Here is a 205118-nt window from a genome sequence, read left to right on the forward strand (position 1 = left end):
CTACTTCTACTTCTGGCCTGTCCGGCAAGGACGATCTCCTAACACTTCTTTCCAGTCTCTTCCGAGGATGAAGTGGACGGACCCACGTATGTCAAGCTCTCAGCACATTTCTAGCTCAGAGAGAATGTTCTAGAATGGGCTATACTGATGGCACACTTCCTAGGCACACAGACTGTTAGTGCTTGCTTCCAGTAACATTTCCATCTCCACTGGTTCATTTTTCCAGAGCAACAAGTTCACGTGGAACCAGAGCCAGAATGGAACTGTGCAGAAGGCCGTCATGAAAGTGGAGCCAGGCTGTGGCCAAGGGGGGCTGGGAGTGGCCTCTCCCTCAGCTCCCCACCATCCTCTGGGCTGGAAGATTGAGGCTTCACTGTCTTGGGTAAAGTGCTCTGGGACCCAGCTCCAAGTCCTTCTTCCCAATCAGAAACCCAGTCCAGATAGAAAGACTATAAAATTTTTTTAAAGTACAAATAAATACAAAGGACAGTTTTAAATTTATCAGCTAGTATATACTCACTTCGCCTCATTTGTTTTACAGTACTGGGCCTTGATGCATGCTAGGCAAACACTCTACCACTGAGCTACATCCCCAGCCCCTTTTTGTTTTGTGGGATAATGTCTCGCTAAGTTGCCCAAGCTGGCCTCAAACTTGTGACATTCCTGCCTCAGTCTTCCAGACTGCTGAGAATACAGAAGTCCATCAACACCTCTTTTTTTTTTTTGGTACCAGAGATCAAACTCCGGACCTTGTGCTTGCAAGGCACAGGGCGGAACCACTGAGCTAAATCCCCGGCTCTCTCTTTTTTTTTTTTTTTAAATGAAATCACCCTGTATGATTGGGTGCTTGACCCTGTGGGGCCTTTCTGGGAGGGGAGAGGCTCCTTAGACAAACTCATTTCTACTGGCAGCCTCCCTGCACTCACAGCAGCCAACTGTCTCCTTCATTTCCTTTGCCATCTCGCTCCTGGAGACCCCACAGTGTGCTCAGAGCCTGAGGCTAAAGTCAAGGCACGCTCAGCATACGGAAGCGATCTAAGAGTCAGAAACCCGCAAGATGTCAAAACAAGGAAGCGGTGCCAGGTGCCAAGTGGGTGAGAGGCTGGCAGGAGGACACAGCCTGGACAGAGTGGAGGGAGGGGGCTGTCTGGGAGGATCTGGCACCTGCTGAATTCGGTAAAGAAGAGGAAGGAAGCCCCTGTCTGAGTGAAGAGCACAGGTTGTTCCTTTGGGCGCCCAGCACAGGGCCTGGCAGACAGGACACAGTACATGCTCAGGACCCAGGGCCAAGTGAGCAGAGCAACTGACCTTTCGGAGGGGGGCGGGGGAGGCCCTGGGCTATGTGGAGGGCAACACCCCAAGGGCTAGGCTCCCTGTGGCTAGAGAGAAAGCATCCAGTTAAGAGGAAGGGAAGGCAGGTTGTAAGAAGCCAGGCTTTCACAAATTAATTAATTTTGTATTAATTGTATTTGAGAGGCTGGGGATTGAGCCCAGGGCCTCATGCATGCTAAGCAAGAGCTCTACCTCTGCGCTATACCTTCAGTCCCTCCCTGGGCTTTATTTTTTAGGCGCAAATGGAGAAGCAGCAAGTGATGTTCTTACCTAGACTTCTAGTGAGTGTCATGGGGTCAAGACCAGCAGAGCTGGGTGTGATGGCTCATGCTTGTAATCCCAGCACTTGGGAGGCTGAGGCAGGAGGATCGCCTGGAGTTCAAGGCTAGCCTGCACTACAAAGCGAGACCATGTCTCAAAAAAAAAAACAAAAAACAGCAGAAAGCTGGACCCTCCCGAGCTCACTGACCCACTTGGAGAGGAGACAGCAAAAGACTGTATGCTGACTGCAGGAGTTGCAGGGGAGCCCAGGAAAAGAAAGGCTAACTCTGAAGACTGCCGAAGGTGAAAGGAGGGGAGGAGGGGAGGCTCCAGGTCTCATAAGTTTCTACCTCTCTACAGATTCCCCTCTGAAAGCGCGGCATTTAAATAAGAAAGATCAGAGGGGCTGTGGTAGAACAGAACTATATATCTATGTGGACTTTGCCTTGGGTCCTGGCAGGCAGAGCCTGACACCCCAGGAATTTCCTGAGTGGGGGAATCTTTTGTTATTTACAAGGAGCCCAGCTCTACTGAACCTGAGCTTATGTTAATGAGGTAACTCTGGCTGCGTCACCCCAGGAATCAACTGTGGCGAGATGTTTGGGATTTTCAGCCCTAGCCCCACCCCATTCCCCTCCCCACCCCCACAGATGGGACAGGCATAGAGATCGAATTCAGTTCCCGAAGACCAGTGATTTCACCCTGCATGCTTCTGTATTGAAGCTTCAAAAAACTCCCCAAAGCATGAGGTTTTGGGAACTTACTGTTGAAGATGTCAAGGCCCTGGAGGGTGCGGCTGGGGAGACCGCGTGGATGCGTCAATCCATCGAGCGAGCCGCCGCCCCCTTCCCTGCCTCTTGCGTCTCCTCCATTTGGATTCCTGCGTTGTATCCTTTGTTACAAACTAGTATTTCTGGGACATAGCTCAGTGGTAGGGTGCTGGTCTACTACCCTTGCGGCTCTCGGTTCAATGCCTGACACTGCAAAGCTAGCTAGTTAGTTAGCTATCTATCATCTATCTATCTATCTATCTATCTATCTATCTATCTATCTATCTATCTATATTAAGCTGGTAGTAGTAAGTAAAGTACTTTCCTGAGTTCTGTGGGTTGTTCTGGTTAATTAGTGAATTTAAGAGGGAGATGATCCTGGAACATAAATGTGAGTAGCCTGGGGACCTCTCTGGTGGCTGTTGTGGGGAGCTGGGGCAGTGTTGGGACAAAGCCTTTAGCCTGTAAAATCTGCCCTAACTTCGTAGACAGTATCAGAACTAATCAACTCATTGGACACCCATTCACTGGTGGAGAATTGGTACTGGAAACAAACAGGCATGACCCTAAAATTTTGACTATATAAATGTTATATTTGGTTGGAAAGAAATATGTCACATTAAGAACAGTCCTAGGGCAAATCTCTCTTTTAGGTTCATCATCTCTCTTCCATCTTCACCTTTTAGCTGGCACTCAATGCTGCCATGACTTAACACACCAGAAGGTGACTTGGTTACCACTTGCCTTTACCAGTGTTTTTGGTTGTTGTTGTTATTATTTTTAGACAGGATCTCACTAAGTTGCCCAGGCTGTCATCAAACTTGCAGCCCTCCTGCCTCTGTGCCCCCCAAGTAGCTGGGATTACAGGCACACACCACTATGTCCAACTCTCACTGGTATTGAGACATAAAAGAGTGCCTCTGAAGAGGAATCCATAGAATTAATCTCCCCTGGTGACTTGTGCAGTACCAGATCCTGGTAGGGGAGTGGCTGCTGCAAACTGGGGATCATCCCAGTATTCTCCATTTGCACAGATTAAGCAACCCGCCCCCACCACCCCACCTGACAGCAGCAAAGTGTGCAGGCAGGGCCGTTTGATTCCAAAGATGTTTATTGGAAGCCTGCCCACTCACAGCAAGGCACACTGGTAGGACTTTCCCAACAGCCAGCAAGGAAGGCTTACGAAGGAGGAAGCTGAGGCTCAGAAAAGACACAAGGTCACACAAGTGAAGGAAGCAGAGTCAGGATTCCTGGAGGAAAGGTGCTCGCCACCCTCCAGGACACTGCTGTCTGTCTAGTAAGAGGGGTCATCCCACAAGCAGCACAAGAGGCTAAGCTCAGTGAGGAACACATGAAAGGGAGACATTCACTCCCAAGGGCAAGGACTTGATGGAAGAGGAAGCTTTTAAAGAGGGCCCTGTGGAAGGGCTCGTCTTCCAGGGAAGGCAGTTAAGAGGAACATCCCCTGGGGAAAGTCTGCTCTGAGGAAAGGTTGGTGTGGGGACTGCCAGGGTAGGGCCTGGCTCTGGAACAGGCATACTCTCGTCAAATGGTACAGCAAGAGTGATGCTTTGGGCCCTTACCCTTTTCCTCTCTGAGCTCTGCTTCTTTGTTTTTACAATATTAGGAATTGAGCCCATGGCTTTGCAGTGTGTTAGGCAAGTGCTGTAGCACTGAGTTAAAACCTCCTCCCTGTGGGACTGCATAACTCTGTAATCATAAAACTCCCCTAGCCCCAACTGTGATTGAATGTGAGTAAATAGATAAAGATGCTTGTTAGTTCCGGGACACTAGATAAGATCTGTATCAGCCATAATTATTCAACTCTTTGTTCGAAAACTGATGTTCTGGACACCGCTATCTATAGAACAATCTACAAAACATCTGCTGACCATCAGTACATGTCAGGCTAATTAACATACAAATGTAAGACCACTAACCTTTGTTCCCTCTTCTGTAAATTTCACCTGTTAACTTCCCTGCAACCTCCTATAAAAAGAGCCTCGGACTCTGGGCTGAGGGCCTCTCTAAGCTACTTTGCTTTGGGAGTGCCATCTGGCCAGACTAAGGTGTGTTTTACTTTCCAACTTGTCCGGTGTGTTCCTTCCCGGGTGTTCGTTTGGTAAGGCCAGCATCTTACATCCCTTCCTTTTTTTTTTTTCCTGGTGGTACTCTGGGCAGTGAACCTACAGCCTTCACACTGAGCTATACCTCCAGTCATTTTGTGATTTTGAGACAGTGTCTCACTAAGTCTGAATTGCCCAGGCTGGGCTCAAATTTAAAATCCTCCTGCCTCAGCCTCTCAAAGCAGTGGGATTATAGGTGTGTACCACCACATGCAGCCCATACCTCCAATTTTTTTTTTAATGTTTTTTCTTATTAATACCAACAACGTCCATTTGTATAGAATTTAACATGAATGTGTACCCTTTCATAAGTATGATTTTATTAGCTCTTCTAAAACAGCCGTGGGTGGGAATTGTTACCATTTTGCAAAGATTATGTGACTAACACAGGAAGATCCTAAATAAATCCTAAATGAATAAATGACTTGCCCAAGATTACCAGCACTAAATGGGAGAGGTAGGAACAAGCTTTTCCCTGCTGCCTGTAAATTCCAAACTTTCTGCTGCCATCCATATCTGGAGGACTTAGCAATGCTGTTGTCTGTGTGTATTGTGGGGCTGGGAATTAGACTCATTATTGTGTTTTACAATGTGCTGATCATTTGAAAAGGCTCTAGGCATGAGAACAATACAAGCATTCATTAAAGTACTTCATAGACTGACAGCAGCAACAATAGCCTAAATTAAAAGCAGAGTGGCTCATGTGACCCCTCTTTTGAGCAGTGGTGCAAAGGCATCAGGCCTGGAGAAATGGGATGGGCTCCTCTGGAGAAAGACAAAGCTTGAGATTTAGAGTCTGCAGGAGAAGCAGCAGGGTGGGTGAGTGGAGTCACCAGCTAAGTGGCCAAGCCCTGGCCCCTCAGGACACAGGCAGCTTGGAAAGGCCTCCTCGGTTTTTCTCCTTCTTCTCCTCCTTTTCCCTCTTCTTCTTCTCCTTCTTCTTCTCTCCCCCTCCCTCCCCCTCTTTTCAGTATTGCGGATTGAATCCAGGGCCTTAGCTCTGAGCTACATCCCCAAACCTTTTTATTTTCTCTTTTCAGACAGGGCCTTGCTAAATTCCACAGGCTTGAACTTGTGATCCTCCTGCCTCAGCATTGAAGAGTGCTGGGATTATAGGTGTGTGCTACCACACTGGGCACTAACTTCATTTTTTGGAGAAATGTGTCCTTGAAGTGCTTTTCGATTTTGCTTGTGGGTTCTTCCATTAGCTCAAGTCACTGGAAGGGTAAAAATCCAGCCTGACAAGCAGGGATCCTGAGCTAACAGGGAGGGCTCACTGAGTGAAGCCAGGCCTCCAGAAGTCCAGGATACCTGCAGAGATGAAGGGGGAGCCTCACAGCTGGCCTCATTCTTTGCCAAGAAAACACATACCGAAGAGCTTTAGGTCAGCCAGAAGAATAAGTGAGATATGCAAGAGCCAGTCCCTGCCCTCAGAGAACTGAGATTTTGTTAACAAAATTCAGGATGAAACTGTTTCCTGAATGAGTTACCTTCATTACAGGAAGCTGTTGTTTTAATTTGTATCTCTCAAATGACCAGTGATGTTGAGGATTTTTCATATATTTATTTGCTGTTTCTACTGCTTCCTCTGAGCAATGTCTGTTCATTTCAGATGCTCATTTTTCGATTCTTTAAATTTGGGGGGGGGTCTGATTTGGGGGGGGGTCTTTATACATTGCAGATATTAGTCCTTTGAGGAATAGCTGGCAAAAATATTTTCCCACACTATGTGTTGTCTCTTCACTCTGTTGATGGTTTCTTTTGCTATGAAAAAGCTTTTTAAAAAGATGAGATCCCAGATGTTGATGCTTTGTGATATTTCCTGCGTAACTGGGGTTTTGCTCGTAAAGTCTTTGCCTACATCAATGTCTTCAAGAGTTCTACCTGTTCTATTTGCCAGCAGATTTAGTGTTTCTGTTTTAATATTCAGATCTTTGATGGATTTTTATTTTACTTTAGTGCATGGTGAGAGATGTGGGTCTAGTGGGGTTTTTTTTTGTTTTTGTTTTTTTTTGGTACCAGGGATCGAACTTGGGTTTTTGCTCTTGCGAGGCAGGCGGCTGGTAGATATATGGGTCTAGTTTTAATCTTCAGTATGTGGAAAGCCAGTTTATCCAGCACCATTTATTTTATTTATTTATTTATTTTTTTTTTTGGTTCCAGGGGTTGAACTCGGGTCCTTGTGCTTGCGTAGCTGGCGGCGAAACCACTGCGCTAAATCCCCAGCACCATTTATTAAAGAGATTATCCTTCTAGTGAAAGTATTTGGCTTCTTTGTCAAACATAAGGTAGCTGAGTATGTTTGCAGTTGTTTCTGCATCTTCTAATCTGTTCCACTGATCCTCAGGTCTTTTTGCTAGTACCAGGCTATTTTTATCACAGTAGCTCTGTAGTGTAATTTCAAGCTAGAGATTGGATACCCTCTTCCTTGCCTTTTTTGCCCAAAATTGCTTTTGCTATTCCAGGTCTCTTCTGGTTCCAAATTTCCAAATTTTAGGATTGTTTTCCCTAATTTTGTGAGACATGCTATTGGTATTTTGATTGGAATTGCATTAGATCTGTATAACAATTTTGGAAGTATGGCCATTTTCACTATATTGGTTCTTCCTATCCAAGAACAAGGGATGTATTTCCATTTTCTGACATCCTCTTCAATCTCCATTTCAGAATACTGTAGGCCATGTAAAGGTCTTTTACTTCCTTCATTAAACTGATTCTTAGGTATTTCATTTTTTGGGATGCTATTGTAAAAAGTATTGTTTCCTTAATTTCTCTCTCAGGGAATTTATTATTTGTGTACAGGAATGCCATTAATTTTTGAGTGTTGACTTTGTATCCAGCTACATCATTGAATTTGGTTATTAAATCTAGAAGGCTTGGTGCAGTTCTGGGGCTCTTCTATGTAGAGTATTATGTCATTTGCAAATAATGATAATTTAACTTCTTTCCTATCCTTATTCCTTTTCTTTCTTTCTCTTGTCTAATTGTTCTGGCTAATATTTCCAAAATTATATTGAATAAGAGTGGTGACAGTGGACATCCTTGTCTTGTTCCTGACTTTAGAGTGAAGGCTTTCAGTTTTTGTCCATTTAGTATGATGTTGGCTGTTGGTTTGTCATAAATGGCTTTTATTAGATTGAGATAAAGATCATCTATTCCAATATTCTGTAGGGTTTTTATTATGAATGAGTGTTCGGCTTTGTCAAACACTTTTTCTGCATCTATTGAGATGATCACATGGGCTTTGTCCTTGGCTCTGTTAATATGGTGTATTATATTTATTGACTTGCGTATATTGAACCATTCTTGCATCCCTGGGATGAATCCATCGTAGTCAGGGTGTATAACCTTTTTGAAGATTTGCTGCATTCTGTATCTTATTGAGGGTTTTTGTGTCTATGTTCCTTAGGGAGATTGGCCTGTAGTTCTCTTTTTTGGTTGGATCCTTCTCTGGTTTTGGTATCAGGGTAATGCTTGCTTCTAGGAATGAATTTGGAAGTATTGCTTCCCTTTCGATTTCATTAAAGAGTTTGAGAAATAGCAGCATTATGTCTTTTCTAAATTTATTGTAGAATTCAGCAGTAAATCCATCAGGGCCCCAGGCTTTTCTCTGTTGGTAGGTTTTCAATTTCATTGACTGGTATTGGTTTATTTAGAATTTTTAGGGCCAGGGATTTAGCTCAGTGGTTCTGCTGCCTGCCTCACAAGCACAAGGACCCGAGTTGGATCCCTGGTACCAAAAAAAAATTTATATCTTCTTGATTCAACTTTGGTAGTTTATATGTATCTAGGAATCTATTTCTTCTGTGTTTTCCATCTTATTAGAATACAGGTTCTCGAAGTAGGTATAAATGATCTTCTGGATTTCTGCAGGATCTGTTGTGATTTCACCCTTTTCATTCACAATTACATGGATTTGAGTCTTTCCTTTTTTTGATAAGGTTGGCTAAGGATTTATAAATTTTATTTAGTCTTTCAAAGAATCAACTCTTCAATTCATTGATTCTTTGTATTGTTTTCTTAGTCTCTACTGCATTAATTTCTGCTCTGATTTTTATAATTTTTTCCCTCACATAAGCTTTGGGCTTCACTTGCTCTTCTTTTTCTAGAAACTTAAGGTTCAACATTAGGTTTATTTGAGGTCACTCTGATTGCTTCTCAGCCTTTTGGCTAAGATCAAGTGTATTTGAGGTCACTCTGTTTTTCTGATATGGGACCTCATCACTATAAATTTCCCTCATAGGACTGTTTTCATTGCATCCCATAAGTTCTGGTATGTTGTATCAGCATTATTGTTTAATTGTGCAAACTATCCAATTTCTTCTTAATTTAGCACACAGCTAAAATCCCAGCACTTGGGAGGTCGAGGCAGAAGGACTGCCATAAGTTTGAGTCCAGCATGAGCTACATAGTGGGACCTTGTCTCAAAAAAACAAAAATAAAAATTTTTTTTTTCATCTGCGACCCACTGATTGTTCAAGGTGTTATTTAACTTCCATGTGTTTATGGAATTTTGTGGTTTCTTTTGCCATTGATTTCCAATTTCATTGCAGTATAGTCTGATAATATGTATGAGAGAATTTCAATTCCTTTGCAGTACTTAAGCATGTTCTATGAGCTACTATGTGATCTATTCTGGAGAATGTCCCATGTGCAGCTGAGAAAAAGGTGTATTCCAATGGGGTAGAACACTCTGTAGACATCTATTAAATCCATTTGTTCAAAAGTTTAGTTCAGTTCTGGTGTTTGTTGATTTTTTGGTCTACTTGATCTCTATTTCTGACAGTGGGGTATCGAGGGCCTAATAACAACTGTATTAGTGCTTGTGTGATTTTTCGCGTCTTTTAATATTTGTTTTATATAGTTGGGTGTGCTGGTATTCGATGCATATGTATTTATGATTGTTATCTCTTCCTCTTGGATTGTTCCCTTTACAAGGATGTAATGACCTTTTTTGTCTCTCTTAATCAGTCTTGGTTTGAAATCCACTTTGTCTGCAAATAGAATAGCTACCCCTGCTTTTTTCTGAGTTCTTGACATATAGTGTATTGTTTTTTATCCCTTGACTTTCAGTCTATGAATTTCTTTTTGATTAAATGCATTTCTTGTATGCAGCATATTGTTGAATCTTGCTTCTTTTTTTTTTTTTTTTGGTACTGAGGATCGAACTTGGGACCTTGTGCTTGCAAGGCAGGCGCCAGAACCACTGAGCTAAATCCCCGGCCCTGAATCTTGCTTCTTGATCCATTCTGCCAGTCTGTTTCTTTTGACTGGTTAATTGAGACCATTTACATTGATGGTGATAACTTTCCTTCTTTTTTTTTTTTTTGGTACCGGGGATCGAACTCTGGCCCTTGTGCTTGCGAGGCAGGTGCTGGAACTGAGCTAAATTCCCGGCCCTGATGGTGATAACTGATATGTATTGATTTATCCTTGTCATGTTATTTTCCTGTTGTTGGTTCCCTTTTTCTCCCCTTCTGTTTAATTGCTTGCCTTGCCTAGTGGATTCATTCTGTTGAGGTTCATGGAGTTATAGTCCTCATTACCTCTTTCTAAAATGCCTTCAGAACATTTTGGAGTGCTGGTTTGGTGGTCATGATTTTCTTGAGGTGTTCTTTGTTATGGAAGTATCTTAACTCTCCATCACTTGTGAAAGATAGTTTTGTGGGTTACATCAATCTGGGTTAGTGGGTGTTTTCCTTTAGGGTTTGAAATATTTCACTCCAAGCTCTCCTTGACTTGAAGGTTTGTGTTGAGAAGTCTGCTATGATTCTGATGGGCTTTCCCTTATAGGTGATTCATTTCTTTTCTTTAACAGCTTTTAATATTCTGTTCTTGCATTGAATTTCTGGAATATTGACTATTATATGCCTTGGTATAGTTTTTGTTTTTTTTGTTTTTGGTACCAGGGATCGAACTTGGGTCCTTGCGCTTGCGCAGCAAGCAGCGAAACCACTGAGCTAAATCCCCGGCCCCTAGTTTTTGCTTTTTGTTTTTTGGGGGGTCATGGCTAATTGGAGTTCTATATGGCTCACTTACCTGTATGTCAAATTCTTTTTCCATGCTTGGGAAGTTTTCTGCCATTACTTCTGTGAAGCTTTTTATGTCATTTGTGCTGTCTCCTGCTTCTTCATTGACTGATCAATCTTACATTCTTCTTTGCATCATCAAACAGCTGTTGGATTTTTTGTGGTCTCTTGCTATTTTTAAGAAATTTTTCTTTTCATGATCACTAACCACAATCCTGTCTTTTATATCTGACATTGTCCTCACATTGGCTCATTCTGCTATGTATATGTTCAATAGAATTTTTAATCTCCTGGATATCTGTTTGAATCTGTTTCATGGATTCCATTTCTTTCCTATATTGGGCATTCATTGTTTCCATCATTTTCCTCAGTTTTTTTTTTTTTTTTTTTTTTATCTGTATCTGCTCTAGAGTCACTAACCATATCTTTCATTACGGTCACCATCTCTGTAGTTATCTAGGAAATTATTTCTGATTTGATTTTTTCTAGAGCCTCATTTATCTGCTTTGTTACTTCCACTATTACCACTTCAGAGAGTCCAGATGGGTGGCTTTCAAGTTGTTTCACCTCATTGGCCCAGGTTTGCCTTTTGTGAGCTGAAAGTCTGGGGCTGCATTTTGCTAAAGTATCTTCTCAATTTCTTTCATTTCTTTCTTTTTAAAATTTTTTTTGGTACCAGGGATTGAACTCGGGTCCTTGCACTTGCGCAGTAGGCGGCGAAACCACTGAGCTAAATCCCCGGCCCTCTTTCTGTTTTTTTCAAGATTAATTGCTGGGTTGATGCTTGTAAATTGTGTATGGCAAGTAGCTTTATTACTAGTATTTAGAACCTTTGGGGAATGAATACTCAGATGTCTTTCAGGTATAGCTACCTTCTGAGTTTTGAGCCTGTTGCAAGATTCTGCCTTTTCAATTTATTGGGGATGAGAAAATGTGGCCTGTTTGGCCTAGCCCTTGTTTCTTTGGCACTGGCCTATAGTATTGTTTATGACTCTTAGGCAATCTCAGTCTTGGCATATCAGGAAGAATGACTGATTAGAATGCCTTGGGTAAAGTAGTACAATCAGGAATAACAATAGCATCAAACACAGCCTAAAAAATGACAAACCTTGGTAACAATTAATTTGTCACCTTTAACCATATGAACTAGATTTGTGGTTATATAACAATCTAAAACAAACCAGAAAATTGTATACAGTAAATATGCAATCAGTATGGTGATTTTACCCTCAGGGGTCAAAATTTAAAAGAGGTTGGGGGGAAAAAACAGAGAAATATAAGAAGAGGCAGAGATTAGAAGCAAGGCTGAAGGACAAAGGAAGATTATTCAAACTTTGGGTAACTGATGAAGAAAATAGGAGGTTAAGAGAAAAGGAAGAAATAAAAACAAGAACAGAACAACAACAACAAAAACTAGAAATGATGTTCACACTTATATAAAAACAAGAACAAACAGGAAAAAACCTAAACAAAATAAAACCAAAAACAAGAAAAGAAAAAACAATGAAGAACATAAGGAAAAAAAATGTCCACTTCAAGGTGTGTCTCTGCTATCACTGGTAGACAAATTGGGCACACAGAGCCCAGATCTGTGTTGATTAATCCCAACAAGCCAGTTGTAGATTTATGGTGGGGTAGTGGATAATCCCAGCAAGCTGCAACTTTAGTTCTGGCTGGTTTCTGGCTGTTAGGCTGGAACCTGATTTGTTCAGCCGGCAATACTCCGTGTGCCTCCTGCCAGCTTGAACTTGGCTCCTTGATCTCCTGACAACTTGAATTTGGTTTTGCCTCCTCCTGATGGAGCCAGCCTAAACCTGCTCTGAGTTCTGAGCCCAGTTAGCTCCTCTCCAAGATGGCGATGAGCCAATCATGCTCTCCAGGGGGACACCTGAACCCAAGTAAGTCACCAGCCACTGCAGTCCGCTGTGTCCACTCCTTTGTTCCACTGATGCATCTCTCTGTGGAGGCCTCTGGGGTCTCTAGTAGTCACCATGCATCTGCAGGTTTGAGCCACCCTTCCCACCCAATGAGTCTCAGGGAGAAAGCACCACTTACCATCTCATCCTTCATTTAAGACTCTCTCCTTGCTCTTCCTATGGGCCTCAATTCTTGCTTCAAATCATTGCTGGGTCCTGGGGCCCACTTCCCTTCTTCCTATCTTTTTTCCTGTCTTGCTATGTTCAAGTGTCTGGACACCAAATCTCGGAGAGGCTGTTTCTCTGCTGTTCACCATCTTCCCCTAAGTCCATAACTTGATTTTGGGCCGCCTCTTCCCTCTCCATCCTTACCAGGAGGTGACCCATAGGACTGTATTGATTGCGGCCTTTAGTCTCTGACATGAAGCACCCACTGACTGAAGGGATCTCCCCTGTGTGCCAAGCTTGCCCCAGGCTGTTATGATGACTCATCACTGTCACCAGTGTGTTATGAGGACACATCACTGTCACTGTGTTGTCTCTGTAATGACAACATACTCTCCATGTGGCCACTTTCTAGGAAACAGATGCAGGAATGATAAAGCAAATTTTGGGCTAGTGCAAGGCATGGCAAAATTTCTGGCATAAAAGGGAGGGAGAACAGAATTTCTCAGATCTATCAAAGACACATAATTCATCTATAGTCAGTAATAATCTAGTCCTCCAACTGAAGCATGCAAAAAACATCACTTTATTTCATATACATGAGTTATTTATTTAGCAACACTGGGGATGGAACCAAAAGCCTTGTACATGCTAGGCAAGGACTTAATCACTAAGCCACATCCCCAACCACATCAATTTAATTTCTATTCTAAAGTCCTCACTGAGTCTCATCTCTCTGCCCCTCTCTGCCAGGCACTCCGAGAATCCAGGGGCCAAAAAGTTAGAATGGCTAGTCCTCCAACCATGAAGTTCTGTCATTTACCAAAGCACAGTGGTACACTGTAGCTGGACTCTGTTTTCATGCTGTGACAGTTAAATTGGATTGTCAACTTGATTGGCTCAGGAGATACCCAGGCAACAAAGCACACTTCTGTCTGGGTGGTCATGAAGGCATTACCTTGGAGTCTATATCTGGTCCCCTGGCCCTTTCTCTCTGGCACTGTTCCCTGATCTGCTTCCTGGCCACCATGAACTAAGCATCTTTACTCTATCACATCCTTTTGCCATGATATTCTTTCCTTAGAGCTAGCTGACCATAAACTTCATTCTCTGAAAGAAACCATGAGCCAAATTAAACCTCTCTTCCTTTAAGCTGTGGGTATTGGGCACTGTGTCTCAACAACAGGAAAAACACACATGCCTTGTGTGGGGAGCAGAAATCTTTGCCAAACCTGTAATCCACCAAGGCCTCTCAATCCATGAAGCCAGGCTGGCCATCTCGGTCATGGATACCTGTGTTGGAGGGGGGTTACCCATACCTCTCTCTCCTCTAGGCCTGCAAGATTGCTTCTCTCTCAAGAGTCATCATACTTCATTTCCCTCTGTGCCCAAAAGACACACATGCAACCCAGTTTTAAATTGTTTTAAACAACAAGGAGCATCACTGGATTAGGTATGTGGCACATGACTGTAATCCTAGCTACTCAGGATTACTAGGGCTAGGGGCAGGAAGATATAAGTTCCAGACCAGCCTGAGTAATTTAGCAAGACTGTCTCAAAACGAAATGAAATGAAATATAAAAAAGAAAAGGGCCAGGGATTTAGCTCAGTGGTTTTGCTGCCTGCTGCACAAGCGCAAGGACCCGAGTTCGATTCCTGGTACAAAAAAAAAGCAAAGGAGGGCCGGGGATTTAGCTTAGTGGTTCTCCCGCCTGCCTGGCAGGTGCAAGGTCCTGAGTTCAATCCCTGGTACCAAAAAAAAAAAAAAAGAAAGAAAAGAAAAGGATTAGAGCCAGGTATGTAGCTCAGTGGCGCTACACTTGCCTGGCAAGTATGAGGTCCCGAGTTTGATTCCCAGTACCAAAAAAAAGAAAGAAAAGGATTGGGGATATAATTCAGTGACAGAGCGTTTCCCTAACCCCCCAAAAAATCATTGACCTCAAAACCTTCTGCTCTGCACCAACCCCAAATCCTAGACACAAGGAATTGTCAGCTGGCTGTCTACTGGAAGCACAAGGGGTAGGATAGAATACTGTAAGAAGCACACATTATGTCAGAATGTCATCCTGCCACCCATTCACTGAAGCAGCGTATTCTGGGCACCTGCTTTAGAGTCAAGCACCACTCTAGGTACTGGTCACACAGATGTGACCAGAGGAAGTCCTTATAGAGCAGTGCTCAACCTGGTCCACCCTAGTAGAGAAGAGAGATGTGAGCCCTAACATTAAGGCTGTGTGACTGCATCAGAGAACTATGCACTCAGAGTCCTAGCAACTTAGACAAGGAAGCTGCCAGATACCTTGGCTTCCGTGGAGAGCCTCATGACTCCAAGAATGAAGAAAATTTTGCAGCATAGAGAAGAGGGAAGCCAGGCATAGTGGTGCATGCCTATAATCCTAGCTATGAGGGAGAATGAGGCAGAAGAATCTTTTAAGTTCCAGGCCAGCTGGGCAACTGTCTCAAATAAAATAAAAAGCTGAGGATGTAGCTCAGTGGTAGAGCACTTGCCTGGCATGTATGAGGCCCTGGGTTTCATTTGAAGAAGGAGGAGAAGGAGATGGTAATGGCGATGGCAGAGATGGCGATGGCGACGGAGACGACAGAGACGAAGGAGGAGGAACGCTTGGTAGAAAGATGTCATGGTGGAATAAGGACCCAGGCCATTTTGGGAATGAGTGTGCTTGAAAGTAGACCCACTTCTTGGAATGGTTAAAAGCCACAGTGAGAGCAGTTTGGAAAAAAGAATGAAATCCCCAAAAGAAGACTTACTCAGAACATGGACTATGATAAGTTGTATTTCTTTTCTTCTTGCTAGGGTGGGATATACATATAATAACTCTATCTCTTCCCCTTCTCAAGTTTGGAACCAATTGAGCAATAAGACACAGGAAACAGGTGGACATTTAAATGTCAACTTAATGGCAGATGGCAAATTCCATCAGAGGGACCTGGTGTAAATGTGCCGTCCCCATAGATTTACCGCTGTATAATGGCTAGTGGAGACAGACATGCTCCCAGTTACAGGGAGAGCTGGACAACTCGGGGTTAGGTTTGGTTTGGTTTTACATGGTCAGTGGCTCAGAATATACTGTGTGTAGACAGATGAACCTTCAAGAGAGTACCATGCAAGCCTTAGCTGAGCATGGTCAGTTTGTTTCCTGAAATTCACCAATTTGGTAAGTCATTTTTCTTCCCAAGAGAGATAGGTCAGAGACACTCCAGGAGTGTGGCTCAAATGGAGCCCTCTCCACATGGAAATGCAAGGAGTCAGTAATGGTGGTGGTTCCATATCACAACCCACATTCACTCTGTAGGAACTGATTATTATTATTTCCTGAAGTAAAGAATTATCTCACATTTGGGTAGAAGTCCAATTTTTATTTTTTGGTAGTGCTGGGGATTGAACCTAGGGTCCTGCATATGATAAACACACTGTACCATTGAGCTTCATCCATAGCTCAAAAACAAACTTTTCAAAATACTTAAATAGGGAGCCAGGCATTACGTAATCCCAGCACTCAGGTGGCTGAGGCAGGAGGACAGTAAATTTGAGGGCAGTGTAAGGTACATAGTGGACTCTGTTTAAAATAAAAACAAAACCAGAAATCACCTAAGCCTATTCGCTCATGTTGTAGATAACCACATCCAGGCCTAAAGGGTTAAGAGACCAGCAAAGGGCCTTAGCGTGAGTATCACTGGCCCTCCAGCACTACCAAAAGCCACCAGTTCATCTGACATAAAAGTCTCCAACCTGAAGCTTTCATCTTTGTATTCTTTTCTCTGCAGCAACTGTCCTAAAAGTTAACAGAACTGTTTCAAAAGAGGGAATTCAAATAAAGAGATTCTGAGAGCATCTGACTCCTCAGAATGGACTCACCATGTTTGGCCTAAGAAGTGTATTTGTTCATATTTGCATCCCAGTGCTGTTATGGCTTGTTTCTAGATGTCCCCCTAAAGCCTCATGTGCTCACATGTGGGGCTTTTTGGAGGTGGCTGGATCTAGAGTATATGAATGTGAATTAAGGGCGTGTGATAACTAATGAGTCCACAGATTGGTTTAGCATAGTTCTGGGTATGGATAAGGGGAAGGCCCACCCTTGCTGTGGGCGGCACTAACCAATAGGCTTACATCCTGAATGGGATGAAAGAAAAAGTTAGGCTCCATGCTGCTGCTTCCCTGGGTTTTCTTTCTGCTTGCCCTCCCATGAACTCTTTCTCCTTTGCCATGCCACCCTGCCTTGGAGCCAGCCAACTATGGACTGAAACCTCTACAAACTATGAGCTAAAATGTACATTTCCTCCTTTAACTTGTGGGTGTCCTGTATTTTGTCCCAGCAACGAAAAAGTAACTAAGACAAGTATTCAATATAGGAAAGGGTTTGATTTATACTAGGTCTCCATTCCTTTGAGCTGAATACATGCATGAATAAATGTAAAGCTGGAAGACTGAAGATAAGAAATACAAAAATCCCCCCCATGAGTGAAGATAGATTCCTGAAATAATAGAGCAGTGAACTTGACATTGACCTGAGGCCTCTGCTGGCCTTGTACTCTGGCACCTAGCCCCATTCTTCAGGGATCTTTAAAGGTCATCTTGGGCTCTTTCCTCTCGTTCATCCTCATATCAAATTTGTTTCCAAGTTCTCTCATATCTCCTTCTTTTTCATCACTGCTGCCACATCCCAGCCTAGGCCCTTATCGCTTCGTGCCAGTCTGGACTCATATATCTGGCGGGGGTGAGCTCAGAGTCCTGGGAGGAAGCTTCAAGGCCATCTCAGTGGATCAGGCTGCAGCTGACACTAGGTTCCTGCCCCCTCCCCCTCCCTGGCCTAGGTTTTCCTCCCTATCAGCGCCTGCATCTGTACCTCAGCCTCTTCCTTCCAAGGAGCCTTCAGTTTCTTGCTCAGCTAGATCCTCCCCATATTTTCAGGGTTTCTTTACCACCTCCCCCAGACCCCTACCTACCCCAACCCCTTTCTCAGATTTCAATTAACTAGCCTAGCTGTCCATGGGTTGCAGCAAATTTATTCTCCCTGAAATAGAAGTGACCCATAACAAGGTTTAATGAGCTCATCCCCCAAGGAATTTAATAAAGGACAATCCCTTCAGCCAGTCAGATGAGAGTGTCAGCTGTGCGAGAGGGAGTATCTGGGGGAGGAAAGGCAGAGGCAGATAGCAGTGGATGTGGGAAGCAGGGAGACTTGGCAGATTGGCTGGGTGGGAGCACACAGAAGCACAACTTCATCCACTTGAGAAGTTTGCCAGGAGCTAGCAGGAAACCTGATGCCCTCTGACTCAGCTCCCCATGAGGCCCCCAGAGCAGTTGTAGAGGTCACACAGCCCAATGGTTCAGAGGCCTCAACACAGCATTTGCTGCGAGGGGACCCTTTGCCTTCTGAAATGAACAGATATGGGGCAGATGTCCAGGATGGTGGACCTTGCCTTAAAAGCAGGGAAGAGAGAATGTTTGTTTGTCCTGCTTTTGAAAGTTGATCGCTTCTGTAACCAGGAGCAGTGCCAGCTGTGGTAGATGGGTCCAGCTTGGCAGATGGGTCACTGGGGACTCAGGATGTGTCCTCTGCTGTCTGTATTTTTCTGTGTCCGTGCACCAGTCGCCTCAATACATACCTCTCTGGGACCCACAGTCCTAATCTCCTCACCCCTTGGAGGATCAGTCTCCCTTCTCCCAACACTAGAACACTTGGCATCTGCCTCCCACGGTCTCCCAAAACTTGAGCTGGACAGATGCCCAGGCTTGACCCTGTCCTACCATCTCCTTGAGTTACAACTGGGCAGCAGAGGCCCAAGGAGGTTAGGGAGGTCTCTAGGTTCCTACACTGCATAAACACTGCCAACATCTAGCAGATTAAAACAACACACACTTCGCTTGCTTTTTAGTGAGGAGGCCAAGCTGGCATGGCTGATAGCTCCAGGTCTCACTGGGCTATAGCCAAGATGTGAGCTGGGGCTGCACAGCCACCAGAGGCTCAAGTTGGGGAAGGACTCCCCCCCACCCCGCCAACACACACACACAGCTCACCCAGGCTGTGGGCTGATTCTTCTTCCTGCAGTTGAAGGACTGAGGTCCTCTTTTTCTGCTGGTGGTCAGCTGGGCACTATTACAACTAAAGGCTGCCCACAGGTCCTTGCCAAATGGCCCCTCCATAGGTCTCACAGCATGACTTCTTCAAACCCAACAACTGAGAGTTCTGACCTCAGGGAGGGCCCAGTCGTTTTTTGCAAAGACTCTTACCTGATTAAATCAGGCCCATTAAACCAAGAGTTTTTTGGGTTTTGGGTTTTTGTAGAACTGGGGATCAAATACAGGGCCTCATGAATGCTAGGCAAGTGCTCAAGCACTGAGCTATACCCCCAACATTCTCCCCTTTGATTAAAAATCAACTGGGTTCAGCCAGGCTTGATGGTGCACACCTGTAATCCCAGCACTTTGGTAGGCTCAGGTAGGAGGATCACAAGTCTGAGCCCAGCCCCAGTAATTTAACAACTCAGCAATGTCCTGCTTCTGAAGAAGGAAGGAAGGAAGGAAGGAAGGAAGGAGGGAGGGAGGAGAGGGAGGGAGGAGAGGGAGAGAGGAGAGGGAGAGAGGAGAGGGAGAGAGAGGGAGAGAGAGGGAGAGAGAGGGAGAGAGAGGGAGAGAGAGGGAGAGAGAGGGAGAGAGAGGGAGAGAGAGAGAGAGAGAGAGAGAGAGAGAGAGAGAGAGAGAGAGAGAGAGAGACTGAAGATGTATCTCAGCCCAAAGGCCCTTGGTTCAATCCAACCCCGAATACTGGAAAAACAGTTAATTGGCTTGACATCTTAATTATAACTTAAAAAAAAATCTCTCCACCTGCTGGGCATAGTGGTGCCTGCCTGTAATCCCAGCATTTGGGAGGCCAAGGCAGAAGTATTGCCACAAGTTTGAGACCAGCATAGGCTACATAGTGAGTTCAAGGCCAGCCTGAACTACATATTAAGGTCCTATCTCAAAAGATAACAAAAAAATCTCCACCTTTTCATTGTAGCAATGAACACGTCTATGTAATTAGGATTTTTCAGGGAGACAGAACCAATAGGAGCTAGATGAAAGAGGATTTATTGGGCCGGGAATTTAGCTCAGTGGTTTCGCCACCTGCTGTGCAAGTGCAAGGACCCAAGTTTGATCCCCAGTACCAAAAAAAAGAAAGAGGATTTATTAGGGGAATTGGCTCAAGTGATTATGGACACTAAGTCCCAGGACACTTACAGAGATTTCAGTAGCTCAGTCCAACTTTGAAAGCCTCAGAGCCAGGAAGTCAAAGGTGTAACTCAAGCCTAAGGCCTGAGGGCCCAAGAGACACTGGTGTTAGTCTTGGAGTCCAGAGGCTGGAGAGAGCTGAGTTCTGATGTCCTAAAACAAGAGGAGAGGGGAGGGGAGAGCGGGAGAGAAAAGAGGAGAGATAAATTATCTTTCCTCCCTCTGCCTTTGTAGTTCCATCTGGGTCCTCAGTCCACTGGCTGGTGCCCACTCACACGAAGGGCCAGGCTTCCCCACTCAGTCCACTGATCCACCTCCCAGTCGCCTCTGGAAAGGAGCTCACAGACCCTCGGGAAATTGCTATACCAGTGCTCTAGAGTTGTGTTTTTGCTTTGTTTTGTTTTTCAGTGCTGGAAATAAAACACAGGGCCTTGTGCTACTAGGTAAGTGTTCTATCACTGCCCTACATCCCCAACCCTCTAGGTATTCCTTAATTCAGTTGACGCCTAAAAGGAACCACGTCAAGGTCCCACCCACATCCTAAGGGAGGGGGAGGGGTGTGGGGTGTGAACAAGGGAGACTTGAAGCTGAGGGCTGGCCTGGGACCTGCCCACCACATCTGGCTAGGTAACAGCAGAGGTATGATAAAGACCCCAGATTTCATAGAGAAACAAGTCCCTGGGGCCAGCTATGTTTCAGGATTCAGAATGTTCCAGACTGTTGAAAGCAGATGCTTACACCCTAAACCCATAACCTCTTAATGGCATCTGGGATACATACTCTAGATTTCTGCAGTTGACCAAGTGGTGGCCTGGGAGAGGTTTTGCTGCCAAATGATTTCAGGTCAGATCAGGTTTTGCCAAATGCATTATGAAAAACCTTTGGATTTTTAGAGCTCTGGGAGCTTTGGAATTCAAGTAGGGAACCGTGAACTTGTAACAGCTGATGCTCCTTGCTTTCTTACTGTGTGCTAGACTTGGACCAAGGACCTGCATTCTTGCAACCCTGTGGAGAGTTGGGATTTTGAAATATTAGCATTTTCTTCCCTGTAACTCCTCCCCTTCCCATCTTCTCATTCAAAAAAGCTCTGTACTCATCAATGGGTGGAAGGAGGCTAGGTAGACCCTTGTTTATGTTTTCCCAAAGCTGCTCAAGCCCCAGATTGTGGAGGGAATGTGAGGCTTTGACAATATTTGGGTCATGAAAAAAACCAATTAACCAGCTAACTAAACAAACAAACAAAAACAAAGAGTGGAAGTACATCCCCCACACCAGGCTAGGGAGCAGAAAGAGAAGGCTAGGGGTTTCTCAGGAAATGCTCACTGACCCCTTCAGTGAGTTCTTGACATGGGAGAGGTCTCTGGGTGCCCTAGAGCCCTCTCCAGGGGTTCCTCTGTGGTTACCTTCCTTGGAAGTGTTTGGTTTGGGAGACCCTCTCATCTAGTTCATCCTGTCCTGCACCAGGTTTTCTTATGTCCTCCTCCTCTCTGGGGAGTAGGACCTCATGATAAATTGGTGCAGTCCTAGACCTGAGGTAGGTGGGGTGTGGTGGTGCCAGCCTGTAATCCCAGCATTCGGGATGCAGAGGCAGGAAGATCTTCAAGGCCATCCTAGGCTACATAGTGAGTTAAAGGTCAACTTGGGCTGCATAATGAGAGACTGTCTCAAAAACAAACAATAAACAACCAACCTTGAGGTAAGAGAGTGGTTTGGTGCTGGCCTCCTTGTATCCCTGTTAGAGTGAGTCTCACCACGTGATTGATGTTGGCTCCAGACGCTAGGGGACAGGTCCAAGGACTAGGTTTGTCCTTTTTCCTTCCCCTTTGTATTTCAAAGATATGACTGTCCTCTGGTGGCTAAATATGTGTGTTGATGCCCTTGTCTTTCAAACATTCAGGCAAGTGATTGAGATTTGGTGGGATTGGTTGCTGAGTTATTTGGGACCAGAGGTGACGAACCGGATATTCTCTGGTTTGGCTGGCATAAATACCAGACTTCAGCTGGACACAATGGCACACGCATGTAATACTAGCTACTCTGGCAGCTGAGGCAGGAGGATTCTTTTTGGGTTTTGTTTTATTTTGTTTTTTGAAACAGGGTCTTGCTATGTAGTTCAGGCTAGGTTTGAACTCACTATGTACCACAGGCTGACAGCGATCCTCCTGCCTCAGCCTCTGAAGTGCTGGGATTACAGGCATGTACCACCATGGCCACCCTAGGAGGATTCTAACTTTGAAACCATTCTAGACAACTTAGCAAGACCCTGTCATTCATATATATATGTAGCTCAGTGGTAGTGTGCTCTTGGATTCAATCCCCAATATCACCACAACAACCTACAGTTAATCAGACATGGATCATTATAGCTATAAACTTAATGAGGGCAGCGAACCACCTGTTTGGTTCAGTGTTTTATCCTAGTGCCTAGCAGTGGCTAGTGTTCAAAAATGTTAACTGGGTAAATGAATGAATGAACTGCTCCCTCAAAGGGAGCAACCACAACCCTATCCATTTTTACCTTATTTTGCTGCCTCTTCATTGATGCTAAGGAAGGCACTTTAAAATAGTCACCATTTACTATTTATTTTTTAAAAGCTTAGTGGGATGTGGTGGCACACACCTGTAACCCTAGCTACTTGGGAGGCTGAAGCAGGAGGAGGATTGCAAATTCAAGACCATCCTGGATGATTTGGCAAGACCTGTCTCAAAATATTTATCTATGTATGTATGTATGTATTTATTACCAGGGCCTTCACATGGAACTACATCACTAGTCCTTTTTTATTTTTTATTTCTGAATCTCCCTAAGTTACTCATGCTGGGCTTGAACTTATGACCCTCCTGGGTTAGCTTCCCAGGTAGCTGGGGTTACAGATGACACCACTGTGCCTGGCTATAGTTTTAAAAAATTTAAATGATAATAACAAGGATTCATGAGTATGTGAAGCAAGTGGGGCACACACACATCTGGTGAGAGTATAAATTAATACAATCATTTTGGAAAACATTCTGGTAGAATTTTCTAAATTTGTCTTCTGACACAAGGTCTTGCTATGTAGTTCAGGCTGGCCTTGAACTCACCATGTAGCCCAGGCTAGCCTCAAACTCATGGCAATCCTCCTGCCTCAGCCTTCCAAGTGCTTGGATTACAGGGATGCACCACCTAAATTTGAATATCCCAGCAATTTTAGTCCTAAATGCATACATATGTGTAGTAAGTGACATGTATGAGAATGTACAGTTGGTCATTATTTCATGTAGGTAAAAGCAGTGAGATAAAAATGCTACAAGATTCCGCTTAACATAAAGGTCTAAGGCTAGCTAAATCAACATGTCATACAAGTTGAGGTTTTCATTATTTCAAATCTTTGACTTTAAAACCTTTTGAATTGTTGCAATTTTTTATAATCTGTAGATAATTTTGTGATTAAAAGTAGTTTGGGCTGAGCACAGTAGGGCATGCCGCATTCCCAGAACTTGGTAGGCTGAGGCAAGATGACTGCAAATCCAAGGCCAGCTGGGCAAATTAGTAAGACTATCTCAAAATGAAAAAAGGTCTTTTATTATTTTTGGTTCTCTAAGACAGTCTCACTATGTATTTCAGACTGGCCTTGAACTCACTGTGTAGCCCAGGCTGGCCTTGAACAATCTTCTTGCCTTAGCCTTCTGAGTTCTGGTACTGCAGGAATATGCCACCATGCCTAGGTCAGAAGGAGAAAATTTGTTGCTGGGTGTGGTGGCACATTCCTGTAATCTCAGCACTCAGGAGAGAGAGAGAGAGGAGGAAGACTGCAATGATGTTCCAGGCCAGCCTGGGCTACATAGTGAGTTCAAGCCCAGCCTGAACAACATAGTGAGACCCTGTCTCAAACAAACAAACAAACAGACACAATGAAAAAAATTTAAAACCCCTCTAAGGATGTGGTTCAGTGGCACAGTGCCTCTGGGTCAGAACCCCAGTACCACCACCACCACCAAAACAGTAATTTGGAGTTTTTGTTACTTATGTATTTATTTTTGAGGGGTTGTTGGCGATTGAACACTGGGCTTTCCACATGCTAAGCATGTGCTCTACCATTGAGCTACATCCCCAAGTCCCATTCCTGTTTATTAAGGAAGTTTTGTTTGTTGGACTGTTTTCACATTTGAAGGGCTTAGGCATCCCCAGTCTGGTTTTTTAAAGTTGTTAAATCTCACTAGGGAGATAGAGATGTGTTACAGTTTAGCCAAAAAGCAAGTGATGCATAAGAAAGAACTTTGAGTTGTGAAATAAGCACTCGGGGTCCCTGTCCTGGCTGGGTGTGGCATCTGGACTTCACTTTATTTCTGAGCCTTAGTTTCTTTTTTTTTTTTGAGCCTTAGTTTCTTTGCCCATGAGGCTAACATTTGGATTGGACAGTCTCAGTCTGATAGTCTGTGAGTTGATAAACTGCCTCTCTGAAAGTTGAGGGGAAATGCTTATTTATCTGTACATCCTCACCACCTAACATGTAGTGTTTGCTAATACTTACTAAGAAATAAGTGAGTGGGTGCGTGAGGAGAAGGTAGGGCACCTAGAATACCCACTTGATGCCTGGTAGTACGTGATGTGTTTAAGGTCACACTGCAGGGCAGCTTAAGGGCCAGGTCCCATGCTCAGAGCCTGAGCATGCTGCAGAAAGTCTGGATCCTGGTGAAGCAGAGAGCACTTTTCCCTCCCAGCACTGTGGAGGAGGCAGGCAGTCAGCCCACAACTGCTGCTGCAGAATTTCAAGAACACTGTATGTGTGGGAGCTGAGCACTGCACTATGAGCCTAAAAATACAAACCTGCACAATGAGAGAGGAAGCTGTGCCGAGATCAGAAGGACATCCGTGCATCATGGAACTAAATAAAGCTGGCAGATTGGCCTCTCTGGGTGGTGTCTCATCCAACCCACAATATCAGCAGTCCAGGCACAGGGCCATAGCCAGCCTGGCGTGAGCCATCTGTCACATGCTCCTGTGACAATCCATCAAGAAAAAGTTCCCCTGGCAACCAAACAGGTTCCAAGGACATCCACACACAATCCTCAGTCCACTCAAAATAGCATCAGACATACAGATATGTTTTCACATGGAACAGCTTTTCATTCACACTGTACTTTTTTTTTTTTTTTTGCAGTACTGGGTAATAAGTGCTAAGCTACACCCAAATCCCTTTTCATTTCTTATTTTGAAACAGGGTTTCACTAAAGTTGCCCAGGCTGGCCTCCAACTTGTGATTCTTCTGCCTCAGCCTCTCCAGTAGCCAGGATAACAGGTTTATGTCATCATCCTGGCTTCATGCTGTACTTCTTATCCAGTACTCAGCTTCACTTGCTTCCTAAGGAGCAGATGCTGTTGCAGCTAATTCTCTTGTGCTAGTAACTCGAGCCCTTACCTATGTCACTGTTCTTAGTTTAGTATAGGCAAAGGCAAATCTATCAACACTTCTGCCCCTCCCACTGGGCAGAAGAGTAGGGCAAGGGAGAGTGACCCTTTAGGCCATGAACCTCTGTTTTATAGTTTAAATATGAAGTGTCCCCTAAAGAATCATGTATTGAGGGGCCTGATCCTAAATGCAGCAATATACAGAGGTGACTGGGTCATAATGACACTAACCTCATCGATGGGTTAATGCATGGATGCCTTCATAGCCAAATGGGATACTAGGTGGGGGCTCAGTTGAAGGAAGTAGGTCTCTGCAGTGTACCTTTAAAGGTCAGCTCCTGTCTCCAGCCTTTTCTTCTCTTTCTGGCTCTTCCTTGTCCTGTTTCCTGGCTGCCATGAGCTGAGTATCCTTCCTCTGCCATCCCCTTCTGCCATGTTTTTGCTCTGGAGGATCCAGTCATGAACTAAAACTGTGGGTCAGAATAAACCCTTTTTTCTTTAAGTTTTTTTTTGAGATATTTGGTTACAGCAATAAAAAGCTGATTAATACACTTCACATCCAATGGTCCCTATGTTATTGCTACCTTAACTAATTCATACAGCTGAATTTTGGGAAGTTTCATAGACCTAGCAATAGGGATCTAATGAAACACTAAAAGCCAAATGGTCAAAACCAAGTTCCAAAACTGGCTTAAGGCAAACAATAAATGCTCCTGGATTGGAGAAGCAATAGTAAAGTGTATTATCAAGACAACTGGGGCCGAGGATTTAGCTCGGTGGTTCCGCTGCCTGCCCCGCAAGTTCAAGGATGCAAGTTTGATCCCCAGTACCAAAAAACCAAAAAAACCACAAAAAAACATAGCAAGACAACTGAAGAAATCTAGAGTATGGCTTATATAAGGTCATACTATTTCATCAATGTTACATTTCCTGAATTTGATCATTTTACTGTGCTTATTTAAGATGTCTCTATTCTTATGAGAGAGACGTAGAAGTATTTAGAAGTAAAACAGTGGTTCTCTGCAGTTAAACATACAGTCCAGGAGTCAGAAGTGGAGACAAAGAGATGCTCCCCCCCTCTCATAAATAAAAATTTGGTGAGGGGCACAGTTGATAGCAGCTGGGAATAGTACTTTGCATTATTTCTTTTCTTTTTTTGGTACTGGACATCAAACTCAGGTCCTTGCGCTTGCAAGGCAAGTGCAGTGCCACTGAGCTAAATCCCCGGCCCACTTTGTATTATTTCTATCCTTTTACACTTACTGAAGTTTGTTTTATGCCCTGGTATAAAGTTATTCTATCCTAGAGGATGTTCTACATGCACTTGGGAGTTTGTTTGAAGGTTCTAGCAGGGAAGTGCAGCTACTTGTGTACCCTTGACTGAAGAACAGTCCTCCTCTATTGGGGAAGGTTGTTTCTTTGAGCAGGCAGCTTTGGGAAGGACATACATGAAGCAGTGATAGAGGAAGGGGTCACCCACCTAGCCAGGTAGATGAGCCAAATAAACCCTGGCAATCAGTGGGGTGACAGATGTTACAGCCAGATCATGCTCACATCCCCACATGGACTTAAGAATGTATTATTTTGCTGTTGTTGTATGGAGTATTCCATCACAGATGTTTGTTAGGTCTAGTTGGTTTATAGTCTTATCTATTTCCTTGTTGATCTTTTGCCTGTTCTACCAATTATTGAGAGTGAAGTGTTGACCTCTCCAGCTATTATGGTTAGATTCTATTTCTTCATTTTTCTCTTGTTGCTTCATATATTTTGGTACTTTGATATTAGGATACTTTACAGAAAAAGTTTGCCAACTCTTCTCCAGGGCTTACTAAATACATCTTTAATTTATCACAGCCTACCTTCAAGTAGTACCATTATACCATTTCAGGTATATCATAAGAGACTTCCTTCCATTCTTCTCCTCACCCTTTGTGCTATTTGTCATTCTTACTTTTTAGTTTTACATATGTAATAAGCCCCCAAAATATCTTTTTTTGAGGCACTGTTATGGTTCAGATCTAGAATGTCCCTCAAAAGTCATAGGGGGGAATTGAAAGTAACTGGTTGAGGGCACTATATTCATTAGTGACTTGATCCATTGATGGGTTCATGGCTAAAATGTGCTGTTAGGAGGTGTTGGAGGAGGCATGTCACTGATGGAAGAGGCACATCACTGGTGGCATGCCTTTTGAGGGTGTATCTCTCTTCCCAGCTCCTCCCTTCTCTCTCTGCTTCCTGGCTGCCATGCGGTAAGCAGCTTTCCTTTACCATGCCCTTCCAACATGATGTTTCTACCTTGGAGCTAGCCAAGCGTGGACTGAATACCCTGATCTGTAAGTCAAATTAAACCTCTCTTCCTTTTAAGTTGTGGTTGTTAGATATTGTGTCCTCACAATGGGAAAGCTGACTAAAATTGACAGGGTCTTATTATGCAGTCTGGGATAGCCTTAAACTCATTATGTAGTGTAGACTGACCTCAAATTCATGATCCTCTTGCCTCAGCCTCACAAGTGCTGGGATTACAGGTGTGCACCACCACATCCAGCTCATTATTATTTTTGCTTTAAACAACCAGTTATCTCTTAAACACATTTTTTGAATAAGAAAAATGTATTAGCTACCCATGTTTTCATTTGGGGGGTTCATTATTCCTTTGCATAGACCCACACTTCTTTTATTATTTTCCTTATGTCTTTATATGTGTTTATGGAACAGGCCTGCAGACAATGAATTCTCTCAGGTTTGTTGGACTAAAATTTTTTTCCCTTTATTTTTGCTGGCTATTTTGTTGGGTAAAAAATTCTAGGCTGAGACATAGAAAATCTATTCAATGAAAAATTAACAGAAAACTTCCCAAATCTTGGACATCCAGGTCTAAGACACATTTAGAGGGCCGGGGATATAGCTCAGTGGTGCCTCGCCTGCCTTGCAAGTGCAAGGTCCTGAGTTTCATCCCTGGTACAAAAAAAAAGCCATTTAGAAACCCCAACAAGAATGATCAGCAAAGAACCTCTCCATACCACATTGTAGTTAAAATACCAAGAATACAGAATAAGAAAGAATATTGAAAGCTGCCAGTCAGTTACAGAGGCAAACGCATCATAATAACTTTAGATGTCTCTGCAGAAACCCTAAAGGCCAAGGGGGCATGGAATGATGTATTTCCAGAAAGAAAATAACTGTCAACCTAGATTACTATATACAGCAAAGCTACCCTCCAAATTGAAGGAATTAAAGATCTTCTGAGATAAACATAAACCAAAGAAATCCCTACCCCTAAGCCAGCAGTGCAGAAGATATTTAAAGGAATGCTACACATGGAAAAGGAAGAACAGATAAGATTTTTGTTGTTGCTGTTTTTCTTTTTTTTTTTTTTCTTTTGAGACAAGGTCTCAAAATATATTTCTCAGGCTGGCCTTAAACTCACTATGTAGGGCCGGGGATTTAGCTCAGTGGTTCCACCGCCTGCCTTGCAAGCCCCAGGACCAGAGTTCGATCCCTGGTACCAAAAAAAAACAAAAACAAAAGAAACCACTCACTAAGTAGCCCAGGCTGGCCTCAAAACTTGCAGTGATCCTCCTGCCTCAGCCTCCCAAGTGCTGGGATTACAGGCGTGCACCACCATGCCTGGCAAGATAAATTATTGAGAAATAAAAAAGAATCAAATATAAGAAAATGAATAAAATGACAGGAATTAGCATATACCTTCCTATACTAACTCTGGATGTAAACGGTCTTAATTCTCCAATTAAAAGACACAGATTGGCAGATTGGATTAAAAAAACAGGACCCAACTATTTGCTCCTTGCAAGAAACATATCTCACTAGCAAAGACATACAGGGTAGGTGTGGTGGTGCATGCCTGTATTTCCAGCACTTGGAAGGCTGAGGCAGGAGGATCGCCATGAGTTCAAGGCTAGTCTGGGCTACATAGTGAATTCAAAGCCAGCCTGAACTACACAGCAAGACCTTGTCTTGAAAAACCAAGAAATAGGCTGGGGATTTAGCTCAGTGGTTCCCCCGCCTCGCTCACAAGCGCAAGGACCCGAGTTCGATCCCCAGTACCAAAAAAAAAAAAGAAAAAAGAAAAACCAAAAAGCAAAGATACACAAAGACTGAAAAATGAAAGGATAGAAAATAATATTGCATGTAAATGAAATCCAAAAGCAAGCATACTCATATCTGACAAAGCAGATTTCAAAATAAAATTACTAATGTGGGACAAAGGCCACTACGTATTGGTAAAGGGAACAATCTATCAAGAAGATATAACAATTAAAAGAAAAGAACTTATAAAAGAAGATATAACAATTTAAATAAATACACCTAACATAGGTGTACCTATTTTCACTAAGACTAAGCTTAGCTTGTCTTTTTTCATTTTGTTTTGTTTTGTTCTGTTTGTTTTTTGTGTTTTTTTTGTACTGGAGATTGAACTCGGGACCTTGTGCTTCCGAGGCAGGAACCGGAACCACTGAGCTAAATCCCCAGCAGGTGTACCCATTTTCATAAAACAAACACAACATAAAGGAACCCAACATAAAGGTCCCAGTACCATACATAATATGAGTGACTTCATTACTCCACTCTCACCAACATAAACATCATGTAGACCCCCCCCAAATCAACAGAGAAACATCAGAGTTAAACTACCCATAAATCAAATGAACAAATGAATCAAATGAATCTACAGAACAGTTCATCCAACAACTAAACAACTACAAAATATACATTCTTCTCAGCATCTCATGGAACATTTTGAATGAGGGAAAACTGAAAGCATTTTCTCTCAAATCAGGAACCAGGCAAGGAGGTCCATTCCCATCACTCTTACCTAATATAGTTCCTGAAATTTTAGCTAGAGCATTTAGGCAAGAGAAACAAAAATTAAAAGGGATACAAACAAGAAAAGAAGTCAAATTACCTTTGTGTGCAGACAATATGATCCTACATTTAGAAGATGCTAAAAACTACCAAAAGACTTTTAGAGCTAATAAATGAATTTAGCAATGTAGCAGGATATAAAGTCAACATTAAAAAAAAGGAATAGCTTCACCAATAATGGACTAGCTCAGAAAGAAATCAGGAAAACAATTTCATTCACAATAGCTTCAAATGAAATAAAATACCCAGGGATCAATCTAACCAAGGAAGTAAAAGACCTCCATAATAAAAACTTTAGAACACTGAATAAAGAAATCAAAGACACCAAAAGATGGAAAGACCTCCTGTGTTCATGACTGGCAGAATTAATATTGTCATCATGGCCATATTACTAAAAGCAATCCACAGATTCAATGTAATCCACATCAAAATACCAATGACATCCTTCACAGAACTATGAAAAAAAAAATCCAAAAATGCATATGGAAACACAATCGAACCAAAATAGCCAAAGAAATACTAAGTAAAAGGAGCAAGTTTGGAAGAATCACAATACCCAATCTCAAATTATACTACAAAGCTAACAAAAGCAGCATGATATTGACACAAAAATACGTATCTAGACCTATGGGACAGAATAGAAGACATAGAAGCAAAGCCATGCAACTAAAGCCATCTGATTCTGGATAAAACAAAAAAAAAAAAGCCAAAAATATGCATTGGAGAAAAGATAGCCTCTTTGACAAATGGTGCTGGGAAAACTGGATATCTACTTGCAGAAGACTGAAATTAGATCCCTATCTCTCACCCTGTACAAAAATCAATTCAAAATGAACCAAATGCCTAGTTATAAGACCTGAAACTTTGAAACAGAAGTACAGGGGAAACACTTGAAGCCACAGGCACAAAGACTTCTTGAATAGGACTCCAATAGCACAAGAAGTAACAGCAAGAAACAACAAATGGACTACATCAAATTAAAAAGTTTCTGTACACCAAGGGAAACAACCAACAGAGGGAGCAGACAGCTACAGAACGGGAAAAATCTTTACCAGCTACTCTTCTGACTAAAGATTAATATCTGGAATATATAAAGAACTCAGAAAACAACACCAAAAAAAAAATCAAACAGCCCAAATGAACTGAACAAACACTTCTCAAAAGAAGTACAAAAGGCCAACAAGTATATGAAAAAAATGTTCAACATTGTTAGCCATTAGGGAAATGCAAATCAAAACTACACTGAGATCTATCTCAGCCCAGCAATAAAAGGTACTGTCAAGAATACAAAAACCAGCTGGGTGTGGTGGCACATGCCTGTCATCTCAGCACTAAGGAGGCTGAAGGAGGAAATTCGCCACAAGTTTGAGGCCAGCCTGTGTTACACAGTGAGACTGTTTCAAAAAAACAAAAACCAAACCAAACAAACAAAAAAAAACCCAAACCAGAAACAGTAAGAGGGAGAAGGGAAAGAAGGATGTTTATGGACCAGCTCCCCACAATGAATGTAATCATTATGTACTGCAAACAAATATTAATAAAAATTTTTTAAAATACAAAAAACCAATAAATGCTGGCAAGGATTTAGGGAGTGAGGAGGAACCCCTTTACATGCTGTAATAATGTAAATTATTAGTATAGCCACTATGGAATCAATATGGAGGTTCCACAAGAAACTAAAAATAGAGCTAACACTTAATGTAGCTGTATCATTCTTTGGCATATAAGCAAAGCAATTAAGTCAGCATACCATGGGGATGCCTGCAAACCTGTTTACTATGGCAGAATTCACAACAGGCAAGACACCGAACCAGCCTGGGTGCCCACAAACAGATAAATGGGTAAAGAAAATGTATATATACACAATGGAATATTATTCAGCCACAAAGAACAAAATTGTTATGTGCAAGAAGATGGATGGTTCTAGAGACCTATCAGGCTGAGAAATAAGCCAGACCCAGAAAGACAAATATTGCATGTTCTAACAGGTGAAATCTAAAAAACGATGACAAGAAAGTAGAAGGGAGTCTACTATTAGATAAAAGGAAGGGAATAAGATGAAGAGAGTGTAAGGGGAAGTAATGGAACAAGGGAAGGACATGAGCAAAATATATTGTAAATATTAATCTCCCCAATGTGAAAACTAGGGGAGTGGGTGAGTGGTGACAGAGGGTGGGTGAAAATGATCCAAGTGTGTTATTTGCATGTATGATTCCATCAAAATGAAACCCATTAATCTGTATAACCAATTAAAAAAAAGAATTTAAAAATTTCTAGGCTGACACAAAATATGTCGGTACCTTTACCTGCAATTTCTGATAAATCTGATGTATTCTTTTTTTTCCTCCATGTAGTGTTTTTATTTCCGGGGGGGGGGGGGTACTGGGGATTTAACTTAGGACCTTGTGCTTTCAAGGCAGGCAGTGGCACCACTGAGCTAAATCCCTGGCCCTGTGTATTATGTTTTCCAATACTGGGTACTGAACCCAAGACCCTTGCACTGAACTACATCCCCAGCCCTTTTATTTTGAGACAGATTCTTGCTAAGTGGCAAAGTTGCCTGTCTAGGCTCAAACTTGTAATCCTCCTGCCAGCCTCCCAGAGTGGTAGTTTTATAGGTGTATACTACCACACCTGGCTAATCTTTTAAAAAAGGATTATTTTTTAATTGTGCAGTTAAGACTTTAAATCAAAGTACAAACAGGTATATAGTGAAAAGTTTCTTTTCTCCCTGTACCACATTTCTCATGTCCCTTGATTTTATTTATAGTAGACTATGCCATGCAGTAATTTTTAATATTTCAAAATATTCAAACAATTCAATCACTTCATTTATTATGGCTCCTGGGTTTTGGTCATATGTTTCTGACTCTGATTATTTAAAAAGCATAACATTAAAACTCTTCTATGATTTCTTTAGTACTTTTATTTTTACAAAATTTTATATTTAGATCTTTGATCCTTTGGATTATCTTGACATAGGAAATGAAGTGTAGCATCTAGCACCATGTGTAGAATTACCCATCTTTCTACTCCTGATTTAAAAGGTCATTTTCTCATACACTAAATTCCTGCATATATTAACATTTGGAGGCAAGCAGGTGAGCTGATCAGAAAGAACAACACCAAGTCCCTGGAGAAAGAAGACAGTAGGAGAATCGGCAGAAATTACACAACCTTCCCTTTTCACTTTAGCTGACTGGGTGTATGTGTGACAGCTGTGACAATGTTCCCCGCTACAGATGCTGAGAAACTTTGTTTGTTCTGGAACAGGCATCACTGTGTAGTCTGCCATGTGCCTGAAGTTGAAGGATTCTGAAGTACCCATCACACAGAAAATCCTACACACCGAGCTTGAGAAAATGCTTTTTAATATGAAAATTGTATTTGGGCACAAAAATGCAATGCATAACTCGGGACCATTATTCTGTCAATAAGGACATTATTATCTCAACTAAGAACAGAAATTTTGTTAAGGGATGACAAGCAGATAAAAACCCTGTAAAGTTCTATTCAACTTATTTTGTTAGGGAAAAAGATGTTTGTTTGGCTCTGGTCACAGTTCCATCATGTCTACCTTCTTTGTAAGTTCAGTTTCAATGGTATCCTAAATGGAGAAAGAAATAAAAGGATATAAAACTGATGCTATAATGTCTAATGTTATTTAAAATAAGGGAAACAGGTTCTACCGCCTGCCTTGCAAGCGCAAGGACCTGAGTTCGATCCCTGGTACCAAAAAAATAAAAATAAAATAAGGGAAACAAAAAAACCCATTAGAACAGAAATTTTTTTCAATACCATTGCAAATATTAAATATGCTTTAAACATTTCCTTGTATTTATTTGTTTACTTATTTAGACAGGGTCTTGTTATGTAAGCCAGGCTGGCCTTGAACTTGGGATCCTCCTGCCTCAGTCTCCCCAGTGGTAAGATTACAGGTATGAGCCACCACTCCTGGCTTGTTCCCGTGCTTTTAGACCTCTCTTCTTCCCTCTAACTCCCCTCAAAAGTTTTCAGACTCTTCACTGATTCTAATAAACAACTGAAGGAGGGGGAAAAAAATCTAAAAATAAATCAGTGCAGTGATATATAAATAGATTTTTCTGGGCCGGGGATTTAGCTCAGTGGTTATGCCGCCTGCCTCGCAAGCGCAAGGACCCAAGTTCGATCCCCGGTACCAAAAAAAAAAAAAAAGAGAGAGAGAAATAGATTTTTCTAACGTTTACTCCTATTTCTACAACATTTCTCACATAACTTCTTTTTCATTCGCATCACTACTATTCTCATGACAATTTTGTTTTTGTTTTTTGAGACAGGGTCTCAGAATATAGTTCAGGCTGGCCTTGAATCCACTGTGTCGCCCAGGCTGGCCTTGAACTCACAGCAATCCTTCTGCTTCAGCCTCTCAAGTGCTAGGATCACCGGCATGTACCACCACACCCGACTTTCAACTTTTTGTCTAGCCTAAGTAGGCCAATTTGTATTTGCAATTTTCTCTCACCTCCTCCAATCCGCCTTTCACACTGGTTACCAAACAAACTTCCTAAAGCATAGGCCTGACCAAAATCTAAGCTCTCATCATTTCTCTAGAGCTTAAAAACAAGGAAATACACAGCAACTTTTACTAGTCCCTTACTGCCTCCAAGTTCAACTCTTGCTATATTTAGGACCCTTTATATCATAAACCAATTTATCTTTATCAGTCCTATCTTAGGATGCGTGTTCCTGAGCTGCAGCTCATCACCTGCTACAGTTCAGGACAATGTCATTCCTTGTCTCTTATGCCTTTGCCAGTTCTTTTCTTTTAAAGGAATCTTGCTAGGCTGGCCTCAAACTTGTGTTCAAGCAATCCCCTGACCTCAGCCTCTGGAACAGCAGGAATACAGATGTCATTGTGTTCCACTGCAACCAGCCTGCTTGCCTGCCTACCTGCCTGCCTGCCTCCCTCCTTTCTGGGGTGCTGCAGATCAAACCCAGGCCCTGCACCGAGCCACACCTCCAGACCTGCTTTTGCTAATACTGTGTGTGTGGTATGGAAGATTGAACCCAGGGCCTTGCCACTGAGGTATGTTCCAGCTCCATCTTTGATACTGTGACAGGGTCTCACTATAATCACTAAGTTGCTCAGGCTGGGCTCAAACTTGTGAGCCTCTCTGCCTTAGTCTTCCACAGTACTGGGATGACAGATGTGTAACACCATGCCTGGCTGCTCATTCTTTTTGCCTAGAATATTATCTCAACCCCTCTTCCCCATTTGGGAAATCTATGTAAAATCTTAAAAGACATGAAACAGCACTAAAAATGCATGGAGATGTACCACAAAAAGTATTAAAGGGTGCATGGGAATGATACAAGGCAACTTTGGGACTGTAGTTTACAACTGAAGAAGAGAATGAAAGAGGTTTTAGCTAGATCAGATTTATTTATTTTATTGTTTTGTTTTTGTTTTTTTGAGATAGGATCTCATTGTGTAGTTCAGGCTGGCCTTGAACCCACGGCAATCCTCCTGCCTCACCCTCCTTGGATTACATGCATGCACCACTACACTGGCTATTTCATTTCTTTTTAAAAAATATAAAGAAGCTGGACGTGGTAGTGCATGCCTGTAATCCCAGCACCTGAGGGGCCAGGGGGATCGCTGAGAATTACAGGACAGCCTGGGCTACATAGACCCTGTCTCAAAAAACAAAAAATAAGTAAATATATAAAAATATGGAGAAAGACTCAAAGAACTAGGGCTAGAGGTCCCATTTGACCCAGCTATTCCCCTGCCAGGTATCTTCCCAAAAGAATTAAAAGAATCATACCACAGCAATATATGTGCACCTATGTTCATAGCAATATAGTTCGTAATAGTAAAAGCTTGGAAACAGCCCAAGTGCCCATCAATTGGAAACTGGGTAAAGATGTGTTTTTTAATAAAATGGAGTACTACTCAGCCATAAAGAATGAGAAACTAGACATTTATAGCTAAATGGATGCATATTGAGGCCATACTCTTAGGTGAAATAAATAGGACACACATGTGTAAATACCGAGTAGTTTCTGTAGTGTGAGGAACAAAGTGTAAATAAGGATTATAACAAATAATTGATAATTTGAAATAGGAAGAAAAGGTCCAAAGGGGTAGGGGAAGTAGAAGGGGAAGGGGAAAGGAAAGAAGGGGAAGGAAAATTTTGACAAAAGGAAAAAATGGAAACAAAGTCTATGTAAATAGGGAATGGTGGAGGGGTGAAGGGTGCACACGTAATGGGGAAAAAATAAGAACCGAGATACATCATGTACAAGTACAAGCACCCAATGATAAATGTAAACGTATTGTATACCTAAAATGTACCAATAAAAGAATTTAAGCAAAAAAAAAAAATATGGCGGAAGAATAGGATCTACTTACTAATTCTCTCTTTGCTTCTTCAATTTTCACTTGTGCAAGAGATGGATTCTTTTAAAGAAAAATATAAGGAGAAGTTATAGCGCTTCAGTTCAGATTCAAAGGAGGAAGAAACATACCGCAATACCCTTTCATAAATTTAATCTTGGAAATAGCCCAAATGCCCATTAAGCGATGACTGGATAAAGAAGATGTGGTTTTTTTCATACAATGGAGTGCTACTCTGCCATGAAGAATGATGAGCTTGAGACATTTGTAGCTAAATGGATACACCTTAAGACCACAGTTTGAAATAAATCAGACACACACGTTTACATACTGTTTGCTTCTCTGTTGTGAGAAACTGAAAGTGGAAATAAGGACTAAAATGTATAATAGATATTGAGAAATGGGAAGGGGAGAGAAAGGAAGGGACAGGAAGAAAAAGTAAAATTAGAAGGAAAAAATGGAAACAAAGCTTTTGTATAAGAGAGGGGAGGGGGAAATGGAAAGAAATGGAAAAAAAAGAAGAGGCAGGATATATCATGTACAGATGCAAATTCCCTATGATGAGTGTTATCATTATGTATCTAAAATGTACCAATAAATGTTTTGCTTGAAAAAAAATTTTTAAATTACAGAAAATAGTCAATATATACACAGTACTGAAATTCACCACTGATTTAAATCCTTAGACATGAACCCACAATTTTTATGATCATTTATTGCCTTTGTGGAAAATGAAGAGATGATGACTTTAAAATTAATTACGTAAAAATAATTACCGGCATTAAATCTAAGTAGGACTCCAGCTTTTTCTTCAAAGGTATAGTCTGTCGTTTTAGCTCTGCCAATTTCTAGGAGTGAAAAAAAACAATCACAGAGTAAGAGATAGTCACAGTGCAACTAAGTGGAGTGCCCATTTCCAGCCAGGCACTGTGGCATGCTCCTCTAATCCCAGCACTCAAGGAGGCAGAGGCAAGAGGATTACAAGTTTGAGCCCAGCCTCAGAAACTCAGTGACTCAAACATGAAAAAAGAGCTGGGTGGGGGGGATTTAGCTCAGTGCTTCCACTGCCTGCATCGCAAGCACAAGGTCCCGAGTTTGATCCTCGGTACCAAAAAAAGAGCTGGGGGTAAAACTCAGTGTGAAAGTCTTGGGTTTAATGCTCCATACTGAAACAAACACCCATCCCCCATTTCTGAAATAAATACAAGGCATTAACATAGGATTTTGTTTTTGAGACAGGTCTCCCTATGTTGCCATGTAACCCAGGCTGGTCTCAAACTCATTATTCTCTAGCCCCAGCCTCCTGAGTGCTGAGGTTACAGGTATGTGCCACTATGCCCAGCAGTATTAGGATATGTTATTTTCTTTCTTTATTTTTTTTGTAATGCTGGGGATTAAACCCAGGGCCTCATGCATGCTAGCAAGCACTCTACCACTGACCTACATCCCAACCCAAGGATATTTTGTAAAAGGTATCAAACAACTTCAAATAGATAAGTTTACTTCCAATGGAAATAATGCTTATATGATGTTTAAAATAGGAAAGCTATATCCTCATTTACTAAGAATAAGACTGATATAATCTGTCTAGAAACAAAAGAATGTGATTACAAGTTTTTCAGAATTTTATAAAGGAACAACTGGAGTCTCATACATATTTATGAATTGTCATTTTTATATTGCAAAAGCAAAATACAAAAAACCCCTCAAGGATAATACAATAAGGCCGGGAATTTAGCTCAGTGGCCCTGTGCCTGCCTCGCAAGTGCAAGGTCCTAAGTTTGATCCCTGCTACCGAAAAACTAAAATAATAATAATAAAATAGCCAAGTGTGGTGGCCCATGCCTGCAACCCCAGCACTTGGGAGGCTGAAGCAGGACTGCCCCAAGTTCAAGGTCAGCCTGGGCTACATAGTGACAGCCTGTCTCAAAAGTAAAAGAAATTGGCGCCAGGGATTTAGCTCAGTGGTTCCGATGCCTGCCTTGCAAGCAGAAGGATCCGAGTTCGATCCCGGGTACCAAAAAAAAAAAAAAAAAGTAAAAAAAAATAAATGAATAAAATAAATGGCTGGGTATGGTGGCACACGCCTGTAATCTAGCACTCAGGAAGCTGAGACAGGAGGATCTGCATAAATTGGAGGCCAGCTTGGGCTACAGAGTGAGTTCAAGGACAGCCTGAACTACATAGTGAGACCTAGTCTCAAAAAAGCAAAACAAAACAAAAATAATAAAGACAGAGGTAGTGGTGCATGCCTGTAATCCCAGCATTAAGGGAAGCTGAGGCAGAACAAAGACAAGTTCAAGTCCTATCTGGGCAATTTAGTGAGACCCTCTCTCAAAATAAAAAATAAGGGGAGGTGGGGTAAGGATGTAGCTCAATGGTAGAGCACTCCTGGTTTCAATCTCTAGTGCTGCAAAAATAAAAACTTAATATAAAATAAAATGAAGTAAAATACAATATGCTGGATATGGTGGTGTACCCCTGTAGTCCTAGATCCTCAGGAGGCTGAGGCAGGAGGATAGCAAGCTCAAGACCAGCCTTGGCAACACAGCAAGATCCTGTGTCAAAATTAACAAAAAATAAAAAAAGAAATAAAAACCTTTTATTTCTTGCTCTTACCACCAAAACAGACAAAATTCATATAACCCAGAATTGAATTTGGAAACTCCAGGAATTTTGGGCCTTGTACTTTTACCGTCCATTGAAAGAGGAGAGGAGCTCCTAAATTGTTAGCACAGAGACATTCAAGTGTTTGAGAAATAAGTCAACTATACATTACTGATTCTAGCAAAAAGTGTCTAGCCTACAACAACACATAAAGGAGGGCAAACAAATGAAGGATATATACAGCTAAAAGGACAATAAAGATAAAAGACAATAAATAATAGTAAACATAAAGTGCAAAAATAGGGCCAGGGAGGTGGCTCAGTGGTATAGCACTTGCATTGCGTAGCATGTGCGAGGCCCTGGGTTCCATCCTCAGCATGGGAGGAAAAATCAATATCCATAAAGGTCCCAAAGGAAAAGAGAAAAAGCAGATTGTGGACTAATAGTTTAAAGAATATTAAATGAGGTTGAAATAAGTGCTACAGTTTGAATGTCCTCCCCAAAACTCATTGAAATGTAACTGGTACTGTAACAGCATTAACAGGTGGACTCTAGAGTGGTTCAGCACAGCCTCCATGAATGGGTGGGAGTTGGTCACTTCCACTCCCTGCTTGACTTGTGCTCATTTGCCTTTCCACCAGGTTATGACATAGCAGAAGGTCCTCACCAAATGCAGCCTTGATCTTAGACTCCCTAGCCAAATACAGGTCTACTGTTTGTAAATAGACATGTGGCATTGTCAGAGCAGCAGAAAAGACAAGCTCACCTCTGACAGTGCTACTAGTGACTGATGTGACAGAGAAGCATCCATCCCTCTAGCTGAAAGCTGCTCCTATAATTACAAAAAGGTGTTCAGTTAGAAAATTATTTAAAAAGTGATCATAATTAAATATTTTTAACATGTAATATATTAAAAAGTAGCTTACAAATCAGATGAAAAATTATACATGCATCTAGGCCCTTTTACGTTATCTGTGAATCTTTTCTGCACTCACACATCGTGGTAAGATGGGCGCAGAGCTTAAGGGCCTGAGCTTCAGAGCCTGAATGCCCGACTTTGAGTCTGAATCTGCAGCTAAGTAGTTACATAACCTTGGACAAGTTACTTATCCTCTCCGTAGTTCCCTCTTCTGTGCAAGAGACTAATAATACTGCCTAGTTATGAGAATGAAGGTAAAAAGATTTAGCTATGTTCTGCCCTTCATACACACCTCTGCAGCTCTGATTCCAAATCTGAATTCCTCTGCCTTTGCTCTCAGGAAGTCCATGTTCTGAAGACGATTATCAACTTTGGCCCTTTCGGTAGACAGATGGAGCTCTGCCTTCTTGAGATCTCTTTAAAAAGTAAAATTAAAAGCACTTTCTCTTCCTCCTTAGTAAAATTATTATAAAAAAGCCACTACATTTTGGATTTAACACTGGTTTAGTCAATAGTAGATAACTGACTTGCTGGATTCTCTACCATAAAGTTTATATCCCGGTCTACCATGTATTCTTCCAGGTTATTTCCCTGTGTTCCCATGTGGGATTTTCCTCAAGGAGTAATTTTAAGGTAATTTTAATAGAAAAAATTTTATTAGTATATGTTTGAGATACACAATGAATATGTTAATCATGAGATACTGGTACATATATATACACACATATACATATCACATTTTGATCCTTTTTACTTTTCTCCTCCCCTCCCCCATATCTCCTTATCTCCACAAAGTCTATCTCCCTGTTTCTATCATCATTTTTAGTAAGTTGAAAGCAAATCTGAAATATGAGGTCCCATTGGCCTCCTAAATGTGACATGACACAATGCATTGTACACACATTTTCAGTATGAATAAATTTACACAACAAATTACTTGTGCATTTATATAATCCCTATCCACTGGCCTGAATTTCTGAGGCAATGTGGACCTAAAGGCAGACCCCAACATTAAAGAGGGATATCAGAGCTTTAAGTAAAAAAGTGCAACAAAATATAAGGTGAGCCAGGTTCAGTGGCACATACCTACAGAATCCCAGCTATGCGGGAGGCTCAAGTAGGAGGATCATAAGTTTGATCCCAGCCTGGATAGCTTAGGGACTCAGCAAGACCCTGTCTCAACAAATAAATAAATAAATAAATAAAACAAAAAGGACTGGGCATATAGCTCATCTTAGCATGTGCAAGTGCCAAGGTTCCAGCCCCAGTACTACAAAGTAAAGACAAAAACACAATACAAATGTAGTAACTTGTATAAAGTGGTGAAAATATTTACCCAACCATTCCTCACTTCCACTCAGGTCATTTTCTTCTTAAAAATGTTTTATGGGCCAAGTGTTGCAGGGCATGCCTGTAATCCCAGCACTCAGAAGACTGAGGATGGTCAGGGATTTAGCTCAGTGGTTCTGCTGCCTGCCTCGAAAGCACAAGGACCTGAGTTCGATTCCCGGTACCAAAAAAAAAAAAAGACTGAGGCAGGAGGACTGCTGCGAGTTTGAAGCCAGCCTAAACTACATAGTGAGTTCAAGGCCATTCTAGACTATATAGTGAGACCTATCTCAATTTAGCTCAGTGGTGCTACCACCTGCCTTGCAAGCACAAGGTCCTGAGTCTGATCCCCCGTACTGCCAAAAAAAAAAAAAAAATTTATAGATCCTACGTTCTATGTTTTAAAAAATCATATCTACTGCCAGAATTAAGTCTGACAATTCCCCCCTGGTACTGGGGATTGAACTCAAGACCTTGCGTTTACAAGGCAAATGCTGCGCCACTGAGCTAAATCCCTGGCCCTATGACAATATTGTATCACTGTCTTTATAATCAAAATTGTCACCATTTTCAACTCAATTACTTACTCTCGCAGACATTTTTCTAACACTAAAGTTGCAGTCAGATTTTTTTCAAGTTTTCCCAGTTGAAGCTGGAGTTCTTCATTTTTGGATTTGGTACGAAAAAGATCAGAGGTCAAATCATTCACTGCAGGAATAAAACTAAAAGAAGAATCTGGTTACATATGTGAATTAAGGACAATAATTATAATTATTAGTTACATCCGTAAGTAGATGGTCATATAAATCACCTTGTTTCATACCTTTATGCATTTTTTACATGCTGTTTCTATCTCTTGAAATGTCCTTCACTGTCAAAATTCCATCTGTCCTTCAATATTCTGTTAAGATTTATCCCAATCTTGAATTTACTACCGTGGTGGTGGTGGTGGTGGTGGGGGCACTGGGGATTGAACCTAAGTCCTTCACACTGAGCTACATCCCCAGCCCTTTTTCTACATTTTTACAATCTTTGAGACAGGGTCTCACTAAGTTGTTAAATTGCCCAGCCTGGGCTTGAACTTGGGATCCTCCTACTTCAGTTTTCTAGAGTGCTAGGGTTACAGGGGTATGTCACCATACCTGGCTAAATTCACTACCTTTTTCTCTGTGCTCCTAGCTACTGCTTATATATTCTTGTCCTACTACAGCTGTCACATTATGGCAGAGTTTTATGTGTCCATCTCCCTCATCTGAGAGTGAAAAGAGAGGGCCAGGGATTTAGCTCAGTGGTTCCGCCGCCTGCCTCACAAGCACAAGGTCCCGAGTTCGATTCCTGGTACCAAAAAAAATAAATACATGTACTGAGAGTGAAAAGGGATTAATTATTCTTGAAGGCAGTTACTGTTCTATTTATCTCTGCTTCTGCTTTCCAAGGGTTCACACATCTCACCTACAACTGGTGTCTGCTGAATTAACTTAAGGTGAGTAAGAAAACATCTCTGCAGTTCTCAAGCAGAAGTTGCACTGATGGTCCTAACTACCAACAGTGACAATCACATGGACTTGGGAGCCAGACTGAGTTAGAATTCCAACTCTACCATTCACTAATTTGGAGAAGTTATTTAACGTACCCCTTCTGTGGTTCAGTTTCCTCTTATGGTTGTCAGGAGAACCACGTCATTATATAGGTGAAGTGTCTAGCACAAAGAATGAAGGTTCCTACCCTATTCTACGAAATAGGGTAGGACATGATCAGAATTCACCATGCTGAATTAGATGAGTTAGCCTACTGCTTTTCTTATTGTTTACAGGGAACAATGTAAGTGATACCTACTCTTCTTCCAAATATACATGACAACCAACCTTCACAACCTAATCCTGGAAGAAAACACTAAAACAATTAATCAATACCACATTCATCTGAATTAATCTTGCTCACTAGCAAAAATAAGGATTAAAGTCCAGTGCTTTTGCATTTATTGTTAAGTTTCTGTACAGAATTACCTTGAGAATGAGAAAGTACTTAGGTCAACACCTTATAGCAAACATGACTACAGAAATTAAAAATGTCACCGTAATTACCTTGCTAGTGAAGTATCCTTTGTTTCAAGAACCATTGCACTGTCAACCAAAGCATTCAGATACCTGGAACCAGTGCTAGACAGATTGGCAGGGGAAAAATTCACACTCCCCATGAGGAGGTCTTGAAGATGCTTGGCTGAAAAGAAAAGAATTTCATGGTGACTAAGATGTTTTGTCTTTTTGTTTTTTAAACTTCTAATATCTTTAGTGAAGTATAACTCATACCATAAAATCTATGTACCTTAGGTACACAATTCAATGACTTTTAGTATATTCAAGGGAATATATCCATCATCAAATCTATTTTTTCTTTTGGTTTTTTGCGACAGTCTCCCTACACAGTTCAGGCTGGCCTTGAACTCTCTATGTAGCCCAGGCTGGCCTCAAACTTGCAGTGATTCTCCTGGCTCAGCCTCCCAAGAGTCAGGATTACAGGCGTCCTACAGTATGTCTGGCTCCATCATCAAATATATTGTATAACATTTGCATCATTCCAAAAAAGAAACCCCACATTAATTAGTCATCACTTTCCAACCTTCCAACAAAGCCCTAGCAAGCACTTTCTCTCAGCTTGAATTACAGAGCGAGATTGTCTCAACAAACAAACACAAAAAGAAAAGAAAAAAATGTTCAATATCTTTGGGTATTAGAGCAATGCACATCAAGATAACACCGAGATTCCATTTTATTCCAGGAAGAATGGCTATCATCAAGACTCCAAAAATCAACAAATGCTGTAGAGGTTGTGGGGGAAAAGGAACACTTATGCTGGTGGGAATGTAAACTAGTAAAATCACTATGGAAATCTGTATGGAGATTCTTCAAAAAAAGTAAGAACAGAAATTCCATTCAACCTCTGGGTATCTCCTCAAAAGACATCATATCACAGTGATGTATGCATACCCATGTTTATAGCAGCATAATCCTGCTAAATCCTGGAAGTTGCCTATATGTCCATCACCAGATGAACAGATAAAGAAAATGTGGTATTTATGTACAATGGAGTACTACTCAGCCATAAAGGAGGATAAAATTGAGTCATTTTTAGGAAAATGGATGCACCTTGAGACTAGAACACTAAGTAAAATAAATCAGACACCGAGGGTTAAATGTCACATGGTTTCTCTTATATAAGAAACTCAAAATACAAGTAATTTAAAGAGTAAATTAGAAGATTATAGGAAACAGACGCTTTGCAGATAGGAAGTGGATCTACTGACAGAGGTACAGGGGAGGGAGAAAGGGGACTGGAGAGTAAAAAGGATTAAGATGCAACAATGCTATATACCAACTCCCCACAATGAATGTATCCTATTGCAAATCTACTAATAAAATTTAAAAAAAAAAAAAAGAAGGCAAGGCCTGGGGGGATAGATATAGGCAAGGGCTCAGTGGTGTAACACTTGTAGAATTTGTAAGGACCTGGGTTATCCACATGTAGAAGAAAAGGTTCTTATGACTAAGACGTGAGGGCTAGAAACAGACTAAACAAATGGAAGGGAAAAAAAAGGTATTCTGTGTGTGAAGCTAAATTCAGGCATTTTTTTGTGTATGTGGTTGTGGGATTGAACCCGTGGGCTCCTACATGCTAGGCATCACTCTGCCACTGAGCTACAACCCCAGCCCTTTTTATTTTAATTTTTTATTTTGAGATCCTGTCTTACTAAGTTGCTAAGGCTGGCCTGGCACTTGCAATTGATCCTCCTCCATCGGCCTCCTGAGTAGCTGGGATTACAGGCATGTATCACCCTGTCTGGCTAGACTTGTATCTTTTTGGGCTCACTGTTTTGCTAACAGAGCACCAATAAAATATTTACTACAGCAGTGCATGATGGCACACAGCTGTAATCCCAGCTACCAGGCAGGCTAAAGTAGGAGAAATGAAAGTTCAAGGCCAGCCAGGGCAAATTAGAAAGACTGTCTCAAAAAGGGCTAGGATGTAGCTTAGTGCTCCCTCAGTTTGAACCACAGAACTGAAAAACATTTTAAAAATATTTCTATAATAAAATTAATGATTTGGAAAGTTAATGCTAAGATAACAGAATGGAAGATAAATTTGGGCAAAATAAAGAAGCAAAGTAAATCCCACACTAATGTTATATGCCTTAGTGTTATAAAATTTGGTTATTTCTATTTATTATCTCATGCAAAACTCTAGATTTAGAGGCTGGGGCAGGAAGAGGGAAAGTTCAAGGCCAGACTGGGCAACTCAGCAAGACCTTGTCTCAAAATATAAAAAAGGCTGAGGATGTAACTCAGCTGTAGCATGCCCCTGGCTTCAATCCACAATATGGCAAAAACAGAACTAAAAAAACACTCTAGACTGAAATCTCACCTTCTGACTCATATTCGTTTGCTTTTTGTTTCAAGTCCTCTATTACTAGGCAGGCGTCCCTGTCCCGGGCTCTGTTGCGTTCTGCAAGGTGATATAAAATCTCTGTGGTCCGTGGGTTCATCTCATACTGTGGAATCGGATCATCTCCAAATATTTTTTTCAACCACTCAGCAACCTAACCATTAAAAGGAAAACAAATATTATAAGCCTTTTTTATTTTTAGTTTTATGTATTTATTGTTGTTAATGACTTGATGGGACCATGACAAGAAGTGCTCAAAAGTAAACTGAATGCTTTTTTTCCCTCTATTCTGGCGTCCTACTTCACATCCTGTTTTTGGGGAGTCATTTGATGACAAATAAAAACTGAGCAAGCATAATGAATAACAGTACAAAAGTCAAAATTACCAGAGAACAATCCTTTCTTTTTATAAAGCTAAAAAAGCAGTGTAGAGTAAAAACCTGCCTCACTTGGAAAACCTTTAAAGCTCAATATGTGGATGTGAAAGCATGATTATAAGCTTCCAGAGCGGGGCTAGAGCTCGGGTGTGAACCTTCTGGTAGGAAGCAGCCAACCGAGGTGGCTCTGGGTTCAAAGTCCCATGGCAGTGCACTCCGAGTTTCAAACGCTAGCTGAGTTGTAGTAGGGGAAGGGCGGGGAAGGGATTCAGACGCCCTTTTCAGGGGGGGTTTCGAAGATGGGGAAGGACATATGGAAAAGGAGGCTCAGTGTGCTCGGGAGAACCACCAGCGGAGCAACTGTGTCACAGACGCGGTTTCTAAGAGGCCTCAAAGCCCTGCTCCCGCCCCATCACCTGCGCCTCTTTCGCCTCACACGCCTCCATCGCTATTGATCCCGCCATTTCCGCGCAATGCCTCTCGGGAGAAACGCCCGGCTCGCTAGAGGGTCCCGCCCGCACGCCGTGGGTCCCGCCCCTCACCGACCCGGGATTTCTGGGAGTTGTGGTTTGTCCGACTCCAGGTCACTTAGACCTTGGACAAGGCGGATCCAGCCTCTCTTACCGCTTTCCTGTTCTGCTTCTGTGGTATAATCTCCTGGACAAGAAGGAGAGCTACTAGAAGCAGTCTGTTTTTCCTTGTTTATGCGTTTTATGTCTTGTTTGAATCAACTTGTTTTTTAAATACCTAACACTTTCGGGTTTTGGTTAGCAGACATTTGGGTTTCTTCCACATTGACAGCATAAACTTAAATTTTAAAAAATTCTATGCTGGCACTAACAGCTGTAGCAATCTTAACCTTGTCGCCTAATGAGTAGCTAAATGTGCACAAAAATGTTTTAAAGCAGCATCTACTGGGACACTTACTGCTACTCAACCATTCTTCTACTCATTTCTTGCTTTCCCTAAAGTTCTTTCTGTCCATCACTGTTGGTTTTTTGGGGTGTTTTTTTTTTTTTTTTGGTACCGGGCTTCGAACTCGAGACCTTATGATTTCGAGGCAGGCGGCACCACTGAGCTAAATCTCCAGCCCTGTTTTTTTCTTTCGTTTGTTTTGGTTTTGGTTTTTGAGACAAGGTCTCACTATGTAGCAGGTTGGCCTTGAACTCACTGTGTAGCCCAGGCTGTCTTCGAACTCACTCACAGTGATCCTCCTGCCTCAGCCTCCCAAGTGCTAGGATTACAAGCCTGTGCCACCATTCCTGGCTTCATCACTCCGTATTTAACACTATGAGATTTGTAATTTCCTGTCTGCTTTTATATTTTTGCCTGTGTGTGCGAGCACGTACGCGTTAAGGGGGATTGAACCCTGGGCCTTCACACTGAGCTACACCTCAACCCTTTTGTTGTTGTTATTGTTGTTGTTTTTGAGACAGAGTCTCACTAAAGTTAAGTTACCCAGGCTGGGCTCAAACCTGTGATCCTCCTGCCTCAGCCTCCCGAGATTACAAGTGTGTGCCCCAAACCCAGCTGCACCTTATCTCGACGCGCGGTACGTGGTGGGGACAGCGACCTGCCGATTACCGCGCCCAGGGGGAGGGCTGTTGCTACACCACTGCTACAGCACCATGGTTTAACACTATTGATCCCTCTGCGGGTCAAGCCAGCGGCGCCGGCACGGGATGACACCCACTTCACCTTGCCGGATTGCGATCCTGGTACCCGCTTCTCGCAGGTTCCTCTTCTCACGTGATCGCAGGGGCAACCACAAGGCCGACTCAAAGAGACTGAAACAAATGTATGATGGATGGCAGGGCCGAAGCTGGCCACGGTCTAATCAGTCATTTTGGGGTCTAAATTAAAAAAAAAACAATAAAGTTACAAAAAACAACCTGCCAAAACCTCAAAGGCAGATTCGCGTCCGGTGGCAGCAGTGAGGGGCGGTACTTCCGGGTCAGGTGGGTCGGCTGCCTTGACCTTCCTCGTCGCGCTCCATTTTGTTTCAGTCGGTCCTGAGGCTGCGGTTGCGGAGGAGCTTTCTGAGGCGAAGCTGTGAAGATGCTGTCCGTGCGCCTCGCCGCGGCCGTGTCCCGCGTCCTCCCTCGACGGGCCGGGCTGGTAAGCGCCGGGGCCCGGGTAGAAGGCGCGGCAGGGCTGCATCGGATGGTGTGCGCTGGCTTGAGATCTCTGCAAGGAGGGTGATGGGCTGTGGCGGGGGCCGCCATCTTGCACCGTGGCAGCTCTGCTGGGCCGCGGGCGGCAGAGAGGCTCCTTTGCTGGTGCAGAGTGAGGCCGAATGGTGCAGGGGAGGCGGTGACCTCGATGTTGGCCGGAGATGGGCCTCTGGAGGATTCCGGCCTTGGCCTGAGATCTGCCCGAGGAGGGGACTTGGATGAAGGTCGAGGCTTGGGCGCTGGTCCCCGAGGATAGCTCCGAGCCGCTCATTGCCTGGGTCTCGCACCGGGGAAGGTGAGAGGACCGCTGTCAGCTCTGTGGACGCGAGTCAGGGCAGCCTGACATTGAATGAAGGTCAGCAGCCCCGGCATTTCACCTGTGCTCGGAGCCTAGTTCAGAGCAAAGAAATAAGGAAGGTGACTTTGGACACTTGGGTAGGCGGTCTTAGTGCTGAATACTGAATCCGCGCGGGCACACCTCACTGCTGTAAAGAAGCGTTTGGTGTGACAGGTACCGTCACAACACTGAAGCCGCTTTCTGAATTGTCCCGATCTGACAGAAGGCTTTGCTTTGTGACATGCTTAAAGATTTTGTCCTTCAGTTGTCCACCTGATGTTTTGAGCAATTGGTAGACAATGACTGAGAATTCAGATTAAAAAAAGAACATAACTTTGGAGAATTCTCTGAGGTCAGTACTCTGAACTAAGCTTCTTTGAAAAATTTAACTCTTAATTAAGTCCTGTTAAACACATTTACACTTTGTTTTCAGAGTAGTATGCATTTGAGAGCTGAAATGAATGCACTTATGTTGTACTATTCCTACTTTTTATTTAATAGCATTTGCGTTTTCTGTTAGGAGAAAAGCATTTACGGTTTAACGAATTTCATCTAGCTCCTGTAGAGTAGTAGCTTCAGAATTGACAGTGATCACTCAGAGTATCAGAGCTTGAAGAAAAGAGGTCCATGTTCTAGGATGTTGCAGGATTTGTTCACGGCAATTAAAAAAAAAGTCTACATGCCCTACTTATCTGTTAATTGACCTCTATTTCTGATGAGCCCCCCAATACTGGGGATTGAACCCAGGATCTTTGCACTCAGCTACATCCGCACCCCTTTTTGTTTATTCTGAGACTGAGACAGGGGCTTCCTAAGTTGCCTTCTTACCCAGGCTGGACTTACACTTTTTTTTTTTTTGAGACAGGGTCTGATATGCAGTTCGGGCTAACCTTGAACTCACTGTGTAGCAGATGCTGGCCTGGAACTTGATGTGATCCTGCCTCAGCCTCCCAAATGCTGGGATCACAGATGTGCACCACCACGCCCAGCGTTTTTTTTTTCTTTTTTTTTAAAAGTAAAATTGGAAATAGTTTTGAGATTTGCCCCTTGGAAAGTAATTGTATTGAGAATTGCCACAATTCAGACATCTTTTTTTTTTTTTGGTACTGGGGATCGAACTCAGGTCCTTGCTCTTTTGAAGCAGGCGGCAAAACCACTGAGCTGAATCCCCTGCCCAACTCAGACATTTTAAGTCAAAGTAATAGTAGCTGGAAGCTTTTAGAGGGAAAGATACTTATACCTTTTTAATGGTTGCTTTTTGGGTGGATTGCATTTTTTAAACCTGCACCCTTTTTTTTTTTTTTTTTTTTTTTGGTACTGGGGATCGAACTCAGGACCTTGGGCTTTCAAGGCAGGCAGTGGAACCACTGAGCCAAATCCCCGGCCCCATTGTTTTGTGGTTTTTTTGAGTCAAAAGTCTTGGCTATGTAGTCCAGGCTGGCCTTGAACTCACTAGTCTGGAACTCGAAGTGATCATTGTGCCTCAGCCTCCCAAGTGCTGGGATTACAGGCATGTGCTACCATGCCCAACCTTGTAAATAACACTTTTAGTGTTTATTGTGTGCCAGGAACTGCATAATAGATAAATATATCAAAAGGTGATTTCGCATGTAATACTCTTTATTTTAAACAATTCTTTAAATATAATTTATATTTTCACCAGTAACTTGATCAAACTAAACCTGATTTGTTTAAGCTTGTCAGTTCTGGTTTTTTGAGTCAGGATCTTGCTATCCAGTCCAAAGTTGACCTTGAACTCCTGTGTGGCCCACACTGGGGTCAAACTTGCTATCCTCCTTCCTCAGCACCCCCCAAGTGCTGGAATTACGGGCATACTCTCCACATCCTACCTAGCTTGTAAATTTTATGAAGGCTGTTTTAAAAGTCAAAATTTTAAGATTGTTATTGTATTAGGTCTCCAAAAATGCTTTGAAATCATCCTTCATTGCTGCAAGGAACCTCCATGCCTCTAACACCTGCCTTCAAAAGTCTGGTAAGTCCTCATTTGTACATCTACATGACACTTACTATTTCAAGTGAAGATGTGTTACAAAGGTTATTTAACTATAGTGGGTGGGGTTTTTTGTTGGTAATTTTTTCTCATTTATTTACTACAGACTCTCAGGTTCTTAAAACACAGATGTGCCATTTAGCCTTGTCTTATAAGCTTTCTTGTTCTAGTGAAATGAACTACACTTAAGTAATCTTCTTTTGATATTAGTGCATCCCCTGTTCTCATAACTCCCCTCCAGTGAAAACAAACTAGACATGGTATAGACACCTTTTTTGTTCTTGTTTTTGCTGTGCTGGAGATTAAACCCAGGGCCTTTGCACTAAGATACATCCCCAGCCCTTTTGAAAAATTTTTTTTTATTTTTTGGAGACAGGATCCCACTAAGTTGTCTGGACCTGACTCAAAATTGTGATCTTCCTACTTCAGTCTCCCAGAGTACTAGGATTATAGATGTGCACCACCATGCCTTGCTTCTAGGCCTTTTAAAACTTTTTTTATTTTGAGCCAGGGCTAAATTGCCCAGGCTGGGTTCAAACTTGGAATTTTGCTACCACCTCCCCATAGTGCTGGAATCACATAAGCCGGTGCCTAGCTTATGGACACCCTTTTTGATCTATGAAAGATTTTTCCCCCCTAACCCAACAAGCATTAGAAAACAGCTGGGCATGGTGGCTTATGTCTGTCATCCTAACACTTGGGAGGCTGAGACAGGAGGATCACCTTGAGTTGAGGCCAGCCTGAACTATAAGTGAGACCCTGTCTTAAAAAAACAAAACAATTCTTACTGGTAGGTTTCTTTTTCAAAGGCAGCAACTGCTACTTATATCTAGTAATTTATGAATTTTCGCATTGCAAATGCAATAGAGCAGTGAGGAAGTGAGCAGTCTTGGGTTGGGAAGTTTCCTTGGAGATGTGTGTTAGGACTTTTTCCTCTTTTTGTGGTGCTGGTACTTGAACCCAGAGCCTTGCACATATTAGATAAATGTTTTGCTGAGCTACACCCCCACCCCTGCAAATGAAAGTTGACAAATACGTACATGGACACACACAGAGTATACCCCACATATTGAGGAGAAGACTTAATACTTTGCACCTTTAAAAGTTGTTTAATACTTTTTTGTTTTTGAGATAGAGTCTTCTGTGTAGCCCAATCTGGCCTCAAACTCAAGATCCGGCTGCCTCAGCCTCCCACATACTTGGATTATAGGCATGTGCCTCCATACCTGGCTTAACATTTGCTTTTTTATTTTATTTTTTTAAAACAGGGTTTTGCTATATAGTTAAAGCTGGCCTTTAAACTTGGGGCAATCATCCTGCCTCAGCCTCCTGAGTGCTGGGATTACAGGCTTGCACCACCACACCCAGAAACATTTGTTTTTTAAAATGCACTGCATTTTAAAAATATGCTCCTAAGAGTTCAGCCAAAAATTCAGATTTCAACTTTGGTACAGATTCCTTAGAAGTTAAACCAAAGCATGTAGAAGATTTAAGGGTAAAGTTTAGTTTTATTAGCTTCTTGCTTGATTGACATTTGTCTTGTAAGGAACTTTTTTCCCCCTCAATCACTTGGATTTCTCATTTTAGTGGTAGTAGGTACCCAGCTTTTGGAATAGAATCTTGTGTTGCATTTTAGAATGTAGTTTGATTATTATATGATCACAAAATTAATTTTTACATTGGGAAATGAGTTTTGAAAAGATCTTGGGACAAGAGTTCTTTATTGTTTGTTGCTTAATTGAATTGTCATCTCTTAGGCACTGCTGAGATGTCTTCCATTCTTGAAGAGCGAATTCTTGGAGCTGATACGTCTGTTGACCTTGAAGAGACTGGGCGTGTCTTAAGTATAGGTGATGGTATTGCCCGGGTACATGGGCTAAGGAATGTTCAGGCAGAAGAAATGGTAGAGTTTTCTTCAGGTTTAAAGGTAAATTATAAAATGAAATTTTTATTTTAGGATCATTTTTTAGTTATTCATTTGTCAATTCAGAGATTGTGTCAGGTTTGTCTCAGTTTGCCCTAGATGATTTTTTCCCCTCTTGTTATAGATTGTAAAGAAAGTGAACTAAAAAGTCTCTTGCTTAGCTAATGTTTTTAGACATAAGTTGTGGCCACTGGCTCCAAAATAAGAAATTTAGGGCCCAGGCATTTAGCCCAGTGGCACTGAGCCTCACTCCCAAGTGCAAGGCTCTGAGTTTGATCCCCAGTACTGCAAAAAAAAGAGGAGCAATAAGAAATTTAGTAAGTCATCACTGAAATTACAGGAAGTTCAAGTCTGTTCTGTTCTAGTGTTTAAGATCATTTTATGCCAAAGTATTTAATAACTTCAGCTAAATTACTGGTGGGAAGTTGAAAATCAGTGACTTTATTATTGAAAGGGGAGTTAGTGGTATCACTATAAGACAAGATGCTCTAATACAGTACAAGTCTACTTTGTATTTGGTTGATCCTAGTTGTAGGAGGCAGGTGCTCTCTAATGAAGGCATAGGATAATATCCAAGTGAACCAGGTGCAGCAGGACTATGCAGTAAGCACACAGATTTTGGAAGAGATTATGTTGATCCTCTTAGTAGTGTCTAGAATGGAATAAGCCACTTGTGGAAGACAAATAAGAGTTATTAACTGTAAGACCTTGGCTGAAAATGTGACCTCTCTTCAGTGTATATATTTTTGGAAGGTGAGATTGAAACATGTATAAATGTTCTTTTTGTGGCTAGTGTAACTGAAGAACTGAGTTCTAATTTTTTACAACTTATGTCTAAATGTTCTATTTAAATAACCACGGGGCTAGTGGATAGTGTGTTGAACATAAGAGAAAGTCTTTGTACCTGCAGTGTTATTCTGTATTTATTGTAAGCACTGCCCCAGGTCTTTCCTTACTCAGCAGACTTCCTAGAGTAGCATTGGTGCTTCAGACAGGATATAGAGATTTTACACCTTAACCAATTTGAAATATAATTATAATGATCAGAGATGACTTTACCTTGTTACATTATACAAATGTATTTTTCCCTCCAGGGTACTGGGGATTGAACCCAAGGCCTTCACACTGAGCTACGTTCCCTAGCCCTTTTTATTTTTTTGTTTTGAAACCGGGTCTTTCTAAGCCCAAGCTGGGCTCAAAATTTGGCAGTCCTCTTATGTCAGCTTCCCAGAGAGCTGGAATCATAGGTGTGCACCACCATACCCCACTAAAAATTTGTTCTTGATTGGCTACAATTGGATGGCTTTTAGGTCATATTTTTTTTTTCTTTTTTTTTTTTTTTGGTATCTGGGATCGAACTTGGGTCCTTGTGCTTGCGAGGCAGGCGGCGGAACCCCTGAGCTAAATCCCCAGCTGGATAGCTTTTAATTGTTTTCTATTTTCCCCCCCTTGGGAAGCAGCTGTATTTACAAAACAAGTCTAAAGTAAGAACATGAAATGACAAGCCCTTGAGAGCTGCAGAACTTTTTAATTATTTTTATTAACCTGAGTACAGGTTCTGATTTTTTTAACTGATGGAACTTCTTTTAGGTAAAAGGTATAAGTCAAATTTGTCATAAAATTTCTATTTGATTCTGGATCACTTTATTTCATATTGATCATTTGCTTCAAAAGCCACAACTGAAGAAAATGCATTGGAAAAAAGCTTAACCAATTTTTCTGCTTTATTTTTTTTAAGATGTGATAATGAGCACATAAGGCTTAGAGGTGCTGCCAAAAGATTATTCACGGGAACATGTTGCTACTTGAAAACCCTTAATCAAAGAAGATTGATTGTTAGTTGAAAAAATACACACACGTAAAACATGAAAATGAAGATGCTCCTTTTTCTCCTGGCTACTTGCCTATCATGTGGTAGTGGTATATAAGGATGGTGTTCAATTATGTTCTTTTGTATAGGGTATGTCTCTGAACTTGGAACCAGACAATGTTGGTGTTGTCGTGTTTGGGAACGATAAACTAATTAAAGAAGGAGATATTGTTAAGAGGACGGGAGCCATTGTGGATGTTCCAGTGGGTGAGGAGCTCCTGGGCCGTGTCGTAGATGCCCTTGGTAATGCCATTGATGGAAAGGTGGGTTTTAACATTAGATGTTGCATCTTCTAGCAAATATCAAAACTGAATATTCTAAAGATTCCTTTTGATTCCTAAGAAGTTGTTACTGTTTTTTACAGGGCCCAATTGGTTCCAAGACCCGAAGGCGAGTGGGCCTGAAAGCCCCTGGGATCATTCCTCGAATCTCTGTGCGGGAGCCAATGCAGACTGGCATTAAGGCTGTGGACAGTTTAGTGCCAATTGGCCGTGGTCAGCGTGAACTGATTATTGGTGACAGACAGACTGGGTAAAGACTCAGAAACATGTTATAGATTCTAAGTAAAATGATTTCTGCTAAGATTACCTTTCCATATTGGAATGGTCAATCCTTTGGCTATTGTGGGCACAGTAGAATGTGGTATGAAGATTAATAGTAGTAAAATTTTATACTTGGGACATCATTTGAAATCCTTAATAACATTTGTTTATATTCTTTTCTTAAAGGAAAACATCAATTGCTATTGACACAATCATTAACCAGAAACGTTTCAATGATGGATCTGATGAAAAGAAGAAACTGTACTGTATCTATGTTGCTATTGGTCAGAAGAGATCCACTGTTGCCCAGTTGGTGAAGAGACTTACAGATGCAGGTATTAGAAAACTTACCCAGCACTGTCATCTTAAATCCTATTGCTGCTAATCTTCGAGCAGCTTTTACTTAGTGAAGGCCGATTTTAGTTGCTCCATAATAAACTGAACTTTCTAAGGTAAATAAAAGAAAAACAAAAGTGTAAAACAAAAAATTTCAAGGTTTTATCTTGGTGTGGTGGTGTATACTATAGTCCCAGTACTCAGAAGGCTGAGGCAGGAGGATCTTGAGTTCAAGGCCAGCCTGAGCCTACATAGCAAGATTTTGTCTAATAAAACTGAAAGAGAAAAGTTTTGCCTGAGTTGTAGTTAATTTTTTTGGTACTAGGGATTAAACTCATGGCCTTTGCACTGAGCTGCACCCCTGCACTTTTTTTTGTTTTGGTTTGTTTTTTTGCTTAGTTGCTGAGGCTGGCCTCCAAATTTGAATCCTCCTGCTTGGCTTCCCAGAGTGCTGGGATTACAGGAGTACACCACCACACCTCACTGACTGTGGTTAATTCTTAAGGGTAAATCTTTCTATCTCTTGGGTAATATTTTGATAGTGTCCTGTAATTTTAAATTGCAGTATAGGTACATTTGTAAGATGTAAAACTTTTCTCCTCAGATGCTATGAAGTATACCATTGTGGTGTCAGCTACTGCTTCTGATGCTGCCCCACTTCAGTACCTGGCTCCTTACTCTGGCTGTTCTATGGGAGAGTATTTTAGAGATAATGGCAAACATGCTTTGATCATCTATGACGACTTATCCAAACAGGTCAAAGAAAAAGTATTTTTATAATCTGTGTTTGCAACATGGGGGAAGTTGACAAATACAGCTTCTCTTAAGTTGGTGAACCTCACGGTGCTCTTCTGTATCTTAGGCTGTTGCTTACCGCCAGATGTCGCTGTTGCTCCGTCGACCCCCTGGTCGTGAGGCCTATCCAGGTGATGTGTTCTACTTACACTCGCGGCTGCTGGAGCGCGCGGCCAAAATGAATGATTCTTTTGGTGGTGGCTCCTTGACTGCTTTACCAGTCATAGAGACTCAGGCTGGTGATGTGTCTGCTTATATTCCAACAAATGTCATTTCCATCACTGACGGACAGGTATTTTGTTGGTTTTTTTTAATGTCAGTTATCATGCTACAGTTTGAATTTTCTGTTGTTGTTGGAAAACATTTATTGGTACAGTTTAGATATACATAATGATAACATTCATCATAGGGAATTTGTACTTGTACATTATATATCTTGCTGCGTCCTTTTTTTTCACCCATTCCTCAGCTGAGACCCTTCTTCCCCTCCTTATTTACAAAAGCTTTGTTTACTTTCATTATGGAAATTTTCAAATGTATACAGAAGTAAGGGTAGTATAATGCAACCTTACAAAGCTGGGGGTGGTGGCACATGCCTATAGTCCTAGCACTTGAGAGTCTGAGGCAGGAGGATCACCTCAAAATCGGGGCCAGCCTGGCCTACATAGTGAGACCCTATCTCAAAGAAAAACATGTAATGCAAACTTACGTACTTATCACCCAGTTATCATTTTATGGTAGTAGTGTGCTTCATTCTTGTTTCATTTATACTCAGCTACTGTTTTCTGCTCCTAGATAATCATTCTCTTGTACATATTTCAATGCAAATACATTACTGCTTTTTTCCTTGTAAGCACATCTCCTGATTTCAGCAGTAGAGTATGTAGGATAATTTGGATTATAAGGAATTCTTGGTTTACTGCTGTTATTGTTAGTAAATTTTTTTTTTTAGTATTGTTTTTTGAGACAGGGTCTCACTGTGTAGCACAGGCTAGCCTTGAACTCATCCTCCTGCCTCACCATCTGTGGAATGATAGGAGTGCGTCACCATGCCTGACTAAGGAACTGCTATCATTGGAAAATGCTAGCATTCATCCTCAGTTTTGAGTTTTAGTTTGGCACAGTGACTTAAATTTGAAAATAGTTGATTTCTAACTTTAATCCTTCTCTCCTGTTTATTCTTACATTGTAGATCTTCTTGGAAACAGAATTGTTCTACAAAGGTATCCGCCCTGCCATTAATGTTGGTTTGTCTGTGTCCCGTGTTGGATCTGCCGCCCAAACCAGGGCTATGAAGCAGGTAATTTTACTTGTTTGGCAGGGTGGGTGTCTTTGTCACTTTCCTGTTGCTGGGACAAAATATTTGACAGTCACAACTTAAAGGAGGAGAGGTTTATTTTTGCCCCATGGTCAGCTGCTCCAAGGCAGGAACAGGAATGCAGAGGGGTATGACAGAGTAAAAGGTGCTAAACCCATGGCATCCATGAGGCAGAGGAGATGAGCCGGGGAGGGAGATAATACCCTTCTAGGTCATGTCCCCAGTGACCTGCCTCTAACCAAGCCCTACCTGCTAAGATCAAGTCAGCTACAAACTCATCAGTGACTATGAGTGTAGCCTCCTCCATGATCCAGTCACCTAAACACATGAAGCTTTGGGGAACATTTTAGATTTAAACTAAGTCATTGGAAGATATTATTAGATTAAAATCTTAAAAGATTTTTATACAAACTGTGTAGTGCTCTGTGTCATTGAGATATGGTACCAGTAACTTCTGTGTTTCAGGTGGCAGGTACCATGAAGCTGGAGTTGGCTCAGTATCGTGAGGTTGCTGCTTTTGCCCAATTCGGTTCTGATCTCGATGCTGCTACCCAACAACTTCTGAGTCGTGGCGTGCGTCTGACTGAGTTGCTGAAGCAGGGCCAGTATTGTAAGTTCTTTCCTTCATCTGGTCAGGTTCCTACTGTATGTTCCAGTTACATCACATATCACAGGCTCTTACCTTTTATCAAAGGCTCCTACCTGGGCTGGGGATTTAGCTCAGTGGCGCTTTGCCTGCCTTGTAAGCGCAAGGTCCTGAGTTCAATCTCCAGTATCAAAAGAAGGCGGGGGGGCGCCTACCTTTATTTTACCTAATTACAGACCCTATCACCATTTAAATGTAAATGTTATGATGTTAATAATCAGAAAAACTAAGTATTTTAATGCCTTTTCAGGAACTAAAACCTATTAGATTTCCCTACTCCATCGGCTGTATGACTGTAGAATTTGGCAGATTTATAAGAACATTGGTGTGTTTTTATCTTGCTAATGCTTTGAACCAAAACACTATAAACACTGGCAGATTATAAGTAGTGTTTAGTGGGTTATTCCAAAGATGTTGCTCCTGTTTGTTAGGAAGGAAGGACTCCTAAGTGGAGTTACAGGTTCACTGAAAATAGAGTAGGTGAATACATAAGGACATGTTAATAATTGGAAGGAAGGGCCGGGGATTTAGCTCAGTGGTTCTGGTGCCTGCCTTGCAAGCACAAGGTCCCGAGTTTGATCCCTGGTACCAAAAAACAAAAATAATAATTGGAAGGAAGATTTTCTCTGACTTCAGTAACATGGGATTTGTTTGAGCAACTCCTTTGACATTCTTTTGCTTCTTTTCAGCTCCCATGGCTATTGAGGAACAGGTGGCTGTTATCTATGCGGGTGTAAGGGGTTATCTTGATAAACTGGAGCCCAGCAAAATCACAAAGTTTGAGCAGGCTTTCTTGTCCCATGTTGTCAGCCAACACCAAGCCCTGTTGGGCAATATCAGGTATGAATGTAGTTGATGTCCTTTCTTTGTAAGCAGTTAAATTTTAAGATACAAAGTTTTAATCTTTTTAAATTCTGTAAAGGCTAGTCATTGGATTTTTTTCTAGGTCAGAACTAATGATCTGCTCTTATTTCCAAATAGGGCTGATGGGAAGATCTCAGAACAGTCAGATGCAAAACTGAAAGAGATTGTAACAAACTTCTTAGCTGGATTTGAAGCATAAACTCATGGATTCACATCAAATACTGGTTTGGTTTTGTCATTGTTCTCATCAAATCAGTTCCCTTTGTAAAAGGTATCCTCTGATATTCCTGATGTACAGAAATCACGTTAAAATAAAAGTTCCATATTACATGGGAGTTTCTGTGGTTTGTGGGGGTTTTTTTGGGGGGGGGTTGGTACTGGGGATCAAACTTGGGACCTTATGCTTTCGAGGCAGGCTTCAGAACCACTGAGCTAAATCCCTAGCCCCATATTCTTTTTCAGTTGTTATTTTTTAAAACAACTGAGATTACGTTGAGGAATTACTAAATGTCTTTTTTACCTATTTTAATTGAACATTGATACAATATATGAGGCAAGTTGATAATATTGAGCTTGACTTCTGTGAAAAGTTATGTGCATAAAGAGGTGGTATAGGCAGGCAAAGGAGAGGACAACTAAAATTCTGAAAAACATAAAAATTGCTAAGAATGAAAAATGGATATTAGAAACTGAAGAGAAACCTTGATGTGGTGATACAGGAGGATCACAAGTTTGGACAGTTTAGTGAGACCTTCTCTTTAAAAATAAGGGCGATAAGGGCCGGGGATGTAGCTCAGTGGAGCTGTGTCTGCCTCCTAAGTGCAAGGTCCTGGGTTTGATCCCCGTACCCAAAACAAAACATAAGAGAGATAAAGCTCAGGGCAAAGGCCTTGTTTTCAAAACAAAAGCCTTGTATAGAGAAACATTTCACGAGCCGCAGTTTTGCAGTTTTGTTTTGTTTTTTGAGACGGTCTCACTTTGTAGTTCAGGCTGGCCTTGAAGTTTGGGCGATCCTCCTGCCTCAGCCTCCCGGGTTCTGGGATTACAGGCATGTGCCACCATCCCTGGCTACATCATGAGCTGCAGTTTTTGATTGTAATTAAATTGGTATTTGCAGTATTTTTGGTCTGTGTTAGGAAATCTCCCCTGAGGTGCTAGGGATCAAACCCAGGGCCTTGCATATGCGAGGCAGGTGTTCTACTGAGGTGCAGTCTCAAATTTCCTCTTGGCACTTTGCTGTACAAAAACTTCATTTTTATTAATATGTCCCTTTCCCCCCAGTAAATCATTTCTGACATTAGTTGTATTGCTGTCTAGCTATTTGACTGCAAAACCACTTCTGGTTTTGACTTTTTGATTTTCCTTTTCTGGCCTAAGGAAGTCTTATCAGTCATGGGAACTCTTAACTTCCAAGTTCTGTCAATTTCAGTCTTAATAGCCATTTCCCTTAGCCTGTCCTATTCCGTAGGTTCCCCTTCAGGCCACTTCAGCCTCATTTGCTTCTAATTTTTGCTTTTAACTATTCATTATTCAGAGCCTATTTCATGTGTTACTTCTAGAAACATGCAGTGACTTGGCTAAGTATAGCATTTCATATCTTGTGTTAGTGGTAATTCCTAGTTTGGAAAAAAAAAATACTTTAAATGCCTGGTGTATTTATTGACTGGATTTCTACTTCTGGCACATAAATACTCAAAAACTTTTTTTTTTGGATGATACTGGGGATTGGGATCAAACCCAAGGTCTCATGTAAGGCAAGTGCTTCACCACTGAGCTATATCCCCATCCCTTGTGTTTTAAGATGGGGTCTTGCTATGCTAATTATGAATAATCCTTTCTATACACGATTTCTTTGGTCTACTCTTTTACTTCACCTATGATGGGGTCCCTCCCCACCCACCTTCAGTACTGAGTACTGTTTACTTTTGTTTTAACCCCAGGCCTTGTATTTGTAGGCCTGTGTTCTACCACCTGGCTACATCCCAGCCCTAACTTGCCTGTATTGGTACCCAATACTTCAGCTACAAACTAGATAAAGGGAAATACTGCTTATCTGACTTTCTGTGAGCTGATGAAAGCTGAAATGGTGTTTATACCTACCTCTCAGCTTTGGTAGGTTCTTTGTATAGAATATTTTAAAAACATTGGTTTTGTTTGTGTTTTTTAAACAGATTTGGTTTTAATGATCTAATGAAAGTGGGACAATATAAGAGCAAATTTCCCCTGAAAATAATCTTTTGAGTCAGGAATCTGAATTTATTTTATTTTATTTTTGGTCCCATAGCCCCAGTTGTACTTTCTGTATTACTATCTATATGAAGTCTGGTGGATTATCTCAGTCCTGGTTTCGTAGCTCTGGAGGAATCCTCTTGACTTGGGCAAATTGGTCCCTATGAGATTGTTTCTGCTTGGCAGGATGACCTCAGCATGGGGTGGTCTGTGAAGCTTTTTCTTTTGCTGTTTTTGAATTATTTTCTACTGCCCATGAGCTGTTTGAATTTGATAAGTCATATGAAGTGTTGAAGCTCTCCTTAAAAAATACTAGAGTTAAGGGACCTAAGTTACCCTAATGCTGTATGTCTTTTGCCCCCTGTAGTTTTTACTGAGCTAGAGCTCAACTCATTCTGTTATAGCAATTGAAACAGGAGAAACGAATTGTGATTTCAGGTGCTTATTTTTTTCTTGATCACTTGGAGACTGATGAGATAGGGATTTGAGTATTCTGACCAGGTAGATTTAAATATTCTGCCTACTGACTCGTGGCAACCAAATGGTTATCAAAGTGTATATGGGTGGTTTTTGTTTTGTTTCTGCTTTGCTTTGTTTCTCCCTTGATGTATCTTACTGGGCAATGGTGGACATTTGAGAAGCAAGACTTGAAATTTGAAGTACAGTAATAAGGCTTTCAGACTTGGGGTAGGGGTTAGGGGTTACTGGGGATTGAACCCAGGGCCTTTGAACTGAGCTACATCTTCAGCCTTTTATTTTTTGAGACAGTCTTGGTAAGTACCTGAATTGCCCAAGGCTGGGATTGAATTTGGGATCATCCTGCTCCTGCTTCCCAAAGTGCTGGGATTACAGGTGTGCACCACCATGCCCAGCCAGACTTAAATTTTAAAAACTTAACTATAAAGTCTTAGCTGTGCTGAAAGTCTCCTTGTGTTGTGTCTCTTAGTGCTCTGTAATTATGATTGCAAGAATATTAAGCATATCCTAACACGTTCCCACAAGCTTGAACCAGAGGTATTTTTATGCATAACTGTCCCATCTGGCAGCTTGTACTACTGGTGGTACAAATAGATCTAGTCACTTTTACTGCTCTTTTTACTAATAAAATTAATAAAAGTTGCCTGATGGCTGGACAGTTACACATGTATCACTGGTGGTTTAAGCCACCCAGCAGCAAGACCCGCGAATTACAGCCCCAAGGTGAACATGTTAAATAGTATTTCACTTTTTTGTTGTTGTTTTAAATGTAGTCAACTTTATTCTCTTTAAACCACAAAATAGAGTCTGGCTGTGCAAACATTAGATAGTGACAGTCTTGCCAAGAGGTCCTAGGTGGAGAGGATGGTGGCAGGAGTTAAGAGGCCAGAACTCCTGAGGGATCTCTTCAGAATGCTAACACCTAGGTTAAAAGACTTGGGGCAAGGGTGGTATTGGAGCCAGCAGTGCCACCACCCCAAGTCTGGGGAGGCACAGTTCCCTAGGAGGACACAGGGCCCAGGCTCAGGACCCTTTGTAGCTGCTGCACTTCGTCACATCTTCAGGGCCCACAGCACCTGATGAGGGCCTTCCCAGAAGCACCATGGCTATCTCCATGCTATGGGCGAGGCTGGAGATGGGTCCAAGGACCTCAGCTCCTCTGCGAAGTCTGGCGACAGGTGTCTGGGCAAGGTACTGGTCTGGAGGCTGAGATCTTCCAAGGGGGTGGACAGTGGAATGGGAACAGGTGATGGAGCCTTAGCTAGATGCTCTCAGGACCCTTGCTTGGTCTGGCCCTCCTGGGACTTGCTGAGTACCATCTGTGCTCTGAGCATGTCCTATTCCAGAAACTTCATCCTAGCTGCCTTCCACAGCACCTGCTTCTTGGCCTCCAGGACCTAGTGCTCTGCAGGGGACAGGGCCTGCTTAGGTGCAGGCCACCCTGGGCTCAGTGTGCCAGGCCTCTCCTGATGGCACTACTCAGTTTTGGCTGTCACCACAGGAGTACCACCCACTGTGGGTGGGGGTGATGCTGAGGTGGGCCCTTCTGCAGTGCTTAGGCAGGCCCAGGGTGGCTCATCCACCTACTGCTCCTCATCCAGGGCAAGGCCCTTGTTGTGCCCTGCAGCTTCCTTCCACAGCATCTGTGCCCTCTTGCTGCAGCCTGCAGGCTTCCTCCATCTTCCACAGGTCATCAGCACCCACTAGAGACACATGTTTTGGTTTGTCACACACTTGGACCCTGGAGTGGGCAAGAGGACCCTCTGAAACACGGTATGGGCTACTGTAGAAATTCATGATAGCGATAGCGAGCTTCCCGTGGTGTCTGGTTTTTCTTTTATGCCATCCACATCTTGTGGGAACTTCTCATGAAGTTCTACATTCCTGACATTGCCCTGAGCTTGTGTAACTGACAGGTCCTGGTCTTTTTTCTAGCCAGCTTTACCAGCCCTATCTCCTATATCATTGGTGCTTGGTACCATGACCTCTGCTTGGCCACATCCTGGTTTCTGGCTTTACCTGGCCTGTAACTACCCCCTGCCAGGTTTGTGCTGGCTCTGGAAGGAAGGGGTCAGATGATGGGAACTAAAATAAAAATGAGAACAGCTGTTGGTGATAGCAAACAGCATATGAATTCCCTGGCTGGCTTTATCATGGTCTAAGCCAGTGGAGGTGTACCTATGGCACATGTGTTTTTTGGGTTTTAGCTTTGGTTTTGGTTTTGAGATGGTCTTGCTATGTAATTCAGGCTTTCCTTGAACTCACTGTGTAGCCCAAGCTGTCCTCAAATTCATGCTGATCCTCCTCCCTCAGCCTCTGGAGTGCTGGGATTATGGGTGTGGGCCACCACTCCTGGATTTGTTTTTCTTTTAAGGCAAAAGATGTTAATGTATTTTGTTTGTTTGTTTGTTTTTCTAAACTAAAACCTCAGTATTCAGGTTTAATTGCAGTGTTGGCACTTTGGGATAAATAAGTGGATTTTGGGTTGCAGTTTGGGCATTCATCATTGGTCTAATCCATTGGATTACACGAGAAAATCCCATCTTTATTTTGAGGAGCTTTGCAATTTTCTTGGGGAAGTAAGGTGTCCCAGAGGAATAGAAACTAGATGAGAAAAACATAAAGATATAAGTAATATATCATTAAAGGCTTATTTAATGTCAATGATGACAAGTCCTAAAATTCAAGAAGTGAGAAGACACTGAGGGCTGGTGCTGCTGTGGAAGTGGTGAAGACCAAAGTGAACAGGAGGAAGGGCAGCCCGGGTAGTCTGCAAGCTTTAGTGAATGTGGGTGGTAAGGACGGAAATTGAACCAAGAGCTCAGGGGCTGGGGCCATAGGATCGGGAAGGCGATGGGAAAGGTAGGCCAGGACCAGCCTGGGAAGCTCAGAGGCCAGGCACAGGCAGTGGAATGTAATTACTTAATTTGGGCAAAAGAAAAACATGAAAAAAGTAGTGATATAAGGATGAAAGATTAAGAAAAATAACCCAGTAATCTGTATGTTGGTTGGATTGAGGGAGGGAAAGAGAAGGGGAAAAAATCTGTTAGAAGTTTTATTTTTTTTTTAGTGGTAGTGCTAGGGATTGAACCCAGGGCTTCACAGATGCTAAGCACACACTATCTGAGTGCCAGATTTTTCAAAGTATAGAAATTAAAGAAATCTGTTGTGTTGATTTTCTTTTCTTTTTTTGAGACAAGGTCTTACTATTTAGGCTAGCCTTGAACTCACTGTGTAGCCCAGGCTGGCCTCAAACTCACAGATCCTCTTGCTTCTGCTTCCCAAGTGCTGGGATTACAGGTATGCACCACGACACCCCATTTTTATTTTTATTTTGAGACAAGGTCTTGCTAAATCTCTAAATTACCTGGGCTGGGCTTGAATTTGAGTTCCTCCTGCCTCACCCTCACAGAGCACTAGGGTTACAGGCATGCACCACCACACCAGGTGACATTTGTTATTTTTTGCCATCCACCATCCCTTTATCCCATTTCAGTGAAAAGATGCTTCATTTCCTCTGGGGAGGTCCTCCCTTTCCTCCATATTCTGTCTGTGTCACTGGTGGGAATTACATCTACTCTAGGAGTGAAGCACGAGTCCTTGGCCAAACTGAAAAGCATGTCCTGGGGAGGTAAGAACATGACCTTTGGGAAGATGCTGGCTAGGTTTGTCTGAAATGCTAAGGAAAAGAGGCTCTCTATCTTCTTTTAGCTGGTGCAGAGCGGCCAGGAGCTGGCACGAGGAACTGGAGAAAGAAAGCAGCACAGGAAAGCCAGGGCCCAAGGATGGAGCAACACACAGGTCTTGGTAACGTGGTTTGAGCCCTGATTCGGCAATGTGTGAAGCCAGTACTAGCCAGGGTCTTTGCACTTAAGTGAACTAATTATTCACTTTTTCGCTGAAGTGGATTTAAATTGGTCTTTGTGTCTTGTAACAGGAAGCATCCTAGCTAGTGCTGAGCCCGACTGGGACAATCTCCTCATGGTAGAGGTGGTGGAATTCTTAAGTGGTGAGGCTGGTTCAGAGCTCTGGGGTCTTTTGGCAGCAGTGTGGGTTCCTGCCCCTCCAGAACTGCTAGAGGAGCTAACACTACGTGAAGGCAGGAAGGAAATACACAGCCAATGTATCTGAGTTATGTGGGTGCCTCCATTCAGACACCAGAGGTGTTATGGGTATGGGGTGAGGTCTGGGAGAGGAAGGAACTCCCAAACCTTCCCGGTGACATGGCTCAAAATAGGGCTCTGAGATTAGGTTACTAAAATAATGTGGAGAGCCAGAGATGTAGCTGAGGGATACAGCCTTACCTAAAGTGTGCAAGGTCCTGGGTTCAAACCCCAGCACTGGGGGAAAATGTGGCTTTTGTGTGCATTCCTCCCTCTCTTTCTCTATCCATCGCTCAGATCCCTACCCTGGGGAAAGCAGGTTGCCTTGTTGGGATCAGCTTTATACCAAGACCCTCACAACGGTGAAGTGAGCCTCAGGCGAGTAACCAGCTAGAAGCTAGCTGCCGCTACAGGATAAGTGTGAAACTGGATTCTCTGGCCCCACTACAGCTTGGAGATGACCACACCCCTGCCAACAGGTTCCCTGTAACCCCAAGGAATGCCTGAGCTCAAAGCACACAACTTAAATCCCTGACCCTCAGAAACTATGCAAGATAATCCATTTTTATTGTTTTAAGCTGCTGAATTTTAAAGTAGTCTGTTTTGCAGAAATAGATAACTAGTATGGGCTGGGTGGGATGATTTCCTACTTTCTGAAGTTAGCTAATGAATGGGGAATGATATTTTATTTTCTTTTTTGAGACAAGGTCTCATCAAGTAGTCCCAGCTGGCCTTGAACTTGCTAAGTTGCCCAGGCTGGCCTCAAACTCTCCATCCTCCTGTGTCAGCCTCCCATGTACTGGGGTTAGAGAACTGTTCTATTATGCCCAGTTTGGAAAGGACTTTTTTTTTTAAGATTTTTTTTTTGGGGGGGTACCAGGTATCAAACCTGGGTCCTCGTGCTTGTGATGCAGGTGGCAGAACCACTGAGCTAAATCCCCAGCCCCGGGAAAGGACTTTTCAACAAAAGAGTAAGGGGAAATAGTCATAGAGAATATCAACAGATAAGATTTCATAAACATGAAAACTGAGCCCAAACAACCTAATTAAATGAAAGCTCATTTAACTGAGTATTTATTGAATATTTATAATGTTCTAGGTAGCACGCTAAGTTATGAAATACAGGGCAAGATATGTTTGCAGCAAAGATGGCAAATTGATTAGGAAAGTAACAAGGCTTTTATAGATAAAAGGCAAAAGATGTGGATAATTCCCTAAAAAGGGCATAGCCTAAAAAAATCATGAAAAACTCTATTAAATAGTGATTAAAACCATAATGAGACAATTTCAATGATCAAATTATCAGGAATTATCCAATGTTTCTGAAAAGCCAGGAGTCTGAGCAGACCTTTACTCTGCTGAATACAGCCTGATAAAATTTTCCTGGAAGACAATTTGACAGTATACCTTAAGAACCTTAAAACTGTTTCTATTCTCTGATCTATAATTCTGCTATGAGAAATTTTAACAAAGATTTATAGAAAAGATACTTATCACAACCATATGGAAATGCTGAGTAAGTATTGGTGTAGCCACTTGATTAGAAATTATGCAAAAATTAAAAGTGATATTGAAGAGTCTTCTTTAGATTTATTTTTGCTTTTAATAAATCTACAGGGTATAAATTCAAAGATCTAAAAATGGATATAGTGAAAAGTAGGTCTCCCTCCATCCTATGTCACTCAGCCCGCAGAGGGAAACATTTAAAATGTGTGTCTAGAGGCTGGTGATTTAGCTCAGTGGCACTGCACCTGCCTCACAAGTGCAACTCACAAGTCCTGAGTTTGATCCCTGGTACTGGGGAAAAAAATGTGTGTCTATTCTTTTCTTCCCACGTAAGTCACAGCTTGTTCTACATCTTGCTTTTTTTTCACTTAGTGACATATCTGGTGAGTGTTGCATACTAATATGCAAAGAGCTTCCTCATTTTAAAAATCATTGTATGGCTATATCACAATATATTGAGCTTGTTCCCCATAAGTGGACATTTGTTTCAAACCTTTTGCCAGAGTGGCCATGCCACTATGAGAAACTATATACATCTTTCACTGTGTACATGTGAGAATATATCTGAAGAATAGTGTCTTAGTTACTTTTCTCATTGCAGAGACAAAATACCTGACACAGGAGGGAAGGTTTATTTCAGCTCACAGTTTGCAGAAGTTTCAGTCCATAGTCAGCTGGCTGCAAGGCAGGGTGATATGGTAGAGGAAAACAGTCCATGGCAAAGCAGGGCAGACAAAAGGCAGCAAGCACCAAGCTACAAGCAGCAACAAGGGAACACAGCAGCCCTCTTTCTGCCCATTATATTCTATCTAGGCTACACACTTTTAGGGCAGGTAGCACTCACACTCAGGGTGGGCCTTCCCATTATTCACACCCAGAACTATGCCAAACCAATTAGTGGTCTAATTTACTAATCACCCTCCCTTGATCCCAGCATCACACACACTAGATCCAGCCACCTCTGAAAACCCCCACCTATGACTATATGAGGCTTTGAGGGGACATCTATATACAAGCCATAACAGGTATGTTGTTTGACATGGAATTGTTAGGTCAAAATATGGATGCATTTTACATTTGGGTGACATGGCTGAATTTCTCTTCACAGAGATTTTCAATTTTTTTATGCAAGTGGGTCTATATGTTTATACAGTGGCCAGCACTGTGCTGTTAAGGTTTCTGTTAGGGAGCCAGGCATGGTGGTACACTCCTGTAATCTCCAGCACTCGGGGGGCTGACACAGGAGGATTGCCATGAGTTCAGGGCCAGCTTGCACTACATAGCAAGACTATCTCAAAAAAAAAGCAAACCTTGGGCCAGGGATGTAGCTCAGTGGTTCTGCCGCCTGCCTCACAAGTGCAAGGACCCGAGTTTGATCCCTGGTACCCCCCAAAAAAAAGCAAACCTCATAACATCTTTTTGTTAGGAAAAATATGTTTAATAACTTTTGCAAATAGTTGAGTTAAAAAAACTCCAAAATTTAGATACACTTAAGTCATGCATTGTGCCAAAATATTTACAGTGGTTATCTTACAAGTTCTGGGAAGTTAATTTCATTATTGCATATTTTCTATGGTGATATTATTTAATTTTGTTAGTAAAATATCCTAAATTGGTTATAGATCCCTAGAGCATAGCATATATTTTTCTTGTCTTATTAACCCAGTGCCTGCCCCAGAGATGAGTTTAATAAATAATTGAGGAATATTTTCTGGCCAGAGGCACAGCCACTTGCAATTTAAAATTTTACCACGTGGTGGTGGAAGAGAGTTAAAATTCAGGAATCTTGCAGATCTGAGGAAATTAAGGTACAGTGTACCATGAAACTTTTTAAGAACGCCTTTTAAAATAATTTACATGAATGAAAAATTAAAACATAGACAATAAGATTCACATCTGAAATATTTGCCCCACGCAATTCGTAATAAGTAAATCTTGGAAACAGCCCAAATGCCCATCAACTGATCAATGAATAAAGTTTTTTTTTTAATACAATGGAGTAATACTTTGCCATAAAGAAGGATAACCTTGAGACATTTATAGCCAAATGGATGCACCCTGAGATCATACTTTTTTTTTGTTGGTACTGGGAATCGAACTCAGGACCTTGTGCTTGCCAGGCAGGTGCAGCACTGCTGAGCTAAATTCCCAGCTCGATACCCTACTTGTAAGTGAAATAAATTGAACACACAGGTTTAAATACCGCATTATTTCTCTGGTGTGAGAAACCAAAAGTGGAAATAGGGACTGAAATGTACAATAGACATTGGGAAATGGGAAGAAAATGTTCAAATGAGAAGGGAAACAAGGGAGGGGGAGGGGGAAACAAAAGGGGCAGGAAAAAAAGAAAATTGAAGCAAAAAATGGAAACAATGCTTTTGTACATAAGGGAGGGGGGTAATGGGGAAAAAAAAGAAGCAAGATGTATCATGTACTGGGACAAATTCCCTATAATGAATGTTATCATTATGTATATCTAAAATGTATCAATGCTTTTCTACAAAAAAAATTTGCTCCAAATACTTAAAACTTTCAGTAAAAATCTTGATAATGTCTTTGGCACTTCAGCTTCTTTTACTGCCCCAAAGTGGTAATTTTCTTCCTTTTTTTTTTTTTTCTTTTTTGCAATATTGGAGATTGAACCTAGATGCCTTCACACTGAGCTACATCTGTACCCCCCCCTTTTTTTTTTCACTTTTCTTTTTTGGTACCGGGAATCGAACCCAGGGCCTTGTGCTTGCCGGGCAGGCGCTGCGCCACTGAGCTAAATCCCCGGCCCTCTCTACCCCTTTTTATTTCCCATGCTAGGCTGCAACTTGCAATCTTCCTGCCTCAGGCTCCCAGAGTGCTGGGATTTCAGGTGTTTGCCACCACATTGGCCTTTAAAAAATTTTTCTTTTGGTGCTGGGACTTAAACTCAGCCTTGTTGTGCTCTACCACTGAGCTACACCTTCCAGCCCCAAGGGCTTGTTAATTTATTATCTGCAGTTTACCCTGTCCTGGAGTTCACCGTGGCTTTTGCTGCCCCCTGCCCGTGGTGCTTCCCCTCTAAACTGGATGCTTTCAGAGAATATGCACCAACAAGTGAACAGCTGTGCATCTCTGGAGTGACTGAGAGCTGGAGGCCACCTCTATATTTTTGTAGGTTTTTTTTTTTTTTTTTTTTGGTACTGGGGATCGAACTCAGGTCCTTGCGCTTGCTCAGCAGGCGGTGAAACCACTGAGCTACATCCCCGGCGCTATATTTTTGTAGTTGTTGATGACTTAGTGGAGTTTCACCACAACAGGACTTGGGGTTGTGTTATGGGGCAGAATGTTTTAGAGGTCCCTCTGGTCACCCCAGCAATTGCCCTTTCTCTGTGCCTAGCTCTAGCTAGAACTTGCTCAACAGAAGTATCTGCCTTCCAAGTCTGGGCTTGTGGTCTGGGTATGAGCCAGTCTTGGTCCCCTTGACTTCTACCCTCCACTCCTTGAGCACCTGCTCCTTGCTGGAGATAAATCTGGCCCAGGAGTGACGGCTGTCTGGCATCTGGGCCTGCCAAGCAGGGCAGACCTCTAACCTTGATCTCCCTGTCCTTTTTTTTTACTTGTCTGTTTATTTTTTGAGACAGGGTCTCACTATGTAGTTCAGGCTGGCCTTGAACTCATTGTGCTCACTCTAGCATAGGCTGGCCTCAAACTCACAGCAGGCCTCCTGCCTCAGCCTCCCCAGTGCTGGGATTACGGGGGTGCACCACCATGCCTGGCCTCCTTGTCCTTTAAATGAACTGTGTCTTGAGCAAGTCATTCAGCCTCTCTAGGCATGAAGCATGGGGCAGTACTTTGACCTCAAAGTCATTACTACCAGGCACAGATCGGTCTGACTTGCCCTGGGGTTACATTTATGAGGTTGGAAGAGTAGTGGGAGAGGAAGGAAGCCTGGGCTCCTCCTATTACTGGGGTGGGACTTCTGAAGGGTCTTGGGTCCTGAGCACTGGAATCGGATGGCTGAGGAGCTGAGCTCATGGAAAACCTGTAAGGACCCCACTAGAGTCCAGGGGAAACAGCAGAGATAACTGCCATGACATTTTAGACTAATACGTGCGGCAAGGCCTGAACCACCCACGGGTGCCTCTCAGTGTCTACACCTCAAGTGTTCCCTGACTTGTCAGTCCAGGCTCCAGGGAGGTTAAACCGGGTCCTCACGACCACCCTCGGGGCAGCCTGGCGCCGGGGCTCCTTCCATCACCCGGAAGACCTGGATTTCTGCGCAGAGATTCGGTCGAGGGGGCCGTGGGCAGAACCTGAGCAGAGCTCGGGAAGGAGACTTGGACCAGTTTTTCCAATCCCCACAGGCTCCCTGAAGGAGGGGGATTTCGGGTTAACGTACTGGAGGTTGCCTGTGGCCGTGGCGCTTTGGGTCCCGGGCCCCCACCCTCACCCGCAATCCCTCCTCCCAGTGCGTGGCGCGTGGGGCAGCGCGGAACACGGGCTCAGCGGGCGGAACCGGGCGTGGTTTAGGAGCGGGGCGGCCACCCTGCGCCACTGTGGAGCTCAGAAGTTGCGCCGGACCGCGGGCTGAGATAGGCCTCCTTCCGCGCCCACCGACCTGCGCCGGCATGACAGGCTCGCTGTTCAAGAGCAACTTCTGGGTGAGTCTGCGGGGCGGCCCCGCCCCGGCTGAGGCCAACGCGGCGAGGGCGCCCCTGTCCGGCCCGGCCCTGCGACCGTGCGCCCGCGGCTCGGCAGGGCCCAGGTAGCTACTCCCGGCGCCGCGCCCTCTCTGCCCCTGCGCGCTCTCCCTTGCTCCGCAAGGCCCGGGGGCCAGTCCCCAGGGCCCGGCCCGGAGCCCCTAGGAGCTCTCCTCCGAGGACCTGCATCGACCTTTCATCTCTCTGATGAAAACTGAGACGCAAAGTGAGGAGCGACCCGTCCGGGAAGGTCACCGGTGACCCCGGAGGCTGAGCCTGAGCAGACCTGGGAAGCTGCGGTGCAGGGTGCGCGCTTCCCCAGGCCGACAGCGGATTTTTCCTAGGAAGGCTGGAACTTTCCTCTGTCTGGCAGCCCTGATTTCTGCGCTCCCTCCCCGGCCCGTGGGTGCCTTAGGGATGCCAATGGCATTTGAGGCCCTTGTAGCTGGTGAGCTCGTCGAAGCCCTCCAGGGCTGGGCGATTTGTAGGCAGCAGGCGTTTCTGTCCCCTTCCTCTCTTCAGCTCCCTTTTCCCATCCTGTCACACCCCATGGACCCTTCAAGGGTCCGTGCCCCTAATTCAGGGGAAAGTCCAAAGGATGCTTCCTTTAAGACAGGAGCAAGACGTTCCACACCCAAAGTTGGCCCATGGCCTCCCAACTCCTTGCTTGGCACGCTCCTTGCCCCCCTTGAACTTCACAGCTGCCTAGTTGGATCCTGTCCCCCGGTGTGGGCTGCTGGGTGGAGAAAGCTGGCTGTGGGACCTCAGGTACAAAGTGTGGACCCTGTTTTGTGAGGTCTTGTTTCCCGGAGTTTTTGAGGTCCTCCTGCGGCATTGCTCATCTGTGCAGTGAAGGGCTGTGGCAGCCGCACGGACAGGGTCAACATCCTCACATCCTGCCCTCACAGGAGGCCTGGGACTTCCTCAGGTACAATACAGGACTTTGGGGTTCCGTGACAGGCACCATGGGAAAAAGCAAGCCAGACTGCCTTTCCCTCCTCAAAGTGTCTACCAGTTTTCAGATCTCAGCACAAATGTCACGGCTTCTGAGAAGCTTTTCTTATGGCACCCAGTCAGCCCTGGTGCACAGCCCAAGTTCTGTTCCTTCATAGCACTTGCCAGTTAACAAATTTGGTGAAGTACTTGTAGCACACAAGTACTTGTGGTCAGGAAATGTGCGCACTCTCAACACCAGCGTCCTTGCACAGGCTGGCACATAGTGGATCCTCACCAAGTGAGTCAAATAGGTCCAAAGGCCAACAGGACTTGTTACTTGGTGAGAGCGTCAGCCTCTGTCCTCACCCGCCTTCCCGGGTGTTCCATGTGCATATCTTTCTGCAGGAGTGCTCAGGGAGGGAGTAGAATAAGGTCTGGGTTGAGAGAGTTTGGGTGGAGGTCTTTTTTTTTTTTTTTTTTGATACTGGGGATCAAACTCAGGACCTTGTGCTTTTGAGGCAGGCAGCAGAACCACTGAGCTAAATCCCTGGCCCTTGGGTGCAGGTCTTGGGGAGAGAACTCTCTGGGTTATAATCCCAGAAGTTATCTGAGATCACAAGTGGCAGTCTGCCAAGGTATCTTCTGTCTCTAATTTCCTGTGACCATTTATGTCAAATAATAAAAGTGATGATCCTTACCATCACTGTCCATAGACTGTCAAGCTTCTCTATAAACACTTCACATGTGTGATTCCTTTAAGCCTCATGAACATATTGTGGGGTAGTTCACTTACTGTACAGATGAGGAAACTGAGCAGTAGGAAGGGTAAACAGCATTCCCAGGACCCTAGAGCTGATCTGAGGTCTGCATGGGACCAGCTGCTCAGCCAGTGCTTCCAGAGGGTCAGGGAGTGAGACTGTCCCAGAATAGCAGTCTGCACAGCCCGTTTGTCATGGGCTGTCATTTGACTCTTTATGTGACTCTGTGATTCTCCTCTACTCCAACCACGAGTGTCACCATCAGCTGAGTGCCCAGTGCCTGCCATGGTGCTTGGCATATGTACACCCAGGAATCAGGCAGATAGGACCTGGTAGGATGAGAAAGTTGGACTGGATAAGGAGGCAAACTTTGGAAACACAAGTGGGCATCTGTCTACTAAATTTATTTTTGCTATACTGGGGATTGAACCCCAGGCCTCCTGAATGTTTGGCAAGTGCTGTAGCTAAGCACTAAGCTATATTCCCAGCCCTTTAAAAATTTTATATTGAGACAAAGTCTTCCAGGCTGGCCTGAAACTTGGGAATCCTCTTGCCTCAGCTTCCTGAGTTGCTGGGATAACAGGTGTGCAACACCACACCCTGCTGGTTTACTAGATTTAAAACAATTTAAAAATTTTTTTACATCTTTGGTTTGCTAGATTTAAGTAAATGTTTATTAAGTACTTTCTGTTTAAGGCGCTCTAATGTAGGTTGTAATCATAGTTATGTGGCTATTTTGAGAGGAGGAAAGCTTTTGACTTTAAACTCTAATGTAGGTTGCAAGCCTAGTTAGGTGGCTATTTTGAGATGAGGAAAGCTTTTGACCTTAAACACCTCACCTCAAGGATATGGAAGAAGAAGGGTCTGGGAGTGGCATTCAGCAGAGGCCAAGGAAACTGGACCAGAGATAGAGGAGTCTGTTCCAGGGTGGAGGTTATGGGGAAGGGAAGGCCATGAAGAGTAAGGGAAAGAAACCACAGAGATAAAAGAGGTCAAAGCCACAGGCTAGGTCAGTCAGTTGAAAGAGAACAGCAGAGGGAAGGAAAGAGGGCTGGAGCAGGCTTTGTAGAAGGGGAACTGGAGAATGAGGTGTGGGCCCCTGAAATAAGGAAGTCAGCAGGAGGAACTGGTTTGGGGAGACAAGAGGAGGAGGAGACAGTAGTGATATTCACATTTAGTCAGGTGTTGCACCTGCAAGGACCAAGGCCAGCAGAGTGTGGAGCTCCTCTCTGCACCAGCCCCCCCCCCCAGCACCCCAGCACCATGTCAGGCTGCTGCGTATGGGGAAGTCTTGGCAGGATGGGCATATTCAGGGGAGAGGAGAGGTGCCAGGCAGCAGGGACTGAAACAGGGACATGTTGATAACTAATGTAAACGTGTGAGTGAATACTCCCTGCCTGCCAGTTGACGTTCTGGATTTGAGGGTCTGATGGAGATGGCTCTGTGATTTTTTTTGTTTTGTTTTGTTTTGTTTTTGGTACCGGGGATCGAACTCGGGTCAAGCTTGTGCGGCAGGTGGCGAAACCATTGAGCTAAATCCCCAGCCCAATGGCTCTGTGATTTGGAGTGGGTATCAGGCAAGAAAACACATGGCACATAAAGAACAGAACAGTTACTAGCTGTCAGCATGGGCTCTGGTGGACTAGCTGTATTAGCTGGGTGACCTCGGGCAGGTTCAAGCCTCCATTTTTCCACTTAAAAAACAGGGATGATACCAGCTTGTACTCCAGAGGACTCTTGTAAGCACTGAACCTGAGTTTAGCACAATGACTGGCATATAATGTTCATTTATAATTATTAGCTATTGTTATCAGCACAGGTGACAATGCAAGGAAATGATGGGGAAGTTACTCAAGGAGAAATAATGAGGAGATAAGAAGTCCAAAGGGAAGGACCCTTAGTGAATAGCTGGGTCTAGGGGGGAGCAAGGGATCAGAGAAAGAGTGGCAGGCAGGAGAGGTTACACTCAGGAAAAAGCAATCACAAGCCCAAGATAGGAACTACCAGGGAAGTTGAGAAGCCCAAGAAATGGTATAATAAATAGTCTTCTTTAAATGCCCCATGAAAACGTTTATTTAAAGGAAACTTCTAGTGGATGTGTTTCACAAGGGAATTCTTAGTATTCTTTAAAACTGGCATCAGCTGCAATGGAGTTTGCCTGACACTATTGCATATCTTGGTATTCCTTTTCTTCCACCCTGCCCTTGGTGTACCTTCTTTGTGGCCAGTTGGCTGGTTATGTATTGCGGCTATGTGTTTTTGGTTGTTGTTGTTTTGTTTTTTAGCCATGCTATGTAATTTATCTTGGTTAACTTTGATAGCCCTTTCTCAGAATAAGAAAATGACCATGGATGTGGTTTCTAGAGGTCCAGGGGACTGGCTGGGCCACAATGCTCTTCAGATGTGGGTGTGCTCAGACCCAAGTATCTTTCTGATATGGGCATGTGCGCGTGACTGTAGAACCTGTTCCGGAAGAGACAGATGAAAGTCATGTCCTCCCACCCCAGGTAGTTTCCAGGCACCTCGTTTGAGTATGATATCCTATCTATCCCTGGATGTCCTTCCTGGTTCCCATGGTTATTGGTCCAGACCACCCTCCTCCTAGGTGTCCCAGCACCCTGCACCTGGGTTGAGCGGGGCCTTTCTCTGCCTGGGGATGTATCTGGGAAGTCTTGGTGTCTTCTGAACTAGCTCATTACCTTGCTGTTGACCCAAGGCTGTCTTTCTACTCCAATCCTTTGACCAGGTTGGAATTTTATCATTCTGGAGTCTTACCAGAGCTAGAACTGGTGAGGCACCTGGCTTGTTCAAGGGTTTTTCTCTATATGGTATTCTAGATCAGCATGGGAGCCTGCCTTTCTTCTCTCCTTCCTTCCTTTCCTCCCTCAGGTCTTCCCTCCCCCTTCTCCCTCCCTTCATTGTCTTCTTCCTTTCTTCTTTAATATAGAGAAGAAGACATGGTATCACTACAGCTACTCCATATTCCATGTGTTATTTTACACAATGTTTAAGCTCTCAGTAATCCCCCCCCCCCGGTACCAGAAATCGAACTCAGGACCTTGCACTTACCAGGCAGGCGTGGTGCCACTGAGCTACATCCCTGGCTGTCGCTAATTCTTTTAATACACCCTCTTGGACTTCACCCCTAGAAACACCACAAGGGCTATGATGTCTTGTTTTGCCTAGTGGCAAAAAGCAAAGTGAGATCACTGGCAGTTACCTCTCTCCAATTTTTTCTTCCCAGACCAGCCAGAGGAAGCTGTCGTAAAAGTTATTGTTCAGTCTTTATCTTGTTTTGTCTGAAAAATTTAATAAGCAAGGTATGTCTTTTAAGAAAAATTTTAAAGTTTCTCACTGACGTACTTAATACAAATTCTGGGCAAGTAGAAAGGCACAGAGGGTTTTGGGCTGGTAAGATTAACACATTTTTTTTTTTGGTACTGGAGATCGAACTCGGGTCCTTGTGCTTGCGAGGAAGGCAGCAGAACCACTGAGCTAAATCCCCGGCCTAACACATTATTTTTTAAATCATAGTAATACAAGCACATGCTTTAAAAATGCAAATATTTCCAAAAGGCTTCCATCCAACCTCATGTTTTTTCTCAATTGCAATATGCAGGAACTCTCAGCTCTTTCTTCTGGTAATTACTACCACTTCATAAAATATGATTATACTGTTCTGTCTTTATAGAATAGTTTTAAACATTATCTACTGACTTACTGCTATAATAGAGGATTTAGCTCTTTTATATTACCATCTCTACTTTCCTATATAATTATACCTCTAGTTTTAACTTTTTATTAGAAAATATTCCAAGCTTACAGAAATCTCAGAGATTTCATATATATCTTTTACTCTTTAATGTTAAATTCTGTTTGCTGTTGTAATTTCCCTCTCTAGCAAGATGTATATTTTTACCTGAACCATTGAAAATAAATATCACTCTTTTGAAATCACTAATCACCATGTTATCATGGCATATAAAGATTGTTTACTTCAAAGCTAAATAATATACCATGATTACATCTCTATTACTGGTCTTTCTAATTGCCTGGTTTTTCCCCTTTTAATTTGTTTGAGCATCACCTTCTCATTCTTTCTCTCTCTTTTGTAAATACTCGAGCGTATAAGGTGTTTTAGAAAAATCCTTTCCACCCACGTCCTCTGGTGGAGACCCTCTTCCCAGGGCCCTCAGTCCCCCTTTCCACCTGGACTGGTTATTTTCCAAGCCTGTTGCTTTGCTACCATTACAGCTCAGCTTCTCTTCCATGCTCCCTTGAGTTGAAGCTGCTGTTTTTCAGTTCTCATGTTACCTAGAGAGCCTTTTTTTTTTGGTACTGGGGCTTGAACTCTGGTCCTTGTGCCTGCGGAGCAGGCGACAAAACCACTGAGCTAAATCCCTGGCTCTTCTAGAGAGCTCTTCAAAGCATAAATCAGGTCGTTTTTCCCCTGCTTAAATTCCTCCAGTGGCTTCACTCGGAGTCCAGAAGTCTGTCCATGGCCTCAGTGGCCCTGCCTGAGCCAGGCTTCACGGCCTTTCTGAACCTACTGTCATCACTGGGACTGCCATGTCCCTAGGGCAATCATCATTAATGAATTACTCTTTACAGCTACATGATTAGTTTGCCCTTGCTACCTGTCCCTATGGCATACTGTGTGCTTCCCCAAATACAGTTTATCCATGATGTTCTGTTTTTTCTTGGATGGGTAATGTGCTAATGTCCTAATAAGGCTTGAGGGAGGCGTATGTCACACCATGGCATGAACACACATACATCACGCTTAGGAGTTGAAGAATCCAAACATGATATTCTAACTACTTCCTCAATGTCTGCTCCCATCAGACTGTAAACTCCCTGAGGTGTAGCTGGCCCACTCAACACTGTATGTCCTGTGTCTAGCATGGTGCTGCCATGTAGAAGACACTCAGCAAATATCAGAATGCGGACATGAACAGATGAAGGAACACACATGGCAGTGAGCAGAGATCCCTCATCCCAGTAAATGCTCTGCCCTTGCACTCTCTGTAGTGGGAAGTGTGCTTCTTGCTGTTCCAGGAGGTTTGGCTGGTTGTCCTGTGCTCAGGACAATGAGAACAGTGCAGGGTGGGCTTGGGCTTGACTAGAAACCCTGTACCAAGAAGGGCATAGCACCTACAGTACATGAACACATTTACACACATGTAGGGTCAACCCCTGCTGTAGCAACTGGCTGATAAGAAGAACTGTTTCCCCATTTGCCATGTAACATCACGCAGGTCAAAGTCAGCTGAGCAAATATCTAGGAACACCTGAACACCAGCCTTATGTTAGCTGGTAAGGGGCCACAGAGTGCCCATTTTACCTTCAAGATACTATTTTTAGACTGGGAGGGAAACTCAGCAGTGGAGCACTTACCCAGTATGCTGAAGACCTTGGATTTGATCCCTAGAACTATAAAACAACAACAATGTGATTAACAAAGGAGATTATTTTCTACTAAAGGAGATGAGTTTCTCACATGAAACTTTAAAATAATAGTTTTTAAGCATGTCATAAAATTAGCGAAGTTAAGTGCCAGGTATGGTGGTGCTTGCCTGTAATCCCAGCACTTGGGAGGCTGGGGCAGGAGGAGGATTGCTGTGAGTTCAAGGCCAGCCTGGGCTACCTCGTGAGACCCTATCTTAAAAAACCAAAAAAAAGAAAAAAAGAAAAAAAAGAGTAATACCAGTAGTAACTTGGCATTTTTCTCAATATTTTCATCCCTGTGTAGTTGTAATCATAGTGTATGTATTATTTTGTATTTCAGTGTTTCAATGAAAATATCACAACTTTATTTTACATATGCTATCTCCTTTTCCTACCAGCTATTTAAAAACATAAGCAATACAACTTCTCTTCCTGTTTGGCATGCGTGTTTTCTATAATAAGCAATGTCGTAATGCACATTATTCATGAAGTTTTGATGGACTCTTTAAGTGTCTTTCTGGAAACATGTGACAGACTTATCCGTGCCCAGCTGTGTTGCTGTGTTTCTCCAATCTCTCCCTTTCCACAGTGATAATTTCATGCCTTTTCCACTTGAACTCCACTTCCTTCCCACATTCTCACTGGGTTTGGTGATCTTGCCTCTACTTCATTAAGAAGCCGCACACCAGCTCGTGAAACTCACTTCCCTTCTGTATAAATAGGATCAGGCTTGGCCCGAGTAACAGGAGACCTCAAACAACAGTGGCCGCCCTAATGACGATGTATTCTCCTCTCATGCACAGCTCCCTGGCCTCTGATTCCAGGACTGGTGTGACCACTCCTGTTGTCAGGGCCCACACTCCTGTCTGGTTACTCCTGCAACACCTGGCCCGAGGCCCGGCATGTGATAGAGTCAGAGTGATACTTGTGGAGACTGCAGGACATTTTAAACTTTGGATAGAGAGAAACAAACAGATTATCAAAAGGATGGGCATAGTCTCAGTGTCCCAATAATATCTACAGATATCTGCTGTAATATTTTTTCTTCCCATTTGATAAGTAAAAATTGGTACTTTATTCACTTTCACTTGTGTTTTTTTTTTAATCACTGTGGAGAGTGAATATTTGTTTATAATTGTATTTCCTTGTTACAAAGGGTTTTTGTTTCTTTCCTTATGATTCACTATAAATTTATAAATGATTTTAAAATGGCAAAGTTATTCTGTTATTTACTATATGTGTTTGAATACATGTACACATAGACACACATCATGTATGTATATATATATATGTGTGTATATATATATATATATATATATATACTTTTTTTTTTTTTTTTAAGGGGGTGGTATTATGTATTGGACCCAGCACCTCATGCATGCTAGGCAAGTGCTCTGTCACTAGCTACATCACTAACTCTGTAAAAAAATTAAAAAAAATTTTTTTTGAGGCAGGATCTTAAGTTGCCTAGGCTGGCCTCAAACTTGTGAGCCTTCTGTCTGCCTTAGTCTCCCATGTGCCACCATGCCTGGCTTGGGTATATAGTCTTATATATAAATATATGTGTATATACTGTATGAGCAGATATATGTATAATTCACATGTCCTAGCAGCCATCATGGCCTTGGGGCACTGAAGGGCAGTTCTTGGGCTTGAAAACTTTGGTGTTAGATATTCATGGATTTGAATCCCAGCTCCATTCCTTGGAAGCTGAGGGTTGTGTCCTTGTTCAAATGACTTAACCTTCTTGAACTTTGTATCATTGTCTGTAAAATGATGATTTTTTGGATGGTTTTACTTGAATGTATTTTGAAACACTTTTTACATAGTCCACTTTATTGTATTTATGTAATCTTTTGTGGTTTTATTTATTATACCTTCATCAAGTTTTAAAAACTCCTTCCCACTCTAAAAGCTTGGTAAGTATTCAATTTCTTTTTCTTCAAGATTTTCTGTGGTCAGAATTTTACTCCATATTTAATTGCATTTTGGGTACAAGTGCTCATGTATTCTGAAGTTTGCAGAAGTCAGCCTGCAAAGTCGGGAAAGAATTGATGCCTGACCTCAGGGGCCCACACATTGTAAAGAGGCACAGATGGGTGACACTAAAGGAAGCAACTCTATTCCCCCTCAGCTAAAGAAACTGGTTTAGCAGGGACAAATTAAGGCATAGCTCTGGTGGTGTGGGGTTATATGGGGCACCATGTATAGAATTTAAACGGTACTGGGCATGTAACAAAGTGGGAAAATCTGCTTTTCCAAAATTACTTTCAGGGAGGGTATGACATATGGAGCTAGAGATTTTTTTTTTTTTCAGTACTGGCAGTTGATTGAACCGACAGCTTTTATACTGAAGTACATTCCCAGCCCTGCCTTTAAAAAATTTTGAGGACTGGGGATGTAGCTTAGTGGCACCACGCCTGCCTTGCAAGCACAAGGTCCTGAGTTCGATCCCTGCTACCAAAAAAAAAAAAATCTTGAGACAGGGGAGACAGGGTCTTGCTAAGTCACTAAGTTGCCCAGGCTGGGCCCAAATTTGAAGTCTTCCTGCCTCAGCTTTCCAGAGTGCTTGGATTACAGGTGTGTGCTAGAGGGAATATTTGAATAAACTGCTTAGGGGAGGGGGACTCAGATCCCTATCCTAGCTGAAGGTCATGCCCTTTGAAGGGAAAGATCCCAATGAACCTTTGGGCCCGGTTTTGCTGAGTGATTGATGTGAGCCAAAATGCCAGAGAAAATAACTGCCAAGGCCTTTCCTTTCTCCCCTGGCCCCCCAGTGCTCAGTCTCTGTTCTGATTTGACACTAAGAGGTTCTCCTTTTTTGTTTTGTTTTGTTTTATGGGATAGGGTCTCACTATGTAGTTCAGGCCTGCCCTGAACTTGAGTCAGTCCTCCTGCCTCAGCCTCCCAAGTGCTGAGATTACAGGTATGTGCCAACACCCTTGGCTCTCAGTTTCACTTTCTGAGATTTTAGTTACCTATGATCAAATACAGTCTGAAAATATTAAATGTATAATTCCAGAAATAAACAATTCTTAAGTGCGGTGGAATCTTGAGCCATCCTGTTCTGTTTCTCTTGAGCCATCCTGTTCTGTTTCACTTGGCCTGGGAATCACCCCTCATCCGTGTACCCACACTGTACACTACTCTCCCACTGGCCGCTTAATAGCTGTTTGGGTTATCAGATTCACTGTCCACCGTGCTTGTGTTCAGCTGACCGTCACTTTACTTACTATTGGCCCTGCAGCACAAGGTAGCAATGCTGACATCTCAGATGTCCCAAAGAGAGGTCAAGTTTAACTTAACTGAAAAGAGCAAAGGTACAATAAAATATTTTGAGAGAGAAATAAATCATAGTCATATAATTTTTATTATAGCATATGGTTAATTCTTCTATTTTATTATTACTAATTGTTAATCTCTTGCCTAATTTATAAATTAAATTTTATCATAAGTAGGTATATATAGAAAAAAAAGTATATATAGGGTTTAGTACTGTGGTATCCTCAGTTTCAAGCACCTACCGGAGGTCTTTCAACCTATCTCCAGAAGATAAGGGGTTCCACTGTACAATTTAAAGAATAGCTGTTGGAAATGACACATTCTTAAGTGGCTGCAGATGATGAAAACCCTCTTCATCCCAGGAGATCCAGATCCTGCCCAATGGGACCTGAATTAGGGGCTCAAATACTTGATGCCTGAGGAATAAACAGCATTTAACCCAGACTTCGGTTAGCACTTGTGCAGTGGGCCAGGCCTGGGCATCATGAACCAGACCTGTAGGCAGTGTGTCCCAAGCTCAGGCTCCCTCATCCACCTGTCCTATATTAGTGCCACCTGCTCAAATAGAGTTCCCATCTGATTCCCGCACATAGGAGTGGTTGACCTGGTCTCTGACCAGCCACAGCCCAGGCCCACCATCTTGGCTGGCTGGCCTCTCCTGGCTGACACAGGTGGGCCTTGCCCTTCTCTGGGCAGCACAGGTGGGCATCTGTGGATGAAGGACCTTCATACTCCCTTTAGGTGTCCTCAGCTCTAAGTCAGAGGGAGCCGATGAGCTGCAGATTTCAGGTACTGCCTGTGAGCATCTGGCCTCTCCCTGCAAAAACTACAGTGAAGAGTCCTGGGGCCAAAGAGCTCAGCAAACCAAAATCTGTCTGCTCTCAGAGGATGGGGAAGTGAGTCCTGGGAGCAGGGTTTCAGATGAGATTGGGAGCTGGGGAAGACTGGGGCTCAGAGAAAGTGAGTGAGAGAAGACTGCAGCCATTCAGGAGGGAATTGTGATGATCCAGAGAGAAGAGGAAGTGGGGAGGAGAGGCCAAGGGCAGCCACATCCCTCCCAGGCCTGACTAAGTGTCGCTTGAGGTCACACACTCTTCTATTTAGAGATGTGAGTGACTTGCCCAAAGCCACCCAGCTAACCACTCTGGGCTTGAGCTCCCTGTCATGCAGTGAGGATAATGAGATCTATAAGTCCAACTCCAGGACTATAATGTGCCCCAAATGATAAAGTGGTCCTTGTGTCAAGGGGGTGACTTTGGGGGTGATGCATTAGTATGTCAACAGTGTAGTGTATTCACAGTTAACTTTAAAAATTGGGATAGTGAATGAAACTTTGAGTGGAATCATTTTTAAATCTTAAAGAATTGTTAGAACAAGTGAAATTTAGTTCCTAATCTCTAAAAATTATTATTTAAAACAGATGTTAAGAAAAATATTTATAATACTATAAAGGTATTTTTTAAAAGATACTTAAATTAAGATTTAAAACAAGGACCAAGCCAGGCGTGGTGCACATGCCTTTAATCTCAGCACTCAGGAGGCTGAAGCAGGAGGATTGCTGTGAGTTTGAGGCCAGCCTGATCTACATAGTGAGTTCAAGGTCAGCCTGAACTACATAGCTAGACTCTGTCTCAAAAAAAAAAAAAAAATTGCTAGGGCCGGGGATTTAGCACAGTGTGGTTCTGCTGCCTGCCTTGCAAGCTCAAGGACCTGAGTTCGATCCCTGGAACCAAAACAAAAACAAAAACAAAAACAAAATTGGTAAATATTTTGTAAAATAAAAACTCATTTTTGTTTAAAAAATCATAAAAACATAATCATATGATAACATAGGAAAATATCTGGGGATTGTATACAAATATTAACCATTGTTTTCTCTGAGATTTTAGACAATTTGAAAGACGTATTTTTCTTTTTATCTGTACTTTAAAATTTTCAAAAATAAAATAAGTATATCTATATCTATCTATCTATATACTTTTTTTGGTGCTGGGAATCAAACCTGGGGTACATGCTAGGCCAGTGCTGTACTGCTGAGGTATGTCCCCAGTCTCAAGTATAACTTTTTTTTTTCTTTTTAAGAGTAGGAAAAATTTATTGAGAGAAAGAAACCTTCTGTCTAAGAGAGACAGAAGGGGGTCAAGTATAACTTTTATAAAGAATTAAAAGTTTTTTCCCCTGAATGATTAAAGAAGAACAACCACACTTGTTCAGATCATTGAATCAAGGTGCTAAACCCAGATGGTGGAGAATCAGCCTGTAAGCAGAGGTCTGGCCACTGCCCATGCCAAGGCCAGCTTGTCAAGTACTGTATGTGAGCCCAGAATACAGTAGTTTATAAATCAGAATAAATTTTTTAAAATCCTCATGATGAAAAAGTACCAAAATTTAAAGGGAAGATAGAATACAGCCCTGTGTTCGGATTCCCCAGTCAGGATTTTTTACCCCTGCTGCACAGAGGAGGAAGAGTGGTTGGCACGTGATTGGCACCCCCAGAAGCTGCACTAGTGAACAGGTGCACCTGAGCATCTGCCAGACACCTACTGAAGAGAAGGATGTAAAGGTGCTGGCTTTTCCCTCAGATCAGGAGCTTGTTTGTCTGCTTTCTCCACATTTTCTCTCATCCTTTTTTTAAAGATGATCTTCCCAATTCACAAATGGGAATAAAAATGAATTGTAAAAATGTCAAATGTTTGACCTTACTAATAATAATAATAAAAAAAATTCAAATTAACAGTACCGGGGGCTGAGGATGTAGCTCTGTGGCTGAGTGCTTGCCTAGCATGTGTGAGGCCCTGGGTTCCTTCCCCAGTACCAAGAAAAAACAAACAAACAGTACTAATGTTACATTTTTCCCCTGTAAATATTTCAAGTGAAAAAAATATGTAGTAAGTGCCAGTGCCTTGTGGTGGGAAGACAGCAGTTAGATGTGTCCAACTCTCAGCCTGCTGCTGCATGTGGTCCTGGACCGCTAGTAGTGTGGCTCCCCCTTTGAACATTATTATCTGATTTTTAGTGAATGGATTGCACAGTGCTTGAGTGCAGACTAGTCTGCATAGTTGACAACAGAATGCTCTGTGGGGGAGGGCATGGTGCAGTGCTAACTCCACCCCCTGCACCTCACACAGTCAAACTGGCACCCACACGTATCAGAGATGACACGCACTTTTTGCACTTGGTGAGTAAAACACAGAAATTACCATAATAGTATCTTAACCTACCTATATACTTATGTACATTAACTGTATTATATATTTTATATGCAGCCCAAGACAGTTCCTCTTTACTCATTGTGGCCTGGGCAAGCCAAAAGGTTGGGCACCCATGAGTTAGTTAGTCATTGCCGGTAGCAGGATAAACTGTTGGAGTTGTTTCAGAAAAGATTAGCCTGTAAGCATTATCAGCCTTAACAGTCCTAAATGTTGGCAATGCAGTTCCTTTTCCAGTCAGTCTGTGTAAGGCTCCTTTTCATCACTATGACAAAATACCTGAGAAAATCAACTTAAAGGAGACATTTTGGCTCATGGTTTCAGCAGTTTCAGTCCATGGTTGGCTGACTCCATTGCTGCAGGGCAGGGCATGATGGTGGAAGGTGTGACCAAAGAAAGCTGTTCACTTCATTGCAGACAAGGAATGGGATGTGGGGAGAGGGAAAGAGAGGAAGAAGAAGAAGAGGAGAGAAGAAAGAGGAGAGGTAAGGTGAAAATTTCTGCTTTTAATGAGTGTTTACTGAGTAGTACCTTTGTACTACATTACCAGGTTTTGGGAGCTTATATCCCAACATGTGGGACTCACAGTAGCCAAATATACCATACAGTTAAAGGTGATTGCAGTGCATAGAATATGAGTTTCCTATTGATGCTATAAAAAATTAGCCAAACAAATATAGGGATCTTGGTAATTACAGTAAAGGAAATAAAGGATGTATGAGGTTCCTGTTGCTGCTGTAACAAATGAGCACAGATTTAGTGGCTTAAGATGACACAGATTTCTTATAGTTCTGTTTTTTGTTTTGTTTTTGTGCTGGAATTTGAACCCAGGGCCTCATATATGATAAGTATGTGCTCTACCACTGAGCTACACTCCCGGCCCACCTTATAGTTCTAGATATCAGAAGTCTCTCTGGGCTAAAGTCAGGGTGTCTGCAGGACTGCATTCCTTGGATGGGGCTTTGGGGCAGAGTTTAGGGAAGAATCATTTCTTGTTTTTCTAGCTTCTAGATTCTGCCAGCATTTTTTGGCTTTTGAAGCCTATTTCATCTTCAGAACTAGTGTTCATATTGCTCTACTTCTCTGGCCCTTAAGGACCCTTGTGATTACATTGGGTCCACCTAGATTATCCAGGATAACCTTCCCATGTTCAAGTCCTTAATTTAATTACACTTGCAAAATCCCTTTTGCCGTGTAAAGTAACATATTCACCTATTTGAGGTATTATCTTGGAGGGGGTCATTATCTGTTTGCCACATTACTGGTCTGTATGGGGAACAGAGTGGTCATGGAGGCTTCTCTGAGGAGGTGGCAGGTGAGCTCAGATGTGAAGGAGGAAGGGGAGCCAGCTTTATGAGTGGCTGGGGAAGGAGGGGGGAGCAAGGCTGGAAAGGACCTCGTGTGTTTGAGGAAGAGAGATGGTGTGGCTTCAACAAGAAGCAAGCTAAACTACGAAAATCAGTTTGACAAAAGCTCAGTTGCTGAAATGATCAGGTCACTAAAAACTTGTTGCAAGTAATTACCTAGAAGAATAAAGCATGCTGTTACCTCATTTCCAAATTTAAAAAATATTAACAGGTGGGCCAGGTATTTAGCTCAGTGGTGCCACTGCCTGCCCTGCAAGTGCAAGGACCTGAGTTGTTCGATCCCTGGTACTAATATATATATATAAACAGGTTTTATTATTTAGAGTAATTTTAGTTTTACAGAAAATTGAACAAAAGTACAGATTTCCCATGTTTTACTCCCTCCTACTTCCCCTATTATTATTTTTTATGGATTTTTTAATTGAGTGTAGTTGACAAAATCACATAAATTTAAGGAATACATCATGATGTTTTGAGATACATGTATGTTGAGAAATGATTACTATAATCAAGCTAATTAACATATTCACCACCTCACATACTTACAGGAAATCTTAATTTCCTTGGCTTAGTAGTAACGATTTTATAATAGCATGTCAAAAATACTCTTTTTTTTTCTGTACCAGGGATCGAACTCAGGGCCTTGTGCTTGTGAGGCAGGCAGTGTCATCACTGAGCTAAATCCCCGGCCCCAAAATACTCTTAAACAAAAAGAAAAATGTGCTCAGCATCTCACTCCCAGAGACAGATTGAAACAGTTAAGTGAACATCATTCTAGAAGATTTCTTGACATCTCTATACATGAATGCAATTTGAAAATCGGCAATACCATGTATACTGTTTTTTGATGTGCTGTTTCACTTCATGAAGTATAATGGACACCTTTTCTTTTTTTGGCTTTTTAAAAAATTTTATTTTCTTTTATCCCATTCCCCCCCTCAGGCCCCCTCCCCTCCCTATGTACAGAAACTTTGTTTCCATTTTTCCTTCTGTTTTCACTTTTTTCTTGTCCCTTCTTTCCTTCCTCCCTCCTCCCTTGTTTCCTTTCCCATTTCCCGACATCCGTTATGCATCTTAGCCCTTATTTCCACTTTCAGTTTCTCACACCAGAGAAACGAGGCAGTAATGGATACCTTTTCAATTCAATAAATTCATGCCAACAACATGATCTCTTAATGATGAAATTAATAATGGTTTTTCCCATCTTCCCTATCATCACCCTATCCTACATCCCCTATTATTAACGTCTTGCATTAGTGTGGTACACTTGTTCTAATTGATGCACTAATTTAGATACATTGTTATTACCAAAAGTCCATAATTTACACTAAGGTTCACTTTGTTTGTTGTTTTTTTTTTTTTTTGGTTTTGGTACTGGAGATTGAACTCGGGACTTTGCGCTAGTGAGGCAGGCGGCAGAACCACTGAGCTAAATCCCCGGCCCATTAGGATCCAAATTGTATTCTGTGGATTGTAGCAAATAAAAATCATAGTTTTGGGTTCACTACATTTATTCTAAAAATCCTGTATGTATGTGTGTGTGTGTGTGTGTGTGTGTGTATGTGTGTATATATATATATGTTTGGATTTAGCAGGTAGATAACCACACATCTAGCATTATAACATCATACAGAATAGTTTCTGTGCCCTAAAAATTCTTTATGTTTCACCTGTTGATCCTTCCCTTCCTCTCTATCCTGAACTTTTTACTTTCTCTGTAGTTTTACCTTTTCCAGAATCTTTTCAGACTGGCTCTTTTTTGTTGTTGTTTTTTTGAGATAGGGTCTCGCTGTGTGGTTCATGCTGGTCTTGAACTCACTATGTAGCCTAGCCCAGCCTGAAACTAGTGGTGGTCCTCCTGTGTCAGCCACCTGAGTGCTGGGATTACAGGTATGCACCACCATGCCCAGCCAGACTGGCTTAACAATCTACATTTAAGATTCCCCCATGTGTTTGTGGCCTGATAGCTCATTTCTTATCACTGAACAATATTCCATTGTATGGATGTACCACAGTTTATTTATATATTGACCCATTAAAGAACATCTTGGTTGCTTTCAAATTTTGCTAATCATAAATGGAACAGCTATAAATATTTGTCTGCAGGCCTGAATGGGCTCATGTCTTCCACTTAATTTAGTTGAGATTTAGTTTCAAAAATTAGACTTACTGAGTAAGCTCAGTTGAAAGCCATTCTCATTGCCAATGCAAAATAAATAATTGTTTACATGATCACTGTGCTTCACATCTAAGATGCCTGAGTACTCTGTGCTCAGAACTCGTGCAAGATGTTCACTGGATGATTTGCATAATGAATCAGTGAGTTAGAGAAGGAAAAAGAAGCAGTGGACCTCAAAGAACATGTGCTGGAAAAAATACTTCCTATAATTTGGGTTAGATTTTAGATCTGGATTGTCCCCCAAAAGCCTCATGTGTTTGGAAGGTGATGGATCACAGGGCCATGATAGCTGACTTGCTGCTCTGAGGTGGGGCCTGGTGTGGATGCGGTTCACTGAAGGAGTGACCTGGAAGGGTATATCTCCGTCTCCAATACTGTCCTTCTCTGTTTTCAGGCTGCCAGGATGTGAGCAGCTTTCCCCCAGTATGCCCCTCCTCTCATGCCTGTTCTGCCCAACTATGGACTGAAACCTCTAAAACCATGAGCCCAAATAAATTTCTCTTCCTCTAAGTTGTGGGTATTGGGTATTGTGTCTCAGCAATAGGAAAGTTACTAAGACAACCTACTTTAAAAATCTTAATATTTTTCTGAGTGTGGTGGTGCAGACTTATAATCTCAGATACTCAGGAGGATAAGGCAGGAGAATCATAAGTTTGAGATTAGTCTGGGCTACAAGAGAGAGTTCTAGGCAAGCCTGAACTGCATAGCAAGACCCTGTCTCAAATTTTAAAAAAAGGAAAAAGAAGAGGGGGAAGAGGAGAAAAGAGGAGGAATAGAAGGAGGAGAGGAAGAAGACAAAAGCAGAAGAGAAACAGAAAAGGAGGCCGTGTTACAGTTTGACCAGAGTATACTCTCTTTTTTTGTACTGGGGATGGAACTCAGGACCTTGTGCTTTTGAGGCAGGTGGCGGAACCACTGAGCTAAATCCCTGGCCAAAATACACTCTTATTATGATCAGAAATGCATAATTGCAAAAGGTTACCCTACCAGCAATATCCAAATAAGTGTAACACTCTCTAACTTTGCAAATCAGACTAACATTAGTTCTGAGAACTAACAACAGTAATCTACAGTTTATTTAAAGAACCTTGCATCCTCCATGTCTCAGTGTGTTGGCCTTCCTCAAAACACATGCCTCTTGTTTCTGCTTGTTCCTACTGAGTCTTTAGAAAATTGACAACAGTTTGTGTTGCCCTGGAAGATTTTTTCTTAAGTTTTAACTAAGTTAGGCTTTAGATGTAGCTGTGGGGTTTTACTGTGGTGGAGGTGCAGGGGATGGTACCCTTAGCAAGGGCCTTGCTAAGCAATTGCGCTCCACTGAACAACACCACCAGCCCAACTGATTTTTTAGTTTTGCCGTTACTGTTTCACTGAGACCATCTCAACCTCAGTGTATTTTGGGTTTTACATACTTTGGGTCCATAACTTATGGGAGTGAGAATGTTTGAAATATTCAAGTTTCAGACTTAAGCATCTCTTAAATATCAGGATCTTTTTCTTTGGGGAGAGGCCACACTAGGGATTGAATCCAGGATCTTGCACAGGTTAGGGAAGCAGACTACCACTGAGCTATGCCCCTTTTTATTTTATTTTGAGAGAGTCGTGCTAAGATTCCCAGGCTGGCCTGAAACTTGCAAACTTGGTGTTTCAAGACTCAAACACTGTAGGAAAGGAAATGGACTCTGATAATCTAGAATGTTTAGGAATGCAGATATTCTGCTTAATTGCACTTCTGATTAGTTTGATTCAAAACTTGTTAGAAATTTTAAATCTACTTTTGCCTGGGAAAATCCATGTCCAGAGAACTTCTTTTGAGGATTCTTTCAATTATGGGAGGTTTCAGAAATGGAAATGGGTCAGCTAGAAGAAATCAAGTGGGAATAAGTGTATAGAGGGCAGGCTTTACCTTAGAAAACATTTTTTTAAATTCACACAAAATATTTTCTATTAACTTGCAATTTATCAGAATAAAGAATAAGCTGAGGTTTCCAAGTTAGTTGCTGTGCAGCGCAGGCCAGACATTACTTCTGCAGGGAGGGGGTTGCTGATGTCTTCAGTTAGTTTCCTTTGACTTTAAGCTTTATTTACCTTTGCTTATCTAGTTCAACCAGACGGGTAGTTGGCAGAAATTAAAGGCCTTCGAAATTGTACTTTTGTCGGGATAGGACATGGAACTGTATTGTAGTCAGGGTATGACATCAGAAGCCATTTGGAATTTTTATGTCCAGGGCTCAAACCTTACGTGGAGTGAGAGGAAATACATGTCTTCTGGTGTGGCAAATGTGGACTTTCCCCTGGGTTTCACTTACTTTGCAGTCCTGGCCCCTGCTTCTATATTTGCTTTTGACAGTAGCGGCAGCACATTTGTTATTTGATCCAGTTTCTTTCTTGGCTTGATGTCGTGACTCCTGAGGTTTACTGCCTGGTCTCATGTGTGAGACTTAGTTCCAGTTTTGAGTGTAGATGCTTCTCATTACCTGCTTGCCTCCCCAGTCCTAGTCAGTGTGTTGGGCATGTCTGGGGGTTCTCCGGGGAATGCCATGGACCAGGGGAAAAACTCAGAGAGATTGCTGATTTTACCCTGAGGTGGGGACGATCGTACTTCTCTCAGGTGTATCCTTCAGTCTTCTAGATGTTTAGCTCCCCGACCCCTCCAGTGCTGGGGATTGAGATCAGGGCCTTTGCCCTGAACTACAAGGGTTTCCATACAATTTTTAAGAAACATTAATTTGGAATCCATCTCAGATGTCTGTAATCCAACCTACTGAGGAGGCTTCAGAAGAGGGAGCATAAGTCGAAGTGCAGACCAGAAAATTTAATGAAACCCTGTCACAACAACAACAACTAAAATGGCTTGAGAATGTATTTTAGAGGTAGAATATTTCGGTATCATTCATTACTACACTGTTTCCAATTTGTTGTTTTTTACTTTGTTTAATGTATCTTTTGTTACATGAAGTTTAATCCTTTTAATTTAAAAAAAACTTTAGATTTACCACAAAGTTGCAAAAATAGTACGAAGAATTCCGATATGTTCATTGTTTCACCATTTCCAATCCTCAAATGTGAACGTTTCTTTTCTTCCTCACTCCTGCTTTTTCTGCACGTAACCCTCACCCCTCACTTTTTTTTTTCCTCCTGTTAGGGCTTGAACCCAGGGCCTCTTAGATGGTAGGCAAGTGCTCTACCACTGAACCATATGCCCAGGATTTTTAAAAATAGATTCTTGTTCTATTGGCTAGGCTGGCTTTGAAGTGGGTCCAAGCAGTCCTCAGTCTCCTGAGTAGCTGGGACTACAAGCATGAACCACACCTGGTTACATATACACTTTTTTTCTGAATCATTGAAAAGTAAAAATGCAGGGCTGGGGATTTAGCTCAGTGGTTCCGGTGCCTGCCTTGCAAGCACAAGGTTCCGAGTTTGATCCCCAGTACCAAAAAAAAAAAAAAAGTAAAAATGCAAGCACGATTTTCCTGTAACCACAAAATACCTTAATGTGTATTTTTTTTGTATTAAATTCTTTTATTGGTACATTGTAGGTATACAACACAATTACATTTCTCATTGGGAATTGTACCTTTACATAATGCATCTTGGTTCTTATTTTTTCCCCATTCCTAGCCCTCCCTTCACCCCCTCCACCCTTCCCTATTTACAAAGACTTTATTTCCATTTTTTCCATTTCTCATCATTTTTCCTTTCCCTTCTTTCCTTTCCCCTGCCCCTCCCACTACCCCTACCCCTTTGAACCTTTTCTTCCTATTTTACATTATCGATTATTCATTCTAATCCATTGGTACATTTTAGGTATACAATATAATGACATTCATCATTGGAAATTTGCACCTTTACATAGTCTCTCTTGGTTCTTATTTTTCACCCTTGCCCAGCCCTCCCTTCAACTCCTCCAGTCCTCCCTATTTACAAAGATTTTGTTCCTATTTTTCCATTTTCTCAATTAATCCCATTCCCTTCTATCCTTTCCCCTAGCCCTCCTACTTCCTTCCCCTTTGCCCCTTTTCTTCCTATTTCACATTACCTATTATACATTTAGTCCTTATTTACACTTTCAGTTTCTCACACCAGAGAAACTATTTGGTATTTACACATGTGTGTCTTATTTATTTCACTTAAGAGTATCGCCTCAATGTGCATCCACTTAGCTATAAATGTCTCTAATTTCTCATTTTTGATGGCTGAGTAGTACTCCATTTTATTAAAAAAACCCACGTTTTCTTTATCCAGTCTCCAGTTGATGGGCATTTGGGCTGTTTCCAAGTTTTAGCTATTACAAACTGTGCTGCTATGAACATGGGTGCACATATATCACTGTGGTATGATTCTTTTAATTCCTTGGGGATGATCCCCAGCAGTGGAATAGCTGGGTCAAATGGGACTTCCAGTCCTAGTTCTTTGAGGTATCTCCATACTGATTTCCACAGTGGTTGCACCAGTCTATACTCCCACCAGCAGTGGAGCAGGGTTCCTCTTTCCCCACAGCCCTGCCAGCATTTGTTATTGGTTGATTTCATGATAGCAGCCATTCTTTCTGGAGTGAGGTGAAATCTCAGCATTGTTTTCATTTGCATCTCTTGAATGACCAGTGATGTTGAACATTTTTTCATGTATTTATTTGCTATTTCTACTTCTTTGTCTGAGAAATGTCTGTTCATTTCAGATGCCCATTTTTGGATTGGGTCTTTCAATTTGGGAGGTCTGATCTTTTTAAATTCTTTATAGATTCGAGATAGTAGACCTTTGTCTGAGGAAGAGCAGGTGAAGATTTTTTTCCCACATTGTGGGTTGTCTGTTCACACTGCTGGTGGTTTCTCTTTCTGTGCAGAAGCCTTTTAATAAGAAGAGATCCCATTTGTTAATTGTTTGCGCTAGTTCACGGGCAACTGAGGTTTTGTTCATAAAATCTTTTCCTACACTGATGTCTTCAAGGGTTCTACCTAACCTCTGTTCCAACTGGTTCAGAGTTTCTATTTTAATATTTAGATCTTTAATCCATTTTGATTTTAGTTTAGTGCGTGGTGAGAGATACAGGTCTAGTTTTAATGTTTGGCAAGTTGAAGCCCAATTTTTCCAGCACCATTTATTAAAGAGGCTATCTTTCCTCCAGTGAGGGTGTTTGGCTCCTTTGTTGAAGACGAGATGGCCGAGTGTGTCTGGCGTTGTTTCTGCATCTTCTAATCTGTTCCACTGGTCCTCAAGTCTGTTTCTTTGCCAGTACCATGCTGTTTTTATCACAGTAGCTTTGTAGTAGAGTTGCAGGTTGGGGATTGTGATACCCCCTGCCATGTCTCTGTTACCTAGAATTGCTTTTGCTATTCTGGGTCTCTTCTTGTTCCAAATGAATTTTTGAATTGTTTTCTCAAGGTCTATGAAGTATGCTGCTGGGATCTCAATTGGAATTGCATTAAATCTATATAGCAGTTTTGGAAGTATGGCCATTTTCACTATATTGATCCTTCCTACCCAGGAGCAGGGGATGTCTGTCCATTTTCTGATATCATCTTCAATCTCTCTTTTCAGAGTGCCATAGTTTTCCGAGAAGAGGTCTTTGATTTCTTTCATTAGGATGATTCCTAGGTATTTCAGTTTTTTGGATGCTATTGTGAAAGGAATTATTTGCCCTATTTCTCTCTCAGTGAGTCTGTCATTGGTGTAGAGGAAAGCTATTGATTTTTGTGTGTTGACCTTGTAACCAGCTACTTGACTGAATTTGGTCATTAAATCTAGAATACTTTTGGTGGAGTTCTTGGGGTCTTCTATATAGAGTATCATGTCATCTGCAAATAATGACAATTTGACTTCTTCATTACCTATCTTTCTTCCTTTTATTTCTTTCTCTTGTCTAATTGCCGTGGCTAATGTTTCCAGAACTATATTGAACAAGAGTGGCGATAGTGGACATCCTTGTCTTGTTCCTGATTTGAGTGTGAAGGATTTCAGTTTGTGACCATTTAGTATGATATTGGCTGTTGGTTTTTCATAGATGGCTTCTATCAGTTTGAGGTAGAGACCATCTATTCCAATTTTTTGTAGGGTTTTTATGATAAATGCATGTTGGATTTTGTCAAATGCTTTTTCTGCATCTATGGAGATAATCATATGGTTTTTGTCCTTGGCTCTATTGATATAGTGTATTACATTGATTGATTTTCATATATTGAACCATCCCTGCATCCCTGGGATGAATCCCACTTGATCAGGGTGTATGATCTTCTTGATGATCTTCTGCATTCTGTTTGCCAATCTTATTAAGGATTTTTGCATCTATGTTCATTAGTGAGATTGGCCTATAGTTCTCTTTTTCAGTTGGGTCTTTCTCTGCTTTGGGGATCAAGGTGATGCTTGCTTTCAGGAATGAATTTGGGATTATTGCTTCCCTTTCAATTTCATTGAAGAGTTTAAACAGTAGTGGCAGCAGTTCCTCTCTAAATGTCTTGTAGAGTTCAGCAGTGAAGCCATCAGGGCCTGGGCTTTTCTTAGTTGATAAGTTTTTAATTACATTTTCAATTTCATTGGTTGATATTGGGTTGTTCAGAATTTTTAGGTCTTCTTTGTTCCACTTTGGTAATTCATATGTGTCTAGGAATCTGTCCATTTCTTCTGTGTTGTCCATCTTATTGGCATATAGGTTCTGGAAGCAGCTATTGATTATCCTCTGTATTTATGCTGGGTCTGTTGTAATTTCACCCTTTTCATTCCTAATTGCATGGATTGGGGCCTTTTCTTTCCTTTTTCTGACAAGGTTGGCTAAAGGTTTGTCAATTTTGTTGATTCTTTCGAAGAACCAACTCTTGGCTTCATTGATTTTTTGTATCATTCTCTTAGTCTCCATTGCATTGATTTCTCCTCTGATCTTTATAATTTCCTCCCTTGTATGAGCTCTGGGGTTGTCCTGCTCTTCTTTTTCTAGAAGCTTGAGGTTCAGCATCAGATTTTTTAATTGGGCTTGTTCTGTTTTCCTAATATGTGTATTCACTGCTATGAATTTCCCTCGTAAAACTGCTTTCATTGTGCCCCATAGATTCTGATATGTTGTATTGTCATTGTCATTTAATTGAAGGAACTGTCTGATTTCTTCTTTAATTTCCTCTGTGACCCATTGGTTATTCAGAAGTGTGTTGTTCAATTTCCACATGTTTATGAAATTTTTTGAGTTTCTTTTGCTATGAATCTCCAATTTCATCGCACTATGGTCTGATAATATACAGGGGATAACTTCAATTCCTTTGCACTTACTTAAACATGTTCTTTGTGTGATTATGTCATCTATTTTGGAGAATGACCCATGTGCAGCTGAGAAGAATGTGTATTCTGATTTTGTGGGGTGGAAGACTCTGTAAACATCTGTTAAGTTCATTTGTTCAAGAGTTCGATTGAGTTCTAGTATTTCATTACTTATTTTTAGTCTAGTTGATCTATCTATTTGTGACAGTGGGGTGTTGAGGTCCCCCACTACAATTGTATTAGTGCATATATGACTTTTCATGTCCGTTAGTATTTGTTTTATATAGTTGGGTGCACTAGTGTTTGTTGCATAGATGTTTATGATTGTCATCTCTTCCTGTTGGAATCTTCCCTTTACAAGGATGTAGTGTCCTTCTTCGTCTCTCTTAATCAGTGTTGGTTTGAAATCTACTTGATCTGCCAAGAGGATAGCTACTCCTGCTTTTTTGGGGGTTCCTGTCACATGCAGTATTGTTTTCCACCCTTTAACTTTCAGTCTATGAGTTTCATTTTGAATGAAGTGTGTTTCTTGTATGCAGCATATTGTTGGATTTTGCTTTTGACCCATTCTGCCAGTCTATTTCTTTTGATTGGTGAATTGAGACCATTAACATTGATGGTTATAACTGAAATGTATTGACTTGTCATTCCCATGACTTTTTCTTTTTGTTGGGTTCTCCCCCTTTCCATTTAATTTCTTGTCATGCCAGATGGGTTCATTCTGCTTTGCTTCCTGGGGTTGTGATCCTCAATGTCTGTTCCTAGGATATTGTGTAAAATTCTTTGGAGCGCTGGTTTGGTATTCACGAAGTTCCTAAGGGGCTCTTTGTCATGAAAGTATCTTATTTCTTCATCAATTTTGAAAGATAATTTGGAGGGTACATCAATCTGGGTTGGAGGCTGTTTTCTTTTAGGGCTTGGAATATGTCACTCCAAGGTCTTCTTGCCTTGATGGTTTGTGTTGAGAAGTCTGCTGTGATTCTGATGGGCTTTCCTTTGTATGTGATTTGTATCTTTTCTCTGACTGCTTGTAGAACTTTGTTCTTCTGTTGTGTTTCTGGAATCTTAACAGTTATATGGCTATGTGTAGATTTTTTTTGATCAAGGCTATTTGGAGTCCTATATGCCTCACTTATCTGTATGTCAAGCTCTTTTCCCCTGCTTGGAAAGTTTTCTGCCATTATTTCTGTGAAGAGATTTTTTTATGTCATCTCCACTCTCTCCTGTTTCTTCATTGAGCCCAATCAGTCTTATGTTATTCTTCTTTGCATCATCTAGCAGCTGCTGGATTGATTTCTCATGTTCCCTTATAATTTGGAAGCAATTTTTCTTTTCCTGGTGACTAATTGCAATCTTATCTTCTATATCTGAAATTCTGTCCTCACATTGGCTCATTCTGCTGTGTCGACTTTCAATGGAGTTTTTCATGTCCTGGAAATCGATTTGCATCTGTTTTATGGATTCCATTTGTTTCTTATGTTGGTATTCCATCATGTTCCTGAGCTCCTCTCTAGATTTATTAATCATGTCTTACACTAGGGGCACAATTTCTCCTGTTATCTGAGAAATTATTTCTGATTTCATTTTTTTCCAGATCCCCTTTTGTTAGCAGTTCAGTGGGTCGAGGTGGTTGAGTATCAGAGTGTTCCGTCTCATTTCCCTTTGGGGTTGCTGTAGGTGATCTAGAAGTCTGGTTTTGAGACTTATTTACATGTTTTCTCATTTTGACTGGGGTGGGGGGCTGTTAGCACCTGCACGGACTACCTCCTCTGAGCTGGGAGAGGTGGGGCAGGGGCCGGGAGCAGCGGTAGGGATGGTGACCCAAAAGCCCTTTCCTGTGGGCTGGGAGCAGCGGGAGGGTTGGTGGCCTGGAACCCCCTTCCTCTGGACCAGAAGCAGTGGGATGGCAGCTCAGAAGCCCCTTCCTCTGGGCCAGGAGCAGTGGGACAGAAGGTGGCCCAAAAGCCCTTTCCTCTAGGCTGGGAGCAGCGGGAGGGATGGTGACCGGGAAGCCCCTTCCTCTGGACCAGGAGCAGTGGGACGACGGCTCAGAAGCCCCTACCTCTGGGCCAGGAACAGCGGGACTCAGTACCTTGGTCTGGTGGTCTGGTGTCCTCTGCATCTTTGTAGTGTGGAACCAGGTGGCTTCGTGTCTGCAGCGGGGTGATTCGGTGTCTTCTGCGCAACTCAGGACCTCGGTAGGGTGTGCACAGACCTTCCTCTGTATTTTTAAATATAAGGATATTTTCTTACACGATTACAATACTATGATAAAAAATCAGGAAATAACATCAATATTGATCCTTTGGTTGAGGTAGTTGTATTAGTAACCCATTGCTGCTGTAACAATTACCACAGTGTGGCTTAAAAACAATTTAAATATACTTTCTTATAGTTCTGGAAGTCACAAGTCCAAAGTGGGATGTCAGCAAGATTTGGTTTCGTCTGGAGCTTTTAGGGAAGATTCCTTTTCTGGATTCTAGAGGCAGCCTGTATTCATTAGCCTCCAGTGCCTCCCTTCAATTTCAAGCCAGCAAAGTAGTATCTTCAAATCTGGCTTTTCTGTCCTCTGGATCTGTCATTACATCTCTTAGTCTGACTCCCTTCCACCTTCCGGGTGCTGGGGATGGAACCCAGGGCCTCATGCATGCTAGGCAAGCCCTCTACCACTTAGCTATGCGCCCAGCCCTCCTGGCTCCTTAAGAGGACCCTTATGATGACATTGAGCCCACCTGGATTATCTAGGATTAACATCTGAAGATCTTCATCACATCTTCAATGTCTTTTTTGTGATGTATGGAATCATAGTGACAGGTTGTTGCACGTGCTGGGGATTGAACCTAGAGTTCCTCTACCACCGAGCTATATCTCCAGCCCTTTTTATTTGTCATTTAGAAACAAAACCTCACTAAACTGCCCAGACTGGCTTTGAATTTGTGCTCTTTCTGCTCAGCTCCCTCAGTAGCTGAGATTACAGAAGGTGTGGGCATCTTTAGAATCCACTGCACAGCCTACCACAGGGATGTTTTCCAGGTTTCTCCTTAGTAAAAATACTGAGTATCCCTTTTAAAGTTAGTAAGTTTCTTAAAGGGAGATACTTTGTAACCATGTAAATATTATTTGTCTTCATACAAATGCTAAATCTGTTAGTTTTAGGATCCACTAATGAGTTTTGCCTGCATCAGTTATCGCTACAGGTGCTATTTGCTTTTCCCCTGCTTTCTTTATCTTCTGCCCAGACTCACATGGATAGATGTAGGAAAGGAACACAGAAACAAGCCCTGAAAGCCCCTGCAGCATGGTGCTTGGGCTGGGCAGGAAGAAGTGTGTTTGCCCTGATTACTGTGAAAATGCACACCTGAGTACTAGAGCTGGGGCAGCAGTGTTACCCTCCACCCTGCAACTCATTGATACTGCCTCCTCCAATCACCCCCCTCCCCCAAATCTGGACGCCCATTGGCCTGTTCACAAGACTTTTGAGGGGACAGTGCTGAGAATTGAATCCAGGGCCTTCTGCCTGTTATACAGGTGCTCTACCACTGAACTAGAGATTGTCTTCGTTTTTTTTTGGCCCACAGATCAGCTGTGTGGGGCTCATATGTGCTCACTGCTGATTCTGGCAAATTTTCTGTCTTAAAACTCTGAAGTGGCTTTACAATAAAGTGGTAATCTATTGACTAAAACTTGAATGCTATTTACCTCTTTTATAGTTTGCACATTATTAAATCTTGTGTGCTGGGTGTGTGGGGAATTTTCCAGATGGTTGCATCTGTTCTCAGATTGTCAGTTAACAACTGATTACTGCCTTCCCTCTTCCCCAGGTCACTCCTCTGGTCTTCTCCCCTTCCCTTTTTATCACTTTGTTTTGTTTTTTGGTACCGGGGATCAAACTTAGGTCTTTGCGCTTGTGAGGCAGGAGATGAAACCACTAAGCTAAATCCCCGGCCCCTATTTTCACTCTTTTTAAATTGGTTTTATATACCAATGAGTTTTATTTTAGCAAGTCTTTATAAAATTTTTATTTATTTTTTGGGGACAGAGTCTCACTAAGTTGCCCAGGTTGGGCTAGAATTTGGGGTCATTTTGCCTCAGCCTCCTCAGAATGCTGGAATTACAGGCACGTGCCACTATACCTAGCTAAGAGGGCTCTGTTTTTAGTTTAGTTTTGTTTTTTTCTGGTACTGGGGATCTAACTCAGGATCATGTTCTTGTGAGGCAGACAGTGGCACCACTGAGCTAATCTCAGGCCCTGTTTTTAGTTTTTGGCAGATGGGCAGTTATTGTCATAGTAACATTTATTAAACAAGCCAGTTTTGATTTCACATGTTTTCTTTATCATATGCTAATTTCCTGTGTAGAATAAGGCCATTTCTGGTTTGTTCTTTGTATTTTATTTACCTGATTTTTCTTTTTCTTTTTGTTTTTTGAGACAGGGTCTCACTATGTAGTTCAGGCTGGCCTCGAACTCGTGGCAATCCTTCTGCCCCAGCCTCCTGAGTGCTGGAATTATGGGCATGCGCCACCGCACCTGGCTTACCTGATTATTAATGTCAGTGATATACTGAAAACAAATTTGAAGCTGGGTGTCAAGGATGTTTTCTTTCATTACCATGGGTTTGACGATCAGCAAGAGGGTCTCAGGGCAGCTACTCCCTCTCATCCACTCTGGGACAGCTACTCTCTCCATCCAATATGTCAGGAACTACACATGGGTAAACCAATCAGTGAGAAGACTAGCCCAACAGAATAATGATCTTTATTCTTGAGATTTGCAAAACTGAAAACTGTCTGATGAGTAGTCGATCATATGTCCCACCTGTTGTGAGAAGGTGCCTACCATGCTGGGGCTATTCATCAACACCTGTATAGACCACTTTTAAATCCTGTTGGGAGGATGGACTTCGGGACGAGAGTCTTCCATCTTCTGTCTGAGTTCTTGAATAAAGTTGCTGTCCTTGCCTCAACATCTTTTCTCTTGTCTTAATTGGCCTATGGTGTGGTGAGTAGCTAGACTTGGGTCCAATAACACGTTCAGTACCTTAATATTTTTTTTAAGTGACAGAGGAAGTCTTCACTCATTATTCATATATATACGTATAAATATATGTATATATATATATATTTTTTTTTTCTTTTTGGTACCGGGGATCGAACTCGGGTCCTTGTGCTTGCGCAGCAGGCGGTGAAACCACTGAGGTAAGTCCCTAGCCCATTATTCATATTTTTAAACATTTTAGGGGCTATTTTTATTTACCTACTTTCCATGGAGAGCATTATTATGAATTTAAATTTAGAAAGAAATCCCCATAACATTTTTATTTTGATTAAAGTTATTTTAATTTTCTAGGTTTATTTGGGTAGAATGGAACCTTTCCAACAGTGGATGTTCCCATCTTGAACTAGGATTTATTTTAAGAAAAGATTGAGATCTTGATCTGTGTTCCTTGGTGATATTTTATAGTTTTGTTTCAAAGGGACGTGTTCCTACGTGTTTTGTAGATTTTGTCAGTGTTGTGTATAGGATCTTTGTATTTTCAGTTGCATTTTAAATGGCTATTGTTGAGCTATAAGGAAAGCTATTGTTTTTTATATGTTTTTTTCTCCTTTTTACTTGACAGTCTGATTTTTCTAAGTAGATTGTTTTGGCAATTTCTGATATTTTTGCCTTCTGAAATGAGAAGTTGGGCAAGGGGAAGGCATTTGGAAGACCTCAGAGCTGTGCTGACACTTTTTTCTCTGAAGTTTTGCTGTGGGAGCCTCTTGAAGGCTGCTAGGAATGCGCCCTGTTGCTGCTCTGGTCGTCATGCCTATGTTAGGAGCCTGCTGCAGGGTGGAGTCCTCACGGGTTGTGGCTTTGGCAGAAATGTCAGAACCAGCTGCTCTGCTTCCACCCAGTGTGGGGCAGGGCACTCACTGGCTGGGATCCCAGTGTCCTCTAAGCACCTTGTGGATTTCCCAGTGGCTGCTCCAGTTTCAGCCTCTGTTGACTAGGATTTTGTGGGGAGAATTTATATGCCTTCTTCTCTGTTTTCCCTGGATTGAAATACTGTTTTCCAGTCTCTGTCCATCTAGTCACATGGAAGTTCTTACAAAGCTCCAGTTTCTTCATTGGGTCTTTCCCTATTTTCTGTTGTTGTTATGTGGCTTGGGAACAGATGAGCAATGTACAAGAAAGTTTCATTTGCCATTAAGGGGTGGAGGCAGAGAGAAAAGCTTCAGATTATAAAAATAATGTAAATATATTGCAGGAAATTTGGAAAATGCTGAAAAGTGCTGAGGTGAATTACTTTCAACATTATTTTTTTTTGAGACAGGGTCCCACTATGTAGTGCAGGCTGGCCTTGAACTTAACTATGTAGCCCAGGCTGCCTTGGACTTGAGGCAATCCTCCTGCCTCAGTCTACTGATTACAGGCATATACCACCACCCCTGGCACTTGTAACATTTTGATGCATATTCTTCCAATCTTTTTTTTTTCTTACTGTGTTCTTGCATGGCAGAGTTACTTTCTCAGTTTCTAGTTTCACTTATTTGCAATCCAGTGACACCACCTTTTTCATTGACCTACTGACATGAGAGGAGGGACATTTAGACGTGTATCTAGGCTTGTAGAGAAATCCTGGAGTAGGACTGGGGTGGGATTTCATTCTTGCCTTCACAACTTACTACTATTGCTTTAGAGAAAATTGAAGGACACAACCATAAGAGTGTCTTTGATGACTAGGAGACCACGGCTGAAGACATTGACAACAGTTTTTATATACTTTGCTGAAGTTTCTCCTACACTTCTCCAGCTGCTCCCCAGATGACTAAAGTTTTGTTTATTTGTTTGTTTGTTTTCTGAGATAGGGGTTTACTGTGTAGTTCAGGCTGGCCTTAAACTTGCTTTGATCCTCCTATTTCAGCCTTCCAAGTGCTGGGATTACAGGTGTATGCTAGTACACCTGGCAACCACACATATTTCTGAATAGCTAACAGGCTAGATTTATTTCACCATTGTCTCCTTTAGGTGAAGAAAATTCATATGGTCAGAGCACTTTTATTTTTTGTTTTGCTTATGTGTTAGCCTTAAAATTTTTTTGAATGTATCTCCCTCAACTCCTTTCATTTGTGAAGTACTTGGCAAATGTAAAGCACATTTTCTTTTAATCCTTCCAATAATCCCCACTTTAGCCCAGTCAGTTAACAGTAAGGGCATTGAAGTATTTGCTCAAAGTCACATAGTTTGTGAATGATAGAAATAGGACTCAAACTCAAGTGTGGACTGGGTGCTTTCCATTTAAAATTGCAAAGAGGTGGACTGACTAAATGTTAGAGTCTTTGTGCTCAAATCAGAGCAGTTGTGTGGCTGAGAAGTTTAAAGATGCAGACTTCAGAATTCAGATTTTGAGGCTAGGCATGGTGGTGCAGGCTTGTAATCCCAGCCCTGTGGGAGGCTGAGGCAGGAGGGTCACAAATTTGAGCCCAGACTGAGTAATTTAGTAATTTAGCAAGATTCTGTCCCAAAATTTTAAAAAAGGGAGTGGGGCTTGGAGAGTACCTTAGTGAGAATACCCTGAGTTCTATTCCCAGTAGAGCAACAACAAACAGATTTTGAGTCTCAGTTTTTTGTCCTATAAAATGAAGATAATAATAATGATATATGTGTTATAAGACTATTGGGATTATACATGATGTTCCATGTAAAATACTTGATATACTTTTTTGCATACAGCCAGTATCAATGTATATTAGATATAATTATTAATATTAATTAATAATTCATTCAAATTTGCAGAGTTGTATCTGTTTGGTTTTGCCTCTTCGAGTAATAAATAGGAAAGAAAGACCAAGATTAGCCAGATACAGTGACTCATGCCTATAATCCTGGCACTCTGGGAAGTTGAGGCAGGAAGATCCTCAGTTTGAGCCTACCTTGGGCAACTCAATAACTTAGCAAAATTCTTTCTCAAAAAAAAAAACAAAAACCCAAAACATTTAAAAAAGAGCTGGGAATAAAAGGGGAGGCTGCGGATGTAGCTCAGTGTGAAGGCCTTGGGTTCAATCCCTAGTACTGGAAAAAAAATATCAAGGTTGAAGGCATGGGGAGTTAAAACGAAGTCCTTGGTCTTTTACCAAAGCCTACAATTATCTCACAGCTTTTAATATATAACTGAGAAATTTGGATAATATTGTTGGTTGACATTTAAAATCTCCCTTAGTGTGGAAGGAGGGAGTGATAAAGAGAACTTTACTTCCTTCTGTCTCATTTTCTCCACTTATAAAACATGGAAATAACTCCATCTCTCTCTGTTTATAGACCATGTTGTGGTCCTTTAATGCAAAGTGCCACATACTTTTGTCATATACAGTCAGGCCTCAAATGCTTCCTTTGTATGCAATGCAAAATAAATGGCCCTTTCCCCATTTCAATGGGGCTCTCTGGGCTGACAAATTGCATGTTTTACTCAAAATTGGAGCTTTCAAAATGAAATGCAAACCATGGAGAGTCTTATCTGGCTCCTTCTTCTTTGTACTTTTCTAATGTCATTCTCTCATTTCCCCATTCTCTAGTTTTTTTCCTTATAAATTTCTCCAGGCAGGAACCATGATAGCCTTTTATCTTTTATATTTTCTATGGCAGCAGTTCTCAAGTTGCAGTGTAGCCACTTGGAAAGAGTATGAAACAGTGGAGATTCCTTTGCCTCACCTAGGTTTAGAATTGGCGGGTCTGGAGTGGGATCAAGGAATTTACATGTTTAATGAGCTGCCTGGGTGATTCTGGCTCAGGTGGTTCTTGGAGCCTGTGCCTGGAGAACTTGTGTGTAGTAGACATCTTGATAGATCTGGGCTTGAGATACAGTACAGAATCAAATGTGAGGATGTTCAGTGACAGCATCTGTAGACTTTGTGTTGACCTTAAAGGCTACAGGTGCTATTTGCTTTTCCCCTGCTTTCTTTATCTTCTGCCCAGACTCACATGGATAGATGTAGGAAAGGAACACAGAAACAAGCCCTGAAAGCCCCTGCAGCATGGTGCTTGGGCTGGGCAGGAAGAAGTGTGTTTGCCCTGATTACTGTGAAAATGCACACCTGAGTACTAGAGCTGGGGCAGCAGTGTTACCCTCCACCCTGCAACTCATTGATACTGCCTCCTCCAATCACCCCCCTCCCCCAAATCTGGACGCCCATTGGCCTGTTCACAAGACTTTTGAGGGGACAGTGCTGAGAATTGAATCCAGGGCCTTCTGCCTGTTATACAGGTGCTCTACCACTGAACTAGAGATTGTCTTCGTTTTTTTTTGGCCCACAGATCAGCTGTGTGGGGCTCATATGTGCTCACTGCTGATTCTGGCAAATTTTCTGTCTTAAAACTCTGAAGTGGCTTTACAATAAAGTGGTAATCTATTGACTAAAACTTGAATGCTATTTACCTCTTTTATAGTTTGCACATTATTAAATCTTGTGTGCTGGGTGTGTGGGGAATTTTCCAGATGGTTGCATCTGTTCTCAGATTGTCAGTTAACAACTGATTACTGCCTTCCCTCTTCCCCAGGTCACTCCTCTGGTCTTCTCCCCTTCCCTTTTTTTTTCTGCTCTCTACCTTAGCCAGAACTCCATGATCAAACATATCCAAGGCTTAATTTTCTTTATTCCTCCTAGTGACTGCTGTCCTCCCCTTATTCCTCTGAATCCTAATTTTTTTCTTGTTTTTTAATTTTTGAGGACTAATGTAAATAAGGTGAAGTGTATGGATCAATTAATTTTTCAAAAATTCCATACAGATGCATAACCCCCATGCCCATATCTCTGCAGAGATATGTTCATAGGGATATGGGTCACACGGATGTGTGCATTTCCATCATCCTAGAAAGCTGCCTCCTGGTCCTTCCCACTCAACTCCTGATTTCTCCCCTGAGTTTTACACCATCACTTTTCTTATTTCTTTTACTATAGATTCATCTTGCTGTTACCAGGTTGGGGGTCTTGTCCAGGTTCTTGATATCCTAAACAAAGAACTGAGCAGGACATACAAGAGTAGCAGCAGGATTGATGATTTGAAAGAGGAAAGACAAAATACACTCCACAGGTGGCAGCAGGCCAGTGAGAAGAGCTCCTGGCTCTGAGGAAGCTTGATGCCGAAGATTTTGAGCCTCACAGTTTGGGGTGGAATTGAGGGCAGTTCAAGGTAGGATTGAGGGGTTGGTCTAAAGTATGAGCAACTTGACTCAGTCCCTCTTGTGGAGTTTTTAACCTTTTATGGCCCTTGTAGGAACTATTGTGGTATCCAAAACCCACGGGGGAAATCACATCTGCATGGTCAGTGACACGGTAATTAGGGTTGGAGTTGGCCAAGGGTCACAGAAGACTACTGGGCACATGCTTGGGGATTTATTGTGTCTAAGCTAAGTTACCTGGTTACCTGGTTACCTGGTTATCTTTTCCCATTGTATTTAGACCTGGGCATCCTGGACCTGGGCTAATGCTTAACTCAGAAGGTGGATCTAGTCCCAGAAAGTAGGCTTCAAGGGGGTCTTTTTTTTTTCCAGCCATTGCCTTGGTTACCTTATGTTTCAGGTCTAGTATGGAAAATGAGCTGCAAGGTGACGAACTCTCCCTTCTTTTACCAGCCTTTTCTTTGCCTTTCTCTTGCCTCCTGGCTCCCACTGAGAGATATAAATCCCCTTACATTTGATGCGCTGTTGAGGGTCTGGTGGTATCTTCTTTTGAAGTTGCTTCTAGCTGAGAGTGGCTGTTGTTCCTACTTGTCAGGGATTATAGAGCTATTGCCTTGATTAATTTAGGGGCTGGAGAAAGAGTGTATCCACTCTAATGTAAGGTTTAATGACCTAGGGTAGAGTCTGGGTATGGCAAGATGGTCTGGGTGGATTGGGTGAACTGGAAGTAGCTATAAGGTAGAAAGATTGATCAGCTTCTTTAAGGATTGTGCTGGAAGGGACATATTTGGAGTCTTCTGCAGTTGAGACAAGCTAGAATCCCCACTGAAACATCATTTTCAGGAAGATTTATTGGATTCTGGAAGAGATAAATTTTGCGAGACATTGAGTAGACAGTGTTCAACAAAAGTAAGAGCAAAATTTCCACTAGTAAGCTAAGAAAGTATAGTAGCCAGGACAGCCAACCCCAAGTATATTTCCAAGAAATCCAACTATTTAGCCCTTGTTCTCTTAATCAAGATGCCTGGTTTTTGAGGGCATTTCAGCTTATTGTACAATACCTGATTGGTAGATACAGTTACAGCATTGTTCTCTCAAAGCTATACAAGGACCTCCCTGTGCTGCATTTAGTCAATATTTATCATATTCTAGAGCTTTGTGATTTTGAAGGGCCACTGTGGCTAAGGAATTTATTTGATCCTGTAAATCACATTTGTCCAGTTGGCAGGAAGGCATATGAAGGCTTGACTTCTGCAAAGCACACTCCCTAGGTAATACGACAAGTACTACAGTCAAGCTAGAAAAGGGGATGTTGTGTAAGTGCTGGTGGCCTCTCTGAAAAATAACAAGTTGCAAATGCCATTTCTGTTAATGGTTGAAAAGAGGAAGGTTGTGGCTGAAATGCATCTCGGATCTTGAAAGAGGTAATGTCTCCAAACCAATGAAAAACCAAGTGTCCATGTTGACAAGGAAGTGATATATTGACAATGAGTGGCCAGAGCAGAGGCAGAAGCAGCAAGCTAGAGGCTGAGATTAGGGACTTCTGAAGAGGGTGGTCTTCCCTAACAGAAGCCAGAATTTTTATCTTGTGTGTTGGGTGGGTTTGTTGAAGTGAGAAAGGCAAAGAATCAGATTGGTTTATGGAAAACACTGTGGTGGAGAAGACAATAGACTCTAGACTTGTGGTCTAAATTTAGAGGTACAGTTACAACGAGTGATAATTCCCATAGACTGAGAGTGTTGAGGGTGATCTATGGCCTCTATTCAGATTGGAGCTTGAGTGACAAAGGAAACTCCTAAAAATATTTGATCAGAAACATAGTCATCATAAGTGATTTAAATTTGGCTGCATAGATTTTTATAAGAGAACTGGTGGAAGTAATAAGGCATGTGAGGCAAGAGTTCATCAGAAATGAGAGTGTAAAGATGTCTTGAGGAGAGTCTAGTCAGAAGAGTCTATAGGATATATAGTCCATTTGAGAGAAAGAAGTAGGCATAGCCAGTAATCTTGTGCTGGGGATTAATTGGTGGATTTTAAGAGAATGTGAGATTTGAGTAGAGAGAGGTAAGGAAAAAGTTTGGGATTGATAGTGGGTTAGATACTAGTCATAGGTAACATTATAGAACAACTCAAGGCAAGTAACTGGGAGATTTTATAAATATATTACAATTTTGATGGAACAAGGAAATTACCCATAGCACCAGAGAGTAAGTTGGAGTAGGCAGGAAAATAACCACATAAGAATGGAGAATAGAAGCCCCAAGGCTAGAATAAGTGCCCACTTATGTTGGTATAACTCAAAAGCTCAAGGAAAGTCTTAGTGTCTTCCCAAGTACAGTCTGATAAAGTGTCCTTGTAGCAGAAAATCCCAAAGCTTTTGAATAGATCAAGATCTAAGAGAATATCGTTTAAAGCAGTTAAGATAATTTCAAAGCATTTAGAAATATGATCATTATTTATACCTGTTAGAGAATGACTTTATCTGTGGTTGGATTCTTTTGTTTTCTTTTGAAGAGATAATTCGGGTCCTCAACATATTCAAAAGAATATTTGGTCTCTTCTGCAGGTTGCTTGTCTCTGGTGGCTTAGGTGGAGCTGGATGGATCCTAGAGAGGTGAATCTAGTTATCGACACCTGCCAATATTACAGCAATGGGAATGGCTAAAATGACTGGGAAAAGGCCCTTTCATTTTGGTCATAACTGGTCTGCAGGAGTCTTAAGAAGCACTGATCCCCAGGGAAGACACAAATGGTCCCCAGGTCTAGGAGCTGGCAGGACTTTATTTCCATACTGTTGAGTAGCTTGGTTTTTTGGGGGGGTTTTTTTGTACCGGGAATCAATCTCGGGTCCTTGCGCTTGTGCAGGAGGTGGTGAAACCACTGAGTTAAATCCCTGGCCTCTGTTGAGTAGCTTGTTGAGCTCCCAGATTGATAAGACACTGTAAGAATCTAGTGGCCTCAGGATCTATCAAGATGTCGGAAGATAGAAAAAGTCTCCCATATACCATTCCATGTGGACTGGTATTTAGCTCCACCTTTGGGGCTTTTCAAATTCTTGTGAAAGCTCTTGGCAATAACTGGAGGCAAGATTCAAAAGTCTCTTGGCGAAGTTTTTCCAGAGTTTGTTTTAGGGTCTGGTTGGCTCTTTTGATCTTTCCAGAAGACTAAGGTCTCCCTGCAGAGTGGAGATATTATTTTACTCCTAAAGCTTTTGCTACCCTTTGAGTTATCTGAGAAACAAAAGAAGGCCTTTTGTCACTGTGAAGGGACTGGAGCTGTCCAAACTAAGGGATGATTTCCTTGAGGAATATTTTGACCTCCTTTGTGGTTTTTTCTGAGTAGAAGAAGCCTCAGTCCAACCCATGAAAGTGTCCATCAGGACCAATATTTGTTTAAACACTCCACATGGTGGCATGTGAGTAAAGTCCAATTGCTAGTTCTCTCTAGGTTATCTTCCTTTCCTCTGTATAGACTCTAACAAAGGAAGTGGCTGGGGTTTTCCAGGGTTACTATAGGTACAGATAGGGCAAACTTGGCAGACCTGCTGAGTGATTGCTGCTAGCCCTGGCCCATGAAAACCTGAGTGACCATTTCCTTTGTAGCATCTTCACTTATGTAGAAAGAATCATGAAGATTTTTTATAGTTTTCCATTGTGTCTCTTAAGGACTAGTTTGTTTCCTGATACCATCACGATCCCTGTATGTTCCTTTCTTGTCCTAAGGCCTCTTTATCTTCTTGGGGGGTATAAATTGGTTAAAATGGTTCCTCATGAACTGAGAACAAAGGTAGGGTCTTCGGGGATGGAAGACTACCCTTTTTGTCTCTTTATCAGCCTTTTTTTGTTTTCCAAGGAGATTTTAGACATGTCTTTTTGGTGCCCCTTACAATGAATGACAGTGACGTGTCTAGGGAGAGGGACTGTCTCCAGGAGCTGTAAAATTTTCTGGATTATGTTTCACAGATGATGATTGTTTGTTAGTTAAGAAGCCCCTTTCCATCCAGATTGCTACATGGGCCTATAGCATCAGCAAAGCATATTTAGAACTGGTGTAAATATTTAGCCTCTTGTTTTTACAGTATCAATGCTTAAGTTAGTACAATAAGTTCTGCTTTTTGAGCAGAGGTTCCAGGGGGTAGAGGATTGACCTCAGTAACTTCCCATGAACTAACAACTCCATAGCTTACCTTTCAATGTCCCTCTTGGATAAAGCTGATCAGTAAATCATTCCTCTTCAGGGTCTTGATAGGCATATCACTGATGTCCTGTCTGCTTACACAGGCTTAAGATATCACTTGTTCACAAGAGTGGCTAACCTCTAAACCTGCAGGCATTGGTGAGGCAGGATTCCTTTATGGTAATCTCAGGGTTGTCTAGGAGCATGGCCTGATACTTGATAAGCTGTTCTCCTGCCAGCTATTAAATGTCCTTTTGTCCCAGAGTAATTTATTTTTTGTTTGTTTTGTTTTTTCAGTACTGGGGATCGAACTCAGGACTTTGTGCTTGAGAGGCAGGTGCAGTGCCACTGAACTAAATCCCTGGCCTCATAATTTTTTTTTTTTGAGACAGGATCACACTCTATAGTTCAGGCTGGCCTTGAGGTCACTATGTAGCCCGGAGTGGCCTTGAACTTGCTCCTGCCTCCTGAGTGCTGGGATTATGGGTGTGTGCCACTATGCCTGGCCCAGAATAAGTTTTATAGCCTGTTCTGTTAGCATGGCTGTGGCTGCTACTGCCTTCAGCTATGGTGGCCATCCAGCAGTCACGCCATCAGATTTTGAAAAATAAGCCACTGAGCAGGACTTTGTCCTAGTTTTTGGGTCAGGTCTCTTGAAGCAACTCCTCTCTTCTTTGCTAGAAAGAAAAAGAAGGGCTTTCTCAAATCTGCTATTCCTTGTGCTGGAGCCTGAGTGAGGGCATGTTTTATTTCCTGAAAAGCATTGTCAGTCACTTTTGTCCATTCTGAGGGCTCAGATTCAAAGCTCTTGAGAGCCTCGTATAAAGGTTTTGCCATTAGTTCAAAGTTGGGTATCCAGATGGGGTAGAGACTTACCATTTCCAGGAAAGAACAAAGCTGTTGCTTAATAGCAGGATGTCTGAGATACAGGTCGCCTGGATCTCGTCCCTAGACAGTCGTCATTCCCCGGGAGTAAGAATATATCCAAAATGTTGAACTCTCTGAAGGGATATTTGAGATTTTTCTTTTGAGAACTTGTATCCCTTTTTGGCCAGCAAATTAAGTTTTGACAGTATAGCAAGTTGGGCTTCAAATTAGAGTATCATCTCTATAGTGTAGGAGAATTTCCTGTGTAAATCTTAGGTCTCTGAAATCCTTTCATAGTATCCAAGCAAAAAGTTGGAGGTAATCCCTAAAACCCTGTGTGAGCATTGTCTAAGTATATTGTTGTTTTTCTTTTGTGATGAGATTTTCCCATTCAAAAGCAGACAGAAATTGGGAGTCTGGGTGCAAAGGGATAAAAAATAAAGCATTTTGAGATGTAAGACAGAACCCATTTGTGTCTTCCAGAATATGAGAAATAATTGTATATGGATCTGGCGCTTGAAGGGAATTGGTATTATTACTACCTTATTAATGAGGCAGAGGTCTTATATCATTTGATATTCTCCTGAGGGCTTTACTGCAAGGAGAATGGGAGTGTTGCAAAGGGATTGACAAGGTTGCAGAAGACCATGTTTGAGAAACCTGTCTATGAGAGGCTGGAAACCTTTACAGGCCTCTTATTTGATAGAGTATTGCCTTCAGTTGGGAAACTGGTTGTGACTTTTTAGTTTTATAATTACTGGTGTTGCAGATCTTGCCCTACCACGAGTGCTATCATACCATATAGCAGGAACTACCTGCTGACTAATTAAATTGGAGAGATTTGATGTAGTCCTGAGGGGAAAAAATCTTTTCTGGCCTGTGCCAGAATTGGAGAATATCTCCTAATTTTGATAGTAAATCTGGGGCCGGGGCTCCAGCTCAGTGGTGCCACCGCCTGCCTTACAAATACAAGGTCCTGAGTTTGATCCCTGGTTTAAAAAAAAAAAAAGATGGGGCCGGGGATTTAGCTCAGTGGTTCCACCGCCTGCCTCGCAAGCAGAAAAACCCGAGTTTGATCCCTGGTACAAAAAAAAAAAAAAAAAAAAAATATATATATATATATATATATATATATATATATGGATAGTAGATCTCTTCCCAATAAGGAGCAGGGTCTCCTAGAACAATTAGGAATTCATGGCTACACATTTCCTTCTTTCTCCAGCTTTTTCCTTAGCTATCTCCTGCCTCATTGCCTGCCTAGAACTTCATATAAATGGACATATAGTAAATTCCTTTTTTTGCATCTAGCATCTTTAACTTAGCATAACGGTTTTTGAGATCCATCCTTGTTGTATATATCAGTAGTTCTTTCCTTTTTATTGTTGTGTAGTATTCCATTGTATGACTATAACATAAATTACTTAGTGATTCATTAGTTGTTAGACATTTGGGCTATTTCATTTTTTGGTTACTGTGAATAAAATTCCAGTAGATACTCTTATTCAAGTCTTTTTCTGGATGCATGTTTTAATTTCACTTAAGTGCTTAGCAGTTGAATTTGGGGCTGTAGGATGTTTAGCTTTTTGAGATATTACCAAACCTTTTCCAGAATGATTATGCCATTTTAAACTCCCAGTAGTAATGCAAGAGAGTTCTGATCATTCAGCTCCTTGCCTACAATCAATTTTGACTTTAATTTTTGTTGTTCTAGTGTACATGAAGTAGAACATCACTATGATTTTAATTTGAATTCCTTTGATGACTGTAATGTTGAGAAACTTTTCCTGAACTTTTTTGTTTTTTGAACTATTCACTATGTAGTTCAGGCTGGCCTTGAATTCACTAAATAGGCCAGGCTGGCCTCAAATTCATGGCAATCCTTTTGCCTCAGCTTCCTAAGTGCTGGGATTACATACATGTGCCACTACACCTAGCTGTGTGAACCTTTTGGCAAAAGGAATACCTTTTATGAAGCATCTTTCAATGAAGTTCAAGTATTATGCCAGGTTTTATTGAGTTGCTTGTATTTTTATTACCAGTGTGTTGAAACTATATATTCTGGATGCGAGTCTTTTGACAGGTATATGTTTTGTGAATATTTTCTTCCAGCTCGTGGCTTGGGATTTAATTTTCTTTTCTTTTTCTTTATCAGTGCTGAGACTGCAACCCAGTGCCTTAGCACTACATTGTATCTCCAGCCATTTATTTATTTATTTATTTGTTTGTTTATTTATTTATTTATTTTGAGATAGGGTCTCACTAGCCATTAAGTTGTGATCCTCCTGCCTCAGCCTCCCACAGTGTTGGGGTTACAGGTGTGCCCAGAAACCATTTAATTTTCTTGACAACATGTTTCGATCAGCAGAAGTTTTTAATTTTGATGAAGTCCAATTTTTCAGTTTTTTCTTTTGTAGCTTTGTGTGTGTGTGTGTGTGTGTGTGTGTGTGTCTCCTCTCTAAGGAATTTTTTCCTAAAGATTGACTAAGTCTCTCAAACCAGGTGGGTTTTGCTTTTTAGACAACCTCAAGTTCTCAAAGGTATTTTCCTATATTTTCTTCTAAAAACTTTACATTTTAGTTTTATATTTGAATCTATTTAACCTCAAATTAAATTTTTTGGCATAGTTCGAGGAGTGTGTAAATGCACTTCCTGTAACAGTTTAAGCAGTTGTTTCAGGACCATTTTTTCCAAAGACTACCCTTTCCCCATTGAATAGCTTTGGCACCTTCACTGAAAGTCAGTTGGTCATAGACAAATCAGTCTATTTCTGGATTCTGTTCTGTTCCGTTGGTCTACTTGTTTATACTCAGATCAGTACTATATTGTTCCGATTACCATAACTTTGTGGAAAAATTTGAAATAAAGTGGTGTAAATCCTCCAACTTTGTTTTTCTTTTTTGGCTTATTCTAGGTCCTTTGTAATTCTTCATAAATTTTAGGCTCAACTTGCACGTATCTACAGAAGAGACTTTTGGGATTTTGATGGGTTGTGTTGAGTGTGTAGATCAATGTAGAGAATGCTGATATATTAATAATTCACTCTTTCAATTCACAAACATGGAATATGTTCACTTTTGCTAAGGTCTTCTTTCATTTCTGTCAGTAATACTTTTTTCTTTGTTTTTGTGCGGCTTTTTTTTTTTTTTTTTTTTTGGTACCAGGGATTAGACTCAGGACCTTGTGAGGCAGGTGGCGACAGCACTGAGCTAAAACCCCCAGCCCTGTTATTTGTGGTTTTTTGAGACAGGATCTCGCTATGTAGTTTAAGCTGGTTGAACTCACTGTGTATCCCAGGGTGGGCATGAACTCATGGTGATCCTTGTGCCTCAGCCTCCTGAGTGCTGGGGCAACAGGTGTGTGCCCCTACGCCTGGCAGCAATACTTTTTTCTAATTCCAATCAATAAAGTTTGCACAACTTAAGTATTTAATCCAGAATAGTTTATAATTTGTATGCCACTGTAAATGATGTTTAAAAGTTTTCCTTTTCTTTCTTTTTTCTTAACATGTAGAAATACAGTTAATTTTTGTATATGTTTCTGTGCCCTGCAACCTTATTAAATTTATTTAGTGATAGTAATTTTTATCAACTTCAGATTTTCTATGTACTTAATTATGCTGTTTGCAAATTAGAGCAGTTTGACTGGTTTTGTTTTGTTTTTGAGCCAGGGTCTTGCCATGTAGTCCAGGCTGGCCTCAAACTCGCATGGTCCTCCTGCCTTAGCCTCCCAGAATGCTGGGATTACAGGCATGTGCCACTGTGCCTGGCTGTGATATATTATACTTTTATATATTCCTGGGTATTACATGTTAATATTTTGGTAAAGATTTTTACGTCTCTGTTCATGAAAGGTATTTTCCTGTAATATTCTTGTTGTAATATGCCTTTATTTTTTTGGTAACAGGGTTATGATTTATAAAATCAGGTTTGGATTCATAAAATGGGAAGTATTTCTGATTTTTCTATTTTCTGAAAGAGTTTGATGGTATTTACCTTCTTAAATATTTGATAGAACTCCCCAATAAATTATCTTGGGTTTCATGTTTTCATTGTAAGAAGTCTTTAAATTATGAATTCAGCTTCCTTAAAGTCGTAGGGTTATTCAGATACCTGTTTTATTCTATGTCTTTTGAAGACATTTCATTATAGTTTGCTATATTTCATTGTTCTTTTAACATCTTTAGAATCTGTATTGATTAAAAATCTATATTGGTGCTTCTTTCATTCTGATATTGGTAATTTTCTCTCTTCCTCTTTTTGTTTTTTGAATTTTTAAATTTTTATTTCAATGTAATACAAGTAAATATTAATAATTTTAAAAACACTCTTCTTCTATGAAAAATAAAGCAAAATTTCATAACAAATTAAAGAATACCAATAGTTAATAAACTGTGTACCATAATCTTAAAAGAATGGTAAAGGGCCAGGGATTTAGCTCAGTGGTTCCAGCACCTGCCTTGCAACCGCAAGGTCCTGAGTTCTATCCCTGGTACCAAAAAAAAAAGAATGGCCAAAATGTTAAGAGTACAAGTCATAGACAAAAAAGACTCTTACACAAAGGAAACAAATAGATAATAGCACAAAACTTTCTTTTCAGTGAACCAAGAGGACCTAGTGGTATAAATGAAATAAATTAGTATGTATATTGAAATATTTTTGAAACCACAGAATATGTAATTTGGGAAATTATTAGAACTCCCTATTTGCTGTTTCTCTAACCTCTTTCTTATTTTTGGCCAACCTAGCTTATTGATTTTTATTAAACTTTTCAAAAGGCTAATTTTTGATTACATTAATTTTCTCTATTATTTGTCTATTTCTATCTCATTATATTCCACTATTTATATTTCTTTTTTTCTACCTCTTACAGTTTCATTTGTTCTTCCTTTCCTAGCTACTTAAATTAAAAACTTAGATCACTGATTTTTTTCCCTTTTTTGAAACAGGGTCTTGCTATGTAGTTCAAGCTGGCCTTGAACTCATTATGTAGCACAGGCTGGCCTTGAACTCTCAGCAATCTTCCTGCCTCAGCCTCCCAAGTGCTGGGATTACAGACGTGCTCCACCATGCCTGGCTAGACCACTAATTTTATTTTATTTTTATTTTGTTTTTTTATTTTTTGGTACTGGGGATCGAATTCAGGACCTTCTGCTTGCAAGGTAGCACCACTGAGCTAAATCCCCTGCCCTAGACCACTAATTTTAAAATGATTTTGTTCTTTTCTAGTATAAATATTTAGACCTATAAATTGGTCTTTTAAAATTTTTATATATATCACAAGTTTTGTAGTCTTTTTCATTGTCAACTGGTTTGAAGTATTTCAAAATTTCTCATGTGAGTCTTAGTCACTTAAAAATACTCAGTTTCTTCTTTTACCTAACAGTCCTAGCCCATTCTCTTTTTCAACTGCATTCATTACATATTTCTTTATAGTTTTATATACTTAGTTTCTGATGTTCCTTATATGTACCTATTTGTTTTATGTACATTTTTTTTCCAGCTCTGGAGATTGAACCCAGAGGCATTCTACCTCTGAGCTACATTCCCAGCCCTTTTTATTGTTTATGTTGGGACAGGATCTTGCTAGGTTGCCTAGGCAGGACTCAAATATGCAGTCCTCTTGCCTCAGCCTCCAGTGTGGTGAGATTATAAGCATGCAGTGGCTTATTGTACTTGTTTTATGTACATGATTCCCTAGATGAATGGTGCCTCCTCAAGTACAAAATTCTCACTCAAGATGGGTTTGTAAAGTTTTTAGTACTTTGTATGTAGTTGCTATGAAATTAACACACATTGTAGCCACCATTAATGTGAGAATTACTGTGGATAAATCCAAATCCCCTATAAGGAGTTAATTAATTTTTTAAAAGATGACTACTAATGACACAAAATGGTAAATGCATGTGTGAAGGTCCTCGGGTAGAAGTGCACATTGTCCTTTTGGAGGTGAGGGAAGAAAACAGTGTGGGAATAGCTGAGAGAGAAGTCAGCGTTATGGTACAGAGGGTTCTGATAATCAAGCTAAGGATGTTGGAGTCGTGAGTTTGGCACTTTCTTCTGATGGAGATCTGTGATGCTCTCCTGGTGCCCATTCACTTCGGTGCATCTTGGACGACATGTACACTCTTCCACTCTGTCCTCCTAGCCTGATCCCTGCTGATCAGTTTACTACTCACACTCCAAGCAGCACGGGAAGAAGTTTCCAAGCCAAATCTCCCACTCTGAACTTGGCCTTGGGCACTCTGTCTTCTGAGGATTTCCTTTCTAGGTAGCTTCAGTGTGTGTAGATGTGGTTGGGCAGGAGTGTGTAGATACTCCCTGAAGCAGCAGTTTTGTTTTTTTTTTAAGACTGGAAGCTGGGAGTTATGGTATTTTGGGTTGTTTCCAGGAAACTCTGGTCAAACTTTACCCTTTCTGTCCCCTCAGAGTATCTACAATCTTACTTAAGAAAAGGGAAACCACCTTATAAATAAACATTGTAAGGCAGAATAACTCAGGCGTCTTTCTTCGGGAGAAACAAAGACTACTTCTGTCTACAAACCAATTTTGACATTGACACTTTGTACTCATTCATTCATTCAGGAGTCTTTGTTTTCATTGTTCCTTTCTGACATAACTGGCTGGGAACAGAATAGGCATTTTCATTTTACATATTTTTCCTAGAGGCCTTTTATGTGCATAATATTGAGATAGATTTTCTCAGACAGAGGCATAGAGGTGGTCCAAGACTTGAATATAATCCCAGGTACTTGCAGTAGCGTTGGGACAGAAAGGCTACTTATGTGGGTGATACCAAGCATCAGATTCAGATGCTGGGTACTCTGGGATAGAGGGCTCTGTATGGAGGAGGCAGGTGGACATGTAAGGCTTTTTGGTGGGGGCTGTTTCTTTGGGCTTCCCAAGGCCCAAATCCATGCTGAAACAATAGCCATAAAGCTTAGAATTCAACATATTTCTAACTTAGATTTATTCTACCTGTAAAATGTTGGGGTTTTTTTTTTTTTTGGTACTGGGCATCAAACTCAGGTCCTTGCACTTGCAGGGCAGGTGGTGGAACTACTGAGCTAAATCCCTGGCCCTAAAATTTTGATACTTATACAAAGCCATTTTAAATAATACATTGTGAGGGATGGCTACTTAAGTTTTCAAAAGCCAAGTTAAATCACCTTCAGACCTTGGTCCTGCTGGATCTGTGGGACCAGTGTCTGCTCAGCCAGGCAATCATGAGTGGCAGCAAGTAGAAGAGAGAATATTCTGCTTCTGCTGGGTCCAGGGTTGGGTAGAGAGGTAGCTTTAGAAATCCCTCATCCCACTCAGAGCTCCACCTGCCTCTGGGGCTGGGAAGGCAAGGACTTTTTTGTCTTCTCTGCCTTGGCGGGGCTGGGGTGGGTGAGTCCAAAATCCATCCTTGGATGGCACGTCTTTAAATAAAATATGACTAAACTGCTCACCTAAAAGTCTTTTCTGTTAAATTGGGGCCAGCGACCCCATGTGGCATGTGCTGGCTGCTGACTCCCCTTCATGCTTTCCAGTGGCTAGTAGGCCCCTTTCTGTCACTCTGCAGCAGGTGCCTGGCTCCTGGCTCCTTTTTCAGAGATACCCGGGGCCAACTGGCCATGGGAAGAGATGTCAAGAGTCAGGCTTGGTGGCAAGTTTAAGGACAAACTGAAAAATCTTTACAGTAGGCCCTAGTTAAAATGGACCTGCACACGACTGTTTTCCCCCAGCAGTCTGAAGACACACCCAGAAGAGGATTGCAGTGGGCACATGGCTCCTCCTCCCTCTCCTGGCCTGACTTGGGCATAAGTGGAGGGCCAGAGAGAGGTTCAAGCCAGGCCTCCTCCCTCATTCATGCATCTCATTCCTGTCACTTCCTTCCTGTTTTGTGGCCCTTTGGCTTCTTCATTAGAAGAAGAATTCTTCATTGGGAAAAAAATCCCAACTCTTCTACAGCTGTATGCATTTTTACTTCTTCTATTTGTTCTCTTTGGTTGTCTTAAAGGTAAAGTAATTCAGGCAAGTCCTACTGTCAGCTTGCTATCCCTTCTGTCCCTCCTACTCTTCAGGCTTCAGGGCTGTTATCAGGGGTGTTCCTGGTCTGAAACCATGTTGTCTTTTCCACCAGAGCACGGATATCCTCAGCAACATTGGCTATGATACCATCATCCATCATTTGAACAATGGCCGCAAGAACTGCAAAGAGTTCGAGGACTTTTTGAAAGAAAGGTATGATGTTCCGTCCTCTCCAAATGGTGGGCCAGGTTGCCTTTACCCAAGCAAGGAATGGTGATTTCTTTTTTTTTTTTTTTGGTACTGGGGATTGAACCCAGGGCCTTCACATTGAGCTACATCCCCAACCCTTTTTGCTTTTTTATTTTGAGATGAGATCTTGCTAAGTTGCCAAACTGCCCAGCCTGGGCTTGGACTTATGGCCCTCCTGCTTCAGCCTCCCAAAGTGCTGGGCTTACAGGAATGCATCACCACCCTTGGCTGAATGTAGTGTTACTGATTGTGCTTAGCATTTCGGAAGATCTGCTGTAGTTACCCAATGATACTCAAGAAGTAAATGATATCTGTTCTGAAGTTCTCCAGAACCAGCCTGAGAGATAAGATTTATGAATGAAACAGCAAACAAAGTGTAGTAAATACACAAAATATATTAAGTAGTGTGGTATGAATGACACTGAAAGGCCCTGTGGGAAAAGGAGATTGCTGACAATTTGGAAAAAAAAAAAAATGAGACAAGGGTATCTTCAGGAAGGAGGAGATCCTTGAAGTGGCCCTGGCAGGAGGAGGAGCCTCTCATAGGTGCAGAAGTGTCTGATACCTGTGGGAGAATGTCAGGCTCGGAGGTGGGAATGAGTATGACCCGAGGGGTAAGAAGGAGGCACAGCCTCATTCAGAGCCCAGGAAGGTGAGAGAGGAATGGCAGAAGGTGAGGGCAGGACCATGCTGTCTTGCAGGCCCCAAGGGAGAATGTGTTTCATGTCTTTCTCTTGGCTTCTGGTATCACTGATCTGCTAGCCCTTGGGGTGTGCTGACTTGTAGCTCCATAATTCCCAAGTCTCCCTCCACCATCACATGGCATTCTTCCTCTGTGTTGTTGGACTGTCTTTTTAATTTAATTTTATTTTTTTGACTGTGCAGGTCAATTTTTTATTTTAATAAAATCAGAATATGCACAGCACATGCAATGCTAGCATCTAAACTAATACAATAAGCAATTATTAAAGCTACAGTGACTTGAGGTTCAATCTCTACATTCAGCAAGTTTAACTCCATTCTTACATGGTTTTTGAAACTTTAACTGAAAATATTGCTTGCTGATAAAATTTGCTCAAATGCTATTAGTGAATGTACAAGTCACTGATTATGCCAGTGCAACAAAAATAGTGCAGTTCACTGAAAAAAATACACACAACTAAACAAAACTTAGACAACAAATATCTGAGAATCTGGACATTTTAGTGTTTTGAAATGTTTCATTAATATTTTAAGACAAGTGTATCAAAACCTTGGCATGATTTAATTTCAAGTCACCAATTTTGTTTTTACTAACATCAGAAAGTTATGGCTACCCTGCCAATGCCGGGTCTGCTTAATTTGACTTAAGAGTTTAATATGACAACATTAAAAGCTCATACTACCCCGAAATATATAATGTCACACATATGGTGACATTCAACATTCGAGTGCCAGTGTTTTTGTACTGCCTTTGGTCAAGTTTCTTTAAACTTTCAAAGAATCACTTTTAGGCTTACAAAGGTAAATATTTATCAAAATGTTCAATAAATATTACATAAAAGTAGCAGCAAAAAGTATCCAGAAATCTATTGTGTGCAAATAATTTTCTTCCCAACTGTCATTCCCATGATTCCAAATGAATTTTAGAATCTAATCCCATCCCCTTCCTAGACAAGCTGCATTCAATAATCTCCAAGAGACAAAATAAGATTTGAAGTTTTAAGGATACACACAGAAGATATATATATATATATATCTGAATGTGCAATAAAAGAAGCACTTTGTAAAAAGTTATAGGCAGAATGTACAAGAGCCTAAACTTAGACTAATTGAAATAGCACCATAACAATGACCTTAATACTGTCAAGTGCACTTACTTAAAAATATATTTAGAGCAAGGTACAATACACTTGAAAATCTATTGTACTTTAGGAAATTTTTATCATGTTCCTATGCTACTGTAAAAAGATTAAGCATTTTGATCACCACATTCTAACCACAGAACTAGCCCAGAATTCAAAGTGGCAGAGGTATTTAGTGGTGGACAATGCTCATCTTTGGACAGCATAAACAGACTATAAAAACAGTGGAAACCTATGCAACCAAAACTGACTTAACTGCACTGTAGAGCACAATGGACACTTTATGCAGTTATGTATATATTTCCAGCCTGTGTGATCTCAAAGATTTCAGTTTGTTACTCTTCTAGAGCCATTTTTACGAAGTCTGTGGAAGCCAGTTTAACATCTCAATGCAGCTTGGTCAAAGTAATGTGAATTGGCATGTAAAATAAAGCCTTCTGCATAATTCTTTCTATTCATATCCTTTTGACCAAAAAACAAACACTAGCATGTGTTATTAGACCAAAAATCATCCAGGGTCCTAATAAGGGCTGGTCAAAGGTGTGTCAGCCATTTTATCATTTCAATTTCACTTTTGGCAAGCATTTAAAAAGTGTAAGTAGATGAATTCTCCTAAAAACCTATTTTTTTTGTTTTGTTTTTTATTTTTAATTTTTGGTACTGGAGATCGAACTCAGGACCTTGTGCTTGCGAGGCAGGCGGCGGAACCACTGAGCTAAATCCCAGGCCCCTAAAAACCTATTTAAAGTTATCAGACCTTTAAACTTTCCCTGTAATAACATGTGCAACTTTGGCTAGCTCATAATTAATGATCTACCTAAACAATGAAAGAGGAATTGAATTGCTGTATTTACTTGCATTAACTTTGAAAACAGTGCTTTGAATGTATGCATGTGATTCATACATCACATCATGACTGGAATGGCTTGTTTAAAGATTGTCAGGTTCTAAATACCTATCCAGGATAGAGTGAGCAAAGCAGAACTTTAACTTAATATATTTTGCCACATTAGAAACTAATTTCATTAGTATGCTTCAAGATGTTTGTTGTTTGTTCTCCCCCAATCTGTAGGTATCAAAAAGTCCTAATGCAGGGTATTGCATATGTTTTTTCCTTATAATAACTATGGATGAATTGATGATTCCTGTTAAGTTGTATAATACTTGTGTGCTAAGGTTTGATTTTAGCCCAAGTTCAATAAATTTATTTTGTCAAAATAATTGATAACTTGAGCATTACTGAGCCAACAAGGCATTAAAATAAAAATTTGTCTAGGACTCACTAAATGGAAGGGGTGGATTGAACCTGTAGATGAACAGTGACTACTGGCGACCCCAGGGGGCTCCAAGGAGAAATGCATGACTGGAACAGAGTAGTGGACACAGAGACTGCAGTAGCTGGACTTTGAGAATAGGTTTCAAGATTTCTGAAAAAAGAGACATCCTGGAAGATGGCAGAGTGGTGAACAGCATAGAAATGGCCTCTCTGGGACTTGGTGTCCAGACCCTGGAATATAGCAACATAAGGAAAAGAAGGAAGGAAGTGGGTTCCTGGGACCCAGCAAGAATCTGAAGTGATAACTGAAGCCAATAGGGAGAGTGAAGAGAGGTGGCAAAACAAGGAGGTCACAAACAGCACTTTCTTCCTGAACCCTGACTCATTGTGTGACCACGATCAGAAAAATCTACACTGAGGCATATAATAGTCAAGATTCCAGAAATTCAGCATAAAACAATATTAAAGGGTGTTAGGGAAAAGAAACAAATCACCTATAAAGGAAAGCCCATCAGAATCATAGCAGAATTCTCAATACAAACCCTCAACTCAAAGAAAGCTTGAAGTATTTCAAACCCTAAAAGAAAACAACCCCCAACACAGATTGATGTACCCCACAAAACTATCTTTGAAAATTGATGGAGAAATATGATACTTCCATGACAAAGAACACCTGAAGAAAATCATGACCACCAAACTAGCACTCCAAAATATCCAAAATGTTTTAGAAAGAGATAACAAAGACTGTAACTCCATGAACCTCAATAGAATGAATCCACCAGGCAAGGCAAGCAATTAAACAGAGGGGCGGGGGGAGGAAACCAACAGAAAAATAACATGACAAGGATAAGTCAATACATATCAGTTATAACCATCAATGTAAAAGATCTCGATTCAGCAATCTAAAGAAACAGATTGGCAGAATGGATCAAAAAGCAAAATCCCCAACAATATGCTGCACACAAGAAACATTTAATCAAAAAGAAATTCATAGGCTGAAAGTCAAGGGATGGAAAACAATACTCCATATGTCAGGAACCCAGAAGAAAAGCAGGGGTAGCTATTCTATTTGCAGACAATGTGGATTTCAAGCCAAGACTGATTAAGAGAGACAAAGAAGGTCACTACATCCTTGTAAAGGGAAAAATCCAAGAGGAAGAGATAACAATCATAAATATATATGCACGAAATACCAGTGCGCCCACAATATAAAACAAATATTAATGCACATGAAAAATCAAATAACCATTAATACAATTGTAATGGGGACTTTAATACCCAACTGTCACAAATAGACAGATCAACTGGACAAAAATCAACAAATATCAGAACTGAACCAAAATTTTGAACAAATGAATTTATTAGATATCTACAAAATGTTCCACCCCACAACATTCTTCTCAGCTGCACACAAGGTGTTCTCCAAAATAGACCACACATTAGCTCTTAGAACATGCTTAAGTAAGTACAAAGGAATTGAAATTATCCAATGCATATTATCTGACCATAGTGCAATGAAATTGGAAAGCAATGGCAAAAGAAACCACACGTGGAAATTAAATAACACCCTCTTGAACAGCTAGTGGGTCACAGATGAAAACAAAGAAGAAATTAGACAGTTTCTATAATTAACTAATCATGCCAGTGTGACACACTGAAACTTATGGCATGCAATGAAAGCAGTCCTATGGAGAAATTTATAGCGGTGAAGTCCCATAAGAGAAAAATAGAGCGAGCTCAACTAAACAATCCGATGTTGAATCTCACACTTCTAAAAAAATAAGAACAAATCAAGCCCAAAGCTCATATAAGGGAGGAAATTATAAGGATCAGAGCAGAAATTAATGTAATTAAGACTAAGAAAACAATACAAAGAATCAATGAATTGAAGAGTTGGTTCTTTGAAAGGTTAAATAAAATTGACAAACCCTTAGTCAACCTTATCAAAGAAAAAGGAAAGAAATGACTCAAATCCATGCAGTTAAGTAGGAAAAGGGTGAAATCACAACATCCTGCAGAAATCCAAAACATCATCGATACTTACTTCAAGAACATGTATTCTAATAAGACGGAAAACACAGAAGAAATGGACAGATTCCTAAATACATATGAATTACCAAAGCTGAATCAAGAAGATAACAAAAATTCTTTTTTTTCCGTACTGACGAGTGAACTCAGGACCTTGCGCTTGTGAGGCAGGCACGGTGCCACTGAGCTAAATCCCCAGCCTTAAAAATTCTAAATAACCCAATATCAGTCAATGAAAATGAAGATGTAATTAAAAACCTACCAACAAAGAAAAGCCCAGGCCCTGACAGATTCACTGCTGAATTCTATAAGAAATTTAGAGAAGACCTAATGCTGCTACTTCTCAAACTCTTCAATGAGGCTGGGTGTGGTGCCACACACCTGTAATCCCAGAACTTGGGAGGCTGAGGCAGGAGGATCACCATGATTTTGAGGCCTGCCTGGGCTACAAAGTGAGTTCAAGGCCAGCCTGACCTATCCTGTGAGACCCTGTCTCAAAAAAAAACCCAAAAACCAAAAAACTGAAACAAATCAAACTCTTTAATGAAATCAAAAGGGACGCAATACTCCCAGATTCATTCCTGGAAGCAAGCATTTCCCTGATACTAAAACCAGAGATGAATCCTACCAAAAAAGAGAACTATAGCCCAAACTCCCTAATCACCATAGATGCAAAAATCCTCAATAAGATACTGTACTGGCAAACAGAATGCAGCAAATCATCAAGAAGATTTTTTAAAAGGGGGGAGGGGCAGGGATGTAGCTCAGTGGCTCCATCCCTGCCTGGCAAGTGCAAGGTCCTGAGTTCGATCCCCCGGTGCAAAAAAAAAACAACAAAAAAACACCATACACCATGACCAAGTAGGGTTCATCCCAAGAATTCATTATGGTTCCACATACACAAATCAATAAATGTAACACACCATATTAACAGAGCCAAAGACAAACCTTATCTGTGTAGATGCAGAAAATGCATTTGACAGAGTCCAATGCCCATTTATGATAAAAACACTACAGAATATTGGAATAGAAGGTCTTTTCCTCAATCTGATAAAAGCCATCTATGACAAACCAACAGCTAACATTGTACTACATGGACAAAAACTGAAAGCCTTCACTCTAAAGTCAAGAACAAGTCAAGGATGTCCCCTAAACCACTCTTATTCAATATAGTTCTGGAACCATTAGCCAGAACAATTAGACAAGGGAATGAAATAAAAGGAAGAAGTTAAATTATCATTAATTGCAGATGACATGATACTTTGCATAGAAGACCCCAAAAACTTTAGTAAGACTTCTAGATTTAATAATCAAATTCACTAGCATTGCTGGATACAAAGTCAACACTCAAAAATCAGTAGCATTTAATCAAATAACAAACTCATTTTGATCCCTGGTACCAAAAAAACCCCAAAACAAAACAAATAACAAACTCACTGAGAGGGAAATTAGGGAAACAACATCTTTCAAAATAGCATCCAAAAAAAAAAAAAAAAAGAAAGAAAGATCTAGGAATCATTCTAATAAAGAAGGATGTAAAAGACCTTTACACTGAAAAAACTACAGTATTCTGAAATGGGAGATCAAAGAGAATATTGGAAAATGGAAAGTTATCCCTTTTTCTTGGTTAGGAAGAACCAATATAGTGAAATTGGCTATACTTCCAAAATTGTTATTCAAGTTTAATGCAATCTCATCAAAATACCAATAGCATATCTTACAGAATTAGAGAAAACAATCCTAAAATTTGGAAATTCAGAACCAGAAGAGACAGAATAGAAAAAGCAATTCTGGGCAACAAAGGCAAGACTTGAAGTTATACTACAGAGCTACTATGATAAAAACAGCATGGTACTGGCAAAAAAAAATAGACCTGAGGATCAGTGGAACAGATTAGAAGATGCAGAAACAACTCCAAACACACTCAGCCACCTTATCTTATCTTTTTTTTGTTTGTTTGTTACCAGGGAACAAACTCAGGACCTTGTGCTTGTGAGGTAGGCGCAGTGCCATTTAGCTAAATCCCCAGCCAGCAACCACCTTATCTTTGACAGCAAAGCCAAACACCTTCACTGGAAGAAAGATAGCCTCTTTAATTAATGATGCTGGAAAAACTGGCTTTCCACATACCAAAGATTAAAATTAGACATATATCTTTCATCATGCACTAAACTGAAATCAAAGTGGATCAGAGATCCAAATATCAAAACAGAAACACTAAATCTTCTGGAAGATAGATTAGGTAGAACTCTTGAAGACATCGGTGTAGGCAGACTTTATGAGCAAAACCCCAATGGTACGGGAAATATCAGAAAGAATCAACAACTGAAATCTCATCTTACTAAAAAGCTTTTGCACAGCAGGAGAAACCACCAAGAGTGAAGAGACAACCCATAGTGTGGGGGAAAAAGTTTGCCAGCTGTTTCTCAGACACAGGACTAATATCTAGAATATATAAAGAACTAAAAAGAAAATCAGACCCCCCAAATGTAAAGATCCAGTCCAAAAATGGGCATCTGAAATGAATGGACACTTCTCAGATGAAGAAGTAGAAATAGCAAATAAATACATGAAAAAACGTTCAACATCACTGGTCATTCAAGAGATGCAAATTAAAACAACACTGAGATTCCATCTCCAGAAAGAATGGCTGTTATCAAGAAATCAACCAATAACAAATGCTGGTGGGGCTGTGGGGAAAAAGGAACCCTTCTCCACTGTTGGGAAGAGTATAGACTGGTACAACCACTGTGGAAATCAGTATGGATATTCCTCAAAAAACTAAAACTAGAGGTTCCATTTGACCCAGCTATTCCCCTTCTTGGTAGCTTCCCAAGTGTTTACTTGGTGGGAGTGGCTTTAACCAGTCATCTTTATCTGATTTGTGACACCAGTGACTGTTTCCACCCTGTTTAAATTTACCAAAATCACTGCTATCTCCACTGCTGCCAAAGCCATCATAGTTATCCGGTCCACACTCATCAAATCTTCCCCTTGATCCATTCCCACAATCACAAAGAAACTAGACTTCCCTCTTGAATCATTAGAGATCCTAAACTGCTGTATCCACCCTTATCTTTACTAGAACTCCACCCTGAACAGTCTTGGTCCTAGTACCTTTTTGCAGTTTCTCTGTTCCTTAAATGAGGAGGAATATAACGCCCTTTGCTGGTTGTACCTCCTTCAGTCTGCTTATCTGAAGAGTTCAGGATTAGGCCCGCAAAAGGCTGGTACAGCTTGAGCACATTTTCCACCGCCACATGACTCATCCCTGAAGAATCTCTAGAACTCTTGAGTCTTCTGCTTCTCCGTGAGGGTGACTGATTCACCTCAAAGCCCTCTTACGGGAGAACTGCAGCTCCAAGGGCCCACTGCGCGGGCACCTAGCAGATAATACACCACTCGGAAGGCTGCTACGTCAGCACGCAGGCGAGCGGCCCCGACACAGCAGCACTCCTCTGCTGCTAAGACTTCTGCTGGGCTCCTACACTCTGGCTCCTAACCTCTGGGATTTCCTAGTCGGGTCGACCCCTGGTCATCCTACCTGGAAGGCTTAAGAGTCAAAAAGATGTCCTATGTTGTTTGAGCTTCACTTTCCCTCGTCTCACTTAATATCTTAGCCTTAATTTTGGAGTCTCAAGATCTCACGAGAACTCATCGTCTTCTCTAGCCTCCAGCAAGAAAGCCTTAAAATGCAACCTAGGCCTCTTCCTTTTCCTTTTTCCTCCTATGCACCTTGTTTTCTTTCTTCCTTTTTCTTGCCTTTCCTACCCTCTCAGTCCTGGCTTGCAGATGTCGTGGGATTTCTTTGGTCTATTCAGCCTTCCTTCTTTAGACTACAGCTTTTCTAAGACAAGAGTTGGGCAAAAAGAACCATGAAACCCTGAAACGTGTGACATAACCGCAGGTGTCAGGCACAGTGGCTATTTTGTGGAGCAGAAATCGGTGGCTTAAATAGGGTGCTTGGAGTAGGGTTGAAGGAAAGGGAAAAGGCTGTCCTTGAACTCACCATGTAGTCCAGACTGGCCTCAAACTTGCAGCAGTCCTCCTGCCTCAGCCTCCTGATCCCATGGGTTGCTAAAGGGAGCTGTTACACGGATTATTACTGGTCTGGAAATTCTGATAGGAGTGAGGTCAAAGTGAGTTGGACGCCCCCCCCCCCATTTTTTCTTTGACAGGGTTTCACTGTGTGGTCCAGGCTAGCCTCTAAGTTACTATATAATCCAGTCTGGCCTTGAGCTCACAGAGGTCCTCCTGTCTCAGCCTCCTGAGTACTGGGATTACAGGTGTGTGCCAACTGCCTGGCTGAGCTGGGGTTTTCAAGGAAGGCTTTGGAAGAATGTGTAGCCAGCTCAGTGCTAAGAGGAATATCCCCTCCTCTGTGTCTCATACAGTTTTTTTTACATTTTTACGTAGCTCTTATTACTTGGTAATAAATGAAAGTTATTGGTTTACATGAGCTCCAACAGGCAGGTCTCATATTTTTAGTCATGTCTGTGTTCTTAGCTCCTAACACGGTGCTTGGCTCAACATGAATGCTTAAGAAATGACAAATCTATGAGAAGACGAGAAGGAATGTTGGGTGGAGATCTCAAGAAGAAGGGAAAGCAGGGCGCAGGGGACAAGGGAATAAAAATAATCAAAATTCGATATGTATATGTACCACTTCCCCAAGATAAATGTAATTATCATGCATTGCAAATATATGAATAAAAATTATATTACTAAATCTCCAAATGAACATGTTACATATGTAATATCTATATGCTATGATGGCTCTCAGACTAGCTGCACTAAAGCAACTATTAGGATTAATCAACATTTTTCATTGCAGTATGGTGATATTTGTGGTAATTATTGATATTTAAATAATAGTTCAATAAACTATTCAAAATGTTTGTTGAAAAAAAAGGAAGGAAGGAATATTAGGATGGATGGTAGGAAGGTGATCTAGGTAAAGGCTTCCTATACAAGGGTGATTTCTGCAAAATCCTGGTGATTCCTTCCTTGGCCCAGGCCCTAGGAGTGGGTGCTCCCTGTTTACTGGGGACCACCCTGTCCATCCCACTGGGGCTCCTCTGGCTTCCGGAGAGTGAGACTGCAGTTTCACTTCACTAAAGTGCCCTTTTTTTCTCCAAAAAGCACACCATTGTGCTTACTGGAAATCACTGGTTACCACATTCTAGGGCTTTCTATGAGGAACATGGTGCCCACGGATGCCCTAATGTGAGTAATGTCTTCTGGAAACCACAATGGATTCTCAGGAAATATAAATGGATGTAATTCAGAAAGGATAAAATATATGTACATTAGATTTTTTTGTTTGGTTTGGTTTGGTTTTTTGGGTTTTTTTGTTTTGGTACCAGGGATTGAACTCGGGTCCTTGTGCTTTCAAGGCAGGCGCTGGAACCACTGAGCTAAATCCCCAGCCCCCACATTAGATATTTTTAAAAAATGAAATTGGCTTTAACATCTGTTTGCATGTAAAAAATTTAATGTTCATTGCATAATGTCTTAATTAAGACATTAGATAAATACAGCCAAGCAAGTACCCCTCAGTCAAAAGAGGAGGAAAGCCAAAAAAGAAGAGAAAAATGTTTTAATATCTAAATCATTTTAGTTATGTTCATGAACTTTTTCTTTTCATCTCAGAAGGACTTCTTAAGAAGTAATTTTTTCTGTAGCAAACAAATAATTATTTAAATTCAAATTCTTTTAGTTTCATTTTACTTTCTATTTCTCCTGTGAAACTCAAATGAAATCAGGCTTAATACGCTAGTGCTCAAAAGTATGCAGAGTATGGTTTTATTATTTTAAAATTATTTCTTGTATCTATCTGTTCGGCTGTATACCGCCATAAAGAAATATCCATTACAGTAATCACCAAATGTTAAAACTAATAAGTTTTAGTTGGTGGAATTTTGTATTCTTTTTTTTTTCTTATTTGGTACCAGGGATCAAACTCAGGACCTTGCACTTGTGAGGCAGGCGCAGTGCCACTGAGCTAAATCCCTGGCCCAGTTGTTGGAATTTTAGACAGTTTGTTCCTATTTCATTTGTGCTTTTCTTTTTCTCTTTCTTTTTCTTTTCTTTGAGACAGGGTGTTGCTAGTTTGCCTAAATGGGACTTGAACTTGCAGCCTTTCTGCCTTAGCCTCCCAAGTGCTGGAATTACAGGCATGTGCTACCATGACACCCAGCTTCTTTTCGGTTATTTTTAAAAAATAATAAATAATATTTTAATAAATAAGTTATTATTTAGGAAAAACAAGTGACAGAACTGGAGAAACTTTGTAACATATGTAAGAATAAGTATTATACACATAGTATATAAAGATATATAAGATGTAGTTGAATATAAAGTATTATGTTCATAGTATATAAAACTTCTACCAAGTAATAGAAAAAGGCAAAATATGTAGTTAAAAACAGGATGATAAGTTATTGAATAAGAAATACAAATGTCCAGTAAGCGCATGAAATGATGTACAACTATACTAAAAATCAACGAAATGCAAATTAAAATGGGAGATCCTATTTTTTTTTTTTTTGGTACCGGGCATCAAACTCAGGACCTTGTGCTTGTGAGGCAGGCGCCAGAACCACTGAGCTAAATCCCCGGCCCCAGATCCTACTTTTTTAACCTTCCTCCCCAGACTGGTAGCAATAGAAAAAATGTTAATATGTAGTGTGGGGGCACACGCCTGTAATTCCAGCATTTGGGAAGCTGGGGTAGGAGGATCACTGCAAGTTTAAGGCCAGCCTGAGTTACATAGCAAGAAGCAAGATCCTGTCTACTCACACACACGAAAGAGAAAGAAAGAAAGACAGAAAAGAAAGAAAGAAAAAGAAAGAAAGAAAGAAGGAAAGAAAGAAAGAAAGAAAGAAAGAAAACAATCCAGTGTGGGTGAGGGTTCCCGGGAATGGGAGCTTTTGGTGGACATACATTGAAACAGGGTCTTTGGTGGGTAATTTGGTACACTTTTTCAAAATTTAAAATGCGTATCTAGTAAAACTGGTTTCTCAGAACTTTTACACATTATTAGAATGCCCATGGATATATGTTCAAGGATATTCAGTTAGTGGTTTTCTTTTCTTCCTTTCTTTTTTGGTGGTAATGAAAAACTGGCAACAAATCAGGGACTCTGTGGCAGCCTACATATTTTGAACATGGTGGACCTGTACATACTGATAGTATGCTTTATGTTGTTTGAATCTTTTGCTGTGAGACTATATTAATTTATTACTCATATAATTTTGGAAAATCTGAAAGAAAGTGGGTTAGATGAGCTTAAATACTATGAGTTGGAGAAGGCTGGGACAAAAAGTGAAGATGGTGAGAGACAGCAATGGGAAGAGGGGGAAAGGGAGAAGGGAATTTAGTGTTTTAGACAGACACTGTGACACCGAGGAACAAGCAGCTGTTTTTGTGAGACATGTTGGCAGCGGAGTTTATATCCTGAAATTCCCTTTTCTTTGGTACAGAGTAGTTGTGCATTTGAAGTGATTGTGAGTGAAGAACTCTGCAGAATGGTAAAGGGCCTACTTAGATAAGGCGAGAGGGGTGGGCCCCAAGGTGCAGCATTTGATAGATGAACCTCTTTCTCCACTTAAAAAAAAAAAATGCTCCAGTCAGGTGCCTGTAGTCCCAGCCACTCAGAAAGCACAGGTGGAAAGATCACTTCAGCCCAGGAGTTTGAGGCCAGCCTGTACAACATATTGAGACCCCATCTCAACAATAACAAAAGCGCAATTTTGTTGTGATGTCCATGGTTGGGACTTTTATCTGGAGAATACCACAGCCACTATTCTTTTTGTAATTCTTCCTCATTTTAAAACAGGAGTTTTGCATTTTAGAGAATGACATTGTGCCTGAACTACTACTGTAAAGGGCAGCTTTGCCTTCAAGGATAGTGCTTGATGTGTTTCTGAGGGTCAGCTATGAGTAAGACCCATGGCCCTCTCTTCTGTTCCCCTCAGGGCATCGATCGAAGAGAAATATGGCAAGGATCTGCTCAGCCTGTCCAGGAAGAAGCCATGTGGACAGTCGGAGATCAAGTAGGTGCCGTGTGTCTTTCAGGTTTCCAGATTGGCTAAGACTTCTTAGAGCCTCCTTCACTTTTTTTAAAAATTAATTTTATTGGGTTTTTTAAAAAATTAATTTTATTGGGAGTCTCCTTCACTTTTGTAGATCAAGTGGGTCAGTAGGCTGCAGAGTGTTAGGTAGAAATAATTTTAATTTTAACTTTCTTACCTCCAATTATGAAAAACTATAGATAAGCGAAAGAAAACTTAAATGGACCAAGAAGTTATAATCCATCATTGATATTTCTATTTTTCTTGAAATTTTTTATATGCATACTTTTTGCATAAAAGTTATATGTAATTTTAAACAAGAAATGTAATAGAAGGGCTTCTTGTTTTATATATATTATACATTTAAAATAAAATAATACATACATAGTTATATATTTATGTATTTTATGGTTTATGATAGTTATGAGAAAGCATCTTTGCACAATTCTATAGTTACCACCACTGTGAGATTTCTGCACCATAATTATTCATTAACTTTCGCTGAATACTCTGAGAATGCAGCAATGAGCAGGAACTGGTACCTACTTAGGAATACTCTCACTCATGTTCAGACTGGTTTCATGAGCATCATATGGAAACCTATACTTTGAAAAATTTCCTGATCGGTTCAGTGCTCTGCTGGCAGTATCCCCTCAGAGGTCCTAATGGAGCAGACAGGATTTGGCATACCACATTACCATATTTCATTAAGGTGGGCTGAAGAATCCTAACCTAAAAATTTAAAGTGGTCCTAGGTGATTAAGTCTACTAGCACACATCAATGCAGATCCTTTCTAAAGATCCCACAATGAACATTGAGCTCATTATACAGTGTACACACACACATGAAAATAAGTTACCATAAATATGAGTCAACAGAAACAATAAGTAGCAATAAGAGATGTGCATAGATTTTAGATACTGGAATTAACAGATCTAAAAACCAAATCTATATAATATGTTTAAAGAAAATAAAAGAGTGAGCTGGGCAGGGTGGTATGTGCCTGTAATCCCAGCATTGAGGGAATCTGAGGCAGGAGGATCACAAGTTCTAGACTTGCCAGGGCAACTGAAATACTGTCTCAAAGAGAAAAATATAAAAAGGCTGTGGATGTAGCTCGGTGGTAGAGCTCCCCTGGGCTCAATCCCCGGAACTGAAAAACAGGAAGGAAAGAGGAAAGGAAGATGGGAAGAAAGGAAGGAAGGAAGGAAGTTAGGAACGAAGGACAGATGAGAGTAAGGGAAGGAGGAAAGAAGGAAGGGAGGGAAGGAGGGAAGGAGGGAGAAAAGAAAACAAAAAGTGTGAACTAAATGTACGAGTGACAGAACTTTCAGAAGTTCCCAAAACGTTTTGAAAAGAAAAAATGAACAAGACCTGGGGTCATGGTTAGGAAGATATTGGCCAAAAGATACAAGATTTCAGTTAGGAGAAGTAAGGTCTCAAGAAATCTATTATATAACATGATTATAGTTAACAACAATGAATTGTATTATACATTGCTGACAGAATAGATTTTAAATGTTGTCACTAAAAACAATAGTAGGTATGTAGACGAAGTAATGTGTATGTTAATTGGCCCTGCTGAACCATATCACAATGTATACATATTTTGAACTATCATGTTATACATGATAAATACATAAAATCTTGGTCAATTAAAAAATAAAATTTAGAAAATGAAATCACCCAGAACTCATCACAGGAAAAACAAGTACTAATAAAATTTTAAAAATTATTTTAAAAGTCCAAGAATAACAAAAAAAAATTAAGAAACATGGAGAATAAAGTATCATGCACATTTAATCAGAGTTCCAGAAGATATAATAGAAGGAGAAGAAATATTTGAAGCAACAGAAGTTGAGAATTTTCTAGAAGTGATGGGAGCCATAAATTCTCAGATTCAGGAAGCAAAACAAATTCCAAGATTTATAAATTCATGACTGCATCAGGGTAGTCAAACTGAGCAAGATTCAGAATAATGAAAAAGTCTAATGGCATGCAGAGAGAATGATTATGCATTACTGAACTTTTATTTATTAGAGTCATAATCTGGTTTTTCAACAGCAACAATGAAACCAGGCACTGTGCAATTATATTTTTAAGGTGCTAAAAGGAAATAATTATCAACCTGGAATTGTATATCCAGAGAAATTATTTTTTCAAGAAACAAGAAAAAGTATGTTCTTAGACAAAAAAATTGAAGTGAAAATTGTTCAGACAAACAAAAATTTAACTATAAGCAGATCTTCAATAAAGGTACTTTTAAACGATATCCTCAGGAAGAAGAATAGCTGAGGAAAAAAGGGTCTGAAGTTCAGGAAGGAATAGTGAGCAAATGATATCACAAACATGAATAAATCTAAAGTTTATGAAATAGTATTCATGTCAATTCTAGGGATTTAAAAAGCAAGATGAAACAAAAATATTGTATAATGCCAAGCATGGCAGTGCACACCTGTAATCCTAGCAATTGGGAGGTTAAGCAGGAGGATCACTGTGAGCTCAAGGCCAGCCTGGGCTACATAGTGGGTTCAAGGCCACCTTGAACTACATGGAGAGATTCTCTCAAAAAACAACAAAAAAATCAGATAGTAGTAACTAAACACATCAAAAATATATGGATAGTAGTAACATGGTTTGGTAGAAAGGATGCTTTGAATTAAAACATTCTCAGGGATTTCTTTGTTTAGGGTGAGAGTAAAATATTAGCTTTAGGCTTCTAGCAGACTTCGAAGCAGATTCTTCCTGTCAAGCCTGCAGATGAGAATGCAGTTTGTGAGACTGTAAGCATAGAATCCAGCGAAACCATGGCTAGACTGCTAACCCACATACACTGTAAGATAATAAATATGTATTATTATATGCTGCTGGGTTTGATATGCAGCAATAGAAAATCTAATACAGTACAATTTGTTTAAGGTCTGTCTCATCCATTAGACTCTGAGGTTTGGGATGATGCCTGTCTCACACCAGTGAATCCCCAACATCTGACACAATGCTTGGCCCATAGTTTATGATCAATAAATACATGATGATTGAATGAATACAAAGGAGGCATTCAGGAAGTAGGGTTTGAAACCTTCCTTTATTGCCTTGTTTTTGTACTTCTAGTTGCCATACTTTAAGGAACAACTGGTGTTATGAGAAAGAGACTCCTATATTATCACTGGGGAAAATGAAGCATAGTTTTGGCACCTTGCCCTACTGAGGCAGGGAGTGAAGAACTGCTTATATGCCAGAGATTAAGGAAATTGAGATTAAGAAGTCTTCTCAAGTTTACTAGTAAAGATCAGTCTGTAGTCTTTAAGACATGGCACAGAGAAGCATGCAGAGGCACTATAATAATACTATATAGACCACTTTCAGAAATGAAATGATGTATGTGTTTGTTTTTTTAGCACCCTGAAGAAGGCCCTCGAAGTCTTCAAGCAGCGTAAGTGATTTTTTAAAAAACTATTTCCTGTCTTTGTTAAGTTCCATGTCTGTCATCAAAGGCAAGTTTAAATCTGACCAGCAATTTCAAATTGGATAAACTAGAGCAACTCCTAAGGTGAATTCTGCAGAGTTGAAATGAGCTGGAGGATGCTCTGCACCTATTTAGAGATGTACCTGTGGCTTTCCTAGAGCCATGCCTCTCATACTTGAGTGAGCATCAGAACCATGTGGAAGGCTGGTTATTAGTGTGGTTGCTGGGACCATCCTGAGTTTCTGAATCAAGATGTCTGGGGTGAAGCCTGAAAATTCTGCATGTCTTGAAAATTTCCAAGTGATGATGCTGAGCACTGGGAAAAACACCCGTAAGGATTGTGTATTCTGCTTCATTACATCTCAGAAACATAGTCACCTAGATGCTCATCTACACACCACCTGCCTCAGCCAGACTTGTCTGCCAGCCTAACACCTTGTATGTTTTTTTGCACTGATTTCCTCTTCCCAGAGTCAACTGGGACAGTGTTGTAAATGCCTCTCCATATCTCCCAGATCCCCAGCCATTTTTTATGCAGAAGGAATCTTTAATTACAAGAAACCACAAAGGAGACATTGTCTCGGTAGCCTCTCCTCTCACTCTGATCTGGCAGGTGGGCTGATCAATCATCTGGAACTGCCCTCTCCGAGGACACTACTAATCTTTGTGTCATTAAGTCCAATGGACAGTTTCACTCCTCTTCTTGACTCTTCAGTAGCATTCACCACTGTTGTGCATTTCTTCCATCTTGAAAGCTTCATCCCATCTCACTGTCTTGGGTCTTCCTACTTTTCTGGTTACTTGATTGTCCCTTTCTCTGTTCTTTTTTGTCTACATTGTCAGTGTTGCAGGTTCTCAGAGCATGAACCTAACACTTTGTGTTAGTCATTTTCCATTGCTGGGACAAAGTACCTGACATATAAAACTTAAAGGAAAAAAGGTTTATTTTGGTGCATGGCTTCAGCCAGTTCAGGCTGGCTCCAAGGCAGAAATGGCATGGCCAAAGGGCATGGTGGAGGAAAGCTGCTCAACTTATGACACCCAGGAAGCAGACAGAGAAGGGAGGAGCCAGGCCTAAGAATATACCCAGGTCAGGTCCCCAGTGACCCACTTCCTTCAACCAAGCCCCACCTCCTCACAGCACACCCAGCTGTGAACTCATCAATGAATTAATCCACTGATAAGTGTAGCACCTCCATGGTCCAGTCACCTTCAAAAAGCCTCACTTCTGTATACGTTGGGGGTGCATTTCATATACAAATCATAACAACTTCTCACCTCCTTGGGTAAACTCACCTTCATCCCTCGCATTAGCTATTGCCTTCTCTCAGAGAATGTACAGATGTATATCTTCTGTCTAGCACTCTCTGAGTACCAGTCCTTATATTCCATCCTCTACTGCATGTTTCTTCTTGGATGCTTCAGAGGCACCTTAAATCAAGACTGTTTACATTGGAGCTCACAATTTTCCAGGCTTATTGCCTGAGAAAGTTTGAGGTCATTTTTTTTTTTGTACCGGGGATCAAACTCAGGACCTTGCACTTGCAAGGCAGGCAGCAGAACCACTGAGCTAAATCCCTGGTCCATTGAGGTCATTTTTTAACCCCACATTCTTTTGTCTCTTTAATTCTTATTCCTTCATTTCTCTTCAAAGTCAGGATGCTATGTTCTAGAAATAACAGGACCCCTTCTCCATTTGTCTCCTTTATCCTCTTAGGAAAAGACTCCAGTGAGAGACAGCTCCATTGTATTTTGGACTTCTTTCTTATTTTGCATGGGCATTCTAATTTTATCATGCTTCTTGAGAATAATAAAGGCTGATTCCAAGAGAAAACTGAAAGTCTTTGGAAGTGTCAGTGTCAGAATTGTCAGAGCTCATCTCTGCTTCGGTGAAACTCTACTTTCTGTATCTTTTTGCAGGGAGGAAATAATTTTCTTCCTGTGGGGCCATCTTTGCTTTCTCAGATGGCTGATTCTTTATTTGCTTCCATGTCTCAAGATCAAATGGAAAGCACAAGTCATCGTGCCCTCAGCATGTTTTCTTAATCTTTCAGTTTTTGTTTCTGTATTGTGGCCTTTGGTTGCAAATCTAATTTGGAAGTTATCCTATCCAGCCTTAGTGGTCTCAGGCACTAAGAGCATGCTTCTGAGGCTTTCTGACTTTCTAAGAGTTTGGAATCTCCAAGCTAAATGACTTTTAACAGGCACTGTCTGTGTGACATGTGAATGTTTCTGTAGCTAGTTGAGTGATGTGCTGTCAGAACAAACACAGACTGTTTCCTCTGCTCTCACACCACAACAATCAATACAGAAGGTCTCTGATGCCAGATGTATGAGGGTTTCTGTCTCCCAGTAAGAAGGCAGCCTCTTCTGCAGTAGGCAGCAGCTAGCCAGGTGTTCTCTAATCCAATTCAGGTCCCACAGTATCAACCAGGAGACAGCAGCAGATATGACAGGTTGAGAACTCATCCTCAGGACTGCCTCCTACCCCCACCTTAGATGTCAGTTGATTTATTTGTGCTTCTTACTAACTAGCAAAAATCAGGGTTCCTACAACACCCTCCTTTGATTTGATTAATTGGCTTGAGCAGCTCACAGAACTCAGGGAAACACCTTGCTGGTTTATTATGAATGATACTGAAGAAGAGACGTATAGGGTGAGATATGGGAGAGGGGCTTGGACCTTCCCTGCCCTCTCTGAGCCATGCTGCCCTCCACAAACCTACACAGAAGCTTTTGAACCCTGTCCTTTTGGGTTTTTATGGAGACTTCATTGTATAGGCTTGCTTGGGGAGCTCCCAACAATGCCTGTCTATTCAGGTTCTTCTTGGACTCCCTATGCAGTATTCCTTTCTCCAGGGAATGGGGCAAGAATTCTCTGGATTGAGAAGGGACTTATGACCTATTATTAGTCAGTTAAGTAAGAGAATTTCTTTATGGCCAGCCTAAAGCAGGGGAAGATTAAAATTTCCATGGTCCTTCTTCAGGAGGGAGTTATAACCCTGGAACCATAGATGAAACCCAAATTATATATACCATAACATCACAAGTATAAATATGAGCTAGTTAAGAGGATAAATAGCCCTCCTAACTTTTCATAACTTTTCAATGGAAGGTATCTTCTCTCTTTAACTCATCAACGAATCTATTTCTCAAGGTAAAGGTGGTATTTTTTTTCATATTTCCTATGTAAAGCCACTTGTGCGGCTCAAGGTACTTCAGCATAGGCAGAATTGTCCAAATCATTTACTTTTTTGCTATTATTTATTTAGTTTTTTCTCTCAAAAAAGTTTTATTTTCTTCATGTTAGTATAATATCTATTTATATTAAAATTTATATTTAAATGAGACATGTAACTATAAAGGAAATGGTAGACACTGGAATTTCACTTCTCAATGATAAGCAGTTATTGGTAAATATAACAGCAGGGATTTTAATGCAATTCCAAATATATATATATATTATATATAATATAGGCATATATATGCATCTATTCATAAACAAATAGTATTATACCATGGTAGGGGTTCAGAATCTCTAGGATATCAATTTTTTTTTTTTTGGTACTGGGGATCTAACTTGGGTCCTTGCGCTTGCACAGCAGGCAGTGAAACCACTGAGCTAAATCCCCAACCCCAAGGATATCAAATTTTAATCATGTTAACAGTTTTGTATATATCATTCCAGAATTTTTTCCTATGCATTTACAAGTCTTTTCTTCTTTTTTTTTGTTAGCAGGCACACATACGTACATAGGCATGAGCAAGTTTTTATACAAGAAGATACTGTACATATTTCTCCATAATTTGCTGATCTACTTAACAATATATCATAGACAGCTTTCTATTTCAGTTCATACAGCTCTGCCTTATTCTTTTCCATTTAAAATTTTTGATGACAAAATATCATATTTCCTCCAAAAAAGTTGTGCTGATTTTTTTCCCTGCCAAGAGGATCATTTCTCCCTATGTTCATCAATACTCAAAATTTTCTTGCTTTTGAAATTTTACAAAACTTAAAGGCAAAAAAATGACATATCCTGGGTTTTAAAGTTTTACATATTTTCAGTAGTTTTAGGGCTGAATATATTTTCAATTGCATATTAACCACTTAACCATTCTTTTCTAGAGTTCATGTTCTTTAAATGATTTTTAAATACTGAGATATAAATATCCTTTTTATTTGAGAAATCTCTTTTAATATAACTGTTTGCTCTTAGTTATATAAATTACAAATACTTTTCAGTTTTTTTCATGTATCTGCTGATCTTCAAGGTTATTTAGATGGCACAAATTTAAAATTTTTTCTTAGATAAGATCTGTCTTTCTAGATTTATGTGTGTATGTATGTATGTATCTTTTGAGACAGGGTCTCGCTATGTACTTAAAGCTGGCTTTAAACTCACTATATAGCCCATGATGCTGGCATTGAACTCACAGCAATCCTCCTGCTTTAGCTTCCTCGGTCCTGGGATTATAGGTGTGTTGCCCCATGCTCAGCCACTTTCTAGTTTTAATACCATGCTTCAATTTGTTTTCTTAGAAGAAATAAAATTTTAAAGTTTATTTTGTTTATTATAAAGGCAAGCCATTCTCACTGTAAAGATTTTTGAAAATAAGGGGAGAAATGACCAATAATCTTTCTACCCAATAATAACAACTAGAAGGCAAACTTTTGTTGTATGACATTTATTTATTTATTGATATTGGGGATCGAACTCAGGACCTTGCGCTTGCAAAGCAGGCACAGTGCCACTGAGCTAAATCCCTGGCCCTGTATGACCTTTTTAATAAAAAGTTCAGGCTCCTGAGAGGTTAGAGATGGAAAGATCCCAAGATTTTGTCTAAAGAGAACAAAGAGTCAAATTTGAAATTATGATGGCTTTAGGAATGTCTCCTGGGATGCAAACTTCTGAGATGCACCCTTGGCTGTGTTTTTTTTTCTCAAAGCTGGGTATATGCTAGGTTAGTAACAGTTAATAGTAGGAGGTTAAGCTAAGGGCTTTCTAGCTTTGGTTTTGGTGGCCAGGGAAATGCTGGGCACATGAAAGAGCTCAATAAATGTTGGTGACCAAATGATTTTAATATTTGCTTCAGTCTTTTGTGACTAAGCATGTCTAATTTTGTATACTTTTGTGTATCTGAATTTAGATACAGATAGAGCTTGATTATTGTCTTATTAAAAAATTCTTTTTGCAGAAGTAGACAATGTGGCCCAGTGTCACATTCAGCTTGCACAGACTCTAAGAGAAGAGGCCAGGAAAATGGAAGAATTCAGGGAAAAGCAGAAGCTACAACGGAAAAAGGTTGGAATTGAGAGTGTGTTAAAATGTCATCTTTCCTCCTGCATAAAACCGTGGGCTTCTCTGTTTGAACTCCTCTGTTCTGCTCTTACCCCCACATAATTATGCTTTATTTGTACTCAGAAGTTATTTATTGGAGTCCCTATGTGAGGACTCAATCTAGGTGGCTATGTCTCTGTACCCATTTTTGCACCCAGATCTGTCCTTAAAATTCTTGGAGGACTCAGGGATCCATCTCTTCTTTTCACATTTTTGCTGCTGTTACTAAAACAACACCGCACAAGAGCCCCTGACAAATCCCAGCTGGTGGGCTCCTAGGCCACACCCCTTCTCCTGAGTAGGGAATGAGGGGAGGGCAAGGAACTAGAGGAGACTCATACTTTCCCTGAAGTCCACCATATATTGAGTAATCTTGTTTTACAAATAGAGAAACTGAGGCCCTGGGAAGATCAAGTTGTTTTTATCTTCATAGAAGCTATGCATAAGCTCTTTTTCATTGATAGGATTTACTCTAACTACATGGAAGAACGTGAGAGTAAACAAGAGTTCATAAAACTAGCAAATATTTGGAAAGTTATAAGGATCAGAAAAAGAAGTCTAGGCTCATAACAAATTATTACTTAGACTAGACCAGCCACAATTCTGACTCCTTTCCATTGTGTTCCTGAAAGACTTGTATATTTAGCTTTGCCCTGTGGCCAACTAGGACCTTTCCAGAATTTCCTTCTGTATCCAGGCCTTAAGACTGGAACCCAGGCTTCAGTGGGGCACAAAGTCTTCCTTATGTGGCCCCCAAAGATTTCTACCCAGGTCTCCTAGGTCAGCTCTGTGTGGACTGCTGGTGTCTCTTTCACCCTTCCTGGAGGTACCTTTAGTATCCTTTCTGCTTCCTGGCCCTTTAGTGCCCTGAGGTTATTTGCAGGGTGTGTATCCAATAAACAGCCAACAATTAAGGCTGACTCTACCCTTACCTCAAACTTGGCAACTTTGCCTGTGGTTCTAAGTCTGGGACTGATTTCTTTGGTAACCACTGACATCTAATGTGGGCAACAGCAGTGCGTGTGCGTGTGTGTGTGTGTGTGTGCGTGCGTGCGTGCTTGTGTGTGTGCGTGCGTGCTTGTGTGTGTGTGTGTGTATGGGGATTGATCCCAGGGCCTTCGCGCTGACCTACGTTACCAGACCTTTTTAATGTTTAATTTTGAAACAGTGTGTCACTAAGTCTTAGTTGCTCAGGCTGAGCTCAAACTTGGGATTTTCCTACTTTAGCCTCCCGAAGTACTGGGATTATAGACATGTGATACCATGCCCAGTGTCTTAGTTTTCTCTCATTGCTGAGACAAAATACCCAACACCCAAAATTAAAGGAGGAAAGGTTTATCTGGCACACAGTTGTTAGAGGTTTAAATTCATAGTTGGCTGGCTTCAAGACAGGGTGGTATGGCAGAGGGGCATCACAAAGCAGGCAGGCAGAAAGCAGCAAGCACCAAGTGACAAGTGACAAACAACGATCACAACAGCCCTCTCTGTCCCTTATATTTTATCCAGGTTACTGCCTTTAGGGTAGGTAGCACTCACACCCTTAATCCTAGCATCACACGAGAATCAATCCCAATATCACATCCTTAATCCCAGCATCACACACTAGATCCAGCCACCCACTGAAAAGCTCCACCTCTGACCACATGGGCCTTTGGGGAACATCTAGATACAAGCCATAACACCTGGCTTGGGGAGAAGCCTCCTATCAGTTTGCCTACCTTTCATTTATTGTCATGTCATGACCTACTCTTAGCATCCCCTGTCCTTTTCCCAATTCACAGCCTGTACTTGTTCTGTACCTCTTACCAGGAAGGAAGGGCAGATAGGAACATTTAAGGAACCCAGCATCAGGCACTTTCACACAGGCCAGAGGAGTCCATCTGGCACAAAGACTTTTTTTTATGAGCAGAAATAACATGCATGTTACACCCATTGGATGGTGAGACAGACGATGATCCTGACATTGCTAGGCTTACTCACCTCTCTGGGGGAATTTTAATTTTTCAAAGTTAATGTCTTAGACAACAGAGTCTGTGCACATAATTTCTACTATTAAGAGAGGAGAATCATTTCCTCATGTTTTCAAGTGTCTCTGATACTCTGGCCTTTTCAGGGACAGTTTTTTTTCTTTAATTTTACCAGGTTTCTGAAACTTCCTCTCCTAACAAGTTGCACAGACCAAATTGTGATGAGTTAGTTAAACAAGTTCTGAATTCTGTTATGCAATAGAATGGCCTGTGCCGTTTGCTTGGTTATTTGCTCAATCACCAAGTTCCCTCTACAGCAGGAAAATATGTTAAGAGCTTTGAAAAGTCCAGTGTTTATCAATCAATTTGTAATGTCTTGAGTCATAATGAACTCTGGAGTTGCACCACTTCTATATTTAATTTTTGTTTTAAATGAAACTTCAGGGGAAAGATGCCAATGCTAACTTCTAATTTTTTAATGGTTAAAATCTGCACACTTTGGTTTTCCACTTCTTGGAAATTAAGCCATTTCCACTCATCAAAGAAAGCCATGAGTTGGTTTATTTTAGAACAATTGGGTGGGAAAGCTGTGGGTGAATGCTTGTAAGAAGTTTGTGGCTTTTCACTCAAGCAACTAACATTTTCTGAGGGTGGACACCAAGACAGAGATGGTTATCCTTCTGTCACTAAGCAAAGAGCGTGGCCAGAATCTGCTGTGGCACAGATTCAGGATAAAGCATGATGAGACTTATATGGTGAAGGGGGAAGGAAGGTGCCATCTGAATGCACAGTGGGAACACATAAACTCATCCATGGGGCCAAGGGAAGCTTCTTGGAAGAAGTAACATTGATGGTAAGGCCAGCAGCATGAAAGGACATTATGTGAAGCAGTGAGAGGGTCTCACCCCTGGGAGTTGGGAGGATGGGGGGCTCTCTGGGTCTCATTCTTAGGAGTCTTGATGTTTGAGGGTGCTAAGGTTTCTTCTCCAGCCCAGAAATGACCTTAGCATGACAAAGGCAGCACATGGTCAGTCATTCTGTCCTCTGATGCCTGCCCCCACTGTTTTAGAGTCTCAGCTAAGGTAAGGATAAGGATAAGATCTTTGTGATGCCTGTATAGAGAGCCATCTCCTGAGTGGGGAGCCTCCTTCAGTAACTAAGACTGATACTTCCTGTTTGCAGAATACAGTCTGAGAGCAGATATGTAGAAAATGGACCACAAAGCAGCCATTTCAATAATTTACCTCGGGAATATCTGGGTCATTTGCAAATCTCTTCTCCTTTCCCCCTCCGTTTTGCTTCTCCCCCTGTATAGCACAGATAGTTGTATTTTGCACTGCTTTGTGTTATCAATAATACAACCAAATTTCCACTGGATTTGGTCTAAGAAATTCTGAGTCCTAGAAGAGACACTTCCTCTAAAAGACCTGAAAGAGAACTTTTGATTCATTGGGGTCAACATGAGTGGCATCACCCTATAAGTAAACACTGACATGAGATGAGGCAGTATAGTAGACAGGTGAACCTGGTGTCTGGAATCCCATCAAAAAATCACTGAGTAGCCTTGAACACACACAGCATATCACTTCTTGGACCTCATGTTTGTCATCTCCTCCTGGCAGAAGAACACAGTCACTCATGTGAGCCCACAGCTCCCTGCTTGCTATGGCAAGGATCTACCATGTGTTCTCCCATGTGGGGCTCATATTGGAGCCCTGCCTCATCTGTGTCTCTGCTGTCCTCCCCACTAGCAGGTGAATGGCCACCTTCTGGTACACCTCTTTCACCTTGGCTTGAAGGTGACTGCTAAGTTCTGTGAGGGCTGCTTGTGGCTCTCCCAAGGGAATGTCATGTACTCCACAAAGCTCATGTTTGAAGTGAGACCATCTCAAGTATTCCCTCCAAGTATCTTGAAAATCCATTTATGTTTGTGTGTTATGGTGACGGACAAAAACTTAATCGATCTCAGGGAAAATGCTGACAAGTGAACTCACTCGACTTTATCTTGGCTGAGTTAGGTGGATAAAGAGTAAGAGAGCATCATCTCTTAGCTGTGCTACAAACACTTCTTTCCCTCATATTGCCCAGGGTTCTTTACTGGTGAAGAGCATGTCACTGATGAGCCACAGAAGTGAATGTTTATGTCCCTAATGTAACATAAGATTACAGAATAAAGACCTCCTTTTAAATACAAATGGTGCTTTAACAAAAAATTGAAAATTCTTTTTTTTTCTGGTACCAGGAATCGAACTCAGGACCTTGTGCTTGCCAGGCAGGTGCAGCACCACTGAGCTACATCCCTGGCCCTGAAACCAAAGTTTCTTGATTTCATATTTAATGAAGAAAATGTTCTAAGGTGATCAGTGGGTCTCCAAGGTGTCTGAATTTTCAGGCTGTAATGTCTGACTGCCTAAGTTCAAAGATGGGCACCATCATTAACTAGCCCTAAGACCTTGGGCACATTGTTCAGCCTCTTGGTTCTGCACCTTCCTCATTTGTAAAATGAGAGTAATAAATAGCACAACTGCTTTCTGGATGGTATGATTCAATGCTGTAAATCATGTTGAACACCCAGCTCTCAAGATAAGCTAGTTGTCGGGCCAGGGATTTAGCTCAGTGGTTCCGCTGCCTGCCTTTAAAGCACAAGGTCCTGAGTTCAATCTCTGGTACCAAAAAAAAAAAAAAAGATAAGCTGGTTGTAATAATAACTTCTGGGCTATTGGTGTAGCTCAGTTGGTAGCCTAGCATACCCTGGATTTGATCCCTAGCATTGCAAAAAAAGAAAATATTATATATAATCTCTGTTTTTACTAATGGTACTTACACTCTCTTTACAGACAGAGCTTGTAATGGATGCTGCCCATAAACAAAAGAACTTACAATTCAAGAAAACCATGGATGTGAGTCACACTTTATTGACTTTTGAGGCGGGGGTAATAGGAACATTTTTGGAAATGCTGTGCTGTGTATGAGGATATTCCTACTCAAATAGCATTTCAATAATGTTATTATTTATTAGTGTAGTGTTTTAGGGAGAACAATCTTTAGTGATTCGGCTCTCCTTTTAAAGGACTTTTGGAAAGCTTGAAGATGAAATGAGATAGTGAAAATACAATGGTGTTATCTTTCTGATAACTTGGGAAAATAAAGCAAGTCAGTTTAAATATTTTAGGCCAAGATACAAAAAAATATATATATATGATGGCATTTATTTTGTATTTGAGCCTTTACTCTGTGGCTATTTTGAATCTTGACTGTTTACCTCTTTTACTGACTCTTTCCTGCTTTAAGATAACTGGAAATTGGGTTGGGGATGTAGCTTAATGGCACTGTGCCTGTCTGGCAAGCACAAGGTCTTGAGTTTGATCCCCGGTACCAAAAAAAAAAAAAAAAAGATAACTGGAAATTGTAAACGTCTGCTTTCCTTTAAGTAATTTATTAAAAATACTGGGCAAGGGCCAAGGATTTAGCTCAGTGGTGCCACCGCCTGCCTCGAAAGTGCAAGTTCCTGAGTTCGATCCCCAGTACAAAAAAAAAACATTTGGCAAGACAGAGGTAAAGCAAGTTGCTGGGGATCTCATTCTAGCTTCTCATGGATCTGTTAACTACAAATACAACAAATTCCACTTTAGGACATTTATGAATTCCTCTTTGTACAGATGTGCCATCATGATATTCTGTGACTGTGACCTGATATGAAAGTGTCAGCACTGTTGATGGTTATGCAGTCTGTCTTGGTACATTTCTTTTTTCTTTGATGGATATCACCTCAAAATAACTAGTAAATAGGGAATAATGTCAGTGTAGTGCACAAGTAGTGTTGGTGAATATATGATTTTTCCCCCCAGACCTTTTATGATTTGAGCAGTCTGGGCCAAGCTTTCTCACAATTAGAGATAGGCTTATCAAAATATAATTTTCTTAATTATTTCCTCTACTTATATTTAGAGTTATATCAGTATTTTTTTCATTTGCCTGTCAAAAATAATTTAGAAAATTTTTCAAGAGAAAGAAAAATTATGTTCACTCATTTTTTGCTTATCATACTTTTATTTTCCTTTTACTATTCCAAGGTTTTGTTTGTTTGTTTTGTTTGTTTGAGACAGGGTCTTGCTATGTAGTTCAGACTGGTCTTGAACTCACTATGGTAGTCTGTAGTGGCCTTGAACTTGTGGCAATCCTCCTGCCTCAACCTCTCAAGTGCTGGGATTAGGACATGAGGGTAATCTGACTGCAACATCTGCCACCCCAGTGATTACCAGGGTTGATTTGGCTAATCTGGCTGTCTAGGCGGGTGTTCCTATTCTCCTCCACCACTCCATGTCTGTCCCTCTTGAAGCTGTGTGGTTGGTGATGACCATCTTTGATAGAGGAGGACCATTTCCTTGGTTAAGGGTATACAAATAGCTGCACTCCCCTGATAGAACCTCCAAACAAGCTCTCAAGTGCTGGGATTATAGGTGTGCACCACCATGCTCAGTCCAAGACTTCTTCTTATATACTTGGGATTACAAACCCATACCAAAGTGTTCAGCAACTGCTGCTCGTTTTTTAGCTTACTGATTCTTCTGTCTCTTCCATTCTTTTTTTTTTTTTTTTTTTTGGTACCAGGGATCGAACTCGGGTCCTTGCGCTTGTGCAGCAGGTGGCGAAACCACTGAGCTAAATCCTCAGCCCTCTTCCATTCATATTAAGCCCATCCATTGAAATTTTTTATTTTAGTTATTGTATTTTTCAGTTTTAAAGTTTCCACTTTATTATGTATGTTATCTATTTCTTTGCTGAGCTTTTCTATTTCTTCACAAATACTATGTATTTTTTTCATTTAAGTGTGTAAATACTTGCTGAATACTCTTATGATAACTGTTTTAAAGTTTTTGTTATATATATATATATTTTTGTTGTTGTTGTTGTTGTTGTTGTTGTTTTGTTTTTTTTTTTGTACCAGAGATTGAACTCGGGACCTTGTGCTTGCAAGGCAGGCGCCGGAACCACTGAGCTAAATCCCCGGCCCAAAATTTTTTTGGTGCTGGGGATCAAACTTGGGACCTTGGGCTTGCATGGCAGGTGGCAGAACCACTGAGCTAAATCCCCGGCCCTTGTAATATAATTTTAACATCTCTCTTCCATCTTGATGGTGGCATCTATTGATTTCCCTTTTTTCATTCAGTTTGATGTCTTTCTGGTTCTTGGTGTTAGTGATATTTGATTGATTTTGGAATTTTGGTACTGTTACAAGACTTTGGACATTATTTAACCTTTTGGTTTAGCTGGTTTCCTCTGACACCATTCCAGCAGCAGGAAAGTGAGGCCTCATTATTGCAGGGGTTGGGTAAAAGTCCAAGTCCCTTTCTTGGTATCACTGACACAACAGAGTAGGTGTGGACCTGTCAGTATTGGAAGGTGGTTAGGGTTCTGACTCTTCCTTAGACCCCTCTGACACCACCCTGGTAGGGGTTGGGGAAGGGTTATAACACTACTGCCAGGAGTGGGGAGAAGTTCAAGTTCTCTACATGGTTTCCACTGACACAGTGCTTGTGTAGATTTGTATCCTCTGGTGGGAATGAAAATCTCAGATCCCCTTTGTCCTTTGATGCCACCTTGGCAGGGGAGTTGGTGCCCTTTACAGCCTGGTGATGATGGAAGTTTAGACTCTCCCCTTGGCCTTTGCTGGCACATTGGGGATGGGGGCCCAGTTTTTTATGTGGTGTTTAGTGGCAGTAGAATGGTTATTTTCACTTGATCTTAGCCAAAAGGCCAAGAAGCAATAGAATGATTATTTTCTTTTTAAATTTGTTATTAGTATATGTTTTAGTACATAATGATTATTCATTGTGAATATTTTCTAAAGCTTGGTCTTCTGCTAAGCTGCCCCTTTTCTAGTGTTTTGGCTAGAGAGAACATGATTTTGTTGAGGTTCTTTTGGTCTGTGATCACTGGTGTTTTTGAGCTGCCTGCTTCTGTGGCATTCAGACTATGATATATGAAGGAAAAAAGAGGCCCAGGAAACTTACTATTGGGTTGCTCTTTGAGTCCAAGTTCACTAGCCAGTCTGCCTTCTCTCATCTTTAGAACCTTATGTTTGTTTTATGCATAATGATTAGGGTTTTTAATTCTACCAGTGTGGAAAAGCATAACTGTTCCATCTTTCCAGAAGCCTGGAAAGCCTCTCTAAAAGATATTTTGCAGCTAGGCATGGTGGTGCATGTCTGTAATCCCAGCACTCGGGAGGCTGAGGCAGGAGGATCTCTTGAGTTTGAGGCCAGCCTGGGCTACATAGTGAATTCAAGGCCCACCTGAACTACATAGAGAGACCCTGTCTTAAAAAACCAAAAATAAATAAATAAATAGAATAAAAGATATTTTGCAATATCTTTCTGGTGCTATAAATGTAATCACACCCCATCAATCTTTTAAAAAATTATTTATTTTAATTACCTTTTTATTAGTACATATTTGCAATACATAATGAATACATTCACTGTGGAAACTGGTACATATATAGGTGTACTGCATGTTAGTCCTTTTTATTTCGTCTTCCCCTCCTCTCCTGCCACTTTTCCTCCATCTCTAGATCCCCTTCTCATCTGTAAAACCTCTACCTCTCTGTTTCCTATTATCTGTCATTTATTTTACTCTTTAAATTATTTATTACTTTGGGTTTCTCAGGTAAGAGAAATCATGTGATATTTAAGTTTGTGTGTCTGATTTGTTTCACTAAGCATTATGGTCTGCCGGTCCCTCCATTTTTCTACAAATAACTCAAATTTGTACTTCTTTATGGCTGATGTACATACATATATATATATATATATATATATATATATATATATACATTTTTATTATCCATTCATCTGTTAAAAGGCTTCTTCCAAGATTTACCTATTAAGAGTTATGCTGTTGGGGCTGGGGATTTAGCTCAGTGGTAACACTGCCTGGCTTGCAAGCTCAAGGACCTGAGTTCGATCGCCGGTACCAAAAAAAAAAAAAAAAAAAAAAAGAGTTATGCTGCTATTAAAGGTGAATACCCCATCAATCTTAGGCTAAGAATTTAAGACTTCAGGAACCATCCAAAATATGAATAACAAAGGCATGAAAATATTCAATGATGAAAATTGTAAATGACCTAGTAACTGACAGTTGGAGAAGGGTTAAATATATTTGGTAGCCTTTTAAAATACAATTATAAGGACTGTATTAGAACAGAGAAAAACTACTTAATGTGTCATATTAAAAAATAAAAATGGATAGACAAAAAATGATAACTTGTATAATAAAATTTAAGACTTTTTTCTTTTGGTACTGGGGATTGAACCCATGGCCTTCACAATGAACTATGTCCCCAGCCCTTTTTTATTTTTTATTTTGAGAAAAGTTCTTGCTAAGTAGCTGATTTGCCTAGGCTAGGCTTAAACTTGCAATCCTCCTGCCTTGGCCTCCCATAGGGCTGGGAATACAGGTGTGTACCATTATATGTGGCTTAAGATTTCTTTATAGTAAAAGAAAAATATTATCACCTTATATATACTTCTATGATAGATGAAACACTTAGAAAAATATTTGAGACTTACATACCTTATAGCTGCTTAGTGATCCTAATATACACTGAAGTCTTAAAAATCAATTAAAATTAAAAATGCTCTAATAGAAAAGTAGGCAAAAGACAGAATAGGAAGGATAAACCACTTTATTTCTTACCTTTTAAAAGTTTACACTATATGGAGAAGCTAGTCAAGAAATCAAGTATAATACAGTATAATATCAGAGATATGGTACTCAAAACATGTCTTTTGGAAATGTAATAATTTACAGAATACTTGCTATATGTCAAGCAATGAAACTACTTTAGTAATAATGAAAGACATGGAAATAAGACAATATGCTAGGATTTTTTTTCCTCAGTGTTTAGATAAGATTAAAAATATTGACTAGCCCTCCTACAAAGGCGTGTCTTTGGTTCCTTGTCTTTGGAGACATAAGAATTGGAGGCAAAACAAAAATGTGGATTTGGAGACATCTGGGGCCGGCTGCTGGCCACAGGCTCAAGATCAACGATCTCACATTAAAAAAAAAAAATACTAAGCTTGGTGTTGGTGAGAGCATGAGGAAATAATTACTTCTATATAATATTAGTAGGAGTATAAATCAATGCAACCATTTCAGCAGGAAGTCTGATGTATAAATGCTTTTTTTGCCAGACAATTACACTTTTAAGAATTTGTCCTGTGTATCTCACACAGTACTCCAAATAAAATTAGTGTATTGGTTACTTTTTCTGCAACTACTGACAGGATCATTGGCTTTTTCCTTTCTTCTGTTAAAGTGATGACTTTTGGGGGTGGATCTTCCCATGGTGAACCAACACTGCCATCTCTATAATAAAACCACTTTCTACATACTGCAGATCTGACTTCTAATAGTTTGTTTTGTTAAACAAATTTTTATCTATCTTCATACTTTTTTCTTCTATTATCTTTATCCAGTTTTAGTTATTAGCACAATGTTGATTTCCTAAAATGAGAGGAGAAATGTTCCTTCTTTTTTCTGCTTTAAATGTTTGATACAATTCATCAGTTAAAATGTGTATGAGCTTGTTGTCATATAGGCAGGCTTTTAAGCTACAAATACACTTTCTTTAATAGGTGCTATTCAAATTTTATACTTCTTCTAGAGTCAGTTTCATCAATTTGTCTTCCAAGGTACTTCATAGAAGTTGTCAAATTTATTTCAAAAAAGATTTTTGTAATATGCTTTCTATATCCTTTTAAATTCTGTAAAATCTGTGGTAATGGGTTCCACTGTTCCCAGCCCAGAGGAAGGGGCTTCTGGGCCACCGTTCCACCGCTCCCAGCATAGAGGAGGTGAGCCGTGTGGACGCCAGCAGCACCTTACCCCCATCAAAATAAGAAAACATGTAAACAAGTCTCAAAACCAGACTTCCAGATCACCTACAGCAACCCCAAAGGGAAAGGAGATGGAACACTCTGATACTCAACCACCTGGAACCCCTGAACTGGCAACAAAAGAGGATCTGGAAAAAATGAAATCAGAAATAATTTCTCAGATAACAGCAGAGATTGTGCCCATAGTGCAAGACATGATTAATAAATCTAGAGAGGACACAGATTAAAAAAAAAATAGAGGAGCTGAGGAACATGATGGAATCCCAACATAGGAAAAAAATGGAATCTATAAAACTGATGCAAACAGATTTCCAGGAGATTAAAAACTCCATTGAAAGTCTACACAGCAAAATGAGCCAATTTGAGGACAGAATTTAAGATATAGAAGATAGGTTTGCAATTAGTGACCAGGAAAAGAAAAATTGCTTCAAAATTGTAAGGGAACATGAGAAATCAATCCAGCAGCTTCTAGACGATGCAAAGAAGAATAACATAAGACTGATTGGAGTCAACAAAGAAACAGGAGAGAGTGCAGATGACATAAAAAACTGTTCACAGAAGTAATGGCAGAAAACTTCCCAAGCAGGGGAAAAGAACTTGACATACAGATAAGTGAGGCATACAGGACTCCAACTAGCCGTGGTCAAAAAAAAAATCTACACATAGGCATATAATTGTTAAGATTCCAGAAACACAACAGAAGAACAAAGTTCTCCAAGCAGTCAGAGAAAAGAAACAAATCACATACAAAGGAAAGCCCATCAGAATCACAGCAGACTTCTCAACTCAAACCCTCAAGGCAGGAAGAGATTGGAGTGATGTATTCCAAGCCCTAAAAGAAAACAGCCTCCAACCCAGATTGAAGTACCTTGCAAAACTATCTTTCAAAATTGATGGAGAAATAAGATACTTTCATGACAAAGATCACCTTAGGAACTTCATGAATACCAAACCAGCACTCCAAAAAATTTTAGATAATATCCTAGGAACAGACAATGGGGATCACAAGCCCAGGAACCACAGCAGAATGAATCCATTGGGCATGAAATGAAATTAAATGCAAAGGGGGAGAATCCAACAAAAAGAAAAAGTCATGACAATGATAAGTCAATACATATCAGTTATAACCATCAATGTTAATGGTCTCAATTCACCAATCAAAAGAAGCAGACTGGCAGGATGTGTCAAGAAGCAAAATCCAACAATATGCTGCATACAAGAAACACACTTAATTCAAAAAGAAACTTATAGATTGAAAGTTAAAGGGTGGAAAACAATACTCCATGCAATGGGAACCTGAAAAAAAGCAGGAGTAATTATCCTCTTTGCAGATCAAGTGGATTTCAAACCACCACTGATTAAGAGAGACAAAGAAGGATGCTGCATCCTTGTAAAGGGAAGAATCCAACAGGAAGAGATGACAATCTTAAATATCTATGCACCAAACACTAGTGCACCCAACTATATAAAAAAATACTAATGGACATGAAAAGTCATATATGCACTAATACAGTAGTACTGGGGGACCTCAATACTCCATTGTCACAAATAGATAGATCAACTAGACAAAAAATAAGTAATGAAATACTAGAACTCAATTGAACTCTTGAACAAATGAACTTAACAGATGTTTACAGAGTCTTCCACCTCACAAAATCAGAATACACTTTGTTTTCAGCTGCACACAGGTCATTCTCCAAAGTAGACCACATACTCACTCATAGAACATGTTTAGGTAAGTGCAAAGGAATTGAAGTTATCCCCTGTATATTATCAGACCATATTGTGATGAAATTGGAGATCAATAGCAAAAGAAACTGCAAAAATTACATAAACACATGGAAATTGAATAACACACTTCTGCATAACCAATGGGTTACAAAGAAAATTAAAGAAGAAATCAGAGAGTTCCTACAATTAAATGACAATGACAGTACAACATATCAGAATCTATGGGACACAATGAAAGCAGTCTTACGAAGCAAATTCACAGCAGTGAATACACATATTAGGAAAACAGAGCGAGCCCAATTAAACAACCTGATGTAAACTCAAGCTTCTAGGAAAAGGTAGAGCCAGGACAACCCCAAAGCTCATACAAGGGAGGAAATTATAAAGATCAGAGGAGAAATCAATGCAATGGGGACTAAGAGAATGATACAAAAAATTAATGAAGCCAAGAGGTTCTTTGAAAGAATCAACAAAATTGACAAACCCTTAGCCAACCTTATCAGAAAAATGAAAGAAAAGGCCCAAATCCATGCAATTAGGAATGAAAAGGGTGAAATTACAACAGACCCAGCAGAAATCCAGAGGATCATCAATACCTACTTCCAGAACCTATATGCCAATAAGACGGACAACACAGAAGACATGGACAGATTCCTAGATACGTATGAATTACCAAAGGTGAATGAAGACCTACAAATTCTAAACGACCCAATATCAACCAAGGAATTTGAAAACGTAATAAAAATCTTACCAACTAAGAAAAGCCTGGGCCCTGATAGCTTCACTGTTGAATTCTACAAGACATTTAGAGAGGAACTACTGCCACTACTGTTTAAACTCTTCAATGAAATTGAAAGGGAAGCAATACTCCCAAATTCATTCCTGGAAGCAAGCATCACCTTGATCCCCAAAGCACAGAAAGACCCAACTGAAAAAGAGAACTATAGGCCAATCTCACTAATGAACATAGATGCAAAAATCCTTAACAAGATACTGGCAAATAGAATGCAGATCATCAAGAAGATCATACACCCTGATCAAGTGGGATTCATCCCAGAGATGCAGGGATGGTTCAACATACACAAATCAATCAATGTAATACACTTTATCAATAGAGCCAAGGAAAAAACCATGTGTTTATCTCCATAGATGCAGAAAAAGCATTTGACAAAATCCAACATGCATTTATGATAAAAACCCTACAAAAAATTGGAATAGATGGTCTCTACCTCAAACTGATAGAAGCCATCTATGAAAAACCAACAGCCAATATCATACTAAATGGTCAAAAACTGAAATCCTTCACACTCAAATCAGGAACAAGACAAGGATGTCCACTGTCACCACTCTTGTTCAATATAGTTCTGGAAACATTAGCCACGGCAATTAGACAAGAGAAAGAAATAAAAGGAATAAAGATAGGAAATGAAGAAGTCAAATTGTCATTCTTTGCAGATGACATGATACTCTATATAGAAGACCCCAAGAACTCCACCAAAAGTATTCTAGATTTAATAACCAAATTCAGTCAAGTAGCTGGTTACAAGGTCAACACACAAAAATCAATAGCTTTCCTCTGCACCAATGACAGACTCACTGAGAGAGAAATAGGGCAAATAATTCCTTTCACAATAGCATCCAAAAAACTGAAATACCTAGGAATCATCCTAATGAAAGAAATCAAAGACCTCTTCTTGGAAAACTATGGCACTCTGAAAAGAGAGATTGAAGATGATATCAGAAAATGGACAGACAGCCCCTGCTCCTGGGTAGGAAGGATCAATATAGTGAAAATGGCCATACTGCCAAAACTGCTATATAGATTTAATGCAATTCCAATTGAGATCCCAGCAGCATACTTCATAGACCTTGAGAAAACAATTCAAAAATTCATTTGGAACAAGAAGAGACCCAGAATAGCAAAAGCAATTCTAGGTAATGGAGACATGGCAGGGGGTATCACAATCCCCAACCTGCAACTCTACTACAAAGCTACTGTGATAAAAACAGCATGGTACTGGCAAAGAAACAGACTTGAGGACCAGTAGAACAGATTAGAAGATGCGGAAACAACACCAGACACACTCAGCCATCTCATCTTCAACAAAGGAGCCAAACACCCTCACTGGAGGAAAGATAGCCTCTTTAATAAGTGATGCTGGAAAAACTGGGCTTCAACTTGCCAAAGATTAAAACTAGACCTGTATCTCTCACCATGCACTAAACTGAAATCAAAATGGATTAAAGATCTAAATATTAAAATAGAAACTCTGAACCAGTTGGAACAGAGGTTAGGTAGAACCCTTGAAGACATCAGTGTAGGAAAAGATTTTATGAACAAAACCTCAGTTGCCCGTGAACTAGCACAAACAATCAACAAGTGGGATCTCTTCTTATTAAAAGGCTTCTGTACAGCAAGAAAAGCCACCAACAGTGTGAGGAGACAACCCACAATGTGAGAAAAAATCTTCACCTGCTGTTCCCCAGACAAAGGTCTACTATCTCGATTCTATAAAGAACTTTAAAAAGATCAGACCTCCCAAATTTAAAGACCCAATCCAAAAATGGACATCTGAAATGAACAGACATTTCTCAGACAAAGAAGTAGAAATAGCAAATATATGAAAAAGTGTTCAACATCACTGGTCATTCGAGAGATGCAAATGAAAACAACGCTGAGATTCCACTTCACTCCAGAAAGAATGGCTGCTATCAAGAAATCAACCAATAACAAATGCTGGCAGGGCTGTGGGGAAAGAGGAACACTGCTCCACTGCTGGTGGGAGTGTAGACTGGTGCAAGCACTGTGGAAATCAGTATGGAGATACCTCAAAGAACTAGGACTGGAAGCCCCATTTGACCCAGCTATTCCCCTGCTGGGTATCTTCCCCAAAGAATTAAAAGCATCATACCTCAGTGATACATGTGTACCCATGTTTATAGCAGCACAATTTGTAATAGCTAAAACTTGGAAACAGCCCGAATGCCCATCAACTGGAGACTCGATAAAGAAAATGTGGTTTGGGCCAGGGATTTAGCTGAGTGGTTTTGCTGCCTCCTGTACAAGCACAAGGACTGGAGTTCGATCCCCAGTACCAAAACAAAACAAAACAAAATGTGTCTTTTTTTAATAAAATGGAGTAGTACTCAGCCATAAAAAATGAGAAATTAGAGACATTTATAGCTAAATGGATGAACATTGAGGCCATACTCTTAAGTGAAATAAACAGGATACACATGTGTAAATACCGAATAGTTTCTCTGTGAGAAACTGAAAGTGTAAATAAGGACTAAAAGGTGTAATAGATAATGTGAAATAGGAAGAAAAGGGGCAAAGGGGAAGGGGAAGTGGGAGGGGTAGGGAAAAGGAAAGAAGGGAGTGGAATGAATATGAGAAAATGTAAAAGGGAAACAAAGTCTTTGTAAATAGGGAGGGATGGAGGGGTTGAAGGGAGGGCAGGGGAAGGGGGAAAAATAAAAACCAAGAGAGATTATGTAAAGGTGCAAATTTCCAATGATGAATGTCATTATATTGTGTATCTAAATTGTACCAATAAAATAAAATTTAAAAAAAATCTGTCTTAATGTCCTCTAAATCTTAATAATTGTAATTTAAAAAATGTATAATTGATTATGTGAAATAGGAAGAAAAGGTTTAAAGGAGTAGGGGAAGTGGGAGGGGTAGAGGAAAGGAAAGAAAGGAAAAGAAAAATATGAGGAAAGGAAAAAAATGGAAACAAATTCTTTGTAAATAGGGAAGAGTGGAGGGGGTGAAGGGAGGGCAGGGGAATGGGGAAAAAAAATAAGAACCAAGATACGTCATGTAAAGGTACAAGATCCCAATGATGAATGCAACTGTATTATATACCTAAAATGTACCAATAAACTTAATGGAAAAAAGTTAGTGTATTGGCATGTCTAAAGAATGAGAAACAAGGTAAATATCCATCAATGGAGAGCTGATTAAGAAAATTATGCCAAATTAACCTATTTAAGTCATATGTGTGTTTTACAACTATTGAAAGTTTTGAGTTACAGGGATCATGCTTGATACAGAAAAACGTTTCCAACATATTGTTGCATGAAAAGAATTGTTACATGGATATTGTTACATGAATATCATGTTATTGCACTTGTGAAAAATTATGAACTCGTATTTCTATAGATGATAGCATACAGAGAGAATTGTAAGCTTCTTTACTGAAAGGCTAACTAGCTGAAATGCAGAGGATGCTGAGAAGTGTAGGGAAGCACATGAAGTATTTGGTAAGCACAAACCATCTCTACAAAGGTTACTTTATTTTAAAACATTAGTATTAACTTCAATTTTCATGGTTTTGTGGGTTGAATTCCATGTATAAATACAATTTTGTTTATAAATTGGTAATAGCGGGCCAAGGATTTAGCTCAGTGGTTTTGCCACCTGCTGCACCAGTGCAAGGACCCGGGTTCAATCCCCAGTACCAAAAAAAAAAAAAAAAAAATAGTAATAGCTATAGGAATACAGCTTATCTGCTTTTATTTTTTATATATATTTGGGAACAAATATATATTATATGCATTTGTATATAAAATCCTTGCTTTACAGAGGGCAGAACTGATGCATAGAAAGACTAAATAATTTACTTAAGAACATCCAGACAATGGTGGAGCTAGGATTTGAACTGTTGTCCTTGATTCGAACCTATACCCTCAGGGTTAGCACTTTATCTCCAGTTCACAGGCACCCTCAGAGAAACCAGCCAAGCAAGGACCAGAACTCAGTGTCTTAATTCCTGAGCACATTTTCTCCACCATTTTTATTGATTAGCTAATTGTTTGGGTCAAAAGTTTGGTTTCATTTAAACATGTTAAGGCTTTGTTTCCATAGTTGAACAGAAAATCACTGATTCACTAATGATTATAGTTTGTGAACTGTTTGCATAATATTAGTATTATGGCACAGGATAGCCTGTTACCTATTTTTTTGTGTTTATGTGTTTGTTACTGGAGATCAAACCACTGAGATTCATCCCTAGACCTTTCAATTTTTATTTTGATAAAGAGATGGTCTACTTTTAAGCTGCTTAAAACAACACTCTTTAAATCAAAAAGAAACATGAGGTCCCATTTGACCCAGCTATTCCCCTGCTGGATATTTTCCCAAAATAATTAAAAGAATCATACCACAGAGATATATGTGCACACATGTTTATAGCAGCACAGTTCGTAATAGCTAAAGCTTGGAAACAGCCCAAGTGCCCATCAACTGGAAACTGGATAAAGAAGATGTGGTTTTTTAATAAAATGGAGTACTACTCAGCCATAAAGAACGAGAAACTAGAGTCATTTATAGCTAAATGGATGCATATTGAGGCCATACTCTTAAGTGAAAATAAATAGGACTTGCATGTGTAAATACCAAATAATTTCTTTAGTGTGAGAAACTGAGAGTGTAAATAAGGATTAAAAGGATTAATAGCTAATAATTGATACTTTGAAATAGGAAAAGGTCCAAAGGGGTAGGGGTGGTGGGAGGAGATGGGGAAAGGAAAGAATGGAAAGGAAAAATTATGAGAAAAGAAAAAAAATGGAAATGAAGTCTGTGTAAATAGGGAAGGATGGAGGGGTGAAGGACGCACAGGTAATGGGGAAAAAATAAGAACCAAGATTCATCATGTACAGGCACAAGCACCCAATTATAAATGTAAACGTATTGTATACCTAAAATGTACCAATAAAAGAATTTAAGCAAAAAAATAAAAATAAAAAAAATAAAAAGTAAAGCCAGCAGTCAAAAAAAGGAACATGACTGGGCCAGGGATTTAGCCGGCACCTGCCTCCCAAGCACAAGGTCCTGATTTCAATCCCCAGTACCAAAAAAAAGGAACATGACTGTACTAAGGTGAAAGAAATGTCTTTGGAGGCCCCCAACGATTGTGGCCAGGCACATTAGAATAGTGAGGAATAATTAGAATGTGTTGGTATCAATGAGTAATAATTGCACATAAATTCTGAGAATAATGATTGCTACACAAGTTTTGGATTACATATCATGGAGTTAAATGGATATTTTAATTTTGTCTATTTCAGATTCCATCTTTTGTTTCAGTCAAATTTTAAAGGTCCTGCACATTGTGTTACTAAATTGGAGTTATTACTTCCATGATGAAGTTGCCACTCCATCCATAATTTGGAAGAGGGCTAGAGCCAGAGAGACATTTCAGAGACTGACAGGAATGAGCATGTGCTTTCTGGGAGTCCAAGGTCTCCTAGTGATTGCAGCACTAACCAGAATGCCCTGTTTCTGCTGGGCTTGGAGGCCTAAGGTGGCTACTTTCCAGGATTATAACCTGCTCACTTGTCTTGCTCCTCTCTTTTAAACAACAAAGGCAAAGAAGACCTATGAGCAGAAGTGCCGGGACAAAGATGAGGCAGAGCAAGCTGTCCACCGGAGTGCCAACCTGGTAAACACGAAGCAACAAGAAAAGGTACCTAGGAAGGCTGACAATATGAAAGATTTGAGATTTAAATTTATCAGTTTAAAGCCAACTAACAGCCTTAAAAATCTTTGTTACATATTTGGGGATGGGGCAAGCACTAGGAAGCATGGCCTTGGGGAGCAAAGGATAACAGAAGAGTTCTGATTTATTTTTTTTATCTTTTTCAAAATACAGCTCTTGTATTTGTGGCCTCTTGCTTGGGCAGATTGGAAACTTAATTTTATAAAATCTTGGCATAAGATTGTCAGCAACGAGAGGTCAGGAGTAGGTGTTTAGTAAGACATAGGGCATTATGTTTATGGCCATTTTCCAATAGTGAGAAGATTAAAGGACAGATTGAGTGATTTGCTCGTGAGGGAAAAGTAGATGCAACTTCGACAAGACCTTGTCTTTTCATAGTCACTGCTTTTACACGTGTTTGTCTATGGAAGCCTGGCCCAGCGTTCCCGATCTCTGTTCTTTTTTGTCTCCACAGCTTTTTGTGAAACTGGCAACTTCAAAGACTGCAGTAGAAGACACAGGTGAGGGGGCTTTTCCTCTGGATGGGGAGGGTTAGTGGTGGGGTTTACATTCTCCTAAGTGTGTCTCTGAGAAAAGTAGTTTTACAATAAAGAATATTATGTATTTATGGTAGGGTTAACAAAATATTAGAAGAAGGGAGGAAAAGAAGAGAGAAGAGGGAAGGAAGGGAGAGGAGGGAGGAAGGGAAGGTATGCAAGAACTCCAGAAAGTGGGGGGAAGCACAAGAGTCAGCAGGTTCTAGCTACGACCTGTGGAGGTCTTGCTGCCTTAGGTGTTAAGTGTTTGTTGGCGGTGGAGTCCTGTGGTGGCTGCTTTGGAATTGTTCTGATGTTTTGTGGATAACTGTCCAAAAGACTGTTTCAGCCCTTGCAGCCTTCATCTGCTATGAAAGAAACAGCTGAGGTGTAAGGCCTTGTCATCTCTGAAGTCCAAAACCCAAACCAGAAGTTGTAAAGCTTTCTAATTCCCAGAAATAGGCCTCTTGTGAAGCCCCCCACTTAGGAAACCTCTAAATAAAAAAATCAAAGTATATTAGTTTGTACAAATTTAAAGGAAAACAGCCAGGCATGGTGGTACATGCCTGTAATCCCAGCACTCAGGAAGCTGAGGCAGGAGGATCACTGCGAGTTTGAGGCCAGCTTGGGTTACATAGTGAGTTCAAGGCCAACCTGAACTACATAGTGAGACCATGTGTCAAAAAAAGAAAAAAAATTAAAATATTTATAAAAAATTATTTGCTGAAAAACAAATTATCTTGGTGCTGCTTTTGGGTTCAAGAGAGTTCTCTCTGGATCCTTCATTGGAGATTTTTCCTGAAAATGAAAAGTGCATCGACTACTAAGGCAGAGGTAGATACAGAAAACCCTGGCTGAGGTTCCGCCTCAGCTTTCACTTCCTCCTTGAGGCATTTCTTGCTTAGTGCTTGGTTCACTGTTTAAAGGAAAGTGACAGCCACCTTGTGGCTGTTCAAGGCCTTGTGAGCTCACCACAGCTCCGATGAGCCTGCTGTCTAGTCTCTGAACAGAGGCTCTTTCCTTGCGTTGCAGACAAAGCGTACATGCAGCATGTCAACACGCTGGACAAGATCCGAGAAGACTGGCAGAGCGAGCATGTGAAGGCCTGCGAGGTACCCGGAACCAGAAGCCGCTCAGGAAGGATGGGCTGGTCTTCCACCTTAGACCCTGGAGCACTTACTTCTATAGAAGCAGCACAGACCCTTATATTATAGCACCTCAATTCTCATTTGGTCAAAGAGCTTGAGAGAGAGTTAGAAATGAGGAATTTGAGGAAGAGTGGAAGGAATTGGAATCTTTTCCTTCAAACTGTAGCCTTCTGTCCTTTCCGCGCTCTAACTTCATTTCCCAACTCTGCCCAAGGCTTTAGGCTAATGTTTAGTTAGTGCAGACATGAACCAGCAGATTCAGTTAATGGTTGGTTAGTACAATAATTATCTTTGGGAGCCTGTCCTGTCCTTGCTAGGTTCTGTGGGGAATGCATATAGCTGGTGAGCAGGCTTTGGAGTATTTTTTACTCTTTTCACATTGTTCTTTTCACCACCACTCTCTTTCATTTTCAGCATACAACCTCATGATTAACTGGAGGAAAACTCTAAAAGACAGAATCTGTAAACTTTCTTAAGTTTTTGCCATCTTGTCTACACATCTTCTTACCAGTGGTTCTCCAAGTGAGGTCCCAGGACCAGCAGCATCACTTGGGAACTTGTTAGAGGCAGTTCTCAGACCAACCTCAGACCTGCAAACTCTGGAAGTAGGGTCCAGGAAGCCCTGAATTCAAGTATGAGAACTTGAATTCACAGTCCCCCTTCCTTAACAAGATCATATCCCAGCTGGGTGTGGTGGTACATGCCTGATTTTAATCCCAGCTACTTGGGAAGCTGAGGCAGGAGGATTGCAAGTTTGCAAATTTAGCAAGACCCTGTTTCAAAATAAGGTAAAAAGAGCTGGGGATGTAAATCAGTAGTAGAGCACTTGTCTAGCATGAATAATCCCCAGGAACCTCAAGAAAAAAAAAAATCTCATCTGGCTGGCGTTTCCCAGCCCTTTTACCCCTTGGACATAGCTCCCTTTAATATGAACTGCTATTATCTTGTACACAAACTCAGCTCGTTCCTAGCTTTAGCTTGAAAACCCAGTAGCTGTCACTTCCCATCTGCTATTCTCTCTTCACAACCATACTTTTTTTTTTGGTGCTGAAGATGGAACCCGCAGTCTCAGTGCATGTGCTTTACCACTGTTACACCCCAAACCCCAGTCATGCTTCTTAAAGAAGTCATTTCCAAGTCCTTGTTGGGCCAACCTGACATGGCCTGAGGTTTGCTTTCCTGCAGCTATTCTCCCCTCTTTTATTTATTTATTTAAATTTTTATTAATACGTGTTTGCAGTTCATAATGACTATATTCATTGTGGGGGTTTGGTACATGTACATAACACATCTCAATTCTTTTTTCCTCTTCCCCTCCACCCCCTTTTTTGCCAGCATCAGGTTCATTTATTTATAAGTCCTTATAAAATTAATTATCATACAAATAGCTTGGCTAACAGGCCAAAATACATATAAAACACATAGGACAGTTATAGTAAATCAAGGTACACTTTTAGATACATTGTCCATGCTGGATCACAATAACTTTTTTCTCCTTTTTCCTATTGTCTGTCTTATATCTTGTACTTTATTTATAGATTAAATTTCTTTTTTTTTTTTTTTTTTGGTACCGGGGATTGAACTCAGAACCTTGCACTTGCAAGGCAGGCACCAGAACCACTGAGCTAAATCCCCGGCCCCTTAAATTTCTCATATAAAAGAAAGTGCAATATTTAAGCTTGTGTGCCTGATTTACTTCACTTAACATTATGGTCTCAAGGTGTATCCATTTTCTTACAAATGACTCAAATTTATTCTTTATGGCAGAGCAGTACTCCATTCTATATAAACACCACCTTTTCTTTATCCATCCATCTGTTGATGGACATATAGGCTGCTTCCAAGATTTGGCAGGATTGTGCTACTATAAACATAGGTACGCATACATCACTGTGGTATGATGTCTTTTATTCTTTTGGGAAGATACCTAGAAAGAGAATAGCTGGATCAAATGAAATTCCTAGTTTTAGGGGTTTTTTTTGGGGGGGGGGATTGTTTGTTTGTTTTGTTTTTATGGTACTGGGAATCGAACTTAGGACTTTACACTTGCCAGGCAGGGACGGCGCCACTGAGCTAAATCCCCAGTCCTAGTTTTAGTTTTCTGGAGAATGCTCATACTGATTTCCATAGTGGTTGTACCAGTTTATATTCCATCTAACAATGAAGAAAGGTTCCTTTTTCCCTGCAGCCCCTCCAGCATTTGTTATTGGTTAATTTCTAGATGATAGCTCTTTTTCTGGAGTGAGATGGAATCTCATTTTTGGGGGGGGGTACTGGGGATCGAACTCAGGACCTTACACTTGTGAGGCAGGCACTGTGCCACTGAGCTAAATCCCTGGCCCCTTCATTTGCATTTTTTGAATGGCCAGCAATGTTGAACATTTTTTTCATATATTTATTTCCTTTTGTACTTTTCATTTGGAAGTGTCTATTCTTTTCAGATGCCCTTTTTGATTGGGTCTTTAAATTTGGGGACGATGTAATTTTTTGAGTTCTTTATATATTCTAGATGCTAGTCCTTTGAGGAATAGCTGACAAAATTTTTTTTTCTACTCTGTAGGTTGTCTCTTCATTCTGTTGATGGTTTCTTTTGCTTTACAGAAGCTTTTTAATTTGATGTGATCCCATTTGGTGATACTTGGTAGTATTTCTTGTGTAACCGGGGTTCTGTTTAGAAAGTCTTTGCCTACTCCTATGTCTTCAAGAATTTTACCTATTTTTTATTCCAGCAGAATAAGTGTCTCTTTTAATATTTAGATCTTTGATCCATTTCGATTTTAGTTCAGTGCATGGTGAATGGTATGGATCTAGGTTTAATTTTTGGCGTGTGGATAGCCAGTTTGCCTAGCACCATTTGTTAAAGAGGCTGTCTTTCCTCCAATGAATATATTTGGCCCCTTTGTCAAAAATAAGGTAGCTGAGTTTGCCTAAAGTTGTTTCTGCATCTTCTGTCCTGTTCCCTTGATCCACAAGTGTGTTTTTCTACCCTCAATAACATGCTGTTTTTTTAAATTACTAGAGCCTTGTAGTATAACTTGAAGTCTGGGATTGTGATGTTCCCTGCATTGCCCTTGTTGCTAAGAATTACTTTTGCTTTTCTAGGTCTCTTCTAATTCCATATGAATTTTAAGATTGCTTTCTCTAGTTCTATGAGGAATACTATTAGCATTTTGATTGGAATTGCAGTAAATCTGTTTAACAGTTTTGTAAGGATGGCCATTTTGACTGTATTGGTTCTGCCTATCTAAGAACAGGGGATATCTTTCAATTTTCTGATATCTTCTTCTGTCTCCTATTTCAGGATTATATAGTTTTCATTGTAAAGGTCTTTCACTTCATTGGTTAATATCTTTGTTACTTTCCTTGTTATTGAGACAGTACCTGGCAACAGCAAGTTAAAGCAGGAAAGGTTTAATTTAGCTCACAGTTTGTAGAGGTTTCAGTCTATAGTTGGTTGGCTCCAAGGCAGGCATGGCAGAGGGGCATCACAGAGGAGAAACAGTCCATGGCAGAGCAGGGAGGAGGTAGCAAGCTGCAAGCTTCCTTTTCCTTTTCATTTCATCCAGCTACAAGCCTTTTGGTGGTGCCACCCACCCCAGGGGAGGCCTTCCCATTATCCACACCCAGAACTATGCTAAACCAATCAGTGGATTGATATAGTTGTTATACCCTTAATCCATATTCACGCACCTTTAATCCACATTCACACACCCTAGATCCAGCCACCTCTCAAAAGCTACTCCCCCCCACCCCCCTCCCCCGCCTTGCCCCCGTGAGCTCATGAGGCTTTAGGAGAACATCTAGATACAGGCCGTAACAGTTAGATTAATTGCTAAGTATTTCATTTTTTCTGATACTATTGTAAAAGTTATTTTTTCTCTTGGTGAGTTTGTTGTTGGGTACAGGAATGCGATTGATCTTTGAGTGCTGACTATATCCTATTATGATACTGAATTTGGTTATTAATTCTAGGAATCTTTTGGTGGAGTTTTTGGGGTCTTCTATGTAGAGAGTCATGTTGTCTGCAACTAATGATAATTTAACTTCTTCCTTTCCTATCTAGACTTTTATTTCTTTCTCTTGTCTAATTGACCTGGCTAATGTTTTGAAAACTATATTGAACAGGATAGTGGAATCCTTGTCTGGTTCCTGATTTTAGAGGAAATTTTTCAGCTTCTCTTCATTTAGTATGATGTTGCCCATTGGCTTGTCATAGGTGGCATTTATCAGATTAAGATAATGATTTTCTATACTTATTTTCTTCAAAGTTTTCATTATCAGTGGATGTTAGATTGTGTCAAATGCTTTTTCTGCATCTCTTGAGATGATCCTGCGATTTTTCTCCTTGCTTCTGTTAATGTGGTATATTACATTTATTGATTTGTGTATGTTGAACCATCCCTGCATCCCTGGAATGAATCTTACATGGTCATGGGGTATGATCTTTTTTTTTTTTTTTGGTACCGGGGATCGAACTCAGGTCTTTGAGCTTGCGCAGCAGGTGGCAAAACCACTGAGCTAAATCCCTAGCCCTAGGGGTATGATCTTTTTAATGATTTGTTGCATTCTGTTTGCAAGTATGTTATTAGAGATTTTTTCCAGAGATGTTCATTAAAGAGATTGGCCTGTAGTTCTCTTTTTCTGTTTTAGGTATCAGGATGATGCTTGCTTCCATGAATGAATTTGAAACTACTGTTTCCTTTTCAATTTTATTAAAGAGTTTGAGGAGTATTGGCATTAAGTCTTCCCTAAAGTTCTTGTAGAATTTGGTAGTGAATCTGTGGGGACCTGGACTTTTCTTAGTTGATAGTCTCTTTTTTAACTTCTTCAATTTCATTGACTAATATTGGATTATTCAGGATTTTTGTATCTTCTTGGTTCAGCATTGATAGTTCATATGTAACTAGAAATTTATCCATTTCTTCTGAATTTTCCACTTTATTAAAGTACAGGATCTTAAAGTAGCTACTGATGATCTTTTGGATTTTGGTAGAACCCATTGTGATTTTGCTGTTTTCATTTTTAATTACATAGATTTAGATTTTTTTCTTTCCTTATTTTGGTACTATTGGCTAAGGGTTTGTCTGTTTTGTTTAATCTTTCAAAGAACTGGCTCTTTGATTTTTTGTATTTTTTAAATCTCAGTTTCATCAAATTCTGCTCTGATTTTTTTTTTTTTTTGCTTAAATTCTTTCCTTGGTACATTTTAGGTATACAGCACGTTTACTTTTATCATTGGGTGCTTGTACCTGTACATGATGTATCTTGGTTCTTATTTTTTCCCTATTCCCTGTCCTCCCTTCACCACCTCCACCCTTCCCTATTTACAAAGAACTTTGTTTCCATTTTTTCCTTTCTCATAATTTTTTCTCTCCCTTGTGTCCTTTTCCCTTCCCCGCCCACTTCCCCCACCCCTTTGGACCTTTTCTTCCTATTTCAAATTATCAATTATTCGTTTTAATCATTTTAATCCTTATTTACACTTTCAGTTTCTCACACCAGAGAAACTATTTAGTATTTATACATGTGTGTCCTATTTATTTCACTTAAGAGGATGGCCTCAGTATGCATCCATTTAGCTATAAATGTCTCTAGTTTCTTGTTCTTTATGGCTGAGTAGTACTCCATTTTATAAAAAAATCACATCTTTATCCAGTTTCCAGTTGATGGGCACTTGGGCTGTATAATTTCCTTCCTTGTACTAACTTTGGATTTGGATTGTTCTTGTTTTACCAGGACCTTGTGGTGAATGATTATGTTACATATTTGAGATCACTCTCTTTTTCTGGTATGGAATTCTCTGCTATAAACTTCCCTGATAGGACTGCTTTCATTGTGTCTCATAGGTTCCAGTATGTTGTATTGGTATTATTGTTTAATTGTGGGAACTAATTTCTTCTTTAATTTCCTCTGTGACTCATTGATTAGTCAAGAGGGTATTATTTGATTTCCATATGTTTGCATAACTTCTGTGGTATCTTTTGCCACTAATTTCTAGTTTCATTGCAGTTTGATCTGATAATATCCATAGAGTAATTTTTATTCTTTTGCATTTACTTCAGCATGCTTTATTGCTAGTATGTGACCTGTTTTGGAGAGAGAATGTATATTCTGTTGTTTTTGAATAGAACATTCTGTAGATATTTATTAAGTCCATTTGTTTGAAGGTTTGGTTTGGTTTAACTTTGATAGTTCTTTGTTTTTTGTCTAGTTGACTTGTCCTTTTTGGACAGTGGGGTATTGAAGTCCCTTGTTACATTTGTGTTGGTGTTCATCTGATTTTTAACCTCCATTAGTGTTTGTTTTATTAAGTTGGGTGCACCAATATTTGGCATGTATATATTTATAATTGTTATCTCTTCCTGTTGAATTGTTCCCTTAACCAGTGTGTAGTGACCTTCTTTGTCATTTGCTAATATCCAAAAAACTATTGTTCAGACAGTGATTTTTGACTTTTAAAAAATTAATTTTCTTGGTACACTTTTGATACACATAATGATCCCATTCATCGTGGGGAATTTGTATCTGTACATAATATATATTGATTTTTCTTTTTTCCCCATTCCCCTCCCTTCTCTTCATCCCCTCTTCCCCTCCTTATTTACAGAAGCTTTGTTTCCATTTTCCCCCTTCTATTCTCTTTTTTTCCTTTTCCCTTCCCCTTTTGACTTTTTTTATTAAGGAAAAATTTAAGCATATTCAAAGATAAAAGACAAGTGCAAGGGCCCCCACATCCTCCTTATTAACCAGCTTGAACAATTATGACATCTTTTCTGTCAAGTACATTCATCCCAGAGTGGGGGGAGCAGTGTTATGAATCTGGAGCTCTGACAGGCTTCCTTAAGTGGAGATGCCCAGGCAGTTAGAACTGTCTTCTGGAATTCAGGTTAGAATGTTAGCATCTGGGGGATCTTCATTACTTCTTACCTTCAGGACTCTAGCTAACCCTGTTTGTGTTAATATGATTTTAGAATCCATGTTTTAGTCACTTTCCTCATTGCTGGGACAAACTACCCAACACCCATGACTTACAAGGAGGAGAAATTTATTTGGGTTCACAGTTAAGTCCATGGCCAACTGGATCCAAGGCAGGAAGGCATAATGGAAGGCATGGCAGAGGAAGGCTGCTCACCTCATGGTGAACAGGAAGCAGAAAATGAAGCAAGGAGCCAGGAAGGGAGATACACCTTTCCAGGTCATGCCCTCAGTGACCTACCTCTTTTGACTAGACCCTACCTCCTAAAAGCAAGTCAACTGTAATGCCCCCATAATCTAATCTTCCAAAAGCCCCACTTATGAGTGCATGAAGCTCTGGGGGACATCTAGACATAAACCAGAATAATCCATTTGTATTATTTGTCTGTGGTAAGAGTTTATGAGCTCCCTCAATGGTGGTGGTAAGAAGTATCCTATAAATTGAGCAATAAGCTTACAGATAATTGAGAGTTGACACTGTTTAAGTGACCACAATCTAAATGAATGCTCCTTTTCTCTGTATACATAGATACTCATAGCTCTTTTTTCTGTAGGTGTTTGAAGCTCAAGAATGTGAACGAATAAACTTCTTACGGAATGCACTGTGGTTACATTTGAATCAGTTGTCACAACAGTGCGTCACAAGTGATGAGGTATGTCAGAGGCATCCACAAAGGACTGTGGCTCTTCATATTTGATTCATTAGAGTGGAAAGAACCGTAGACACTTGCTAGGTCATCCTACTCCACTGCTTTCATTTGAGATCCAGAGAGGTAAAGTGACTTGTTCAAGGCCACACTGTGACTTGATATAAGGACCCAGATAAACATGTGATCTCCCTGACTCCTGGTCCAGTTTGCTACCATAATTAGAAAGAATGAACAAATTCAGAGTTAGGGCAGGAAAGCAGAGAAGGGAACCCAAACCCAGATTAATTTTTGGGAGATAGAGATGTCACAGCATGAATGAGAATCCCAGTTCCAGTCTGGGGTAGGATCATTCGGGCCAGCACCCATTACTCGCACACTGACCTATGTGGGTAATGGTCTCTCCAGGGCTTAAGGTTTTCTCCCACAGCATTCCCACGGCCATTATCCAGTATTAGGCAAAGCAATAGTAATTGAGTTCCAAGATCTTACATCATCACAAGCTTCATTGCTAAGAAATAGCCACTCTCACCTAGATGGAACATTCCATTTAGAAGACACTGCCTTTGCTTAGCAACACTGCTAGCTTTTTGAACATAGCACTTTTAGGATAAACGTTAAATGAATTAGTCATAGTTCAAGGAAGACTATGTCTTGATTGCCCATAGAATTGAATGGAAGGATTTTTTTTCAGGTTAAGTAATTGCCTTTGTAGTTGTATGTGTTGTTGATCTTATGTCATGGTATTTGGTATCTAGTATTTGGTTCCATCAGGTTTTTAAAACATTTTTTTTAGCAAAATCTTTTTTTTTTTTTGGTGCTGGGGATAGAACTTGGGTCCTTGTGCTTGTGAGGCAGGCAGTGGAACCACTGAGCTAAATCCCCAGGCCAGCAAAATTTTTATATTCCCACAAAAATACATTTTCTGGCATCTTTTAAAAAATTTAATAGCACAGATGTACCAGAGACAAACCATTATATAAATCCGAGACTTGGGAATTTTTTTCTTTTCAAAACAATGTAATTTGAAAAAGAGCCATTCATCTACACCTTCATTTCTAAAGAACCATGTCACAATCATCATCAGCATACCTTTGCTTAATTATTTATCTTCTTTTTGTTAGATGTATGAACAAGTCCGTAAGAGTTTAGAAATGTGCAGCATTGAGAAGGACATTGAGTACTTTGTGAATCAACGCAAAACTGGCCAGATTCCACCAGGTGAATGGGTTGGCAGGGTGGGCAGGGTTACATAGGCAATTCTGTTTGTCTTTCTTGTCCAGTGTTATTGAGGACATAAGACACTTGCTGTGTTAGCTTTCTGTCATCGTAACATATACCTCAGATAAATCAACTTATAAGAGAAAAGGTTTATTTTGGCTTACGCTTTTGAGGTTTCAGCCCATGGTGGATGGCCCCTTTGCTTATGGGCATGTGGCGAGGGAGCATATCATGGTGGTATAGGTATGGCAAAGCAAATCATTCATCTCATGGCCAGGATGTGAAAGCAAAGGAGGAAGAGACCAGGCTGTCACAGTCCTCTGTGAGACCATGCCTACATTGACCTGAAGACCTCCCAGTAGGGCCCGACTCTTAAAGGTTCTGCCACCTCTCAATAGAGCCACGCTGGAAACCAGGCCTCCAACACATGGACCTTCTGGGGATGTTCTGGAACCAAATTATAACACATGCTTCTAACTGTTTTGTTTCTTGATGCTCCTCTTAGCACCGATTCTGTATGAGAATTTCTACTGCCCCAACCGGAATGCAGCTGCACCAGGAAAGGCTACAGGAACTAATTTAGCAAGGTAATAGCCAGCTGCCTTTCACATGAAAAAAAAATACTTTCGATTAACTATTTTATTGTTAATGTTTTAAGACAGCCCTGTGTGGTGGTGCATGCCTATAATCCTATCACTCTGAGAGGCTGAGTCAGGAGCATTGCAAGTTTGAGCCAAGTCGAGCAATTTAGTGACTTAGTGAGACCCTGTATCAAAATTTAAAAAAATAAATAAGTAAAAAGGGGTGGGGCTGTAGCTCAGTGTGAAGGCCCTGGGTTCAATTTCCGGTGCTGAGGGGATAAAAAGAAAAAGAAAAAATGTTCTAAGATATATATTATATTTCAAAAGTTTATTTTAAATTGACAAAAATTATTCATATTTATCATTTTCAGAACATTAAAGATTAAACATATACAACACTGCCTTTGCTTAGCAACACTGCTAGCTTTTTGAACATAGCACTTTTAGGACACACGTTAAATGAATTAGTCATAGTTCAAGGAAGACTATGTCTTGATTGAATGATATCATTCATTACTTGTTTGTGAATCTTTTACCTTTCTTATAGCCTGTAGAAAGCAAGAGTCAACAAACCATGGTGCCCTGTGAAACAAATCTGATTTACTTGTTTTTGTAGGGCTTAATTAAGAAGTTTTTACATTTTTTAATGGCTGAAGAAAATCAAAAGGATACTGTTTAATGATATGTAAAAATTATATGCAATTCAAATTTCAGTGTTCATATAGAGTTTTATGAGAACACAATACCCTTAATGGATTATGTTTTGTCTGTGATTGGTTTCCCTTGAGAGCTCAATAGCACTGCAACAGAGTTGTGTATGGTCAGCAAAGCCTGAGTCATTTATTATTGGGCCCTTTAGAAGGAAAGTCTCCTGCCCCTCATATAAACAATCCCAAGGGAAGAGAAACTTAGCTGGAAGACTAAGCTGTTGAGTTTTCCAATTAGTTTTAAGAAGGATGGGGCATGTTTGGGAGGGTTGCATGCTCATTATCAATATTTAAGAATTGCATGTAGTCACTGCTCAAAACAATACAAATTAGCTGATTTAATTCTCACAATGAAGTAGAAGCTGTTTGTATTTTCTATTCTACATATGAAAATACTGCACAAATTGTTGTTTTGTTTTGTTTTTTGGTACCGGGGATTGAACTCGGGTCCTTGCACTTACAAGGCAGGTGGCAGAACCACTGAGCTAAATCCCCAGCCCTGATACTGATGCACAAGGAGATCAGTAAATCTTGCTCACACAGGTAGATTTTAATCCTTCCTGCCTGGGTTGCAGAGACAGAGCTCTGTGCTCCTGACCACTATTCATAGTGTCCCATAGCATCATCTGTCTGCACCTTGGATTTCAGTAGGTCAGAGGTACAGATCATTTGCTTCTGAGGTTTCTTGACTTTCCAATGCAGAAACCTAAGTTGATTAAAGTAGCTCATTGGAGTATAATAAGCTTGTAGCATAAAGTAGAATATTATAAAAATAATAAGATCTTATCTGAAATACTTTGGTTTTCATTTCTTATAGGAGAGGACCTCTCCCAGTTCCTAAAAGTTTACCAGGTATGCCATTAAGAAAAGCCTTTTGAAATTCCTATGTCAGACTTTCTTTAGGATTGAATGACTAGAATTTTGAAATAAGGGGAATAAACTGATTATATCAAATTAAACTCCAAAGAGAATAAACCTGTATTAGAATTTTACTATATATAGTTTGTCAGAGTGAAAGTTGATAATTGATCTATTTTACAGCTTATCCAAGAGAATTCAGCTGCTAATGTACCAAAAAGAAACATTATAAGACAGTCTTAACAAAGATTATTTTAACTTGGACCAGGAGTACAGCAGAACTGAGATACAGTTCCCTTTGAATTACATAAACATATAATTTATAAATGGTAAAGATATCCAGAAACATGAATTTAATATTATATATTTTGTTCATCCCCCGTAATGGACTTTGCTTCTCTGTCTCTGTTCTCTCTCTGTCTCTGTCTCTCTTTCTGTCCCTGTCTCTCTGTATCTCTCTCTTTCTGTCTACCTCTGTCTCTCCTCAACTCCTGTGACACTTCTGGTAGAAACCACACATCTTAGCATCTTTTGTTACTGGTATTTGTTTGATAATTATAAGATCTTTGAGGGCAGGCACTTTGTCTTTTCTTGTATCACTCTCAACACCTAACATAGAGTAGGTCTCAGGAGATATTTACTCTTAGCAGAAAAAAGGTTCACTTATCTAAATTCAGGGGAATGAGGAAGAGGACATCTTATGCTACATTTAGCAGCTCAGTAAAAATTTAATGACTGATAGAAAATTTAGTGGCTTAAATATTACCTTTGAATAATATGATAATTTGTTTTATTTCTTGTTACCTTGTTACCACTTGATAATGCCTGGTTGCATTTTTGTCCAGTTTTGAAGATAACTTTGGTGTGAATACTAATATCTGGAGATGGGTGAAAAATGGCAAAGTCATAATAGTGATTTCCAGAATGTTCTTTGGTTTGTTGTCAGGACTACCAATTGTAGGTTTTGTTGTCAGATACATTTTCTCCTTTTTTTTTTTTGGATGAAGGAATCAAACTCGAGACCTTGCGCTCACAAGGCAAGTGGTGGAACCACTGAGCTAAATCCCTGGTCCCCTCATTTTTTTTTTAGTCACCCCATCTTTAAGTGCAATGCCTTAGCTTGAAGAGAGGTAAGATCTTATTATTAAAAAATATTAGTCTAAACTTGTTCTATGTTTTGCTCTTTGCAGATGACCCTGATTATTCTTTGGTTTCTGACTACAGTTTACTCTATCAGTAATACCAGAGGTAAGAACCTTTAATCTTCACACAGTCAAGTTGAACTTTGACCAGTGACTGTGTTTCTGAAGACATTGAAGCTTCTTTATGTCACCACCACAAAGAAACCAGCCCTTGCATCAGGCCAGCATACTGGTGGATGTGGTTTCCCTTCAGGGTGGCCTCTCTGGAAGCTGAAGGGAAACCACTGTGTACATTTTTGAATGAGGGCGTTTCCTTTTCATTAACTATCTTATGACTCTGCTCTTGTTAAGTCTGTTGCAGCTATTAGAAATTTACGTTTAGGCATGCTTACAAGCAAAACACACAAGATCCCCACTGTTGAAGTCATTTAGTCTTTAGAGAACCCCCTCCTTCTCCTAAAAGAAGGAAGTCAAGTAAAAAGAAGTTGTGAAAACAGTGTAGATGTAATACTCACCAAACATACCACAGCACCACGGGGGTCACCCTGCACCAGATTATTACTACTCTGAACTAATAAACCACAAGGATTTTCCGAAGAGAACTGAACACTACTAAACCAACCACAGCTGCAAAGATGACCCACACAGCAGCTGGTTCTCTTGGCCCTTGGGTGCTTGGAACATGCCTCAAGTCAAAATCAGTCTTAACAAAGGTGAAGGAATGCCTCAGAAGCCAAAATAGCAATAGTAAATGAAATTCCTTATAAAGTATATGACACTTAAAAAAAAAAAAAAGAAACCCAAACAGTCGTATCCTGGAGTAAAACTATATAGCTGTATATGAGCAAAGAAAAAATCTGAAAGGATGTATTCTTAAACAGGTGACATTTCTTTTTGGTTATCTTGTTTTCTAATTTGTCCACAATAAGAATGTACTACTTCTTTGACTAAAAACTGTTTTGAAGAATTGATCCATTTCCATTTCCCTGATTTCGTGTGTTCCTGGAAGTGACCAGAAGTGGGTGGGCTAGATACAGGAAGTCATAAGAAAACTGGAATGGCTTCTCTGGAACCCTTCCTGGCTTGGTATTGGTAGCATTTACTATCGGGCTGGAGATTTAGCTCAGTGGTTCCATTGCCTGCCTCGAAAGGGCAAAGACCAGAGTTCGATCCCCGGTACCAAAGGTTGGTAACATTTACTATCAATTATGAAACAAAACAGGTTTAACCTATGGTGATTTCCTACAGTGTTTTATCCAGTGGAAAGTACTTGGAAGTTAGCCCATGGAATGTTGCTTCAGTCCTCTGAAAAAAACCTACTTTGTGTAGGGTGTGGAGGCACATGCCTATAATCTGAGCATTGTGGGAGCTGAGGTAGGAGGGTCACACATTTGAACCCAGCATAGGCAACTTAACGAGACTGTCTCAAAATAAATAAATAAATAAAAGGTTGGGGATGTAACCTAGTGCAAAAGCCCTAGGTTCATCCCCAGAACTGCAAAACAAAACAAAACAAAACACCTTCTTTTTGCCAATAGCTAATAAGCTGTATAGAGCAGGAATCAAATTGTCTTAATCAGGTAGAAATACTTAGGTAGTTTTTATTTATATTTATTTATTTTTTTAAAAAAATATATATTTTATTGGTACATTTTAGGTATAAAATACATTTACATTTATCATTGGGTGTTTGTACCAGAACGTGATGTATCTTAGTTTTTATTTTTTCTCCCATTACCTGTGCACCCTTCACCCCCTCCACCCTTCCCTATTTACACAGAGTTTGATTCCATTTTTTTCTCATAATTTTTCCTTTCCCTTCTTCCCTTTCCCCTTTCCCTTCCACCATCCCCAAACCCTTGTACCTTTTCTTCTTACAAATTATCAATTATTCATTTTAATCATTTTCATCCTTATTTACACTTTCAGTTTCTCACACTAGAGAAACTATTTGGTATTTACACGTGTGTCCTATTTATTTCACTTAAGAGTATGGCCTCAATATGTATCTATTTAGCTATAAATGTCTCTAGTTTCTCATTCTTTATGGCTGAGTAGTACTCCATTTTATTAAAAAACCCACATCTTCTTTATCCAGTTTCCAGTTGATGGGCACTTGGGCTGTTTCCAAGTTTGAGCTATTACTAACTGTGCCACTATAAACGTAGGTACACATATATCGCTATGGTATGATTCTTTTAATTCTTTGGGGAAGATACCCAGCAGGGGAATAGCTGGGTCAAATGGGACTTCCAGCCCTAGTTCTTTGAGGTATCTCCATACTGATTTCCACAGTGGTTGCACCAATCTACATTCCCACCAACAATGGAGAAGGGTTCCTTTCTCTCCACACCCCTGCCAGCATTTGTTATTGGTTGATTTCTTGATAGGCAGTCTTTTTGGGGTGAGGTGGAATCTCAGTGTTGTTTTCATCTGCATCTCTCAAATGACCAGTGATGTTGAACATTTTTTCATATATTAATTTGCTTTTGTTTTTACTTCTTTGTTTGAGAAATGTCTGTTCATTTCAGATGCCCATTTTTGGATTGGGTCTTTGAATTTGGGAGGTCTGATTTTTTACAGTTCTTTATATATTCTTGATAGTAGACCTTTGTCTGAGCTACAGCTGCTAAATATTTCTTCCCACATTGTAGATTGTCTCTTAGCTCTGTTGGTAGTTTCTCTTGCAGTGCAGAAGCTTTTTGATATGATGAGATCCCAGTTGTTGATTCTTTTTGCTAGCTCCTGTGCTATTGAAGATTTGTTCATAAAGTCTTTTCCTATGCCAATGTCATCAAGAGTTCTATCTAACTTATCTTCCAGCAAGTTTAGTGTTTCTGACTTAATATTTAGATCTTTAATCCACTTTGATCTTAGTTTAGTGCATGGTGATAGGTATGGGTCTAGTTTTAATCTCTGACAGGTTGAAATCCAGTTTTTCCAACACCATTTATTAAATAGGCTATCTTTCCTCCAATGAGGGTGGTTGGCTCTTTTGTCAAAGATGAGATGACTGAGTATGTCTGGAGTTGTTTCTGCATCTTCTAATCTATTCCACTGATCTTTGGGTCTTATTCTTTGCCAGTACCATGCTGTTTTTATCACAGTAGCTTTGTAGTATAGTTTCAAGTTGGGGATTGTGATACCCCCAGCCATGTCTCTGTTGCCTAGAATTGCTTTTGCTATTCTAGGTTTCTTCTGTTTCCAAATGAATTTTGGGATTGTTTTCTCTAGTTCTGTGAAGTATATTGTTGGAATTTCAATTGGCATTGCATGGAATCTATATAGCAGTTTTGGAAGTATGGCCATTTTCACTATATTGGTTCTTCCTACCCAGGAACAAGGGATATCTTTCCATTTTCTTTTTTTTTCCCCCTTCCCTTGCCCTCCCTTCACCCCCTCCACCCTTCCCTATTTGCAAAGAACTTGTTTCCATTTTTTTCCTCTTCTCATATTTTTTCCTTTCCCTTTTTTCCCTTCCCCTACCCCTCCCAATTCCTCTGCTTTTTTAGACCTTTTCTTCCTGTTACACAGTATCAGTTATACATTTTTAAATTACAATATTAAGATCTAGGAGACATTACCACAGATTTTACAGAATTTAAAAGGATATAGAAAGCATATTACAAAAATCTGTTTTGAAATAAATTTGACAACTTCTAAGAAGTAACTTGGAAGACAAATTAATGAAACTAACTCTGGAGGAAATATAAAATTTGAATAGCACCTATTAAAGAAAGTATATTCCTAGCTTGAAAACCTACCTATATGAAAACAGCAGGCTCATAAACATTTTAACTAATAAATTATATCAAACAATTAAAGCAGAAAAAAGAAGGAACACTTCTCCCCTCATTTTAGGAACTCAACATTGTGCTAATCCTAAAACTGGATAAAGATAATAGAAGAAAAAAGTATGAACATAGATAGAAATTTGTTTAACAAAACAAACTATTAGAAGTCAGATCTGGCAGGATGTAGAAAGTGGTTTTATTATAGGGATGGCAGTGTTGGTTCAGCATTGGAAGATCCACCCCCCAAAAGTAATCTTTTTAACAGAGGAAAGGAAAAAGCCATATGATCCTGTCACTAGTTGGACAAAAAGTATTGGACTAAATTCACCAGCTGTTCATGGTAAAAGCTATCAGGAGACTAGAAGTAGAACAGAACCTTCTCAACAGATTAAAGACATGTACTCCATACTTCCAGCAAGAACGCCTTATATGAATGGAGAAGATACAATGCTTTCTCCTTAAGGTGGGGAACAAGGGCAGATATGCTTACTCTTTTTTTTTTTTTTTTTGGTACCAGGGATCGAACTCGGATCCTTGCAATTGAGCAGCAGGCAGCAAAACCACTGAGACAAATACCCAGCCCAAGCTATGCTTACTCTTTATCTGTCCATTAAACTTTGAAACCTAGGCCCCACCAAAATAGTCTGGCAATAAAATGACACAACTAGGACAAGATTGGCACGGCAGAAGCAAAATCTTTATATGTAGATGAAATGATCATCTACAGAGAAAATACTAAGAAATCTCTAGGAGCCCCTAGAACTTGTACTTGAATTTAGCAGGATTAGAAAACACAAGGTATATATGAAAATTCAGGTCTGCATATACTTGGTATAAATGAAGAATTGGATATTGAAATCTAAAAGTTATGTAGGAGTACGAAGGACCTAGAAAAGTTAAAAACAAAAACAAAAACAGTGTTGTAAAACATTTAGTACCTAATTTTAAGACTTCTAAAGCTACAGTAATCAAGGCAGTGTTGGTATAAGGAAAGACATATAGATCATTGAATAAAACAGAGAATCTAGAAATAGAACCACACATATATGGTCCACTGAGTTTTGAAAGATTATTTAACATTACCATTTTATAGAATATAAGCTCAATTCAAGAGCCGAGGAAGTGATAGTGTTTTCAGCAAATGCTACTAGAACACCTGGTATCCGTATATAAAAAATTAACCTCAACCATTTATTTCCATACATGAAAATAACTTGAAGGGATCTATGAACCTAAATAAGAAAGCCTAAAAGTATGAAACTTTAAGAAGAAATTATAAGGGAAAATATTTATGAATTCAGGGTAGGCAAGAACTACCTAGGATACAAAAAACATGATGTATAAAAGAAAAAAATTGATAAATGAGAGTCCATCAAAATTTAGAACTTTAAATGACATCATTAAAATGAAAAGTAGTCCTTAAAAGACCATATTTACAATGCATATAACCCATGACCAGAATATATAAAGAATTCGTAGAGCTCATTAATAGACAACCCAATTCAAATGTAGACATAAGAAGATGATAAATAGCCAGTATAGCACAAGGAAAGGTGTGGAACTCTAGAATCAGAAAAATACTAATCAGTACAATAACAAGATTGAATTATACACTCATTAGGGAGATGAAGTTAAAAGTTTCAAAAGCCTTGTCATGACTTTTTCTTTTTGTTGGATTCTCCCCCTTTGCATTTAATTTGTCACGCCCAATGGATTCATTCTTCTGGGTTTCCTGGGGTTGTGATCCTCATTGTCTTTTCCTAGAGTATTGTCTAAAATTTTTTGGAGTGCCAGTTTGGTATTCATGAAGTTCCTGAGGTGCTCTTTATCATGAAAGTGTCTTATTTCTCCATCAATTTTGAAAGATAGTTTTGCAGGGTACATCAGTCTGGGTTGGAGGCTGTTTTCCTTTAGGGCTTGAAATACATCACTCCAAGCTCTGCTTGCCTTGAGCGTTTGCTTTGAGAAGTCTGCTGTGATTCTGATGGGGCTTCCTTTGTATGTGATTTGTTTCTTTTCTCTCACTGCTTGTAGAATTTTGTTCTTCTGTTGGATTTCTGGAATCCTAACTATTATATGCCTATGTGTAGTTTTTTTTTATTAAGGCTAGCTGGAGTCCTATATGCCTCACTTATCTGTATGTCAAGTTCTTTTCCCCTCCTTGGGAAGTTTTCTGCTATCACTTCTGTGAAGAGTTTTTTTATGTCATCTGCACTCTCTCCTCTTTCTTCATTGACTCCAGTCAGTCTTATGTTATTCTTCGTTGCATCATCTAGCAGCTGCTGGATTGATTTCTCGTGTTCCCTTACAATTTTAAAGCAATTTTTCTTTTCCTCCTCACTAATTGCAATCTTCTATATCTGAAATTCTATCCTCACATTGGTTCATTCTGCTGTGCAGAGTTTTGATGGAGTTTTTAATCTCTTGGAAATCTGTTTGTATCTGTTTTATGGATTCCATTTGTTTCCTATGTTGGGATTCCATCATGTTCCTCAGCTCCTCTATTTTTTTTATCTTTGTCCTCTCTAGATTTATTAATCCTGTCTGTCTTGCACCATGAGCACAATCTTTGCTGTTACCTTAGTAATTATTTCTGATTTCATTTTTCCCAGATCCTCTTTTGTTGCCAGTTCAGAGAGTCCAGGTGGTTGAGTATCAGGTTGTTCCATCTCGTTTCCCTTTGGGGTTGCTGTAAGTGACCAGTAGGAAGTCTGTTTTTGAGGCTTATTTATGTGTCTTCTCATTTCCACGGGGGGGCGGGGTGCTTCTGGTACCCACGCAGCTCATGTTCTCTGCCCTAGGAGCCTGGGATGGCAGTGGGGGAGCTTCCTTCTGGGTGCTGGGACCAGCTGAGCTTCTCTGCCCTAGGAGCCTGGGAAGGAGGTGGGGAGCCTCTTTCCATTTTCTTATATCCTTTTCGATCTCCTTCTTCAGAGTGCTGTAGTTTTCAGTGTAGAGGTCTTTTGTTTCCTTTGTTAGGTTGATTCCTAGATATTTCATTTTTTTAGATGCTATTGTAAAAGGAATTATTTCCCAAATTTCTCTCTCAATGGGTCTGCTATTTGCGTATAAGAAGGCTATTGTTTTTTGAGTGTTGACCTTGTATCCAGCCACTCTACTGAATCTGTCAATTAGGTCTAGAAGACTTTTGACTGAATTTTTTGGGTCTTCTATGTAAAGTATCATATCATCACCAAATAATGACAGTTTCACTTCTTCCTTTCCTATCTTTATTCCTTTTATTTCTTTCTCTTTTCTAATTGCTATGGCTAATGTTTCCAGAACCATATTGAACAGGAGTGGTGATAGTGGGCATCCTTGTCTTGTTCCTAATTTTAGCGTGAAAGTTTTCAGTTTTTGACCATTTAGTATGATGTTGGCTGTTGGTTTTTCTTAGATAGCCTTAATCAGGTTGAGATAAAGACCTCCTATTCCAATTTTCTGTAGCGTTTTTATCATGAATGTGTGTTGGATTTTGTCAAATGCTTTTTCTCCATCTATTGAGATGATCATGTGATTTTTGACCTTGATTCTGTTAATATAGTGTATTACATTTATTGATTTACAGATGTTGAACCATCCTTGCATCCCTGGGATAAATCCGACTTGATCAGGGTGTATGATCTTCTTGACGACACTCTGTATTCTGTTTGCCAGTATCTTGTTGAGGATTTTTTTCATCTATGTTCATTAGGGAGATTGGTCTGTAGTTCTCTTTTTGGGTTGGGTCTTTCCCTGGTTTTGGAATCAAAGAAACACTTGCTTCCAGGAATGAATTTGGAAGCCTTGCTTCTCTTTCAGTTTCCTTGATGAGTTTAAAGAGTAATGTCGATGTTCTTTAAATGTCTTGTAGAATTCAGCAGTGAAGCCATCAAGACCTGGGCTTTTCTTTGTTGGTAAATTTTTTATTACATTTTCAATTTCACTCATTGTTATTGGGGTGTTTAGAATTTCTATATCTTCATTTAATTTTGGCAATTCATATGTATCTAGGAATCTGTCCATTTCTTCTGTGTTTTCCATTTTATTAGAGTACAAGTTCTCAAAGTAGATATTGATGATTCTCTGGATTTCTGCTGGATTTGTTGTGGCTGCACCTTTTTCATTCTTAATTGCATGGATTTGAGCCTTTTCTTTCCTTTTTTTGATAAGGTTGGCTAAAGGTTTATCGATTTTATTTATTCTTTCAAAAAACCAACTCTTTGATTCATTGATTTTTTTGTATCATTCTCTTAGTCTCCATTGCATTGATTTCTGCTCAGATCTTTATAATTTCCTTTTTTGTACAAACTTTGGGTTTGTTATGCTCTTCTTTTTCTAGGAGCTTGAGGTTCTGTATTAAGTTATTTAACTGAGTTCTCTCTGTTGTCCTAATATGAGCATTCACTGCTATGAATTTCCCACGTAGAACTGCTTTCATTGTGTCCCACAGATTCCTGTATGTTGTACTGGCATTATCATTTACTTGTAGAAACTGTCTACTTTCTTCTTTAATTTCCTCTGTCACCCATTGGTTGTTCAGGAGGGTGTTGTTCAATTTCCATGTGTTTGTGGGAGTTTTGCGGTTTCTTATGTTATTGATCTCCAATTGTATTGCACCATGGTCTGATAATATACAGGGGATAGCTCTAATTCTTTTACATTTACTTAGATATGTCCTATGAACCAGCATGAGATCTATTTTGGAGAATGACCCATTTGCAGCTGAAAAGAATGTGTATTCTGATTTTGTGGGGTGGAACACTCTGTAAACATCTATTAAGTCCATTTGTTCAATAGCTTCATTTAGTTCTAGAATTTCATTGTTAATTTTTTTTCTAGTTGATGTATTTGTGATAAAGGGATGTTGAGGTCCCCCACTACAATTGTATTAGCGCTTATTTGGTTTTTCATGTTCATTAATATTTGTTTTGTATAGTTGGGGGCATTTGTATTTGGTGCATATATATTTAGGATTGTCATCTCTTCCTCTTGGATTGTTCCTTTCACAAGGATGTAGTGACCATCTTTTTCTCTCTTAATTAGTTTTGGTTTGAAATCTACTTTGTCTGCAAATAAGATTGCTACGCCAGCTTTTTTCTGGGTTCCTATCGCGTGGAGAACTGATTTCCATCCTTTTACTTTCAGTCTATGGATTTCCTTTTGAGTTAGGTGTGTTTCTTGTATACAGCATGTTGCTGAGTTTTGCTTCTTAATCCATTCTGCCAGTCTATTTCTTTTGATTGGTGAATTGAGGCCATTAACATTGATAGATATAATTGATAGATATTGACTCATCCTTGTCATGATGTTTTACTCTTGTTGGCTCTTTTATTTCTTACCTTCCCCCCTTTCGCTTTAGTGTCTTACCTTGCATGGTGCCTTCTCTCTGCTGGGCCTCATGGAGTTGTGACCTTCATTGTCTTTTTCTAGGATATTGCTTAAAATTGTTGGGAGTGCTGGTTTGGTGTTCATGAAATTTCTCAGGTGTTCTTTGTCATGGAAGTATCTAATTTCCCCATCCATTTTGAAAGATAATTTTGCCAGATACAACAGTCTAGGTTGGAAGTTATTTTCTTTTAGGGCTTGAAATACTTCACTCCAGGCTCTCCTTGATTTGAGGGTTTGTGTTGAGAAATCTGCCGTGATTCTGATGGGCTTTCCTTTGTAGGTGCTTTGTTTCTTTTCTCTAACTGCCTGTAGAATTTTGTTCTTCTGTTGAGTTTCTGGGATCTTCACTATTATATGTCTAGGTGTTGATTTTTTTTTTTTTTCGGTCGTGGCTGGTTGGAGTTCTATATGCCTCACTTATCTGTACGTCCAATTCTCTACCTCTGCCTGGGAAGTTATCTACTATTACTTCTGTGAACAGTTTTTTTAATGTCCATTGTACTTTCTCCTATTTTTTCGTGGACTCCTATGAGTCTTATGTTATTCTCCTTTGCATCATCTAGCAGCTGTTGGAATGATTTCTCATGGTCCCTTACTATCTTTAAGAAATCTCTTAAAGATTTTTCATGTTCCTTAACCGCAATCTTATCTTCTATATCTGATATTCTGTCTTCAGATTCTCTTAGTCTGCTCTGCATGCTTTCAATGGAGGTTTTTTTTTTTTTTTTTTTGGTACCAGGGATGGAACTCAGGTCCTTGTGCTTGCACAGCAGGCAGCGAAACCACTGAGCTAAATCCCTGGCCACTTTTTTTTTTTTTTTTGGTACCGGGGATCAAACTCAGGTCCTTCTGCTTTCGAGGCAGGTGGCGGAACCACTGAGCTAAATCCCTGGCCCCTCAATGGAGTTTTTAATCTCCTGAATATCTGTTTGAATCTGTTTCATGGATTCCATTTCTTTCTTATGTTGGGCGATCATGTTTTCCATTTCTTTCGTATGCTGGCCATTCATGGCTTCCAGCATGTTTCTGATCTCATCTATTTTCTTATCTGTTTCTGCTCTAGAGCTTCTAATCATGTCTTTCACTCTGCTCACCATGTCTGTATTTATCTGGGAGATTATTTCTGTTTTAAAATTTTCTAGAGCCTCATGCATCTGCTTTGTTACTTCCTGTGCTATCAGATCAGGGTGTCCAAGTGGTTGCTTATCAGACTTTTCCCCCTCATTTCCCCCAGAATTTCCTTTTTGTGGCATGGAAGCCTGCGTTTGTGCCTTGCTTAAGTGTCTTCTCATTTTTGTTTTTGGTACTGTCCTTGGTTTAATTCCTGGGTTGATATTTCAAAATTGCTTAATGTAGGTATCTTTGTTGCTTGTGTTTAAAACCCTTGTGGAATCATTGCTTTTCAGAGGTGTCTTCCAGATATAGCTTGTGTTTGGGTTTTGAGACTCTAATGACTCTGAAGCTATTATATTTTTCTTATACCAGGAAGGAAAACTAATTAGATCAATCACAACATGTTAGCCCAAATGACATAGTCAGCAATACCATATCATCAAGCACAGTTTAGAAAATGAGAGTTTGTGGTAGTTATTAATCTATCCCTTTTAACTATGTGAGTTAAATTAAAACTGAGGACCAACCCAACATACGTTTATAATGAATACACTCTTCAATATAGCATCTTTCCTCTTCGGGGTGGGGAGTTAAAGGGAGCTGGGAAGGGAGGGACAGGTAGAAAGATCAGGTAAGATTAGCGGTGAGGCCAGAAGACACAGAAAGATCACACAAACTCTAAGTTGTGGTTAAAGGCAAGAGAAAATGGCAGAATGTAAAAACAAAGATGTGAATAGAATCACCTAACAGCAACAGGGAGGCTAGATACCAAATTTACTTTCCTTTAAACCTAATGATAATCAAGAGAAGAAAAAAGAGAAGAAAAAAACAATAAGGGAGAAATCCGAATTCAGTGCAGAAAGGAACAGATGGGGAGATGAGGAGCAATGTGGGACAGTGAGAGAATGAGTGAGAGAGAGAGAACGAAAAGATAAAAGAAAGAAAAGTAAAACTTTGAAAAGTAGAAAAAAAGTAAAAATTAAGAATTAAAAATAAGAGAAAAAAATTTTTTTTCTTTTTTGCAAATAGCAATAGAAATTATGGGCCTCCTTCAGGGTATGTCTCTTCTGTCACAGTAGGCAACGTAGGAATCCCTGTGGTTATACAAGTCAATGAGTCTCAGCAAGCCAGCAGCAGACCAAGTACAGTGGTCTGGATGTGCCTTTATTGTAGAGATTCTCTTTACTTTTCCGCTGAGCTTCAGTTTTCTTCGAGGAGCCTGAGAAGCCCTCTTTCTGTTACTAACTTCTGCTCTATCTTGAGGCGCTCAGGACAAGGGTCTTTGTAATCTCCTGTGCCTCTGTAGTGTGGGACCAAGTAGCAGAAAAGCCAGAAGGTAGGAGGCGCACGGGGGGCGGGGGCGGGGGCGGGGGCGGGGGACATGACTGAGCGTTGGAGGTGGCGGCTAAGTGAACCTCACCATGCCGTGGGCGTGGCCCGGGACGTCTCCAGGAGCTTCAAGCTGCTAGTCTCACCGGGCCGGTCGCTGAAGCTTAGAGAGCGTTGGGTGGGGGTGGGGCTGCAAACTTTATTTATGTTTAAACATACTTGTTTTTGTTTTTGTTTTTTGGTACTGGGGATCGAACTCGGGTCCTTGCGCTTGCAAGGCAGGCGGCAGAACCACTGAGCTAAATCCCTGGACCCTTAAACATACGTTTTTAAATTGCTTAGGAAATATATTTAATATTTAAGTAAATTTGGAAATTGAAGACAAAATTGTTCATTTTCTAACTAGGTACAACTTTCTGTCCCACAAATAAATTGCAGTTTTTACAACCACTCATCATTTCTTCTTCATTTCATAAGCCTCCCTCTTTCTCACAGAGAGACACAAAGCCTTGATTATAGAGGCAGAGCAAAAACACCATAAATGGATCTATGACTTAAGATTCAGAGTGAAACCTGCTCTGTGGGACACTGGGCAGATGATAGCTTATGGGGCAGGGAATTGGGTGTGCCAAGAGTTTCTTTTTATATTTTTATCTCTTTATTTCCTGCCGTTACCTGTTTGGTTAAAGCATACATGATGTGATAGAAAAATACAGTAAATGTTTAAATTAAGCAAATTAATCACAGTAAAAGACACATAGTCATTAATCTCCCTCAAAGCACTCGTCCTTGCTTCAAACACATCCATCCCATCATTCTTGCCATTTTCTGAAGAAGTTTTGGAAGTCCTTTTTCTCTTTTCTTTTCTCTCTCTCTCTCTCTTGTTTTTTTGAGATAGGGTCTCGGTATTTAGTTCAGGCTGGTCTTGAACTCACTGTGTAGCCCAGGCTGGCCTCAAACTAGTGATGATCCTCCTGGCTTAGCCTCCAGAGTGCTGGGATTATAGATGTGTACTCCCACCCCTGTCTTGGAAGTCCTTTTTCCTGAGTGTCTTTAGTTGTGCTGTTCTGACTGCCTCAATGACCTAAATCAATTCAAAATGTTTACCTTTACCTTTCACGGTCATTTTGACTTTGGAGAAGAGCCAGAATTCTCATGATCCCAGATCTGGTGAATAAGGTAGATGACTATATACTAATGTTTTTACGAACCTGCTTTTTCTTTGGATGGCACTCGACAAGTATTTTTGATCATACCTTATGAAGATGCTGATCCCTACATGGTTACTTGAGTTGTTTTTCTCAAGTTGTATAATTTTAATATCTGTGCTCACTCAATTAATAGGAGCTAACATATACATGTATAATTGTCTGAGTTTCAGAAAACAAAAAGAAGCTTAGTGTAGTTAATAGCAACTTATTATAATATTTAAAATAGTTTGAACGAAGCTTTGAAATTGAAATTTAGATTTAGGAATTTGTGATTTGTTCTGCAATTGTTGATTTTAGCAGCTAATTCTGTTCTAAATTCTAACATCTTTAGGAAAAGATGATAATTTTTGAATTTAAAAATACACACAAAATATAAATACATAAATTATTTATCATAAAGCACTGCTGTTATTATCATTCCATTTGTTTTCCTTGGCTAAGCATACTTATGCTTGTTGAATACACTCTCAAGGTGGAAGCAGGTGATGCCATGAATAGGTTATTCAAATAAAATTTCTTCTTTTTTTTTTTTTTTTCAGAAAAGAAAGCTATCTCCACCTAGTGCTTCTATGGGATGGATCGAGGCACCCAGAGCAGCAGAATCTGTAGCCAAATTTTGTCAATCAAGAAGGCTGAAGTGAACCCCTGCTCTAATTTCTTGATATTTTAAATTTATAGTAGACATTTAGTTCAACTTAAGCTAGTAGAGTTCTGCAGTTTTTTTGATGATGTTTACAAAATGCTCCAGATCAAAGGATTATTCTTTCCCAGTCATTTATTAAGGTTGTGAAGGAATTGTGTTTCCTGCTTGGGAAATATGGCCTCTGTGTATTCAAATGTTGGCTCTTGGGGGAGGGGACAGTGTGGCTGGAGAGGAGTCGATGCATCAGCTGTAGAAGAATCTCCTTTGGCTTTGGGCAGCGTGGTGATGGAATTTCCACATTGACACACTCTCTACATGATGCGAGATTAAAATTACCTTCCTTTTAGGCTGGAAGGCTTGGAAGCCATTTGATTGCACTTTCTCATTTTATAGGTGAAGAAATGAGGCCCAGAAGTGTGAAATCAATTTTCCTACAGTTGTGCCAGATAATTAGAGATAGAACTGGATCTAGAGCACAAGCTCATTTTGTATTACCATTCTTCTAACTCACAAGGCTGTGATGCCTATGCTAAAATTTAAAATAAATAATTTTGCCAGCATTTTTTGAATTGAGAAAATTACCAGGGTTTAAATATTAGATTTATTTTTATATGAATCACTGTATACTGAACTATAGAGCAGCATATTTAATCTAATGTAAGAAACCATAGATTGTAAAATATGCCATTATGTTGTGTACCACTAAGAAGGTTGGGTAGGGAAGTTGTCAGTTAACTTGTGACGAGTAACATTCATGGCCAAGCCTACTTGAATTTGAGATGGTAAAGTGATAAAAGGATTCTAGAATCAATGAAATATAGTATTTTGAGTACCCCTCAAGAGAATTTAAGAGTTCCAAAGGCAATTTTCAGTCCTGGATCTTCACTGAGAATCTTTTGTTTGCTGGACCCTGTAATCTTTAAAGAGTCAATCTTAACTCTTTTGCAAATATTTGCATCTTGCTTTGTTACTCAGAAACAGGAGGGAAGTTGTTACCTTTCATACAACATTTGCACACTGAGAAAATTATAAATTTTAACGAATAACAAGGTAAAATAGCACTGCTACTTATTTGGTATGTTGTGCTCAATGTGACTATAAAAAGCAAATATTTTCCTTTCCTGCTTGGTGCAATAGCTTTCCCAGGATTATGGATAAATTGATTAAAAGATTTGATTCTTTTCCTTCTTTTAATATGAAGTGCTGCTGAAAGTGGCAGCTTCTCATAATGACAAGAAATTTGCATCAGTTGGAAATCCTTTTGAAAAATTCAAGTTTGCAAAGGGCTACTGACTTCCTCAAACTGAACAGGCTCAGGAAATTTTCCTATACACTCAGAATGGTCTATTTTAAAATATATTATTTATTGTTGGCAATTCCTCAGGGATTTCCCTTTTCTATCAGTGAGTGTAATTGATTTAAGAGTGTTTCATAAATGGGAAATAGTATTTTTACTGCTCTGTCAGTTTGATATGAAGTAAAATAAAGTTTTCTCTTCAAAGCTTTATGTGACCTCCACCCTTGTCATATTTTCAGTTATTAGACTAGAAAAACAAACTTATGGTTAGGGAAGTCATGTATCAAGTGCAATGTTACTTCACCAATATATGCATGTAACATACTCAAAGCACTTTTAGGGGAACTTAAGTGTACTGCAGTTAGGAGGATGTTTGACTAGGTCTCTTCACAGTGAGGGGTTCAGGGTACAGAGTTTATATTCAAGTTTAGGGAATTTTCTTATAGGGCTCTGGTCAGTTTCTTCACCTGTTTTGGTCAGCAATCTAAACACTTTGTCAGCACCTGGGAGTGCTTCAGGCTCTGGCTTGGGTTCAAGCTTGCTGGGAAAAACCTGTAGTTGCCTGAGTCACAGAGCAGTCAAGGCACTCTGTGAAAGGAAGCATGTGTGTTTACGAGGGGTGGGGAGTGGGGTTGGTCCTTACAGGAGTGATTCCAGAAAGCACCAATATGGGAGTGAAGAAGTGAGATAGAGATGGTAAGGACAGCAAAAAGCATACATTATCAAGCCAGCTACCTGGTGAGCAGCTGGAGCCCAGTCCTGCTGGGGAGCCCAGTCCTGCTGGGGAGTCCAGTCAGTTAGGGATTGAAGGCTGCTCCTGGGAGGTGTTACTTTCCTGGCATTTTTGGTCAAAGAATGGGTTCTAGAAGTCTGAGAGGGTGCTCAGGCCAAGACACAGACAGGTGGAAGTTGGGTGGGTGCTTACAGAAATGCCAGGCATTGAAGGTTTATAGATGGGTACTGACAGTGTCTTGGCCCTGCGTGACTCAGATCCATCTGTGGCCACATTAGTTTGATTCCATCCTGTCCCTTTCAAGTCCAAATTTACAGAGAGAGAGAGAGAGAACAGGAAGTTTAGCAGGCAAGCTATAGTCCTGTTGCTACAGACAGTCCTAAATCCATAAATGATATGAGCAGTGGCCATCTGCCATCTGCAAGGCAAGGAGAGAGGCCTAAGGAGAAACCAGCCCTACTGACATGTTGATCAACTTTGGATTTCCAGCCTCCAGAATGTCAGAAGAATGAATTTTTGTGCTGAGGACACTCAGTCTGTGGTATTTTGTTATGGTAGCCCAAGCTGATTTCATATTGTTTATTAGGACATCATGTACACCATACTGAATGAATTCATGAATAGATACCCTAAACAAAACAAATAAAATAAACCACACATATGCTGTAGATTTCTGTTACATTTGGTTAGTTGTTCTGATTATCTAGGTTGTTTGATAGCAAGAACTCTTGTCCCCAAAGATCATCAACCGTGTAGGGTCTTAGCCGCAGTTATCAAACTCTTGTCAGACCTTGTTTGCTGAAATTGCCAATTTATGTTTATCACCAGACAGCAATATAACGATGTACCCCAGAAAAATTCCTAGGCTCCAGACATATTCCTCCCTACCCCTTTTGACTCATGATAATCACTTAATCCTGAAGGGATGGTTATTCCTTTCTTGCTAGTCTAGTGGCTGGAGGTGTTGGCCACAGTTTTAGTGGAACCCTTTTTATCTCCCTGGTAGTTATACTCCCTGCAAACCTCTTTGAGCCAAAAACTGGAGTCCAGCAGAGCCTGAAGTTGAAGGGATGGGAAGCACAAATTCCCCAAGTAGGTCAGTGGGAATCGTGACAGAGGCCATTCACCGCTTGTTTCCCAGACCTGTGTTTTCTACCTCTCGGAATTATAACCAATATTTGAATCTACCTATTGGAATATTGTGGCCATGTAAACATCATATAATGTCTCATCTGGGCCAGTGTGCCAACTCTGCAAAATTATTATTCTTGAGCTATTGCACCATTAAGAGGCCATTCCACCATTCTAACAGGACATCAGCTCCTAGGTGATATGTATGCAGTAGATAAGGGGTAGCCTAGAGATAGTCACCCACCTCTGTATGTGTGTGGATGTGCATGCGTGTGTGAATTTGGCCTCATGTTAGGCAAGCTATGCAGTTATTTACTCATTGCTGAGACAAAATACCTGACATCTAGAGTTAAAGGAGGAAAGAATTTTTGGCTCACAGTTTGTAGAGGTTTCAACTCATAGTTGGCTGGCTCAAAGCCAGGGTGGCATGGCAAAGGAGCATTGCAGATGAAAAACAGGTCATGGTGGGTAGGAAGCAACAAAATAGTGAAGAAGCAAAGCAGCAAGGAGCAAGTGACCACAGCAGTTCTCTCTGTCTTTTCTATCCAGGCTGCATACCCTTAAGTTGAGTAGCACTCATCCCCAGAGTGGGCCTTTCCATTATCCACACTCAGAACTATGCCAAGACAATCAGCGGACTAATTTAGTAATCCTAGCATCACACACTCTAGATCCAGCTACCTCTGAAAAAAACTCCCACCTATGACTCCATGAGGCTTTAGCGGGGGACACCTAGACACAAGCTATAACATTTGGTTTACAAATTTAATTTGTTTTACGATTTGGGGGAAGATGGCTGCGTTTGTGTTTGTATGGGAAAGATTCTGTGGTTGTATTTATCACTCAATGTGGAGTTTGTCAATGGAAGCAAAATTTTGCAGAATGTTTTTATTTGTCAACCGAATTGTTTCTAAACAGAAGCATTTGTGAACCAAGGGATTATTGTACTACTGAGCTATACTCTTAGCCCGAAAATTGGTTCTTAATGGGCAAAACAAATCTCTTTTTAGGTCTAAAACATAGATTACACAAACAATGCATAAAGAGATACTATATATGTGTCACATTAAAATTTCATGGGGGTAGCAATTAGGAAAAAATGTTTAAAAGTTTTCTTAAGAGTGTAATAATGGAAAACAGTTTTCCATTTGACAGATGGGAAATTTGAGAAACACTGGTCTAATGTCATGTTATATAGAATTTCATAATGATGCATTAGATATATTATAAGCCCTCAATTGTGCTGGCCCAGGCTAAAAGGGCAAACCCATGCTTGGAACCAGTGCTAGTAGTGCGAAATCTCTGCCCCTTTCAGGATGGAAGGAATTTGATGGCATCAGTTCACCACCAGGTGGCTGGTTGGTCTCTTTGTGGCATGGTACTGAGATAGGGGTTACTGCGGGGCAAAAGCTGACTGAGGAAGTGGTTAACTACAAGATCCTGGACCCATGCACAGAATAGTTCCTGAAACCCTGCATGGGGACATGGGGACTTCTCTGGAGAATTTGAGAAGGTTTTCAATAGGATGGCCTAGACCTGACATCAATCTAGGAGTGGGATCTCAGCACTGCCTCTCAGGACCCATATATAGAAGTTCTCTTGGATTTCCTCAAGATTTAGAACTCCATGAAGGCTTTTCTATCATAACTTCCTATGATAGCCCACAAAGTGTTTCCTAGACCAGAATGTGCTTTTATCTTTGCTGTCACTCTCTTTTTGTTATTTTTTAAATTAAATTCTTTTATTGGTACATTGTAGGTATACAACACAATTACATTTCTCATTGGGAATTGTACCTTTACATAATGCATTTGGTTCTTAGTTTTTCCCCATTCCTAGCCCTCCCTTCACGCCCTCCACCCTTCCCTATTTACAAAGACTTTATTTCCATTTTTTCCATTTCTCATCATTTTTCCTTTCCCTTCTTTCCTTTCCCCTGCCCCTCCCACTACCCCTACCCCTTTGGACCTTTTCTTCCTATTTTACATTATCGATCATTCATTCTAATCATTGGTACATTTTAGGTATACAATATAATGACATTCATCATTGGAAATTTGCACCTTTACATAGTCTCTCTTGGTTCTTATTTTTCACCCTTGCCCAGCCCTCCCTTCAACCCCTCCATTCTTCCCTATTTACAAAGATTTTGTTCCTATTTTTCCATTTTCTCATATTAATCCCATTCCCTTCTATCCTTTCCCCCAGCCCTCCCACTTCCTTCCCCTTTGCCCCTTTTCTTCCTATTTCACATTACCTATTATACATTGAGTCCTTATTTACACTTTCAGTTTCTCACACCAGAGAAACTATTCGGTATTTATTCATATGTGTCGTATTTATTTCACTTAAGAGTATCACCTCAATGTGCATACACTTAGCTATAAATGTCTCTAATTTCTCATTTTTTATGGCTGAGTAGTACTCCATTTTATTTTTAAAAACCACATTTTCATTATCCAGTCTCCAGTTGATGGGCATTTGGGCTGTTTCCAAGTTTTAGCTATTACAAACTGTGCTGCTATGAACATGGGCGCACATATATCACTGTGGTATGATTCTTTTAATTCTTTGGGGAAGATCCCCAGCAGTGGAATAGCAGGGTCAAATGGGACTTCCAGTCCTGGTTCTATGAGGTATCTCCATACCGATTTCCACAGTGCTTGCACCAGTCTACACTCCCACCAGCAGTGGAGCAGGGTTCCTCTTTCCCCACAGCCCCGCCAGCATTTGTTATTGGTTGATTTCATGATAGCAGCCATTCTTTCTGGAGTGAGGTGGAATCTCAGCATTGTTTTCATTTGCATCTCTTGAATGACCAGTGATGTTGAACATTTTTTCATGTATTTATTTGCTATTTCTACTTCTTTGTCTGAGAAATGTCTGTTCATTTCAGATGCCCATTTTTGAATTGGGTCTTTAAATTTGGAAGGTCTGATCTTTTTAAATTCTTTATAGATTCGAGATAGTAGACCTTTGTCTGAGGAAGAGCAGGTGAAGATTTTTTTCCCACATTGTGGGTTGTCTGTTCACACTGCTGGTGGTTTCTCTTGCTGTGCAGAAGCCTTTTAATAAGAAGAGATCCCACTTTTTGATTGTTTGTGCTAGTTCACGGGCAACTGAGGTTTTGTTCATAAAATCTTTTCCTACACTGATGTCTTCAAGGGTTCTACCTAACCTCTGTTCCAACTGGTTCAGAGTTTCTATTTTAATATTTAGATCTTTAATCCATTTTGATTTCAGTTTAGTGCATGGTGAGAGATACAGGTCTAGTTTTAATCTTTGGCAAGTTGAAGCCCAGTTTTTCCAGCATCACTTATTAAAGAGGCTATCTTTCCTCCAGTGAGGGTGTTTGGCTCCTTTGTTGAAGATGAGATGGCTGAGTGTGTCTGGTGTTGTTTCTGCATCTTCTAATCTGTTCCCCTGGTCCTCAAGTCTGTTTCTTTGCCAGTACCATGCTGTTTTTATCACAGTAGCTTTGTAGTAGAGTTGCAGGTTGGGGATTGTGATACCCCCTGCCATGTCTCTGTTACCTAGAATTGCTTTTGCTATTCTGGGTCTCTTCTTGTTCCAAATGAATTTTTGAATTGTTTTCTCAAGGTCTATGAAGTATGCTGCTGGGATCTCAATTGGAATTGCATTAAATCTATATAGCAGTTTTGGCAGTATGGCCATTTTCACTATATTGATCCTTCCTACCCAGGAGCAGGGGCTGTCTGTCCATTTTCTGATATCATCTTCAATCTCTCTTTTCAGAGTGCCATAGTTTTCCGAGAAGAGGTCTTTGATTTCTTTCATTAGGATGATTCCTAGGTATTTCAGTTTTTTGGATGCTATTGTGAAAGGAATTATTTGCCCTATTTCTCTCTCAGTGAGTCTGTCATTGGTGCAGAGGAAAGCTATTGATTTTTGTGTGTTGACCTTGTAACCAGCTACTTGACTGAATTTGGTTATTAAATCTAGAATACTTTTGGTGGAGTTCTTGGGGTCTTCTATATAGAGTATCATGTCATCTGCAAAGAATGACAATTTGACTTCTTCATTTCCTATCTTTATTCCTTTTATTTCTTTCTCTTGTCTAATTGCCGTGGCTAATGTTTCCAGAGCTATATTGAACAAGAGTGGTGACAGTGGACATCCTTGTCTTGTTCCTGATTTGAGTGTGAAGGATTTCAGTTTGTGACCATTTAGTATGATATTGGCTGTTGGTTTTTCATAGATGGCTTCTATCAGTTTGAGGTAGAGACCATCTATTCCAATTTTTTGTAGGGTTTTTATCATAAATGCATGTTGGATTTTGTCAAATGCTTTTTCTGCGTCTGTGGAGATAATCATATGGTTTTTGTCCTTGGCTCTATTGATATAGTGTATTACATTGATTGATTTTCATATATTGAACCATCCCTGCATCCCTGGGATGAATCCCACTTGATCAGGGTGTATGATCTTCTTGATGATCTTCTGCATTCTGTTTGCCATTATCTTATTAAGGATTTTTGCATCTATGTTCATTAGTGAGATTGGCCTATAGTTCTCTTTTTCAGTTGGCTTTTTCTCTGCTTTGGGGATCAAGGTGATGCTTGCTTCCAGGAATGAATTTGGGAGTATTGCTTCCCTTTCAATTTCATTGAAGAGTTTAAACAGTAGTGGCAGCAGTTCCTCTCTAAATGTCTTGTAGAATTCAGCAGTGAAGCCATCAGGGCCCGGGCTTTTCTTAGTTGATAAGTTTTTAATTACATTTTCAATTTCATTGGTTGATATTGGGTTGTTCAGAACTTTTAGGTCTTCCTCGTTCAACTTTGGTAATTCATATGTGTCTAGGAATCTGTCCATTTCTTCTGTGTTTTCCATCTTATTGGCGTATAGGTTCTGGAAGTAGGTGTTGATGATACTCTGTATTTCTGCTGGGTCTGTTGTCATTTCACCCTTTTCATTCCTAATTGCATGGATTGGGGCCTTTTCTTTCCTTTTTCTGACAAGGTTGGCTAAGGGTTTGTCAATTTTGTTGATCCTTTCGACGAACCAATTCTTGGCTTTATTGATTTTTTGTATCATTCTCTTAGTCTCCATTGCATTGATTTCTCCTCTGATCTTTATAATTTCCTCCCTTGTATGAGCTCTGGGGTTGTCCTGCTCTTCTTTTTCTAGAAGCTTGAGGTTCAGCATCAGGTTTTTTAATTGGGCTCGTTCTGTTTTCCTAATATGCGTATTCACTGCTATGAATTTCCCTCATAAGACTGCTTTCATTGTGTCCCATAGATTCTGATATGTTGTATTGTCATTGTCATTTAATTGAAGGAACTGTCTCATTTCTTCTTTAATTTCCTCTGTGACCCATTGGCTATTCAGAAGTGTATTGTTCAATTTCCACGTGTTTATGAAATTTTTTGAGTTTCTTTTGCTATGGATCTCTAATTTCATTGCAATATGATCTGGTAATATACAGGGGATAACTTCAATTCCATTGCACTTACTTAAACACATTCTGTATGTGAGTATGTGATCTATTTTTGAGAATGACCCATGTGCAGCTGAGAAGAATGTGTATTCTGATTTTGTGGGGTGGAAGACTCTGTAAACATCTGTTAAGTTCATTTGTTCAAGAGTTCGATTGAGTTCTAGTATTTCATTACTTATTTTTTGTCTAGTTGATCTATCTATTTGTGACAGTGGGGTGTTGAGGTCCCCCACTACAGTTGTATTAGTGCATATATGACTTTTCATGTCCGTTAGTATTTGTTTTATATAGTTGGGTGCACTAGTGTTTGGTGCATAGATATTTATGATTGTCATCTCTTCCTGTTGGAATCTTCCCTTTACAAGGATGTAGTGTCCTTCTTCGTCTCTCTTAATCAGTGTTGGTTTGAAATCTACTTGATCTGCCAAGAGGATAGCTACTCCTGCTTTTTTGGGGGGTTCCTGTCACATGCAGTATTGTTTTCCACCCTTTAACTTTCAGTCTATGAGTTTCGTTTTGAATGAAGTGTGTTTCTTGTATGCAGCATATTGTTGGATTTTGCTTTTGACCCATTCTGCCAGTCTATTTCTTTTGATTGGTGAATTGAGACCATTAACATTGATGGTTATAACTGAAATGTATTGACTTGTCATTGCCATGACTTTTTCTTTTTGTTGGGTTCTCCCCCTTTCCATTTAATTTCTTGTCATGCCAGCTGGGTTCATTCTGCTTTGCTTCCTGGGGTTGTGATCCTCAATGTCTGTTCCTCGGATATTGTGTAAAATTCTTTGGAGTCCTGGTTTCGTATTCATGAAGTTCCTAAGGTGCTCTTTGTCATGAAAGTATCTTATTTCTCCATCAATTTTGAAAGATAGTTTTGCAGGGTACATCAATCTGGGTTGGAGGGTGTTTTCTTTTAGGGCTTGGAATATGTCACTCCAAGCTCTTCTTGCCTTGATGGTTTGTGTTGAGAAGTCTGCTGTGATTCTGATGGGCTTCCTTTGTATGTGATTTGTTTCTTTTCTCTAACTGCTTGTAGAATTTTGTTCTTCTGTTGTGTTTCTGGAATCTTAACAGTTATATGCCTATGTGTAGATTTTTTTTGATCAAGGCTATTTGGAGTCCTATATGCCTCACTTATCTGTATGTCAAGCTCTTTTCCCCTGCTTGGGAAGTTTTCTGCCATTATTTCTGTGAAGAGATTTTTTATGTCATCTCCACTCTCTCCTGTTTCTTCATTGACTCCAATCAGTCTCATGTTATTCTTTGCATCATCTAGCAGCTGCTGGATTGATTTCTCATGTTCCCTTATAATTTTGAAGCAGTTTTTCTTTTCCTGGTCACTAATTGCAATCTTGTCTTCTATATCTGAAATTCTGTCCTCACATTGGCTCATTCTGCTGTGTAGACTTTCAATGGAGTTTTTCATGTCCTGGAAATCGATTTGCATCTGTTTTATGGATTCCATTTGTTTCTTATGTTGGTATTCCATCATGTTCCTGAGCTCCTCTCTAGATTTATTAATCATATCTTACACTAGGGGCACAATTTCTCCTGTTATCTGAGAAATTACTTCTGATTTCATTTTTTCCAGATCCCCTTTCCTTGCCAGTTCAGTGGGTCGAGGTGGTTGAGTATCAGAATGTTCCATCTCATTTCCCTTTGGGGTTGCTGTAGGTGATCTGGAAGTCTGGTTTTGAGACTTATTTACATGTTTTCTCATTTCGACTGGGGCGGGGGGCTGTTAGCGCCTTCACGAATTACCTCCTCTGAGCTAGGTGAGGTGGGACAGGGGCCAGGAGCAGCGGTAGGGATGGTGACCCAAAAGCCCTTTCCTGTGGACTGGGAGCAGCGGGAGGGATGGTGGCCTGGAAGCCCCTTCCTCTGGACCAGGAGCAGTGGGATGGCAGCTCAGAAGCCCCTACCTCTGGGCCGGGAGCGGTGGGAGGGATGGTGGCCCAGAAGCCCCTACCTGTGGGCCGGGAGCAGCGGGACTCAGTACCGTGGTCTGGTGGCCTGGTGTCCTCCGCATCTTTGTAGTGTGGAAACAGGTGGCTGTACTTTTTTCTTTTTTTTTTTTTCTTCTTTTTTGCAGTGTTGGGAATCTAACTCAGTACCTTGCACTTGCCAGGCAGGTGTGGTGCCACTAAGCTACATTCCCAGCCCCATTTTTGCTTTCTTGAATAAACTTTGCCTCTGTTTTTTGTTTGTTTCATTCAATTCTTTGTTTTAGGTGAGAAGAACCTGGAATCCAACTCCAGAAGGAGAGGCAAGCTACCCAGAACCCAGTAATATTTAGTTGGTCAACCACTTTTTAGAAACAAGCTACTTGATAATAGTAATACATTTAGGGTTTAGCCTCAGCCTCTGAACTAATTGGTTATGTAATCAGCTATAGTCACTAGATTAGAGTTGGTCATAGTTTCCTTTTCTCTCACCATGGTTATCCTGTTCATGGGCACACTGAGGAAGCACTGGGGTGACCCATGACATTGTCCAGTTCACTCTGCTGCATGAGTCATCCTAGCCACCTGATTGTTCTGCACCTTCTTTGTGTTGGATATTCTCAGATAGCATTGATAAGCGACACAAAGATTTGCACATTCTGTTGCTTCTTCCTCTAGGCCCACTTACATGCTTCTTTTCTAGACCTCTTTGTCTTCAGTCTTCTACTTTCTTCAGTCTTCTACTTCTCTGATCAACCAGTGAAGTCATGTGCCACTGCCCAAATCAAACTGTTTATCTGTCTTGGGCCACATCTCCTTTCACAGTTAGTTGGTGATAAGCTGGATTTCTTGACACAGTGTCTATTTAGATTACTTCTCTACAGGGTTTTCCAATCACTCCTGAGTGAGGCTGTGGTATGATAATGTGAGAAACTGTGGCCCTCACTTTTCTATCAGAAGATATAAACAAGAATGTCTCCATCTTAGACTCTAGTCCACCCTAGGCAGCTCTACCCTTCACATTGTTATTTTCCTTTTTTTGGTTCCCTTCTTTCCTCTGATATTTAATTTCTTGCCTTGCCAGTAGATTCATTCTACTGGGGTTCATGGAGTTGTAATCCTTGTTATCTCTTTCCAGAATATCCTTCAGAACACTTTGGACTGCTGGTTGGGTGGTCGTGAATTTTTTCAGGTGCTCTTTGTCATGGAAGTATCTTATTGCTCCATCACTTTTGAAAGATAATTTTGTGGGGTACATCAATCTGGGTTGGAGATTGCTTTCCTTTAGGGATTGAAATACTTCACTCCAGGATCTCCTTGACTTGAAGGTTTGTGTTGAGAAGTCTGCTATGATTCTGATGGGGTTTCCTTTATAGGTAATTTGTTTCTTTTCTCTAACAGTTTTTAATATTCTGTTCTTGTGTTGAACTTCTGGAATCTTGACAATTATATGCCTTGGGGAGGATTATTTTTTGATCATGGCTAATTGGATTTCTATATGCCTCATTTATCTGGATATCAAATTATTTTTCCCTATGTGGGAAGTTTCCTGCCATTACTTCTGTTGACAGGTCATTTGCACTATCTCCTGCTTTTTCATTAACTCTAATCAAGCTTATGTTATTCCTCTTTGCATCATCTAGCAGCTGCTGATTGATTTTTCATAGTCCCTTGCTATTTTTAAGAAATCTTTCTTTTCATGATCACTAACCACAATCCTGTCTTATATATCTGATATTTTGGCCTCATATTGACTCATTCTGCTGCATATACTTTTAATGGAGTTTTTAATCTCCTGGATATCTGTTTGAATATGTTTCATGGATGTCATTTCTTTCCTTTGCTGGGCATTCATGGTTTCCATTATTTTCCTGAGCTCGTCTATTTTTTTAAAAAAATCTGTATCCGCTCTAGAGTTACTTAGCATGTCTTTCATTCTGGTCACTGTCTCTGTAGCTATCTGAGAAATTATTTCTGCTTTTGTTTTTTCTAGAGCCTCAATCTTCTTAGTTACTTCCACTGTTACTTCCTTTGCTACTTTGTTACTTTCCACTGTTTCAGAAAGTCCAGGTGGGTGGATTTTGGATTGTTCCACCTCATTGCCCCCTGGCTTGCCTTTGGTGAGCTGAAAGTCTGGGGAAAGTTGCATTTTGTTTAAGTGTCTTCTCATTTTCTGTTTTTTAAAAGTTTATTTCCTGGGTTGATGCTTGTAAATTGCTTATGGTGAGTAGCTTTTTGCCAGTGTTCAGAACCCTTAGGAAATGACTACTTCTCAGAGGTGTCTTCCAGTTTTAGCTGGCTTTTGGGTTTTGAGACTTGCAAGATCCTACTTCTTCAATTTATTGGGTATTAGAAGTTTCTGCCTACGTGGCCCAGCCACCAGTTCTTTGGCACTGACTGGCATATATATATATATATATATATATATATATATATATATATATATATATATTTTTTTTTTTTTTTTTTTTTTTTTTTTTTTTTTTTAAGACCCATGGGAGCTCTCAGTCTTGGTATAGCAGGAAGAACAACTGATTAGCATGTCACCTTGGCTAAAGTAGTACATTTAAAAGGGGTTGAGGGGAATAGATAGAAGAAGAGGAAAAGATTAGAAGCAAGGCTGGAGGACCAAGGAGGATCCTACAAACTTTGGGAAATTCCACCCCTCACTTGAAATTACAGGAAATGCCTAAATTTTGGGAATATAGCTTCAGACCAAAGATAGCTTATCAGTAGCCAAGGACTTTCTGTTCCCTACACCCTTTCCCCTCCCACTCTTCCTCCCCCTCAACAATCCTTCAGACCCTCCCCTTGCACCACTTAAACTAGCCAACTGCAATAGATTATAACCCTTTCAATTCAACCAATGAATTTAAAGGATAGTTGCTTCCCATTACGTTAGGGCTTAAAAACACCTCTTCCTTGCCATTCAGTACACCTGCTTTCTCATGTCTGAGTGCACTCGTGCCCTTCTGCAGAAGTACACTAAATTTTAAACTTTGCCCTGTCAAATTCTCTTGCTTGCTATCTGAGTGCATTCTTTCCAGCGCTGACAATTTGAGTCTGGGGGCTTAATTCCAGTAGTAGCAGTTCATATAAAGGCCAACAATTAATTCATACAGCCGACCTGTTCCTCTACCAAGTTGAGATTTTCTTTTCCATCACAAATATGAGCTGAAGGAAAAGCATAGATGCAACAGAGGAAGGTAATTGATGTGTCTGCATTTCCTGTTTGAGAACATAAATGTGCTTTCTGGATTTGCTGCAGTCTGATCCAGAATGCCATTTGCATGGCATGATGGATTACTGATGTGCCTGCCTGGCCTATGAATCAGGACATCTGAAGAAAGCTACAGTAATTAGAAGAAACATCATTTATTTCCATATCTACAATCTTTACAGTTTTATAAAAGGAATCTTTTTATTTCATTTATTTCTTTGCATCTCTTTAAATGCTGCCCTAACAGCTTTCCTGAGTGACCTGAGCTTGTGATTTTCTTCAGTGCAGCAACAACCAACACTTTATTTTCTTTAGAACTACATTTGCCTCTGTATCTTTGCTAGTGATGTTACATAAGCCCTTTCAACTCTATTCCATCCTAGTGTCTCAAAGGGGAGGCCTCAGTCATTGTGATGCTGTAGCACAGATATCATCACTGTTGCACTCCCAGTGAAACCCTTACCATCTGGGTGGTTAGGGAGTAATTGCAGAGAATCCCAGCCTGATACTCCAGAGTACCATTGGTGATACCAGCTAACTTAGTTTGAGGTCTCCCAGAAGGAGGCCTCAGACAAGGATTGAGGTCAAGTCATTTATTTAGGATATGAGCTCAGAAAACACCAGTCATGTAATGAGAAATGAGAAAAAGAAGAAAAGGGAGTGAAGAAGGAGTATACTACCAAATAGGTTGCTGCAAAGGGAAACTAGGACTTAATTCCTCTGGAGGACTCTGGGAAACAACACAGAACATAGGCCTCAGAATTTGTCCAACCAAGGGGTGAGGGAACTGGGTGTTTGTATTAATTTGCTAGACTGGCTCTAACAAGGTACCATAAACTAGATAGCTGTGGTGGATTAACTAATGGGTAACTTGGAATGCCCAGCTGAACTCAATCAGCATGGTTCTGGGTGCAGAAGACTCACCTGAGGATTGTTGCCAAAGGCATTAAAAGAGAACTGGAAGAACAGAGATACATCATGTACAGGTACAAGCACCCAATGATAAATGTAATCATATTGTATACCTAAAATGTACCAATAAAAGAATTTAAGAAAAAAAAAAGAGAACTGGAAAGGAAGATCTTATGCAGTTGATTTTCCTGGAGAACGTTGCTGTGGCTGGTTTTCCTGATGTGAACTTGGCTGTTCTTTTTGGAGCTGGAGCTCAGGTCCTTGCTGTAACGGAATAGCTGCTGTTCTCATCAGGGGAGCTCTGATCTTCACCTTAAGTGTCGCTTCCTGGCTCCAGTGCACATTCCTCAGCCTGGTGGCACAGATCTTTCACAATGGCAGAGCAGGCTTTCTAGGGTCCGCTACTAGCCTTTGAGCCTTCCTGGTGCAGATCCTTGATATGGACTTCCATGGGACATTGCCATGGCCTCTAGGCCTCTGGCTGGATTCATGGAGGACATTGCCTTGGGCTCTTGGTCTTTAGCTGGACTTGTGCGGGACATTGCCATGGGATCCAGGCTCTGGGTTGTATTCTTCAGGTCTCTAGTATGTGGAAAGATCTCTTGCCCTCCTCTGCCTTTGACTTTTTGGGTGAATATTATAAAATAATCCTATAAATTATGTGTCCTGTATTAAATCTAGTCCTTTGTAAACTCTGACTACAACAGTGGTTTAAACATCAGAAAATTATTGTTTCAGAAATCCAATATCAAGGTGTAGACAGGGGTGTTTCATTCTGAGGACTATACAGAAAAGATCTGTTCTCAACCTTGGTCCTTGCATTATAGATGACCATTTTTTTAATTTTTTCTCCAACACCTTCCTTTTATGCATGTTCCTGAGTCCAAATTGTCTCCCCTCCCTTTTAAAGGACAACAGCCATGTTGGATCAGGATCTATCCTTCATTTCAACTTGATTACCTTTGTAAATATGCCCTGTCCAAATAAGGGCACACTGTAGAGATTTGGGCTTCATCATATCAATTTGGGGAGGTGACACAATTCAACCCATAGTTGTATTTATAAGCCAACTTCCATGTGTCACTGGTAGAGGATTGCTCCAGCCTGCCATCCATGTGGCGAAATGGAGCTCTGTGACAAGGAGATGCTGGTTTTTGGAATATGGGGTTGCACACTCAGAAATGTCAGTCCCAGTGTATGAGTGGGCCACTAGCAGTGTCTGGTGCTTTGGTGATACACATAACTATTTCTACAACTCATTTAACTTTTTTACTTTTTACAAAAAGTAATGACAATTATGAAAGGGAGAGTAATAGAAAAAGGACAAATCTTATGTTTTGCTGCCTATGAGTACAAAAATCTGTTAATGCAAGAGGCTCCATCTAAGGAGAGTCTGCATGTTTGGTACTTGCTTGTTCTGTAAGCTGTTTCAAGAAACAATTTAAAAGCAACATGATTCCTTCTCAATTTTACAAAATATATTTTGTAATAAAGAATGATGAAATAATGCTTCCTATAGAGAGACATACAGGAAGTAGTGAACTACACTATTTGTAGAATGAATGACTTCTCAGAAATCAGCTGAAAGAGGGTTCACAATTGGGGAATTGCCACCAGGTGGCAAAAGAGACAGTAGAATGGCATTTTCTAAGAGAGTTAAGGAAGGTTTAGAGGAAAACAACCCCGGGCTGCTCCCTGAATTGAGCAGCTTCCTTGGAATCCCTGTGATGACAAACACTGTGTGAGATGCTGGCTGATGTATGCATCATGGTCATATTCAATGCTGGAATGCCGTAGTACGAGATTATAAAGTAGATGAAATTCTGAAAGTTCCAGGATAACTACTACAGCCTATTGGAGGCAAATCTGGTACATATTTATCAAAACTAAAAACAAAAATGGGCCGGGGATTTAGCTCAGTGGTTTCACCGCCTGCTGCGCAAGCGCGAGGACCTGAGTTCGATCTAAGGTACCAAAAACAAACAAAAGAAAACAAAACTAAAAACAAAAATGACAAAAACAACAAGAATGATTCTCTTAGTTTCAAAAGCTAGACATAGAAGTGCTCGCCATTACAACCCTGGCACTCGAGAGTCAGAGTCAGGATCACGAGTTCGAGGCCAGCCTAGGCAACACAGCGAGATCCTTGTCTCAAAGGACTAACACAACAAAGCAAAACAAAACAC

General features: G+C 40.5%; 3 protein-coding genes, 1 long non-coding RNA gene and 2 other non-coding genes across 8 annotated transcripts in view; 4 read left to right on the plus strand and 2 right to left on the minus strand.

Annotated features, from left to right (window-relative positions):
- The window catches only part of LOC147830101 (uncharacterized), a 621-nt gene extending 120 nt beyond the window's left edge, over positions 1-501 (plus strand). The window contains exons 1-2 of the long non-coding RNA XR_015443824.1: positions 1-86; positions 227-501. The exon at positions 1-86 is cut by the window's left edge and continues 120 nt beyond it. This is a non-coding gene — a long non-coding RNA (uncharacterized LOC147830101). The remainder of the gene's footprint in view (positions 87-226) is intronic.
- Positions 502-33460: 32959 nt separating this feature from the next.
- Haus1 (HAUS augmin like complex subunit 1) lies at positions 33461-48080 on the minus strand. Of its 3 annotated transcripts, none has more exons than XM_013075978.3 (9): positions 47856-48080; positions 45760-45934; positions 43425-43560; positions 41928-42062; positions 40304-40427; positions 39859-39924; positions 37262-37333; positions 36501-36548; positions 33461-33713 (listed from the first exon to the last, which is right to left on the minus strand). In XM_013075978.3, the coding sequence occupies exons 2-9, from the start codon at positions 45878-45880 to the stop codon at positions 33663-33665; spliced, it is 753 nt and encodes a 250-aa protein (XP_012931432.1). In that variant the 5' UTR covers positions 45881-45934; positions 47856-48080; the 3' UTR covers positions 33461-33662. The 3 variants fall into 3 exon arrangements, with proteins under 3 accessions (XP_012931432.1, XP_012931433.1, XP_004855140.1); XM_013075979.3 differs by having other exon boundaries at positions 47851-48023; XM_004855083.3 differs by lacking the exon at positions 47856-48080 and adding an exon at positions 46574-46671.
- A 20-nt stretch (positions 48081-48100) lies between these two features.
- On the plus strand, positions 48101-59302 carry Atp5f1a (ATP synthase F1 subunit alpha). Its single transcript, XM_004855084.4, has 12 exons — positions 48101-48275; positions 50583-50661; positions 52437-52606; positions 54563-54736; positions 54838-55004; positions 55202-55350; positions 55956-56107; positions 56214-56438; positions 57339-57446; positions 57930-58074; positions 58800-58950; positions 59092-59302. The coding sequence occupies exons 1-12, from the start codon at positions 48216-48218 to the stop codon at positions 59171-59173; spliced, it is 1662 nt and encodes a 553-aa protein (XP_004855141.1). The 5' UTR covers positions 48101-48215; the 3' UTR covers positions 59174-59302.
- An 11846-nt stretch (positions 59303-71148) lies between these two features.
- Pstpip2 (proline-serine-threonine phosphatase interacting protein 2) lies at positions 71149-189740 on the plus strand. Its single transcript, XM_004855082.3, has 15 exons — positions 71149-71920; positions 119709-119809; positions 132973-133050; positions 136468-136502; positions 141735-141841; positions 146682-146744; positions 160850-160948; positions 161436-161481; positions 162529-162608; positions 170174-170272; positions 171391-171487; positions 171993-172074; positions 173593-173627; positions 174824-174881; positions 188132-189740. Exons 1-14 carry the CDS (start codon positions 71888-71890, stop codon positions 174871-174873), a joined length of 1005 nt encoding a protein of 334 aa, XP_004855139.1. The 5' UTR covers positions 71149-71887; the 3' UTR covers positions 174874-174881; positions 188132-189740.
- LOC147830102 (small nucleolar RNA U13) lies at positions 78352-78452 on the minus strand. The gene has a single exon (XR_015445038.1). It is a non-coding gene; the product is annotated as a small nucleolar RNA U13 (small nucleolar RNA).
- Positions 151777-151909, plus strand: LOC147830103 (small nucleolar RNA SNORA38). Its single transcript, XR_015445032.1, has one exon. It is a non-coding gene; the product is annotated as a small nucleolar RNA SNORA38 (small nucleolar RNA).
- Positions 189741-205118: the final 15378 nt, after the last annotated feature.

Source organism: Heterocephalus glaber, unplaced genomic scaffold (assembly GCF_053883595.1).
Source record: "Heterocephalus glaber isolate CG9 unplaced genomic scaffold, H.glaber_assembly_v1.0 deba00000331, whole genome shotgun sequence".
NCBI classification, from domain to species: Eukaryota; Metazoa; Chordata; class Mammalia; order Rodentia; family Bathyergidae; genus Heterocephalus; species Heterocephalus glaber.

Coding starts and splice junctions, on each gene's coding strand:
- Pstpip2 (XM_004855082.3), top strand. CDS start 71,888: ATGACAGGCTCGCTGTTCAAGAGCAACTTCTGG. Junction 171,488..171,992: donor AACTGGCCAGATTCCACCAG/GTGAATGGGTTG, acceptor TGCTCCTCTTAG/CACCGATTCTGTATGAGAAT. Junction 173,628..174,823: donor AGTTCCTAAAAGTTTACCAG/GTATGCCATTAA, acceptor TGCTCTTTGCAG/ATGACCCTGATTATTCTTTG.
- Atp5f1a (XM_004855084.4), top strand. CDS start 48,216: ATGCTGTCCGTGCGCCTCGCCGCGGCCGTGTCCCGCGTCCTCCCTCGA. Junction 48,276..50,582: donor TCCCTCGACGGGCCGGGCTG/GTAAGCGCCGGG, acceptor TTATTGTATTAG/GTCTCCAAAAATGCTTTGAA. Junction 56,439..57,338: donor TTTCCATCACTGACGGACAG/GTATTTTGTTGG, acceptor CTTACATTGTAG/ATCTTCTTGGAAACAGAATT.
- Haus1 (XM_004855083.3), bottom strand. CDS start 46,621: ATGGCGGGATCAATAGCGATGGAGGCGTGTGAGGCGAAAGAGGCGCAG. Junction 40,428..41,927: donor TTAGAAAAATGTCTGCGAGA/GTAAGTAATTGA, acceptor TACTTTTTAAAG/AGATCTCAAGAAGGCAGAGC. Junction 39,925..40,303: donor TTGGAATCAGAGCTGCAGAG/GTGTGTATGAAG, acceptor TTGTAATTATAG/GAGCAGCTTTCAGCTAGAGG.